This window comes from Labeo rohita, chromosome 24 (assembly GCF_022985175.1).
Source record: "Labeo rohita strain BAU-BD-2019 chromosome 24, IGBB_LRoh.1.0, whole genome shotgun sequence".
NCBI lineage: Eukaryota > Metazoa > Chordata > Actinopteri > Cypriniformes > Cyprinidae > Labeo > Labeo rohita.
In genome coordinates, this window is record NC_066892.1 from 190,919 (window position 1) to 479,276 (window position 288,358).

The 288,358-nt window shown below is 36.6% G+C and overlaps 9 protein-coding genes across 29 annotated transcripts; 2 read left to right on the forward strand and 7 right to left on the reverse strand.

The window, feature by feature from the left end:
- The first annotated feature begins 1,135 nt into the window (after nt 1–1,135).
- vapa (VAMP (vesicle-associated membrane protein)-associated protein A) lies at nt 1,136–6,469 on the forward strand. The gene is made up of 6 exons (XM_051098575.1): nt 1,136–1,478; nt 3,510–3,662; nt 3,736–3,839; nt 4,207–4,287; nt 4,366–4,545; nt 5,908–6,469. The coding sequence occupies exons 1-6, from the start codon at nt 1,421–1,423 to the stop codon at nt 6,067–6,069; spliced, it is 738 nt and encodes a 245-aa protein (XP_050954532.1). The 5' UTR covers nt 1,136–1,420; the 3' UTR covers nt 6,070–6,469.
- A 452-nt stretch (nt 6,470–6,921) lies between these two features.
- Nucleotides 6,922–22,226, reverse strand: LOC127155950 (protein APCDD1-like). The gene is made up of 5 exons (XM_051098574.1): nt 21,973–22,226; nt 21,630–21,774; nt 17,536–18,064; nt 10,148–10,463; nt 6,922–8,668 (listed from the first exon to the last, which is right to left on the reverse strand). The coding sequence occupies exons 1-5, from the start codon at nt 22,010–22,012 to the stop codon at nt 8,235–8,237; spliced, it is 1,464 nt and encodes a 487-aa protein (XP_050954531.1). The 5' UTR covers nt 22,013–22,226; the 3' UTR covers nt 6,922–8,234.
- Nucleotides 22,227–32,063: 9,837 nt separating this feature from the next.
- On the reverse strand, nt 32,064–48,453 carry top1mt (DNA topoisomerase I mitochondrial). Of its 4 annotated transcripts, XM_051098434.1 has the most exons (22): nt 48,263–48,453; nt 48,011–48,070; nt 47,852–47,933; nt 47,746–47,780; nt 46,574–46,616; nt 46,462–46,487; nt 46,235–46,307; nt 46,028–46,150; nt 45,610–45,902; nt 42,205–42,320; nt 41,864–41,985; nt 41,094–41,216; nt 40,836–41,023; nt 40,596–40,740; nt 39,829–39,972; nt 37,460–37,642; nt 37,189–37,257; nt 36,184–36,298; nt 35,903–36,030; nt 34,961–35,055; nt 33,611–33,760; nt 32,064–32,281 (listed from the first exon to the last, which is right to left on the reverse strand). In XM_051098434.1, exons 2-22 carry the CDS (start codon nt 48,040–48,042, stop codon nt 32,179–32,181), a joined length of 2,388 nt encoding a protein of 795 aa, XP_050954391.1. In that variant the 5' UTR covers nt 48,043–48,070; nt 48,263–48,453; the 3' UTR covers nt 32,064–32,178. The 4 variants fall into 4 exon arrangements, with proteins under 4 accessions (XP_050954391.1, XP_050954392.1, XP_050954390.1 ...); XM_051098435.1 differs by lacking the exon at nt 48,263–48,453 and having other exon boundaries at nt 46,574–46,613; nt 48,011–48,251; XM_051098433.1 differs by lacking the exon at nt 48,263–48,453 and having other exon boundaries at nt 48,011–48,251.
- A 1,222-nt stretch (nt 48,454–49,675) lies between these two features.
- On the reverse strand, nt 49,676–53,201 carry zbtb14 (zinc finger and BTB domain containing 14). 2 transcript variants are annotated; one of them, XM_051098438.1, is made up of 2 exons: nt 53,041–53,201; nt 49,676–51,363 (listed from the first exon to the last, which is right to left on the reverse strand). In XM_051098438.1, the coding sequence occupies exon 2, from the start codon at nt 51,347–51,349 to the stop codon at nt 50,021–50,023; it is 1,329 nt and encodes a 442-aa protein (XP_050954395.1). In that variant the 5' UTR covers nt 51,350–51,363; nt 53,041–53,201; the 3' UTR covers nt 49,676–50,020. The 2 variants fall into 2 exon arrangements, with proteins under 2 accessions (XP_050954395.1, XP_050954394.1); XM_051098437.1 differs by lacking the exon at nt 53,041–53,201 and adding an exon at nt 52,511–52,948.
- A 2,130-nt stretch (nt 53,202–55,331) lies between these two features.
- On the reverse strand, nt 55,332–103,256 carry epb41l3a (erythrocyte membrane protein band 4.1-like 3a). Of its 13 annotated transcripts, none has more exons than XM_051097572.1 (27): nt 103,078–103,256; nt 84,515–84,633; nt 83,557–83,733; nt 81,727–81,831; nt 81,602–81,644; nt 81,440–81,515; nt 80,696–80,914; nt 80,274–80,361; nt 78,177–78,221; nt 76,702–76,854; nt 76,521–76,618; nt 76,268–76,443; nt 74,162–74,218; nt 72,239–72,465; nt 70,029–70,076; nt 69,635–69,670; nt 69,263–69,328; nt 67,906–68,094; nt 66,046–66,144; nt 64,662–65,855; nt 62,270–62,386; nt 60,988–61,068; nt 60,028–60,141; nt 59,371–59,475; nt 59,193–59,273; nt 58,067–58,173; nt 55,332–56,168 (listed from the first exon to the last, which is right to left on the reverse strand). In XM_051097572.1, the coding sequence occupies exons 3-26, from the start codon at nt 83,608–83,610 to the stop codon at nt 58,072–58,074; spliced, it is 3,573 nt and encodes a 1,190-aa protein (XP_050953529.1). In that variant the 5' UTR covers nt 83,611–83,733; nt 84,515–84,633; nt 103,078–103,256; the 3' UTR covers nt 55,332–56,168; nt 58,067–58,071. The 13 variants fall into 13 exon arrangements, with proteins under 13 accessions (XP_050953529.1, XP_050953516.1, XP_050953517.1 ...); XM_051097559.1 differs by lacking the exon at nt 103,078–103,256 and adding an exon at nt 102,549–102,718 and having other exon boundaries at nt 84,515–84,654; XM_051097560.1 differs by lacking the exon at nt 103,078–103,256 and adding an exon at nt 92,690–92,755 and having other exon boundaries at nt 84,515–84,654.
- Nucleotides 103,257–111,916: 8,660 nt separating this feature from the next.
- Nucleotides 111,917–123,074, reverse strand: tmem200ca (transmembrane protein 200C, genome duplicate a). 2 transcript variants are annotated; one of them, XM_051097578.1, is made up of 2 exons: nt 122,837–123,074; nt 111,917–114,935 (listed from the first exon to the last, which is right to left on the reverse strand). In XM_051097578.1, the coding sequence occupies exon 2, from the start codon at nt 114,912–114,914 to the stop codon at nt 113,379–113,381; it is 1,536 nt and encodes a 511-aa protein (XP_050953535.1). In that variant the 5' UTR covers nt 114,915–114,935; nt 122,837–123,074; the 3' UTR covers nt 111,917–113,378. The 2 variants fall into 2 exon arrangements, with proteins under 2 accessions (XP_050953535.1, XP_050953534.1); XM_051097577.1 differs by lacking the exon at nt 122,837–123,074 and adding an exon at nt 122,421–122,830.
- Nucleotides 123,075–128,407: 5,333 nt separating this feature from the next.
- Nucleotides 128,408–182,114, reverse strand: LOC127155404 (lethal(3)malignant brain tumor-like protein 4). Of its 2 annotated transcripts, none has more exons than XM_051097574.1 (20): nt 182,050–182,114; nt 172,915–173,022; nt 171,052–171,141; nt 170,920–170,974; nt 170,672–170,757; nt 167,092–167,196; nt 165,969–166,104; nt 164,901–164,992; nt 164,649–164,800; nt 162,637–162,713; nt 161,359–161,444; nt 161,170–161,280; nt 160,227–160,341; nt 159,297–159,408; nt 154,276–154,467; nt 152,060–152,200; nt 148,943–149,016; nt 138,021–138,190; nt 130,786–130,848; nt 128,408–130,007 (listed from the first exon to the last, which is right to left on the reverse strand). In XM_051097574.1, the coding sequence occupies exons 3-20, from the start codon at nt 171,127–171,129 to the stop codon at nt 129,849–129,851; spliced, it is 2,004 nt and encodes a 667-aa protein (XP_050953531.1). In that variant the 5' UTR covers nt 171,130–171,141; nt 172,915–173,022; nt 182,050–182,114; the 3' UTR covers nt 128,408–129,848. The 2 variants fall into 2 exon arrangements, with proteins under 2 accessions (XP_050953531.1, XP_050953533.1); XM_051097576.1 differs by lacking the exon at nt 182,050–182,114 and adding an exon at nt 181,989–182,015.
- A 6,401-nt stretch (nt 182,115–188,515) lies between these two features.
- arhgap28 (Rho GTPase activating protein 28) lies at nt 188,516–215,278 on the forward strand. Of its 3 annotated transcripts, none has more exons than XM_051098219.1 (15): nt 188,516–188,682; nt 201,614–201,789; nt 201,883–202,103; nt 204,086–204,158; nt 204,500–204,660; nt 205,138–205,303; nt 205,912–206,003; nt 207,728–207,805; nt 208,147–208,306; nt 208,394–208,476; nt 209,207–209,404; nt 209,526–209,660; nt 212,183–212,310; nt 212,391–212,455; nt 213,740–215,278. In XM_051098219.1, exons 1-15 carry the CDS (start codon nt 188,588–188,590, stop codon nt 213,829–213,831), a joined length of 1,923 nt encoding a protein of 640 aa, XP_050954176.1. In that variant the 5' UTR covers nt 188,516–188,587; the 3' UTR covers nt 213,832–215,278. The 3 variants fall into 3 exon arrangements, with proteins under 3 accessions (XP_050954176.1, XP_050954177.1, XP_050954178.1); XM_051098220.1 differs by lacking the exon at nt 188,516–188,682 and adding an exon at nt 191,801–191,906; XM_051098221.1 differs by lacking the exon at nt 188,516–188,682 and adding an exon at nt 197,719–197,947.
- Nucleotides 215,279–219,194: 3,916 nt separating this feature from the next.
- Nucleotides 219,195–274,398, reverse strand: lama1 (laminin, alpha 1). Its single transcript, XM_051098218.1, has 57 exons — nt 274,214–274,398; nt 267,789–267,959; nt 266,366–266,478; nt 258,282–258,524; nt 257,482–257,661; nt 256,442–256,531; nt 256,091–256,208; nt 254,873–255,051; nt 254,671–254,776; nt 254,431–254,588; nt 254,145–254,285; nt 252,320–252,481; nt 250,938–251,039; nt 250,372–250,586; nt 248,725–248,836; nt 248,528–248,638; nt 248,299–248,426; nt 246,838–246,924; nt 246,512–246,723; nt 246,211–246,317; nt 244,987–245,167; nt 244,523–244,893; nt 244,305–244,448; nt 242,850–243,032; nt 242,347–242,532; nt 242,141–242,268; nt 240,546–240,666; nt 240,242–240,382; nt 240,031–240,149; nt 238,587–238,673; nt 238,315–238,508; nt 238,089–238,231; nt 237,904–238,002; nt 237,694–237,805; nt 236,010–236,166; nt 235,704–235,914; nt 234,836–234,952; nt 234,572–234,735; nt 234,362–234,500; nt 233,710–233,812; nt 233,502–233,618; nt 232,614–232,796; nt 232,368–232,522; nt 232,145–232,288; nt 231,108–231,241; nt 230,864–231,011; nt 230,658–230,782; nt 228,888–229,038; nt 228,652–228,796; nt 228,421–228,562; nt 228,217–228,331; nt 226,830–226,997; nt 226,594–226,745; nt 225,260–225,442; nt 224,837–225,020; nt 223,180–223,286; nt 219,195–219,474 (listed from the first exon to the last, which is right to left on the reverse strand). Exons 1-57 carry the CDS (start codon nt 274,293–274,295, stop codon nt 219,222–219,224), a joined length of 8,523 nt encoding a protein of 2,840 aa, XP_050954175.1. The 5' UTR covers nt 274,296–274,398; the 3' UTR covers nt 219,195–219,221.
- Between the last annotated feature and the right edge of the window lie 13,960 nt (nt 274,399–288,358).

Here is a 288,358-nt window from a genome sequence, read left to right on the forward strand (position 1 = left end):
CTACATGTAAACGATGTTCTTCGCTGTATTTTCCTGTCAAAATAACGGAGTTTCTTTGGAATTCTTCCGATTTTAAGAACTGCCGGTTTCTCCAGTAGTAGGCTGAACTAATGCGCAAATGGCAATCTGATTGGCTGGCGCTCACCGATTATCGTCCCTGTTCTGATTTTAGCAAATCAATTTGAGCGAACAAAGCCAACGTGATTAATATTCATGAACTTAGCAGCTCATTAATCTTTAGTGAGTTTTATATTGTTATTAGTAGTAGAATTCCCCCTTTTTTATAAAAACAATAATTTTTATACAAACAATATGTTAAGGACCACCACCATGCATTCATGTTATTTTAAAGTTCTAATTACTAAAGTTTTAATGCTAAATTATAATATGTCATCAACTATCATAAATGTCATATTATAATGACATTGTATATGACTGATGCCAAGTGTACATTCAGCTATTTCAATCTGTGCCATTAAGCTTTATATATTTGGTGAGTAAACTAAAAGTTTCATTAATTTCATTTAAATTGCATTGATTTAACATATTTAATATATATATATTTATTTATTTTTGTAAAACAATAGTTACTTTCCCTGGTAATTAGTTACTTTTATAATGATGTAACTCAGTTACTATTTATGTGAAGTAACTAGTAACTATAGCTAATTACTTTTTTTAAAGTATCATGCCCAGCACTGTGTAAAATACCTTAGTATAACATTATTTGTATTTTAGAAATGTTCCTTTCTCTCGTTGTTGATGTTTAAGTCTACAGTTGAGAAGTTTATTTGTTATATGTCAGATTTTAGTTTGTTAATATTCGGTGTGGCAGAAGCTCATCCTACAGACTAAAAGCGTCCTGTTCACACACACGTTTCCAGTTCAGCCAGTTTTTTTGGGCTTTTTTTATTGAATCACTCAACATTTTACAGTAACCAGGTGTCGAAGACAAGAAAAAAGATACAAAATTACAATGAAATTAAAAAAAATTCGACATTGACATGTTTACATACATTAATACATTTTTCAGCGTGCTTTCTTGTCTGTCAAATTAGTTTGTGTGCTTTTATGTGCTTTATTTGTTGTGTAGAATGACGTGTACCCTCGTGGTTCATCAGTCACCGCGCACGCGCACTCCGGCCTTCCCGCTCACCCGCGCTGAGGCGATTCTGACGAGGCGAATAATTCCCGCGCCTTCAGCTTTTCACGAAACAGACCCATACAGAAATAAGACAAGAGCTCAGGAAGCAAAACCTATAGCCGGTTCTCCCGTTGCTCTCCGTGACGTGTACCGCCGTGCACGCAGCCGCCCTGCTGCTGGTGCTCGCGCTGCGCGGGTGTGTGATCGTGAGTGCGCGCGCGCGTCGTGGCCGGGGCTCTTGAGCAGCACGCGAGTGTGTCCCGTTTAACGGCTGTCATGTCCAAACTGGAGCAGGTTCTGATCCTCGACCCGCCGAGCGACCTCCGCTTCAGAGGTAAACGCGCCTCAGTCACCAACATCCGGCCGCTTGAGCGGAACCGGCTTGCGCAGGAGGCCCCCCGGGCCCAGGCTGCGCGGCCGCCCGCATGCCTGCGTCGCTCCCCCGGCTGGCGTTTAACGCGATGTCCGGGGACGCGCAGGCCTGCGGAGGGAAAGCGCGCATAAGTGGTGTTTTCTGTGTGTTAAACGTGTTTCGGTGTTCCGTGAGGGCAAATCGTTGACTCGTTAGTGTGTTCGGTGTCGGTCAGCTGTCACTGTTAGCATCAGAGCTAAAGACAGCGACTCCACAACAGATTAAAGATCGAGATGTTGAATGAATCAGATCTGTCATTATTACTGATGTGATCGATACTGCTGCGCTGTTTTACGGCTAAACGTGCGGTTGACAGACTAACATTTATTCAGCAGTCATCACTTCACCACTGCAGGATCAACACAGCTCAGTGTGTGTCTGAAGTGTTTTTAGCACAGCTCAGTTTAATACGCTGCATTTATTAACCCTCACAATTCAAAATCTGTCACTTTCATATTCTGGGTCTGTTTGAATCAGAAGAATCGGTATTTTATAAAACAGTCATAACTTATAATATATTTAAATAAAACCATGTTGTATCTGATCAACAACCTATCATTAACGAGTAATTAAAAGTTTTGAATATTACCATGTTTTTACCGCAGTTACCTTTTTTATGAATGGAAAAAAAAACAATTAGTAATTACACAGGAACCACACCAAAAACTATTCTGAAAAATGTATGCTTTTTTTTTTTAAGTTTAATTAGAAACGTTATTTGAATATATCATTGTATGAAACATAATGTGAGGATGATCAGTGTAATGAATGATCGTTTATTCCATGCAACAAATGGAACTTAATAAAATGCCCTTGAATTTATAAAAGTGTAACATTTTTTAATGGTTATATTTCTTAAAAAATAATTGTGAACTAAAAAAAAGTGTATTTTGAGGGTTTTAAACTATTTGCTGTTTTTTTTTCGATTTTGAACAGTAAGAATTTTAATGTTTTTTTTTTTTAAGAAGTTCTGCTCACAAAGCCTGCATGTATTTGATTTAAAGTACAGCAAAAGCAATACAATTTTGAAATATTTTTGCTATTTAAAGCAGCTGTTTTCTATGTGAATATCTTTAAAAGTGTAATTGATTGCTGTGATCAAAGCTTAGCATCATTACTCCAGAAATCATTCTTATATGTTTTTTATTATTATGTTGTTGAAAACAGCGAAGTAGATTTTTTTTTTTCAAGTTTCTTTGATGAATAGAAAGTTCAGAAGAACAGCATTTATCTGAAATAGAAATCTTTTGTAACATTATAAATGTCTTTATCAGCACTTTTGATCAATTCAAAGTGTCCTCGATAAATAAAATTATTAAAGAAAAATGATACTGACTCCAAGTTTTTGAATGGTATAGTGTATAATGTTACAAAAGCTTTTTATTTCAGATAAATGCTGATCTTTCTATTCATCAAAGAATCCTGGAAAAAATGCACTGAACTGTTTAAAATATTGATAATATTAATAATGTTTTTTGAGCAGCAATGATTTGTGAAGGATCATGTGACACTGAAGACTGGAGTAATGATGCTGAAAATTCAGATTTGATCTCAGAAATCAATTACAGTTTAAAACGTATTCAAATAGAAAACAGTTATTTTAAATAGTAAAAATATTTCAAAATATTACAGTTTTTTCTGTATTTTGGAGCAAATAAATGCAGGCTTGGTGGGCAGAAGAGCCTTTCTTTAAAAAACATTGGTAGTGTATGAGGGTTAGTTATTCATCATCTCTCTTTCATGATGGAAGCGTGTTTGATCCATGAGGACGGGCTGCTTGTGTTTGTGCCGTAAGGATAGGGTGTTTTTGCATTATTTACGAATGACAAGTCTGCTTTTACACCCGTCCGACGACACGCGAGCCGCTCGGACGAAGCTTCGTTACACGGATTCACCATGAATATTCAGCACCGGTTATTATGACCGTCTCTAAGGTTCTCCTGATGTGTGCAGGACCCTTCACAGATGTGGTGACCACTAACCTGAAGCTGAGGAACCCGTCCGACAAAAGAGTATGTTTCAAAGTGAAGACCACAGCCCCTCGCCGCTACTGTGTGCGGCCCAACAGCGGCATCGTCGATCCCGGCGCCACCGTCACCATCTCAGGTGAGACCCGCTCCTGTTCGTGAGCGGATCCGGCGCGTGTGTCCGCTGACGCCGTCTCTCTGCTCTCTTCCAGTCATGCTGCAGCCGTTTGATTACGACCCAAACGAGAAGAGCAAGCACAAGTTCATGGTGCAGACCATCTTCGCGCCGTCCAACGTGAACGACCTGGAAGCCATGGTGAGCCGCGTCTTCTGCTTCTCCTCTCATCACGAGCAGCTCTCAAACACACATTCAGGCCTATTTAAGATTCATGTGTTTGATTGGCATATACATGTCAATGCATTTGCATGACCCAGTTTGAACGTACACTAACACGAAAGTTCAAAGTTCATCTCAGATCGCAGCTCACATTAAAGCAGCCGTTAATAAAGGGCAGCGTTTCATCTTAAACGTCGACTCAAAAATCAATTATCCTCTAAATCCTGAAAACGCTATTTTTATCCGTCCATATTTGACCGCAGGAGCCTGAGAGAGACGCGTGTGAGCGCGTGACCTCATTACAGGACGACTGAAATCTATTAATGTTGCGTTTTATCTTTTGTAGTGGAAAGATGCCAAACCGGACGACCTGATGGACTCGAAGCTGCGCTGTGTGTTTGAAATGCCTTCAGACAATGATAAGATGGTGAGTTTGCGTTTCGCCAGCATTCACTTATTAAACCTCACGGCAGCGTTCGTTCTGTAACGAGTCTGTTCCGATCAGAACGAGCTGGAATCGACCAAAGCTGTGTCTGTTCTCAACGCCTCGAAGGCCGACGGCACGTCAGGAGCCAAAGCCGGCAGTTTGTCCATGGACGACACGGAGATGAGGAAACTCATGGAGGAGTGCAAGAGACTGCAGACGGAAGTGGGGAAACTGCTAGACGAAAACCGCCAACTCAAGGTACTAGAGAACGTCTGCATCTGCACTAACTAGTGACTGTGTGTCTCCTGATTCATTCGTACAGACACAAACTGAGCCAATAATACATGAGATTACACAGAGATTCACAAACACTGTCGTCAGCCGAACCCATCAGACACAAAATAATTACGTGAAATCTTCCTGAGATTTTAGATTTAAATATGAGTAATTTAACAACACATTCACAGTTCTCTCATGTTCATTAATGGTCGCATCATATGCAGATGAATATTTCTTTTTTTATTCATTTAATTGATTTTTTAAATTTATTTAAAATAAAATATTTAATCTTTATTTTTATTTATTTAATGTTTTATTTTTGAGCCCAATCAAACTGACAATAATAATAATTATTATTATTATTTTAACTCGATTTTTTGTCTTTATTCTTGCCAACCAACTTCTGTATCAAATTGTTTCAGCAAGAATTTTTATGTATAAAATATCAAATATAATAAATAAATTAATAAATAATAGAGAATTTGAGTTGTGATAGAAAAAATAATATGAAAAATAATATTATAAATGTTTAGACATGTGACCCTGAAAAGGGGTCAGCATAGGGGTCTGTTTATTTTTTTATTTGAATTTGTACATGTTTAATTTATACATTTTTAAGCTTTCCGTTGATGTATGTAGGTTTGTTAGGATAGTACAATATTTGGCTGAGATATCTGTAATCTGAGGGTGCCAAAAAATCTAAATATTGAGAAAATCACCTTTAAAGTTGTCAAAATGAGGTTCTTAGCAACGCATATTACTAATCAAAAATTAGGTTTTGATATATTTTCTGTAGAAAATTGCAAAATATCTTCATGGAACATGATCTTTAGTTTATCCTAATGATTTTTGGCATTAAAAAAAATGGTCATTTTGACCAATACAATGTATTGTTGCCTACTGAAGGGAGGGTCACATATTGTTTTTTTTTTTCTAAGAGATACATTGCTGTTTTACCTCCAATTATATAAATGAAAACAGAAATATAAGCTATTATTGTTGTAAATTACAACTGTATTGTAAAATAACTGAATATACGTTAAGTTATATTTATGTCTTAAATTCTTCACTTTCAAATGTTCAAACCCTTGAGCTTAAAACATTGTCATTTCATAAATAATAATCAGCAGAAGCATCTACAAGAAACCTTTGACATCAGAACAGAAGTGTTTCTCATGAGTGTTATTGGACAGTTGTGTTCAGTCTGTATCAGAATCTGATGCACAGCAGCGCTTTGAGCACTAGAGGGCGTAACGAGCTCAAACAGCAGGTGTGACCAGGACTCCAGTGTTCTGAGTGTTTACCTGTGCGTGCGTGTGTGCGTGTGTTTCTCTCCGTCAGGATGAAGGGCTGAGGATGAGGAAGGCCAATCAGTTCGACAGCTCCGTCTCCAAGTCTTCGGCGATGCTGAGCAAAGATCCGGCCTCCAAATCGCTGCCGTCGCTGCTGGTCGTCATCGCCGCCATCTTCATCGGGTTCTTCCTAGGGAAGTTTGTCTTGTAGAGGTGGAGACGGGCCTGACGGGCGAAGCGTGCGTTCTTGTCGATAAGCGTCGCGTCGGCGCAGACGTGCCCTACGGCAGCGGAAATAAACGTGTCTGTGTACAGGATCATTCAAACGGGCCTTGCCTTTCTCACACGGTTAGTACACACACAGCAGACAAACACTCACACACACACACTCACACACACTCACACACACTGTCAGAAACGGGCCGGCGGCTCGTCTCGTCTCTCCCTCTTTTCCGCCGTCTGTGGTTCCGGGTGGGTTTCTCTGGGGTCGGGGAAGAAGAAGAAATTGTCCATTTGTCCGAGCATCACTAGCAGCCCAACGGAGGCACTGTGTGTGTGTAGAGACCTGAAAAAACAACCTATGAATAAATAAAAGGACGTGTTTCTCTTTCTCTCTGTGGTTTTATTAAGAGTTTAATGGAATGTTTTAAGTGTCACGTACATGTTCTTTGGATTCTTTTGAGACAAATGGGAAGTAATGCAGATCCGTCGTCATAAAAAACAAGCCGATCGTCTTTGCTACTCGTCGCCGGACGTTCGCTCGAACGCGACGACCGCGTTTCCCCTCGCCGACGCGAACGCGAGCGATTGCGATCATTTCATGGAGTTTTCTTTATGCAAATTATTATATATTCAATTGTGAGGCAACTTGACTGAATAAATCACCGTTTGCAGTCCTGTCCCGTGGTATTTAACATGCTGAAATAAAGAATCTTTAACACTCTTCACGCTGTCTGCGGTTTGTCTCTGTTGTGACCGACGAGCCGCTGTCACGCGATCGGTTGTGCATGAGAACCGATCCGCTGTTCAACGCACAATAAATGTCTTTCTCACTATCAAATGTCTCTGCGTTGATCATGTGTGCCGAATCCAACGCAATAAATAAATGTGACGACAAATTGTCCGTTATTCTTTAAAAATGACTTCCAAACCATTTTGAAATATTATTTTCGTTTGCATTAATATTGTCAATTAGGTCTTTGTAAATATTTTCTGCTCTCATTTTAATTTAAAAAAAAAAAAAAAAAAATTATAATTACATTTTTTTGGTAATGTCCATAGAATTTGTAAACATTTTTATTTCAACTTTATTTTAGTACATTGTTAAACTATGAAAATGATACATGAATGATACATAGAAGAATTTTTTTTTTATTAAATATATATTTTCAGTTAACTTTTATTTTTCATTAATATGGTTAATTAGGTCTTTACATATTTTTTCTGTTCTCATTTTAATTTTAAAATAAAAAATGTAATATTGTTTTTTTTTTTGTAATGTCCATATAATTTTTAAACATTTGTATTTCAACTTTATTTTAGTACATCAAGTAAAACTATGAAACTGATACATGTCGCCTTGGAAAGTAGCAGAAATAAAAAATGTTTTGTTTTTTTAAATATATTTTCAGTTAACTTATTTTTCATTAATATTGTGAATGAGGTCTTTATATATATTTTCTGTTTTCATTTTAATTTTTTTTTAAATTAAAAAATTAATTATAATTTTATCATTTTTAAACATTTCTTATTTCAACTTACTTCATTTTAGTACATCATGTAAAACTATGAAACTGATACATGTTGCCTTGGCAACTAGCAGAAATAAAAAAAAAAATTTTTTAGTTAACTTCTATTTCAAGTCTTTTTAAACGGTTTTGGTTCACAATATTAACCCTGATCTGCAGGAGTCAAAGGTTTACGTTCATTTGTTTGGGCATCATGAGACAAGGTTTCAATCAGGTCCTCTGCTCTAAAATGCAATCCCATATTTACTGACAGGCGGCTGGGATATTTACAGCGATTCTGGATGAAATCAGCAGCTCTGGAGCGTCTGTGAATGTAGAGAGCGTGGCATTATTTGAACTGTAATTGCTGATGAATAATGTACGATGAGCTCCAGTGAATGTGACGCCACACAGGATGAACAGGAACTACATTAGAGCGCATGCATGTGTCACCACCTTCACAAGCTGTCTGAACCGACACGTCAAATCACGCTTCATTAACAACACAATGAATGAATCTTTCCCTTTTGAGTCTGTTAGATGCTCACTTCTTGTTTGTTTGGGCACATTTTGTTCCTAAAACATGAGCTAGTGCAAACGGTGATAAACTGGCCGACCGAGAGTCTGCGGACGCGATCGCTCCCTCCGGCTACATGAAGGCGTGCAGCAGGATCAACGCCACGAGTCCAGCGTCCAGCGCGTTTGAGCCGCAGCCGGCGCTCAGTCTGAAGTGCTGGTCTCCCTCTCGCCCCACGCGCCGCTCGCTCTTCTGCCCGCCGCTGCAGCGGATCAGCGGCGGCTGGAAAGACGTGGCCCGTCGGTCGGGCCGGTCCGGACTGGAGCCGTTGGTGGGTCTCTGGCCGTTGTAGAGGAGGTCGTGTCCGGACGGGTCCTGGCCCGCGCTGAAGAGCTCGTACTCGGTGTGAGGCAGACGGACGCCCAGCGCCGCGCAACCCGAGGTCGAGGTCACGTCCTGCTCGACGCCCAGCTTCCACGAGCCCTCGGCGCCGCACTCGCGCCCTCTGAGCACGTTCAGCAGAGACGTGGTGGCCACATCCATGGGCGTCACCGCCATGTGGGTCACTGGAGGAGATTCACAAGATTATAGAGATCAACATGTTTGTCGAACCGACAGGAAACTCTTCTTTAAGGTGAGACACTTCAGCAAAACCGGTCTGGTTTTGAGGTCAATTTTAATAACATGATGTCTTTCCATGGACGGTTGTTTCCACCATGTGATCTGAATGACACTGACATCACATTTTACACCCTAATTATAAATCTACAGTCAGACGGAGACCGTTTTAATCACAAACGCATCTTGCAGAAGTAAAATGGTTGATTTTTATTTATTTATATATATATATTAATTTATTTATAATATGGAATATATTCATATATTATGGAAGTGTGTTTCTGTCACAGTTCTCAATTCTGACTATTTTTCTGAGATTCTACCTCAATTTTGAGAACACATCAGATTTGCAGGATATAAACTCAAGAAAAATTTGACTGCATGAAAACTTTTTATCTTGCAATTCTGACTTTTTCATAATTGCAAGATAAAAAAACATCTGAATTGCAATACATTAACTTTAAGATTAGGAGGTAGGAATTTTGAGATAAAAGGTAAAAACTGCCAGAAAACAGTCAGAATTATGAGATAATAAACTGCAATTACCTTTTTTATTCCAAAAAAACAGAAAACTGCAAAAGAAACTTATGAAAATTCTGACTTTTTTCATAACTGCAAGACATAAATATGAGGAAAAACATCTGAATTGCAAGATATTAACTTGAGAAAGACTGACTTTAGAGGAATCAGTTTTTCATGCACTGGTCAGTTTTAAGGTCTATTTTGCCTCCATAAAACATCGTCTTTATATGGTAAGTTTGTATATATATATATATAAAAAAAGTTTGTTTCTGTAGAAAAAGCTTTTTTAAAGAAATTGCAACTTTTTATCTGACAATTGAAGACTTTTTTTTCTCATAATTCTGAGAAAAGATCAGGAGGTCAGAGATAAAAATGACCAAAAAAAGGTCAGATCTATGAGAATAAATTGCAATGCCTTTTTTATTCCATGGTGGAAAAGAAAAACAGAAGAACTGCAAAACAAAATTGAGTTTTTATCTCACAATTCTGCCTTTTTTCCTCAGAATTACACGTTTTTATCTTGAGTTTAAATCTGTGAGATAAAAGTCTGAATTGTGAGATGAAAAAGTTGCTTTTTTTTTTTTTTTTCATTTTGTGGAAACAGCCTTTCATAGAAAACAACATTATACAACATTTTACTCATAAAAATATGTTGACAATGTGTTTGTTTTCTGTCTGTCGACTGTATTTTCTGATTTATGGAATGATGAAAAGAGAAATCCCAAATGGAAAAACCTTCAACTGTAAAATGAAAATAAAATCAGACAAACCCATTGAGCTTTGCTTCATCCAGTGTTCAGATTTATGTTCTGGAAATGTGTGTAGATCAGTGCATATTGAACGGAGGTGTGCTGTGTTAATGCGGTGTGCTGCATGAGCTGTAATAATATTATGGGGTCACTGACCGGTGAAGATGAACTCGACGGCGCCCCCGACGGTGGCGGACGGATCTCCGCGGCTGTAGCGTCCGCTGGCCGAGAGGCTGAAGGTGGGGTGACGGCAGACGGGGTCGGAGAAGTGCTCGTACCGTCCCGCCCAGGTCCGGTCGTCCTCGTCGAAGGTCAGGTGTCGGGTGAGGAAGAGGACGCCCGGACGCACCTCGCACCGCGTGCTCACCCAGTTTCCGTGGAGACGCACCGGACGGTCGGGCTGGACCGGCAGCACCGGAGGATGATGAAGATCGGCCGAAGACACGATCTGACAGATTTCACAGCGCTCCGCCTGAAAGGAAGATCATCTGAACCTCACTCCTCATGATCCTGACCTTACTGTGATTCAAATCTCAAGACATCTTCAGACCCTCTTACATTCATCCAGTTAAATCAGATACGCATTCAATATCCTGTTTCAATCAGAAACACGTCTCATAAAAGTAAAATGGCCGATTTTATTTATTTAAAAAAATGAATTGCAAAAACTGTATTATACGAAAAAAAGTCAAAATTCTGAGTTTATCTCACAGTTTGCACTTTATATTGCAATTTTGACTTTATATCTCACAATTCTGAATTTCTATTGCAAATCTGACTTTACATTTCACAATTTTTACTTTATATCGCAATTTTGACTATATATCAAAATTCTGACTTTATATCGCAATTCTGATTTTATATAACTCAGTTTTGACTTTATATCACAGTTTTGACTTCATATTGGAATTCTAACTTTACATCTCACAATTTTGATGTATATCTTGCAATTCTGACTATATAACTTGATTTTCATTTTATATTGCAATTCTGACTTCATATTGTATTTTTGACTTTATATCTTGCAGTTCCGACTTTACGTAACTCAATTTTGACTATATATCAGAACTCTGACTTTATATCTCGCAATTCTGACTATACAACTTAATTTTCAATTTAATTCTGACTTTATATCTGAATGTTGACAATTCCGAGAAAAAAATATCAGAACTGTGAGGAAAAAAGCTCTGAATTGTGAGAGATGAATTCAGAACTGCAACAAAAAGTCGGAATTGTGAGACAGAAAGTCCCATTTGTTCCACTATATATTTTTGTTTTAGCAGAGAAAATAAAGAGCAAAGATGAAAGAGGGTCAGTTTGAGACCATTACAAAAATCCATGATGAATGATGGCACTGACACATCACATCTGAAAACACCGTTTCTCTCTTTACTGCTGTTGTAAGAAGGTCTGTATAAATAAACTTGACCTGACATATTAAACCGCTTAATGATTCAGTGTTTATCGATGAGCATCAGCACAGAAAACCTGACTCCGCTTCACTCCAGACATTCACGCAGACTCTGGAGACATCCTGACAATTACAATCTGATTTAACACGCAGCGCTTCGACCGCACGGAAGTAAAACCCTTTCAACGCCAGCAAGAACTAAACCGGCAGAGCAGCAGGTGAAGCTGCAGATAAACGGAGAAACCGTCACTAGTAACCGCTTGGTTCATAAACTCAACATCAACAATAAAGACTGACTTATGATATTTTTACATCTGTTGCTCTCCTCACTACAAAACAGCCATCCTTTTTATTCTGCAATGCATTTTGTGTAATTGCTGTATATATTTATATTTTTCCATATACATTTATGTGTTTGGTAGATTTGGTTCACACATTCACTGGGAATCAAACCCATCACCCTGGTTTTGCTTGTGCCAAATCTAGTGCTTTACAATTACTGTTTGTTCACTACTTTTTTTTTTTAACAAATAAAAATGTGCAATAATGTAAAATCACACACTTTTGCAGGAAAACAATGCAATATAATGTACTGATTTTATGCTCACCTAAAAAAGTGTTCATTCTGCCTGAGCATTTTAAGCTTCAGTCAACTTGAAATAAGAAATTGTAATAAGTGACAATTTAGATGTTTGAGTTCTCTTAACAAATTAAATTCAGGAAATTAATGACTGTACACTTTATGTAAATCTTTTGGAACAATCAAAAAACAAAAAAGCACTGAAAACATGTAATGCTCTGAAAGCATTGAATTTTATGTCGTTTTCTTGTTTTTCTTTCTTTTCTTCCTTTTCTCTGGCAGCTATTGTAATTTGACATGAATGTGTAATACCTCATGTTCTCATGGCATTGGAATAATAAAGCATTGAAGAAAAAAAATTAAATTCAGGAAAGCTACTCTAAAAACAGTGAATTGAAACAACAATTTTTACAGTGAATTGTTAGCCATTTTTCTTGTAATAAACTTGGAAGACAGATTTAAAAAAAAATTAATTTATGAGTGACCGATTACATGTAACCTGGATTACGTAATCAGATTCCAAAAATTAAGTACATGTAATTAGAGTATATTACATTTTAATCTTTGTTTAGATTGCACGATTACATATTATTCACACAATGGCAGTAAATTAATACTTTACTCATTTATTGTTTCTGGAGGGTTGAAAAGCTTTGGGCGTGTACTGTCGTTGTTTTCCTGTTCAGCATTAATGTTTTTCATGTAATGCAGTGTTTCCCAAACATTTTTGTCAGCCAAACCCCTTAAAATATCATTTTTGCTAAAAATATTGCTGAGGAGGTTTATATTTCAATAATTTACAAACACATTTGCGTGTTTACAGTTCTCTGATGCCGGTCACTGTTTGCATTGACACTTTACTGCAGGTAAACAAATAAAATATTATATTTTTAATGTTCTAGTCTTTAAATTGCTTTTATTTTACATTTTTATGATTTAATTCATTATTAGGTTTTTATCAACTCCCTATTCACTATTTACTCACTATGTGACGTTTAATGTCTTTTATGATGTTGATATCAAAAATGGAATACATTTTCTTTCTTTTCACTTTTTTATATCAATATTGCACATTGATATGGTACATAAAAAAAGTATAAATACATTTTGTTTAAAAAAATAATTTATTTAAAATGTTAAATAAATAAAATTGTTATTTATTTAAAAAAAATATCTATTTTGACTTCATATTGCAATGTAAACTTCATATTACAATTCCAAGTTTATATAACACAATTTTGACTTTATCAGAATTCTGACTTTACATCTCACAATTTTAACAATTTATTGCATTTATTGCAATTATTTATTGTGATTTTATAGCGGAATTCTGCCTTTATATCACAATTTTGGCTTCATATTGCAATTCTGACTTTACATCTTAAAATTTTGACTTCATATCGCAGTTTTGACTTTATACTGGAATTCTGAAATTTGAAATATATTTTCTTTCTTTTTGCTTTTTTATAGCAATATGGTACATTAAATAGTTTTTTATTAAAAAAATAAAAAAGTATAAATAAATAATATATAAATAAATAAATAATTTATTTATTTAAAATGTTAAATTAAAAAACATATTTTGTTTTATTACACATCACAATTCCGATTTTATAACTCAGTTCTGACTATATATTGCAATTTTGACTTTATCAGAACTCTCACAATCTCACAATTTTAACTTTATATTTTGATTTTACTTTGATTTTATAGCGGAATTCTGCCTTTATATCACAATTTGGGCTTTATGTTGGAATTCTGAAAAATGGAATATATATTCTTTTTTTTGCTTTTTTATATCAATGTGGTACATTTAATTGTTTTTTTTTTTTAAGTATAAAAAAAAAATATTTAAAATGTTACATTTTTATTAAAATTAAATATGTTAAACAAATAAAATAATTTATTTAAAAATCGAATGGTAAAAGTAGTCAGAACACATTACCGAAAATGTGTTTTAGTAGAACAGTAGAATTTGTAGAATATAATAGAAAGCTGAACCAGGATTATTATAGTTAACTAGACAAAAAAATGTTGTTACTTGAAATAAAATATTTTTCAGCTAGTTGTTTTTTTATTAAATAAAAAAATAAAGGTAACGACTGTCTGTCAGTGTCAGCAGCTCAGAGAACCTTTAGAGAAGTGAAAGAGTCAAGAGAAGCCGACAGACGCTGAAGGACACTTCTGAATCATAATTCTGTCATCGTGATTCCGGGCGTCATAATGACTTCGGAGCCCGCCGTCACTCGATTATAGAGCGGCTTTGATTTAATCTCAATCGATCAGAGAGCGACGGACAGCGGGACGCTCCTCCACACGCGCCCGTACGCCGGCGCTCCGCTCGGGATCCCTCGCTCGCTCGCCGGAGTCGGCCCGCACATCAATTATTCAGGCCGAACTAGAACGCATTAACATTGCATTACATGTTTCCCGGCCCCTTTTAGCTGCGGCGAGGGCCGGCGGGGGGGCCGCGCACATGAAAGAAATGAATCCATCAGAAAAAGCTCATCTCTCAGCTTCGGCGCTCGGATAGAGCCGTAGGCACGCGCCGGCGATCCGGAGCGTCGGCCTTCGCAAACACTATTTCCACATTCCCTTTGAAGCGGACGGGAGACGTGTGCCGACACGGCTCGGATCGCACTATTTAAACGACACGGGGGAAGCGGCGGGAAACGCGTCCGTCTGGCTTCAGATAGAGCCGCCGACGCCGGAGCCGAATCGCGGCCGAGGCTCCGGGTGAATGCGTAACGCGGGAAGGCCGTGACAGCCGGCGGCTCGCATGAATTAATCACAGACGATGTCACATCCCGAATTAAGTACAATGTTATGTATTATACAGACTTTTACTTCAGCGAACATGGCACTTCATGAATGAATCATTCTTCTGTCAAAAGCTTCATGTATTTTTCAGCTTTGCCGCCGTTTATTTTAATCCGGACGGCCTTTCTATCAGCAGATTTCTTGCTTTCGTGCATCTATCAACTAACAGCTCTTGAAATCCACACGCGTGAAACGACGCCGTGATCAAAACACTCGCTTTCACCAGGTGCGTCGTGGGACGCGAGCGAAGGAGGAGGAACGCTGCAAATGATCTTTGTTTACCAAAGTGATTCAGTCATTTCAGCAGAAGCTTTAGATCAGAGCTTCCCAACGTTCAAAGGCCCCTGGTTTGGGTTCATACTAATCAAATAAGTAGCTAAAATAAATATACCTGAAATTAAAATGATCAAGTTTTAGGAGTCATTTAAAGTCGTCTCGAGGCCCTGCTTTAGTTTTCAGAAACAATCATGAGAAACAAATCCATTCAAGTGTGTCCAAACATGCGGCTCTGACAAACCAACACTTCTTTTTACTAAATGAATAATAATCCTACGTTTCACTCATCGCAATCAGAGTTAAAATCAGCACGAATCATTCACAGCTCAAGTGATTCACTAATGAGACGTCAGTATTTCTGAGTGAAACGGGATGAGAATAAAAATGTTTTTACTGACAATTTCTGTCTGATAAAGTAAGTTAGCGTAACTAGAAAAATGTATGTTTGTATAAAAATGCCCATGGAGTTTCTCACGAGTCTCTCTCAGGTTTATATCCGGGTTTTTCAACACCGTGTGAATCTTTGTTCTTCAAAGACCCCAAAAAAGGAATTAAAATAAGACGTGTCTTGATTCTCAGCTGATTTGTGGGTTGTAGGACATATCTTAATTTTTACGCATTTTAATGCATATTTCATCTTATTTTAAACCATTTCTTGAAAAAGAATGAATGAAATGAAAACATCTTGATTTTGAGTTGTTTTTAGTGTATTTTAACGCTTGTTTTGTCTTTTTTTAAAATAGTTTCTTATAATAAAAATTTAAATGAAACATTTTTAGTTGTTTTGTGGGTTACCGATGCTGGTTTTCTCTTATTTTAAATGATTTCCCTCAAAAAGAATTGAAATAAGACATATGTTGATTTTTATTTTGATTCTAGCGTATATTAACGCTTGTTTTGTCTTATTTAAAATCATTCATAAACAAGAAATCTCAATTTTTAGTTCTTTCGTTGTATCCACCTTATTTTACCCATAAGAGCATTTGTAAACTGAATGTGCGAAGCTTCCGGTCTCGTCTGTTTTCAGCTATTTTTATCTGTACAGAACAGCTCATTTGAGGCCTGATATTGCAAAATTGTGTAATGTATTTTCTTAATTGTGAACACTGTGGTTTGTAGTGCAAACTGCACTTTGTTGTTATTCTCACTACTTTCCTCCAGCGGTTAATGAACCGAAGTCTTGTACACTAAGAAAATGGCTTACTTCTGCTTTAAACAATAAGGTTTTTTAGTTGTTTTACCGTATTTCAATGCTTATTTTGTCTTATTTTAAATCATTTCTTGAAAGAAAATGAATTAAATCATCTTGATTTGTAGTTGTTTTAGCATATATTAATGCTTTTGTCTTATTTTAAATAATTTTTAGTTAATATTTAGTTGTTTTTATTTTGATTTTTAGTTGTTTTAGTGCATTTTAATGCCTGCTGTCTTATTTTAAATCATTTCTTGAAAGAAAAATGAATTAAAATAATCAAAAAAAAATCAAAATCAAATCTTGATTTTTGGTTGTAGCATATTTCGATGCTTATCTGGACTTATTTTAAATCATTTTTAGTTGTTTTATCTTGATTTTCTTTTGTTTAAGTCGTTTAAGTGTATTTTAATGCTTGATTTGTCTTATTCAAAATAAGAAAAAATGATTGAATAAGCCATTTTAAGTTGTAGTTTATCTTAATCTTTAGTTGTTTTAGTATATTTAACGCTTGTCGTCTTATTTTAAATAAATTCTTAAAAATAATAATTAAAATAAAACATCTTGATTTTTAGTTAATGCGTGTTTTGTTTTATTTAAAATAAAAAAAAAATGAATTAAACAAGCCATTTTAAATGGTTGTTGTTTGTCTTGATTTTTAGTTGTTTTAGTGCATTTTAATGCCTGCTGTCTTATCTTAAATCATTTCTTGATTTAAAACAAGCATATTTTAATACCCGTTTTGTTTTATTTTAAATCATTTCTTAATATAAAAATTAAAATAAGACATTTTAGTAGTTTGTCTTGATTTTTAGTTGTTTTAGTGCATTTTAATGCCTGCTGTCTTATCTTAAATCATTTCTTGAAAAAAAATAAAAATAAAAAAAAAACATCTTGATTTTCAGCTGCTTTAGCATATTTTCCTACCCGTTTGTGTTATTTTAAATCATTTAAAGTCATTTTGTGACATGAAGGTGGACTGAAACGGCGCCTGATCTGGTCTGAGTTATTCAGACGCATCATAAAGTAAAAGACACTGAATCCATCTGCAGATGTGTCGACGTGTTACGGATTCCGCTCTAGTGCCCCATCTTCTATTCTGTTCTGAGCGCTTCCGGCGGACTCTGTTCTTTCCGCAGGTGACGGCGTGCGACCGTCTCCTCTCTCTCTCTCTCTCTCGCGCTCAATATTAATGTCCCGCGCGGGGCCGAGCGCATTCGAATCGAGCGCATGCATATGGAGCAGCGCAGACGTCAGCCTCTGACCTTGGCGCTCCGCAGGGGGGTCTGGTAGCCCGCGGGCCGGTGGAGTCTCCTCTGAGCGCGCTCCGTGTGAACGTCTCCCAGGAACAGCTCCTCCGCCCGTCCGCCGGGGTCGTCATGGCGACGGCGCCGCTCCAGCCGCATCAGCCGCAGCTCCTGCATGCCGAAGTCTAAGCCGCGGGTGCAGTCGCGACCCGCCGCCGCCCACCGCTCGTCCCACAGCTCGTACGTCAGGCCGGGCCGCAGCGGCCGCCGCGGGTCGCAGCCCGTTCGCAGGAGCGGCCGGACGAGCGCCGCCGCCGCGGGCCCGTGGCACAGCAGCTGAACGCGGCTCAGGTGGTACTCGCACGCGGTTCCTCCGCGCACCAGCCAGGAGGCCTGCAGCGGCCGCACGCTGCCCCCGATCAGCAGGCTGTAGCTGGGCTCGCTGCAGTGCTGGTCCTCGTAGTAGAACTGCAGCGCCCGGAAGGTGCCGTCGGGGTAGAAGCGGTAGGAGCGCGTGACGAACTCCGGGCCGGGACGCACCTCGCAGCTGCGATCAGAACAACACGGGCTTTAAAACACACACTCACATACAGCGGTACGTTACCATGGTACCACGACCGAGAACAGCAGTGCAACACAGAATCAAGACTTCCTGCAGGATCTGAGAAAATCAGAGATTTTAAGGAATGGAAGCAAAAAGACGTGTCAAAATTAAGCGTGGTTTTTTGTATCATAGAGGCAGAAAACGTACTCTTTTATTTTTCTGACCCCACTGACAGATGTTTGTTCTCGTTTTAAAAACGCTTCATTTTGCTGCATTTCTTAGAATTTTGCATCTCCAGTAAATGCAGTAAAAAGGACAATATTCATTTTCTGCAGCGTGTGCAGTATTTAATCCCATGACTCGATGAACTGAAGACTTTCTGCTCTTGATTTGTGCAATTAAGCCTTTTAAGACCTGCAGAAACCCTTGTTTCCCTACAGACAAAACCAGTGTTTTCCTGCACTGCTCAGGTCTATTTTTTTATCTTTTTTCAGACTAGAGGACATAAAACATCTGCAATACACATTTAAGTGTTTATTTTATCGCTCTTTATCTATTTGTGTCTGCAGAATTCAATTCCAGTCCATATCTCTTAAGAATTTTATTCCTCTCTCTGCATTCTGAAGGTTTGTTCATATTTCATTCACACTGATTTAAGAAACATTTTACTCCTAAAAACAAGGTGGAAATGTGTTTGTTTTTCATCTGTCCGACAGTATTTTCTGATTTATGAATCATTTTTTAAAGAATTACAAGAAGACATCTTGGTTTTGCCATATTTCAGTGCTTGTTTTGTCTTATTTTAAATCATTTCATGAAAGAAAAATGTATTAAAATGAGTAGGGCTGTCAGTCGATTAATCGTGATTAATCACATACAAAATAAAAGGTTGAGTTTGCCTAATATATGTGTGTGTACTGTGTGTAATTATTATATATATATAAATACAAGCACATTCATGTACATGTTTAAAAGATATTTACAAGTATATGTATTTATTATATTTTTATATAATTCATATTATATTTAAATAAAACTATTTTGTACATAATTAACATTTCTCTTAAATACATACATTAATATGTGTATACTTATATATACATAATACACACAGTACACACACATTAATTAGGCAAACCCAAACTTTTATTTTGTATGCGATTAATCGTTTGACAGCCTAAAAATAAGACATCTGAATTTGTAGTTGTTTTAGCATATTAATGCTTTTGTTTTATTTTAAATAATTTATTTAAAGCAAAATGAATTAAATAAGCCATTTTTAGTTTTAGGGTTAAGTGTATTTTAACACTTGTTTTGTCTTATTTTAAATCATTTCTTGAAAGAAAAATGAATTAGGACATATCTTGATTTTTAGTTGTTATTAGTGTATTTTAACACGTCTTATTTTAACTAATTTCTTAAAAAGAAAATGAATTAAAAGAAGACATTTTTAGTTGTTTACCTTGTTTTTCTTTCTAAGGCCTTGATTTGTGCAATTAAGACTACTTTAAGACCTGCAGAAACCCTTGTAAGACTACAGGTGAAACCAGTGTTTTCCTGCACTGCTCAGGTCTATTTTTTATCTTTTTTCAGACTAGAGGACATAAAACATCTGCAATACACATTTAAGTGTTTATTTTATCGCTCTTTATCTATTTGTGTCTGCAGAATTCAATTCCAGTCCATATCTCTTAAGAATTTTATTCCTCTCTCTGCATTCTGAAGGTTTGTTCATATTTCATTCACACTGATTTAAGAAACATTTTACTCCTAAAAACAAGGTGGAAATGTGTTTGTTTTTCATCTGTCCGACAGTATTTTCTGATTTATGAATCATTTTTTAAAGAATTACAAGAAGACATCTTGGTTTTGCCATATTTCAGTGCTTGTTTTGTCTTATTTTAAATCATTTCATGAAAGAAAAATGTATTAAAATGAGTAGGGCTGTCAGCCGATTAATCGTGATTAATCACATACAAAATAAAAGGTTGAGTTTGCCTAATATATGTGTGTGTACTGTGTGTAATTATTATGTATATATAAATACAAGCACATTCATGTACATGTTTAAAAGATATTTACAAGTATATTTATTATATTTTTATATAGTTCATATTATATTTAAATTAAATAAATAAATATATATATTTTTAAAAATTACATTTTAGTACATATATATTTCTCTTAAATACATACATTAATTTGTGTATATTTAATCAATACATAATACACACAGTACACACACATTAATTAGGCAAACTCAAACTTTTATTTTGTATGCGATTAATCACAATTAATCATTTGACAGCCTAAAAATAAGACATAAATAAATAATTTATTTAAAGAACAATGAATTAAATATGCAACTTTTAGTTTTATTATTCTTGATTTTAAGTTGTTTTTTTAAGTGTATTTTAATCCTTGTTTTGTCTTATTTTAAATCATTTCTCGAAAGAAAAATGAATAAGGACATATCTTGATTTTTTGTTGTTATTGGTGTATTTTAATGCTTCTTGTCTTATTTTAACTAATTTCTTGAAAGAAAATTGTTAGTTGTTTATCTTGTTTTTCTTTCTAAGGCCTTGATTCGTGCAATTAAGACTATTTTAAGACCTGCAGAAACCCTTGTAAGACACTACAGACAAAACCAGTGTGTTTTCCTGCACTGCTCAGTTTTTCTTTCATATCATGTCTTCTTTCAGACTAGTGGAAACATCTTCAATACACATTTAAGTGTTTATTTTATTGCGTCTGTGGATTTCAATTCCAATCTGTATCTTTGAAGAGTTTGTTCTCAATACCGTTTTATTCCTTTCTATATTCTGAAGGTTTCTTCATATTTCATTCACACTAATATATATAACATTTTACTCCTTTAAACATGGTGAACGTGTGTTTGTTCTGTCTGTTGACAGTATTTTCTGATTTACAAAGTGATAAAACAAAATCCACCAAAAATGGAAAAACCTTTAACTCAAAAATCAACAAAATCAAGAATTATTATCTGACTTTATCCAGTGTTCACATTTATAGTCTGGAAATATATGCAAATGAGTGCATATTTAATCAGAGAATATCTCATTTGCATGTTCAAACATAAAATTTCATAAAATTGAAATGCAAAACAATTGTCTCAATGTACTGTGTCAGAGATTATGCTGATATCTGTTAGTCAAAGTGTTACCCCGCTGACCCGAGGTGTTTTATATTAATATTCACATAATAAGATGCCACGTCTATTATAAGGTTAAATTAGTGCCGTTGTATCCTGAGAATATTGTTTTGATGCACCTTTCAATAAAAGCATTTACTCAATGCATAAATGTTAATATGCGTATGAATGAAACAGCACAGTGTTTTCACTGGTTTATGCTGCAGCACAGTGACAGACATTATTCACCAATTCATCAATTCATCAGTTGATCAGTTCACCAGTTCACCACCACAGTCCAACAAACCAAAGTATCTGCATAGAATTGCGTGTAGAATGGAAAGAGACTCAATGCATTGATTAGAATGAATGTAATGAGCATTATCTGAATTACAGTCATGAACTCCTGGTCCTCACCTGTTGGACACCCAGTGTCCGGTGACGTTGGGCGGCTGGTGGACGGTCACCTGCTGTCCGTGAAGCTGTTTGAGTCTGGAGTCACACCTGGAACTCTGATCCAGAAGAACCGGATCAGCCCTGACCATCAGCACACACACACTCACTGTGAACACACACACACACACCACAATCATCAGAGATGGTCAGTGGATGATTGAGAATGATCTGATCAACATCTGAATGCGTTTTAAACCTTCAAATCGGACACATCTGATTCTTCTCCATCCCTCACAAACACACCTCGTACTGGAATATTAAAGCTTCAACATATCCAAGGCTTAAAAACCACAAAGTTACTCACCAGAAGAAAGCAGGACGACAGGAGAATATAAAGACAACATCTTCACAACAAATCCTCTGACAAAAACACAGAAAGTTTCGAGTCTCGTGACGAAGATGAGAATATCAAACGCGTTAAAGTTTCACACCAGCGGCTCTGCAAAGAATAAATGTGTTTTTCTCGTCGTTACATCCTCAGAATCAGCCTTTGGAGTCCAGAAGGAGCGTAAATGCAGAGGAAGGAGTGCGAGCACCTTTGTAAGAGCGACACCTTTCATTTCTCACTTCAGTCTGAGGAGAATCTGTGTCGCTCCCGCTCTAGACTCGCCAACGAGTCGTTCTTTTGAACCGATTCTTTCAATGACTCGACTGTACGGAATCACTTCGTTAGAGGCGAACAATATTGTTAACAATAACAAAAACTGGAATTATTAATACCAATAATATCACTGAGTGGGAAAAACACTACTATTTTTGTTTTGTTCTGTTTTTTATCAAGAAATGTTAGAATATTTAATCTATGTAACCTAAGCAAACTGTACACTAGCAATCAAAGTTTTTTCAACATTAAGATTTTTATTGTTTTTAAAGAAGTCTCTTCTGCTCACCAAGCCTGCATTTATTGGATCCAAAATACAAGCAGAAACAGTACAATTTCTAAATATTTTTAAGAGGTCATTAATTCCTGTGATCAAAGCTGAATTTTCAGAATAATTTAGAAAACATTCTAATATGCTGTTTTGCTGCTCAAAAAAAAAAAAAAAAAATAAATAAATAAATAATAATAATAATTATATATATTATATATATATATATATATATATATATATATTTATTATTAACAATATTTAAAACAGTTGAGTCCATTTTAGGAAGATTCAAAAATTGCATTTATTTGAAATAAAAAGCTTTTGGAACATTATACATTACACACCATTCAAAAGCTTGGAGTCAGTACCATTTTTCTTTTTTGGGAAAGAAATTATAGAAATCGATACCTTTACCTAGCGAAAATGTATTAAACTGATCAAAAGAGCTGATAAAAACATTTATAATGTTAGAAAAGATTTCTTTTTCATATAAATGCTGTTCTGAACTTTCTATTAATCAAAGAAACCTGAAACAAAAATTCTACTCAGCCGTTTTCAATAATAATAATCAATGTTTGACTGGAGTAATGATGCTGATAATTCAGTTTTGAAATCACAGGAATAAATTACATTTTGAAATAGAAAGCAGTTATTTTAAATAGTAAGAATATTTCAGAATGTTACTGTTATTGCTGTACTTTGGATCAAATAAATGCAGGTTTGGTGAGCAGAAGAGACTTCTACGAAAACATTAAAAATATTTCACCTGTTAGTGTGATTACGAGCAGCAGTATGACTACAGACATTAAAAATTAAACATCTGAGTGACTCATTTTAAACGAATCGTCCGAATGAACCGACTCGCTCAAACGAATCGTTCTCCCCGACGTTCGCGCGCTCTCTCCCCCGCTGAGCGCAGTCGTGGGCGCGCATTAGTGGGCGCGCTCTCTGATGGATCGGACCGCAGCAGGACTCGGATTCAATCACCATGATCTTATGAGTCACTGCGAGAGAGAGAGAGAGAGAGTGTGTGTGTGTGTGTGTGTGTGTGTGTGTGTGTGTGTCGTGATCAGCGCAGGTAAATACGCGCAGATGTGGGTTTGTCTGTGATTCTAAGTTTCACATGATGACATTTACAGCGCAGGAGTTTGACTCTGGCAGCACAAGCATGAAGAAGAAGCGATTCTGTTCTGAGCTGTTTCTGATCTTATGAATTTTTTACTCTTCTCTTGTACTTCATTTTAATGACATGCGACTTCTGAAACAATTAGGAGACTCGCACAGAGTCAGAAACTCAGATTCAAAGCAGTTTAACACACAGACGCTCATTAGAGTCTGAATTTGTTTTTGAATATCGTGCACTTTCTGTCTAATGATATGGTGTGACAGTACCGTGGTGATACCGTGTTTATGCGCGTGGCATCATCCATCCGATGGGTTTCTCTGAACTACTTTGGATGATGATGATGATGATGATGATGGACCCTGATAACAAAAATATTTTCGAAGAATGTTTTGCTAATGATGCTGTTAATTTAGGAAATCGTTATTTCCTCTGAAGGTTCAAAACACCCAGTTTTTAAAATGCTTTATAACCGTTTTCGAACATTATATTCTTCAACGCGGAATTAAGGCTGTGGGCGACACTTCCGGTTCATTAGCTGCTAGGAACTAACAAGAAGAATAAGCTGCAGAAAACAGTAGAACTGTTTGCAGTGCAAACCAGTGTGTTTATGATTAACATCAAAGTAATATGGTAACACAGGCCAAGTTTCAGTATAAGCAGCAAAACAAACTGATTTGTGCAGCTAAAAATATCTGAATGAGGATGAGACCGGAAACCACACCCATAAAATTGACACACTCTTACCAAAAAAAAAAATGAGGATAGGAACATTCTATTTTATCATATTGCAAACATTATGGGAATTTTAGTTTAAAATGTTCTCTGAATGTTCTCAAACAAAAATTGTGTGAGAAAAAAAACATTCCACAAATGACGTGTTTTTGTACTAATGTTTTGAGAACATTATTAAAGACCAGATAACGTTGAACGAACATTCTATTAACGTTTCTGGAAGGTTTGTTTTTAGCTTTGAGAGAACCTTGCCAGAACGTTCCGTTTCAGTATTTCTATTTCAAAACTTCATGTTAAATTTGCCATTTCTTTGTAATTAACTTAAAATTTCTAGCAATTTCTGAGTAAAAATGTTTCTACCCCATTTTTTTTCTTCCAGTGAACTATAAAATGTCACTTCTAAAAAAAATACTAAATTTTACCATGGTATTTGGAGACGGAATACCATATAAATACCATAGTGCAAGTTTAGTACCACAGTACAGTAAAGATCTAAGTACAATACAGTGTAAAAAAAATACTTTTCATAGTATTATTAATGTATTGGTGGCACATTTAACAAGAAAATAATACTATTTTTACTATTATATTTAATTCAATGCATTACTTGCCATTTATTTGCAATTTTTTTTTAAATAATTTTATGATTTTTATAATATCACAACATTTGTAAAATTTACTAGCAATTTCAGAGTGTTTCAATCCACAAACACAGTAAACACATCAAAAAACTAAAAATGATTTTTGAAAGATTTTTGGAGTATGTTTGACAAGATAAATACTATTTCAGTCTTTCTACTTTGAAACGCAATGTTGAATTTGTCATTTCTTTGTATTTTCTAGCAGTTTCTAACCCAATTTTTTTCTTCCAGTGAACTATAAAATATCACATACAAGAGTACTAAATTTTACCATGGTATTTGGAGATGGAGTACCATAGAAACACCATAGATTTTTACTGTACTAAACTTTATGCACTAAGTACAATACAGTGTAAAAATATGAATAATATATTGGTAGCACATTTAACAAAAAAATCTTTCAAAACATTTTTTTACTATTTAATTCTATGTTAATTATTATTTTTATTAAAATTATTTTTTATAATTTTATAGTATAATTTGTAAAATTTACTAGCAATTTCTGAGTGAAAATTATTTCAATGCATTTTTCCAGTGCACCTTTGATAAGGTCAAAACAAGAGTTGGTGACAGTGGAGGATGAACATGAATCCTCATCAACAGCGTTTACAGGATCACACAGCCTGTTCAGACTGAGAGCTGTTTACTGTAATTGTGCTTTAAAAGCTCATTCATGACATCAGTGATATTAAGGAGCGCTGTAATGGCCTGCCACAGAGTGTTCAATTACTGCTGGCGAGCCTCATCTTTAATTCATGCGCGCGTTTTTTATAGGTCGCTATGATGAGGGCGATTTGTTTTGCCGAAGCGGATCTGCGACGCGCGGCTCAGGTGTGGCTTATTTGGTTATTTGTCATTTAGCCGATAATTTCTCATTCAGGCTCCTCAGGCCTCAGATCAGTCTGTGATTATCAGACGCTCCTCTCTCTCGCGTTCTCACCTGCAGCGGTGTGTGTGTGTGTGTGTGCGCGCAGACGGACACCCGCGTCTCTCCTGCGCGCGAGTGGGCGCCTGCAGAAAGCGGCGAACCATCAGGGAACCTGAGCGCGTTTGACAAGACCAAAATATACGTGTTGAGATGAGTGAGGAAAACAGCAAACACTTCACACGTCCACAGGAGCTCCGAGAGGAAAACACTGCAGAATCAACATGAAATCATGAGGATAAACACACGGGTCAATGACGAGCGCCGGAGGAACACGCTTTCTCATCGAGGCCTTAAACAACAAGAAAATAGAACTGAACCTTTAGACCAAACCTGAGAATCATATTGGAAGCGTCAGGCTTTTTATGGCTCTGATACAGTGAGAACATGAAGCTCAGTTTTTTTCTTTTCCCAGAAACTCAAACTGCAGATGCGGATATTCATGATGAAATTGTGCTGCTAGTAACAGTAGAGCAGATACTGATACAAAATGATGTAGATATCAGTGTTCACAAAATGATCCAAACATTTAATGCAATGCAATGATGATTGAGAGCCGAACGAACAAACGTTCCTCGAAAGATGTGAGATGTTTTGGAGGTTTGTGAAGATCATTCCTCCACTGAGAAACAGTGAAAGCAAAGCTTCTAGAAACAAACGTTCCTCAAACAGATCAGATTTGAAACTAAAAAATGACTGATGGAGAATCAAGTAAAGCCAAGCTGGAAACATGACTGCAGTTATTCTGACATTTATGACCCTGGACAACAAAACCGGCCATAAGTGGAAATTTCGCAAAACTGAGAGCTGAAAGCTAAATAAATAATCTTTCCATTGATGTATGGTTTGTTAGGACAATTTTTGTCGGAGATACAACTATTTGTGCAAAAAAAATCTAAATATTGAGAAAATCACATTTAAAGTTGTCCAAATGAAGTTCTTAGCAATGCATATTACTAATCAAAAATTAAGTTTTGATATTTACAGTAGGAAATTTACAAAATATCTTCATGGAACATGATCTTTACTTAATATCCTAATGATTTTTGGCATAAAAGAAAAATCAATAATTTTGACCCATACAATATATTTTTGACTATTGCTACAAATATACCTGTGATACTGGTTTTGTGCTCCAGGGTCACATTTGCTTGATAAAAATCAAGATTTGACTAAACTACACTAAAATAGTGAGACGAGTCAAACAGCAACGATTTGATGATTTAAAGGCCGTACGGTAAGAGACGGCAGGATTTACAGGGTTAAACATGTTTTCTGCTTGTAGTTTTATAGGCGGAATTTCACAAATCCATGTCCAGCTCATATTTCATCCAGCAAATCGATAAAAAAAATGAATAAATTCTTGAGCTTTGAGGGTGAAATATGAGCTGGACGTGATTGTGTGTGTGAATGAAGGTCTAGAGCAGAGGTTCCTCACACTCGTTCTCGGTGACGGTCAGTCGGTCTCAGAGGTCACTGAGGTCACCGAGGTCACCGACCCAAACCCCAGCATTTACAGAAGCGCCTGTGATGCTGAAAACTAACAGGACTTCCTCTCAAGCAGCGTTTCTTTAATCAGAGGAAGACAGTGGCTTTATGAGATGCGATGAATAAATGCATGAGCAAAAACTAGACTCCATGTCTGCTATTAGGCCAGAATGGATAATTAGCCAGTCCTCCTAAAAGGACGGCGCAAACACGGCGTCATGAAAAATACATCCCAAACACGGCTCGTCTTCAAAGACGCCGCGTTCCTCGCACGCCGCCGCTCATTTACGGCGCGTCGTTCGCGCGTTCTGGCGTCTGTCAGTCGAGCCGCTGATGAAGCGACTGAAGCAGCTGTAAATGTTTCAGCATCTGCTGCGCTGACAGGACACCGCATGTAAACAAACGCTGATTTGAGAGACGAACGTCCCGGCAGCTGTTGGATTTACAGGCCCAGGGTTCGCTTCGAACGTTCAGAACGCCATTTCATCCCTCCACGAGGAGGAAAAACAGCTTGGTGCCGTTAAATATTCAATGGCAGACTGCCACGACAGACACTGGAAACCAAACTCTCACGCTCGGAGAGAACACGCAGCGCAGATGAAATCCGAGGCTAGCACTAATTTTCACAAGGCAGAATCAAACGAACGCTTCCGTCCGTCTCGAAACGAGACGCTTAATTCGGTTGCGCTCCGCTCGCCTCATTTACGGGGCCGTTTTAAACGGATTCCTCACAAATACAGCGTCTGGAGGCGGCGCAAAAGGTTTTAGCTTGATAAATGATTTCACTATGAAAATTCGTCTGCACGCCTCCAGCCGAAGCCTCATTTGCACAGCGAAATCGTCGAAGACGACAGCGGCGAACGCAAACGAGGTCTGTTCGGATGGGTCTCGTGTGCCGGAGAGCCCGGGACTCTAATCCGCAGGATAAACAGCGGGTAAAATCCTCGTCGGGGACGGTCTGTGCCGCAGCTGAGGAGACTGATTAGCGGTGGAGAGAATCGAGCGCCCTAGAAATACAAAAGCAAGATGAAGAGGTGCAGGCAGATGGAGAATTAGAAGCCGCGCACGTTTCGCACGAGGGCCAAACGCAACGGCGCATTCGGAAGGTCAATCTGTTTTTCATTTCTGAGTGCATCCAAAGAAACAAATTTGACAAGACTTGTTTGTCCTTGATGTGAGAAAGCGCCGTTTCCGGCAGAGGAACATTTGATTTGATTTTAGATGAAAGTTTGGAGGAAAGAAACACCTACAGAATCATTTCGGCAGCTGAATTTGGCACCTTTGGGATCCTGGAATAAAAACCCTCAATTATCAGCTGGAAATGTGTTTTCTGTCTAAAACTCTTTTGCACTTGCACAAATAAAGCTTCCAATAGGGGTTTTCACAGCAATACAATACAAAACTATTTTTCACTTCCTAAAGAACCAAGCTTTCTTAGTGTGAAGAACTATAGTTCACCCAAAAAAGAGAATGGGCCAAAAACATCCTCATCCTGAGATCATTCAAGAGTTTGCAGAGTGTTCCTCTGCGCTTTAAATGAAACACACTCTTAAATGTGTCATTCCATAACCGTCTCACCAATGCATGTGAATGGTGAATGGGTGCCGTCAGAATGAGTCCAAACAGCTGATTAAAAATATCACGAGTAATCCGCACCACTCCAGTCCATCAGTTCACATCTTGAGAAGACAAAAGCTGAAACAAATCCATCAAGACATTTTAAACTAAAATATGAGTCCATGATCCATAATAACGCTTCCTCCAGTGAGAAAGTCGCATCAAAGTCCAGCCACGTGTTTGTTTAGAGCTGTATTTAACTCCGATACAAACCTTCAGTGAAAAAGTGGTCTGGTCTGAATCAGGAGAAAAATCCGCACAGATCAAGCACCGTTTACAAACCAAAACAGCTCTAAACAAACACGTGGCTGGACTTTGATGCAGCTTTCTCACTGGAGGAAGTGTTATTATGGATCATGGACTCTTAGTTTAAAACGTCTTGATGGATTTGTTTCAGCTTTTGTCTTCTCAAAATGTAAACTGATGGACTGGAGTGGTGCGGATTCCTCGTGATATTTTTAATCAGCTGTTTGGACTCATTCTGACGGCACCCATTCACATGCATTGGTAAGCAAGTGATGGAATGCCACATTTCTTCAAATCTGATGAACAAACTCATCCTAATCTCGGATGCCCTTTTACTTTTTACGAGTGTGTTTCATTTAAAGCGCAGAGGAACACTCTCTCAAGGGAATAAAGTCACAGACGGACAGTATTCATCATAAACTACAGTCGTGTTTGTTCTTTGTTCCTCTGAATAAATCAGCTCTTCGTTTGTTTGCGTGTCCAGGACGCCTCAGAATGCACATGAAGGAGGAGTTTGAGCTCTGCTGCATTCATCGGCTCCTCATTGACTCCGTACAGAGCAGGAAAACAAAGTGCCAATCATCGGCTGTGCGGCTGCGAGTGGACTTTGTTCGGCGTTCGCTGCCATTCTTCAGGACGGGCGCTTTGATGTGGCGGAGCGACTGAACGTCCAGATGGGACTCCGGCGGCACGGGAGGAATACTGCCGCAGTGCTGCATAAATGCGGCCCGTTTACCAACAAAAGAGTCCAGCATGAAAGAGTCACGACCGCAACGCATGACACAGGAAGAGCCTTTCATTACAAAAATACACATATCGATGTGGGCTGAGTAATGAAAAAACACTAATGGTAACGTTATTGAACCCCTGCAGGGTCAAAGGGCGCATAATCAACATCCCTAATGACATATTCACTACAATCACTGAGTGACGAATATAAATGAAACTGCAAGCAACAGCAATTACTCGACAAACACGATGCATCACACATCTGAACGACCACAATGTTTTGGAAAGGTTCTCTAAAAGCATTCTTCCAGTAATGTGAATAGAATGTTCATTTATCTTTAATAACGTTCTCAGAGCGATGGAATGCTTTACTCCTGAAACATTTTAGTTGGATGGTCATCTAACTTTTTTTTTTAAATGTTCTTTGAATGTTTTAAAACTAGTAACATTCAAAAGTAACAGTGTTCTAAAAAAGAACAGAAAGTTACTTCAACCAGAAAACGTTACAAATGTTTACAAACTGGATACATTGAATGTTCAAAGACAACATTTGCATAACTTAATGAAAATGTTGGGAAAACATTCAGAGAACATTTTGCTAGCTGCCAGAAACTCGGATTCAACGGAACAGAACCGTTAAAGCAGTGGACACAAATGAGTTGAATAAAAGTCATTTTAGATCAAAAATGACTTAAGCACAATTCAAAAACAGAGAGAAATGGTCAATCTCTGGAGAACTGTGTCTGACCAACAGGTGGCGCTGTCATCTGAGCGGTGACCTTGTTTGGCTATGAAACATTCAGTGCCAAAATATTCATTGCCATTAATAAGCCACAAAATGTAATTGCCGTCTTGACTAATGAACCATGTGTGCTAATTTACTAGAGAACAATTTCTGAAATCAAGAAAGCATCTGGACTGAGAATCAGAGCCAAATTCTGAGGATGAAGAACTTTGTAGGGGAAATGGATAAAATAAATTAAAATACAAAAATAAAATAAAAATAAAGCAAATAAAGAAAAAAAAAAAAACATAACAGAAGGGTCTGACTGTAAAAAGGTGATAGTCTTTGTGTTCTTCAAGCCTCTGAAAAAGCAGATAAAGCAGAAAGATGATTTAGGTGAAGGTGTTGCGATGACAGAAGCATTTTCAGATGTTGCTGTAACACTTGATTGCACACAAACATATAAATATATTATTAAAAAAATAACATAAACCATGAGGAAACATCTGTTACCTTTATAACACGGCGACTCCTGAAGTCTCGATTCAACAGCGCAAAGAAACCAGCAGCTTCATTAGAGCTTCGTTAAAAATTGTTAAAAATCCTAAGCAAATATTGGTTTATCAAGCCAAGCAGCTGACCAAATCCAACACGAGTGGCCATTTAGTGACAGGAATTGAATCTAGTGAAATTGTGCTTCTAGGCCAAAAGTTTCAAAAATCAAAGTGAGCAAAGGAGAAAAAGACTAATCTGATTTCTGATTGGAGTTTGTGTGTTTGAGCCGCCGAGATGTTGATAATCGACAGCATGATCTTGCGTTTCACCTGATTAACTGTGTTTTGTTGCAGTACTAAAGGCGATGTTAGCGGGTCACGGCGTTCCTGCGAACACACCGCGGATCCCAGAGCTCTTATTATTCCCAGAAGCTCCTCTCAGAGAAACTAATCCGGCCCAAATCCCACCGCAGTCTCCGCCGCTGATCCCGATCTCTCTGATGACATGAAGTGAAACGCCGAGTCGATCGTGAGATCAGTGCGCAGAAACGGAGCGGCTGAGATTCCCTCGAGATCTCGACTCTCTCGCGTCACGTTGACATTCCGAGCCGCACCTTCAGCCTCATTTAAAACCAGCAGGTAGAAGCGGCTGATCAAATATTGAAGACCTGCTATAAAAAAACACCTCCTCCACTATTCTTGTGTGACTTATGTGTCCTTATGAAAGCGTTTAGAGACGGGCAGCTGTCGCTCACGTAAAAAAAAGAAATAAATAAAAAATAAAAAAAAAGAACAGCGAGCTGATGTACGAGAGGCTTTACTGGAGATGTGATTGTCTTACACAACAGATCAAACAAAACAAAACACCACAAATAATCAAACAGCACACGATTAACACGGAAACACAGGCGGATCTTCAGAACTGGAAGTTCTCGTCAGTCATGTCAATGGCCCAGGCGAACTTGTCCCTCTGGGTTTTGTTGTAGATCTTTTCAATGGGGACCTGATGCTTCTTACACCTACCAAACAACATCACGCCATTAGAGACACAGCTGCATCCATCCACCCATGCATCCATCCATGCATCCCTCCCTCCATGCATTCATGCATCCATCCATACATACATACATCCCTCCATTTATCCATCCATCCCTCCATGCATTCATACATCAATCCATTCATGCATCCATCAGTAGCAGTAGTTTTTCTTTATGACAGTAAATGTGACATTTTTCCACCCAAATGATGCAGGTGTTCTGATGCATTCAGGTCATGTCAGACAGATTGTATTTATAAGTTTAATTGTAAATTTCTTAAAATCAGTGAAATTTTATATTTGTGACCCTGGACCACAAAATCAGTCATAAGGGTCAATTTTTTGAAATCAAGATTTATGCATCATCTGAAAGCTGAACAAATAAAGCTTCATCCATTGCTGTATGGTTTGTTAGGCCCATACAATGTATGGCTATTGCTACAAATATACCCGTGCTACTTTTGTGGTCCAGGGTCACATCTTTTTTTTTTTTTTTACAATTTACAATAAAACAAAAGTTGCATGTAGAAAATACCATAGTGTTGTACAGTTATGATAAATATCAGTTTACAAACCCTTCAAAAATTGAGAAAAAACTCATTTTTATTCATGCGTTGGAAGTGGAGTTAAAAAATCGTGTTGAATTTGCGTTGCCATTTTGCTCCGACTAAAGTGATGTGAACACATTCAACATCCTAATTATCTTCCCAACTCATAAATACAAGTTTCCCAGCAGGACCTGAACACATGATTAGACTCAGAGCGGATGATGATTTAATGGAGCGTGTTGCCGTCTAACAGCCACTAAACAGTCTTTAGGCTCGTTTAGAAAAGAACGATAATTACATCATCCACACGGCAGATGATATTGTTCTGTTTATTAGAAACGCTGCCGTTTTGTCATCTGTTACTTTTAATACTCCAGGATGAATTCTGATTGGCTGTCAGTGTTTTTGTGATTCATCAGCTGGACAAAAAAACAAAAAACACTCTGAAAGTGATTCCAGTGATATCAGGACAGTTGTATTGTGGACTCAATATTCTCTTACACCTAGATTGAGTTTTTAACTATATTTAATCATTATCATCCTTTGAACTTATTTTGACATCCAGCGTCATTTAATTTTGTCATTAACAGGAAAAACATTTATATTGACCGATCTCATCTGATCTGAAATGCAGTTCCTACCATCAGAATAAAAACTCACAGCTCCTTTTGTTTGGTGAAACGGGGTCACGATGAGCACCAGCACTCATGATGGTGGAAAAGGAGTGTGTGTATGTGAATGTGTGTGTGTGTGTGTGGTTGTACCAGGCCACGGTGATGCGCGGGTCCAGGTAGTTGAGTTTGGACGTTCCCAGAGCGATGACCTTGTTCTCCTCACGATCGGTTTCCTGCAGCTGCAGCTTCTTTAGCTGCTCACATAGTCTCTGGACGGCCTTCTCCTTCTTCTCCAGCAGCCTGACACACACACACACACAGATGAAAAGCTCCATCAACTCTTACTGAATACCATATGTTCTTTGTATAAAATCCTGTAAAACAGTCTAGCATTACTTTTGTATCATTTATTCACTACCATAGATTTTCTTAATTTGAACTGGTTTTTATTTTATAAGTTGTTTACTTTGTTTAATCATTTTGTTGTGCTTCTGCCATTTTTTTTTAGTACTTTTCACAAATATTACTATCTAGGTTTAGGTCTAATATTCACTATTTACGTTTAATTTATCTCAGTTTAGTTTTTCATTTTATTTGCATTATATTTGCAGTGCTTATACTAAATTATTTGAAATCTTGCCAATTTTATATTTAATATTTAGAATTTATTTCAGGTTTATTTCAATTTTTTTTTTTAATAGTAATAGTTTAACATTATCAGTAATCTTACAACCCTGAAAAGCACAGCATTTTATGTTGATTTTAAATAAAAACAATTTTCCTGAAAATATAATAAAATTTAATTCATTCATATTTGTATAGCGCTTTTCATGATACAAATTGTTGCAAAGCAGCTTTACAAAAAAAATAAAATAAAAATCATGTTTCTACATGTGTGTACTGTGTATATTTATTATGTACATATAAATATATAAATTATATAAATATATAAACTTTTTATTGGATGCAATGAATTAGTGCTGTTAAACACTTCAATTAAACAGTGAACACCATTAACGGCAATGATTATATGCTGTGATCAAACTTGTACCAAAATTTGGTGCATCAGATAAATTAATTTAGGCTTGGCATTCAAAATGAATGTGGTTTAATGTATAATGCGTTTTATTTGCATTCCTGTTCTGAAAAGCATTTAATTTGAAGGATCTGTAGCGAAGTTAAGAGGAACTAAATGCATGTTTATAGTGTTTACGATGTTTAATTTACACCATTTCTGTAATAATCTGACAAACACTGATGCAACTTAACGCAATCGACTCGACGCAACTCATTTTCCGTGAACAACCCGCGAATGTAATGATTGAGCGTGAACGTCTGCAGGCACAAACAGATTGCCGATGAACGCTGCAGTGTTTGTCTGTTTCTCTCTTTTGGCTGTTGATCCGTCTGAATATTTCATGCTTTTACAGCACAAACGCTGCTGGCAGACGATTATCAACTCTAACCTTGAGTCCGGGACCATTTAAAAAGACTCCTTACTTCTTGGATTTGTCAGACGGAGCGTCCTTATGTGCTTTCTTCGCTTCCTTCAGCTCTTTTTTGGCCTCTTCAATTTGTTCCTTTTTCTTCTGGATCTGTAACAAGAAGCAGAGAGACAAAAGCGTGACCTCTGACCGCCGGCAGCTCTCTCTCTCTCTCTCTCTCTCTCTCTCTTTCTCTGGAGTGTGTGTTTGAGTGTGTGTGTGTTTAAGTGCGTGTGTGTTTATGAGTCCAGCGCGGGCGGCAGTGCATTAAGCGGCGTGTGACCCGCGACCCGCTGACGCTGCACTCGACGCCGGAGTCTAAACGACTGGACGTCGCTCGGCTGTTTCCATCATCGTGTGATTATTTCTGACCGCATCGTCCTTTAAAGCTCGACCTCGCCGCTCAAACCGCTTCACTTCCCTGCAGTTACAAACCCACCTGGAATCCAATAAGGTTTGGCCTCAGGAACTCGTCAGGAACGTCCGACTGAATTGATCTACGCTCAGCACAAACCCATCGAAACACGAGACGCTCATTCATACAGCAACAGACTGATTCAACGAGCGATTAAGAGGAAAATAAGAGTGCTAATGCTGCACAATTCATCAATCACGAAACTAATTCAATTTCAGCCGTAAAGCCGCTCTGCTGGGGTTTAGGATAATTAATATTCAGTAATATTATTTAATGCACAAGCACGATCAGATGAGAACTGAATAATGAGTTCTGCAGAACTGAAATTAAATTAGCTTCATAATTGATGAACTTGGCAATATTAACACTTATTTTCCTGTTTATCTCTGCTTTGAATCAATCTGTAGTGTATGAAGAACTACATGGATGAGTGTGCTTTGACTCTCATACAGCGCTAGTGTCATTAATGAGCTGAGGATTTCGTTCAGTCATGATGAAGATGATGTTGACTGTAACACGCGTGTGCTGTGTCATGTGTCGCACCTTCTCCTGCAGCAGCTGCATTGATTTCTCAAAGGTTTTGGGTGCTGCCCTCTGGTGGTTACAGAGGATGGCCACGGCTCTATTGGCCCGATTATACGACAGGATCTTCTCCTCCACCGTCATGTCCTCTGAAACAAAACACACAAACACAGAGATGCTTTATCAACAGCTTTAAGACTCTGAGAACTCATGTGAGTATTTGTGAGACACAGATCATTCATTTCTGATATAACCAAACTCAAATGTTTCAGGTCGGGTCAGAGGTTAAAGGTCAGACGCACCTGTGGTGAGTTTGTTGAGCTGATCCTGCAGCGTGGTCGAGGCGTTGAAGGTTCGAAACACTTTGGCCGTCAGTCCAGACATGGACTCGTTCAGGGTTTTGTTGAGGTTGATCGTCTGAACGACAGAATGAAACCATCACGATCATGTGATTCACATGATAAACACACACAGCAGCACTGAACGCTGGGATACCGAGAGATGAATGAGTGCTGCTGCAATAGTAAACACTGAGACTTGATTGTCAAGATTCTTATAAACAATTAAAAAATACATTTTAAAAACACATCTTATTTTCATTTTACATGCACCAAAATATCTAAAACTAAAACTTAGACACACTTTATGACCCTGGACCACAAAACCAGTCATAAGGGTCAATTAATTAAAAATAAATAAATAAATAAAAACATTTATTTAATAAATAAAAAAAATAAATCTTTTCATTGATGTGTAGTTTGTTAGGATAGGACAATATTTGGCCGAGATACAAATATTTGTATATTTGCAAATCTGGAATCTGAGGGTGGGAAAAAAAAAAAAAAAAAAAATCTAAATATTGAGAAAATCACCTTTAAAGTTGTCCAAATGAAGTTCTTAGCAATGCAAATTACTAATCAAAAATTAAGTTTTGATATATTTATAGTAGGAAATTTACAAAATATCTTCACAGAACATGACCTTTATTTGTTATCCTAATGATTTTTGGCAAAAAAGAAACATTGATAATTTTGACCCATACAATGTATTTTTGGTTATTGCTACAAATAAACCCGTGATACTTAAGACTAGTTTTGTGGTCCACGGTCACATATGGACTTTTAAAATGTGCTAAAAATTATTCTAAATGCACAAACATATATGGTAAATTAAAAAAATAAATAAAAATGAAAAGAAGACTAAAACTTTAACTAAAAGTGAAAGCAGAAATGAATAAAAACTATAACAGTATTAGACGACTGGTGATTGTTTAATCGTGTATGACAGTGATGTTCATTCACACTTACTGTAATTCGATCAAATAAATCATCTTCTGGATCTTTATGCTTTATGAACAGTTTCAGGTTTTTGAAAACCTGCGAGTGAAAATCACAATCAATCATGACAAGCATAAACACAGCTGATACAATCATATCAATCATTAATCAAATCCTACTCATTATACTGCAATCACACATCACACCGCAAAAGAAAATAAACTCATTTCAGCTCTAGTAGTATCTGACTGCTAGTAACTGCAAGTGACACCGGTTTAACGTGACGTTCGTTGCATCTGACCTGTTTCTCCACAGGCACTTTGTTGTAGTAGCGGATGGAGTCTTTGCCCAGGAAGTCGAACTCCACCACGTGTTCCTGTCCGTCCAGACGCCGGTGGAGCCTGATGTGCTCGACACGCAGAGAACAGCAGCCCACCGTATCGGCCGACTCGTCGTCCTTCTCGTTCCCCGCTCGCAGCGCCAGCTGAACACACACAATACAGGAGAAATAAATATAAATACACTGAAATAAATAAATAAATAACAGGGCTGTCAAGAGATTAAAGAGTCATACAGACAATGTCAAATGAAATTCCAGGACTTTCAAGGACTTTAAGCACTACTTTTTTGATTTTCAAGGATCTCCCTTATCAAACAATGTATGTTCCGAAAAGATAAATAGATAAATAAAAATATATTAAAAAAATAAAATGGCAAAAAGTGAAGCACATGTAAAGTATGCAATGATGTCAACTTAAGAAAGAGAAATAAAGTACAATCAAAACAGCATCTCTATTCATCCTTCGTGTCTTCTTAAGGTGTACATTTATTACTTTTTTGTGTTAACTTGGCAACACACAACAAAAAAAAAACAAAAAAAAAAAAAACACAGTTATTATAGTTAAACCACGGTAACCACAAATTAGCCATGGTTTTACTACACTAACCATTGTTTAAACCATGGTATTTGTAGTAAAACTGATTATACAAAAACATGGTCACTACACTTTTACTATAGTTAAATCACGGTTAGTTTTCGTAAGGGATTTGTATTTGAGAATACTTTATTTTCTCTTTTCGAAACCGCTCCGAATGCTCTGACCTGAATCAAATGATTCGTGATCCGCAATTCGAAGTACAGATCTAAATCAAATGATCCGCGATCTGAAATTAATCAAATGATTCGTGAACCATCATTTCAGATAAGGATTCGGAGCACGGAACAGATCGCAAATCATTTATTTCTCGAAATGATTCGCAAACCCACTCCAAAGTTCCGATCGATCTCAAATGATTCCCGATCCGTGCACCAAAGTCCCAATCTGAATCAAATGATTCGCGATACGCGATCCGTTTGGAGAGCTTCGAAACAGTGAATTGTTTTGAGACGCAACGGTTTAACTGACTCGGAGTGTCGAAAAGCTCAGTTTCATTCACTATACGTGCTATTTAATTCTGATCTGGTTTTTGCAAGTGAATTGCTTGAACTGACTAATCAAAGTCACGAGTCTGAATCAATCGGAGCGGCTCCAGCGTAAATGACTCACTCAATTGATTTGGTTCAGTTGCTGACAGTTCAATAGAACAGTTGAAATCATCCAGTCATCTCACACCATTCAAGTCAATCTGACATTTATCAGTATATATTTAGTAATAAATATCTGAAAGTGATCATGAGGATTGTGATGTTTGAAGCAGCGCTGAAAAGGGCCGGAGCTACATAAACTCAACATCAGACGGGCTGCAGCGTTCATCTGACCTCACAAGACATGTGCTTACTGAAAGAAATAAACACTTATTTCATAGATACATTGTCTTTCAATAATTCAAGCACCTCTTCAGGAATATTATTATTATTTTCAAGGGGTTTCAAATTAAAGAAGAAAAGAAAAAAAGTCAAATTCAAGTACTTCAAGCACCTTGTTTAACATTTAACAAGTCATTATTGTGCCAAACAAGAAAAGCACTGAACAGACATTACAAAAACTAGCTTTAGAAAGAAACTTTAGAATTTTTAATTAACACTGCATAAACAAAAGGTAATAAATGGTATAATTTTTTTAATCAAACATTGAAATATGAATGATTTAAAAAAAAAAAAAAATTATACTCTAAATGTGAAACCAAAAGCATCAGTTGGTGGCGGCGAGTTGCTGTCTTTCAACCAGTTATTCAGATGGCTGATTCAGAAATGAAGCAAGCGACAGTCTTTACAAATGAGTCACTGAATCATTGACTCACTCGATTCATTCTGTGGATTGATTCAGTTCAACAGTTCTGCTGTGACTGTGTAACTATTTCCATTTGTGAAATTGAGGAAAACAGACAATATTGTGCCTAAAATGTGCCACTATACTGATTTAATTGAACTGTTCATTAGCAGTGGTGCAGATGCTGGGGTAGAACAGCGCTCTTGCTGGTGTGATCGCTAAACTATGTCATTAGATATAAATATAAGAGGGCGATTTTTTTGCGCTTATATCTTGCTCTCATATAAACTGCATTTTAATATACTCAATCACTCAGTCGTCCTGCATCATGATCATCAGTGTAAGACGACAGATGACAGTTCTGGACATTAATCATTTGAAAGCATTACTTTTTCAGTAATTATCGTGTTAAATTGTTAGCTCTGTGTATCTGCAGTGATGTGATGGTAGAGCGTGTGACCTTGTCGATGAAGTAGATGGCGACTCCTCGCTGTCGGCTCTTCATCTCTCTGGACTTCCAGTCGCGTCTGTACCGCTTCCTGATGGAGTCCACGCTCATCTTCAGCCGCCGAGCCGTCTCGTACTTCTGCCAGTCTTTCTCGCCCTGAACACAGACCATCATCACTTTTACCATCATCACCAACGTCATCACTTTTGCCATCATCACCATCATTGTCACTTTTACCATCATCACCACCACCATCACATCACTTTTACCATCATCACCACAGTCATCACCACTTTTACCATCACATCACTTTTACCATCACCACCATCATCATCATCATCATCATCATCACTTTTACCATCATCCCCATCAACACCACCACCACCATCATCTCTTTTACCATCATCACCACAGTCGTCACCACTTTTACCATCATCACATCACTTTTACCATCATCACCATCACCACCACCACCACCACCACCATCATCATCATCATCACTTTTACCATCATCCCCATCAACACCACCACCACCACCATCATCTCTTTTACCATCATCACCACAGTCGTCACCACTTTTACCATCATCACATCACTTTTACCATCATCACCATCACCACCACCACCACCACCACCATCATCATCATCACTTTTACCATCATCCCCATCAACACCACCACCACCACCATCATCTCTTTTACCATCATCACTATCATCACCACCTTCATCATCATCATAACTCATCACCACCATCACCCTCAGTGTGAGCAGAGACGCACCTTGAGTTTGGAGCTGGGGTTCAGCATGATGTATTTGGGTCGTCCGTGAATGTTCTCCAGCCACGACGCCAGCCATGTGACAGTGTTATCGTGTTGAACGCGCTTCCACTGGTGACCTGCAGGGGGCTCTGGGACCTTTGAATCTCTGCCGAGAGAAAATGAGACATCAGGATTTTTTTGTTTTAATGGTTTAAAAAGTCAAAATTCTGATGTTATGATTATGATGTGTGTGAGCCTCACTCGCTGCAGTTGATGGTCACGTCCTCCGGCTGGATGCGTTTCTTCAGTTTGCCCATCTTGGGATGTTCTCCTCGGCCGCGGAACAGCCCCGGCGGCTCCAGCTTGAAGTTGCCGATCTTCTCGCGGTGTCCGTCCAGCAGACAGTAGCCGTACTCCTCCATCAGCCGGTTGGCCTCGTCTTTCAGGACCTGAATGAGACACATCTAAGGTCAGACTGAGGTCCCGCAGATCAACAGGAGCCAAGAGAACCAGACGCACCTGCTTCTCCTCCTTCGTCATGTTCTTACGCTCCTCCGATTTCTCCACAAAATACTTGAGGATCTGACTGAAGTCACACTTGGAGAGCGTCTTGATCAACTTGCGCTCATCTTTAGTCATTACCTAAACACAATTAAATTCAACACAGTCCAATTTATAACCATGATACGAGTCTAATCACAGTCTGCTTTACGCTCAAACTAAATCCATAAAAGATTAATACATCAAATAAAAGAAATATTAACTGAAATATAATTTTTCTAATATTAAAATATAAATAAATTACTAAAATGTAAATCTAAATGAACTTAAATAAATAAACACATAAAAAAAAAACATTACTTGGGGGGGAAAAAAAAAGTTATATACATTTTATTTCAGATACTTGCCAAGAAAATATTTCTTAGTTTTAATTTAGTTTAACTGTAAGTACTAAAATAGAATAGAATAAATACATACAGACAGACATAAATATAATAATAAAAAAAAAATAAATAAATAAAAAAAAAAATACAATTTTAAAAACTTAAGCTGAACCCTAACTACTTCTTTTTACTTAGTTAAACTTGAAGTACTAAAATAACTCAAATTAAATGAACTAAAATAAACAATTTAATAAATAAAACATTTTCATTAAATAAAATAAACTAAACATTACCTAAAATTCAACTACTAAAAAACTAACCAAATTCAAAGTGAAAACAGAAAATCTACAAAATACAAATATTAAGTATTTTCATAATTCTGAAATAGCAGATGCTGGTTCTGACCTCCCTCCAGTCGCCGAAGAAGTTGTTCTGAAACACCTCTTTAGTGGTGTATTCGTGATCCAGCATCTTAGCGTAGAAAGTGGCGATTTCCTCCGTAGCTGGACTGAGTTTCACCGTCTGACCTAAAAAACACACACACACACACACATCACTGATGCAACATTAGCACTGAACTGATCTGAATAAAGCCACTACTGTCTTCAATAGAGCTGCTTTACTGCTAGAATGAGTTTAATAATTGATTAATTATGATTAAATAATAAGACTGTTATTTTCCTGTTTTTGCCAGTGAAGCGGCTCTGAATCAGTTTGAAGGGGTACAGTAATAAATATGCATTTACCGTCATAATAAAAGCAGACGTTATCAGGCAGCGGCTCGTATTCGGGAGGAAAATACGGCCCTTTGTGCTCCAAACTGCTCCATTTCTGAGAGTCTGATAATTTTCCCTCCTCCCACCTGAACAATCAATCACAGATCAATCATCAAACACACAATAAATAAATATGGGAAAGGGATTTGAACCTAATATTTGATGACGAAGAGTGGCATGGAATATTAAAAAAATGTTAAAATGGCATCTAGGGAGGCAAAAATACGCCTTATACAGTTTAAGATTATACACCGTTTTTACTGGACTCCTTCCAGATTGTTCAAGCTTGGGTTAAAAGACACACCTTATTGTTGAAGATGTAAGGTTGAAAATGGTGATTTAGCTCATGCTCTATGGTCGTGTACAAAAATTCAAGATTTCTGGAAAAGAGTTCATGAGCACATTTGCTTGGTTTCAGATGCTCAGACTTCACTATGTCCTAGATTGTTTATATTACGTGGGTGGACAGACAATGAATTAAGGGACACAACTATAAAATCCTGGGTCCAAACCAGTTTACTGATTGGCAGACAAATAATTCTTAGGAGCTGGAAATCAGAAGATGCCCCTTCCTTTCAGGAATGCGTAGTAGAACTTGCTAGAGTGGCTGCATTCGAAAATAAGCAGATGGACAAGCTAAACCTATACTATAAAAAATGGTCCAAGTACCTAACCTATTTGGAAATGGGACAGTAATAACTGGGTGTGAGAAATATTGTGATTGTGACAGTGTAAATGTGACGTATTATTTACTGAATTTATTTATACCATTTATTTTTTGTATTTTATTTATTTAATTTTCTCATCATCATATAATGATGGATGCTTCAATTGTATTTAATGATAGCCAAGTTGTGACCTTAAAGCCATAGTCGGGGATTAGCTGGGGCCGGGTTTGTTAACGGGGTAAAATGTTGATTCTGTACAGAGTTACTGTATTCTATTCTGAAAATTGCCTGAGAAATCAATAAAAATGTTAATCTCTAAACACACAATAACACAGCAGAGACAAAATGATGAACAAATACAGTGATCCACAGTTATATCTGCAGTAAATATAAACATAAAAACTATTTATGATAACTATAACTAATTACAAATAAAAATAATTATTAAATAAATTATTTAATTTAAAATGATAATTACAGGTGCATTATAATAATATAACGTCATCATCAATATTTTAGGTTCATATTTAATGAAAGGTCTCTCTCAAATTCTATGATCTCATTGAGCTGAAACACAACTCTACAGTAATTCAGTTTACAGTGAAGTTCAGCACGTCAATAGAAAACTCCAGCGCGGGTGTTATGGTATAGTTCGCGGGTGTGGAGAGCTGATAACACTAATAATTATTCCGACTCTTCTGAAGTTTAACTCTGAACTCGTGAACTGATGTAACCTGATGAAAACTGACCTGCAGTCTGACACAGTTTTGGCAGCGGCTCCAGCATAATAATGTCTGACAGAGGAAACGAGTAGAGCAGATTTATTACGTTCCGCTGAAATATAAATGAATCGCGAAATGAAACGCAAACATGTTTTCATTCCCTGAGGACGCAGCGAACAGCTGACATGTGTTCACTGGCGCATGCGCACTCACGGCCGCCTCTGTGTGTCACACGTGCGCGTGTCCGACCGACAACAGCCGATGACAGTTCCGCGCGCTTTACGTCCTCATTTATTTGACATTATGATGAAAGCCACGTCTATTAATCATATATGATTCAAAATTAAAATTTCACAAACTGGCTTCTTTTATTTCACAATTTCACAGATTTGACCTGCACTTTAAAGAAATTATAACAACAGAATTACACAAGTTTAACAGAACGTAATTATTGCCATAGAATATAAAAAAATAAATAGAAAACATTAAAAACGTTAATTGTGACTTTTTGTCTCAGATTTTATCATTGCAGTTCTGATAAAAAAAAAGCCACAATTTTCTTTAAGTTTTTATCCTGTGGCAGAAACAAGCTTCCGTGAGTTTGATATCATTAGTTCTGACTATTTGATCCCTAATGTTCATACTTGATTTTACCTCAGTTGATTTTCAGAGTGATGTTTATTATTTTGGTCTTGTCATACATTGATTTCATGAACTGAACCCGATTGATTCACTGATGCTGCAGACAAAACCACAAAACCAGACATAAGAGTCAACTTTGAGATTTATACATCATCTGAAAGCTGAGGATATCCTATTTTATCCAGTATTAGGCCGAGATACATCTATTTGAAAGAAATCATCAAAATTGAGAAAATCGCCTTTAAAAGGGTCATCAGATGCCCATTTCCCACAAGTTGATATGATTCTTTAGGGTCTTAATGAAAGTCTATAATATACTTTGGTTAAAAATTCTCAATGATTGTGTAAAACATCACCCTTTTTACCTTGACAAAATCAGCTCTGCAAAAATCATCTCATTCTGGTCGAGGCTGCTTTAAATGCAAATGAGCTCTGTTTGCCCCGCCCCTCTCTTCTCTCTGAGGAGTGACGAGCCTGTTTAGTTTAGCCACATTTAGCTGCTAAACTTGCTAACTAGCACTTTATTAGTAAAGACAATGGCAAAGATTCATAAAAAACCCTTATACTCACTTCTGCTGTAAGTGAAGCTGGATCACGAATGATTCGCGTGAACATAGACGGATATATGTGGATCGGGAGGCGCATTCCCTTCACAAACAAACGTAATCCACTGCATCTTCAGCGGCTCAGATGTCGGGAGTAAATGACGACCACTATGTTCATTATTACATCCAGCAACACAACACCTCAATCGCTCAATCAGAGATATTCTGGTCTAACTTACATCCCTGCTCCGGCATTTAAACAAAGAGGTCGGACTGTTCAGCTGGTCTGAGGTGAGACGCTCATGTCAATCAACTATTGTGGGAGTGGCCTCTGTCATGTGACGCCACAACGACAGGCATCTGAAAACGGCTCGATTTGAAAAAGGGGATATTATTTTTACAGATTAATTAAAAACCACTGCATGGATTTTTATCATTATAGGGTAGATTTGTACATACACTGCCAACACACATTAATGTTGTTGAAAAAGTGAACTTAGCATCCGATGACCCCTTTAAAGTTGTCCAAATGAAATTCTTAATGCATTTTATTAATCAGAAATTACATTTTGATATCTGTACGGTAGAAAATGTACAAAATATCTTCATGGAACATGATCTTAATATTCTAATGATTTTTGGCATAAAAGAAAAATCTATAATTTTGACCCATACAATGTATTTTTGGCTATCGCTACAAATATACCCGTGATACTTAAGACTGGTTTTGTGCTCCAGGGTCACATTTGATCAAATGGATCAATAAAGACTACCTGAAGGAAAACAGTGCACACGTACCACTTCCACTTATCAGACTCCTCGTCTTTCTTGTCCTCCTTCTTCCCCTTTTTCTTCTTCTTGTCCTCCTCGTCTCCACCTTTCTTGATCTTTTTGTTCTTCTCTGCTTTGTCGTGTTCAGAAGTCTGTTTTTTCCTCTTCTTCCCAGACGTCTGATTCTTATCGTCGTGTTTCTCTGGGCTCTTTTCATCTTTGACTCTCTTCTTCTTTATCTTGACAGGTGCCGCGGCCTGCGGTTCGTCCGCCTCCTGCTTCGGCGCGGCCTCAGATTCGCACCCGTGACCCTCGTCCGCCTTCGTGAACACAAACACACGACGAGCGGATCAGCCTTTCATCTGTCCTAACGGTTACTCATCACCAGTCAAACGTCATTTACCGCGGTAAGCGGATCCAGAGTACCTGTGCTCTAACGACACACCTGATTTGAGTCTCCGTTGCTCTCGTTTTGCAGGTTTCCATCCACGTCGCACAGCTCCTGATCTGCAGTCTGCTCGCTCTTCTCCTTATGATTGTGACGCTCCTTGCTGCTTTTTGATCGAGTCTGAGAATCAGTCACAAGAAATGAATCAAATCCTGTGCACAACAAAAACAAACAGCTGCAATAAACCAAATCAAACCTAAATACCTTCTGTTTGTTGTTCTTCTTGTTGTTGTTGATTTCTGGTGAACTTGATTTCTCCTGTCCATCATCTTGAGTTCTGAATTAAGGAGACAGTACACTATTTATAACAACTCGTCCAATTAAAATCATTTCCATATTCTCACTTCAGAAAATGTAATTAAACATATGACTCATATTTTTTTTATTGCTTCGCACAATTAAACCTATAAAATCAAACTGAGATCTCTTGCCTTTCATCAGGACCTACTTTAACGTCCTGCAAAATTAACATGCAAAATTAAACATTTTTAGATTAAAACTGAGGTATTTCTCCTATATTTTAAGTGAATCATGAGCACTTACCTCATGCATTTCACCATCTCCTGCTTCGCTTTTCACCGCACTGCTAAAACTCATGAATATCAGAATATAAAGTGACACAGAACTTCACAGCTAACAGAGAACGTTATCAGAATGTTCCAGCAAGGTTCTCTTATAGTTATGAACAGTGTTGGGGGTAACACAAGTTATGTAATCAGATTACTTTACAAGTAACTAGTAAAGTAATGCATTACATTTTAATTTACAAGAAAATATCTGTTACTTCTTTTATCCCATTAGGGTCAGGGTCCCATTCCTTGCATGTTGCCATGTTGAGAGAAATCAGGAGTAAGTGTAGAGGTGTTGTGTGCACAGATTCAGTATTTCTCAAAATGAATAAAAACAATGAAATGCAAACTCAAAATATGACACAAACCTGCAATAATGAAATATGTTAAACGACAAAAATCCTTTATATATTAAATCCCATTTTATTAACCAATGTATTTGCTGCTGATCTTTGATGGTCTAATTCAAGCAAACTGAAAAATTAAAAACATGACATTTGTGTTTCTTTCTTTCTTTTCCTGCATCCTATTCTTCATGCAATCCAGAATGCCTTAGGATTCTTCTTTTTTTTTTTAGCGTGAAAGTGTTTATACATTTCCGGGAAATAAAACTTTTTTATATTAAAAACAAGCATGCAAGCCCAGCCCAGATGAGGAAAAGTAATGCAAAAGTTGTGTAATGCATTACTTCCCATAAAAAGTAACTAAGTAACGCAGTTAGTTACATTTAAATGAGTAACGCAATACTGTAACACATTACTTTTTTAAAAGTAACTTTCCCCAACATTGGTTATGAACAAACGCTCTTTCAGTGATGTTTATGGAATTTCCATTCAGAGTGATCTGGTCTTTAATAACGCTCTCTAATCTTTAGAATAAAAAACATTTAGATGTAACGGTTTTTAAATGTTACTATTTTGAGAACGTTTAGAAAACATTAAAATGTAACATTTCCATGTTTGCAAAATGATACAATTTAACGTTTCCTTAACGTTCGCATAACCAGGAACATAAATGAAACATTTAAAAAACTGGATATTTTGAAGTTCAGAGAACATTCTGGAAGAACGTTTTCATAGTTTAACAGAAAGGTTCACTACATGTTTTCTGAACACGTTTTGGTGTTTTACTGTAGTAGAGACGCACCTGCTGACTCCAGATTGACTGTCTGACTCCTGCATCTGTTAATGACACAATCATTAGACTCACATCCATCAGTGCTTCACTAACGATCCTGTCCTGATCATTTTACCTTTGAGGAGGGTTTGTGTTTGCCATTCGGCTCCGAGTCCTTCTCTCTGTCTTTAGAGGAATGTTTGGACTTCTTCTTCTCTCTGACACATCAAACATCTGAGTTACAACAACAGTGAGATTTCTGTTCGACTCGTGCGATTACACGGATCTTTCTGACCTTTTATCGTGTTTTTCCTTTTCCAGTTTCATCCTGCAAGTTCGTGTTTTCTGCTCGTCACTGTTGAGGTTAGTAAATTAGTGTCTGATTAACTATTTGCATTAAATAGTTAATAGTTAGAGTCTAAATCTGCGAATGAAAGCAGACTACTGATGAAGGGATTGAGTTAATGAGCTCAGTCTAAACTCAACGCTTTTCAATAACTCGATTATTTATGACTCGTTTCTCTGCAGATGCAAAATTTCTTCGTACCTGAGAGAATCTCACAGCGGCATCAGATGCATGTCACCTGTCACCTGTCACACCTGAAATGTTTTAAGTTCCACTTGCAATCAAATGCGCAAAATCAGTCACAGCGCCACCTGCTGGAACAAACACACCTGAACATGAAGAACACCTTCATCTCCTGTGATCTCAAACATCAGGAACAGTGAATTTCCAGGACATTTGCTGCTGTTTGTGATAATTGGATGAAAAAATAATATATATACCTGATCCCAGAAGAGAAATATTATAAAGTACAACCAATCTGCCAATGAATTTTACATGAATTGTCAGGATTTTATTAAGATGCATGACCTTTCCCCATTCTGTAAATTACAATACACCATTTACTAGAAGAAACTGACTCTAAAATCAAAACTTTCTTAAAGCCATTGATCTCCAGTGAAGCGCAAACTACTAAACCACAGCCTGCTTTGTGTCAATATGAGATAATGCCCAGATTCAGACAAGACTTAAACCTAATCCCAGACTAAAATGCATGTCTGAGCTGTTTTAACTGAAAGAAATATGCACTGAAATATCTCAAAATATGTCAGTGCCACTGATCTGCACCAAAAAATCAGAAATGTATTTTTTTAAATGACTTAAACATCCCAATTTTCTAAAGCTTAATCGTGGATTCATTTGTGAAACCTGGCCATAGTCTTTAAAAGTGTTTTAATTTGATTAAACTATCTTATCCCTATTTTAATAGAGTTTCTGCAGGTTTTATAAAGAAAGTTCAACTGATCTCCATTACTTTTTGAATAATTTAAAAAAAGAAACAGCTTTGCTCACAAACACTAGAATACGGAAAAAAACTTCTACTGTGTCCTCAGTGTTTTTATGTCTTGTTTTCCAGCATAAATGTCTAAAGATCTAAAAAAAAGTTTATGATCAAAACAAGAACAATTATCTGCCGACGAGCATAAAAAATTAACTTAATTCAAAGGGAAACTACTTTTCATACCCCATTGACAACTATTTGTTCTTGTTTTAATCATGAACTCACTTAATTCTCAGAAAACAAGACTTCACATGTTCAGTTTACCTTGATTTAAAGATGTTTAGACGTCCGACCTGCAAAACAAGACAAAAATACTAAGGAAGATACTGAGTTTTAGCAACGCTTACAACATTCAATGCCATGACTATGAATTTAAGACTTTCTGCTTTAAGACCTTAATTTGTGGAAAGGTGAATTAGGACTTTTAAAGACCCACAGAAACCCTGTTGTCATAAGAACTAGGCTAGCAGTTAACCAATTTACATTTTATAAAATTAACGCCAGTCTTTAAGTAAAAATGAGCTAACCCGTAAGACTAGACCCGTAAGCAGCGCGACCGGCCGCCGGTCAACGATCACCAGCTGCCGAGGGAAGAACGAGCACCAAACAAGCGATGATTCACCAGTCTTTTATTACAGCAAAAATATCTGGATGTGCAAACCGTCACACCCTTTCGCAAGAAACGGATGGAATGATTGACCCGAAGCTCGTTCCATCCGTCCGTCAACATCACAAACGCGTCCAGTTTTACGCTGTACGACGGCAACGGGCGAAAGGCAAAACAACTCGTCGTCCGTCAGCTGCCATAAATACTCAAATACATTTGGTATGAACTGTACAATAAGAGAAAACGTCTGCACCATTTACATATAAAAGAAACCAAAAAAACAGTGTAAATCAAGTTCTAAAATTAGAAGGGGAAAAAAGAATCACTAAGATCGGAACCGCCGGAACAGCGATTAGGAGCAGGAGATGGACTCCAGCTGCTGCTCGGCCTCGGCGGCCATGGCGGCGGCCTGCAGCTGCTCGGTTTCGCTCTGCAGGCCGCCCGCAGTCAACTGTTTGCGCTCGCTGTGCATGTTGTTCTCGTGTCTCTTCAGGTCGGACGCTTTGGCGAAGGCCTTGGTGCAGGAGCCGCACACGAAGGGCTTCTCTCCCCGGTGGCGCCGCTCGTGGTCTTTCAGGTGCGACTTGTGTTTGAAGGCCTTCTCGCACATCTGGCAGCTGAACGGCCGCTCGTTGCTGTGCACGCGCTCGTGCTTCTTCAGGTCCGGCGCGCGGATGAACGACTTGCCGCAGGCCTCGCAGCGGTACGGCTTGAAGCCCGTGTGGATCTTCAGGTGCTCCTTCAGGTGCGCCTGCGTGGTGAAGGCCTTGGTGCAGATCTCGCAGACGAACGGCCGGTCGGCCGAGTGCAGCTTCTCGTGCTTCCGCAGGCGGTTCTCGTCGATGAAGCTCTTGCCGCACACCTGGCAGGCCAGCTGATCGCGGTGGCCGTAGAGCAGGTACTCGAACTTCATGTCGGCGGCGGCCGTCGTCCATCCCGGCGGCTGCTCGTCCTTCACGTCGCCCATGCTGTCGGCGAACGAGAGCGTCTGCGTGTGGGCCGCCAGCTCTTTGGGCTCGGCGTCCATGGCCTCCACCTCCTGGTCGTAGCAGCTCACCTTGTGCACCTCCTCCTGCGCCAGCTCCTTCAGGATGGCCTCCTGCACCCGGAGCGCGTTATTGGGCGACTTGTCCAGGTCGTGATTGCCTTGCGGCTCCTCGACGATGTCGTCCGAAGGCGCGTCGTCTTGTTCGCCGAGCACCTGGACGTCGCTGTCTTGGCTCAGCGGCGCGTCTTCCGCGGGAAGCCCCATTTTCACCATGTCGTACGGGAACTTTGCGTTCCGCGGGTCGTTTTTCTCGTCGGGCGACATGTCGCGTTTCTGCGAGCAGAGTTTGTCTAAAAAGCGGATGCCGAGGATCTGTCCCGAGGACATCATTAGATTCACATCCTTCTTCTTCACCGAGATCTTGGCCGTGTACATGTAATTCAGCACCTCCTCGAAGATGTCCGAGCGGATGAAGTCGATCTCGATGACGGACGAGCTGTCCACCTCGTGCTTCTTAAAGAGTTTCTTGAAGTAGTTGCTGCACGCCGCCAACACACAGCGATGCGCCCTGAATTTCACATCCTCCACCACCACGGCGATGTCGCAGTGCTCGCCCTCCAGTCGCTGCTCGTTCAGTAGCTTCAGAAAGATGGTCTTGTGCTCATCGTCCACATACTTCACAGTTTCGGACATACTGGAGCGGGATCCTGCGGGAAGACAACGACACGAGCTTCAGTACAGGTCAAGGAACTAAAACAGTGATGCTTTACTACCTTACGGTACATTAGTACAACAATGATGTACTAAAAACAGAAATATTTTTATAACAACCCCCGTTTACCTCGACTACAAACGCTGTATTGTGTACGCCAGACCAGTAGCTGGCGATGTCACTTTGTAAAGAAAAGCTACGTGATATGCGTTGCTATAAACTTTTTTTTCTTATTGAACATATATTTACTACAATGGCGTTTTAGTGGCACGTTAAATTTTAAAGATTAAAGATTACGAGATTAAAGTCAATATTTTGTGAATAAAGTCAAATTTACGAGAATAAAGTCTAAATATTGAGAATAAAGCCGAAATATTACTAGAATAGTCTAAACATTTTGTGAATAAAGTCAAATTTACGAGAATAAAGTCTAAATATTGAGAATAAAGCCGAAATTACGAGAATAAAGTCGAAATACTATGAGAATAAATTGAAAATATTATGAGAAAAAGTCTAAATATTTCGAGAAAAAGGCAAAATATCTTTTAATTGCTACGAATTATTGTAATTTTGACTTTATTCTCATAGTATTTCAACTTTATTCTTGTAATGTCAACTTTACTCTCAAAATATTTAGACTTTATTCTTGTAATCTTTGATTTTTTTTGATGTGGCACTAAAACGCCATTGTACAGTGCATTGCTATAAACTGAACATGTAATATATATGTGCATGACATCACTGTCTTCACAAATTCATGTTTGTAGCTGACACTGAACCCAGATTTCAAAAGTTTTCACCCCCCCAGAACGCATACAGATGTTTGTTTTTATTTGAAAGCTGTGTTGTGTAAACACCCCCTTAGTTCCATAAAAAAAATTACATAATCACAGTATTTTTTGGCTTAAGATGTGCTATATATTTAAGATTCTGAAGTAACTTCAATGCTCTGTTTACATTAGTCAGGCATATAAACGCATAAACTGAATGTCGTGAAGCTTCTCTAAGAATCATGTTCATGTGTCCTCGACTTGTGTCTGACATAAACAACTGAATGAAGCCCGTACACAGTAATAATATTCATTAAAGCACATTTGATAACACAATATATGCATTAAAACACATTCCACGATCGCTGATACCTTGATGGACACATGATGTTTGTGGTTTGTTCTGAATGGACTGAAACGGGCCACAATCGCCGAAACTACTTCGTTTAAACACTCCAAAACAGACGAGCTGTGTTTAAATCTTAATAAAAGACTGGTTTGCTGTCTGAATGTCCCGTTTTGTCCACAAACCGAAGTTTGATTTGGCTATTTAGCCGTTTCTGCGCTAGTCAGCTTTGAAGCTAATCTTAGCATTAGCACAAAAACCACCGCCGACGGCTTTAATCGACATGAAGCGAGCGAAAATGCCGAACCATCCGCCGCGTTTCCCACCAAACGAGCCCTGTGAAGCGAAGAGCACCGATCAGCACCGGAGAGCAGCGGAACGTGCTCGGTAAACGGGCGCTCGATGTGGATCGCGGCGCGCTGAGGCGGATTTAGTGGCGCGAGCTGCGCGGGCCATGACGAACACTCCCGCGGCGGGCGCGCGCAGCCATCCCGCGCAAAACATTATGCAATAATTCAGCAGCCGCTTCAATCCGCTCCAAAAATCTATTTCTTACCTTTATTGTGCTATTGTGATCCACTGGGAAAGTGTGTGTTGGATGTCACGAAAGCCAGTGCAGAATTTAATACTTTGTTGTTGTGTGCGAGGCCGAGGACGAGCACAGGCGGAAGGACGCGCTGCGCCAGCACGGAACTGCGGAGAGCGAGTGACCGAAGCCCGTACGTAGTCACGGGCACAGCTACGCAAACAGCGCAGCGGCCGCTCACTCGCACACTCGGAGATGCGCAGGCACGCTTACGCAAATGACGCAGCGCGAACCGCACTGTGACGCGCGGGAGGAGCGAGCGAGCGAGCGCACGTTCATTTACTACTGAACGACGCTTCGGATTGATGTGTGCACGTATTTAGCCTACTGAACAAAAAACAAACAGGAGCTCAAAATAAACGAAAGTTAAAGGAGTGGTTCACTCACCCCCCTTTGTAATCTAAGATGTTTGTTTCTTTCTTTCTTCGGCTGATAAGAAATTATGTTTTTTGAGGAAAACATTTAAGGAATGTTCTCCATGTAGTGGACTTCTATGATGTCCGTGAGTTTGAACCTCCAAAATGTAGTTTAAATGCAGCTTAAAAGGGCTCTAAACTGAGAAAGAAGGGTCTTATCTAGCAAAACGATTACAATTTATATACGTTTTAACCTCAAAGGCTCGTCTTGTCTAGCTCTGTGATGCACATGCGAACTCTGTGTAATCCGGGTCAGTACAGTTAGGGTATGTTGAAAAACTCCCGTCTCATTTTCTCCTTCAACTTCAAAATCATCCTACATTGCTGCAGAAGTACAGACCCAGTGTTTACAAAGTGAACATGCAAAGGAGATCAAACACATTTAACAAAAAAAAGGTACAGCGATATACGATGATTTTGAAGTTGGGGGAGAAAATGAGATGGGAGTTTTTCAACATACACTAACTGTATTGACCCGGATTACACAGAGATCACATGTGCATCACAGAGCTAGACAAGACGAGCCTTTGAGGTTAAAAAATATATAAATTGTACATTAGTTTGAAAAATAATGATTGTTTCGCTAGATAAGACTCTTCTTCCTCAGCTGGGATCATTTAGAGCCTTTGAAGCTGCATTTAAACTGTATTTTGGAAGTTCAAGATAAGTCCACATTATGGAGAGAAATCCTGAAATGTTTTCCTCAAAGAACATAATTTCTTATTGACTGAAGAAAGAAAGACATGAACATCTTGGATGACAACGGGGGTGACTACATTAACTATAAATCTTTGTTCTGGAAGTGAACTTCTCCTTTAAGATAAAAAATTGTATTGGCCATTTATCCTTAAAGGGACAAAATCTGTGATGATTGACACCCTTATGGCTTTCTTTCTTCTGTAAGAATAATATAAAAAAGCCTAGTTTTGGGGCCCATTGACTCCCAGTGTGTTTTATTTCTTTTTGTCCATAATATGGAAGTCAATAGATCTCCAAAACCATTTGGTTTTTCCGACATTTGTCAAAATACCTTCACAGAAGAAATAAAGTCATACAGGTTTCTAATGACAAGACAGTGTGTAAATAATTACAGGTTCTTTATTTTTATGTGGACTTTCCCTTTACTGTGGTGCAATGGTATCACAATGGAGTATGTCCAAAAACATATTACCACGGTATTATTTACCAAACAGTGCATTTTTGTCACCAAATGTGACCCTGGACCACAAAACCAGTCATAATGATCAGTTTTTTGAAAAAGATACAACTATTTGAAAATCTGGAATCTGAGGGTGCAAAGAAAAAAAATCAAAATATTGAGAAAATCACCTTTAAAGTTGTCCAAATTAAGTTCTTAGCAATGCATATTACTAATCAAAAATTAAGTTTTGATATATTTACGGTAGGAAATTTACTAAATATCTTCATGGAACATGATCTTTACCTAATATCGTAATGATTTTTTGGCATAAAAGAAAAATCGATAATTTTGACCCATACAATGTATTGTTGGCTACTGCTACAAATATACCTGTGATACTTACTGATTTTGTGCTCCAGGTTCACAAATGAGTTCTGGATTACGCAGACATCCACATTCAGTGTTTTATGTAGTACTAACATGAATAATTTCAAAATAACTGGATAAAGTCTTGTTCTGTGCAAACCTTTAAATGTCAAATCATTTGAGGAATACTGAAATTGTTTAGTGAATGTGAACTACACAATAACCTTATATAACAGAAATATTAATTTGTTCTTTGAATTTGATTGTTGTTTTTCATGTAAGAAATGCTGTAATGAATGCATATTCATGTGCATTCAAATTGAATGGAAACGGCAAAATTATCAGAAATGGAATTAAGATTTTATTGGAGTTGCTTGAGTGGGAAACAGTCAGCAGGGCGGCGACGCTGCACATCAACAAACAGGGACAGAAACACACACTGGGTTCATCTGTACAGTTTAAGGCTCAGATGTGGCACTCTGGGCAAGGAGAACTCTGGGATTGATATTCAGGGTAGCAGTCGTCATTACAACAGCTCTCGGAGAATTCCGATCCTCTAAACTCAGCGTTCACAAGTGACAGTTTTCAAAAAGAAACAGAAACAGGTGTATAATAATTCAAGTAAAAACAACATAACACGTCTCTAACATACATGTGTGGCATATTCATATCCTCATGAGCAGATCAGAGATGAGTCGACGGAGGGCGACGCGTGTGGATGGCACATCTTTGCGAGGTTAAATACTGTGCAAAGTTCGTCCTTTTTTTTTTAAAGTGAGCAGTATTCAGTAGAATAAATAAATGTAGATATCTGTAACCGTTATATTTCTTCTCACACATAATCTTCAGTCCCTTTATGACGAGCTCATGGTTTGACTATACACTGCGCTCATAGAGTATGTACTAAAATGTCTATATACTGTAGTCTCCTCACAAAAAGCAGAATTGTTCCCTTGTCATGCAGTAACAGTGATCCAGTGCGGCAGACGGAGCCCGTAAGCGTGTGTGTGTATGTACGTGTGTGTGTGTGTGTTACTCCAGACGTGTTCAGATGACGTTTGCTGCGATTCATTCGTTTATGCTGCTGTTCCAGTGGCTGATCTCTCTGAAGCATCCTTCGATTCCACAGCGTGAACACATGAGTTCCTCCAGAAAGCGTGAAGATGATGTTAATCCTGAAAATAAATAAAACAGAACATTCAGTCAATAACAGGAACACTCTGTGCTTCCTCCAGACACAGTGAAGGAACAGAAAGAACCTGCACTGGAGCAAAGCGTGACGTGAGTCTGTCAGTGATGATGTCAAACACCTCATGCATTTCAGTATTAGGTTACATTAACAACATAAAATAAAATACAGGCCTCATTAACATGCCTTCATTTCAACATTATATCACTCAAACTAAACATCTACATTTTCCTCAGGAAAATGCCAGCGGTGTTCCCGTGCAAAACTCACTGACACAATGATAAGAGTGATACCAGGGCAGCTGCCATGTGGTTGCTAAGGTTATGGCATTCCAGGTAGTCGCTAGGGTGTTCTGGGTGGTTGCTGGGCTGTTTCAGGTGGTTAGTAAGGTTGATATTGTGTTCTCGGCAGTTGCAGTTTCAATGATGTTGTGGGGATGTTCTTGCTAAGATTATTATGGTGTTCTTGGTAGTTGCTATGGTGTTCTGGGCAGTTGCTATGTGGTTGCTAGGGTTGTTATGGCATTCTACTGTAGTCGCTAGGGTGTTCTGGGTAGTTCCTACATGGTTGCTAGGGTGTTCTGGGTGTTGTTAGGGTGTTCTGGGTGGTTAGTAAGGTTGATATTGTGTTCTTGGCAGTTTCTATGGTGTTCTGGGTGGTTACTATGCAGTTGCTAAGGTTGTTATGGCGTTCTTTGTAGTTGGTAGTAGGGTATTTTGATTGGTTCCTATGGTCATTATGGTGTTTTTGTCGGTTGCTATGGTGTTCTGGGCAGTTGCCATGTGGTTGTTATGATGTTCTAGGTAGGTGCTAGGGTGTTCTGGGCAGTTGCTTTGTGGTTGCTAGGGTTGTTATGGTGTTCTTTGTAGTTGGTAGGGTGTTTTGATTGGTTGCTAAGGTTATTATGGTGTTTTTGTCTGTTGCTATGGTATTCTGGGCAGTTGCCATGTGGTTGCTAGGGTTGTTATGGTGTTCTAGGTAGGAGCGAGGGTGTTCAGGGTGGTTGCTAGGGTGTTCTGGGCAGTTGCTATGTGGTTGCTAGGGTTGTTACGGTGTTCTGGGTTGTTGCTAGGGTGTTTTGGGTGGTTGCTAAGGTTATCACAGTGTTCTTGGCGGTTACTATGTGGTTGCTAGGGTTGTTAGGGTGTTGCTAAGGTGTTTTGGGTGGTTGCTAAGGTTATCATGGCGTTTTTGTCTGTTGCTATGGTATTCTGGGCAGTTGCCATGTGGTTGCTAGGGTTGTTATGGTGTTCTAGGTAGGCGCGAGGGTGTTCTGGGTGGTTGCTAGGGTGTTCTGGGCAGTTGCTATGTGGTTGCTAGGGTTGTTATGGTGTTCTGGGTTGTTGTTAGGACGTTCTGGGTGCTTGCTAAGGTTGTCATGGTGTTCTTGGCAGTTACTATGGCGTTCAGGGTGGTTACTTTGTGGTTGTTAGGGTTGTTCTGGTGTTCTGGTTTGTTGCTAGGGTGTTCTGGGCAGTTGCTGTGTGGCTGCTGAGGTGTTCATGGCAGTTGCTATGGAATTCTGAGTGGTTGCTCAGATTAGTAAACAGTTAGTCAACACTATTAATCTTGGTGAGCATCATCGTGTGGTCACATGACTCATAGTGATGATCTGCAGTACCGCTCCCCACCAGCAGAATGCAGTGTGTTCAACTGTATCTGCTCCTGATCTCACACACAGATGATCACCATGTCACTCTGTTAGAGGTGTGAGGAGTTAGTTGATATTCTAAAAGCGGCAGTCAGACGTCCGCAGATGTAAACAGCCAAAGCGGCACCAGTGTTAGAACAGCAGCCAATAGCAGCGCTCCAAAGCGCAGCGTAGCAGCCAATCAGTTCGCAATCAGCCAAGCCTAATCAAGCTGTGATTGGCTGTGGTCTTACCTGCGTCACTCCTCCGGCGTGATCTCCGTCTCTTTATGCACCACCACTTTGGTCACTGACATGTCGGGATGTTGTTCTTTAGCCTCTTTAATGGCCTGAGCCAGAGCCTGACCCACAGTGACACCACATGATCAGCACAGGCCACGCCCCTCACTGCCCACACGTCACAGACCACGCCCCTCAACACTCACATCATCACAGGCCACACCTCTCACACTATCACCACAGAACACACCCACACCATCACAGGCCACACCCCTCAACTCTCAGACCACGTGTGTTTAACTTGAAGACTGATCGGTGTACAACGTCAAAGTACCGCAAGAACGATTTCAGAGCATAAGAGCACACATTCTCAATTTGCTCTCGCGGTACTTTGATGTCATACACGACTGGTCTGCGCAGCAGCGCTTTAGTTGAACGCAACTAAATCATCACAGGCCACACCCCTCATCACCCTCACGTCACAGGCCACACCTCTCATTACCCACACTGTCACCTGCCATGCCCCTCAACACTCAGATCACCATCACAGGCCACACCCCTCACCACCCACACCATCACAGGCCACACCCCTCACCACCCACACCATCACAGGCCACGCCCCTCACCACCCACACCATCACAGGCCACGCCCCTCATCACCCACACCATCACAGGCCACGCCCCTCATCACCCACACCATCACAGGCCACACCCTTAACGACTACTTTGACATTCATGATAAAAACTGATGCAAACTGCTGCATCTAGTCATTGGAGTTCATACAGGATCATTTTACAAAACCAGGCACCATCTGTAAACAAATCAGCAGCTGATCAACTACTATAACTGTAACTATACGGTCATTTTTCTAAACTAAACACTTTTTTATATTTCATATATACATATAGATACATATTCATACATTTCATATATCTTATATACAGTCTTATATTACAATATTGCTCTTATGTTTTATGTTTGCCAGTAGAGGACGAGCTTTAAATGTCAACACTAAGTTCACGTCATGTAATATCACAACAAACTACAGGAATAATCATGTCTCTTAACACTGAATGTTCTGGCAGTGTTTGATAGAATGACCCTGAAGGAACTGTATTAACATCTCACTGAATGTCTCACCTCATCATGATCGATGTCTGCATCTCCTGAGATCACGATTCTCTTCTCAATGCGTGTTTCTGAGATGCCGCCCTTCACCATCTGTCACACACACACACACACACACACACACAGAGTCATTATGACACTGATGAGTAGTTCTGGTTCTGATGGTCAGCAGTACAGCGGCGGTCAGTACCTTGGTGATGTGTGTGGTTGTGGTGGTGCTGGTGGTTTCTGATGTGATGGTCTGAGCGCTCAGCAGAATGCCAGGATCGGTGTCAGTGTCTCCGTCCGCATCGCCCTGCAACCATCCAACAAACACTCAAACACAGCAGCACATCACATTCAGGATCTCTTCTGCTCACAGAGGCTGCGTTCATTTACACAAATACAGTAAAAATGTGAAATATTATTACAGTTTAAAACAGCTGTTCTCTATGTGAATATCCCTTAAAGTGTAATTTATTTCTGTGATGCGCAGCTGAATTTTCAGCATCATTACTCCAGTCTTCAGTGTCACATGATCCTTCAGAAATCATTCTAATTTGCTGATTTGCTGCTCAAGAAGCATTTCTCCAAATGTAAAATTTCTGATGAGAAATAAAACAGACTCAAACGAGTCACTCATCATCACTCAGAGCTGTAAAACAAATGAGAAGCAGCTCAGAGCAACTGATGTGTTCATATTGAGATCTCTGACTGATCTGAGCACAGTTTGAGACATCATTGAGGACTCTCAGGAGAATCATCTGAGACTCTCGTCAACATCTCCATTTAACCTCACTGCAGTCTTGAAGGAGCATGTCTGAGACGTGATTCTTCAGTGTGTTTGCGGTGGATGAGCGACACACACCTGCAGGGACTCGTATGTGATGGTCTTCATCTCCGTGTGGATCACAGGCGTGTCCAGCGTGTCCTGCGTGTCCACGTCTCCTGACAGACTCCTGGAGAGACTCACCACAGCCGACTGGAGAACGACAGAGACAAAAGAGACTCGTCACACAGTTCATACAAACATCACATCATACAGACATTAATTAATTCTAATGAACTGCTCTAATCTACATCAATCAGGTAATCACGTAAATTAACAATCACAGATTCCCAATAACTGTTGGAAACAGACAGCGGGAAGGAGACGAGGAGGAACGAGGAGTTCTGGGAGAGAACAGACCGAACACAAGATCATTGAGAGGAAACGCTTATGAAGCAGCTGCAGTCAGCAGGAAAAGTGTCGACTCACTGACAGCAGGAGATCTTCTGTATTATCTACTTATTTATTTATTAATCAATAATGCATTGTGTTCTATCATACTGAAAACATCACACACACTTAATCTTCTTATAAGAAGCACAAACACACGCTGGTACTAGTGAGGAGAGGGCGGATCTTCTAAATGTTCTGGGGTTTCAGGTTTGGGGTCACGGGGTCACGAGGTCATAAGGTCACCTCTAAACCGGCGGTCAGTTCTACTTCCCCACTGTGACCCTCAGCCACACCCCTCTGCTCGGACGGGCTCATGTTGGGCGACTGCTCATCATCATCATCAACATCATCATCATCATCGGTGGACAGAGAGAAGCTCTCTCCTCCAGACTCGCTGTCGCTGTGAGAATCGGCCCTCGCGGGGGTCGCGTGCGTTAAGGGCCCGGAAAAGTTGGCCGAGTTTATGCTACTGGAGTCGCTGGTGTCGTCGTCAGACTCGGATTCGGACTCATCGAGGGCTCGCACCGAGCTCAGCGGCTCCACACACGCAACACACTCTTGATAATACACCGCAGGCTCCAAGGGGCCCTCTGGAGGTTCAGGTACCTGAGGCTGGTCCAGCGCTTCCTCTGCCGGCGGCTGCTCATCCTCTTCTTCAGCCGGATGCGTCTCTGGAATCTCGGACGGCTGCCAGAGAAATAAAGAATATGTGATCAACAGGCAGAAAACACAACAGAATCAACAAAAACTGAATGATCTAATTTTAGATCATCTAGTTGATAAATATACAGCTTTGTCTTTGAATTGAAACTAACATCTCAAGAACTATTCACTGAGATCAAACCACAATAACATGTCAAATCACCAACAATCACAGCATCAATAGCTTCTTTAACTCAAATCAAACTCTTTACCAGAAATGTGATTAATTCATTACACGGAAAGGCTTCCATATTTTTTATTTTACATTTTATTATATATATATATATATATATATATATAGCTTTTATTTGTTTTTTTTTTCAGTTTCAGTCATTTTAATACTTTACTTATTTTATGTTTATTTTTAACAAATAGTTATATTTAATTTTATTTTTAATTTCATTAATAGTTTTAGCTTCAGTTAGGTCAAGTAATATATGGAGTTTATTATTTTGTTATTCCAGTATAAATATCTAAACTTCCCTAAATCAAGACACATTTACTTGAGAAGCAAAATGATTTAAGATATTAATTTGTGTTTTCTGATAGAAATGATCAAAATTAAGTGCATTTATGGTTAAAATAGGAAAAGAATGTCAGTGGAGTGTTAAAAAATAAACTTGTTAAATTGCTGAGTTCAGTTGATTTTTCAGACAGATTTGTTTCTTGTTACTGCATTTGACTAAATCTTTCAGAAAACAAGACTTAATATCTTAAGCAGTTTTAATAATATTTAGATATTTCAAACTCAAAAGACAAAAACTAAGCACAACACAAAACCCCAACATCAGCACTGCTCCGGTTTAATGCTCAGTGCTGTTCACAATCAATGCTGATCTAAATCAGATTTACAGAGAAGCATCTCTGAGGTGATTGAGTAAAACCTTGAGAGGAACACAAGAAGCTCCTTCTTATTCCATCTTTGAAAACAGGCCTTTTGAGACCAAACTCTGGAATAGATCTGCAAATCGAGTCTTTACAAATGACTTGTCATTGTAAATCTGCTCATAACGAGAGCAGAGATGAGAGATGAGCTGAAATGACATGATGTCTGACAGACACAAAGGCCGATCGAGGACTGGCGGACGCGTTAACCTGAGAGACGCTTCGACACGCCGCACGCGTCACAATACATGAACTCAGATCGATACGCAGGCAGGTTTCTAGAGTTTCTTCAGAGCTGCACCTTGTGTAAAGCGATCGTCTGCGCGATCAGAGCGGGAGACACAGACGGAGCCCAGCTGCGCGTGGACTGCAAGAGCGCCGTGAGCTCAGGAGACATCTCATCGAAACTGGGCTTAGGCTGAACACAGAGAGACACACACAGCGTTAAGACACACACACACGCACGCACACGCACACAAGAGCATTCTGGGTAAATCAGGGAGTGAAGGGTCTCATTTAGGGCTTATTCATAAGAGAACACCTGCTGCATATGCAGCGTACAAAGAATTCACTTCAGAATTTACAATAGAGATTACATTAAAGCTTCAAATCAGAGTTTAGCATCACTCAGAGGCTGAAAACACAGCTGCCAGAATCAGTTTCTGAGCCATTAATGTTATTCATAATGCTTGACCAGCAGGTGGCGCTAACACTAAACTGATGTAATGATGCTTACAAAGTATTGTGCTCATTTGCAGAAGTGCTGCAGGAGTGTTTGGCTCTTCACCAACAGATTTATTAGTGTTTTATTAGTCTGGGTTTCAGAGAACGGAGCCAATTTTCAAACAATGACCGTACATTTTTTAGGCAGAGTAGAATCAAAAATATAATAACATGAGGACATCATTAAAATTAATGATAAAAGTATTGCACAAACATCCAGTAATATATGGAGTTTAAAAAACATGACTTTAACACTGCAACTGTCTTTTTTAGCATTTTTGTCTTATTTTGTATTTTGTCGTTTCCAGTACAAATATCTAAACATTTTTAAATCAAGACACATTTACTTGAAAGCAAAATATCTTAAGATACCAGGTCATGTTTTTGGATAAAACGTATCGAAATAAGTGAGTACTGCTGGACAACAATTAATCGCATCCAAAATAAAAGTTTCTGTGTGCATAATTTATGTGTGTGTTCTGTGCATATTTATTATATATATATACACATACACATTCATGTATATATTTAAGAAAAACACATTGTTATATTAAATATATTTTTATATATGATCAATTATATGAATAGAAATATACACATGTAAATACATGTAAATATTTTCAGAATATATACTGTATGTGTGTCTTTATATATATACATAATAAATATAAACAGTACACACACATGTATTATGTACACAAAAACTTTTATTTTGGATGCAATTTAAGCCTAAAACTAGAAAAATATCCATCCATGGCATAAGAAAAATAAACTTGTTTTCACTATGAATTAAGCTTTCTGAAACCACTCACAGATATTCACTCAATTTTACATTTTTCAGAAATCAAAGCTTAATATGTGAAGAAATTTTGCTTTTTTAAGTAAATGTATTGTTTATGAGTGTTTAGATCAGATGCCCAATTTTTCGGCCAAAAATCAAACTTGATTGAGTGCAATGAGCCAACATAATATACAACTATACTACAATAAAATCAACTGAATTTAATTAAAAAAATTAATATAGATATTACTTTTGAATCAAATTCACTTTTGACTGCTTTTTAATTGCCATTTATTTTTACTTTATATATATATATATATGTATATATGTTTGTTTATATAGAGAAAAAAATTAGATCATTCTTTTCTTTTTAAAAAATATTTTTTTTTACAGTTTCCCCCTCCTCTTGCATGTCATAATGAGCCAGACTATCTTTGCCTGGTTTGGACATCTCTGGTTCAGATATTTGTACTTGAAAAGACAAAAGCAAAACACAAAACAAGACAAAAATGTTAAGCAAAACGATGATGTTTTTAGCAGTGCAGTTATTTCAGTGTTATGAGCAATCTGTCATGATGACCAGCAGGTGGCGTCGTCATCAAATACGCTTGCAGTGGCACAATCTGACCTGCTGGTGGCACTAGAGGCCAAAACTTCAATCAGTGATGATGTTTTTACACAATATATTATAGACAAGTGCTTAAAATAGGAATAACTAAATGACTTAGTAAACTAAATGCTGCATTTGTGAACAGCACTACTGACTAGAACTTATTAGCAGACAACTAAAATAATGTAGATGACACAAGAGAAATACTATCTACAGTTTTCAAGCAGCTGTTTGACTCCTGAAGATAAAAGAGACTCTCTTATGAATAAAACCCCTCATATCCAGCAGCAGCAGCAGCAGCCAGAGCGCAAAACAAAGATGCTGCCGCTCCCTCGGTGGTGACTAAAGCAAAGCAGCGGCATTCTCCAAAATAATGCAGAAAACGGGGCTCCTGCCCTCGGGGTCGGTGAGAAGAGGCTCAAAACAACAAACAGTGACAGCAAATTCCAGCCGGAGGGATTTGTGTCGAACCAAAACAACTGAACTCAAATCAGGAGCGCGAGTGAAGCTCTGGCTTCGGAGTTTGTCAGAGATTTGAAAGCCAGGCTGAGGAGGAAGCGAGACGTCGGGATTTCCTACCACTCTGGTCGTCGGGGAGGTTCTGCTGAGATACGGCGCCGTCCCGAGATCCACCGGAGATTTGATGGGAGATCTGAGCGGGGAGCGGACCGTCGGGGAGATGCGGCCCGTCAGCAGACGTAGCTCCGCCGTCACAGGTTCTCCTCGGCTCTCCTCACCGGACGGCGATGGCGTCCGAACCTCCTTCACGGTGATGACCGGAGCCCCGGTGCTCGGATACTCCACCGTCACCGGAATCACCTTGATGGTGGCGGCGACCGTCTGCTCCGAGAGTTTGGCAGGAAGATGAGCAGACGGCAGCTCGTCTTTGGAGCGGACGCTCACCTTACTGGACTCGTAAGATCGAACGAACTGCTCGGACACGACGGAGAAACCTTCTTGACCTCGGCCGGGTTTGTCTTCTGGAGCTTCACCGGACGACGCCGTGCTCGTGGCGGATATGAACCTGTAGCTGGCCATGTGTTTCTTCTCTGGAACCTTCGGAGGAACTTTTGGTGGTACTTTAGGAGGAGCATCTTCTGAGGAACCCTTTATGGGTTCGACCCTTCCTTGGACCACCGTAGAAACCTTTTCTGGTACCTTAGGAGGAATCTTCTCAGGTATCTTTGAAGGAACCACCTCAGATACGACAGGAAACTTTTCTGGTACCTTCGGAGGAGTTTTCTTTGGAGAAACCTCTTCAGATACGCCAGAAGAAGGTTTTGCCGGAGGAAAAGTTTGCTGTATTATAGTAGAAACCTTCACTGGTATCTTAGAAGGAGTTTTCCTTGGAGAAACCTCTTCGGATACAATAGAAGGTTTTTCTGGAGGAAACTTTTCTTGTATTGTTGTAGAAACCTTTTCTGGAACCTTCGGAGGAATCTTCTCAGGTATCTTTGAAGGAACCTCCTCAGATACGACAGGAAACTTTTCTTGCCGAATTGGCGAAACCTCTTCAGAGGTGATTGGTGAGGGTTTTTCTGGAGGAGACGTTTCTTGCACTACGGTAGAAACCTTTTCTGGAATCTTCTGAGGAGTTTCCTTTGAAGGAACCTCTTCAGATACGACAGATGAAGGTTTTTCTGGTTCAGCTGGAAGATGTATGGTAGAAACCTTCTCTGGAATCTTACGAGAAACCGTTTCAGCTTCGACTGGAGGAAGTTTATCAGGTTCAAACGGAGGAACCTTGTTTATAATGACCCACCCGTCAGACTCCTACATGTAACACACAGAGATCATGTTAGCAGACTGGAGGAAATGCACCGTTAGTCACGCCTGAATCCATGAAGACTGACACAGACAGACGGACGGATGCTGTTGGGCTCAATGACACACACCATCGTTCATCATGATCATGAGCATCTGATGAGGAGATCAGAGAACATCAGATGAATGAATCACCTACCACATCAACCTTCCTGTCCGTCAGACCGTCCTGCGGCTCCAGAGCTGCTGCTGCTGCTGCGGCCACTTCCTGTGTCTCCAACACTGCTTCCTGTTTGACCTGAAGCAACAGAAATAAAAAGAGTCATAAATGATGGCGTGGAACTCAGTGAGTTGTGAATGGGACGCTTTAATGGTTAAAAAACACTATTGGGGGTAATTTCAAGTAACGCGAGTTACATAATCAGATTACTTTTTCCAAGTAACTACTACTTGAGATACTTTTTCACATGCATTCACTCATCTGAACATGCATTTACATATCTGATATCTCAGTCACAAAAACAGATTCAGTATTCCTCCAAATGAATAAGAACAGTGAAATACAAACTGCCGAATCACAACGCAAATCTGCAATAATTAAAAATGTTAAAAAACACAAATATCCTTTTATGTATTTAATCGCATTTTATTAACCAAACTCGTTGCTGCTGACCTTCGACGATCCAGTTCAATCACACTAATAAGCAAAAATAACTAGACAAACTAACTTTTGTGCTTAATTTTTTTTTTTATTGCTGAAGAGTTTTGAAATTTCTTCTTGTGTTCTTTTGTACAGACGTGAATTTACTTTTCCTTCAGCCTGAGGCTGATTCGTTTCACTTTTGGTGTGAAAGGGCTTTTATATTTGCTAAAAACAGAACTTTTTATATTAAAAACAAACAAGCAAGCCCTGTCCAGATTTAAAAAGTAACACAAACGTAACAAAACTTCTTACTTTCCATAAAAAGTAACTAAGTGACATAATTAGATACATTTTTTGGGGGGAGAAATGCAAAATTGTAGTGCATTACTTTTGAAAGTAACTTTCCCCAACTCTAATAATAACTAGTTTGAGCTTTTCTTCAACATCCAGATCACATCACATGTGCAAATTATTTTAATAATAATTAACTAAAAAAAACAATCATGGCTAGGAGTTTCGAAAATCATACAAGTATTGCAAAAATGGCAGCAAGAAATATACATAATCTCTCAAAATGTTTTATTTTATCACTAAAAAACAGATAAAATCAGATATATTTCTACAAACAAGTGTTATGCTATTTTTAAAAAATAGTAATTAATTATAAAAAGTAATGACAAGCAGTTTTGATCATCATGAGTACTACAAAAATGCCAGAAAATTAGAATAGTTTTGGAGTATATGAAGTATATTTAATATATAAACATATTTTTCTTAAATATATTCATGCGTGTGTGTATTTATATATACATATTAAATATACACAGTACACACACACATATTATGTAAACAAAGCTTTTATTTTGGATGTGATTAATCGCGATTAATCGTTTGACAGCACTACTGTGTATATATACATACATATATAGATGTATAGATAGATGTAGATGTGTCGATATGGATATATAGATAAAGTGTTAAAAATAAAAACAGTGATACATTGTCTCATATTATTGTTCTTATTCAAATGATTCATGGGGATGTTGAGATGTTACAAACACAGCAAACAGATCTGATTAAGAACAGGATTTTTCCCGTCTTTCTCTCTGTCTGGTTTTATGTAAGCGGCACATAATGATTTTCTGTGATCTGAAGTGCTTAGAGCAGCTAAACGGCGGATTCGTGAGTGTTTTTGGAGCGGATGAACTCTGATTTTACTGCGGGCACAAAAACTAAATCAATAAGAGGCTTTCTGACGACGGCAAATGGTTTGTCACTCTCGTCTGAAGCGCTGCATTCAGAACCATTTCAAAGAACAGCGTTTTTAACAAACAGCTGTAATTACAGCAGCGCCTGGTTTTCCATTTTAAACAACACAAAATCAGCCACGTCGGCTCCTGAACACGTCGATCTCACCTCGTCCGGCACCAGCGGCTCAATCATGGGCGCTTCGTCCAGACGCGGCGATCGCAGCGGAGACGAGGACAGACGCTTCTCCCACTCGGTCAGACCCGTCCGGTCCGTTCCTCCCTCCAGGAACGTCCGCTTCAGCTCGCTGATGTTGGTCTGATGCTTCAGCAGCTCGTCGGGCGTTCGCTCGATTTCCTAAACAAACACAAAACAACAAGAGATACATCACTATTACAGCCTCTGTAATGAATATTTTCAAAACTTGAAAAATTGAAATTCAAAAATGTATATCTTTTAATATTTCATGGTACTAAGTTATATTTGTGGAATAGTTTTGATCCATTTTTTACTGCTTTTTGATCATAGACCTGAACATAAGATTTCCAACTTAAACTGTCATAAATCTTGAATGCATTGATGCGCAGACTTAAGTTTAATGTCTTTTTAAAGAAGACTCTTTAGGTTATTGCTCAAATGAAAAAAAATGAAAAAATGAAACAAAAAAGTTCTAAAAGTTTATTATGAAAAAATATCTAGTTTCAAAACATGTTTTACTCTAAAACTGTGAGAAAACAAGTTGTGCTTCAAATTTGAAGTTGGCATCACACAAAAAGAGTTTTCAGTCAGATTTTATTTGGGTGCAGCACTAAACACTTCCACTAGATGAAATTTATTTCCCATTAGTTTCCAGTGTGATCATTTTGATGCAATCACATCCTTTGTGTGTGTGTGAGCTAAAACCTTTCAAAAACCTTTAGTAAAAAATTCTAAAAAAGCAAAACAAGCTTTTTCAGCAGCAGAGGATTAACCAGGTTAGAACTAGTGAAAGTGCAACACAAACGTGAATGGAACTATTGCAAGTATACTTTAGGTACACTTTAAATATCCTGCATTTAAAGACCAGTATTATTCAAAGGTCAGACAATCCTCATCTACAGTGACAATTAAACACATTTTAGGCTTTATACTAAGAAATGTGCATTTTGCACAAGTAGTACTTCAAGTAAGTCCTGAACAATACGTCAGTGAATATGTTAATAGATTTGATAATATATTACTTTTTCACTAGGGTAATTAGATGCAATCAAACAATTTTATAGAAATGATCAACAGACATGCAGAAAAACACACACGCTGTCTGTTCAACTGCACACGCACTGCAAACACGGGTGGTTAATTACACAAACTACAAGGTTTAAAATTCATTTCCAGTGAGTGAAAGTGCTTCACTGCCACTGCAAACACAAACACACACACACACAGATTAATGCTGCTGGAATAAATCACAGACATGAACACTGCAGTGTGTGTGCAGAATTAAATGAAAACGCATTCATGCAGCGACCAGTGATTCCTTACCAACCTCTAACATCAGCTTACTGTGTCTGACAAACATATTCTCTCCTCTAATTCGCCTTATGAAACTGGGCTGAAGAAAAAATAGATTCAGTGATTCATTCAGTCTCGTCTGTCTTTGTGTTTGTTCCAGCTGACGTTATGTCGCTCTTTACTGCGGTAAAACACACCAGCAGCAACACACACATCTCACACTCTCTCAGTGTCAGACAGTGAACTCTCAGATATGATTCAAAGAAATGCCAAGTACCAAAGTAGAAAAACTGAAATGGCATTTTCTCTAATAATCTTTATTTACAACTTTGAAAATGATTAACAGTATATAAGTGTATAAAAATTAAAGTGTTTTAGTATTTAAGTACAGACTGTTGACTCTTACCTGCGTCTTTGCTTCAGATTCGTCCTCCTGATCCGACTGCACAAAGACACAAAAAGCATGTGAAATCCTGACATGAATGAACACACATGAGAGTAAAGGCTGATATGAAGGCATGAGACGTTTGGGATCAACAGGAGGCTAAACTCATTAACATCACAGGCTTAATGTTTCCATCTGCAGAAGAACAATTATGATTATTGGCCATTATCAGATTAAAGTTTAATAAGAACATCAACAGCCCTGCCGTATCTTAATTAGCAATCTAATTACTGCAGTCTTTCATTGCATTTTTGTTTTTCTCTATTATGCACGAGCCTTCGGTCTGACGTCAGAGATCTGATCACGCCTGCCGTTAATCATCACATCAGATGAGAATCGAGCTCAGATCACAAACCTCAGTGGCCGTTAACTCTCCATCGATAGCAGTATCTGTGAAATCAGTCTGATCCAGCGAAAGCATGAATACAGAGAGAAGCAGAACACGGTAAAACACGGTAACGTGACCACGGTTTACTGCACTGAATGAGCTGAAGAGTTTATAGACATCAGCTCACTCAATCGCCTCCATTAGAGTCACAGAAAACAAACACATTAACACGCAAACTGTCAACTGTGCCGCAGTTCAACAGCTGAAACAAACCTACAAGTCAAGAGATACAACTACCCATTTACTGCATGTTAAGGTTAGGGTTAATGATTGAAATATTTTCAATATCTGTACTGAAACAAACTGCATTCATTTGATCAAAAATACAGTAAAAACAGTGAAATATTATTAGAATGGAAAATAGCTGTTTTCTATGTGAATATCTGTTCAAATGTAATTTATTGTCTGTAGGTTAGTTAGCGTTAGGGTTTGTTTACCCATGTGTCCTGTTGGGCCGGTGTCAGTGGGTTAGTTAGGGTTTATTTACCTGTGTGTTCTGTCGGGGTGGTGTCGGTGGGTTGAATAGGGTTAGTTTAACCGTGTGCCCTGTCAGGCTAGTGTCAGTGGGTTAGTAAGGGTTTGTTTACCTGTGTGTTTTGTTGGCCCAGTGTCGGTGGGCTAGTTATTATTATTTGGGGTTTGTTTACCGGAGTGTCCTGTCAGGCTGGTGTTGGTGAGTTAGTTAAGGTTAGTTAACCCGTGTGTCCTATCGGACCAGTGTCGGTGGGTTAGTTAGGGCTCGTTTACCCGTGTGTTCTGTTGGCCAAGTGTCGGTGAGTTAGTTAGTGTTAGTTAGGGTTTGTTTACCCGTGTGTTCTGTTGGCCCAGTGTTGATTGGTTAGTTAGTGTTAGTTAGGGTTTGTTTACCTGTGTGTTTTATTGGCCCAGTGTCCGTGGGTTAGTTATTATTATTTGGGGTTTGTCTAACCACGTGTCCTGCTGGTGTTGGTGGATTAGTTGGTGTTTGTTTACCCATGTGTTCTGTTGGGCCGGAGTCGGTGGGTTAGTTAATGTTTGTTTACCCATGTGTCCATTGGCGCAAGTGTCAGTGGGTTAGTAAGGGGTTAGTTAGTGTTTGTTTACCCATGTGTCCTGTTGGGCCGGTGTCAGTGGGTTAGTTAGGGTTTATTTACCTGTGTGTTCTGTCGGGGTGGTGTCGGTGGGTTAAATAGGGTTAGTTTAACCGTGTGCCCTGTCAGGCTAGTGTCAGTGGGTTAGTAAGGGTTTGTTTACCTGTGTGTTTTGTTGGCCCAGTGTCGGTGGGCTAGTTATTATTATTTGGGGTTTGTTTACCGGAGTGTCCTGTCAGGCTGGTGTTGGTGAGTTAGTTAAGGTTAGTTAACCCGTGTGTCCTATCGGACCAGTGTCGGTGGGTTAGTTAGGGCTCGTTTACCCGTGTGTTCTGTTGGCCAAGTGTCGGTGAGTTAGTTAGTGTTAGTTAGGGTTTGTTTACCCGTGTGTTCTGTTGGCCCAGTGTTGATTGGTTAGTTAGTGTTAGTTAGGGTTTGTTTACCTGTGTGTTTTGTTGGCCCAGTGTCCGTGGGTTAGTTATTATTATTTGGGGTTTGTCTAACCACGTGTCCTGCTGGTGTTGGTGGATTAGTTGGTGTTTGTTTACCCATGTGTTCTGTTGGGCCGGAGTCGGTGGGTTAGTTAATGTTTGTTTACCCATGTGTCCATTGGCGCAAGTGTCAGTGGGTTAGTAAGGGGTTAGTTAGTGTTTGTTTACCCATGTGTCCTGTCGGGCCAGTGTCAGTGGGTAGGTTAGTGTTAGTTAGGGTCTGTTTACCCATTTGTCCTGTTGGGCTGGTGACAGTGGGTTAGTTAGTGTGTGTTCTGATGGCCCAGTGTTGATGGGTTAGTTAGTGTTAGTTAGGGTTTGTTTATCCATGTGTCCTTTGGTACTGGTGTCGGTGGGTTAGTTGGGGTTTGTTTACCCGTGTGTCCTGTCGGGCTGGTGTCGGTGCGTTGGTTAGTGTTAGTTATGGTTTGTTTACCTGTGTGTCCTGTCAAGCCAGTGTTGGTGGGTTAGTTAGTGTTAGTTAGGGTTTTTTTACCCATGTGTCCTGTTTGGCCGGTGTTGGTGAGTTAGTTAGTGTTAGTTATGGTTTGTTTACCTGTGTGTCCTGTCAAGCTAGTGTTGGTGGTTTAGTTAGTGTTGGTTAGGGTTTGTTTACCCGTGTGTCCTGTCGGGCCGGTGTCGGTGGGCTCGGCAGTGATGGTTCCGTAGCTTTTGTGATCTCGTCCTCTTCCTCCAGCACCACTACACTCTCCACAAGCACCGGTTGCGTCTCCTCACGCTCCTCCTCACGCGTCTCCTCCACTTTCTTCTCAGGCGTTACCGTGGTGATGAGGTCACTCATGGCGATGCCTTTGGCAGTGCCGTACAACGCTGTACCCATCTCTACACACACACACACACACACACACACACACACAGTGTCAGTGCTGCATCTGCATCCAGTGTGAACACTGACTGCATTATATTACTGAATTAAGACTGCAGAATAATATTGCTCTGTATCATTATTATGGTATTTTTTCATGTTTATTTAAACTATACTATTATTTAGATACACTGTTAAAAATAAAGGGTTTTCCACTATAAAGAACAGTTTGATCAACAGAAAGATTCAATGGATGTTAAAGGTTCCTCATGGAACAGTGCAGTACATAAACTACATTTTATAGCAAAAAACTGATTTTCTGTTCTTTTCGCAAACAAAACACTTTAATACAGCATATTTAATCATCAACTAGATTCATAGGAAATCATGAATCTTCATAGTTGTGATGAGCTCAGTTCATGATGACGGCAAACACACACACACACACACACACACATGTGAGTGCAGCAAAGCACATCCATTCAGTTACATGTGAAGAGGTTAGTCAGTCATTACAGAGAGAACTAGTTTAATTATAATCACCAAAGTGAAGCTGGATAATGATCTAAATGACTGTTTCTGGTGCAGTAAAGCCTTGCATTGCTGCATTTCACTGTCTCTGTACTTACACTCCACACAATGACAATACAGCTGAATCTAATCTAATGTAAGTAGAGCTCAGGGAATATAAATGAATGTGCATGATATGGTGCTTTTAACTTCTGGAACTTTGCAAAGTCACTTACGCAAAGTTCGCAAAAGAAATCATTGTAACTTGTCTAGGATGTGATCATGATGGATTTACTGTTTGTTGCTCTAAAAGCTCTAAAGAAGCTGTAATTACAGCCGATTGTACCGCAGTACAATATTGAGTGATTTCCACAGAAGAATGGAGTTTGAATATGTTGCTGGTTAAGTGATGCAGCGCTAGTTTTCCTCATTTATGCCTGCAATATTGAACCCTGCATGAATCAATAAACCAGAACAAAGAAGCACACATAATGACATTTCAGTGAGAAGAGATACAGACTCATAAAACCCAGAGAGATGAAACACTTTGGCTTATTTTAACCAGGCCTATGTTACATTCTGAGACATTCACAGATGCAGACAGCGACACAAACGCAGTGATGTGACAGTGACACCAGGGTTATTATAGTTAACTAAGTGAAAGAAATTATTTTAAAAAATCAAATAAAGTTAATAATAAAATATTAATTATTAAATATACATATTACAAATTAATACAAATCAATAAATTAAAATAATTAATGAAATATGAATTAACAACAATAATAAATATTTAACACAAATAAAAAATGAATAATATAATTTAATAATATAAAGATTTATCAGCTAGTTGCCGAAGTAACACTTCTTCAACTTAATGTAAATCTAAAAATGAATAAAAACGACATATTTTTAAAAATAACTAAACTGTCAAAAATTTCTAAAACTTTACATTAATAATAAAAAAAAATGTATTAAAACTAATTCAACATATTAATAAAAACTGTTAGTATCTCAGTAACTTTAAAACAACACTGACGCAGCCACAGCATGTGCAAAATCAAAGGCGTCTAAAGCAGAAGCGCTAGTGCACCAGCGCATGCCCGCCACATCCACACGCAACCTCAAACCATCAGGGTCAAACAAGCAGACGGAGGGGCTTCTGTATCTACAAGCGTCAGGGATACAGAGAAACGTCTCTACCTGTTGGTCTAGTGCCATTTACATTGACTGTCGCTGTGTTGACTGGCGTCCGCTGAGCTGAGGAGATTCACACACACACGTCTGAGCAAACACAGTATCGCAGACACTAGCGCACACGTCACACTAGATCACAAGCAAAAACATACACAGCACTACATACTTTAGCACTAAATCTATTGGTTTAGCAGTTCAAACACAACTATTTACTGGGAAATATATTCTGAATATAAAGTGTGCTTGTGCATCTTCGTACGCAACAAATGTTACTATTGATATTTTATATCTGATGCAGTGACATTCAGACATTTATGTGTTTGACTAAAGTGTCCAAATAGTTATGATCACTATTCTCTAACTACTAGTTGTCAAAAAACGAGACTTACTTTAAAACCTTTCTACAAGTATAGACGCCCATCAAAATGATGTTTGCCATTTAACGAGAAGAGATAATTAAAGATGCAGCAGACTCTCTACACTGAACACATCCAGTCTGTTCATTCATACTGTGGATCATGTGTGTTAGTATTCACGCAGTGCAGTGCAGTAATGCGCTCTGAGACCGCCGGCTTTATGCTGCAACACAACAGAAATTCTCCAATTAAACCAGAAACAGGAAATGAAACGGACGTGTTCCACGCCTCGGGAGCCGAGATTACAGGTTAATGAGCCTAGATCCCTGTCCTGCCGCAAGCCTCGCTTCTGTCTGCAAACTCTTTCATAACGGAAGAGAAAATAAAACCAGGCTGCTCTGAGAAAACAGACGTCTGCTAATGACTGATACTGAGGATGAGCAGAGCAAACAGGAAGTCCAGCAAAGCAGATGACAGATGCGCAAATGCCAGGATGATGACGCCAGATGGACAACAGACAAACGACAGACAAACATGAGCTGTTTTATATGACAACAACTCTAAATTAGTTCTGTTGAAGTTTATATATAGCTATAGACAGATAGATAGTTAGATGTATAAATAGAGAGGTAGATATATAGACAGACGACTGACAAATAGACAAAAAAAGCAGATGACACAAACAGACAAATAGACAGACAGGCAGATGACAGACAGAAAACAGACTGATGGACAGACGGACAAACAAAGCGACTACAGACAAACATACAGACAGACAGACAAACAAACAGAAATGACGGACAGAGAAGCGACAGACGGACAGATGGACAGAAAGACAGACGACAAATGGACAGACAGATGGGCAGACAACAGACAGATGGACAGATAGATAAACAGACCAACAGACAGACGGCTGAACAGACAAACGTACAGACAGACAGAAGGATGGATGGACACACAGACAGATGGACAGACAAACAGAGTGACTACAGACAAACATACACAGACTGAAAAACAAACAGACAGAGAGATGACGGACAGAGAAGTGACAGACGGACAGATGGACAGAAAGACAGACGACAAATGGACAGACAAGTGGGCAGACAACAGACAGATGGACAGATAGACAAACAGTCCAACAGAGACAGTTGGACAAACGAATAGACAGACAGAAGGATGGATGGACATACAGACAGACAGATGGACAGACATACAGAGTGTCTACAGACAAACATACAGATAGACGGAAAAACAAACAAACAGAGAGAGATGATGGACAGAGAAGGTACAGACAGACAGACAGACTGATGGACAGACGACAGACGGACAGACAACAGACAGATGACAGACAGATGGACAGACAGATGGACAGATGTCAAATGGACAGATGGACAGACAGACAGACACAGTTAGACAAACATACAGATAGACAGACAGAGGACAGGTGAACAAACAGATAGACAAAAGACAGACGGACAGACAGAAAAACAGACAGAGACGATGGACAGAGAAGCGACAGATGGACAGACAGACAGACTGATGGACAGACGACAGACAACAGACAGATGTCAAATGGACAGATGGACAGACAGACAGACACAGTTAGACAAACATACAGACAGACAGACAGACAGACAGACAGAGGACATAAGGATGGACAGATAAACAAACATAAAGACGGACAGAAAGACACAGCTAGATAGATAGACAGATAAACAGACAGATAGATAGGAGTGAGAAACAAAAGCAAACAAACCTCCATCCAGACTCCGTGACATTGTGTAGCGCTTGCTGGACGAACGCTCGAAGTACGGTGCCGGACGGACGATCTGGGAACTGGCCCGCCGGGTCTGAGCCTGAGTTCTGCCGCTGTAGCGGAACTTAGAACCCAGCGTGAGGAACTTCTTAGGTGGCGTCTCTGGAGAAACCAACCTGTCGAGATGCAAATCACGATTACCACTGAACACAGAACACAGCAAACCTTCAGAAGAACAGCAACTTTTACAGACCTGAAGAACGTGTGATGCTCCACACAAACCTTCCACAGTCTCTTGGCCGCTCTGTGGTTGGGGAGTTTAAAGCCTATCGTGCTTTCAAACTGCTCAAACTAAAGACAAACAGACATTCTCTCATCAGCAAACCTCATCAAGACCTCAAGGTCACCTGGAGAAGACATGACGATTTTCTCACCTCGCCTGGCCGGATCTTGATGTAGAAGTTATTGCGTTTGTAGGAGATCTTGAGGACTTTGGGCCAGGCGAAGCGGTTGATGCGCAGTCTGTCGCGGTAGATGAGGAGCCCGGAGGAACACACGCCCAACATGATCTCCACCCCCTCTGAATCCTGACCAACCATTGGATTAGAGAGGTGCCAATCATCATCACACAGTCACGCACAAACAAATGTGTGGTTTCTAAATGAATGAGTGGAAGCCAAACACTTTTGGCCTGAGAGGAACAGAGAGACTGAAAGTGGATCCTTCTTCTCATCTGAACCTCTGAGAGGCGGAAATGAACCAGATTTTAGGCAGGTATTTTGAGCCATTATCTCTATTCAACACTGCATTCACAATCTCACATGTGTAATGCTGTTGAAACCCAATGAACTGATGCCAGATCTGAAATACTTCTGAAGAGCATCAGCTGAACAGATGTGAGAACTTGAGCTCCATTCAGCAGCACTTCTAGAATCATTTATGGAGCTTATTTTCTAAAATACATTTGAATACATCACATCACACAAGAGTCGAGGGAAATTGTGAAAAATGGAACAATTCACATCTCTAGTGGGTATTCTGAGCAGGTCTACTGTAGGAAACTGGGTCACGAACAATGAAGAAGCTTTCAAAACTTGTTCAGGGGTAAACTCTACAGCTCAGGGTTTGCTTTTTCAAGACACAACTTGGTCTCTGATGTTTCCTCATAAAATTCATTGGGAAAAAATAAAATGAGACAAATCCTCAAAGGTTCAGTGGATGTTCTGCTATAAAATGTATGTGGAGCAGCTCAAATAAATTGATGAGAAATACTGAGTCCTCTGAGTTTTGATTGGTCTCTTGGCAAATCTGAGGACATTTTGAGACAGTACTGAGATTGTACAGCCAAAAATGACCCGTTTGTTATCAATTATTCACCCTGAAGTTGATCCTGTTTGGGTTTCATTCTTCTGTGGAACACAAAAGATATTCTTGAAGAACATTGGGAACCAAACAACTTTGGACCACACTGACTTTCACTGTTTGGAATATATTCTTTTTTGTCCATGCAGTGAAAATCAATGGGGTCCAAAGTTGTTTGGTTCTTCAAAACGTTCTTCAAAATATCATCTTTTGTGTTCCACAGAAGGACAAAACGACATGAGGGTGTGTAAACGATGACAGAATGATCTATTTTGGGTGACCTATCCATTTAGGAGCTCTCATGTGTGATTTTTGTTTCTTCTGTGGGCAGGGCTGGATCCACATGCGCTCATGGTGAACGGGTTTGACTTTCCTGTGAGCTTCTACTGAGATGTATGAGCATGAAAGAGAAGGAGGTTCTCAACCAACGCACATGGAGAATCTGAAGGTAAAACAGTCTTTGCTCAGACAATGACTTTAGTTCATGGTCATGCACAAAGACACACACACACACATACACACACACATATACACGAATGCATCTTACCTCTCCTTTAGCTGGAGAAAAGCAGTGAAAGAATCGTCCTATCAACTAGATCATCAGTAAGAGGGGAAGAAGAGAAGAGCGGCTGATCTAACCGAACGTCACGCACACGTTCATGCTTCAGCTGTCTGTCTGCTGTTATACTGTTTAATGACTACATGAGATGATGGATGATATGAAACATCATCTGTGTGTGAATATCGGCAGAAGAGCTTCAGGACTGCGGCCACATTCACCGAATCCAATTAAACCAGCCGTATTATAATAACATGATGCATTCAAACAGCCTCAAGAGGAAATTAATGGATGCTTTATTTTAGCAAAATCTATTGAATAACAATATATATGCAGATCAGTAACCAATCATGCATGATAAATTGATGCTAAAACAATTTTAATGCATAACTTGATTTTGGAAATGCGTAAGATCAACATAAGATGCACATAAGATCAAGTTTAAATTTAATATTTCTAAAGGATATTTTAATCTTAAGTTAAAGTTAATTCCAGTGTTTACTGATAGATTAATAAAACCAAATATCGTACATTATTATTTACGTAACCTCCACTAACATGAACTAACAATGCACAGGTGCATTTTTTTTTATTAATTAATATTCACAAGGATGCTGTAACAAATCGACTGCACATTGTTAGTTAATGTTAGTTAATGCATTAATTAATGGAACCTTATTGTTATTATAATACAGGGGTGGCGAACTCCGGTCCTGGAGAGCTGCAGCCCTGCAGAGTTCAGCTCCAACCCTAAATAAAACTCACCTGCCTGTTGCTTTCTAGTCACCCTTCAGACCTTGATTAGCTTGTTCAGGTGCGTTTGATTAGGGTTGAGGCAAAACTCAACTCTTGAGGCTGCGGCTCTCCAGGACCGACGTTCGCCACCCCTGAAATAACATGTTGATTTTAAACTACTGTAGGTTTTTAAAGAGACTGACCCGACACATTCTGCCAATATTCAAAATAGGTTCTTGAATTCTTCAATTTTTAGAATTCATTCCCCACTATCTCAACTATGTGTTTCCATCTTTGCTCTGAAACCCACCCAAACTCTCTGTCACGTGTGCTTGTCTATATCTGGTTTGTGACGGTCGATTGTGACCCGGTGCGACCGGCCCGAAGCTGAATCAGATTGGTTCTGACAGTGAGCTGAACATCTGACAGATCGACCGACACCAGAAACAATGACAACGATTAACATAGAACACCAAACACTGATTATTAATGTGTCATTCTTCAGTGAGAGGGTTTGAAAGGTCATCAGTGTGTGTGTGAGAATACAGACGCACAATTACATGCAAACGATTACTAGTTACATAAAGAATAGAAAGACTTATGTCAGATATATTAAAGGAATAGTTCAGCCAAAAATGAACATTAACTGAAAATGCGCTCATCCTCAGGCCAGATGAGTTTGTTTGTTCATCAGATTTGGAGAAATGTAACATTCCATCACTTGCTCACCAATGGATGTGAATGGGTGCCGTCAAAATGAGAGTCCAAACAGCTGATAAAAACATCCCAATAATCCACAAGTAATCCACACCACTCCAGTCCGTCAGTTAACATCTTGAGAAGACAAAAGCTGAAACAAATGCATCATTAAGATGTTTTTAACTCAAATACGAGTCCATAATCCATAATAACACTTCCTCCAGTGAAAAAGTCCATCTCTTTATGTCTCTCACATCAAAATCCAGCCACATATTTGTTTAGAGCTGTTTTGGACTTGATCTGTGGCAGATTTCTCTCCTGATTCAGAAAACTTTTAGATGAGACTTCTGACGGCACCCATTCACTGCAGTGGATCCATTGGTGAGCAAATGCTGGAATGCTGCTTTTCTCCAAATCTGATGAAGAAACAAACTCATCTACATCTTGGATGAACTGAGGATGATCACATGTTCATTTGTGTGTGATCTGTTCCTTTAAGCCTCACCATGTGCACACGGCTGTATCTGTGTCCAAACACACGTGTGTTCTGTGATTAGACTCCATCATGATCATCATGCCATGAGCTGAGCTTCATTACGACACATAACAAAATGTTCATGCAGTGTGTGTTTGTGTGTGTTTTACGTGTACCTTTGCATGATGAAGGTCGACTCCATACATAGACAGTTTCTTTACATTCTCCAGAAAATGCATCTCAGCTTCAGCTGGCGTCATTCCTCTGAGAAACACAAACACACACGGCATCAGAAAATCTGAAATTATTCGCAAGGTGTTAAACCTCCTAAACCTAAACTTAAATATTAGTCCAGACAAAGTGAGAGCTGATTTTAAACATCAGGAATCTGTAGAATATTCATTGACACTGTTACTGAACTGAACTAAATAATGACTCTACTGTCTTCTGTAGAGCTGCTTTACAGCTGAAATTGGATTTGTTTCATAATTGTTGAATTTTATAACATTAACACTGTAACTTTCCTGATTTTTACAGTGAAGCTGCTTTGAATCAATGTGAAATCACATGAACAGAAAAGAAACAGAGCGAGATTCACTTGTAGTTCTTGTGCAAGTCCATGATTTTGTCCTCCATCTCTTTGGTCTGATGAGGGGCGAAACGAAATTCGCTGACGTAGTCAGAGCCGTACTCGTCCGGGTCATAATCGCCCAACTCCGACTGAACCGTATACGAACCGAGAACCGTGTGTGTGGCGAATGAACACGGCAAACGACCCGATACGATATCATCCCTCAGCTGTAAACACAGGTAATATCTGGAAAACAGATTCATCGGTGCTTTCTTAGTTCACTTTGCATTATTTAATATTTTCCACCATTGATATTTTACCTTCTTTGACATTTTGACACATATCGCATTGCATATGGCAAACACATACACACGCACACACAAGCACTATACATACATATATATATATGTATACACTGCCCTCCAAAATTTTGGAAACACCCCTGGCAAAGTGTGGTTTTGGACGATATCAGCATAAATCCTTGCCATTTTTTGGTGCAAATACATTAAAGTAATGTATCAGGACTTTGGTGCGGGTTCATGAATCATTTGATTCAAACCGGGACTTTGCAAATCATTTGATTGAGACCGGGACTTCAGAGCCCGTAATATAAATATTTATATTATCTATATATTTTCCTAAGATTTTTTTTCACATTTTTTTGCTTTAAAATACATGATAAAAGTATTATAATATACCGTAATAAAATGTGCCCATGGATGGAGGTTTGTTTCTTTCATTCAGTCTTGTGTGTGTGTGAATGACTCTGACCTGGTGATGTCTTCAGACAGCAGTGCAGGTTCAGGAGGGTAAAACTTCACGTTGAAGGAGAAATTCCAGGCGACGCCTGAAGAGAAAAACAATCACAAACAATCATTTGCTCAGACGGAGAACACGCAGATCGGACAGATGTTTATTTCCAGAGTGTTTCACCTCTGATCTGCTTCTTCATGTCTTTGGCAGGATCCAGCCAGTTCTGAAACGAAGCGTTCAGATGAGTCACGACTCACTGAATCAGTGTTCAAAGCTTCACTCAGTCGATATGAACGTAACTGTACCTTCTGATTCTCCACATCACGGAATGTGATACCGAAGTAATCTTTCTCCAGAAGATTGAGATGTTCGCAGACTTTGTCGAACAGAATCTGACCTTTATCACGCTTCTGCAGAAAGACGAACAGATTCTGATATGAAACACGATCATAAACATCTAAAGTTTGCCAACATACTGAAAAAAAAAAACAGAAACTAAATAACAATGTGAGATGAGATCAACATTCAGGTTTATTTGTTCTTCAAAGACTGGAGAAACAAATCAATAACTGATGAGTTCTGAGCCGTTTGTTCTCTTTAAATATGGATGTAACTGGAGCTGCTGCAGTTTCCTGTCAAAAACTAATATTAAACTCCATCTGTGTGCTCTCGTCTCTAATAAGACAGTCTCAAGACCATTCCCATGATGCTCTCTGACTGCAGAAAAAAACGCCCATTAACATACAACAGAAACAAAAATCACACAAACCCCGAGAGAGACGGGTTTCATAAAGGCTTGTGGATGAAAGAGTCTTTCTTAGTGTTCGTCTGTTTCTAAATCTGTTCAAAATGGTCTGGATTCAGTCTGTAATGATGCTGTTGAGCTGCACTGTGATGTTTGTCAAAGTGATGATCACAGAATCACATCTCACTTACAGTAATGTCAACCAACAGATATCAGCACACAGTACAGTAAAAATGTTTTGCATTACACATTTTCTGAAATGTTATATTTAAATATGCAAATGAGGGATTCTCTAATTAAAGGAGAAGTTCACTTCCAGAACAACAATTTACAGATAATGTACTCACCCCCTTGTCATCCAAGATGTTCATGTCTTTCTTTCTTCAGTCAAAAACAAATTATGTTTTTTGAGGAAAACATTTCAGCATTTTTCTCCATATAATGGACTGATATGGTGCCCCGATTCTGAACTTCCAAAATGCAGTTTAAATGCAGCTTCAAACGATCACAAATGTGGTTGTAAACGATCCCAGCCGAGGAAGAAGGGTCTTATCTAGCGAAACAATCGGTTATTTTCATAAAAATAATACAGTTTATACATTTTTTAATGTCAAACGCTCGTCTTGTCTTTCTCTCCCTGAACTCTGTGTATTCTGACTCAAGACAGTTCGGGTATGTTGAAAAACTCCAATCGTATTTTCTCCCTCAACTTCAAAACTCATTTCAAAATCATCCTACATCACTGCAGAAGAACAGACACAGTGTTTACAAAGAAGATCAAACACCCTTAACAAAAAAGGTAAAACAGCGATATAGGGCGATTTTGAAGTTGAGGGAGAACATGAGATGGGAGTTTTTCAACATACACTAACTGACATGAACCGCAACAAAAACAATCCAGACAGAGTAAGACAAGACGAGCGTTTGACATTAAAAAGTATTTAAACTGTATTATTTTTATGAAAATAACCGATCGTTTCACTAGGCAAGACCCTTCTTCCTCGGCTGGGATCATTTATAACTGCATTTGTACCATATCAGTCCATTATATGGAGGAAAATGCAGAAATGTATAAATCAGTGTAAATGAAATATGAACAAACCTTCAAAATATAGAGAGGAATACAACTGTAAAGAGGAAGCAGTGCTCGTCTTACAGAAGCACTACAAAAAGCATTTATTTTCAGACGAAATTAAGGAAATAATTGAAAAAGCTCCTGCATTTCTGAAATGAAAATCCTCCATGTGATGCAACAGAGAGTCAATATCAGAGCCAGAGACAGGAAAACACGTGTTTCAGGTGTGGTTCTCTGTGCTTGTTGTAATATGGAGCATCTGGAGTTTCATATTCAGTCTCAGGTAGTGATGTACGGACGTGTCTGCGGTCTCACCTCCACCACACAGGTGTAGTCGGACCCGTCCAGCAGCGTCACCTTGCACTGCATGTTCTTGGGTTTCCTGCTGATTTTGACAGGAGATCGGGTGAGTTTACTGGAGGAGGACCAGTGGGACGTGCCGTCGTCCTCGGCCGACTGCTGATCGCCTTTCCCCTGCGCGACTCCACCGCCCTGACAAACACACACACACACACACAACACACACAACACACGATCACACGCTGAAATGTGTGTGTTCATGAGTTCAGCGTTGAGCAGCGTCTGTCAACAATCAGCTAAAGCCCTTTCATGTCATTTCAATCTTCAACTCTTTTTACTAGGGCTGGGTTGAAAATATCATTTTTATATGATTTAGTGTTCTTTATTTCAACTACTGCATTCTTAAATTCCAAGATCAACCTATTAATCTTTGCTATTTTCAGGTGATGCATGAGCAAAACTTTACTAAACATCGTTCTTTGATAGGAAACAAACTCACAACTTTCAATTTAGTCCATTTTATGATGTAATTCAAACAATGAATGCAGTTTGATGCTCTTTAATGTAGCTTTTTTTATTATGTTATCATGTTTTTATTGTGTTAGTTAGCTGTGTTTTTTTAGTTCTTTTTATTAATCAAAATACCCCACTGCAGTTTGTAGCGTGTTAATTGGAATGCAAAATGAAAAAACTGAAAACTTAAAAACTGTTTAGTTATCTGAGTTATCTACTGCAAATGAACTCTTCATATAAAAAATTTCCTATAATAATAATATATAATAATAATAATAATTCACACAATGCATTTTTGTGTTAAAAACGGAAGATAAAAATCATTGGATTGAAAAAAAAAATGCAAAGTTGAACTTTGTTTTTTGTTTTTTTTTAACAGTTTCAGAAAGGCGTTTCATATGTATGTATATGTCTACTGCATGTTTACATAGAAAAATAATGGAAATGCTGCAAACAGTACCTGTTCTCTCCTCACAGGTGTGCTGTGGGCGGCGGCAGGAGGAAGCTGGTTGTCAAGGGGCGGGGCTGATTGGGGCGGAGCCGCACTGGCCCCCTGCTGCTCTGATTGGCTCTCTGGTTCTGTCGTCATTTCAAATCAAACTGTGATCAGAGCAGAAACAAACGCACATGAAAACCTGTGACATGAAGAGTTTACAGGCAAAGAATGACAGAATTATTCTGAGCAGATCACAACAAACAAATAGCAGCTTAAGCTTAACTCTGAACTTTACTTTGATTCCCGTTCGCACGAGTCACATGTGAGCGCAACGAACGAAGCACGGGATCATGAATCTTTCACGAGTTTGTCTTTTTTTGACAGTCTTGAGCATTTATCTGCAGGACTCTGTAGATGTTCTGGATCACAGGCATTACGGGAAAGACGAGAGACGGAGAAGAAATAAAGAAGCATATGCACATGAAACTGTTTTACAGCACAATAAACGCATCTGTTTCTTACTAACGGGGCCTGATCCACATGCAGAGAGCAGAAAGAGATCAAACGACAGAGAGTGAAAGAATCCCATCAGATGAGGAAGATGAAAGCTCTTCATCACATCAAACAGTGCAAACAGGAAGCCAGCCGCTGCGCTTCCTGTCCTTCATTAGAATGCTGCTTTCATTTCTGTAGAGGACAAATATAGATTCTGCCGCTGAGGGACTCGAGTGTGTGTGTGTGTGAGATCGGAGACGGTCCTGCGTGAGCTGAATGAAGAATCGGCGCTCGACTGCTGAAACAGGAAGCTGTGACTATATGAGAATCTGTGTCGTCAGAAGGTGGACTAGACCTGTTAGGGGAAAAGCTGGTTTCCGGGGTGTTCTGAGTGGTTGCTTTGTGGAATTAACAGTGAAATGTTTTATTGTTTAATGTTTTATATTGATCACAGCGTTATAACTGCAAGGGAACAAATTACAGAAAATCACAAACTTTAAAATCTCTAATGTTTCTCTGAGATAAAGATGTGTCCTGTGTCTCAGATGTTTCTCCAGACGACTCACATGTCTCAATCTCACATGTGTCTCAAACCGGAGATCTTGATATGAAATCAAACATTTCTAATTAAATGCGTAGTATGTAATACTGACAGCTAGTGGTTGAAATGTGTACTGCAGGCCAAATTCATAAAGTCGTTTCTCCTTCTCAGACTCAACACTAATGCAGGTTGCCAGATTGAGGACACACAACAGGAACAAGAGCAATGACTATGCAGAGCAACCAGCCTAACACCGTAAGCTTCTGAGTTTATCCATGTTTAATATTCCTCAGCTTGTAATGCATGTAAAGGCATTTTAAGTTGGGTAAAGTCTGTGTTCTCTCATCCAGTTTGAAAGCTTCCATGGCTGCAATATGGTGTGTTTTCCACCAACTGGCAACCCAGGGTGTTGAAATCCTACTGGATGAATTGTTAGTGGGCGGAGTCACACAGACCAAAACAAAACCAGACATTCAAACACAGACAGTGTTGCCAAGTCCACGGTTTTCCCGCAGAATTGGGCTACTTTAACACTGTTGCTGCAGGTTGTTTTTCATGTCTGCAGGTTTAAGCGACCCCATTAATGTCATGTTTAGCCACTGGAATGTGAATTTACCTGGTGAATCCTGACAAAAAACATGTATTTTACACCCCGGAATGTGACTGGGCTAGTTTTGGGCTAGTTTTGAGAAGCAATTGGATGGGTTTTCTTGTGAAAACCTGGCAACCCTGAACATCTCAAACTGGCTGTAGCACTGTGTCTCTGAGAAACAAGTTTGTGAACTTAATACGTTTCTTAAAAACCTGAAAACGTATTTTGATATTTCGATGCTTTAGTACTGTCAAAAAACGACACAGAGCATCTATAAATGATCAGAGCCGCTCCTCGTTTATTTTTTATTTCTAGACTCTCACTGGATGAATTAGTGAGTCTTGTGTTTCAGTTTTATTTCTCATAAGGAAGCAACAGTGACTCATCACCATCATCAGCGACGACTGCAGGATCAATCATGCATGAACGTTCAACCACGAATGAGTTTCTTATTCCTCAGACGCCTCATGACTGACGCTCTGCATGAGTGACAGCCGCCAATCAAACTCCCGTGTGATCTTTAATAACACAGACGTTCAGAGCAGCAGCGACGCTCAAACACACGAACGCATCTCTACGGCACAAGACATTCATATTACAAAAACCCAAACTCGTGCTGATATCTGTTCCACACGAGCGAAGAAAGAGCTTTCAGCCTCCGTATGAGAGCGGGAAACACTGTGAAATCAAATCTGTTCCTAATGAGTCACAGCCATAATTAGAGAACACAGACGAATTTATTTAAGAGGAGTTCAGAGGAGCTCATACGCCGATGACGTGAGGAAACAGATTGAAGCATCATTGTTGTGATTCAATTACCGATTCCCAGAAGCAGAAGTGACTCTGAGGTTAACGATTTATCACAAACCTGCAATTACTAGAAAAACTAGATTCTGAAGAAAATGTGAGTCATGTTTGTTTGTGCCGTTGCTATGTGTGTTTGCTGGCTGGTAGATTAATGCAGTACACAAATGGTTTGGTCACATTGTTATGAGCACTAGTACTAGTGATGAGTGACCTACTGCAGTAAACAGCACAATGGAGTTAAAATCTCAATTCAGTTTGTTTTTCTCAGTGTTATTCATCTTAAGTAATGCATGGATTCACAACTATGCATCACTGGGCTCTGGAAAGGCGTTATATTAATGATATTATTATTAGGTTGGTTTGACCTACTGATCTGCTACTTAAACTTTTTCTTCTTCTTCTTCTTCTTGGCCAAATTTCTGAACGCTTTTCCTCCTAGAGCTTTCAAGCTAGAACCACCAAACTCAGGCCTGATCTTCAGACTGGTCTGACTCGGGTCGCTGTCTCTTTTCTAACTGATCTGACTTATAGTTTTCATAAAATTAAAGATTAAAAATCATACAAATCCCATAGAATTACATTGACGGAATGTTCAAATGAGCAACACTATTCTAACTCCAGCTGACAAAATCCAAACTTGAACTCCCTTGAGACTAAATCAAGACTTCCTGTACTATTTCTAATCAATTCAGACTTTCATTCTAATATTTCTAGTCTATTTATCCATCTAGCCAAGCCTAGCAACTAGAATCATGCTATTAACATGCTAATCATGCTAGTAACTTGCTAATCATGCTAGTAAAAAACTAGGGACATGCTAATACCTTGCTAATCATGCTATCAACATGATAGTAACATGCTAATCACGCTATAAACATGCTAGTAACTTGCTAATCATGCTAGAAACATGTTAGCAACTTGCTAATCAAGCAAGAAACATGCCAGCAACATGTTAACAACTTGGTAATCATGCTAGAAACATGCTAGCAACTTGCTAATCATGCTATAAACAGGCTAACAACTTGCCAATCATGCTAGAAATATGCTAGCAACATGCTAACCACTTGCTAATTATGCTAAAAACATGTTAACAACTTGTTAATCATGCTAGCAGCATGCTAATCATGCTAGAAACAAGACTAGCAACATAGTAACAACTAGTTAACTATGCTAAAAATATGCTAACGACTTGCTAATTATGCTACGAACATGCGAGTAACATGCTAATCACACTAAAAACATGCTAGCAACATGCTAGTAACATGCTAAAAATGTTAGAATCATACTAACAACATGTTAATTATCTATCTTTCTATCTATCTATCTATTTGAAAGACTGCATTCAAACTTTAACCTTTTAAAACTACTTTAAACTTCAAACTATTTCAAACTGAAAACCATCAAACTTAAAACTTTTTTAAAATTTTCAAACGTCCTGTTCTGGGTTTCTCAAGCCAACTTAAAGCTTGTCTTGACAAACGTTTTAATCTCGTTATTATTATTATCACTAATAACGGACACTCTTTATCCCCAGTAACAGCAGTAGAGAAGAGGCTCACTCATCTGATTCAGAGCACGACTGACAGCTGTGTGCTGCAGGGGTCAAAGGTCACAATGAGGATTTATAGCAGGAATCAGTGTGAGTGAGTTGCTGTAATGTGTGTGTGTGTGTGTGTGTGTGTGTGTGTTACGCTCTCAGAGCCGTTCCTGCAGCAGCAGATTTCACTGCAAATGACTGCAGAGATTCAGATGTTCTGCAGCGTCTGTGATATTCAGCTGTCAAAACAAACAAGCAAAACCGTGATGGTGCGTCTGAGAGCTGATGGGCGCCGTGTGACTCGCTCCTTTACACAGCTCTACCATAGTTAATATGGTGTAATTTTACTTCCGCAAGGTCATCATAGATTCACATGAAATCATTTGTGAATCCTGTGATGTCTCTGCTGGTGATGAAAGTGGCGGCTAACAGCAAGTTACCACAGTTTTACTGTTATTTAGATGCATTTTTATAAATGATACAGCATTTACAGATTGATACATGTAAAAAGGTGCATCTATGACGGTCACTGTATTTTTCATAGTTATGATACTGTGAATTCAGAGTGAATGCTCTAGTGAATTCAACGATTCAGAGATATAGTAATGATCCATTTTCAATTTTCAAAAATCATGTTTTTTTATGTTATCATGTTTTTATTGTGTTTTATTGTAAGTTAACTGTACTTTGTAGTTATTTTTTACACAATCAAAATAACCCACATGCAGTTTGATTGAGATTAACTGGAATGCAAAAAACATGATTTTTGAAAAATGTTAATATGTTTTTGCAGATGAACTCTTCAAATATTTATTGAGATTTTAAGCTAATATTTCAGTCATTTAATTCACATGTTCATGGTTCTCTGATGACATTTAATAGTCACATGACATAGAGGTAAACACATAAAAAATGTATTTTAATAAATGTTTTGTTTTGACTTTATTCACATTTTATGATTGAATTCATTTTAGTAAATGTTATTTTAATGTTATATTTATATGATTTAATTCATTATCAGCTTCCGCTGTTTGAAAAAAGCCTGACCTAACACAACATTACACAGTGAAACCCACACAGAGCTAAATTAAAAATACAATATTTCACATTTTCAAGTATTACCTCAAAAACACACTGTAGGAATCCATAGTGCATATTTCATATACTGAAGTATAAACAGGTAAACAGAGAGATTGTAACAGAACACAAAGTTTTGTGTGATTTGTTCTGGTTTCTGGTCTGAGGATGTGGTTTAGGTCTGGTCTGTGAGTCCTTGAGACATTCTGCTCTGTGTCTTTGTCTCTCTGCAGAGGACACGCCAGCGGCTCTCAGCCAATCAGCTGCTTCGATACAGTCGTGTGACATTAAGAGCTTCCTGCACATCAGCACACAGCTGAGAGCGACAAACACCCGCTTATGATTGCACATACACACATCAGCATGACCTGAACTCTGATTCCTCTCTGATCCAGAACTAAACCAGCAGAACACAGATCCGGTGCAGGAGCAGCTGCTTGAACACATGCGACGCAATCACACGACCCACTGCATTATTCATGAGTCCAACACTCTCAACCCTCAGCTGAGCAATCATTCAATGAGTGACACTCACACAGCTGACAGGAAAACACTCGACTCATTACTGCGTTCTGATATTTAGTGTTGACCAATCTGTGAATGAAGCTCAAACCTGCCTGATATAAACACAACGAACCACTGAAACACCTCAATGATGCTCAGAAATGATAATAATTACACCACACAATCTCTACAGATCTGCGCCACTCACATGATTAAACAAGGGAAAACGAAGACAAAAGAGTTGCTTTTGGAGACGATCTCAAACTCAAAACACAAGAACTACACAAAACCAGTCAAACCTATTAATATTAAATAAATATAAATATTACACCTTAATATTCTAAAGAAAATGTGTTTTTATTGTCTTTTCATTTCTGTGGCAATTAAATCAAAACAATTCTCATTACTGTTATGCAATATGTAAATATTTACATTATGTACAAAGTTAAATATTTATACATTATGGCAGTATTTCTTCTGCTGCTTTTAATTAATGCAGTTTTTTAAATCATTGTATTACAGACATGAGAGCAAGTTTGGAAGCTGTAATTAAAAAAAAAAATGCTAATTGTTACATTTTATCTGATAATTTTATTTCTCACAGCTTTTCCTTTCTGATATGAAATAAATAATTAAAAAGTAACTAATTTGGAGAACTGCAGGTTTACATCTGATAATTCTGTTTATATGTTGCAAAAAATTCAGAACTGTGAGATAAAAAGTTATTATTATGTTTTATTTTTTATTCCGTGATGGAAATGGGCTTTCATAATAAGACGAACGGCCACTGAGAGTAATAACAAATACGTAAAGTATATAAAATGTTTAGATGCATTACAGAAAACTGAAAATTTTGTTTCCAGTCAAACTAATGTAACTGTAATGAAAGTGATGCAAAGAATATGAATAGGATTAAAACAGGAACAGGATTAATGTTCCTTATTAAAAATGAATGTCATTTCTTGTTTTAATTTGGATTTTGAGGTGAAGTATGTGACATAAATCACCCTAATGTACCACATGACCTTTTGCTCACACAGAAAGCCTCTAGAAATGAACAATAACAGAGCGAACGAGCGAAACAAGAACGATCATATAATCTAGGCCGGGTTTCAATCCCTGGGCAAATTACAGTCAGAAATAGAAGCCATTCTTCAGTCTGATCTCATGAGACGCTGCTAAATGAAGGCCAGACAAACATTTAAACAGTGTCACTGCACGACTGTGCGGATCAACAGATTCGACATCAGCATCAGTGAGTCGCAGTGAAGCTGCTGCTGCTGCTGTCCATGGTGCTGCAACACATTAAACACAAACACAGTCCGTCCTCACCGAACACACAGCAGCGGATAAACCTCTGACCCACATTCAGCTGCTTCCTGACGTACAAATCAAAGCAGACTCATGCTCCTATTGTTTATGGAGAGGAGAACAGCTAAAGGTCAAGAGATTCTTCAAGTCACACTGCAGAACTCTGAATACTAATGCTAAATCACACGCCCTTCATATCTGCAGCGTCAGGAATCACACCACACACGTGCTCATAACCCTCCATAAGCAACATTTCTGCATATGTGACACTGTGAGACATTCATGAAGTGTTTTAACACAGTATCAGCTGGAAGCAGCCACACTGAGCCCTCATCTCACCGGAAATGCACGATATTGATAACAAGACCAGACGTTTCACTGACACCTGAGAAACGAGACATTTCCACTCAGAAACTGCTAGTAACAATTTTAAAGTAGAAATCTGGAGGAGTATTTTCTTCTAAAATGCACTGCAATGATCTTTGTTTTATTTACAGTGCAGCTGTTGTTAATGACATTATTTACACCCTGCATATAAATAATTCATGGACATTAAAGATGCATATTAATCAAAGTTAAATCATTAAATAATTAAAGTAATCTTATGAACTCCCGTTAGATTTATGATGATTTCTGTGTCTTTCTCCCCATCGCGTCATCACGGCCGGTGAAGGGTGCCGCGTGTGACGTCACGCCGGCAGTCCGCGTGCACGCGCAGGCCACACCCACCGCATTGCAGAACCACAAAAACGAAACCGGTACCGGCGAAGTTCATAAACTCACATCATGTGACCGTGAAACCCGCAGAAGCGCAATAAATCACATACAGCCACAATAATAAAACACACAATCACAAAGACGCAGAAAAAGCGATTTAATGACAGTCACGCGCATCTGTGTTCCTGGCCTCATGAACGCGACCCTGCGGGTGTGTGTGTGTGTGTGTGTCATGTTGACTGTCAATCAAATTACACAAATACAACTCTATTGCTGTGAGTTCTGCTCCCATAGCGGCTGCGGCTGAAGGACACACACACACACACACACACACGCTGTAAATATCGCTGCTGTAGTTTTTCTGTCATTCCACCCGAACACACCCAAACACGAGACTGAAGCAGAATAACGGCTGAAAGCTAGAGGTTTACCGGCTCTGATGATGCTGCTGCTTCCCGGTGCGCCCGGCGACAGACTGACTGACTGAAGACACACACACACACACACACACACTCCTGTACTGCGCATCACACACACCTTCATACGCACACACATACACGCATATATAGGCAGATGCACTAAAGCGTGAATGAGTGAGTGTGTGTTTGTGTGACTCACCGTGTGCTGCTGCTCCGGTCACTAGCGCCGGTCGGTGTGTGTCTGTCGGTGATCAGAGCAGTGCGGCACACACGGGGTTAAACCAACACGCTGACTCATCACTAATATCTATAGCTCACCGAATTTATCACACACACACCAGCACAGACCACTCAGTTGTACTAAGATACATAAAAAAACAACGCACAATAACTCATCTACCCAAAAGCGCTGTACTTACATGTTAAAGACATCTACTGTAAAATACTAAAGTATAGGGAGTAAATCATTCAGTACAGTGGTGTATATCAAAGTGACATATGCAATTTGTGAAAGTGAAATGCATTTTTGGTCTTTGTGCCTTTAATATGATAAGACAAATCAGAGCTGACAGAAAGCGAAGTGGGGGAGAAAGAAGGGGGCGGGATCGGGTAAGGTCTTCGAGCCGGGATTCGAACTCGTGACGCCCGTAGCGCTATGGCGCCGTATGTCGGTGCGCTGCCCACAAGGATATCGGCGCCAAAGAAAGTGAAACGTAAAGTCTTTGCATTTGATACTTATTGCATTTTGGCCAAAGTGAAACGTATGGCCAAAATGCAATAAGTATCAAATGCAAAGACTTGTATCATAATTCTAATTTTTCCCCCCTCACAATTCTGAATAAGTCAGAATTGCAAGATACAAACTCAAAATTCCAAGAAAATGAATCAAAATTATGAGACAAAAAGTTGTAAGTACTGATCTTCTTCTGAACCACTGCATTAAAGACCTACAGTACTGGATAAATCATTCAAAGAAGGCTCTTCTGGTCAACAAAGCTGCATTTATTTGATCAAAAATACAGTAAAAAATGTTAAATATTATTCCAATTACAAACAGCTGTTTTCTGTGTGACTATGTGTTAAAATGTAATTTATTTCTGTGATGCGCAGCTGAATTTTCAGCATCATTACTCCAGTCTTCAGTGTCACATGATCCTTCAGAAATCATTCTAATATGCTGATTTGCTGCCCAATATTTTTTCTTATTTATCTTTTTATTGTTTTGTTGGGGTTAGCAACCAATATTTAAATGTCTTTATATAATGCTGAATAATATCTCCATATCACCAGCACTAAAAGTTTCTCTTAAAGCAGTGAGCCATTACAGACACAACAGTATGACTGAATGTAAAGCTGCTTTAAAACCATGTACATTGTTAAAAGTGCTAATAAACCTGACCTAATAATATGAATAAATTATACTTATAGTGACAATATCAACATCAATCTGTATTCACAGAAATGTAATGATCATAATTCAGCTTTGAAACATTTCCCATGTGAAGACTCCAAACACAAAGCTGTGGAGCTTTTGATTTCACTCTGATCCTGTGTCTGAACTCCAGAAGTGACTCAGATCACACACACACACACACACACACACTCTCTCTCAGAGTCTGGATGGAGTCCATAGGTGTGGAAACATCAGCAGAAACTCCAGAACACAGTGCCAAATGAGACACGGCCGTTTGATTCATGAAGATAATCACAGATGAGGTCTGACAAAAATCACTTCCCTATAAATACACCCATGGGAAAACTCAGTAATAAATCTTTTTAATATAATAAAATGTTCCTGTGGCATTATGGGAAAATATAATTCAATCTGACTGAAGAAATAAACACACGTCATCCTGACATGCTCTCTGCTCGTCCCCCTGCTGCTCCTTTAACCGTCTCGCTCATTGAACGCTGTCTGCTGTGCATGTAGATGAGTCCTGCCCTCTGCATTTCCCATCATGCATCTGCTCACTCCACACATCAGCATCAGTCTAAGAGGCATGTGTGTTAACGCGCTCGAGTTCAGGTCAGCTGTCAATCACACGTCAGAATGTCACTCTGATCGGCTCCTGTTGTTCAGCTTCATTAATGCATATTCATATGCTAATTATCTTCTGTGAAGCAGAGTGTGAGTGCAGTTTGTGAGCAAACTCATTTGCTGCTCTGCTGCTCTGTGGATGTCAGTCTGTAATCTGGAGCATCTCAAACTCAAGAGCTTTTAAAACAGCTAAAAAACACAGACGGAAAGGAGCCAAAAACACTGAGATGTGACGGGTCTCTACAGGATGTAAAGCTGCTTTTAAACAATCTGTTGTGAAAATCACTGTACAAAGGAGCATCTTCTTCTGAACTGCTGCTGCATTAAAGACCCACAGAACAAAAGATTGAAAGACTCTCTTCTGCTCATTAAAAATACAGTAAAAATGTGAAATGTTATTCTAATTTTAAACAGCTGTTTTCTATGTGAATATGTGTTAAACTGTAATTGATTTCTGTGATCAAAGCTGAATTTTCAGCGTCATTACTCCAGTCTTCAGTGTCACGTGGTCCTTCAGAAATCATTCTAATATGCTGATTTGCTGCTCAACAAACATTTCTGATTATTATCAATGTTGAAAACAGTTGTGCTGCACAATATTTTTGTGGAAACCATTATACATTTTATTTTTAGGATTCACAGATGAACAGAAAGTTCAAAAGAACAGCATTTAGTTGAAGTAGAAATCTTTTGTTACATTATAAATATCACTTTTGATCAATTTAATGTGTTCTTGATGAATAAAAGCATTCATTTCTTTCTGAAGAAATATGGCACTGACCCTGAGCGTTTGGATGTAAGTGTTTGCTGATATAACGAGCGGTAAGTGAGAGAGATCACAGTGCTGTTGAAGGTCCTGCTGTGAGATCACAGTAGAAACAAGGAAATGGTTTGATGGAGGCTTTTATAGTCCAGCATCAGCCTGAAACACTCCTTCATTACAACACAAGAGTGATGTGCTGACTGTGAGCGAGAGACAGAGACTGACACTAAGAGAGAGAGAGAGCGCTCATTCTTCAACTGAGATTACAGGAGTTTGAGCTACAAACACCAGTCAGTCATTACTAGCCATTATTATTACTGTCACTGTGTTTGATGATGGTGAAGATAATGATGATGATGGTGCAGAAATTACACTTTACTGTCACACATCATGCAGAGCACAAACAAGAGCACTAGAGCACTAGAGTAATGAAGAGAAAACACAATCCTGACATCCTAACAACCACCTAAATACCACTAACAACACCCTAACAACTACCCAGAACACCCTAGCAACCACTTAAAACCATTTAGAACACCTCAACAACATCTGAGCAAGCACTCAGCAGTGCAATGGTGTGTTGTGCACAGGTAAACACTCGTCTGGTTTTTGTTCGGTACAGTCTTGAGTCCAAACATCAACAGAGAGTGAAACTGAGTACACACTAGTGTTTCATCACACAGCACACACACGTGACACCAGACAACACAAGCATTCTGAAGTACACAAGATTTCACACTCACATACACACTCACTTGCACACTTGCACATTCACATTCATGCACATTCACGCACACACTCGAACACTTATTCACACATACACACACACTCACTCACTCACTCACACACACTCACTCACACAGCCAGTTACACTTGCACACTTCCACACACACACACACACACACACGTACTCACACTCATGCACACACACTCGACCACTCATTTACACTCATGCATGCATGCTCACATACACATACTCATGCACACTCACAGTCACTTGCACAGCCACGCACACTCACACTAACGCATGAACGATGAACGCACACACACTCACTCACACTCTCATAGACACAGACACACACACACTCACTCGCACTTACTCACGCATGCACACTGACACATTCACACGTACACAAACACTCACTTGCACACTCACACTCCCACACATACTCACACTCATGCACACACTTAACCACTCATTCACACTCATACATGCACGCTCACATATACACTCACTCACGCACACACACACTCACAAAGACACAGGCATACACACTTTTACACATTTACACGTACACTCACTCGCACACACACGTCTGGTTTATTATCTTTGTGGGGACTCTCCACAGGTGCAATGGTTTTTATACTCTCCACACTGTATTTTCTATCCCCTTACCCTAACCCTACCCCTAAACCTAACCCTTACAGAAAACTTTCTGCATTTTTACTTTCTCAAAAAAACTCATTCTGTATGATTTATAAGCTTTTGTACCCATGGGGACCTCAATTTAGGTCCCCACAGTGACACTAGTCCCCATGAGTCTGTGTGTATTCAGGTTTAAGTCCCCACAAGGATATAAAAACAAGTCCACACACACACACACACACACACACACACACTCATGTACACACGCTCACATACAGACTCACTCACTCATGCACACTCATACTCACTCGCACTCGCACACACATTCACTCACTCTCACAGACACACACGCATGCACACACACATGTACACACACACACACACACTCACACACACATGCAAGCATACACACACACACTCAGATCAGACATGATTTCATTCAGATTACTGACAGGCGGCTGAAGCTCTAATCTCTGTCTCTTGTGCTCATATTGAGCGTACGGCACATGTGTTCACGTGTGTGGAGTAAAGATTTGTTTCTGATCAAAGGATGATTGAGATGATGATCTGAAACAGCTCTGATAGCACAGATTACAGCAGCGTCTTTCATGTGTTCTGATTTATTCATTCACTGTAATTGTCCATTACCCATCATGCATGTTGCATTAATCTACAGTACCACTAGTCTCACCTCCACACTGAGCGGAATACATACACAGACACACGGCATTCTGGGTACTGATGGGATCTTGCATACACACACACACGATTCAGCAGAAGGTTAGCAGGATCCACAGCATCTGTGACTCACGATCGACTCCTACAGACAAGTTTAACTCCACCTGTCAATCACTCAGTGAGTCAAAACAATGATGAGCTAACGATCAAAAAATCTATTTATAGCCACAAAACTTAAACTTCACCTTAACACGTGAGACTAACAACAAAGAGACACTAACTTTGACTGTAAAATCACATTCAGTATTTCAACTGACCATGTAAAGCTAATAACCCATACGGCAGTAAATAAATAAATACGTCTAAATTCTTAAAACATTTAATGTTTATAAATATTTTTACAAATATACAAAAATAAATATTCTGAAATATATTTGCTAAAATGTTTTAAAATTTAAGTGAACAGATCGCTATTAATATTAGTATGTTTTTGGAAATATATAAATATATAATTTTTTACATATTTAAAAAAACAACATTGAAAAATATATTTTGCCCCTCATATATTTCAATTTAGGAAAATACATTCACACGTCACATCTGAAGAAAAACTTGTTTTTATATCTGCTGTCCATAACGTGTGAACGTACAGTACTGTTAAATTATTATGAATATAGTTTTGATGGCTATTCCATCCATATTTGCATTTAAGTTCAATTGATTAGTGATTTAGACACTTTAAAGCTGAAATGTCACATTTTGCTGAAAAATTTAGAATAAGATTCATATTTCTGCTTATAAACAGCTCTTCTCACAGTCCTCCTTTATGAGTGTATTACTGTTCACGTTTGATTTCATGTTTGCTTTTACAAAATGAAGGACTAGTTAACATGATTCTCTGTGGTGTGTCACAGATGATCTATAGATTTTAACCTCAGTCTTGATCTGATCATCACTCTAATGTGAGGAGGACGACACACACACACACACACACACACACACGTTGTGTTTCCATGTTTTATGGGGACATTCCATAGGCGTAATGGTTTTTATACTGTACAAACCGTATTTTCTATCGCCCTACACCTAAACCTAGCCCTCCCAGGAGACTGTGCACACTTTTACTTTCTCAAACAAACTCATTCTGCATGATTTATAAGCCTGTTTCCTCATGGGGACCTCAAAAATGTCCCCACAAGGTCAAAATTTAGTGATATTACTATCCTTGTGGGGACATTTGGTCCCCATAACGTGGTAAATACCAGGTACACACACACACACACACACACACTCACTCCTCTCATTATTCTCTGAGAGACCAGATGAGACCAGATGAGACCACGTGTCTCTGGAGGAAAGCAGCGGTCTGGAGTTCACAGCAGGATGTTTTATCCTCTCAAACTCCCACGTGACCAAGAAACCGCCTCAATTATTCAGACCATCCAGACGGGACGACAGAAACACTACTGAAAACTCACAGAGACACAAAAACAAGTCGGCCCTCCAACCTCATTCTGTTCACAATCACTACTAAAAACCGCATTCTACTGAATCAACATTCAGGTAAAGACAACTGTATTCTCACTCATCTGTGCTGAATAAACAAAGCCTAAACAACTAGTTAATGCAGTGAGTCTAGTAGTAACTCATGACATAAAGTAAAAGCCTCCAGAATCAGAAACAAAACACTCTGCTGATGAATGTTTACTATAACAACCACATGACAGAATGTTTAAAACCTTTTCTCCAGATTTTTTTTTAACATGAAATAGCAATAAAAATTTCTAAAATATTTATAGTATTAATCTTAGGTAATGTTACTTTTTAACATTTACTAATATATTATTAAAATGAGCTTCAGCTGACATGAACTAACAATGAATGGTGTTTTTATTAACTAATGTTAACAAAGATTCATAAACACTTTATCATATATTGCTCATTATTATTAGTTAATGCTAGTTAATGCATTAACTAACAGGATCTTATTGTAAAGTGTTACCCTAAAACACATGGTCTAGTCTGGTCTAGATCTTACAGGGTCTGGTTTTGATCTGGTGTTGACTCCAAAATGAATGGGAAGCAGTGTTGTTATTGTTAACTAAAACTAAAAATGATTAAACATTTATGTTAATTGTAATTAAAAAACATGAATTGAAATAAAATATCAAATAAAAAGCTAAAATGAATAATATTTTTATGAGGTTTAATACATAAAAATGTATCCCTTGTTTTTTGTTGTTTTTATCTCTTATGCATATGTTGTGATTCTAAGTATTTTAAATTGTTTTTATGTAAACCATTTTGAATTACCATGCATATTCTCCAGCTGTGTGCATCACAGCCTTTGTATGTGAACAGAAACAAATTGGAAAAAGGCATACAAATGTTTTAAAATTGGAGATATTATTTGGTCCTGAATTCAGCACTTGAATGGCACTGATAATAAATTGAAAGTACACACGAGTCTCATGATGAAATGAATAATATATTGATTAATTATGAGTTAAATCTGACATCAAAATGTGTGCAGATTCACAGTGCTGATCTGAAACAAGAGTTTGTGTGTTCTGACTGTAATGACTGTCGTTCTGCCCACAGAGACTCTTGATTACAAACCATCTGACTCAGAGAAATCAGCAAACCGCAGCGAGGAACCACTAAACAACCCACACACACTTCACTAACTAGTTCCACAGTTTATTTCTGTCTCCTGCCGTCAGTCAGTGTGATTCCTACAGCATCAGCCCGCTGATTTGAACACATGCCACGTCTGACATCAACACACACACACACACACACACACTGAACGCAAACATTTCACTGCTATCGTGTTGTGCAGTGAGACGCGGGAATGTGCCGGATTCACGTCTGCGCTTGCGTACTACTGTTGAGTTTATTTCTAGCTTTACTCTCAGTGTTATTTATGGAGCTTCTCCTGGTGTTCAGTGTGTTATTAATGAGGGTCTCCTCATTGAGCCTGATGTGTGATGACAGGACACACACACACACACACACAACAGGGCTCTGACTGTAATTGAACACTCACAACCGAACCACTAAACACCAGCGTGAAACCACAAGAGCAATCAAACAGGGGTGCGTTTCCCAAAAGCATCGTAGCTAACTATGCTCACAAGTTCCATTCAACTCTGTTGGTAACAACAGAACTTTCAACCACTGTTGCTTTAGGGAAACACAACACGGAGCCAACATAAAACTCAACAACACAGAGTTTTTATTACAAACTAAAAAAATAAAAACACACATGATCACAGCCTGGTTTCGTTTAGTTGCAGTACTACAATGACTGGAATAAAAAAAGAAAGAAAAATTCAAGAAAAAAATGAAGACTTTTAAGACACTTTAAAAAAGACTAAAATTTTAACTAAAGTTAAAATGAGGAAAAAAATATAAAAATAAAGACGAATTCAAAATATTAAAATTGTTCATATATATTAAAGCTTAACCTCATTTCAGTTAAGATTTTTGAACATAAAAAACAATAAAATGACTACAGCTTGTCAGACCGAGCAACAGTAACCAAGGGGGGCGGAGCTTTGAAAAGAGTCAGCTCAGCTGTATTCGCCTGCTCAGCTCATTACTTCAGTCCAACATTAATCTAATTCATGATCGCTTTAATATTATGTGCTGAATCAGTTTATTCGGGAACAGACAGAAACTGACTATAGACTCTCTGTACAGTCCTGAAATCACAGTCCAGCACATTTACAAACCCTGATGAACCTGTCCTGATGAACAGTTCACTCCAGCTGGAAGAAACTCAGATTCCTGTATAATTTATGCCATAAAGGCATCCACAAGCTCCCATTCATCGGCGTAATGGAGCTCTGGATGGTCAGACTTATAAGATCAATACTGATTATCTCGCTCTTTGCAGAGCTTGTGTTCCTGGCGCCGGAGCCGAGCGTCTTCAGTGGAAACACAAAGAAAACAAGAACTCGTGAGGCGACAGACCGACCGACAGACGAGTGATTTCTGCTGTAATCGCCCGGCCTTTAATCCAGAGCAGATCAGCAGATTAAAGCAGACGGACAGAGAGGTTCAGATCAGGACACACGGGACACACCACGACCCAGATGTTTACACCACATCTGTCTGCGCATTCCTACTGATCTTTGTTAAAAGTTATAGAAAAATTTGACCCTGGACCACAAAACCAGTCATAAGAGTCCATTTTTTTTTTAAATTAAAATTTATACATATTCTGAAAGCTGAATAAATAAGCGTTGCACTGATGTGTTTAGTTATGTGATGTGTTGTTATGATAGGACAATATTTGGTTGAGATACAACTATTTGAAAATCTGGAATCTGAGGTTCAATAAAAATAACAACGCTGAGAAAATCACCTTTAAAGTTGTCCAAATGAAGTTCTTAGGAATGCATATTACTAATCAGAAACTAAGTTTTGATATACTTACAATAGGAAATTTACTAATATCTTCATGGAACATGATCTTTACTTAATATCCTAATGATATTTTTGCATAAAAGAAAAATCGATCATTTTGACCCATACAATGTATTGTTGGCCATTGCTACAAATATCCAGGGTCACAAATGTTAGGACAAAACAGTCTTAAAGTAACTCTCATGTTCTAAGATCAATATTCTCATGATGTTATTTGTACTTGAATAAAGAAATGTTTTTTTAATGTTAGGAAACATTTTTGTAACCTTTATATAACATTATAATCACAAATCAACTGCTGATTTTAACATTCTTAAAATATTACAAACAAATGCTCATATAATGTTACATTTTGGCTGAAACAGAACGTTTTTGTAACTTTTAAGAAACATCATAATCATGAGAAGAAAATGCAACATTGTAACATTCTAAGAATATTAAAAGTAAGCTTGTTACAGTGCATGTTCGCTGAAAAAGTTCTACGAATTTTTTCGTAACCTTCAAAAATCACAACAAGAGGACACAATAAAAATAATCACTGAAATAACATTATCATTTGAGTGAAAAAGTTAGCTGTAACATTTCAGAATGTAACATTGTAACATTTCAGAAACATTTCAAAGCAATGTTGCCACAATGTTTTGTTAACCTACATCGGTTAATCTGGGGATTTACTATCAGAAAGCCACAGGACTGAGATTTCTGCACAATCCATGATCTATATTTGGATCCAAACGCAAGCAGTGCATGATTTATGCAGAGTAAATCCATAAACTCACCAGATTGAGGTTCATCCAGGAGTCAATCATCGCGGTCACACGGATCAGATGAGTTTCAGAGGCCAGAGACAAACAGAAATATGATTGAAAGTGTGTGTGACACAGAAAAAAAACACAACAGAGCCAGACTCGGTCCGGACTGGAATGCTGCGCGCGTTCTGGAGGCGCTCCTGGAGCGCGCCGGACCATCTGTAGCGCCGGGCACGCGCACAACATTCCTGTCTGGATGGAATCTGTCATTCAATATTCTCATGGACTCAGTTACAGATATAAATAACCATTAACACACGCAGTGTGCAGAGCAGAGAGAAACTGAATCTCCTTAAGATATAGTGTAGAATAAATACACAAATAAACACTAAACCCATTAAGGCGTTAATTAATGAGCTTTACAGCAGTGCGCGTTCAGAACAGAACTGTCTAAATGAAGTAAACGAAGAGGAAAGAGCGCAGCAAAATATAAACACAAACAACATCCAAACACACACTGATGTGATCCTGCGATCGATATTTAGAGAAACACTCTCACCTCTGATTTATCTGACACTTTGACTCGTTTAACTCCGCAGATTAGCGTCCTGATGCGGTAAATCCAGTGCAGGTGAAGATGACGATCGGATGAGAACGAAGAGCAGCTCCGCTGGACCGGACCGGACCCGTGATGAAGATGTTCAGCAGCAGCAGCAGCTCCGGATCTCCGAACGCAAACGTGACCACACCCACTTATGCTAATGAGCACCCTCGCAGCGCACGCTGATTGGCTCACACTGCTGTCAGTCAGACCGATAGTAACATCTGCTCTGCTGTCCTGATTAAGAGATCAGACGACATCAAGCTGATGAACAAACTATTTATATCGGCGTTGATTGCTTATAATTACACTGTAAAAACGACTGGAAGTCGTAAATAAAACATTTTTGATTTACGAGATTACAGAAGTACGTTTTACAAGAAAATACTACTACAGTCTTTCAATTCTACACTATTTCTCAGTCTTTTTTTAAAACCTAAATATATTTAAATGTTTGTATTATTTTTTTTTCAGGTGCCAAGGCAACATTTCTTGTTTTCGTTTAGTACTAAAATGACAAAATAAATATAAATAAATAAAATTACTAAAATTGTAACTAAAGTTAAAATGAAGGAAGAACATATAAAGATAGAAACTAATTCAAAATATGAAAAACTTTAAATATGTGAAAACTTTTTCAGGTGTTAATTCAACATTTCTAATTTGTACGTATTTTATAGTACAAAAATGACTCAAATTAAATCTATGAATCTGAGTGATGCTGTTTATTTGTGCAATTTACTAGAGCTTTCCAAGTAAAAATTGTTTTAAAGTAAATTCTTCAGCAATTTTAAGTTTAGAAATAATTACAATAAAATCAAATCTCTTGGTACATCAACTCAACAAATAGTTATGTCAATTAATTGTTATGACTTATTTTTATATATATATATATATTTTTTTTTTCACCTGCATTGTGTTTATATGTGTTGAACTGTCATTTTCTTAATGTATTTTACAAAATTGCCCTCCTTTACAAAATGTTTTCTTATGGGTCGGTCAGGGATAGGGTTGGTGTTCTTTGGTTGGTGTTTGGTTACTGGTACAGTATATATGTAACTAATTTTTTCTCAATGTTTGAAACAATAAAAAGTATCTAAACAACTTAACAAATAGTATGCACTGTAATTATTTTTTTAATGTAACATAAAACATTATTTTGTAAATAAAGATTATGAGCGTGTTTTATACTATTTAAGCTTTCTTAAAATGTAAGTTTTGTGAAGTTTACTGCCTTGAGTTGAAGTTTATTTGTTTGAAACAAATTGGCAGTAAAGAACAAAAAATTAATTATTAGTTCAATGTGTTACTTCCTTTTTTGTAATTATATATAAAATGATCTAGCAATTTCTGAGTGAAAATTGTTTCTACAGCATTTTTTCAGTGTAGAAATAACGAATCTGCTGGAAAAAACATCTTCAAATGCACAAACATACATATTGTTTACTGCAAAAAAATAAAAAAAAGATTGTTTTGAAGTTGTAAATAAGAGATTTACAGTCCATTTCCGACTTTTAATGCACATGTAATCTATTCTGTTTCTTGCAGTTTATGTAATTATGTGTGACATTTACCTGCAACTTCTGAGTGAAAACGTCTGTTTTTTTTTCAGTATAAAATATGTACTGTGCATATTATAATGCTGTGCTGAGATGTTTTTAAGATCTTCATCTAATCTGAGCAGACAGTCGAATCACTTCCAGCTGAATGAATCTCTGTCAGATCAATAATTTCATGATGGGAATCAGAGTCTGAATCTGATGCAACTCCTCTGAAAACCCTCCACCTAAAGCCTTTAATTCCTGTCTGAGGCGTCAGTGGATCTGACAGCGGGGGCGTCTGTAAGATGGCAAATGTTTCCTCAGAGACTGAGAGGCAGAATCTCATCAGATGCTCCTGCAGCACACATGCATAATACAGCACCGGCGCAGAGCAGAGTTTATCATCACAGCACTTACACAGGCTCCAGAAGAGATGCAGCGATCACACCTGGAATACAAAACTAAAAAAGGTAAATGTGACAACTTCAGAAAACTGCAAGGCATAAACTCCTGAGATTTACACTCACAACTGTGAGATATACGCTCATATTTGTGAGGTATAAACTAATCATTGCTAGATATGAGCTTGCAATTGTGAGGAAAAAGTTGCAGTTACCTTTTGCATTTTTTATTCTGTGGCCTGCAGATCTAGGATAATCCTGAGTAAAGCAGAAACACCACACAACACGAGTGCAGATGTGTGAATGTGTGTTTTTGGCTCAACTGGTCAATGCACAGACAGATGAAAGTGTTGCACAGACCCTGAGGAGAGAAACGGTCAGCATCATCTCACACTGCTCATTCTCACATTACACTCCCCACAGGCAGCCACTGGATCCCAACGCACGGAAAACTGCACATCCCAGCAAAGCAGTCATCCTGAAACACCACTGAGCTGCCAAATAACCCGAAACCATGTCCAGAGACTGCTGAATGAATTCAGCTCATCTGCTGGTCACTGAGAGATGGTTAAACATGCAGCTCATCTGCTCAACGTTTGGCTGAAATCTGAGCAGATCATTCAAATGAAAGACAAAAAAACCCCTTCATTCTCACTGGAGCATTTGTTCATGTCTGATAAATGATCAATTCCAGACTAAAAGCATTAACATTGAGGAAACAGAGGATCTGATGCAGCACAAACTCAATGCTAATCTGCTTTATACAGCATGTAATCATATTTTTTCCAGCATAAATCAATACAGACATGCAGAAAATCACCCACAGCGTCATCAGTCACGCAGAAGTGGAGCGACGGCGCTCTCTAGTGGACACAAACACAAACACACAGTAAAGACTGTTAATACGAGCACACATTCTGTTTAATATAACATACATCTAATGCAACTAACACTTTTCCATGACAGTTTCTCGAAGGACAGTATAAGAGGATGATAACGATTATGATTATTAAACATGGTGAAACAGCGCCTGTACTCTTATGCCTTACATTGAGTTCATTAAAAAGTGATATTTTGATGAGGATTATGCTGATGAGTTTCTCGTAATTGACTAAATTCAGAAAAAAACAGAGATCAGAGTCATATGAATATTATGTAACACTCACACAGATGAAACATCATCAGATCTCAGTGTTTGTCTGGTTTTGTGTCTCTCAGGATTCACAGAAACTCCTGCACTTTAAAGAGAATCAATTATGCTCAAAGAGTCTCATTAATATGCATGAAATACTGAGTCACCAAAATGAATGTAATATTGATCTCTGATTATGTCATTTACTTAATGCTAATGAGAAGACATCTGCCTGTCTGTCTGTGTTTCTATTTCTCAAGAAAGAGCGTAAATCTCAAGATTTGTCAAAAAGATTTTTGTCACATGTACAAAAATCTTTTTGACATAATTCTTATACATAATTCTTGAGATATATATATATATATGAAAAGTTTGATAAAAACAGATAACTCATTACAGATAAAATGTTTTTTCAAAAAAAAAAAATGTTTCATTATCTTATCATGTTATTTTATTGTGTTAGTTAGCTGTATTTTTAGTTATTTTTACTTAATCAAAATAATCCAGCTGCAGTTTGATTATGATTAACTGAAATGCACAATGAGAAAACATGATTTTTGAAAATAGTTAGAAATGGAGTTATCTGTTTTTGCAAATGAATTCTTCATATATATATATATATATATATAATGTTTTGCATTAAAAAATGAACCATTTTATTACCTCACTGCGCATTTTCCACATTTTGTGCTATTATTTTTAAAGACACTTATTACAGTTAAAATTAAAACCATTAAGATAAAATAATACTTGAAATATAATAATAAAAAAATCTAGCTAGTTGTCAGCTGTTGTCATTTTGGCTTAGTTTAATTACTAAAATAACTAAAACCAACAACAAGAAAAAACTAAAAATAAAAAAAGTGAACACAAAATTAGTAAAACTATACATATATATATATATATATATATATATGAAGAGTAAAGATTATATCTGTAAAACAGATAACGTTTTTTATTTTCAAAGATCATGTTTTTTATTATCATGGTATCATGTTTTTATTGTGTTATTGTTGTTATTTTTACCTAATCAAAGTAACCCAGCTGCAGTTTGATTGAAATTAATTGGAATGTACAATGAAAAAACATGATTTCTGAACAATTTTAAAAACAGATATATATATTAATGCTACTAAAACAACACTGGATTAAAGGGCATTAGTATTATTATTACTATTAATTACATTTTATTATTTTGAAAACACTAAATGGTCCTAAATTAGTTTCAGTTTCCTGTATGCAAACTATAATAAATGAATAAGTGTGTTGTAATGTGAGGTGAGCGGGAGCCACTTGGTGTCGCTGGAGGATTCATCAGTCAGATCTCAGTGTATTTCTAGAAGCAGCAGCAGCAGCAGCCATTATTAAACTCTGTGTGTTTCTGCTCTTCTGATGACTCTGTGACCTCACTCGTACCCATGATGCACTGCCCGTTCCAGACGTTACATTAAACAGCAGCTGCACGCTCGTCACATAAGGGAAAGCTGAGAATCTGTAGTTTGCTGAATACGAGCTGCAATGCATGCTGGGAGATTGAGGGTGTGTTTTGGCAGGGTTACATAAACAGCATTGACTGTTACATAATGCAATTCAGATGTTGGAGAGCTTTGCTTTTTAAAACCATCTTTCACCAGAATAGAGGTGTTAACCCTTCGATGAACATGTCTGTGTTTGCAGATGAATTTACTGCAGAAACACCTACAAAACATGAGCAGCTGCAGATGCTTGAACACAACTTTAAAGCTGGTGGAGGAAAAAAACAAAACAAAACACTGATGAGAATCTGCACTCATCACAATCAGGATATTAACATTTATTAAACAAATTGAACTTAAATTACAAAAAATAAATTACTATTCATATAATAAACATTAATATTCCTATTCATTTATTAAATTAACTTAACTTAAATGCTAAAAATGATTCACATGATTAATAATATTCAAATTAATATATTAAATAGATTTTACTTGAATGCTAAAATATGCATTTTAATGATTTATATTCCTTTTAAGTCATTTAAAAATTACTTTAATTACTAAAATATATTATTAATATAATTCATATTATCAATCCTATTAATATATTAAACAAATACAAGTTAAATGCTAAAACATCAAGATGTTAAAGCAGGTGAAACGAAGGTGTGTGTGTGTATAAAGTCAGAAGGTTAGTAAATAAAAGGAGCAGGCGCGGCTGTGATGAGGCCGATGTGAGACGTGTGGATGCTCACAGTGTTTGTGTTTGATTGCAGCAGACAGACTCACTGAACTGACTCAGATCGGACGAGATGATGAGATATTCTCTGCCTTCAGACCGATAATGTGTCCGCTTTTATGTTGCTCAAACACAAAGCTTTATTTTCTATCAGACGCTGAACAAACACAGCGCAGCCATCAAACCCTCATCATATTTTCCAGCACTTCCATTCACAATCTCTCAAAGGCTGCAATTATTTCTCAGCCCTCCTGACATTATTTTCAACAGAGCAAAACAACATAATCCTTATTTGAATTAACTTTATATCTTATTTAACAAAAAACACAAAAGTTCTATTTTGGAAGCTGTAAAGGCCCTTCCACACTAAAAGTGAAAGGAATAATGTTCAGACTGAAGGAAGAGTCTCTGTCTCTGCACTTACTCCTGATTCAAGACAACACATGTGAAAGAGTAACTGTTACTTACTGTTACTTCATTGAAAAAGTAACTCAGATCATTTCTCGTAAATTTAAAAGTAATGTGTTACTTGGAAAAAGCAATCTGATTATAACACTGCCCTTGATACCGGATTCATGCTGTAAAATCAATTTCCAGGACTTTCAAGGACTTTTCCTTTGATTTGATGTTTCCTACCGTTTAAAAAAAAAAAAGATTTGTTAACCAGCTTCGAAGTCCCGAACTGAATAATGATTCGCGAATCTTTCAGATCTGGATCTGAATCAGTTCCGATCTGAATCAAATGATTCCCCAATCAGAATTGTAATTTGCGAACAATCATTTCAGGTCACAACTGAAATCGCGAATAATTTGATTCGCAAAATGATTCACAAACCCCCTCCTAGGTCCCTATCTAAAGCTAAGGATTCGCGATTTTAAGTCCCGAATAGTCTGAATAAAATGATTCGCTATACGCAAAGTCCCGATCTAACTTAAATGAATCGCGATTCTTGATTTGAAGTCCCGATCTAAACCAAATGATTCTTGATTTGAAGTCCCCGTCTGTATCAAATGATTCGCGATTCGAAATCCCGGTCTGAATCAAATGATTCGCGATTCGAAATTCCGGTCTGAATCAAATGATTCGCGATACGCGAAGTTCCGATCTAAGTCAAATGAATCGCGGTACGCGATTTGAAGTCCCGATCTGAATTAAATGATTCGCGATCCGATTTAAACAAACAAACAAAATTACAAACGATGTTGAAACCTGTAAATGTATGGCACTTTTAACTTGATCTGGTTTTTGCTAGTGAATCAGTTGAAATGAATGATCGAAGTGACTCACTCAACTGATTCGGTTCATTTGTTCCTTTTTTCGAGTCCTCAGCCTTATTACCTGGCATTGTCAGTGCTACTACTGGCTTAGTTTTATGACATTAACTGAAATAAGCGAAAACGTGTTAGTGGATGTGTTTTGAATTGTTGAATTTTCCGTGAAAAGACATGTGCCTACTGAACAAAATAAACACTAAGTTCATAGATACATTAAAAAAAAAAAAAAAAAAAAAGGAGTCAGAAAAAAAGATTCGCGAACCGGCTTCGAAGTCCCGAACTGAATAATGATTCGCGAACCTTTCAGATCAGGATCTGAATCAGTTCCGATCTAAGTCAAATGAATCGGCACGCGATTTGAAGTCCCAATCTGAATCAAATGATTCGCGATCCGATTTAAACAAACAATGTATGGCTCTTTTAAGTTGATCTGGTTTTTGCTAGTGAATCGGTTGAAATGAATGAACCCTGTTACTAACTTTTGTTTTTTAATGAAAAACATACAGTTCATGAAATTTCTGTATTTATGACATGAACTGTGGCAAATTAATTGACTGACTTATGCCTACATTAGCACTTTCTGCTTCCCTGTTGAAATAAATAAATAAAACAGCACCGACTTTGAGCAGATCTTGTTCTGCTGCTGAATTCCTCCTGCATGTGTAATTATTCTCAGTCTAATGACGTCAGACTCCTTACAGCATTACAGCTCTGAACAGAACAACAGAGACAAACCTTCACCTAAAGCAGAGAAAGAGCCGCATAAATCACACACAACCGCAGCGTTATTGATCAAACACAGATGCACAGAATAAAGCTCCTCATCTCTCAGCTCAGGTGGACACACACGTGCGGACTACAACTTCATCTGCTACTTCTCAAAGCAGAAATTCAGAAATATGATCTTTATGAGTTCAAACACACACACACAACCAAACAGATGGAAAAAAGGATGATCATAAAGAGCTGAAGCTGAAGATCAGTTTCACATTTTTAAGCATCTTTTGACATGTTGATCTCATCAAACTGATTCTGAGATATGATCATACAGGACTTCATGTTTTAGACCAGATGTACTCAAATGATTCACTATGAAGGGGCAAAAAACTATTTAAGGACCAAATGAGAATGTTGCATTATATATTAGATTGAAACTAACAGTGCACTGCAAAAACTAAACTTGCAAAACTTCACTTATGTTATCTACATTTCAATACAACAATTAAATGTTTATAAAAACAAACAAACAACAACAACAAAAAAACAAAACATGGATTTTAAAATTTGCTTTAAATTTTCTATAAATGAAGATACACTTTTATGGCATGTTTTTTCTTATGTCCCCCATATGTCCCCCAAAGCATGATGGGTCAAATAAAAAGTTTGGACGTGTTTTTCTGTTTTAAACCAATTAAACATCCCAGAATCCACTAATATAATACTTACTGATGTTCTGGTGTTTTCTCTCCAAAATAACATCACTTCCTGCAGGATGATGTGGATTTAAAACAAAATATTAAATTAAAAAGTAACATTTTTAAAAATGTGTAACATTTAAATTGGATAAAGGAAATCATAAGGAAAGCACCTGGAATACTTCAGTCAGTGTTTCACTGTGCAGCACCTGAAAACATCACACAAATCAACATCCACTCACAGAAATCATCTAAAACCCAGCTCATAATGTGATTCATCTTTATAAACTGTGAGTTGAACATTTCGTCCAGTATACTCAGACATATATGATGATGGGAATTTAGGAGTTTCTCTTGTTCTGGTGTCTTGAGTTGATCTTGACACTGTGAATAATGACTGCTGTTCTTCACTACAGGAGAAACAGTGTTATATTTCAGCACATCTGCAGACAGAACACAGACTCAGACTCAGGAACTGCTCAAAGCAGTTTGAGGCGGTGCTCGCTGATGTCCTCAGGTGCATTCATCATGTTTATTTATTAATTAGCAGAATCTGATGGTTCTATTAAAGGAAAATGGAGACGAAACGACTGACCTGACACTGAAAGCATTAGAAGAGTTTACTGCAACATTTCAACACTGTGACAAAGACACACTCCCAAATGAGCGTCTGTTCGTTAAACATCACTGATCGATCACACTGTGCTCCATTCAACTCAGACAGACACGATTTCATCGAACAGAAGTCACACTTCCAATCGAAACCTGCAGAAACTCTAGGTTTATGTAAATCTAGTTTATAAACAGTAGTAGTGATTGTTAGTTTTACCTGCCTGAATTCTGGTACCAAATTAGTCAATAAAAGCCATCTATTACAGCTCTATAAACGTCAACTAGAATCCCAGAGCTCCCTCATGATATTTATACTCATTTAAACTGTAGCAGATTTCAAACGGAATATTCATCCATCTTTCATACTGTCATTAATTTTGTGATGCCAAAATTCACTACACTGTAAAAAATAAAAAACACAATTGTTGAGTCAGCTTAAAATAATTTGTTACCCTGCTGCCTTAGAATTTTAAGTTCAGTCAACTAAAATACATTTAGTCAACTTGAAATGTTAAGTTGTACTAAGTAACAACTTAGATATTTGTGTTTGCTAAACTTAACAGATGGGTAAGTAACCCAGCTGCCTTAAAATGTTAAGTTGATTCAACTCAAATATCCAAGTTGTCACTAAGTATAATTTAACATTTCAAGTTGAATAAACTTTTTTTTTTGAGTTGACTGAATTAAAATTTTTAAGGCAGCCAGATAACAAATTATTTTAAGTTGACTCAACAATTTATTTTTTACTGTGTAGTTAGTATGAAAGCTTCCTCCATGGGATAAAATGTAATTTTGACATTTTATCTCACAGTTTGGACTTTTTCCCCCTCACATTCTGAGTTTATATCTTGCTGTTCTGACTTTATTTCCCACAGTTCAGAGATTAAGATCATAACTGTGACATAAACTCTTAATTACACTTTAAACATCATCTTCAGTCTCTCTGGCAATGAAACCGCTTTATGGATGGAGATACTAAGCGAGAACATCTGATTTTGGACGGAACACAGCATTAGTCCTTCTCTTGGGCTAAATGAGATCTGCTTGAGAGACACACTCTTGATTAAACTTTAATGAATCGACCCCAAAACTCATGTGAGAAACTACACGTCAACGTCTCTTGATTTTTTTTTATATACTGTAACAGACATTACATCTCAGACAGTACTGAACCACATGAACCACTGGGCTAGCTAACGTCAGGATTCGACTTGTGGCTCATTTAAGTCAAACGAACTAAAAAATAAGTAAAAACCGACAGCATACAAGTGTAAGTTAACATCTCTGAGGCAAAATGCAAACATAAACATTTCCCACACGAGCAGGGAACATTTCAAATGAGATATTGCTATCAAGTCAATTTCTAAAAAATAATCAATAATTTGGTGATTAAAAAAGTGCAAGTCGACGACAGTATAAAACATGCTGCTCAGACAGCCAAACGTCACCGATAAACGAAAACAGCCACAAATAATCTACTACTGGAAGTATAAAGTTGCTTTTTTCATCTAGTGGAGCATAGCTGTGCTATCATGCTGGAATTTGTTTCACGTCCCATTGAGTTTTTGCTTGTAATTCCTTGAGGAAACAGTACTAAAGACTGAGAACCTTTGGGTCTAACGAACAGGCAACGTCTCGACTGCTTGTCATTCTAGACTAACAGAAGTTAAACTTCTACGCTGTCCATTTCCACATCTTCTAAAGTAGTATCCGACTGGGAAACCATTATGAGTTTTTGTTTCTTTGAATACTGTCTGATCACGGCACACTCCTCCTGATGTGTCTCCCGGTCCTTTTCCAAAACCTCAACAGAGCTCTCTCGACTGAACGCGGCGTTGTCCGTGGACTCGAACGACTCGCCTCCGAGACCCTCGAGTTTGGTGTAGCCCCCGCTGCCGAGGCCTTCCAGCCGAGGGCAGCTGAGACGTCTCGATCGCACCACCGTAGGGGTGGACGGACAGATATCCAGATCGACAGACCTGGAGTAGTCAGACAAAGCGCTCAAGGACAGGTGAGATCCGGCGGCCTTGCGGCCCGGCGAACAGGACGGCAGCAGCTGAACCTGGGAACCCTGCAGAGAAACGCGAGGCGCTCCTTGCAAACTGCCGCTGCTCCTGTACACCTCCACCGAATCCTGCGGAAGCTCGGGATGAGGTTCCACTTTGGCCTTGGTGATGGTCCTAGACGCTACCAGATCCTCCAAACGTCTGCAAATGGCCTCGGCGTCCAGGAACTCTCTTTTGGCCTCTCCGGTTTTATCCGAACCCCTTCTTTCCGAAGCTGCTCGGTGGTTGAGCTTCATCATGGGTAGGGTGAAAGCGTTGACCGAAGTGGACACGATGGTCCTGGTTTCCCATTGCTTCAGCTCAGGCGCCGCTGTGCCGATTCGGTTCTGATCTCGATAGATGCTGTAGACGGTGTCCGTAATGCTCTGTCGGGACGGTGGGATGGTGGTAGACGGACGTCGAGATGGGATCATGCTACCCGCGTCGTGTCGCCCGGAGCCTGGAGACGGCCAGGAGGCCTTATGAGGGGAACCGTACGATTTGGTGTCTTTTGATTGGCAGTAGTTGACGAAACCGTTCAGCGGAGCTGATTCTTTGCTCCGCAGGCTATGAATGTCAATCACCGTTGAGTAGATGTCTCTGAGATTAATGATTTTGGTCTTTTTGTCTCTGTTTTCGTGAAGCACCGCATTGGCACAAATGAAAAGGAAGATCCCGATGCCCATGATTAAAGGTCCGAACACTTTGAGCCTGTCCGAATACAAGTATCTGTTGATAAACGCAGCAAATGCTCCCAGCTTAGGCGGATCCGGCTCAGAGGTCCCGTCGGAGCCATTATAGCTCCTGAAGTCTTTATCTAGTCGATCCCAAGACGGTCTGACGGTCACATTGACTAATTCCCGGCTCTCGTAAGTCCTCCGAGCGCTCTGTGCGTTCATCAGTCCCGGGTAAAGCGGACTCTCTTTGGGCCAGTAGCCCAACACGGCCATGGCGACGCCAACCAGCAGCACCAGAATCCCGGCGGCGGCGACCAGTCCGGATACGGAGCACAGCTTCAGCTTGCCTTTCACCACAACCACTTCGTTCTTCCTCTTTTTCTTCGCTTTCCTCTTGCGCTTGTTTTCGGCGCGGTTCTTCGCACGGAGGGAGTCCTGTCTCCTGGCAGATATCCGCAGCAGACCCCCTGTGGCGATCATGATGGCGCTCAATTAATCATCCTGGAGAGGATAGAAAGAACATGAGAACATTAGTGTGGGCTGAGAAAGCCATGAGATCTAGACACATACTCACCAAATCTAACAAATACCATGTGCACGCACAAGCAACAATCAGAAACAATAAAAACTACACATAAAAGAGAAAACATACACTTTTCCACAAAATTGGTGCAAACCAAAAACACATTTAAAAAACATTTAAGTATTCAAATCTTAGATGTTTATTAAGATCCTTCTATTATCTATCGAAACCCACAATAATATTTAAAATGTTAGTAACCTTAATATATGTAATAGATATATAAAATCATAATTTATTATGTACTTTTAGTTGGGAGGTGGCTGTCCTGAACCCTAAACTTATGGAAATAATATTGACATATTTTTTGTATTTTTTTTTTCCATTGTTGTTTTTAAAAGTATCTTTTTGATTCTTTTAAAAAGTTAAAAAAAAAAAAAAAAAAAAAAAAAAAAGAAGTTCAATTTTTTTTTTTTGTAAATTATTGAAACTTTATGTAAAAAAAAAAAAAAAAAAGTGTCCCTCATTTTTCATGTCACTACTGAAAAGTGCATGTTTTAGTCTACTGCAGAGACTGATTTTAGCTACAGCCATAAATGTATTATTTTAGTCCTCATATTTGAGGGAAATAAACTACATTGTAGTACAGTTATGCAATGTTGTTGTATTTTAGTAGTGTTTTAGTATGTGAGTTAAAATTCTGTAATGCGCTGTGGTCGCTACCAATGTTTTGTTTTGTCAAAAATAAGAATACTGAATTATCAACTAAGATGTTCTGATAGTTTTTGGTTCAATGTACGTTTAAACTAATGAATCCTTAACTCTGAAATCAGTATGATCAAAAATTGGATTCAAAATACAACAAATCTCATAAATTACACTTGAAATATTGTTAAAAATTTAATTGTTACGGATTTACCTGTGAAAAAATGTAATAAAATAGCAAAAAATATATATTTTCGATCTAGATGTTGGCAAAATCTTAATAGGTTAATATAACCCTTCTAATTAAATGATTATTATTGTTTCAGTAGTGACAAATTTGGGAAGAGGACAAATATTCTAAAACTTTCTGAAAATACAATATGAGAACTAATTGCACAGTTACTAGAAATGTGTACCTTGGACATTATACAGTTTGCATACAAACATTTTTGGGGGGGAAAAAGAAACATTTTCCAACTCTGACCAATTCTGTAGAATGGCCCATATACATATTTTTGTAAGTTCTTGTTACTTAATATTTTTGTGGAAACACTGATACACCATAATTCAAAAGTTCAGGGTTTTGAAAAATAAAATGTATCATGTTTTCCACAAAAATATTGTGCAACTGTTTGTTGAGCAGCAAATCAGCATATCAGAATGATTTGTGAAGGATCATGTGACACTGAAGACTGGAGTAATGATGCTGAAAATTCAGCTGCGCATCACAGAAATCAATTACAGTTTAACAGATATTCGCATAGAAACAGCTATTTTACATTGTAATAATATTTCATAATTATTACTAGATTTTTGATCAAATAAATGCAGCCTTGGTGAGCAGAAGAACGTTCTGACCTGTTACCAGAATCATCTCTCACACACACTCGTATATATATATGCACCACCCTACCAGTATCACTCATTTCCAATGAATGTCTCTCTGTCTCTCTCTCTGTCTCACACACACACCAGCATTTGCTGCGCTCCTATTGGTTCTTCATTTGCCGGATGTTCCAGAAGCTCACTTATCTTGATGAAAGCTCTGTAGAATCTGTACGGCTGAGCACGAGAGACTGAACACAGGCAGAGCGGCGCTCGTGTTCACCGGACTCTGAGTGGGAGCGAGATTCTGCTTCCTGTGAACAGCATATGGATGGTGTGGGTTAATGCAGCACAAACACACAGCAGTGACGGGCCATCACGGCCGCACGAGTGAAAGAAGAACAGAAGCGGTGTGAGACAGAGACAGATGACATGATTCACACCAGACTCCAAACAGAAAGATGAAAAGCATCTGTTTGTCGATTTGACATAAAAGCTGATTCCACCACAAACTGGAGGAACGCGAGTCAGTCGAGTCAAGGTTGGCTTCTAGTGCTTCCTGTTCAATTCAGTTCAACTGAATAACAATAAATTAAAGCTTTAAAATCATACGGGATTAAATAAATGAAGCTGTGCTTCTCTTTGTGGGATCTAACCAGGTTTGATGAACCAGTAACCGGTTGTGACATGCCATCTTTGAATATGCATAAAAGTGTTTTGAGAGATTCGGTACCAGGGAGGTTCATTAAATAAAAAAATGCAGTCTGTGTAAACAAACTCTAAAAAATTTAGATGCATTACAGACTTTCTCAAGGGTCTGAACCACTAAACCACATCACCCAAACAGAGCCTAGTAAAGTTTGCAGAAACTACTGAGTTTAGTGGAACACAGAGATGATTCACTGTATGTTTATTTCATGTTCTTAATCAAAACAGACAGACTATATTTTGCAGTGGCCCTTGTGAACCCGTCTGCCTTTCTGCAGCGGAGTCTAATAATTTATGGCACCAATTAAATCTTTATGTTGTCTTCCAGAAGGGACTTCCAGAGGGAAAATACATATTTGAGTTTCCAGCACCAGAGTTCATTAGTTCTGAATCATCAGGGGAGAAAAGAAGACAAAAGTGAATTAGTTTCTCGCTGCATTTCGAGTGTCCATTTCTCTTCACGTGTAACGCCGTGCTCATTAAGTGCTTGTTTTGAGTCTCTCGACACGTTAGATGGACATCGATTCAGCATGAATCAGCACTTCTGATGACCCTCCAGAGCTTCGTAAACATGCTGACGGTAAATAAACATGACGTATGTACAGTAGTGTGTAATTAGGTTGTTGTCAGAATCATTCAGCCAGGAAACTGAACGAGCGATCAATGAACATCGGCTGAATGATGGTGCAATTTTATTGTCCTCGATTAGATCACAAAAGAAAAAATATGAGAGAAAACTTTACTCTCCCTCTGTCAGCTGATAAGCGTGTCCGTTATGAGCGTTTATGGACCTGCCGTATATTTACTCACCAGTGCACTACAGAGAATCACTCAAACTTTATTACACACTCTGTTTTAATAACTGCTGCTCAACCTGAGAAAACACACTGCTTGTCTTACAGGAATAGTTCAGCCAAAAACGAAAATGTCATCACCTTCAGGCCATCCAAGATTAGAGTTTGTGGAAATGTGTCATTGCATCACTGTCTCACCAATGGATGTGAATGGGTGCCGTCAGAATGAGAGTCCAAACAGCTGATAAAAACATCACAATAATCCACAAGTAACCCACACCACTCCAGTCCATCAGTTCACATCTTGAGAAGACAAAAGCTGAAACAAATCCATCATTAAGATGATTTTATTTAAAATTCAAGTCCATAATCCATAATAACGCTTCCTCCAGTGAAAAAAAAAAAAAAAAATCACATTGAAATCCAGCCACATATTTGTTTAGAGCTGTTTTGGATTTTTCTGGTTTGTAAATGGTGCTTTATTCTTGCAAATTTCCCTCAGACTTTTTTTTTTTACCGGAATAAGTGTTATTATGAAGTGTTATTATAATTATTATCTATAATTTTAGTTTAAAATGTCTTTTGAACGATGGATTTGTTTCAGCTTTTGTCTTCTGTAGATGTGAACTGATGGACTGGAGTGGTGTGGATTACTCGTGGATTGTGATGTTTTTATCAGATGTTTGGACTCTCATTCTGACGGCACCCATTCACATCCATTGGTGAGACAGTGATGGAATGACGCATTTATACAAATCTGATAAAGAAAACAACTCATCTTACTTTGGGCTTCATTAACAAATTCCACTCATAATGCAAAGCACTTTTAGTCTTAGAGTGTTGTACATTTTGTAAACGCAAATTTATTTACTGTCTCGCCAATGGATGTGAATGGGTGCCGTCAGAATAAGAGTCCAAACAGCTGATAAAAACACCACAATAATCCACAAGTAACCCACACCACTCCAGTCCATCAGTTCACATCTTGAGAAGACAAAAGCTGAAACAAATCCATCATTAAGACACTTCAGCTCTATAAAAAATGCTTCCTCCAGTGAAAATACCATCTTGTGTTGTCTCTCACATCAAAATCCAGCTACATATTTGTAGCCATTTTGGACTGTAAAAAGTGCTTGATCTGTGCAGATTTCTCTCCTGATTCAGACCAGACCACTTTTTTTTTTTTTTTTTTTTTTTTTACTGGAGGAGGTGTTATTATGGACTCTGGACTCCATAATATAAGTTCAAAATGTCTTAATGATGGATTTGTTTCAGCTTTTGTCTTCTCAAGATGTGAACTGATGGACTGGAGTGGTGTGGATTACTTGTGGATTATCGTGATGTTTTTTTTATCAGCAGTTTGGACTCTCATTCTGACGGCACCCATTCACATCCATTGGTGAGCAAGTGATGGAATGACACATTCTCCAAATCTGAACAAACAAACTGATCCTAATCTCAGATGGCCACTTTTGGCTGAACTAAACCTGCAAGTAGTGAAAAAAATAAAATAAATAAATAAATAGTTTAAAAAGCAGTTAACTGGTGTGAGATCAGTTATCATGGTTGGCTGAACTCAAACACTAACGTCACATCTCCTACATCTTCGCTACCAACAAACAGCCTTTTCTTTTCTAACAATACAATGCACAGATGCTGCAGGCGACTACTGGTGTTACAAAAACACACAGCTTTTAAGAAACCCAGCTCCCATATTTCTCCGTTGGCTCTCCTTCTATATTTCCAACCACAAAGATTTACAGATTTGACGAATTCCTCTGAGTGTTTGGCAACGGAGGACTCCGCGCTTAATGAAATGAAGCTGAAAACGCTCCACCGGTCCAGACAAACGGATGATCGCGGGCCGCGTGAGTTCAAAGGTGTGCGCCGATCCTTCCACATCAAAGCAAACAGCAGAGAATCTGAACGAACAGAGAAACGAGCGGCGGATCCACAGAGACTTCAGAGACACAACACGTGAACTGACATGTCAAACACGGCCGAGCAGGATGTATGGATCACGATGACCTTTGTGTTTATTTGTGAAGCGAGGGCAGCGGGTGAAAATAAACACGTCATGACGACCAAACACCAAATGACACACACTGCCAGAATGAACTCGCAGACGTAAAAAGAAATATGATCAGTGCAGAGAAACATAAAGGTAATGAAGCTAAAAACGACGGCCATTACCATCTGATTCCGCTGGCAAACGCAGGGCGCGCGAGTCAACAAATAATATTCCTCGAACAAATAAACAAATTTCACCAAGCATATGCTGCTGACATTCAATCGTGGGCGGAAAATGAATGATACGCTGTTCGCACGGGCAACAAATCCATCTGAAGGATGTGCTGCTGGCAAAACTGCCCTCCACTGATCTGAATCCAGTTTCTCCTTCTCTAGATTTGGTTTATCCAGTGTGTGAAATGCTGGAGGGACCACAGTTCATAGTCTCTCACTATACTACTTGCTAGAAACAACACATCCATTATTCAACTCGCTACTATAGACAGGTTTAATTGAAATGAATGAAAACAAAGCAGACGTACAACCAGTCCAGTATGGGCTGTACTACTGGGTTCTGCAATCATTCATTGAAATCTTTACAAATTCCAGAGAACAAAACCTCACGGACGGTGAACATCAGACACAACTTGAGACTATTAAGAAGGTTTCACCTGATCAATCCATCATCCGAATCAAATTAAATACACTGTCCACACTGACCCTGACTACAGAGATCTGGTCTTTAATTTGGATTCTAATAAGAAATCTGCTTCAGTGTGAGCCCAGTTGCTCAAACCCCTTGAACAATAAAGTAAAGGAGTTTGTTTTAATGGGATGCAAGTCTCTAAAGTAAGCTAAAAACCACTTAGATGGCAGTTTATCCGCAATTAAGGCATGTCAGTGAGTTTACGCTGCACTAGTTTTCTAGTTGTGAGAGATCGGTCGTCTTGAACGGATTCTCTTTCGTTTTTTTGTTCACTGCATGCTTAATGAACTCTGATATAAACAACAAATCATGAATTCCTGCATTAATTACTGCACTGGCTTTGAACAAGATCTTCCATGACTAAGCGCATTATAAACACAGTGATGTAACAAAAACTGCAGAAAACACTGTATGTCCTCATTCAGGTGTTTGACTAATTATCCTTGCTCTCATTCCAGTCTCTAACTGGAAGATCCTAAAGGTTTCTAATCATCCGCCTGGTGAAACGAATTGGTTAAATGGAATATATTTACAGCTTTCATATTTGTGACCCTGGACCACAAAACCAGTCTTAAGGATCACGGGTATATGAGCAATAGATGAAAATACATTGTATGGGTCAAAATGATCGATTTTTCTTTTATGCCAAAAATCATTAGGATATTAATTAAAGATCAGGGTCCGTGAAAATGTTTTGTAATTGTTCTACTGTAAATATAACAAAGCTTAATTTTTGATTAGTAATATGCATTGCCAACAACTTCATTTGGACAACTTTAAAGGTGATTTTCTCAATATTTAGATTTTTTTTTTTGCACCCTCAGATTCCAGATTTTCAAATAGTTGTATCTCTGCCAAACAGTATCCTATCCTAAAAACTGATTTATTTGGCTTTCAGCTGATGCATAAATCTCAATTTTGAAAAACTGACCCTTATGACTGGTTTTGTGGTCCAGGGTCACGTTTTAGAAAGATGAGATGAATTCGTAGCATGAGGATCTCTAAAAGTGAGGTTTTAACAGCCATGAAACACAGAGAACAGTCTAACCTAAAATGCATTGATCATGTATGACCTCAGAGGCTTCTAAATCTGAAACAGCTCACCTCTGTGTTACATCAGATACAGTCACAGATCAATAATAGTCAATAATGAATAACCTATAGCTAGCCACTCTTCCGTGGCTTCAAACAGGTCGGTGTTATTCGATAATGAGGAGATTTACAGTCACTTTGTCTTCATTTAAAAGCCTAATATTTCATGTCACCACAAATTCAGACGTTTCTAATCTCGATACAGACACGAGGATCATAAAAAGCGGCGAATTCAGACACAAACGTGAGTTGAAATGTGCAGTTACTGTTGATAAAAAATGGTGATTGTGAAAAAGAGCTGCTCAGATAAAGAACAGCAGACACGTCTGTTAAAGACGAAGGAATGAAACAAAACAACGAATAAAGGTAATTTAACACAACCCCCTTCTCAAAATGAACACAAAACTGAAGAGAAACTGGAAAATCGGCGCGGTTTATGCGCGGAAAATAACGTGCGTAACAGCTCGTGACATTCGGTACGTTTAACAAACCCTAAAAATGCACAAAAGACAGAGCAATGCATTGATCTGTCGATCGATTATATATATATATATCCAAAGATAAATCACATAATCTACTCCATCTTTACACTGAAGGTACGTGTGAGGAGATGAACGATCGCTTACCGTGAAATACGACTAATAGATTCGTATTCGCGCAACGAAACGCAAACTTTCTCTCTCCAGAAGATCGCATTTGGAGCGTTAACTTCGTCATTTCCATCATTTCCAGTCAGGAATCTTCCCAAGCTCCGCTCAGCCGTTTAATCGCACGCGCAAACCGCGCGCTCCAGCGCCGGGTTCCCGATCCGGTTTTGCGCTCCGGGTTCGGGCTCCGCCGTTACTGCGGCTGATGTTGCGCCGCTTCTCGGGTGTTGTTGCTATGATACCGCAGCCCGAATCCGGTGCAAGTGCTGCAGGATTTGAATAATTGCCTTCTAAACTGTTTAACCCGATGAGTGACGGCGTTCGCGATGCTCAGACGCGCGTCAAAACCCTTCGGAGCCGCCGTGAGACACGGAATGACAGCGACGCGCGCTTACCTGCGAGAGCGAGCGGCGGGTCACATGCGTTCACTGGTCGCGTCGCGCCTCTTTGTTCCTGTTGGTCAAACATATGCAAGAAAACAGCATATTCATGCGGCATTTGCTCATAAGCAGAGAAACGTCATGCACCAGTCAAAAAGTGCCATAATGCAAGAATATTGACATGCGAGTATCATCATGACTAAGGACCACAGGACTTCAGCTAACAAAAATATGTTCCAAGAACGTTGAGCTAACGCTCCTTTTCAGCTAGAAGCTCACCGAAGGGTTTTTCCTCCTGGTTATACAAACGTTAAGGGAACATTCGCAAACGTTTTGCAGTGGGAGCGTTCTCAAATAACTCCAACTAAAATGTTTTGAAAACATTTTCAAAGACTAGAAAACTTTGAATAAACATTCTGTTAACGTTAGTGGAAGAACCTTTCCAGAACGTTCTTAGCACCTTCTCTAATGTATTAAGAAGCAAAATAATAGAAGACCTCCGTATCTATTAGTCTTGATAAAGTACTGTAGTGGCACCATGATACTTTGACATACACCGATCACATATGTGACCCAGGACCACAAAACCAGCCGGAAGGGTACATTTTTTTTCGAAACTGATCACATGAAAGCTAAAGAAATAATCTTTCCATTGATGTATGGTGTGTTATGATGGGACAATATTTGGTCGAGATACAACTATTTCAGTATGTGGAATCTGAGGGTCCAAAAAAATACTGAGAAAATCGCCATTAAAGCTGTCCAAATGAAGTTCTTAGCAATGCATTTTGCTAATGAAAGATTATGTTTGATATATTTACAGTAGGAATTTTACAAAATATCTTCATGGAACATGATCTTTACTTAATTTCCTAATGATTTTTGGCATACGATGTATTGTTGGCTACAAATAGACCCATGATACTTGAGACTGGTTTTGTGCTCCAGGGCCACATTTCTGAATGTTTCCTTAAGGTTTTTTTTTCTTGGTTACACAAACATTAAGGAAACATTTAATCATTTTGCAAACGTTTTGTAACGGAAGCGTTTTGAAATGGATTTCAAAAATGACAAACGTCCAACTAAAATGTTCCATACCCAATGTTTAAATCATGTTTTGAGAACATTACTAAAGACTAGACAACTTTTAACATTCTATTAATGCTAGTGGAAGAACTTTTCCAGAATGTTCAGAGAAAGTTATTAGCATGTTCTCTAATGTAAATGTACAAATAAGTAAGCAAAATAATAGAAGGCTTCAGTATATAGATGCTTCATTGGTCTTGATAAAAGACTGTCGTGGCACCATGAACACATACGTGACCCAGGACCACAAAACCAGTCATAAGGGTCAATTTTTTTAGAAATTGGTCATCTGAAAGCTGAATAATTAATCTTTCCATTGATGTATGGTTTGTTATGATAGGACAATATTTGGCTGAGATACAAGTATTTGAAAATCTGGAATCTGAGGGTACAAAAAAAAATCTAAATATTGAGAAAAATCACCTTTAAAGTTGTTTAAATGAAGTTCTTAGGAATGCATATTACTAATCAAAAATTAAGTTGATATATTTACAGTAGGAAATTTACAAAATACCTTCATGAAACATAATCTTCATTTAATATCCTAATGATTTTTGGCATTAAAAAAAAAAAAAAAATCAATAATTTTGGCTATTGCAATAAATATATCTGAGCTACTTAAGACTGGCTTTGTTCTCCAGAGTCGCATATTGGTCTGAACACTTACCCAATTTCCTGGTATTGACACGGTCCTCCAATGTGCTTTATAGAATACCATGGTACATGTTTAAATCACTGTACCATGGTATTTCTTGTTAGTCTTTTCTGCACCATAAGATTTCTCTGAGGAAGAATAAGTGACCTGCCAAAGCAAGTATTTTAATGCATGACAAAATAACAGAACGCCTGATGAACTCATTAAATGCAAGTGGTAACTGTTTGTAAGCATCAGCTGAAGAGGAGCAAAGGGTTAATCAATATCATTATTTGATCAATATCATTCCAGAGGCCAGAGATCAACCCAACAATCAATAATCAGCGTAACCGATTGAAATCAGCAACTGGCAAATGCTATAGACAGTTACATAATCAGATTTCTTTTTTCAAGTAACTAGTGAAGTAATGCATTACTTTACAGCTACCAAAAATAGAACTGGGTTTTTTGTTATTAAAAATAAATAAGCAAGCCCAGCCCAAGAGACAAAAAGTAACACAAAAGTAACATAATGCATTATTTTCCAGTAACTACGTAACACAATTAGAAGCATTATTTTTAAAAGTAACTTTCCCCAACACTGGTTACAGATGAGTGTGATTGTATCATCTGTACCTCATTTCACAATCAAAGGCCTGTACTTGTCAACAGCAGCACGTTTAATTGGCAACGCTCCACTTTATCCACAATAATCGCACCCAAAGTGCTTCCTGTAGATGCTGAGCTCAGGATAAAGATGAAACGCTGCAAACGAACGCGGTTCAGGCTGCCGAGATCCTGCCGCACCTCAGAGAGACGCTCATTAAGCCAAACCTCCGTGGCCTTTGAAGTTCCTAGATCTCGCCTCAAGACACAATCAAGTGCTGGAGAAGAACTGTTTTGGCTCAGCGATGGTCGAGTGCGTTTAACAAGCCCCTCCAGCTGTGCTCCGGCTTTCCATGGGGACGTGAGGAAGCGTCTCGCTCTCCCACTACAGCGGGAGGATCTCATCTCAGCAGACGCGTCCTGCAGCACGACCGCACGTCCCAGACCATCCGATTCCCACAGACCCGCAACATCAAACTCTCTCATAATCCTCCAGTTCAGACGCCTCATGGGACGGGCCGAGCCTGACCCGAGAGGTTATTCTCAGCACAAGGCCTTCGTTGAACTGCTCAAATGGAAACTGAGGAATGCTTAGTACATCCTGCAAATGCTAAAGATATTAGACTGGGGCTAGTTGTCACGAGCTCTTCCAGTGCTTTTGTATGTTGGTTTATCTAATTCAAAAAGGTCTAAAATCAGGATAATATTGAGAATACAATGTTCAAACCAAAATTACATTATCATCATCATTTTTTAATAGTTGAACAATAAAACCGCACTGACTAAATGTTAAAGTGACTAAATGTGACCCCGGAGCTTAAGTATCACGGGTATATTTGTAGCAATAGCCAAGAATACAGTGTATGGGTCAAAATTATTGATTTTTTTGATTAGTAATATTATTGATTTTTGATTAGTAATATGCATGCTAAGAACTTCATTTGAACAATTTTAAAGGTGATTTTCTCAATATTTAGATATTTTTTTTTTTGCACCACCAAATTCCAGATTTTTAAATAGTTATTCACTCAGCTTTCAGATGATGCATAAATCTCAGTTTCAAGAAACTGACCCTTATGACTGGTTTTATGGTCTGGGGTCACATATAATTAAAGTGGTTGAATTTCACACCGGGGCAAGTTGTCACATTTAACTGGAACCAAAAAAGTACTATAAGCCAAAAATCATGAGCTACTTTGACAAATCTAAACAAGTCAATAGGAAATAGTGGAATGTTCACACACATAAACACCATGTGAATGTATTTTCTTTCCCGCGCCAGAGACAGGGATGTACGACTTTGTTGTTCCACAAAACACAACATATTTTGAAGTGTCAAAAGTTTTCACCCCTTTAATGAAAGTCAGTGGGGTCCAAAACAACACTGACCCTCATTGACTTTCATTACATGGAGTAAAACACAGATATTTTTGTGTTGAACAACATGAGGGTGAGATGATGATGGCAGAATAATCATTTTGGATAATCTACAGTAAATCCATTCTGAGTCTCCCCACAGACAGTAAATGTGCAGCTCCGGTTACGGTGACTGAAAGTGTTGAACCACAAACCAAGTGTTTTCCTGTCAGATCTACTCACATCTGCATCTGCCGTCCAGCGGTTAATCACGACACTGTCAATCACAAAATGTCATTAGTCTGCACCAAAACCTTCTGTCAGAATGAACGCATGTGATTCAGTTGCTGTATAACATATAAATGATATTTATACAGCTACATCTGTTCTGGAATCAGACGTTCATAAATTGTTTTGTCTGTTTGAGTTTCACACCCTGATGATTCATTCACATTTCCTGGCCGGAGACGCAAACAGCTCCATTATTCCCCTCATCTGCTGTTAAAGCGAACGACTTTTAAAGTGACCTGATTCACATTTCCATGAAGAGCCTTCGGGTGTTTCCAATCACTGCGACCCGAAAACAAACATCGGTCACACTGTTAACGATTACAACGTCATTAATGCTAACAGCTGTAAACCTCAAGTAGTAATCAAACTCATTCTTATTAAAACACACTGTTTAAAGCGAGTAGTTCAGCATTCATGCACAGTTTATTTAGGATGAGTTTATCTGCTCTTCAGATTTGGAGAAATTCCATCACTTGCTCACCAATGGATACACTGCAGTGAATGGGTGCCGTCAGAATGAGAGTCCAAACAGCTGATCCTGTTGTCTCTCACATCAAAATCCAGCCAATGTTTTGGATCTGTGCAGATTTCTCTCCTGATTCAGACCAGACCACTTTTTCACTGGAGGAAGCGTTAATATGGATTATGGATGTGGTTTTTAGTTAAAAACATCTTAATGATGGTTTTGTCTGTCTTTGTGTGTATTACTTATGGATCATTGTGATGTTTTTATCAGCTGTTTGGACCCTCATTCTGACGGCACCCATTCACATCCATTGGTGAGCAAGTGATGGAATGACACATTTTTTCAAATCTTATGAAGAAACAAACTCATCCTAATCTGGGATGGCCTCAGAATAAGCACATTTACAGCTCATTTTCAGTTTTTGGATGAACTACGCCTTCAGTACTGTAAAGACTAAAGCTTTAGAGCTCAAAACCCATTTCACTTCCATTACAAAGCATTTCCGAGTCATTAAACAAGCCGTTTCAAATTTAAGAGCATGTTTACATTACTTTTGGATTATTGTGATGTTATTATCAGCTGTTTGGACTCTCATTCTGACGGCACCCATTCACATCCATTGGCTAGCAAGCAATGGAATGGTGCATTTCTACAAATCTGATGAAGAAACAAACTCATCCTAATCCTGAATGGCCATTTTTGGGTGAACTATTCCTTTAACAGCTTCTCCAGCTGGCCACAACACAAACGATAAGATGATTGATTTACCAATGACTCGTCATCCAGATGGTTGAGGAACATCTGAAGGTCGCGGAGCTGCGGGAACATCAACACGACACTCAAACATTCACTGATTTTACACTGAGATGAACAGGTTGAGATTCTCCTGCTTTGCTCTGGTTGAGCTCAAATCTATTAATAAACGTGGATAAATCAATGCGTTCCTCCACTAACGCCGCTGTCGTCTTACAGAAAGGCAGAAGTGCATTTGCTGTGAAGAAAGACAGACAGCATTCCTTGTGTCTTGATTTTCCACAGCAAATAAAAATCAAGAAATCCCAACATTTAGCACCGATTCTGAAACGTACAGCTCCATTTCTGTTGTGTTCAGCAGATACAGGATTCAGAACACAGACGACAGGATTCGTTGGAGGTTTGCACTGTTTATTAGGGTGCTGATGTGACTGAATGAAATCTGTTGTACAAAGTGTGAGTGAGTTTAAGAAAGAGGGTGTAGAAATATGTACAGAGCATCTGATTAATAATTCAATCATCGTATCTGGATGAACGGACCGGAACTAACACAGCAACGCATTGGAACGCAACTGATCGCCTTCATTCCGCATCTGAAGAGCGAAAACTAAAACGCGCACGAGATGGACGTACATTCCTGACGTTTGGCTAAATTAAATAAACACGTTCAAATGAGACGGATTCGGCGTCGAAATCACACCAATGTCAAAATTCATAGCAAATATATATATCGTTTGCTTTGTGCATTATAGCAAGTCTTTAAATAATCATCAGAAAATCCCCTGATGCGAAACCAGAATTCAGATCACATTCTCACAGAGCCATTCACACTCCAATAAAGTATTTCATAATATATTTCATTAAACATAAACAGGGATTCGTCTAATTCTGGGCTCTGCGCGACACGTCACAAAAATAAACACTCTTCCATTTAAAACAAATTCTTTTGGCATTTGAAATTGATTATACACAATATATTATTATCCTTCCCTGTGCAAACGTACGGCCATTTTGCACAATAAATAAAAGGTGATTCAGCAGGTACAGCGAAATCATACAGAACTGTACAAAATAGAATAAAATTAGAGGAAGTAACAGAACGGGCACAAATCTCTGAGCATTAAGGAAGAGTTCAGACAGCAACGATTGTCCCGTCATCATTTACTCAAACCCAAACGACCTCTGAAAACCAAAATGACACAAAAAGCAGCATAAAAACAACTACGTAGAAACTAAAGTCATTATAAAACTTGATCTCAGCAGAACTGAAGTGTCAGTCCATGAGATTTTAGTCTTAATTCAAATTTCTGAAAGCCAATCCACGATACGGAGCCGTTTGCGTCATTCGGTCGAGTCTCCATTCACGTCCATTAAACTGAAACAGCAGGATGTTCTGCTGTGAACGTCACGGGTTTGGACACGAAAAGGGTGAGTAAATGATGACAGAATGTTCATTACTGTACAAACTGTTCGTTTAAAGTCTCACACACACACGCACGCACACACACACACACACACACACGCACACATTCGCTCGCCGCACACGAGAGCGAATCCTGTAGTCGCTGTTTGCCTGTTGTGTTTGAATACAAATAGCACCGTGACTGAGAGAAACCCCTGATAGAGATGCCGTCGACTGCGTTTGATTGTCACGTCGTTGAGTTTCGAGGGAAAGGGAGCCGCACACGTGCAGGCGGTTTAAAGGCAGAACGGGAACCTGACGGAGGCGGAGGCCGTACGGGTGATTAGCGCTAACGAAGGGCGTTCGGGGCACGAGAGGTGTCGGAATGCATCGATACAGTAGATTCATCTGCGTTTCACATACAGGCGCCGCTTCAGGTGTCGGCGTCGCCGGCCGCCGGCTGGTTTTTATCCTCGGCGTGTTTGAACATCAGGATGGAGTTGTAGATCTTGAGGGCGGGGCCGAGCTTCACGCTCATTATCTTAACGATGTCTCGCTGCGTCAACAGCAGAAAGGCCTTCCCGTCGATTTGCTGGGGAGAGAATCAGCAGAAAACATTACAGACAGAAATCGACTGCAGTCGGTGCTTTTAATCATCAAATACAGACGCTAATGAACAACAATAACTCCAAAACTGGTTTGCAGATGTGCACAGTAAACATTGTACTCTTCAGTTTGTAAGGAATAGGCATCTGAAAGTAATTCATACTTCTATTCATCAAATTTGCATTAAATTGCTCAAAGGTGTCAGTAAAGACATTTATAATGTTTATTAAAAGATTTCTATTTCAAATAAACGCTGTTCTTTTGAACTTTCTATTCACGCGTGAATCTTGAAAAATAAAATGCATCTCGGTTTCCACAAAAATATGGACATTTCTGAAGGATCATGTGACACTGAAGACTGGAGTAATGATGCTGAAAATTCAGCTGTGCATCACAGAAATCAATTACGGTTTAACAGATATTCACACAGACAAAAGATATTTCAAACTGCAATAATATTTCACATTTGTTCTGTGTTTTTGATCAATTAAATGCAGCCCTGGTAAGCAGAAGAGACTTTTATAATATTTCAAAAATCTTAATTTTTCCAAACTTTAATCTCTCATAATTTTGCTTTTCAAGTTTTTGATACTTAAAACAGAGGCACAAATACTAATTAGGAATATGTGAATATGTTTTAAAGATTGTAATGAAAGAGTACTGCAGTATTTTTTCTCATCAGTGTTTGATTTAAAGCTGCTGTGGCTGAAAGAATCACATTTAAAATTCATTGGATTTTTTTTTCTCCTTAGATTCACACGTACCTCCTCTCTGAACTGCTTGGCTTGTTCCTCACAGCCGGGTAAAGAATGGATGAAATCAGCCACCTGAAAACACACACACACACAGTTTCATCTTCACTCTTGTGTTTTCAGAGATTCTCAACAGGATAAAATCAAGGTTACAATGTAACTTTCTGCATTGCTGTGTTGCTTAGCGACTGTAAACAGCAGCAGTTACACTAATGAACTATATTAATTGGTAGATAAATGGTTTATTCTAATTATAATACGTTACTATGAACACTGATGTCTGTTATCCTACTATGTAGTGCGTATTTATAAATAAATACATTTATAAAGTAATTTTATCATGGGTTTTAATTATTCACTTATATTATGAAATGATTTGAAAATTGGCTTATATCATCATTTTGCTGATGTGGGTAATTAAAGGGGTGATAATAAATATATAATATAAATATACAAATAATATAGAAAATGTATAAAAACAATATGTATTATGCATAAAATGACTAAAAATGCTCTCAAGTGACTTGTTGCCTTTTATATGCCCACTATACATTTACATAAGACACTAATGCTCATAAAGCTGTTACATATATTAATAATTAGAATAAATAATTTATTTTAGACTTTCAAACTGATGAAATTCTATTTTAAATAGAATCAGTCAAATCTGAATTCACTGATACAGACTTATTGTCAACTAAAAACAGGATTCATACAGATACTGTAAAATAAAATTCCAGGACTTAAGGATTTTTTTTTTTTATTTGATGTTTTCTATTATTTAATAAAAAAACCCGCTCCGAAGTCCCGAACTGAATCAAATGATTCGCAAACTATCATTTCAGGTCACGAGCGCGGATCATGAATGATTCAATTTTTGAAATGATTCACAAACCCTCCACGAAGTATCGTTCTTAACCAGACGATTTTGTGATTTAAAGTTGTGATCTGAATAAAATGATTCACCATATGTTCTGATCAAAGTCAAATGATTCACGAACCCGCTCTGAAGTACTGATCTGACTGGTGTGCTTCAAAACTATGAATCATTTTGTGATGCAATGGTTTAACTGATTCAGAGTTTCTAAAAGCTTCTGTGTCACCCATTACTATAAGTGCTTTTTAAATAAAAATTACAAATGATGTTGAAATTTCAATGTTGAATGGTTCTTTTCATTTGATTTGGTTTTTGCTTGTGAATCGCTTGAACTGAATGATTCAAGTGACTCATTTGATAAGGTTCATCCGTTCCTCTTTTCACATCAATGTCTACACAAAACTGTCAGTACTACTACTGGTTTAGTACTACATTAACTGAAATAAGCGAAAAAGTATGATGTTTTTTAAATAGTTTAATTTTATGTGAAAGACGTGCTTACTGAAAAAACTAAACACTTATCTCATAAAAACATTGTCTTTTAATTATTCAAGCACTTTTCAAGTATCTCTTCAGGAATATTGCTACTTTCAAAGGTTTTCCAGGCATTAAATTTCAAGTCAAATTCAAGTACTTCAAGCACCTTAAGCTCCTCGCACAACCCTGTAAAAACAGCATCTTATAGACTGATTGTGTGTGAATCTGAAGTTTGACGCCCGTCTGATGCGATGGCAGGTAACGCTGATGAAACAGAAGCGTGTTTTCCGTACAGTGTCTCCCGCCGCATGCAGCACAGGTCAGCTGAGGTTTGCGTCTCAGAAACCTTGTGCAGCGTCAGCGCAGCTAAAATATCCTGCAGCGTTTACACAGGAACACACTCGGATGTGTCTGCCACGCTCAGGGATCTCCAACAAACAAGCGCGGCTAAGAATAACCCGTCGCAGAGTCTCTGAAGAACTTCACTGATGTGCTTTATGATCCTCTCGATGTTCTCCCTCAGAAGCTCACGGTACAATTACAGGGAGAGCGTCTCTGGAGCCGCGCCGGACTTTAATTAAAGAGACAAACTCCAGAGAGCATCTTTGGAACAACATCTCCATTTATTATGAAACCGCCGCCAAGATGCAGATCGCCCTTCTCTGCTCCTCTCAGCTAAAACACACAGCATATCTGCACTGATTTCCCCGCAAAAGCCTCTATATCAGGAAGCACTGACTGCATTAGTGTTACTCAAACACGGCCGTCACATCTGCACTACCAGTCAAAGTGTCAAAGGATTATTAATGTTTTTCTGCTCACCGAGCCTGCATTTATTTAATCCAAAATACAGCAAAAGCTGTAATATATTTTGAAATATTTTTACCATTTAAAACGCTTACGTTTGCATTAACGCTTTCTATGTGAATATATTTTAAAATGTAATTGATTTCTATGGTCAAAGCTGAATTTTCAGCATCATTACTCGTCTTCAGTGTCACATGATCCTTCAGAAATCATTCTAATATGCTGATTTGCTGCTCAAAAATGTATTATTATTATTATTATGTTGAAAACAGCTGAGTAGAATTTTTTCAGGTTTCTTTGATGAATTGAAAGTTCAGAAGAACAGAATTTATCTGAAATAGAAATCTTTTCTAACATTATAAATCACTATCACTTTTGATCAATTTAAAGCATCCTAGCTAAATAAAAGTATTAATTTCTATAATTTATTTTCTAAAAAAATTATACTTACTGCAAGCTTTTAAATAGTATAGTGTATAATATTACAAAAGCTTTTTATTTCAGATAAATGTTGAGCTCAGCTGTTTTCAACACCATAATAATAATAAATGTTTATTAAGAAAATCAGCATATTAGAATGATTTCTGAAGGATCATGTGACACTGAAGACTGGAGTAATGATGCTGAAAATTCAGCTGCGCATCACAGAAATAAATTACATTTTAAAATATATTCACATAGAAAACAGTTATTTTAAATAGTAAAAATATTTCAGTTTTTGCTGTACTTTGGATCAAATAAATGCAGGCTTGGTGAGCAGAAGAGACTTCTTCTATAAAAAAAAAAAAATAATAATAATATATATATATATTATATATATATACACAACAAATCTTACTGTCCAAAAACTTTTGACTGGTAGTGTACACCTGACAACAGCATTAACACACAGAATGTTCTATTTCCATAATGAAAACAATCCTGGCTAACCAAAAATCTTACAAAACACATATATAAAGTTCCAAAAAAAAAAAAAAAAAAAAAATTTATTGGATCCAAAAACAAACATTCCCAGATCTTGTGAAGATGTAACCAAGACGCTGCAGATGCGATTAGTATGTTGTCCTTCAGGGCCGGCTGTAGTTTTACTGTACGGCTGTGAGAGATGAGTGTTTGCCTCTTTATTACCATTACACTCTTTTATCAAAGGCTTCAAATGAAACACCGGAGAGATCTATAATTCACCCGGGATCGATCGGGCTTTCACAGAGTGCAGGAATAGAACAGAACTCTTGGCCGGATCCATTAGACCGGACCGCAGCGTTTAGGTCACATCACTTACAGCGCTCATGTTTGTCTGAAATGCTAATGGTTCTCCACAGTTAAAAGACCTTGAACCACAACAGCCAATCGGGCGACACCAGAGCCACGCCCCTCAACAAACACGTGTGCTTCACACTGTGCAGAACACACCGGCTGTTGCTAGGGTGTTCTGAATGGTTGCTAGGGTTAGTGTAAACACCTCAGTCAATAACACTGTGTTTGTTTCACTAAAACAAGATGTTGTAGTCTTGAGTGGTCTTCAGACTCTCACCTAAACATGAGTGATTCCCTCTGCCCTTCATCTGTTAAATCACACTAATAATCAGACGGTATTGAGTCGTTGAGTGTAAATCCAGGCCGTTATTCAGCATTAAACACGCAGCTCTGACTCCATCAATCTGGACTCGATTCCACAGGAACAAACGAGCCCTTCAGTGCCAGTGTTTGCCGGTGAATAACGACTCGTAAATCCTGCTCACACACCACAGTAAAGCACCGAGCGCTGTTTCACTCTGCTGCTGGGTTTGCCACGGTAAAGCAGGGTGAAGTGCAGCGAAGAGCTTTCCATCACACACACAAGCCGACAGCGGAACATAATGTACCACGGTAAAATGCTCTCTAAAGACCTCTCTGATCCTGTAAACTACTGTAGAACATCATTTATACAGAAGCACCACAAAACTAATGTCAAACAAGCACTCCATTAACAGTGTTACTAAACTAGAATATTTAGACAATATTTAATCATAAATAATCATAACTTTTTAATTGAATTTTAAGCTTGTTAACATGTCATTTCGTTGTTATTACATTGCATTATGCAAAAATCATCTCTATACTGTATCAGTCCAGCTCTAAATATTATAAACTTCACAATAAACTGCCATTGCTAAAGGTTTGGGGTCAGCAAGATATTTGTTTTTGACATTGGATGCATTAAATTGATCAAAAGTGACAGTAAAGACATTTTTAAAGTTCCAAAATATTTCTACTTCAACTGAATGCTGTTCTTTTGGGCTTTCTGTTCATCTGTGAATCCTAAAAAGTAAAATGAATTTCGGTTTCCACAAAAATATTGAGCAGATCAACTGTTTTCAACATTGCTAATAATCAGAAATGTTTTTCTGAGCAGCAAATCAGCATATTAGAATGATTTCTGAAGGATCATGTGACTGGAGACTGCAGTAATGATGCTGAAAATTCAGCTGCACATCACAGAAATCAATTTCATTTTAACAGATATTCACATAGAAAACAGCTCTTTTACATTATAATAATATTTCACATTTTACTGTATTAGTATTTTTTGGTTAAATGCAGCCTTGGTGAGCAGAAGAGACTCTTTCAGAAACATTTTACCAACCCCAAACGTTTAAACAACAGTGCGTATAAAAAAGAAACTGCCTTAATGGCCCTGTCAGACAGTGACCTGTTCACCGTTGGGTCCTTGAGGGCCGTGCTGCTGATATTTACACAGCCTGTGGTTGAGCACGCACGTCGTGTGTTTATCTCTGCGCTCCGTTCGTCCTCGCGGAGCTTCAGTCGCACCTGGTTGCCACGGCGACCAGCCCATCATGCGCCGGCGGCGTGAAGAGGCTCGATTTCACCTCCGCAACCCAACATTAGCATGACAAACACAGCCTGAAACTACAGCACACTAAAGCGCCGCAGGTCACGGGATACGAGAATGTGTTTACACTCGCGATCACATGACCTCCAGCCTCTGCGCTCCCATTGGACGACATCACATCACATCATTTGCATAAAGCTAAAGTCTGCTCCCATGTAACTTTATGAAAACTGCAGCTCATGATGCTGGGAATCGGTGACGTCACCGTTGTGATGCCTGATTTTATAAATCACACCGTTTTAAAAAACATTTAGATTTATGTGCTTTATTGCGTTTACATTTCCATTCATCTGGAGTAGTTTTAACAGTTTTCTTAATGTGATTTATATTTGTTTGTCTTGGATGAAACAGGTCAGATTTCTGCACTCAAAACAGTCATTTCAGTTTCTTATGAACTATTTGCATCTATTTGATTTAATTTAAATAATCATATTTTCAAAATGCTTTAAATTATAATGTAGTTAATTATGAAAACAATTACATTAATTCAGTTAAAAACATGCTTAAACTATAGAACAAGCAATATTCAATCAGCTGAAACACAGCAAAGCGCTAAAACACAACAAGTTGAACTTCCGACTCTCCATCGCAAAGGGACGCCAAAATGGTTAAACAGATTGAGATATCTCCGCCAAACTCAGAACACTGATGTAAGATCTCAAGCTGAGGTCACAGGATAAAAATTGAGGAGCTTGGCCACTTGGTGGCGCTATAACAAAAATGGCTACAACTATGCAACCATTTGTTCAATCAAGATGAAAATTGGTGTGCACAGTCTTGGTCCAAAGTGCCACAAGTGTTTACAAGGATATTTGCGTATCTCAAAAACACATGGCTGACATTGGCTGATGAATTCTGAGCACCAAGTAGACAAGGTTAACGAAGGCCGATCGGAACGAAAACTCAGTGGGCCTGTTTGACTCACGGCTCCAAAGGTCTGGGAGAAATTTGAAAGGAATCAGCCACTGTGGGCGCTATTGCATTTTTCAAGGGTGTAAACGACTGTACCTTGCACGGTTTTTCGCACATACGTGTGATATTCATATAATATGACTGAACTCCTTACACCGCAAAACTTTGCCTGTAGAACCACGGCTGTCAATCAAACCGCTTGTTAAATGACTGAGAAAATGTTAAAAACCTACTTTTGCAAAAAAGTCCTAGGAATTCCACTCTCAAGGTCAATAATTAGTTTTTTTGGACTATCTAGGTCAATAATTATCGTAGAAATGTTGACATTTACCCTTTGGGATGGTATAACAGGCTTGTTTAGAAAAGAGGCCTGTCCGAATTTACCCCAAACCCTATAAAGCCTAAAGCAAAACTAAAAACTTCACAAAACCTGCTGAGCACATGTGACAGGAGATTCTAAACAAGCATGCAAAGTTTAAAGGGGATCGGACACAAATTTATATCATATTTATATTATAACAGAGACAATCAACAGATAATTCAGTGAAATCATATAAAAAAAATGAAACTATAAAAAAAGTTACAGAAGTCTGAATTTACTGTAAAAATGTACTGTACTATTTTTTTTATTTTTATAAAATAGTTTTATTAATACAAAATAGTTTTTAATCCAAAATTGCTATAAAATTAAAGCCTCCTGTTATGATTTTTTAAGGTGTACTCTTGTAAATTAACGCATTACTGTTCCTACATAATTTGTAACAAAAAACACTGGTAAAACATCTATTTAGGAGTCTTAGACCTTTCCAACGACATTTAGTTTGTGATGATTAGATTTAACTGTAATATAATGAAGGCGTCCTGCCAGTGTGACGGTGACAGTTAAAGCATTAAAATCATTGTTTTAGGTGCTTACAAGCTTGATAAATAATGTCTTTTTCATATGTGCTTAAAAGTGCTTGAACCCCGGAAATTGCCGCTTGCAGCTGTATTTATTATGGTTATTGTGTATTTAAAACGACATTCCTTTTATTCAAAACGCACAGAAGTTTTATATGCAATTCAAACACATGAATCTCACATTTAGGCCTGAATCTGTTTTAGTAGATACAAAATGCAATATTCACACACTGTGTGATGGATGAAAGATGGATGAATGCACTCAGAAAAAAACTCATGACTAGAAATGAGCTGCGTTTAATCCTGATCGATCAGTAATACTCAATATCAACAATATATAGTGAATGATCTGCTGAATGAGACGAGTGTGGCGTTTCTCACCTCCTCGACGGTCCAGTGGGCGACACGACTGGCCTGAACGCCGGCCACGCCGGGCAGAAGCTTACAGTGCTGCTCCCAACACAGAGGCAGGTCACGGCTCGGGTGAGCGGACATGGCCGACAGGAAGACGGACTGATGCAGCGCCTGCTGGAGACTGTCCATGTTACGCTCTGAAAAACACACACACACGTCAGTCACTGACAGCAGGCAAATAATATATGAAAACACTCTTTCTGTTTGCTTCCTTTCATTTGCCACATAAACCCTGAGAAAGCATTGGCGTTCAGTCTGCCTCCTGTTGAACAGCATCTTTAGATGAACAGACAAACACGAGCGACTCCCGTCTGTCAGACGCTCAGATCACGAGCTGCAGTCCTGGAGAGCGTTTAGTCACGGCGAACCGTTTTCACGCGCCGTCTCCCGCCGCGTTCGTATGAATCCAGCGCGGTAATGGACACGAACAGCTGCCGCTCGTGTTTTGGCTCATTTGCTTCTAAAGGTCATTTCTACCAAAATAAAGCACAAGTTCTGTCTGATTACGGGGTTCAGAAGCGGTTTTATGTCTAATGACGCACTGCGTTCGGATGCGCTGCGATTCTGTCAACACAAACGGCTCGCTGAGATCTCGCAGGCGTCTCGCTCTAATGTTCCTGGCAAAAGCGGCGCGTTTAAGACGCCGGGAGGGTTTGGCCCTTCACGCTCCGCTGAGGATGATCTGACCGCACAAACGCTCTTAAGAGACCGAAAGAGCTGCTAAACAGACGCCAGAGAATCTGCTAATGGACTCGCACAAGTACAAACGAGAAAACCGAGGTCAGTACATGTGAGATTTATATTCCAGTCTCATAAGTAAGATTGGTTTCTGTGAGGGACAGGTTAGTCCTGGTCTTCTACTAACTAGAAGAGAATCTTCAAGCACTTCATGAATCAGTTCGATTTGATTCAATTAGTCACAAAATGATTCCAAAATGATTCTTAGAGTGAAATGTCATCAACAGCAGTTACAGTGTAGAGAAGACAAAGTCTGTGTGATGAACCCACATGAAATACACTTTAAAACACATGCTGAAATAGACAAAAACATCTCTGAACTGGTTACTTATGGGGTCAAAAATATCTTCATAATGTATGGGGATACTTGAGGATGTCAAAACAGATAAATATAAAATGTTTAAGTAAACATGCAAAAAGTTAAGTTTTTGGATCCTCTGCAGTGAATGGGTGCCATCAGAATGAGAGTCCAAACAGCTGATAAAATTAATCCACACCACTCCAGTCCATCACTTAACATCTTGAGACGACAAAAGCTGAAACAAATCCACCATTAAGACATTTTTAACTAAAATATGAGTCCATAATAACGCTTCCTCCAGTGAAAAAGTGGTTTGGTCTGAATCAGGAGAGAAATCTGCACACATCAAGCACTGTTTACAAGCCAAAACAGCTCTGAACAAATATGTGGCTGGATTTTAATGTGACTTTTTCACTGGAGGAAGTGTTATTATGGATAATGGAATCGTATTTTAGACATTAAAACGTCTTAATGATAGCTTTATTTCAGCTTTTGTCTTCTCAAGATGTGAACTGGGACTGGAGTGGATTATTGTGATGTTTTTATCAGCTGTTTGGACTCTCATTCTGACGGCACCCATTCACATCCATTGGTGAGACAGTGATGCAATGACACATTTCTACAAATTTGATGAGCAAACAAAATCTTTCTAATCTTGGATCACCTGAGGGTGAGCACGTTTTCAGTATATTTTCATTTTTGATTGAACTGTTACTTTTATGCCAAAAGAGAAAATTCATCTCATGATGACGTTTTTTTTAAATCCTCTGTAATTCAAACATCAGATCTCACTGAGACACTGACAAATACTGAGGGGAATCACGGGGTGCCGGCGCACAGGACACGGACATCATGAGATCAATGCGAGACAGACACGCGCACACGCGCACACGCGCACACGTCGCTGTGTTTCTGCAGGCGGGTGTTCAGCACGATGACATTCACTCCAATCCGTGTCGCCACCTGTGTCCCGTTACACAAGCCGTTACCAAGGCGATTGTCACAGTGCATCGTCGTCTGAGCAACTGTTTGCAATCTGTTGTGTCACATGATCAGGTGAGATCAGGTCTGATGACGAGGACGCGAGCGGACGGCGTCACCAACGATTAGAGTCTCACAGCTCACACGCCACCGCAGGACGCAAAAGAGCAGCACAACAGAGAGACACAGAAAGAGTGTGTGTGTGTGTGTGTCTCAACTCATCACACACACACAGAAATAACAGAGCAAAAGCACACGTCTGATCTAACAGAAATGTTGTTTTGATTTTCCATTCTGTTAAAACTCCAGAAAAACAACAACAGAGAATCCCACAACAACATCTCCAGGTTATAAAGCATCGTAACAGATGGAAGAACAAGAAGAAAAAGAGGAGGAAGAGGGAGAAGAGTCTTGTGTTATTTTCACCACAATACATGGTTTTCAAATTCTCATGCAAAATTAATCTCATTACAGTGAAGTAACGTTTCTTATCTGTATCTAGTTTTGAACTAAAACATTTTTGGATACACAATTCACTGAGAATTATTACAAAATTATTATCATTGAATAATTATTTGCTCTGGATTGATGATTAAACTGATCAAATTGATTGACTGGAGAGTAGAAAGACTCTGAACTTGTGTGTCAGTGTTTGACGAGACATTCACAGCGGATCACACACACACACACACACAGTCTGAAAGAGAACATTCACTCTCACTTTTCCCCTCACGTCTGTCTCAGTCCCGTCTCACACCTCAGGGAAGCTGTGAGAGCTTCTGTCGGCTCTCAGTCTGATTCCTTCAGATCCCAAAGCTGGACGTGAATCTCATCATCTCATGCTGAACCCTGCACCAGACCAATAACTCATGCTTCCACATGCACTTCCTTCAAAACATCAAGACACTGAAGGAAGATCTAGACGTGCATCATCTTCATTTCAGACACGGAGCTCAATCCTTCAGTCTGAGCATCTCAAAAACACTCAGAGAACATGTGGATCTAATATTCAAAATACTCAAAACACCCTTTCATTCACTCATCCACCTCATTTTTAACACAAACACATGCACGGCTTCTTCAGAAGAGTTTAACACTCAATATACGTTGAGTTGAGTCTCACTATAACAATCAGTCAGCTTCGCAAAACACTACAGATGCTCGTTATTTCACTTCACAAATAAAAGCTTCTGAGAGCGACGACTGCTTAAGGTCACAGGAAGCACGGCGTGTCACTTCCCGTCACTGACACATCTTCAGCTCACATTCATGTCAGCGCTGCTGAAGGACGATCAGATACTGAGAGCGAATCAACTGATCTTCATCTGACACACTCACCGTCACAAACACAGAATCAAAAACTCAACAATCACTGACGCTCAAATCACATCACAGCAGAGAAACACTAAAGTCCCTTCAGCACAGTGATCTTCATCATCATCATCATCATCATCACCACCACCACCACAGATAACAGGCAGATGAGCTACGGAGAGCAGGAGGGTTAGGGAAAATGAAAAGTAAAAAAAAAAAGATCTTAAAAAAAAAATGTACAACCAAAATTAAACAAAAGCAAAAAAGTGAGAGAAAAAAAAAAACATTAAAGGTGAATAAAAAAAAAAAGAAAAATGAAAGAAAATGCCACTGGGTAAAAGTGTCTTCTAAATGAATAAATGTAAATGTAAAAGAAAGAAAAAAAAAATAAAGAAATTTAAAAAGAAACTATAAAAGAAGGGGAGGAGGAAAAGAAAAATAGAAGAGAATAGAAACAAGCGAAAATATAGAAAAAGAAAAGGAAATAAAAGCATAAAAGACAATGGAAAAAGAAAAAAATTAAGAAAGAGAAAAAGCAAAGAAAAGAGAAATGGGAAAAAATAAAATAAAATAAAATAAAATAAAAAATAGAAAATACAAAAATTTGTATTTGGGCTGTAGGTCTGTAAATTTTAATCTAATTAATTACAAGATGTTTCGATTATTAATCTACTTAATCCAAAAAAAAAAAAATTTGACTCTGAAAATAACCACTAAATATTTTTTAAAGCTATTTTTGTGCTAAATTAGAAAGTATCAAGTAAACATTACAAATTGTACAATGAAATATTTTTACTTCTTTACTTTACTTTAATATTTGCTTCAACATAAAATTTATTACACAAGCATTTAGGCTGCAACGGCCTCATGTAAAGTATGCAACATAAAAGAAGATCATTTGAGAAGCATCTCAGTATTTTGTGCTCACACAATAAAAGTCAACCAAAACAGCTTTGTTTTATGTTCCATAAAAGAAAGGTCTGGAACAACATGAGGATGAGTAAATTTTTTTTTTTTTATGTAATTTTTTGGGTTCACTATCCCTTTATTGTTTTTATTATTATCATTACTATTATTATTATTATTTTAAGGAAATGATACACTAAATACAAAACTAAATCTGCCAGCAGGTGGCCATAAATGTCTTTATGAGTCATCGGTTCATTCATTTGATTCGTTCAAAACACAGATTCATTCAGGAATGATATAAATGGCTCTCTTTATGAATGGGCTCTTGAATCATTGATTCACATGATTCAAAACGCAGATTCAGTCAGAAACTAAACACCACTGTGTTGCTCTGAGACATGCAACAATTCTGCTATGACATTAAAGGTAAAATATTCTCTGCAAAATTGAGCAAAATCACATTATATTGTGTTTAAAATATAACAGTATCAACTTATTTACTGAACTGTTGTATAAAATCACATTTAAGCTTGTGATAAATCCAAAAATCAGCACTTGTGTCGTTGGTCTTGCGGCCCATGTGATACATGAATATGAGATAAAACACATACAGGGGCATTTTTTGCACCAATATCTTAAATTTTAGGCCATAACTGCACGTAACCTTGTACAGGTCAAGAGGCTATTTATATGGTAAAAGTGAAAAAAGGAAAAAGCAAAAAGGAAAGGAACAACTCTTAACACAATCCAAATTGCATTTCAAACGTTCATCGCTGATGTAGACTCACATCTATAGACGATGAACAAACATCTGCTCTTTGTAACCAAGAGAACTGATCTGGGAACAGATGAAGAGAGTGCAGCCGCTGGAGGTTACTGGTCTGATCTGATGTCTTCTGATGGATTGACAGAGACTGAGAGTCTGATGAATCGAACAGAAGAACTGGATATGGGAGACGTTCACCTTCAGACGACTCCAGAATCACACCTGACGCCCGTGAGCCTGCGTATGTCAGCTTCAGTCGATCATGAAACCACTTTACTATCGGCAGATCAATCACAGCTCACAGAATGAAGATCACAGATGATCAATCGCTATTTGAGCTGCCAGGAGCAGGATCTCACTTACACTCGACTCTGATTTCCTGCGAAATAAAATCTGAAACCTTCAGTCGGCTGGACGGACAACACTCGCAGGAATCTCACAGAAATATGATGTTCAGTTGTAAATATTTAGCGTTTGAGAGAAGAGGAAGATCAGCCGCTGACCATCTGCTCCACGCAGAAGATCCAAACCCTGCTGAGATGATGGAGCAGAACCAGGCCAAAACCAGCGTCTCACCGGGACCGTACCGGACAAAGAGTTCATCTGAATCAATCACGCAAATATCTGCCGTCATAACCCGGGTTTCTTTCGCTCCAGACCAGCGGAGCTCAACCAGAACCTCCAAACCACTTCAAACCAAAACAAAATACTTCCAGTGCTTATGAATCTAAATTTCAACATTTACTAATAAATTATTGAATAAAACATTAATAAAAAGCAAGATTCAAAAGGTTTGTGAAAACCTGGATAAATGAGGAAAACGTATTTAAGGTGAGAACACAGTTTTTTTCATGCACCTGTTAAATTTGAGATTTTGGGCTTTTTGGTTTTTCATAAAGTGTTTTTTCAGACTAGTGGGAAGAAAACATCCAAAAGACACTGATAAGCGTTTCTTTTATAGCACTTTATCCATTTGCGTCAACAGATTTCAATTTCAATACAAAACACATTTTTAAAGGCTGTTTTCTGGAGTTTTCATAAATCAACACCTCAGCGACACTTACACACACCAAACTTTACATTTGTATTCCGGTCTATATCCTGAAGGTTTTTACAGAGGGATTTGTTCATATATAATTTGTTAGACTTTATAGAACATTTTATTCCCCTAAAAAACTGTTTTCTGTCTTTTTTTTTCTGAATTATGGAGTGACAAAATGAGATTCTGTAAAAACATTTGACTATGTCAAAAAAAAAGAAAAAAAAAAAAAAATTGAAACTGACTCCCAGTGTTTAACCCAGATTTTTGTACTATAAATGTATGCAAATTAGTGCATATTTCATTAAATAATGCCTCTTTGCATATTTAAACCTGACATTTTAGAAAACTTGTAATACAAAAAATGTTTGCAATTTTTAATTATTTTTAAAAAAATTTTTACCCAATTTATCTGCAGTGTTTCACCTTAAAAGAGTGATTTCTGGACTGGTAAATGTCATGAAAATTAATGAATTTTTACTAGTCATTTTATAATGATTACATACATTTTGTCTAGTCATGCTCAATCCTAAAATATTTTATCTGATAAAAATTGTGAGCAAAACATATTCTACAAATGGTTCTCCAGTAACGGCTGTAGAATACTGAATCTCCAGTAATGATTTAAATAGTGAAATATCATTAAAGAGGTTGAGAAGCACTGCTATAGAGAGACCCGGACTTCCTGAACGCCTGATCTGATGCTGAACTGCATCATTACAGCAATCTGCTGCTTCAACACGAACACGGAATCACACGAATGACAGCGACGGAGCGGTTCATCCTCAGGATCATGCGATGATCTCGTGTTCTCGCTGGCAGTTTCAGGCTCAGGCGGAGCTCCGGCTCTAATGACTGAAACACATCACGTACACATCTCCTGCTCATCTGCTCATCCACACCACTCAAAACACGTCAAACCAGCCTGAGGGGCTGAGAAAAACCCTCCAGAACCATCAGATCAGACCAGCACAGCACCACAGGCTAGTTCAAGGTGTGATTACATCTGGAAGTGTGTTATCACAGCTCTAGTTCTATCTCTACAGTATCTCTCAGTCAGGAAAAAAAAAAAAATATATATATATATATATATTTTTTTTTCTTCATGTACTAAACAAGTAATTTAGTACAAGTTTAGTACTAAACTTTAGTACAAGTAATACATGCAATTATTCATGAATTAAAACAGACATTAAAAAACCTAAAAGGACCAAAAAAGCAAGAAATAAAATTCTAAAATGAAAAAAAAAAGTTATCACAAAAAAAAAAAAAAAAAAAATTACTAAAACTTTAACCAAAATGAAAATTTAAAATTTAAAAATAATAGAAATAATAAAAATGACAGAAATTACTAAGACAAAATTACCAAAACTTTAAACTTTTAAATTTGAAACTTAAACACAAAAATAAAAATTTTGAATTTACTATAAATATAAATATATATAAATATATAAAAATATATAAATAAATAAATAATTAATTAAAATTAAATAAATATATATATATAGATATATAGACATATATAGAGACATTAAAAGATTAATAAAATGACTAAATAAAACACTAAAACAAAAATGCTAAAAATAATTTAGAAATATGAAAACTCATTCTAAATATTCATAAAAACACTACTAGTATTTCAGCGACACTACATAACACCGGCTCCATCTAACCGAATCTCTCTCTCTCTCTCTGCTGACAGCTGATGGTGTCAGACTCAGAACTGACTGATCTGAGAGCAGGGTTTGGCAGGTGTGATGTGAGTGGAAGAGAGCTGATGCTGTGAAGACGTCTTCAGGACATGCATCACACGACAGTGATTCCTCATTGGATTCAATCTTCTCCGCTAATGAAATCTGAGCTCATCGATCTCTCAAAATCAGCACATCACCAGCCCAAACCCCTCGACCTGATGAATTAATGCTTTAATGGAGAAAATCTCTGGAGACGAACGAGGACTGAAGAACAGCTGAGAGCTCTGACAGATGATGGAGTCTCATGAGGAACAAGGATTACAGTACTCAAGCTCTTCTTAAAGTCAACCGATTAAAAATTGGTTCTAAACCAAATTCTGTTTTATAAAAAAAACAAAAAACAAAAAAAACAAACAAGAACAGCTGATAATAAATGGAGACTGAAAATTAAAAAAAAATAATAAAATAAAAATTATTTTAATATAAACTACATATATATGCAAAAAAAACGCAGAAAAAAAAAATCATAAAAATGAAAACTAAAAATATAAAAATAAAAACTTTCAAAGTAAATAAAAACCATATAGACTTAAAAATAACAATAATAATGATGATGTCTCCAGCACATGTAGTTGTGTTGTATCTGCAGTGGGAATGAGCTGAAGCTGCTGCTGGTCTGGAGAAACGCTGACTCACCAAACGCCTCCACACTCACCAACACCACAGCATCAGCTCACTGCCTTTCTAAAAATAAGATCAGCATTCGAGAATACGCTGCAGCTGATTACACGCCACGTTTGTCATTTTACGCCATCGCCGTATCATCAGCAGACGAGTTCAATCAGTGATGAAAACCTGCAGATTCTCCTTCAGAACACACTCACATCACACCAAACACACTCTCAGATCATCAACTGGACCGTAACACACACACACACACACACACACACACACATATTTCTGTCTCCTGCTGACAGTTATGAATATTCTGGTCTGGAGGGCTCTCGCATCACCATGGAAACAAATCAGAAAATTATGGCGATCAATGAAACTGCTGTGAAGCGCTGGATATCATATGATGAAACACAGCAGCTTCAGCACTCAAACACTGGAGTTTGTGGAATTTAAAGGTACAGCTAGACACTAAACGATATCATATCGAGACTGTGATCAAACTTAACATAGATGATGATGAGAAGCTTCTGAACATCTTTACTGGATATCAGTGCTGTCACGATACCAAAACTTTGACTTCGATACGAGACCTGACTAATATGTCATGATACTACTACTGCACCGATACTACGAAAAAACACATAGATGATCCAAATCCAAACAAAGCATTTCATCGCCCCTTTAAAAATAATAATAATAATAATAAAATAATAATAATCACATGCCAGTGACACTACACAGGATTATGAACAACGACTGATCCTACAGGTGTGTAGAGATCTTTGATATATTGGTAAGTTCACTTAAAGGATAAAGCCTAATCTCATTTCATGATACAGTCATTTTATTTCACAACAACAATTTCTATCATGACATCGTCATTTTTTGTTATTTTATCTTTGTTATTAATAATAAGACGACAAGTTAAATAAAGAGGGCCCTATGAAATCTGTTTTATTTTTTTCCCCCTTAATTCCACTTGAATTTTTCTAGATTGTTTTAACGGTTACATAAAAAAAAAATTATCAAAAAGCCTGTCTAATTAATTGAAATCATGAAACGTTCAGAATTTAACAGCAATTTATTAAAAAGTTTAACAAAAACTAAATTTTTAAGGCCCTATGAAATACGTTTTATTTATTTTTCTCAAATTCAATTTTTGTTTGTAAATCTCAGTTTAATTTTCTATTTTGTATTTTAATCGTTTCACTACATTTTAATAATCAAAAGCATGTCTAATGAATTAAAGGATAATTAAATTTGATAAAGAATTAATTTATTATAGGCTTTTTTTTTTTTTTTTTCAGAAATACTGTGTTGTGCATTTACAATTTTCTGGTAAATAAATTCTGGTAAATATTTTTTTCTGGTAAATATTCCTTAAACATTGTTTGAATAATATTTTTATTATTAGTAGCAGTAGTACTACTATCTTGTACTATCTTTACATTAAGTAATGTGTTAATATATTTCTGTCAAATTAAACTGAGTAAACGGAGTTATTAGGGTTTGTTCCCGAGTTCACGCGGATCATTTACTGAACTGTGAGACGCCGAAAACACCAGCAGATCACGAGCGGTAAATGAACAGCGATGCACTTGGGTCTGAAACGTGCATATGCTCGTGCAATTTGTGTTTTGATGAGCCACACTTCTATTTTGGTTATTTTGATGAATCGTGCAGCTCTACTAGAAATACCGTCACTCGTGAGCTTGTCTCTCAGGCATCAGTAACAGCTCATTTCTTTATAAAAATCACATCCAGATGGGACATTTAACAAAAGTCAAGTCATCTGCACTCACAGTACGGAGGAGTTTAATTATTACTGAAGCCAAATAATTATGCTGAATGACTGTCATCTGCTGACAGCTGGAGACGAGACACGCGTGCTCAACATCACACATTAACACAATCACCCGTGTGTCTCCTGTCTCCTGTCCAGGTGTCAATGCAACCTTTACAAGCGAAATCTCAAAGCTGTGCTCAGACATTACATAAACATTTACACACATAGAAAAGACAAGAAATGTGACCCTGGAGCACAAAACCAGTCTTAAGTATCACGGGTGTATTTGTAGCAATAGCCAACAATACATTGTATGGGTCAAAATTATTGATTTTTCCTTAATGTCAAAAATCATTAGGATATTAAGTAAAGATCATGTTCCATAAAGATGTTTTGTAAATTTCCTACTGGAAATATATAAAAAAAGTAATATGCATCACTAAGAACTTCATTTGGACAAGTTTAAAGACATTATTTGGAAAGCTTACATCAATGGAAAGCTTATTTACTCTCAAATTGACCCTTATGACTGGTTTTGTGTCCACGGTCACATATGTGAATGTGAGATGTTGGCGTCAAACCATCAAATTAACGCAGAGAAAAAAACTGTCCTGATTTACAAATGCAGAAGTGTTTTGTGCTCAGGAGTGACTCATTCATTCATTAAACACATTACAGACACTCACCTGAAATAACGCTGTTCACGTCAATGTCGTCCTCCTCATCCTTGATACGCAGATACTTTGTGGACTGAGAGAGTCTGAAAAGAAAAATAAAAATCTGTTTCTGAACAGATAAATGAACTGAAGTTTATTTAATACATTAGTTTTGGGCGCTGATTTTCTCCTACTCTCCATCTCTATTATTATTATGATGATGATCTGATATTCCCTCTGAATTTCCCTGATCAGTGACTCATGATGAACAGCACAGGCCGTCTGACTTCACTTTAAGTCTTGGAAACCAAACTTTTTAGCCCAAATCCAGCACAACGGTCTCAAATGATGTGAAGACAAACCGAGCTGTAGGAAGTGTATTAAAAGTGCAATGAAGCCTTTAAATGTTCCTGCTGTAGAAACACAGAGGATTGATGTGAAAATCCTCTGGCAACAAGCGCTTTTCACGGCTCTACATCTATTACAGCTTTAAATGAGACTGTTAATGACGCTTTTGACACACACACACACACACCAGACTCGACGAGAGCGACAGTCAGACTGCAATCACTAAGAGCACGAACACACGAGCGTCTGAGCGACTTTTATCTGTGGATGTTCAGAGGATGTTAAAAGCCTCCCAAACATTCAGTAATTAAGAGTAAATGAAACATCAATGATTCATGGCTGGAAACGGATAAAGAAACTCTCTCTGACGGACTGGAAACAACAAAACAGACTCATTAAAGGCACAGTTCACCTGAAAATGAACATTCTGCCATCGTTTACTCTCCTTCAAGTCGTTCCAAACCTGTACGAGTTTCTTTCTTGTGTTGAACACAAAAGAGGACATTTTGAAGAAAGTTGGGAACCAAGCAGTTGACGGCAGCCATTGACTTCCATTGTATTTTTCTCCATACTACAGAAGTCAATGGATACCAGCTATGGAAACCGATCTTACAAGTCTGACTTTTTTTCTCAGAATTGTGAGATATAAACACACAACTGCAAGTTATAAAGCCAGAATTATGAGATATTAACTCACAATTTGAACTTTTTTTCTCAAAATTATGATACAAACTTGCAATTGTGAGTTATAAAGTCCAGTTCTGAGGACAAAAAAAAAAAAAAGATATGTTCACATTATTGCTTAGAAAAGTTTATACCTCACAATTCTGAATTAATAACTTACAATTGTGAGTTTATATCTCACAATTCTGGAGAAAAAAAAAAAAAAACAGGTCGCAATAACCTTTTTTCAAATGTTTCATTCAGTGGTGGAAACGAGCTCCCATAACCAGCAACTGTTGGGATACACAAACTCTTCAAAATCTCTTTTTTTGTGTTCAACAGAAGAAAGAAATGCATACAGGTTTAGAGCGACATGACGGAGAGTAAATGACAGAATGTTCATTTTTGGCGAACTGTCCCTTTAAAATGAAATTCCCAGCATAACATGCAATATTTTGCAAATGTTGAATGCATCCACCAAATGCATGAGTCTAATGTAAATGCATCATGTTTCTGTGCAAATGAACCTTCAATCTCAGACAGAAAACATCCACACTTTGTGTTGTGTGTTTGTGTTTGTGCAGTGAATAATGAGTGTCAGTGCTGCATTATAACGCATGAGTCAGATGGACGGGGGCCGCCGGGGGCCTCACTCTCTCTCTACAGAGCCTGTCAAATCACACACATTCAGCGTGCACGTGTGTGTGTGTGTGTGTGTGTGTGTGTGTGTAGGTGTTCAGGTGTCAGGATCTGCCCTCTGTATGAGAGACATGACACTGCTAATGAGACACACATAACATCACATCAGCTCCAGTGTGACTGCTCATGTTAACCGGACTGACCTGAGCTTCAGAAACCAGCCTCATTCCGACCCATTAAAGATGCTGTTAAACACCCACTTCACCCAATAATGACAATTCTGTCAGCATTTATGATACTTTCTGTACCAGAGTCTCCACAGAGCTTTTAAAGTCAAATACCTTCAAGACACTGCATTATCACTGTATGAACATACAGAACAAACCCACACAACACTAAAATAAATCTTGTAGATCAGATTACGGTAACACTTTACAATAAGGTTGCACTTATGTTAGTAGAATATACAATGAGCAATACATTTAATATGCATTCACATTTGTTAATGCTAAATGAAAATACGGCCATTCATTGTTAGTTCACAGTGAATTAACTAATGTTAACGAGCACAACTTTTGATTTTTTTTTAATTAATGCCATGTCAGCAACTTAGGCCATTTTTAATGGCAAAAAATTTTTTAAACATTAAAAATGTATATATATATAAATAAAAGCAGCAAACAAACAAACAAACATTATTATTTTTAACATTAACATGTGTTAAAATTTCTAAAACATTTTCTGGCAAAATTATACTAAATACCTCTTTATGTGAGTTCCTAATGCATTAGTAAATGCTGAAATTAACAAAGATTAATAAATGTTATAGAAGTTTGTTTATTCTTAGTTCATGTTAACTAATGTGAACTAATGACCCTTATTCTAAAGTGTTACCCTGATTATTTTATGAAATTACACGGCCAATTTTAAAAATGTTTTATTCAACATCAGTTCATGAACCAATACATGTAAATTAGATGATAATTTATACATATACATGTTATTATTATATCTACATTATACTTTATAAATATTATATATTTATATTATACTTTATTTTTTTTTTTTTACTCTAAAACATGCAGCACTCCAGTCTAATTTTACTATTATTGACACATTATTATAGTTTTTTTTTTTTAATATTTAGATTACATTTTATTTTTCTATTTTCATTTTAATTTTAGATTTTTTTTTTTTTGCAATTTTATGTATTTTTTAAATCTACAGTTTAATAAGTTAATAGTTTTAGCTTTGTTTTTAGCTATTTTAGTACTTAAACTTTTACTGTTATTTTTACTTTTTTCTAATTGTTGTATTTAATGAATAATTTAATGACGTTAATGATTATAACCCCACATTAAGCCATTGAACAATTCCTGCTTTTCCGTCCCCAAATGTCTTACAATGATAATAACTTTCAAGATTTTTATTATAAGACATCCATTATTTTTTATGACCTTAAATGTTTGGAAAAAAGACTTTCGGCGGAGGCCTCACCTGCTGGGTAAACGTCCTCTCTTCCCGAGGGGCGACAGCGGCTTCTGTCCCGCCGTCACAGGCTCGTCCTTCAGCTCTCTCTTCACCATCGCAGGACGACCGCGCAGACGAGGAGCGCCGTCGTACGCCGCCATCATCACCCTGAGACACATCACACCGACGACAACACGTCAGACGAGGCTCAAGAGCCACAATTAAACATCTCACATCTGAACCAGGGTTATTATAATTAACCAGAACTAAAACTATTGAAAACCGTTTTGTTTATTGAAATGAGCAAACGTATGCGGCGAGTCGTCTGACTGTCAGTCCGATTCTCTGAATGCATCTCCACATGAAGCGGCGCGCGTGTGTCTGCTGGTGTTCTGCAGTCGGCCGGATTCGTCTCTTGGCAGCGGCGGCGGTTTGTCACGACTCCAAGTCTCTGAACAGATCAGCTCTGTGATTCTCGCCTCTCTCAAACCTCTACATAAAATTAGCAGTGTAACACGTCTGTTTATTGACTGAACTCCATACGCCGAATTAAACGCCGAGCTACTCTGATGCACTTTATTGTGGATGAGAAACGTTCGGGCCGCGGCATCTGATTTCTGGCCGGACGCCACAGCGGCGCTCAGATACTGCAGCTCCACGTCGCTCTCAGTGCTGCTGACTCCACGCTTCGCTGGACGGACGCGACACGCACGCTGAGAGAACAAAACCGGCCCGAATATCAGCCCTGATCCAGCGTTTCACTGTGTCCACCGACAAACTGACAATTAAATCATGTTTCATGTGCTCAGAAAACTCATAAAAGCTGCAGGAGGAATCGATACAAACAGAATGAAACCTCACAATACGTTTGTTAAAGAAGAATGTTAAAAAAAGCTAAAACTAATAAAAAGGGAAAAAAAAAACTGACTAATTATTAAACTATAAATTTTGTTTATTGAAATGATGATAATGATAAAAATGCTCTTTCTGATCCTGAAAAACTATAAGTATTGGACAAAAAACTAAACAAAAATGAGAAATGGTGTTAGACAGTTAAAACCGAAGCACTAAAATTACAGAAATAAAACCTAAAATGGGACTAAATCTGAAAATAATTTAGAAAATGTATAAATTAGAAGTGAATTAAGAAATAAGAAGCAAATGTAATAATTAGAAATGTTGGTTAGGCAACTAAATTAAATAAGTTTAAAGTTAAAGCATTAAAATTAATAAATAAATAATAATAATAATAATATTAATAAATAATAAATAAATAAAAACTAACTAAAAAAACAACAACCTAAAACTGAAATAAAAATAGATGAAACCTGAACACAAAAAAAAAAAACAAAAAAATAAAATAAAAACTACAAACATTACTACAAAAAAGCTAAGGAAAAAAGAAATTTACTAAATACAAAACTAAAATTATTAAAAACATTTTTGTTTATTAAAAAAAGAGCGATAAAAATGCTCTTTCTGATTCTGAACAACTATAAATATTGGATGAAAAACTAAAATAATAAAATTGAAGCACTTCAATTACTAACAGAAATAAAACCTAAAATGGGACTAAATCTGGAAATAAATGAGAAAATGTAAAAATTAGAAGTGAATTTAAAAATGAGAAATTGATGTAAAAACTTGAAATGTTGCTTAGGCAACTAAATAAAATAAGTTCAATCATTAAAATTAATAAATAAAAAACTAACAAAAAAAAAAAATAAAACAAAAAAAACAAAACAAAACAAAATAAACCCGAAAATGAAATTTTAAATTAAAATTAATTTTAATTTAAAATAAATTAAACATGAACAGAAAAAAACAACACCCAAAAACTAATACAAATTAGAAAAACACATACAATTACTAAAATAAAAATAAATAAAAAAGCACATTATTTTAATGTGTTTTTGCGTTAAAAAGGTAAAAAGTAAGCTAATTCAAAATATAAATAACTATAATAATATAATATCACTGCTCATGTTCGCAAGATATGGGCAAAATTAATTCAGCTAAAAATACAAGCATTAGTTTAATTTCATCTTGTTGATGAGATTATTCAAATCCAGTGCATCTAAATATTGCGTCAAAAATACATGTTTTGCTACATTTGTAATACAATTTTATATAAAAATGTGTTAACTCTTGGTCTGCCTGATCCAGTAATGAGTCAGATTGCAGCTGATATTATTCAGTGCGTTAAGGGAGCTGCATTATGGGATACGGTACTATTCACAAACCTGTTGTCCATATGGCTGATCTCCTCCTTCCCATCTTCCTCGTCCTCGTCATCCTCCTCGTCCGGACACAGGCGTTTGGTCTTTTGCACAAAGTGCACCGGGACGAATGTGATCTGCTTCTCTCCTCCCAGCCGGTCGGGCAGCACCACCTCCTTCTTCATGTTCATGTCAGAATACGGGCAACCGAAGGCACTGACGGACACAGAGAGAGAAAAATCATCATGACAAGAGCCTGTTTGATGCATCTCTGGACCACAATACTCTGATCTGATCCATTTCTCATTTCTAGCCTTCATCTGTCACAGCTGGAGCAGAGTCTGATTCTCCTCTCAGCGCCAGAAAACATCCTGTTTTACACATGAAACTGAAGGAAGCGCGACCAGCGGGACACAAACACACACTTTTGCCTCTGAAATCACTGTCTGTTCTCAGCGATGCTGCGATTCACAGGTCACATTCTGTGTATGGATCTAAGAATAGAAATTCACTTATTGCACTGTGAGAAAAACACTGGACACGCACGAAAACACTGCTCCAGCTGTGTGTTTTAACCCAAAATAAAACCGAAACCATAAAAAACGAGAAAAAAAAAAAAAAAAAAAAAAATATTATATATATATATTTTTTTTTTTTATTTATTTTTTGAAAAAGATATAATTTTTCTTTTCTTTTTTTTTCTATAAAATAAAAAAAACCTAAAAGTAGTTGCCATAGCAACATTTTACCTTACAAAATAACTTAAAAATATATAAAAATTACATAAATAGATTATGTGTGTATTAAAAAAACAAAAACAAAATGACACTATGACATCTCAAAGATACTAAAATAACACTGACCGCTGAAATTAGTCTACTGCAATCCAGTATTAACTGCATATCAAGATATTTTTAATAAGATTTTACATACATTTTAGTTTTCGTCATTTTCTTGTGTGATTTTGCCATTTTTAGTTCACTACACTAACCCTGCTGCAACAAACAGGGAAAAAAGTCATGTAACTGAGCTCAATGCAATTGTAGATTTGATCGAATTGAATTTTAATCCTCATCCAAATATACTTACAGTAGTTATTGGAGGATGAATATGCTTGAGGCGAATATGTTTACGCAAGTCAGATTTCAGGTTCCTGCTGCTCCTACAGTAATACTCGTCTTGTTTAAGTCAGCACTATGAGAATGAGCATTTTCTGGCATATTTTCTGATATTTTAGTAAGGCAAAAATGCCAATTACACACTGGTGTGCCAAGATGAGCTGTTGCTTTTCCTGATATCAACACTCCACATGCACAGCAACCAAACTGAGTTTATTCAGATCAGTGCATGCAAACAGATTAAAAGACTCGTGTGTGTGTGAACACACAAGCAGCAGATAATCAAAATGCATGAAATCACACTGTATTTTTACCACATTTTACAGTTGATTTCAGCTGATGAAGCAGAGCTCTGAGAGCTGCATGTGTTCAATTCAACATTTCACGTTAACATGAGTATAAAAACACTTCTCCATCTAAACCCTCAGAGGTCTACAATGATGAGTCTAAGATGATGATTTAACACATGTGGTTCTTCATAAGAGGCCATACAGTCACGCAGCTCTACACATTTACACAAATACGGTATGTTTGCAGAGAATCCTTAAACCTCACAATGCAAAGATCATGCATTTCATTCCTGGTTAATGCAAGAACTGATAGAAATGCATAAACCTTGAATGCAATGTAAATCACTTTGCATAAAAGCTTCAGTCAAATGCATGAATGTAAAATGTGCTGGCTGCTCTTTTCAGTGCAATTACATCAGATGGAGCTCATAAAAAAACAGTGCATATGATTTGTGCACTATATTACTAATATTTTGATTTATTTGTATTATATTAGAAGTATTATATTTATTACTCAGTCACAGTTCAGATTCATACAGCCAAAAAACAACTTTGTTTTTCATCCTACACTACAACATGTAATGAGTTCATTTATAATAAAGCATAAATGATGAAGCTCCAGCGGATCGTGAGGTTGCTTTGGTTACTCATTTTAATGAGTGTTAAAATACGCATCTATTACGATGTGCTTCATTTGCCTTAGCTCTTGTTTACAGTAATAATGGTTTGGGGCGTCTCATAAAAACAGATTCGGAGCATCAAACTCATTTAACTCCAGAGGACGTTCATTAAAGTCCACGAACACTGAAAGGCTCTGGTATTGTTCACCTGTCCACCGGATCGCAACGTGAGGCTACGCTTCTGTGTAAATAGCTAGTTTTTGTATGCAAATGCATGCAAATAGATGTAAATGAGGTTCTAATGAAAGCCGGTGCTGTCGGTTTCTAGGCAGAGAGGATTTCGCTGAAGCGCAGCTTTAAAACGCTTCCTTTCTTATTCTGTCTTGCTCTGTGTAATCAGAAGTGGCTTTCTAAAAAAAGCCGTATCCTTTCACTAAAGGATGGGCGAAATATGTGCACAATTGATTCTCCGGTGATTATACGGCAGGGAAAGGTGAGCTACAGGAATAGCAGCGGGGCTGATTACATGCAGACGCTTCGGGCACCGGGCGGGATACGAAGGAGAGAACGAGGGTCTCGGCACAAAAAAATAACCGCGTTTGTTCCTCACATTGCGCCGGTTGCTGGGGTCACGGTCGATTCTGAGCTCGTTTACGGCTCGTTTTGAGCAGATGCTACCGAGAGGAACACAACTGCAGTAAACTGTCAAACTCTAACTACGGCCATCATTCAAATATGAATCTAATTAAAAGAATGATATGACAATTAATTAATTGCAAATGAATCCATTTAGGCTGAAAAATCACCCCCACCTGCAAGTCCTTACATAATCTTTTGGGCACTGAACCGACATTACAGAAGTAGCTTTGATTCAACATATAATTTATACAAACTTTTAAGGCTGCAATGTAATCATAAGATTTTTTTCAGAAGCTGCATCTGAAGTGGCAATTAGACACATTTACACTGTTCAGACGTGGCATGAATTCATTTATAATGCAATCAGAATTTATTGCATTCTGATTTCTGGTGTATAAAAAGAAACTGCATATTGAAATATGAAACAAAATTAAATGATACTTTACATATGAAAGTAAACCAGCAGTAAGCTGCAGTGTCACTTTAATGAGTGAGTCATTGAATCATTCATTCAACCGATTCATTTAAATGGCTGATTCATTCAGTACTGAATCATTGCTGTGTGTTGATCAGTTCTACTGTGGCTTCGATCGAAAAGATTTGAATTTGCGAAACAACAAAAACAGGCAGTGTTGTGTCTAAAATGGAAGGAATCAGTCGTGCAGATACTGGGGAGAAACAGCACTACTCTGCACAGATTTCTTCAAAAACCCAATCAGATGTGTAGCTTTGGCACGTGGCAGCGGGTTTAACAGAAGAAATGAAGGATTTGTTGAAGCCGTGACCTGCATCAGAGAGAGCAGAGGCATGCTGGGATTGGGACAGACTGAATGTTGGCTGGAGATGCAGGTGTGAGAGTCTCTGAACAGAGTCCAGAAGAAAAAACTGAGCATCTAAGACTTCAAACTACAAAATAAAACATTTCACAGATTTCTAAATAGCAACCACTCTTCTTATATGTAGATTTATTTATCATATTCTACTACTTGTCTTATTCACACCCTCCTGCATATTTATATATGACATATTTGTACACACATCGTCCATTTAGTCTACTGTGTATTATATATTTTTCTTCACTGTATCTGCATATATTTTTTGTATTATCTATGGCTTATTGCTATTTTGTCTGTCCATTTAAATCCTCAGTCACAAAGACGAACTCCTTGTGTGTGTATATATTTGTTTCGGGTGTACATGGATATCTCACTAGTGATTCGGGTGTATGTGAACATCTCACTAGTAATTCAGGTGCACATGAACGCCTCACTAGTGATTCGGGTGCACATGAATGCCTCACTAGTGATTCGGGTATACGTGGACGTCTCACTAGTGATTCGGGTGTATGTGAGTATCTCACTAGTGATTCAGGTGCACATGAATGCCTCACTAGTGATTCGGGTGTATGTGAGTATCTCACTAGTGATTCAGGTGCACATGAATGCCTCACTAGTGATTCGGGTGTATGTGAGTATCTCACTAGTGATGAATGCCTCACTAGTGATTCGGGTGTATGTGAGTATCTCACTAGTGATTCGGGTGTATGTGAGTATCTCACTAGTGATTCAGGTGTCTGTGAATGCCTCACTAGTGATTCGGTGTATGTGAGTATCTCACTAGTGATTCGGGTGTATGTGAGTATCTCACTAGTGATCCCGGTGCACGTGAGTATCTCACTAGTGATTCAGGTGTATGTGAGTATCTCACTAGTGATTCGGGTGCACATGAATGCCTCACTAGTGATTCGGGTATACGTGGACGTCTCACTAGTGATTCGGGTGTATGTGAGTATCTCACTAGTGATTCGGGTGTATGTGAGTATCTCACTAGTGATTCGGGTGCACATGAATGCCTCACTAGTGATTCGGGTATACGTGGACGTCTCACTAGTGATTCGGGTGCATGTGAGTATCTCACTAGGGATCCCGGTGCACGTGAACGTCTCACTTGTGATTCAGGGGTGTGTGTATGTGCGTGTGAGCGCCTCACTAGTGATTCGGGTGTGTGCATGAGTATTTTGCCTGCGTTTCGGGTGAGTTTGAGCACCTCACCAGTGATTCTGGTGTACATGAGTGTCTCGCTAGTGAATCAGGTGTGTGTGTGTGATTGCCTCACTAGTGATTAGGTGTATGTGTGCATCTTATCAGTGTTTCGGGTGTGTGTATGAGTATCTTGCCTGCGATTCGGGTGCCTCACTAGTGATGTGTGTGTGTGATTGATTGCACATGCAAATCACTAGTGTGTGTGAGTGTCTCACCAGTGATTCGGGTTTGTGTGTGCATGTCATCAGTGTTTTGGATGTGTGTGAGCATCTCGCCTGTGATTTGGGTGTGCGTGAAGGTCTCATCTGATGGTCTGCATGTATGTGAGTGTCTCACCTATGGTGTCCGGTGTATTTTGCTCCCTTGATGTGACCGATGCCCCTGCAGCCCGGGGTTGGACACACGCCCTGCGTCACGGAGCTCTTCATGTCCGACAGCCCTGCGCAAGCTTCAGAAAAACACAACACACCTTAGCTTCCCATACTGAATGAATGCAGAGCATCAGCTTGCAGAAGAAAAACGTTTGTACAGCATTACTCGTCCTCTAGTGAGCAGCAGCTATTTCAGTTCCACACACACGGACGATAATAACACTTCATACATCATACTAAACACAGTAAAACTTCACATCTCTCAGGTCAGGCCAGTAATTCATCATGTGATCTATACGTGTGGCATAATGGGAACAGACACACACACACAGATATTTCAGGTGGATGCAGCTATGGTAAAAGCTCTCAAATCTGTATTTAAAACTCAGCAAAAATGGATTATTTTACTTCACATGCTGCTCATTCATAACCAGTGTTATTTTAGCACATCAAGTTCTACTGAATGCAAATGGAAAATTTTGTCTTGGCAGCTACCTGAAATAAAATATGCTTTCTATATTTTACTTTGAGTTAACATTCATATGATTTCAAGCAACAAAACATTCTTATGGCTTCAGCTCTAGTTAACTATAATAGTCCTGCACGCATAATAATCTGCTGCATTGATTAAAGATTTCCGACACACAAACACAAGAGCATTAAACTCTCATTATTTGACTCTTAAAATGAGCATCATCTCTGAGCTTCACTAATCCAGCACTAAACTATCAGAGGAAACACATATTAATACAGCAGCTGTGCTGAAGGACGTCCTTCCCTTCAATTTAAAGCCTTACTGGCAAAGACATCGACTGCTCTATTTCCTCTAGGACAAGTAAGAACATTAACCAATCAAGCGTCTGTCGTGTGATTGTGAGAGTAAGCAGAGACTCACTGAGCGGCGGTTCGAGCGGGTGACCCGTCCTGGAGCACCAGCCCACGGGATGAAGATCCGGCAGGTCTGAATCCACCCAAAAATCAAACTTCTCATGCCAGCCGTCAAAATGCACCTGAGCAACAGAGAGACGCTTATTCCACAATACATCAAACCACAATAACAGCTGTAATAAATAAAAGATTTCTTCACAGACAGAACTAAATATACTGGCAGTCATTCAAAAGTTGGGGTTTAGGAAGATTTAATTTTTGAAAGAAATGAAAACTTTTATTCATCAGGGACGCATTAGACAGCTCAAAATTGACAGTAGAGACATTTATAATGTTGCAAAAGTTTTCCATTTTAAATAAATGCTGTTTCTATTGATCTGTAAATTCATAAAAAATAAAAAGAACCAGGGTTTCCACAAAAATATTGTGCAGCACAACTGTTCTCAACATCGCTAATAATCAGAAATGTTTGTTGAGCAGCAAATCAGCATATTAGAATGATTTGCGAAGGATCACTGACACTGAAGACTGGAGTAATGATGCTGAAAATTCAGATTTGATCACAGAAATCAATTACAGTTTAACACATATTCACATAGAAAACAGCTGTTTAAAATTAGAATAATATTTCACATTTTTACTGTATTTTTGATCTAATAAATGCAGACTTGGTGAGCGAAAAAGATTTAAAAGATATAACTAAAACTAATAAAAACTATTGTAGCTCTGCTCACGGATATCTAGTCAAGACTCAAAAACAATCAGACATCTTGAGTTTATGTGACTGATATAAAAGCGGAGATGATTTGCAGAGACAGATGATTCCAAATGAGCGCAAACATAATGAATCATCTTAATGAAATCATCAATCATCTTAATGTTGTTTATCTCTCGAAAGTTTCAAAGACTGCAGATGATTTGCTGCTGTAAATCACATGACCGTGACTCACTTTGACTCTGTAGTCTTCGGTTTCGACGACGGTGGCCACGCGGATCAGCATGGGGTTTCGTCTGTCCACCGCCTCCAGCTTCACGTGCGTCCGGAAGCCGTGTGGAGATCTCTGCAGGAACACGCAGCGGTCAGATCGCAGCCGCACTCATCTACCATCACGTATGATGAACTATAAAACACGTCTCACCACGTTGAAGGCTTGACTGGGAGCCGCAGATGCGCCCGTGTCCTCCATGTAATCCTCCCAGATGAAGTGCTCTGGATTTGGGTGTCCTACAATAATAATAATTAAAATAAACCAACTACAATAAACTAACCTGTACGTTCAGCTGACAGAGACTCATAAACAGAACTGCTGTCGTACTGAGAAAAAAAAAAAAAATTGAAAATGAAAACTCTTATGGAACATATGAATTAATCTCAAGAGACCAAAGAACATGTCTGAGTCAAATGATAAACCATTATAATAAGCTTCTACATTAGTTAACATGAACACTGGAGCTTCCTTCTGAAAGCAGCAGTATGATTAAAAGTAATTTTTTAAAATAAATTCTAGTCACATTTGTGATCTTGGAGCACAAAACTGGTCACAAGGGTTAACGGTTTTTGAGCTTTCCATTGATGTATGGTGTGTTAGAATAGGACAATATTCGGTTGAGTACAACTATTTGAAAATCTGGAATCTGAGGGTGCAAAAAAAAATCTAAATATTGAGAAAAATCACCTTTAAAGTTGTCCAAATGAAGTTCTTAACAATGCATTTTACCAATTATCAAAAATGAAGTTTTGATACATTTACGGTAGGAAATTTACATGATCTTTACTTAATATCCTAATGATTTTTGCCACAAAAGAAAAATCAATAATTCTGACCCACACAATATATTTTTGGCTATTGCTTCAAGTATACCCGTGATACTTAAGAAGGTTTTGTGCTCCAGGGTCACATATATTTTAGCGCTTTTTTCGGAGATTATGTGAGGAGCACATATTCCCGTCTGAATATAAAGATCCAATACAAGATGTTTACATGAAATCTGAGCGCAAATATAAAGCAATTTCATGTGAAACCGCAAGAGTCTTTTGTCAAAGCACAGGAGAATCCAGCTGTTTGCTCTGGTAAATAACGTGATGAGGGTTTAACGTCCAGCGTTTGATGAGCGCAGCACCTGTTCAGCGTCTGTAATCAAATCTATCCTCTCCCTGAACACCAGCACATCACGCTACAGACGTGTGAATCTACACGCAAACAGAGCCTGAGCTGCGGTTTAACTGAGCTCAGATCTAAACACTCTGGAATCATTCCCATCACATCCATGAGCGTTTCTCTCTACATGCTTCTGCGCGGGGTCACGTGAGTGACAATGGCTTTAATGTTTTAAACATGAGCAGACACGTGACCGACTCCAGCTAATGATCTCAGCTCTTCATTACGACGGTTGTGTTCGTAGGGTCTGATCCTCACCCTGAGGTGCCGTGAGCGGCCGGCCGTGATCCTGACACCAGCCCACCGGATGAATGAACGGGCTGCTCGCGTCACACCTGAGGAAACAGAAAACACGCCGTCAACCTGCTGGATTCACCTCATTACACATCCACCGTTACTGCCGTATTACCAATACAGCATTTATTACTCATACTTTAAACTGCCTTTTATTTTTATATTTTCAGATTTACTTCATTAGTAATTTTACATGCTTTTGCCATTTTCATGCATTTTGATTAAATGTTTCTATTTATTCCTTCTTTATTTTAGTTATAGTCATTGTCGCTTTGTAATCACATTCGCTTTTTAAATAATTCTATTTATCTTTAATTTATCTCATTTCATTTTTAGTAATTTTAATACTTTTTATATTATAGTTACCATTTTTATTTTTATTATTATTATAATTATTAATTTTAGTGATTCAACCTAAAGTTCAGTATTATAGCCTACTATAGTATTTATACTTTGAACTGTCTTTTATGTTTATATTTTAAGGTTTCATTCTAATTTAACACATTTTTAGCAAATATTTTTTTGCAAAACTTTATTTTGTCAATATGAATCATTTTTATCAAGTATTTTAATTTATGTTCAAATCATTTCAGTTTTAGCAATTCTAGTACAGCTACTTAAACATTTTATTTCCATTACATCATCTAATATTTATATTTTACTTCAGATAGTTTAATAGTTAGCCAATTTCAACCTGCTGGATTAACTTTATCCCACATCCAGTGTTATTTTAGTATTTTTTATATACTATTACAGTAATTACGATTCATTTTTTGAATTAGCTTTTATTTTTCATTTTAATTTTACTTGTGATTTTTGTTTACTTTTTACAATAGTTCTATAAATTTGTAATTTTTTATTTCAGTTTTAGTTTTAATCATTAATACTAAAGAAAAGCATCACTTTCTGCAGTGCAACTCATAACACAAGGTGTGTTTATCCTCCCAATGGAAGGATCTTTATTTTTGCGTACTCCATGTTAAACGGATGACAGCGCACGTCTGTTTACAGTACACGAGGGCCGCTGGATAGATATATAATCTATCTACTGATATTGTGTGAATGTTCTTCCATGCACAGCATCTCTGCAGCTTCTCCTGCTGGATGCAGACAGTAATAACACGCTCTCAGACTCCATGTTCAGTTTCTGCTCTAATCCATTTATAGCCGCTGTGTGAACGGACGGATGGACGCGTCTCTCTGTGTGGGATGGACTCTAATTTTACCTCGTCTTCCTCTCCAGGGCTTTTCATGAGCAAATCCCAGCAGTGATGTGATGTGGTGCATTATGTAAAACACACACACACACACACACACACACACACACACACACACACACACACGCATCACTGAATCCAGTGTGAAACGTGAATCAGTCGGTCATTAGAAACACACCTTACGTAAGCGCAAGTGGATATTAATGTGCTGAAGGCGTGATGATGATGATGATCAGAGAATGCACTAATACAGTCAGGACCCCCACAGAATATCACACACACTTTCATTAAATCATCTGTACAATCATCATTATTGCTATTATGATCCATGTTCTTTCATCAGCCCTGATCTCTTCCCTTTTTAAAATGCATAGACTATTAATATGCATTAGGGTTATTGTCTATTCATCCCTGTTTATATATAGCATTTATTACTCAGATTTTAATTTAGCTTTGATTTTTATTTTTCATGCTCAATTTTAGTGCTTTAGTTATTTTTATAAATCTTTATTAAATATTTATAGTGATTTATTTATTTTAGTTTATGTGCTTTTGTCATTTTTATGAAATATTTTAATTTATCTTTAACTTATTTAATTTCGGGTTTAGTCATTTTAAATTTTTTTTTAATTCAATTTATCTTTCATTTAATTTTAGTTTTAGTTCATTTTCACTTATAACCTTATAAGGAAGGCGTCTTATGCAGCAGTGTGTTTAACTAACATTACCTCTATTGACGGGTTAGTTAATGTTCCTCACCAGTAGTCGTAGGTGTCGTCCCAGTTGTCGAAATGCACGAGGAATCGGTCGTCCACGATATCGGCCACGCTGGCCACACACACCAGACACGGGTTCTTACGATCCACCGCCTCCAGCTTCATTCCCACCGCAAACGCAGAGACGCTCGACGACTGTGACCAGAAACCGCTCGTTAGTGACATTCAGAACATCTCGAATGGCATTCAATAAAACCATCAAACTCAACGTTTTTCACAGGAATGGCAGACTTACGCTGCTTTGGGATCTGAAGAGGTTCTTTGGTGCGGCTTGAGCGCTGCAGGCCTCCAGATATTTCTCCCAGTTAAACTCGTCCGGCTTGTAACCTGACCACACAAAATAAAACAATGAGGCAAAAAACAGAAGTAATAAACCAGAAAGAAGACGACACTAAACACACCCGGGCCACATTTCACCTTGAAATCAACAGAAAGACCGAAGGAATAATATTTCACAGAAACAAAGCACGATATTATTAGTTATTATTAGCACATCTTCTGCTCAGACCAGTAGTGCATATAGATTGTCTGTTTGATTCAGTGATTGCCATTACAGCAATAGTTTTATTTACAGTATTATATGAAATAACAAACAATGGAAATAATACAAATAACAAATAAAGAGATTTTTATTCTAAATAATCTAAAAATGATTTGTTTCCCAGGAAAAAAAAAATAAAAAAATCCCTAAACGCCTTTTAATTAAGACAAATTAAACTGAAATCCAAAGAGAGAAATATTTCAGAGAAAATATATTGAAAAAAATAATAATTTAAGTTTTATTAATTTTGTTCGCAAAAAAAAAAAAAAAAAAAAAAAATTAGTACTTTTTTTTTTTACATTTCTATTTATCTTTATATTATTTCAGCTTTGATAATTTTAGCAATTTAACTTACATTTAATTTTTTTAAATATTTTTTAGCTTCATTGCAATTAATGAAAATGATTTTCACTAGTTTGTTTTAGTTAACAATAACAATAAAAACAAATATATATAAAAAAAAAAAACTTCAAAAATATATTTTTAAATTAAAATAATGCTGTAATGATTTATTTTCAAGGAAAATATCTTAACAGCTTTTAAAAAAGACAAATTTACCTGAAATAATTAAAAAAAATTACAAGATATTTCAAAATAAAAGACATTGTCATTTTTATTATATATATATATATATATTTCCTTGTCATTTCAACATTCAACCATTAGCTCTATATACTGGATTTCATCTATTATCATCATTTAGATGACAGATTTATTATTTTACACCAGACAAAATGACAGACACTAGCAGGACTAACGCACCTTTGGGTGGATGGAGTTTGTGGCCCGTCAAGTCGCACCATCCCGCTGGTTTGATGTCAGGAGAGTCTGCATTTACCCAGAAGTCATAGCACTCTGAGTAACTATCGATATGAAGCCGCAGACGGAAGCCAATCACCTTCAACAACAACAACAACAGTAACCTCAGTCTCAAGCAGACGAATTAATATGATGCTAAACTCACCCGCAACAGTCTAAACAAGCACTAAAACACACAGACATCAGGCAATATGACCCATTTATATTCAGTGCAATTAAAGTGCAATTAATTTATATACATTTCTGCATTGGTTTATGCATTGCAGCAGTGCATTCTGGGAAATACTCCTCTCTGAATACATGTGACACCACCTTAAAATCTGCTTTTTGTTAATAATTTAATGCCATGACAGGCAGCAAATACACCTACACTCATCATGAGTAAAAAATGGGAAAAAAATACATATATGAATAAATAAATAAAAAGTATATACAAAAATCTGACAAAAACTATGTATAAGAGTTTAGTTTAGTATAGATGAAAATGTACATTTGATTTAAAAAAAAAAATAATAAAAAAAATCTAAAACTAAATCTCCTTTTATTTCATTAAAAATCTTAACACTTTGCTTGAAGCCATTATGCATAATGCATTATAGAGGTATTCATAATGTACGCTGTAATACATTATATTTTTTGCAGATTCCTTGTCACATCTAAAATGAGTGTTTGCCATGTGTTTAATGCTTTATACTTTCTAAAAATGTAACTATGACTAGATAAGTGTCTAAAAATGAGGCATTATAAGACGCATTACAAGCCATAATTAATGCATTAAAATACCTTAGTAACACTTCACTTAAAGCCTTTATATTTAATGCATTACAAAAGTATTTTGACGCAATAATTAGATCTTGTAATGCACTGTCTGATCTGTAACCACAGTTAGAAATCATTATAATATTATAATGCACTGTAACTTTGATTAGGACAATTTAGAAAATATATAATGCTTTACAACGTACATTTTGAATAATGCATTATACATACAGGCTTCAAGTGTCCAAATCTTGTCTTAGAGTGCTTAATGCCATTAAAACAGTGTAGCAATGTGAGTATTTCTGACCTCGGCCACTGACAGCACACAGAACATGGACGGATGCAGCGGGTCGATGCCTTCCAGCCTCATCCCCACCTTAAAGCCATTCCTGCCGTCAGGAAACGCCTGGAACTAGAAGAGCAAACGCAAGCGTTCAGAGACACGAAGCAGCGCCGAACGTCTTCACGAGATGCGCTCGGCTCGGGAGTTGCCATGGCAACCGCCTCCCGTGTTTCAGAGGGGAGCAGATGTCCCATCACATCCCTTCAGGAACAAACCGGCCTGAGAGACGCCGAGCGCAGGACGTCAGCGCTTCACACGCTCACGGACGCTGGAGTCAATCACATCTGTACCGAACGACTCCATACAGAACCCGTCAGAACATCAACAACACCGGGTATCCAAAAATATTTGGCCCAATGTTAAATTCAGATGCTTTTAATCAAAAGACTTTGCAATCAAGGTATAAATTTAATTGGTTCATGCATTCACTGGAAATCAAACCAATGACCTTGGCATCACAAGCGCAGGACAGTCTGTAAAACACTTCCGCATCAGTGCAGCCGACGTGAATGTTAAAGGTACAGTTCACCCAAAAATAAAGATGTGCTGAAAATGTGCTCACCCTCAGGCTCTCTCAAATTAGGATCATCAGATTTGTAGAAATGTGTCACTGCATCACTGTCTCACCAATGGATCCTTTGCAGTGAATGGGTGCCGTCAGAATGAGAGTCCCATCAGCGGATAAAAACATCACAATAATCTTGAGAAGACAAAAGCTGAAACAAATCCATCATTAAGACGTTTTTAACGCTTCCTCCAGTGGAAAAAGTCCATCTCCTGTTGTCTCTCACATTAAAATCCTGCCACATTATTGTTCAGAGCTGTTTTGGCTTATAACCGGTGCTTGATCTGTGCAGATTTCTCTCCTGATTCAGACCAGACCACTTTTTCACTGGAGGAAGTGTTATTATGGATTATTACAGACTCATATTTTAGTTCAAAATGTCTTAATGATGGATTTGTTTCAGCTTTTGTCTTCTCAAGATGTGAACTGACGGACTGGAGTGGTGTGGATTACTTGAGGATTTTGTTTTAATCAGCTGTTTGGACTCTCATTCTGACGGCACCCATTCACATCCATTGGTGAGCAAGTGATGGAATGACGCATTTCTACAAATCTGATAAAGAAAACAACTCATCTTACTGTGAGCTTAAATAACACATTCACTCTCATAATGCAAAGCACTTTTAGTCTTGAAGGGTTGCACATTTTGTAAACACAAGTTTATTTACTGTCTCACCAATGGGTGTGAATGGGTGCCATCAGAATAAGAGCTGATAAAATCATCACAATAATCCACAAGTAATCCACACCACTCCAGTCCATCAGTTCACATCTTAAGACAAAAGCTAAAATAAATCCATCATTAAGACACTTTTAGCTCAAATATGAGCCCGTAATAATCCATAATTACACTTCCTCCAGTGAAAAAGTCCATCTTGTGTTGTCTCTCACATCAAAATCCAGCACATATTTGTTTAGAGCTGTTTTTGGCTTGTAAACGGTGCTTGATCTGTGCAGATTTCTCTCCTTGATTTGTTTCATCTTTTGTCTTCTCAAGATGTTCACTGATGGACTGGAGTGGCGCGGATTACTTGTGGATTATTGTGATGTTTTTATCAGCTGTTTGGACTCTCATTCTGACGGCACCCATTCACATCCATTGGTGAGCAAGTGATGGAATGACACATTTCCACAAATCTGATGAACAAACAAACCTTTAAACATCTTATAAAATGCATCAATAACATTGATTCTAACATGCAAACTTTTCAGCTGCAGGATTTTGATGTCACAACAAATATTTTAATTAAAGCAAAGACTAATGTACTTCCTCAGTAAACATTTTTAAAACCGCAGAGAAGCAAAATGACAAATGAGGTTTCATTTCCCAATAAATGAATCCAAATGAAGTGAGTTTATGATTTCAAACAAAAGGCAAAGATATCAGTCAACGCGGTCAGAAAAATAAACTCGTTTTCCTTTGAAAGAATTAGATTCTCTAAACCCGCTGTCAGACAGTCGTTCTTGTTTTAATCAAACTCACTTTATTTTGATCAATTTCCCAAGAAACCAGACTTATCTTACGTCATTTTGCATCTCCAGTAAATGTGCCTTGATTTAAAGAAGTGGAAAGCAAGACAGAAACACTGAAGAACAACACGAGTTCTCTCATATAAGGGGTTTTTATAGCTGCGGTGATCACTGATGTCTGCTGATAAATGTTCATGTATTTACTGTAAACCCTGACCACCCCGTCTGTCTGTGAATATGGTTTAAAGATGCTCATGTGATTATTAATGATGGTCAGCCACGGCTCCCCCTGCAGGACTCACTGCTCATCACAGCATCATTAATCACTCACACCCCGCTCAAATCCCGCTGACTCTGCGGATCTGCAGTCGTGTCTGTAACAATGCAGCTCACGCATCACCACTTTATCTCACACGGAGCGCTTTTGTATTGTTTAGGTATTTTTAGCTCTTTTTCCAGCACAGGACAGTAAATTATGCTTTTCAGAACACACCGAACTCAGATACAACGGCTGCTGATTCAGGTGATTTGTGTTTCTGGTCATTTCATTTATAATGTGTTTCTCATTAAGTCACTGTTTGATCTCTGTTGTTGTTAGGATTAGTCATTGTTTGAATTTTAGTAATCAAAAAGTCTTTCCAAAAAAAAAAAAAAATGTACATCATAAAACTTGCACAATTTAACAACATATTCAAAGCTCAACAAAAATTACATTTGTATGCCACTATGAAATCAGTTTTATTTTTTCCCCCAAATTTCATTTTATTTTTTTTCCCCAAATTCCACCCCCCCATTTTAATATTCTAAATACAGGTTTATTGGTTAAATTAAAATTTATTAAATTAAAGATTTGTCTAATTACTTGAAATTATGAAATTTATTAAATTTAACATTAATTAAAATTAAACTAAGTTAAACAAATGTAGTTAATGAAATGTAGCTTTTTTAAACGGCAAATTCAGTTTTATTTTGCACAAATTCCATGCTTTGTGCATTGTTTTAATTGTTTATTTAAATTTGAAAAATCTAAAAGCATGTCCACATTCATTAAAGTTTAGCAATTTAATAATATGTTGTACAATTTGGATAAATGATTAAATTGCTAAAGTTTAATGAACCTGGACATGCTTTTAGATTTTTTTTCTTTAAAACTTGAAAACAAAAAACAAAAACAACAACAGAGAAATAATTAGATTTTTATCTTCCCCCAAATGTAATCATCTCTTTTTTTTAAAGCATTCAGTTTTAAAGGTTATATGAAGTTTTAGTAATCAAAAAGCATTTCTAAATTATTGAAAATCAAACATACACAATTTAACAAAAATTTATAAAAAAAAAAAAAAAAATTACAAAAAGTTCTCTTTTTTTCCCTTAAATAAAAAATGATTTTTTTCTTTTCTTTATTTAATAATAATTACTCTTTTAAAATGCAATTTAAAATCTGTGATTCACTCATATTTATAAGTCATACAGCCCAAAACGTAGCTGATCCCGGATCAGTGTCTGTACCTCAGTGAAGAGCTGCAGAGGAGCGGGCTGGGCTCTCTCTTCCTCCAGATACTGATCCCAGGACCACGGCTTCTTCTTACTGCTCACTGCAAAAAAAACAAAAAAAAAATCTGCCTGTTTAAAACATCCACTAGAAGAAACATCTATGAAATACAATCATTCAGATCAACATTAAAAACACCAGATAAACTGATCTGCATCACATGCACTTTTTAAAAAAAAGTAAGTAAGAAGACTCTATTTTCAACCTTGTGAAGTGGAAACTTTATTCTTCATTTTTGTGGGTTCGTCTTTCGGTCGCTCCTGAGAAGCAGAAGAAAGTCTCATCATTCTGTTCTGAGAGTCACAGAAGGTCAGAGGTCAGGGGTCACGGTACTCACACGCAGACTGTACTCGTCTGACACGCTTCTGGGGTTCAAACTGTGTTTCTTTCTCTTGCGATCCTCACTCTGCATCATTAGAGATCAGCTCTACAAAACACAGCAAAAACCTCAAATATTATTCTAATCTAAAAACAGCCGTTTTCTATGTGAACATCTGTTCAAATGTCATTTATTTCTGTGACCATCTTTGTTTAAATTAATACGTCTATTAGGTCAGGATGTATTAATTTAATTAAAAACACGTTAGGTTGATGTTTGGCTCCTTGTAAAGACTGTAAAATAGTAAGTCGTATTTAACTCCACTAGTTAACTGAATGTTACTGCTGACAGTTTCACGCAGGCTTCGGGCTCCAGCAGACCTCATTAAGGCCGGTTTGCAGTAAGCTAGATTTCCCAGAAGGCCGTTCAAAGCGACTGCGATGGATTACAGAGTTTAGAGAGACGCAGCGCATCGGCGCGTGTCTGGAAACTCCTGCAAAAACTCCTAAATATGATCTCACTTCAGCACACATAAATCACGCTTCATAACCTGCTGGTTAACAGGATGACTAGTAGTTACCTTGCTGCAATTAGGCCGGGTTAAAATGTCAACTAGATAGTTGTTGGACAACTAGTAAAGAACAAAAAATAGATAAATAAATAAAACATAATTGTGATTTTTCTAATAAAAATGTAATTTTGATTTTAAATCCTAAAATAGCTCTAGGTTTGCAGCATAATTTCAAAAAAAAAAAAAAAAAAAAATTTTTTTACAATTTTATAACAATTTATATACATTTTATTTATCCATTATTATTATTAATCATAAACAAATTATTATTAATATTAAACTAAATACAAAATGACTATTGTAATGCAAAATATTTAAATTATTTATTTATTTTTCAAATAATGTATATTTTCATATTATTTGTTAATTATTTTATTTTTAATTGTTATTACTATTAAATATTAAGCAAAATTCTAAACATATTATTGCAAAGTAGAATTAAAATGGAGTATTAAAAATAATTATTTTACAATACTTCTAATATTTATATCTTTATTTTTTATTTTTGTATAAAAAAAAAAAAATGTATTACTATTAAATAAAATATTAAGCAAAATTCTAAAATATTACTATTGTAATGTAAAATTAAAATGGAGTACAAATTTTTTATTTTTTTTATTTTACAATACATCTACTAACATTTATATTTTTATTTTTTGAATTTTAAAATGTTAAACCAGACTTTATTAAGCTTTTATTTTGCTGGAAAACAGTACGGAAACTTCTCTTTTACTGACAACAAATTTATATTTATACATTTACATATTTATACTTATGTACATATTCTTAACCAACATTAATAACAGACAACTCACTCTTAAAAAAAAAAATAATTGATACTTATTTTAGGGTTATATTATTTACATTAGAATTATTATTATTATTGTCTTATTTTTAATTTTCAAACATTAACTGAGCTTTCATTGTAGCGGAAAATAACAGAGAGGCTTAAAAGTTTCCCTTTTGCTGGCATGAAATTCTAATACATCTTTATGTAAATATTTATGTGCCCACTTTAGCATAACAGTTGCTTCACTCTGAAACAAAACTTTGTAGTCAGCGTTCCTTAAATAGATCACAGGTTTTGCGGTTTGATAATTACACAAAGCAATTTTGTGATTGCAGTTTTACTTCAGTTAACTAGTCAACTGTTTTAACCTTTACATGATCTCTGGCTGTACTGAAGTGTTCTGACGGCCTTTAATATTTCATAGCATGAGCTGCAAAACCATGAAGAGCAGCATCTGAATGTTCAGAGAAGAGAATAAAAACAAGCATCAAAGATCCATCGTAATAACACATGAACTGACCGGCTGATGTCCGCAGTCAGGGGTTCAGCCCGCATGTGTCCCGCACAAACACAGGCTTCATCTGTCCCGGATCACGCCCACATCTGCACCAGCCAACGCCTACAGGACCTGAGAGAGAACGGACACATCGGATTACAGCACATCCAGCCATCAGACCAACAGAGAAACACCAGCAGGACGGCAGAAACTACAACAAAAACCATTAAACCTAAAATTATTCATTGCTACAAATAAAATAAAGGCTAACATATAAATATAACTAACTAACTAACTAGTTGTCAAGTCAACATTACTAATGCTCAATTATTTTATCTTATGAAAGAAACAAAAATGAATACAAACCATATAGACAAAGTACTAAAAAGTAAAATTTTACAATTAAGATGAAAATATAAACAAAAACTCCTTCAAAAAAATAATAAAAACTATAGAGATATTAAAAACTACCAAAAATTGTAAAACTGTAAAATTACAAAAAAAGAACCAAATTAGACACTAAAATTCAAAAACTTTACAATTAAAATAAACAAAAACGTAATTACTAAACATACCGACAAAAAAATAAAAAAATAAAATAGAACTAACGCAAAAATAGACTACAAAAAAATATGAAAAACAAAAATGCAAAAAATTAATAACTATACAGACAATAAAAACGACAAAAAAAAAAAAAAAAAAAAAAAAAAAAAAAATTGTAAAACTGCAAAATTAAAATACAAATAAAAACTAACTTAATTACTAAAAACTATACAGACATTACAAAACAAAAAATAGAACTAATGCAGAAATAACAAAAAAAAAATATATATATTCAAATGAAAAACAAAAATGCATTCAAAAAATTAATAAAAACTACAGACATTAAAAAAAAAAAAAAAAAAAAAAACACTAAAAATGGTAAAACACTATAATTACAAAAAGAACAAAAATAGACATTTAAAAAAAGTACATTCAAATACAACTAATGCAAAACAAACAAACAAACAAAAAAACCCAAAATAACAGTGGTACGTAAATGAGCAGCACTTCTTATGAAATGAACAGCAAGATGTTTCAAGCAGCAAAACCTGATTCTGACATCTGTGGAAATAGTCAACTGAGCGCAAACACAAAGGTCTAATATTCACAATCGCTCCAGTCCAAATCAAAGATCAGCTCACAAAAGACCGAGACGTGTTTACGGGAGCCCGAGGATCTGATCAAAGCCCTTCAGAAAGTCCCTGATGCGTGGAGATTTTGGGGAATAAAGACATGACGTGAGTCACGGCCGTTCTGTCAGGACTGATGAGAGACTGGTGATGATCGTGAACAGATCCAGAGAGTTTATGACAAAACACACGGCTGTGTAAACACTGCAAACACTCATCTTCATTGTGTTGGAGCTGATCCACTGACACGCAGATCCGCCGGCAACTCGCTACACTAGGTGTGTCCGCAGATTCAAATACACAACTACATTTGTTACGATGATTACATTTCATGTTCTTCAGGGCTTCATTTCCACGACTTCTCCATTTGTTCATGATTTACAGGATGAGGTTTTTTAAAAAATGTTTTACTCACAAATTCTACCTGATAAAATATTTATTCATTACAAAAATACCGCTTTAATATTTTATTAGTTTAATTTTCCAAGGCTGTGAAAACCCTGATTCTCCACAGACAAAAATCAGCTGTTGTGGCCCTTTGGAAGTGTGCTGAGGCCCCCTAGTGGACCCCGGACCCCTGCTTGAGAACTGTTGATGTAAATCATCTCGTTTATATCTGCTCATGAACACATGACAGTAATAGCGGTGAATATCACACCTACAGTGATCAGATGAGTCAGTGGTGTCATTTACACAACGGCCCGATGGAAAACGAAACATGACGCGGTTCAGAGATCACAACAACACGCACGCTACAGACAAGAGGTGATTAATACTGAGACGAGAGTGAATCTGGTTACTAATCACATTTTAGTGTAAAAGCATCTCACATTCTCGTCAACATCATACGGGTATTACACAACAGAAATATATATCAGCATTTATTTTAAGATGTTCTATCTTATTCTCATATTTGCAACATTTGTATGTTTCATATTTTAACCTAAAAACTGGAAAAAAAAACCTAATAAAAATGTAAAAACAAAAAAAAAAAAAAAAAAAAAAAAAACAAAACAAAAAAAAAAAAATATATATATATATATATCACACATACAAATTTATTAAAAAAAAGTAACTATAATGAAAATGGAAAACATAAAAATAAAAACAAATTTAAAAATATGTATAAAACTATAACAGTATATGAATGATTCTATTATAACAGTGTGTGAAATGAAGTGTTGGAGTGGTGTGTGTTTCCGCACAAACACACAAAGAGCATTAAAAAATGAAGAGATGAATAAATGAAGACAGACATCAACATACGACTGAAAGCGCTGTTTTTCAGTAAACATTTAGTATTTGCTGATAAACTTCTCTTCGCAGAGACGGAAACACAAACTTAATCAAATAATCAAACTAAACCACACACACTTATTTCACAAAATAAGAAAGAAGATTTTTAGATTTATATCCACTGCTGTTTGGGATCAGTAAGATTTTTCATGTTTTTTAAACAAGTTTTAATGCTCATCAAGGCTGCATTTATTTGATAAAATTCCAGAAAAAAAACGTAATATTGTGAAATATTATTTAAATGTACAATAGCTGTTCTCTGTGTGAATATGTGTTAAAATGTAATTTATTTCTGTGATGCGCAGCTGAATTTTCAGCATCATTACTCCAGTCTTCAGTGTCACATGATCCTTCAGAAATCATTCTGATATGCTGATTTATTATCAATGCCAAAAAAAAAACAAAACAAAAAACGTTGTGCTGCTTAATATTTTGTTGGATCCTGTGATACTTTTTTCAGCATTCGTTAATAAATAAAAATAAAAAATAAAAAGAACAGCATTTATTTAAAATAGAAATCTTTTGTAACAATATAAACTACTATTTAAAGGTTTTCAGGTCTTCAGTACATTTTTATTCTTTTTTTTTTTGAACGAAAAAAAAAATAAATTAACACTTTTATTCAGCAAGGATGTATTCAAATAATAAAGAGTAATAGCAAATTGTACTATTAGAAAACATTTATTTTTAACTTTTTATTCCTCAAAGAATCCTGAAAAAATAATCACAGGTTCTAAAAAAATAATTAGAAGCACAACTGTTTCCAATAATGATAATGAAAGTAATAAATCAGCATATTAGAATGATTTCTGAAGGATCAGCTGATGAAAATTCAGCTACGCATCACAGGAATAAATTATATTTTAAAGTATATTAAATTAGAAAACCATTATTTTAAACTGTAATATTATTTCACAATATTACAGGTTTTTTCTGTATTTTTAATCAAGTAAATGAAGCTTTGATGAGCGTAAGAGAATTCCTTACCGATCCCAAACTTTTGAACAGAAGTGTATATGTATCAGCTTTAATGCACTTATAACACAAATGTCAGACTACAGAATGAATCATTTAACTTACTATTCAAAGGAGTGGAAAAAGGCAGAATTATAATGTCATGCATGTGAAAATGGGCTGAGAAATGAATAAATAGTTGTTGTGGGTTGTTGTGAGTTTTCAGACAGGAATGAGGAGTTTGTGGTGTTTCCACTGATGAATGGAGAATACGAGACTAATTCAACAAACAAATGATCCTCAAAAGCAAAAATGCTACAAAACGCATCATATTTAGTGAGAAGGCGTTGACCTGAAACAGCAAAGCCGAAGTTATATTTGGAATCAAGTACTGAATTTCATTCAGTGGATCTGATGCGTCATGACAATAATAATAACGCATTAGAATACAGTCAAACCACCAGTGACGGATGTACAGTGACTCTGAAATCCCAAAACGGCTTCAACATCTCACTTCTGCTCCACGTGGAAACACTGACTAACATCTTCCCAGAAGGTGATCTAATAGATTTCTCCCAGAGAATCTCCCAGCATCCTTCAGTCTCGCAGCAAAATTCCCTTCAGCGAGACGCGTCGGCGGCGTCACAACTCACCGTGTTTCTCTCTCTGTTTCGCTTTCCTTCCATTCAAAGCTCAAACAATGGAAAGGCCGTAGCCATGCTCTGCGGTTTCATCCTTCAGACGCACAATTTCTCCGACAAACACATCCTGACTCGACAAAACCTTCACAAGCACTGAACAAACACCACAGTTCACCTAGAAATCAGCTTTTAAACGCCTTCATGTAATTCAAAACTGTTCGACTTGCTTTCTTCTGTGGAAAGGAGCCATTGTAAATGATCTTCAAATCACAAACATTGACTGAAGCTCCTAAAATGACAAACAAACAGCGTAAAGAATCAGAACAGCAGCCCAAACGACTCCTATGATGCTTCATTAAAGAGAAACAGGCTCGGGAGAAGTCAGATCTACTTGACTAAACCTGACAAAATTAGTCTGATTCAGTTCTTGAGTTCAACTCACTGATTTAATAAATCTTAAATGCATCACATGAGTCATATGGACAGTGATGAATCTTTTAATGGCTCTGTCACAGCTTGTTTTGAAGTTCTCTCCAAACGATCTCCTGTGTTCCACAGAAGAAAGACTCGGATGAAATCAAGACATAAATGACATTTTCAAATGAACGATTCCTTAAAGGAAAGCCTTGAGGTGGTTTCCGTCATGCTGAAATCTCTATAGTTTACACGATCTGCTCACATCAGCGTTTTAACACGAGCAGAGAATCGCAACAAACACCAGTGAACATCAACAACCGAAACAAGTTCTCACACTCCTGTCTGTCTTTGTCTTGAGACGTTCAGTGATGAATGTTCACTACATGTGCAGAATTATACAACACACATAAACCGTCTGATTCACGACAAAACTCCTGTTGAGACACAGAAGCGTAACACTTACGAAACTTCAGACGAAACGAAGAAAGAAACTAGGATTTAACCTACAAAAAGCAAACCACAGACTCGTGCAGACGATCACAGAAATCTGACAAACAGCCTGAGAACGACATGAAGAACCATAGATTAACATAAAAACACACATTCATCATCCGAGCAGCTATGACGGCCAAATCTGATCTGAAACTGCAAGAAACGAGAAAATAAAAACCCAAATCACACACTGGAAAAAATAACTTCTTAATGGTGTAAGTAAAGAAATATCATTTCAGCCTCTTCAGAATTTCCCACCTATTTCAATGTGCGACTTGCTGTTTCCTTGTAATTATTTGTGAAAACACCAGTTTCTACACCAGTTTTTTTTTTTTCAGTGTGCGACAACTGTGAATCTCCAAAACTGAAAACAAAGCATCTCAAGAACAAAAGCTGTGAATTTCTGTTCATTCTTGAATCAAGTGGCTGTGCTGTGCCCACCGTCTCCACACAAATCAAGCCTTTACAACACCATCATAAATGCGTATAACAGAGCACAGATGAACATATCAGCAGCTGTTAAGAGAGAACTTTCAAAAAAAAACTGAGAAAAATAGAAAACACATGCAGTATATCCTGTTATTGATGTCAGAAGCGCCATTTCCCATCAAACTCAGACACAGATTGATGAACATCACATTCGACAGAGCAAACACTCCAGCTGCAGTGACACACTGAAACCAAGAGCTTTTTGTAAAGAAAACAGCTCTGATACAGTGTCAAACTAAACACGTGATGTCGGGTGTAAAATAACTAGTCGTGAAGTCAAATCATAAAGATTGAACAACTAAAGTGAGTCTCTGAGCTCAGAGTCTGACACAACGGCTGATTCCTCATCTCGCTCTTGGATTTACTTTTCACATTATGAAAAATGATCAAAATCATTACGACTGCAGTTTTTACGCTTTTATGAAAACAAAAACCCGAGCTGCTGAAAAACCTCCAAATTTAGGGTTTGTGATCAAAAATGAGCAGCCTTTTAAAAACCGCTTGTCAATCTCTCATTACGCTACATCATCACAGAATCTTCCATGAAGTCTTTCTAACGCTGTTTTTGTTTTTAGTTGCATTTCTTTTCACAACTGATTGACTGCATGTCTCTCTGATCTGAGCTCATGCACCAGTTTTTGAGTGAAAAAGAAAGAAAGCAAAACAAAACATTATTTGCGGATCATTTTGGCTCAAAAACCGACACGCGTGAGCTCACATCAATGAGGCTTAAGATCAATCAGCTTCAAAAAGAAACAAAACCTGTGATGAATGAAAACAAGTGGATAAAAAGATTGAATCCAAGATTTAATAACATATCATGACAAGGAATTTATAAGCACATTTTTGACCAGAACCACAACAAGCGAGAGAAAAAAAAAAAAATCCCCAAAAAAGTACAAAAGCTATAAAACATTTTTGGGAAGTTTTTATACCCTGTCAGAGCAAAAGTCTGGAAATTTTAGTCCAAGTCTATAACATCAACCAGCCTTTTCAGAGAAAGGAAATACTCTCCGGGTCAAAACGACGGAAACAAAATACGAGAGTTGAATAGTAACAGTTTGTGACCTAAAATCAGGGTTATTACAGTCAACTAAAACTGAAACTAAAAGTAAATCCATTATTTTAAAAATGTTATTAGAAATTAAAAACATCTGAAACGATATAATAAACTGTAATAAAACAAAACAATGGAAATAACTGTAAAAACTTATTTCAGCCGGCTTATTTCAACAACATTTCTCATTTTAAATTAGTTTAATTTGATGTACTAAAATAAACTAAAATAGAAACAAAAACTACTAAAATAACAAACACAACTACTAAAACTTAAAAAACAAATAAATAAATAAAAACAGATTAAAATGTTAATAAAAACAACAGCATTTCAATGATACTAAAATAACACTGCCAAATAATAACAACAACACTTTGTACTGTACAAAAAACATCTATTTCAGTACATTTTCTCCATGTAACAGCAGCTTGTTTATTCGTTCAGAAAGTGAAATGCTGCATAAATGCTGTGAACATTTGACTGTTGCGATGAACAGATCTAAACAACACATAACACACTGAACACAGGAGTGAGTCCAGTGTGCTTTAAACACCACACACACACACACACACACACACTCACACGCTGAGCAGGAAGTGATGTGTGGCAGCCATTCAGCAGGAAACATTTCAACAACTTCCTGGCACAGAAATCCAAACAAACATCAGAGAGGAGCAGCATTATCTGCCATTATGAGGCGAGCGCACGCCGCGTCCGTGTGGGAAAATCCAAAGACAAGACGCTTCTGATCTACATAAACAACCATTACACACGTCCACACGCCCGTTCACTAAACCGACCCATTCAACCAGATGCGCCGCTTCCTCTGAGCTGCTAACATGGCTATTTTAAAGCACTTATACTGGCTTTCTATTCCTGTAACTACACGACATCCGCTTTAAAAGAATCCTCTACAAACTCAAGTTTGATGCCCTTCATCTGAATCTGCTGCAAAAAGCATTTTCATCATTCTTTATTGATTATTACACGCTTAACTCACGTGAACTCATTTAACTCAAGAGCTCATATGAATGGCGCGATTATGATAAAGTTTTGCACTTTAATGAATTCATTCGTCACGCTGTTGGATCCGAAGCTTAAAGGGGTTTAAAATAGTGAAAATCCTGAAGTTACCAAATATGAAAATACACAATTTAACTTTTACATTCAGAAACACTTATCATGATTTCTTAGTTCTGACTACGATTTCAATCAGGGTTATTATAATAAACTAAAACTATAACTAAAACCGTTAAAACAATTGTAACTTGAAATAAAAAACATTAAGTACAAAATATACACACAAAAACTAAAATCTTTTATCTATTCAAATCTTTTTATTTTGATTCAGCTTCACTTGATGAATTAAAATAACTAATATAAAAACTATATAGGCATATTTAAAAAAAAAAAGACAAAACCACAAACAAAACGACTATAATAGAAGGTATAAGAATTAAATCTGATTTCAAAGAAGAATAAAAACTATAACAGTATCTCAGTTATACTTGGCAACTACACAAAAGTTCAGTTCTGATTATATAACTGTTACATAACCATATTATATATAATCACACATAATAGTAATTATATAATTGTTTAGAATAATGACTGTAAAATAAAAAGATGTATTCATTTCTAATCCATAATAGAATCCGTACAAATTCATGACTTGAATCAAGTCAAATGAGTTGAAACCTGTTCATGTTTTGATGCCCTCAATACTAAAAAAACCATGAAGAAAACGACATGATTAACTAAATAAAACAACTCACACAAGAATAAACACACATCACTATAATGAGGATAAACATCTGATCACAATCATTTCTGAGGTTTTGCTACTGAAAGCATCAAAAGAACTGATTTAGAAAGGAAGGAGTCCAGTAAGAAAACAGAAAACTGAAAGTAAACACGACATTTTCTACAAATAACCCGTTAAACACTGCACACACACACACACACACATCCTGATGCGGGAAACAAGCTGGCGTCCAGAAAACCTTTGGTAAAAGTGCAAATCAACAGGTGCAGGAGCTCAGAGTGATTCACAGGTGAAGACTGAAGAAGAAAAGAGTCTCATCCCGAACTCACACAAACACACTCAACATCCATGATGAGCGCAGGAAAATGGCGACTTCAGCACACAAACAAACACATGTGATGACACACAGACACACAGACAGACGGACAGATATAACACACACACACACACACACACACACACACACACACGAAACGGACAGACAGAGAAACAGAGAGAATGAGATGAAAACACTCAGGATCTCTCAGCGGAGCGGCGCGGGAGAAACATCAGGAGTTACAATGTAACATTCGCGCGCTCGCGCGTCATCGGCCGACGGAGAAACATTGTAACACGTCAAACACTCATCACACACACACTGTTACACTTCAAACACGCACGAGCGCGACATCTTCATCTTCACTGGCTTTAAACGGCAGAAACACGCAGATTAGCCGAGCAGCATTAACACAAACACACACACCCCAAACACGCACACAACTGCGGCTGAAGGGAAACGACACACACATCACACTCCTCGCGACACGATCTCACACCTGTGAAGCCGATTAAACACAAGAGCGCAGATTCGACATCATATCGATGAATATTTCTTACCCGCACGAGCCTGAGAGAGATCCGACAGACGCGATGACAGCACTCAACAATGCGCATGCGCAACTCACAAACCCTCTGCTGGAGGAACTGGACAGGTGACACATATAGAGCACAACACATGACCAAGAACTCATCAGCAGCACACGGCGATACATCTGACATCTCTGTCACAGGAGGACAGAATACTCTCACCCTGACGGATGACCGAATCAAATTTTTCCCTTGGAAATTACAACACTTCTTTATTATACACTATATATATAATAATTATGACAATCATATATAATACTTATTTATATTATAGTTTTAACAATGAAGAATAATTCTTATTGTACAACAGCAAAACGCATAATGCTATAAATTGATGAGTGTGATACACAAACATGCATTATTTGTCTAATAAGCGTCAGTAAATTTAAGATGAATGTATTTGAATCACATATAAAATTTCCATACATTCAGATTACAAATGAACAAAATACTAAACTTAATGTGATTCATATTTGTCAGTGAAATATAGGTGAAATACACTACATTACAATTAATTAATGAACAGTTTGCATGTTTGATTTTATGTAAATACACACATTTTCAATGTATTTATTCAAGCTGATGTGAACCAGCATACATTGTGAAAGCAATTCAATTCATTCAATTAAAAACATGGTTAAATATGACTAGGTGTAGAAGAAGCAGCATTTAATTAGCTATGAGATTGAAACAAACTGGATTTATTGATGATGAATATATAAATCTAATTATTGTGCATTTAAAACACATTTAGTTTATTAGCACTATTACAGAAATTAGATTTTAGTTTCTTTCGTGTATGACAGACACATATGATCACATTAAGTTTATAATCTCCATCTAAATCTTTCATTTTATTTCAATTATTTCTGAGGGCTCTAGTGGCATTTATGTCACTCCAAAACCCATAAGAAACCTTTTTTTCTCATTTTTAAATAAATAAATATTATTAATTATTTAATTATTCAACTATGATTTTCCAGAGTGACCAGAGAGCAGCACTATAGCATTGCATTAAACATTTATTATTATATTATATTATATTATATTATATTATATCTATTTTTGAGCGCGTCTCTGAACTGCAGTTGCTGATGTTCTCCAGCAGAGGACAGTAGAGTCATAGATCTGATCCTGATGTGTGTGATGAACACATTAATGGAAGAGCTGCTCATTCATTCATTTATTGTTTGTCTCTTACAACGTTATATGAGTTTATTCGATCAGTATCTTAATGCGCAGTCACTCTGAATCTTCTTCAGCTAATAAATCATTCATCTGAATGTAATCTGTCATAAATCATGTAGCAGTCTGATATTACAGCACAGCAGATTCAGAACCGCTCCGTTCCCCAAAACACATACAGCAAAATCATTCTGATGACGAGGATGATGATGATGAAGAGTGCAGTGACTGATAACAGACTTCAGACAGAACAAACGTTCAGTGCAAGAAAAAAATGCAAAAACTTTCGGGGTCAATATGTCATTGATCAGGGTCATAATGTCAGAGGTCAGAGGTCAGATCATGCTTGAGTCGCTTTAGAGCTGGTGCTGTGCTGGTAACCAGGTCAGAGACTGTGTGTGTTTGTGTGTGTTTTATAACACTCATAAACACTTCTTCACGTGTCTGCCGTGAACACGCTTCCTGTGAGGAGGAACATACCTCTCGTGCTTCACATTCACGCTGACGAGTTTCACTTTGTGCAGAGTCTGTCATGATCTACAGATGAAAACCACCATCACAAACATCTCAGAGTCTGATCTGAGCTCAAACACAAACACCTGCACAAATTTACATTATAAACATTAGACAGCTGTTGTAATTGATCGCTTTTCTCATTTATGACACACACACACAGATGGAGGAGGATCAGACGTGCGGTGTCTCTCTGTCTGATGATTTCTCAGTAATTACAGTGTTCGACTGTGAGTTTATTCCTCAAAGCGTCAGGTATGAATGAGGCGTGTCATTAATATCACTCTGAGCTGCCCTGAACTTTGACTTTGAAGATCCAAACAACACCTGCACCTTTAACAGACACTTCCAGAAAACTAATGAAGCTTGTTTCCACCTCCAGATAAAATAAAAAAGCAATTGTGACAATTACACAATTATTTATACACATGTATAAACAAATACAGGGTTCGTACAGATACTGTAAATGAAATCCCAGAATTTTCAAGCTAAAACTTTTTTTCAAGCACTTTTTTGATTTTCAAGGACTTCAAAAGGAGAGCGAAGTATAAAATTATGTCAAGTTAAGAAGAGAAAGAGAAATAAAGCACATACACGTGATTTGAAGCGGTCGAAATAAAATGATTTGCATTCTGAAGTCCCGATCTGAATCAAATGATTCCTGATATGTGCTCGAAGTTCCGATTCGAATCAAATGATTCGCGATATATGCTCGAAATTCCGATTCGAATCGGAATCAAATGATTCGCGATATGTGCTCGAAGTTATGATTCGAATCAAATGATTCGCTATATATGCTCGAAATTCTGATTTGAATCAAATGATTCGCTATATATGCTCGAAATTCTGATTCGAATCCAATGATTCGCGATATGCGATCAAAATTCTGATTTGAATCAAATGATTCGCGATATGTTCTAGAAGTTCCGATAGTGAATCGCTAGTGAATCGCTTAAACTGAATGAACGAAGTCACGAGTTTGAATCAATCGGAGCAGTTCCAGTGTAAATGACTCACTCAGTTGAATCGGTTTAAACCATTTATATGACGAGCTGCAGCTCAATATACATGTTAGATGGAAACATTGAGCATTATGATGGAGTTTGTTTGGAGTTCAGTTGCTGACGGTTCAATAGGAATCAGTTGAAAACATCCAGTCACCTCACACCATTTATCAATCTGACATTTATCAGTATATATTCAGTAATAAATATCTGAAAGTGATCATGAGGATTATGATGTTTAAAACAGCGCTGAAAAAGACCGGGGCTACATAAACTCAACATCAGACGGGCTGCAGCGTTCATCTGACCTCATAAGACATGTGCTTACTGAAAAAATTAAACACAATTAAACACATTTCTTTGATACATTGTCTTTTAATAATTTAAGCACTTTTTAAGCACCTCCTCAGGAATACTGACATTCTCAAGGGTTTTCCAGGCCTTAAATTTAAATATATCAAGCACATTGTATGAACCCTATAAATAAATATATACATAAATAAATACTTTATGCATATATTTCATAACTAATATTTCATATTTCTAATAAATAAATGGTATAGTAGTAATTAATTGTTTATGAATTAATTGTCTTTAAAGAACGTGTATTCATTTTACACTTGATTTTGTGATTTGATCTTTTGCATGTAAACCATCATGTCCATCACACACACACACACACACACACACACACACACAGACCGTTCTATCAGTCGTACTGATTGAGTTAAACATTAGAGAGGAAGAGCGCGGTGTGGATGAGGCCGTTTATCTCGGGCAGGAATGAAGGATCAGGGGTCAGAATATCTCAGAACATTCCAGAACCCTGTTGATTTCTGCACTTTTACACTCAGAGCACATGCATCAAACACAGTCTTAATTGTGAGTTTAAATGTATTCTTTTTTTTTGTAATTATGAGTTTAAGTCACAGAATTCTGAAAAAGATCTGATCACATTTACCTTAAATCCAAAGTGAGCTGCTGTGGATAAAAGCATCTTCAAATGTAAACATTTCTCCAAGAAGACGTCATTTCACTTCTGTCTTTCTGTGCCAACAGATGCCACCCTGCGGGACAGAGGGCAGATCTGACATCATCTCATTAATAATGCAAATAATCCTGCTAATGGCTCACACACACACACACACAGAGCTGTATTATATTTCATCATTCACTCATGTTCAGTGTCTTCAGATGAGACGGTGGTAACCTCAGGTTATTGTGTGTTTACTCAGGCCTGCTGAACGACCGCCGGTTCGTCCTCGCGCTCAGAGGAAAGGAAGAGGCCGGAGGTCACAGGAAGCGGCAGACAGCGAGCGGCGATGTAAGCGAGATCCTCCGGGGCCGCGCGGCACTGCCGTCTGCTAGAGTTTCCCAGAGATCCGGCCAAACGGAGCCGCGACACTCTTTCCACTGCGGCTTCCAACAGTGTGAAACACTGATCCCACATCAGCCTGATCAACAGTGATGATACTGAGGAGCACAGTTCACTGACCCCTCACTTCACCTAAAACATCTCAGTCTGTCCAATCACAAATCAGTCATTTCATCATCAACAGCAGGTTTAGACACACAATACACACAATTTTGTACACGTATTCTGCACCCCATACACTTACATTATCCGTGCATTACTGTATGTACACAATTAGTTTGTTTCAACAATGCAGGACGAGTCACAATCAGTGTTATTTTAGCATCAGAAGTTCTATTATAGCTTTTATTAATATTTACATTTTTTTGTACATTTTGTGTTTTTAAACTTTGTGAGTTTTAAATTGTAAAGTTTTAGTAATAGTGTTATTTTTATTTATTTTTTCTTTTAAAAATGTTTTATATAGTTCCTTTTTTCTTTTAAATTTTTTAAATTTTTGTTTCCTTGGCAATTTGATAAAATAAAAAAAGTTTAAAACGAAAACCATACAAAATCCTAAACATTTCATTACTTTAAATAAAAATAATTGTTTACTGAAAATAAAGAAATAAATAAAAAAGTTATTTTAGCTTTTTATTTATGCAACATTTATCATTTTTATTTAGTGTCCTGATGTACTTAAAGAGCTAAAACTAAAACTGGGATAAAAATGAATAAAAACTATATCGACATATAAAAAACTACGAAAAATGACAAAAATGCAAAACAAAATGACAAACTTGAACTAAAATGAAAAATATACAAATAAAAACTCAATTTTAAAGATGAATAAAAACTATAATAATACACAAAAAAATAATTCAGTTGAGTTTGCCTGTTGCTTCTCTCCATTTCTTTTAATTGCTGTTGCTGTTTAAGTATTTTTAGTTCCTCATATGGAGCTGATTGCATATAAGAGGTTTCTCGTTGATTTCAGAGGAATTTCTACTCTAACTCGGCTCATTGTAAGTCGTCTCCAAGGAATCGTGTGATAAATTCAGCATGGAAATTTGGCAGCAGGTGAGTTCCGGAAATCTGATATTGGAAGCAAAGTCCAGCCATTCTGTTACAAGACCAGCTCTTCATTAGAGGAACACCAGATTTAAAGACATCTGAAGATGCTGTGCTTTAACTGAGGTAAAGTTTCTCCTGCCGTCTCCAGAATTGCTCCAGATGGGCAGACGAGGGTTTCTAGAAGGATCTTGTGATGGCACACGCTGGAGCTCCGTCACTCATCATTTATTCAGTCTCTGAGCAGAAGCAGCAGCCCTGAAACAGGAAGTGACTGATAGAAATCAATCCTCATGTCCTGAATAAATCATACGCAGAGCTCATGCTGGAATCATTCTGCTCCTGCAATGATTATTTTAATTTCACATTTATTAGAGACACTTATTCAAAGAATGAAGAGATCAAATGCAGAGCATCAGCATATCAGAATGATTTCTGAAGGATCATGTGACACTGAAGACTGGAGTAATGATGCTGAAAATTCAGCTGCGCATCACAGAAATAAATTACACTTTAACAGATATTCATATAGAAAACAGCTGTTTTAAACTGTAATAACATTTTATAATTTAAACATATTAATAGTGTACATTTTTATATTTTAAATAAAAATGTTTAGTTTGAATATACAAAATTTCTCTACAGATTGTATAGGTTTCTCAATGAAATGTGTGGTTTTTAAGTCTTTCTGAGTGTTTTTAACAACTAGAGTATTCAGTGTGATTGCTCACAATAGTGATGGTTATTGTCTAGAGAGCTGAAAATGAATGATGAAGAACATCAGCAGGTTTTCAGACCGACAGATGAACAGAAACCTGCTGTGGCTGTGATAACAGTTAATATGTCAGCAGAATTAAACTGTAAATCACAGAGTCTGACAGAAACGGATCGATGCGAGCACAGAGGAACAGAATCAGTGTGAATTTATCACGACTGAAGAGGAAGAATTTATGTTTGAAGAAGTTACATAACCATCTGTAAAGAGTCATTCAGGTGCTTCATTAACGCCTCGTTTGTCTGCGACGGAATGTCGGAATCAGATAAAGAAGAAGTTTTCATCTGTGTCACATGCTTTTTTCTTTACATCATCCCCAGACTTACATCTGTGCCGTTTCACAGTTTTATCATTGTTACATATTCTTAATGAAAGTACTTTACTTGATACTTTGTAACAGCAACCGTTAAAAATGTAACGGGCCAGAGGAAATATTTAATGTTAATTTATGCCCGCCCCCTGTGCGCTCATTGGCCGCGGGCGGCTGTAGCCCCGCCCCACGCGTCCGCGTTTCATGGCAGTCGTATCTCACACACACTCGCGTGAATTACAGCAGAAACACACACGCGTGCCGTGATCTCCGAGAGTGTGTTCGTGATCTGATGGATGATGGATGTGAAGGACTGTGGCGGAGTGATTCTGACTGCGTTTCATTCATTCAAAATTCACGTAGATGAGCAGAAACATGCAGGAGACAACAGGTCAGACACACACACACACTCATAAACTCTCTTTAAACTTTTTCGATATCCTCTGTTTTATTTCATCTTGTGTGCATCATTGCATTGTGTTTTTATATTTTAGGTGTTTGTAAAGTTTTGCTCTTATTCCGTTGCGTTTCATATTTTCTGATGTATTATTTGTGCTTCAGGTCTTTATGTTCTTATATAATCAGCAGTGAATTGCATCTTTATTTTGCACGGCTGTCTCAGTTTTTGATCTTTATCTAGTTTCTGCTCATTTGCATCTGAACAAGAACACAATTTTGTTCTGTTGAGTGATCATTTAGTGTGATATTAAATGAATTACTGCTTATGAAGCGCATATGTTTGGCTGTAAAGCTTCTGTTCTGGTGTCTGATCCTGAACATGTTTTTAAAATCTTCAAATATTTGCTGAGTAAATACAGAACATTGGAAGCACATGATCATATTCCACCCTGTCCACATTCATCACGTATGTCACTGATAAAGTGTTTGCTCATTTAATGAATGCACAACCCTTTAATTAATGATTAATTCTGTCATTTATCTGAACAACTCCCATGGAGAAATCTATAAAAGTCTGTATCTGCCAGGAATAAAAAATAGCAACTTTTACATCTCACACTTCAGTTTTTTTCACAATTCTGAATTTATATCTTACAGTTCTGAGGAAAAAAGTCTGAGAAAAACTTAAACCGCAAATTCAGAGAAAAACACAAATGTGACCCTGGACCACAAAACCAGTCATAAGTGTAAACTGAGATTAAATAAGTTTTCCATTGATGTATGGTTTGTTAGGGAAGGACAATATTTGGCTGAGATACAACTATTTGGAAATCTGGAAACTGATAGTGCCAAAAAATCCAAATATTGTGAAAATCCCCTTTAAAGTTGTCCAAATCACATTCTTAGCAATGCATATTACTAATCAAAAATGAAGTTTTGATATATTTACGGTAGGAAATTTACAAAATATGATTTTTACTTAACATCCTCATAATTTTTGGCGTAAAAGAAAAGTCAATCATTTTGACACACAATTTATGTATTTCTGTCTATTGCTACAAATATACCTGTGATTCTTAAGATTCTTTTATCAGAGTTTGCTCCAAAAAAAGTGTCAAAAACTGCTCAGTTTTTGCTAGTTTTCTGATGTTCCCAGCATGCATCACTTGAGTTTGTCCAGTGTCTCATCAGATGATGTCATGAACGGGACGTATCAGAGTCAGGCAGTGACGGGACGCGCTTTGCTCTTCTGTCTTAAAATATTTACATTAGATGGGAGCCAGAGAGCGCTTTACTCGTCCCGCGGATCAGCCGTGATGTTCAGTGATTTATGTGCTGCAGCAAAACATAAACACACAGTCTGATGAAGCAGGAATTACACTTAATGACAGCATGAGGAGCTTTAATATCAGTGTGTGTGTCTGCTTTCTGCTGCGTCTCCATCTTCTGCTGTAATCAGTCGTGATGTTCGACTCCAGCATTATAGCGCACCACACACACACACAAAACTCGAGTCATGTAAATGTTTTCAGGTAAAATGCATGATCTAGGGAGAGATTTGAAGAGTTCTGTAAAAGTCACACACACACAGCTGTTGTCTAGAGGTCAGTGGTGTCGTGTTGTATCCTACTAAGTGACATAATTCACACAGGCTGAAAGCACCGTTGTGTGTGTGTGTTTGAGTGGTTGTTGCTGAAAGCTCGTGTCTGTCAGCGTTTTGTCCTGTACAAAGGGAATCCTGTACTCGTGTGAGTCTCTGAATGAGACGTGCGCTGCCGTCGGTGATGCTGGACGTTTGTTTCCACACACACATCTGACAAGTGACTGGTTTGTCATCCTGAAACTGAACATGCCACAAAACCAAAAGAGAAAACCAGAAAAGATATGTGGCATAAAGGCTGTATTTAGAACCATTAACATACTTGGCATTTTCACAATATTTCATGACAGTTAAACTCATCTCATGACATCAGATTGCACACAGAACAATCAGCTGAATCATCAGAGGAAGTACAGTTTGTTCAGCGATTGTAAACTGGATTGTATGTAAATCTCTTTTTGTTCAGTTCTAGTCCAGACACTTCGACATTTGACTGTAATTTGACATGAAAACAGATGCTGAGCATCACTGCTGTGATGATGATGATGATGATCCAATGAGGGTTCATTATTCTAGAACCAACTATAATCTACAACATGAAGTGCTGTGGCTTTTGGTGCTTATAGTACAGAAATAACTCTCTTGTATATTATGAATATTGCTGGTGGTGTGACTAATTGTTTTTGTTCCTCTTTAAGTTGCTTTGGTTAAATGTAAGTGAGTAACACTTTACAGTAAGGTTACACCTTACAAGTGTTACTTTTAGTAAATGCACTAATGTGAAATGATTGTGAAGTGTTACCCGTAAATAATACGGACATCCAGATCTTTTTTTAAAACCAGATAATCATTTAGTTTTCAGATTTTGGAGAAAGAGATAAAACTGTTGCTAAACCTCTCAGCAAATCAGTATATTAGAATGATTGCTGAAGGATCATGTGATGCTAAAGACTGTAGTAAATGATGCTGAAAAATCACGGGAATAAATTACATTTTAACAGATATTCACATAGAAATCAGGTGTTTGAAATTATAATAATATTTCACATTTTTACCATATTTTTTTAAATAATAAATGGAGCCTTGGTGAGGTAAAGAGACAGAAACAATCTTACTGACCCATTTCTTGGCAACAGATATTAACTGATGTTAACAAATATGAAAGAAATACAAATGTAAAACACATTGTTAGTTTATCTTAATGCAGTAACCGCTGCGAAAACATTCAAAGCCAGATAATCATAAATTTTTCAGATTTCAGCAACATGGAATAAAACTCCTGATAAATCTCTCTTTCTTTGCGACTGATCAGTTGTAAGTAAACGAGTGTCATTTTTCCTCTTCCACTGAAGATCAAGATGGAATGTTTTTGGAATGTTTCAGATATTCTAAATATATTCAGTGGAATCTCTGAACAAACGCGTGAACTCTAGACTCTGTTGAGTTGGCTATAAAAAGCCATAAAGTGGCCGAGGCTGATCTGAGATCAGTACGAGCGAGCGACATCAATGCTGCCGGACCGCATTCCACCTGACAGGAAGAACAGCAGAATTCCTGTCAGAAACTCTTCATTCGCATCAGGACACCCATGAGAACACACACGCCAGCATGCACAGGTAATCAGAGCGGCTTTACCATGGTAAACCAGTTTTTAGTGCTGTAAACTAATTATGGATCAGATGAGGAACAGAGAGTCGGTAAACAGGAGGTTAATGAGGGTTTGATTGATAAGCGCCTGCAGATAAGAGCCGGCGTAAATACTAATGCGATGACACGCTTTCCCGCGATACTCTCATCATCATAAAGTTTGTTTGTGTTTGAACAAAACATGGTTAATATTTCAACTCAAAGCTCAGATTAAACTCTGAACTGGTTTCATTTGTTGGTTTTTAATTTGTGGTATTTGCATGTATTACTTTATCCAGACACAAAACACGAGCACATGCTCGTACATTAGGAACAATTAGAAGTGTGAATTTTAAACTAAAACCAGAGCAACACAAAGCACGAGCAAAAGAAATGAGGAAGAGTTAAAGGAAAAAATAGCATTTTGAGAAGTTGTTGGTCTTGGTTTTTTTTTTATCTAGGGTTTTTTTTTTTTTTTTTTTTGTCAGACCCAAATGTCTCGGTTTTCTCATAATGAGACTTTAAAAATGATTTGTTGATTCAATACTCCACTGCCTTAAAACATGTTTAATTGACAACAAATGACTTGTTGAACTAAAGGTGTTTTTATAAATTCTATGATAAAAGTTTATTATTGTTCCTAGTTTGATAAACTCAAAAAATAAGTTAAATGAGCTTTAACTTTGGTATTGAAAACTTAAACATATTTCAACTAAATGTTCAAAAAACTTTAAATGTGTCAAATGAAAATGAAAATACTGAATATTTGAAGTAAATACAACTTAATAGATAACTTGGAGTTAAGCAGTATTAAAAACTCATACTTCATATTCACCTTACTTTCATAAAGTTATTTCAACTCAACTTGGGAGTTCAAATAACTTTCAATTTGTCAAGTTAATGTAACTTAGTTAAATTTAATATATATATATATATATATATATTATATATACAGTGTAGTGCATTATTTATAAGTCACATTGCATTGTTTTTTATATACAACAAGTAATTTCATAATTTTTTTTTGGACATGTAGCACAGTACTACCATGGTATTCTTTGCAGTGCCTTGAAAAATGATGTAAATTGCATGGTAAACCTCAAATACTCCATCAGAGTCAGTGACATTTGAGTTAAGATGGACCAAAACAATGAACAAACCAGTTTTTGCAGCTCAGAGGAAGTGTTTATGCATTAGAGATGGTGTTTTTGTGTAAATGAATTATTGAAATGCTGCTCTGTGTGTGTGTGTGTGTGTGTGTGTGTGTGTTATTCACACACACATGATGTTTGTGTGACTTTACCACAGTCACACGCTGCTTTGCATGAATGCGAAGAGCCGCATTTGACTGGTAAATCGTACCGTTGGCATCCGCGTGAGAAAACCGTCAGACTGGAGGTGTTTGGTTGGGAGTTTTGGTTTCATGACTGAATCTAAATCATGAGTTTTGTCTCTGGATCTGTTTCCTCTCAGCTGAATGAGCTTCATTATATGTGTGACTGAATCTAAATAAGGGTTGTGAACTATATAAATCTTCAGGAATGTTTTTAGATGTACAGCATGCGTTCACATTCATGTAATCTGATCCTGCTGTGTGAGTGTGTGACGCATTATTATTGTAGTTTCTCTCTGCGATGCCGCGTTTGTTGTGGCCGTAAGCGCCGTGTGACCTTGATTGATGACGGCAGATGCTGGTTTCACCTGATTTGAAGTGTTTGGTTGAGCGTTTGACAGCTCATCACGTCCTCTCAGCATAAGCGTGTTGTTCTTCCGTTCTATCTGAGAGCGTCGTCACTGAGGCTAATAGGAAGTTAATGTTGTGTTATTGATCTGTGTGGGTGTGTTCAGGGTAATATAAAGCATTATATAGCACATGCTTGACATTCAACAGGCTTTCCAACTGCTTGAGCCAAACAGGAAGTTTCAGTGGCAGTGGACTTCCTTTCTGTAAAAGCACACTCTGCTGTAGTAAACACACACACACACACAGTCATAGACTGCCATCCAAAAGTTTGGGCTCATTAGGAATTAGGATGCGTTCATTTGATTGCAAATCAAAAGTGACAATAAATACATTTATAATGTTACAAAGTATTTCTTTTGAACTTTCTATTCATCTGTGAATTAAAAAATAAATGTATGATGGTTTCTACAAAAATATTGTGCAGTACAACTGTTTTCAATGTTGCTAATAATCATAAATGTTTGTTGAGCAGCAAATCATCATATTAGAATGATTTCTGAAGGATCATGTGACACTGAAGACTGGAGTCACAGAAATAAATTACAGTTTAACAGATATTCACATAGAAAAGTATGATGGCGTTTTAGTGCCTCGTTAAAAAAAAAAAAAGATTATTCTCGTATTATTTCGACTTTATTCTTGTGATATTTCAATTTTATTCTCAAAATATTTCAACTTTATTCTCGTGATATTTTGACTATTCTTGTAATATTTCAACTTTATTCTTGTAATATTTCGACTTAATTCTCGTAATATTTCGACTTTCTCATATTTCGATTTTATTCTTAAAATATTTCGACTTTATTCTTAAAATATTTCGACTTTATTCTTAAAATATTTTGACATTATTCTCGTAATATTTTGAATTTTTTCTCGTAATATTTCAACTTTATCCTTATGATATTTCGATTTTATTCTCGTAATATTTCGACTTTATTCTCATAATATTTCAACTTTATTCTCGTGATATTTCGATTTTATTCTCAAAATATTTAGACTTTATTCTCGTTATATTTTGACGATTCTCGTGATATTTCGACTTTATTCTTGTGATATTTCAACTTTATTCTCGTAGTATTTTGACTTTATTTTCGAAATATTTAGACTTTATTCTTAAAATATTTCAATTTTATTATCGTAGTATTTCGACTTTATTCTTGAAATATTTTGAGTTGTTCTCATAATATTTCAACTTTATTCTATTTTAACGTGGCACTAAAACGCCGTTGTAGAAAACATCTATTTTAAACTACAATATTTCACATTTTTACAGCATTTTTGATAAAATAGCCTTGGTGAGCAGAAGAGACTCTTTCAGAAGAAATATGAAAAAAATCTCAGCACTCCCAAACTTTCGAAAGGCTGTGTGTGTGAAATATGACAGCACATATTACTAATACCATGCATACAGTAACTTCACTTTTTGGACCAGCACCATGGCATTCTTTAAAGTAACTTGTTATATTACGTAAATAAAAAGCCACAGCACAGGTTCTTAGCTGAGCTAATAATAGTGGCATTCAGCTGATTTTGATTAAATTATGATGCTATTGATCTGAATGTGGCTGGAACATAAGCATTGGGTTTAAAACACTCTTCTGTAAGTGAAGCTCTTGAAAATGTCATAAAGAACGAGCGTTTGTGGTTTGTTCTGCGAGTCAAACATGCCGTTAGTCATCAGTGGTGACCATCACGGCACACACTAACCCTCTTCGCTGGATGCTCTTAGTCATTACTGCTCCATTAGCTCATCAATCTGGCCACTGATGCAAACATCTCCAGCGCTGATATGAATCTTTAAAGTCTAGAGCCGCTCTATTGATCTGTTTTCCAGCGCGTCCTGCAGCTAATGCTCCGGCTTTTACCCGCCGGAGTGCTGCGATCTGCTGACGGCGGTGAAGTGTGTGTGGGGCGTTTAGGGCGACTTTGGGGTCAGATTCCAGCTGTGCGCTGCGATTTAATCAACATTCCCTTTCTAGTCGGCACCGAAACGCTCGTGCGTGTGAGTTTGAGTATGCAAACTGATTGCAAAGTCAAGCATCACTAATATTTAGTAAGGAAATGTACTAAAAGTTAAAAAAAAAATCAATATTGAACTGGTCAAATGTTCTGGAAACGTTTTAGAATATTTATAATTTTATCTTCCAGTCCTAGTTTGGTTCTCTTGGAATCGACTCTAAAATGCTCGAAAGGTATTTTTAGACTCCAGATGTTTCTCTTTAAGACCTTGGGAGGAAAGCCGCTTGCGTTCCTGATGGATTCATGTTCGTTTATGCCGCCCGGAGAGCGAAAAACAAACCTGTGAGCCAATATTTCACCAGGAGACGCTTGGCACAGTCATTCTGATGAATTGGACGGCTGTTTTCATCAGCATCGGAGATGGAGACGGCTTGATTTGATTAAATGCGTGCCCTCCGTAGCACCTTCAAGAGTTAGGAAAGTCATATTTCATGCAAGTTCTATAAAATGTACCTTTTTGAAATACAAAACAAAGTTCAGTTGCGTTCGAGTCTTTGGTCCAGCTGTTTACGTTCCTGGAGGAATGAGCTCATGATTTCTGCGTCTTTCAAGCAGCTTCTCGGGTTCCATCGGCCGCACAGAAACCGTGACCAGCAGCACATGTTTTGAGTTTAGTTTCCCTCAACGCTGACCTACATTCATCACGGGGGGCCACGGGACGTCCAGACCCTTACAAAGAGTCCAGAATTAAAGACTGTGTGCTTATGAGAGTTTAACTGATCGGACGGTTTCATTATGAAGATGATCTGCTTCCACGGTGAATGAGTTTATGATGTTATTTACGAAATATCCTGTTCTTCATCAATGCCTTTATAGTCTAAATATGATGATTTGTACTTGATTTAACAATGAAACTAGTTAATATGTCATCACACTCACAACCCATTTTAGCTCATTAATGTATTTCCGAGTAAAACGGTCGTCATTGGGGGAACATTTAAGGCAGGACTTGATTTCTTTTATTAATTTACTTTTTTTTTTTTTTTTTTTTAAAGTCTTGATTTATTTTAATTGTAGTTAAACTTTTTTTTTTTTCTCTAGTTTTTCTGCTCTTTTAATCTTTAGTTTTAGTTATTTTAGTACATCAATTTGGGGAACATATAGGGCAGGACTTGATTTCTATTTTGAATTTGTTTTCATTTTTAGTTATTTAGTTTATTTGAGTTATTTTTTGTAATCTTGTGCACTTTTTTTGTTTTTAGTTTTTTAATATAGAGCAGGACTTGATTTTTTTTTTTATTAATTTACTTTAAAAAACATTCTAGCGTTATAATTTTAGTTAAACTTTCTGTAACTTTGTGTGTTTTGTCTTATTTTAGTACATAAAATAGGGGAACACATAAGACAGGACTTGATTTCTTTTATTAATATTTTGAATTTGTTTTCATTTTTAGCTTTATTTTAATTTTAGTTAAACTTTGTAATCTTACTTTTTTTTAAAAATGTTTTTCAGGTTTTTTTGCATTTTAGTTTGTTATTTTAGTACATCAAATTGGGGAACATGTAGGGCAGGACTTGATTTCTTTTATTAATATTTTGAATGTTTTATTTTATTTTTTAGCTTTATTTTAATTCTAGTTAATTTTTTTTTTCTTGTGTGTTTTTTTTTTTTTAAATGTCTTTAGTTTTTTTTCCGCATTTTAAATGTTTACTTTTAGGTATTTTAGTACATAAAAATATATTTTTGGGGTGTTTTAGTCAACTTTAATAACCCTAAATAGTCTGCTGTGATTCATGTCAACTTTAAAACAAGTGAAAAATCAGCCAATGGAAAGGCAAAAAAGTAACTTTAACAAATGATTCTGTGCCTGATACAATCAAAAGCAGTTGTTTGTGAGATGATTAAAGCGATTGTACAGCGCAGCAGTCTCAGTTGAGTTTTGCACTGCGTTTTGGGTCATTTGTTATGTGCTGAATTGAGTGAGATGTTTGTTAAAACTAAAACAGCGGTGTTGGGAATGTTGTTGTGGTCATTAGCCACATCTGGAAGCGCTTTCCCTAAATTACACACGTTCCTGAGTCTCAAAGTCTGAATGGGCAGAGATGAGCTCTAAGAAGAGCTGTAAACCGAGAAGACAATGGACATTAATGACATGAAGAGGAGAGAGAGAGGGAGGTCAGGACGAGCGATCGGTGGGCGGAGACACACACACACGGCCAGAGGAAATCCTCACTGCTCTATCTGTCTCTCTCCGTCTGTGAGGGTCGTCTCGTCTTGTTCTCCTGATGTCTTTTTGTCCATTCTGGAGTTCGGCGGAGCGCTGAGAGGTACGTGTGCTGTATCCAGTCCCAACAGGACCTGATGGAGAACACCCACACGCTCCTCAAGCTCTGAGATTCAGTTGGAGATCCTGCGTTTTTTTTGTTTGTCTTTGTGATTCTGTGGATTTACGGAGTGCGTACAGGACCTGATTGACGCCGTCAGCTGGATTTGTTTGTGTTCGGTTCTGGTTTCATTCAGACGCCTCGTGTCTTTTGGAGGTTCATAGTTTGGGTTTCCAAATCTGTTTTGTATCCAGTGTTCGTCTGAACACACAGTGAGTCTGAAGATGCTTCTGTCCTGCTTTAGTCTCATTTTTGATTAGAATAGCAGCTTAACAATTTGAACGTTTGAAATGATCACGACTCAGTCTTTGGTGAGAGGTTTCCTAATCATTTGCATTGTTTTCTTGTGTATAAATCTGGTGATGTTTCAGTGTGGATGCAAAGCTTAGTATCAGAAAAACACACACTGACAACATTGTGTTGGTGTGTTTTGCATGTCCTCCAGATATTGTTGTCATGTTATGATTCGTTCATGTGATTTTTCTGGTGCAGAATGACAGAATGAGCAGGTTACCCATCAGGCCATGCGGTTAACCGCTCTCTGTTTGAAGGAATATCCCAGGTTAAACTCAGGTTAAGTTCTGTCTAACTCTACATTGATTGACTGCCACTGTTGGTGGATTTGACATGTTGTTTTCTTAGTGTTCATACCTGAGATTTCTTATTTTTTTGTGTAAATGAATTGCAACTTCAGTCAAATTTCATCTTTTCAAACACACAAAAGCAAAACGAGCAATTCTGAATCATGTTTTAAAGTCTTTATGGTAGAAGTTGTTCATTGACTTTGTGTCTTAAAAACAAAAAATAAACAAAAAACATTGTAAATTTATTTCCTGAAGAACTAAAGATATTTGTATTAAAAAATGCTATTTATTTATATTTATTTATTTATTTTATATATTATTTATATTTATTTGTAGTAAAAAAGAAGTGTTATGTATATATATATATACACACACACACACACACATTTATATTTAATTTATATTATTTAATTATTATTATTATATTATTATTTTAATTTATATTTATTTCTTTATTTATATAAATCTAATACATAAAAATAAAAAATAATATATTTATTGTCTTGAAATTGTGTTTTTGTCAAGCATTTGAAAAGAGCTGCATTTCACCTGGAATATTTCTTTATGTCAGGAACGGTTTTATTAATATCAGCAATAATCAGATCATAAATGTTTATGTATTGAAGTGTTCTGGAGATTTGTGTTCATGTTGACTCAAATCAGACTCTGTGAGCTGAAAAGTGAAACTCCAGTGAGACACAAACACACGTTAGTGTTTATTTGTGAACCTGTTCTGCTGCGATCCTGACATTCTTTCGCATTGATGGAATGAAGGAAGTTGTTTTCACTGACATGATTGCGATCCCCCACGCTCTTCATCTGAACTCTGTCATTTTTCCAGTTGAAAAAGGCAGGGAAATTGCGTTTTCCATTGAAGGCTTGATGTGTGTAAACTGAGGCAGGACCGTTCGGAGGCAATTAGGTTCTTCATGTAACACAATTCAGGCTCCATCATGCGCGGCGCTGATCGATAACTTCCTCTAAATGACGCAGGTCCACTTCCTGGCGCTGGGAGACCAAAACAGGCCCATCATCTTCACCATCATCATCCTCATCAGCTCCTGTAGCTTATCAATATTTGATAGAAGCCTAAGAGATAAAGCTCATATGAGCATCCTGTCTGTTTTTCCTGCAGATGTTTTTCTCCTTAACTGGTGTTCTGATTGAACGGTTTCTTCATGGAAGATGTTGAGCTGATGGCTACTGATTCTCTCATGGTTCAGCTTTGTTGTATTTGTAGTTAAAGTTGTAGATGAAGAAATGTACTCAATCAAATCCTGCTCCCTCATATCAGTTCATGACTCATTTTTTGTGGTTTCATTCACATGAGAATGGTGTATTGACGTCACATGACCGGCTGAATAAAATGTGTTCGATCTCAGTAACAGTCCCATTATCAAACACTTTTAGAAATAAATTAGTCATGGGTGACAAATCCACATGTGAAACGGGACGTTTCTACGATGACGACAGAATCTAGAAACATTCATCTCTTTGTGAGACACTGCCATTGATATTTTCTGTTAGATTTTTGTATTATTATTATAGCTTTTCTTTATCTTCTTTTTCCTTTTTTCTTTATTCCATTTTCTTCCCCCTTGTTGTCCTCTCTTCTTTTCTTCCTTTACTCCCTTATTTTTCCTTCATCTTTTTGCCTTTTTTCCCCTTTCAATTCCCTTTTATTTTCTTATCTTATTCTTCTTTTCCCTTTTTCTCTTTTCTTTTCTCCAGGGTTCCTTCAGATACTGTAAAATTGAATTCCAGGACTTTCAAGGACTTTCCAAGCACTATACTTTTTTGATTTTCAAGGACTTCAATCAGACATCTCACTTATCAAACAATGTCTAAAAAAAGAGAAATAGATAAAAATAGACTAATAAAAAAAGGCAAAAATTAAGTGAGGCACATGCAAAGTATTACTACTGAAGTATCTGAAGTATTACAAAGTATAAAGTATACTACACTTTTACTATAATAAAACCATGGGTAATTGTCTTAAGGGATATGTATTTGTGTTATTATCTAAATCCTGATCTGAAATAAATGATTTGTGAACCCGCACCAAAGTCCCGATCTGAATTAAATGATTCTTGAACCGAAGCTCCGTTCTAAAGCAAAAGCGTCTTTGCGTATCACAAATCATTTGATTTAGATCAGAACTTCATTTGATTCATGAATCATTCGATTTGAATCATTCAATTCGCGAAATGATTCACAAACCCATTGCGATCTAAATCAAATGATTCGCGACACGCAATCTGAAGTCTCGATCTGCAGTAAATGATTCACGGTCCAACTGGAGCGTTTCGAAACAGTGAATCATTTTGCGATGCAATGGTTTAACTGATTCAAAAAGCTCAGTTTCTCCCATCACTATTTGCTTTTTAAAATCGTTCCAAGCTTTTACTAGTGAATCGCTTGAAAAGAATGATCGAAGTTACGAGTTTGAATCGATCGGAGCGGTTCAAGCATAAATGACTCAATTGATTCGGTTCATCTGTTCCTCTTTTCGCATCTTCATCCATGTTTACACGACGCAGTCAGTACTACTACTTACTTAGCTCGATTGTTTTCTGACATTAACTAAAATAAATGAAAAGGGTATGATGTGCTTATTGACAAAATTGAACATTTATTTCATAGATACACTGTCTTTCAATAATTCAAGCACTTTTTTATAAATATTGCTATTTTCAAAGGTTTTTCAGGCCTCAAAAAAGTCTTTTTTCCCCCTTCCTCTCTTGTCGTCTTCTTTCTTTTCTTGTTTTTCACCTTTTCCTTTTTTCTATTTCATCTTTTTCCTCTTTTTGATTTTCTTTTCTTGATGTTTCATTATAAATCTGAAAGATTTAGTCTAATTTTTACTGTTGAATGACATTTTGGCTTTCTTCAGTCTGTTCTCCAGTATTGTGTGTGTTTGTTGGGTTTGTGTGTCAGTCCCGTGTGCAGATGCGCATGATGGATCTCAGATGTACCTGATTCACGTATGTGATCAACACTCTGTGTTTTCTCTGTGTTTCTGCAGGAAAGCGCAGTATCAGCGGATAGGCAGCATGAGTTTGCCCACGGCCGTGTCTCCCTCCGCTCCGGAGCGCTGCGTGTCCCGGGACTCCATGGAGGACTACTGGAGTGAGGTGAAGAACATTGAGGAGGAGCGTCAGGGAGGACAGGAGGAGCTGATGGAGCGGGGAAGCATGGATGGTGAGTACAGATCATCATTCACTCCCTCCCACTCTCAAACCCATACTGTGGACAGGCCTAAGAGTGTAATTGGTTTGTGTCTGATTGTTTCAGAGGCGGAGATTGAGGAGGCGTGGCTGCAGGAGGCGGGGCTCTCCACGCTGGTGACGGGAACGCAGAGCGACGGCCCCGCGGAGGCTCTTCTCTCCACGCTCACGCGCTCGCAGGCCGCCATGGTGAAGAAACGGCTGGACAACTACACGCAGACGCTGCGCAAGAGGAACAAACAGCCCATGAGACACGTGCGAGACGTCTTCTCCATGCCCGGCGCATCGGTGAGCGCAAAACGGTGGTTCACGTCTGTTTCACATCAGACGATCGTGCGGCAGGCGTGGTCTTGTTTCACAAGCGTGTCGATTGGCTGTCGTGCAGCTGCTGCTGCGGCCGTTTGTTCGGCGTGTGAATGCGTCTCAAAATAACCGTCCCACTGACCGAGACAGAGACCGGAATGAGCAGCGACACATGAGGAAACACCAGATGTGTTTAAAATTAGCCTCATGACAGCAGATGAAACCATAAAAACTTTATTTCATTCCTGCTGAGTTGACACACATCTGAGTTTGGATTCAATCCTCGTAAATGTCCAGATGATATGAATATGTGATTGAAAAATTATAATGTGTCATTGAGAAAGTTGGAATGAAGTAGAAGTAGCGACAGATCTTTTATTCAAGTATAACAAGTATTTGAAAAAGAGATAGGTATGGTAGAGCTTGGCTTAGTGCATCAGTTGTTGATTGGATGTTGAGAGGTGGGCGTGGTTCTCAAAAGTGTATGCAAAAGAATGCTAGTTTGCAAACGTTTAAGAGGACTAAATGGTTGACATACCACCAGAGAGAATGACACACCACAAACTATTCAAACATCAGCTTTAAAGTTGACATGAAACGGTTGCCAGTTTTTTAACACTGCTACTCAAAACCAACCCAAATCTAGCCCAATTGGGTCCTGGAGGATAAAATACACGTTTTTGTTGGGGTCCCCCTAGTACATTCGCATTTCAGGGGCTAAATATGATGTTACTGGGGTCGATTCAACCCGCGGACATCAAAAACAACTCGCGGCAACAGTGTTAAAGCAGCCCAATTCTACGGGAAAACCATAGACTTGGCAACATGACATGAAATGAAAATTCACTCCATTTTCTAAATGCATGCAGTTAATTTGTGCATGTTTCTTTCTCTTTTTTGAGCTCATAATGTTTAATCAAAAACACTGGAAGATCCAGTTATGACATTTGGATTTTTACAAACTCAAAACATTAAAAAAATGAAAGGTGCATGAATAAATTGCGTGCATTTAGAAGACAGATCAAGTCAAATTAAATTTCTAGCCAATTTTAAAGCTGATTTTCTAATAGTGTGTGATTTGTTTGTTTTTTTTGGTAGCTCAAATGACAAGTTCACGGGTTTGATTACCAGTGAATGCATGAACTGTTAACATATCTTGAATACAATGTAAACCACATGCATAAATCTGAACAATGATGTGAGTTTTAGTTCAGACTAATTGATTTACTGACCAGTGGCAGGAAGATAGACTGAACAAAGAGTATATGGTGGTGTTTTAAATGCTGTGTGTAGTGTGTTGGGTCTAGAGGAGCGTGGTCAGTAACCGGGCGTTTGGAGGCTGAATCAGCCGTGAGTCACGCTCAGCTGCTCCGACAGCTGAAATATCTGATACTCTGATTGGATATGAAGGACAGATTCATTGGACCAAAATAGTCCAACAAATGTCCAGTGTTCAGCAGGACATTGCCTATATAGACACGTATTAACACATGCTGAAATGATTTATACCATGTGGAACGTGATGACCTTGATCTGTCTATTATTGATTAACTGTCTGATTGTAAATATTGATCTAACTGCAATTATTTGCGCTAACCTTAATAACAACGCAGTTTAAATTTCAATCACATTTTGCCTTCCAAATGTAATGTAAGCGTGCCATCAATTAATAAAAAACTGTTAGAAAGTATATAAAGAACAATTTATGAAACAATTTTCACAGTATTTATGTAAATAATGACTTTTTTTTATTAAATATGATTCCAATTAAAAAAACATATTAGGCTTGCACTGTAAGTTATTTGTTATTTGTAATTGCATTGCCACTTGCAGTGGTGCAGCGGTTCATTTCAGTGTTGAATTCCTCAGAAATGTTGTGTTTGTGGTCTATAAACCCACACAGATGGAGGAGGAACGTGTTTACCTCATGAATCCATGTGTGATGATGTGATTTTTCTCTTTTACAGTCTGAACTGACGCCTCCCATTTCTCCAAACGGACAGATCGCTCCCAAACTGCCGCAGTGGAATCCACCTAAAGGTTGGACAACATTTGACCCTTTTAGATGATACATTTACATTAACATGTATCCATTAGCAGATGCACAAAAGAGGAACCTCATAAGCAGTTTATCATAAGTGACACAATGTTTATGGTTACATGACAGCAAATATAAGTCAGATTATTATACACAAAAAGAAGAAACGCAGAAAAGAGAAGAACAAGATTATTGTTTATTGCTCAAATAGGAGTGTTATAGAAAATGCCTGTGTTTATGGTTTTGTTTTAGTTAAGAGCTTGTGGAAATATCATTATCATTGGTGGTTAAGGTCTTAGTCCTGTCTTAGTTAATGTTTAATATGGTTTTTATGTATGTCCAGTTTCTCCGTTGTGTCCAGCGGACACTAACGGCTCCAGCAGCGTTTCAGAAACCATCGTTTTGTCGTTTGACGTGCCGTATTCGGAAGCAGCTCGAGCTCATCGGAAAGGCCGTGAATGCCAAGACTGCAGGAGGATCCGTAAAGACGACAGGGATTTACCGGTGCGTTTGATCTGTCATAATGTCTTTCATTTGAGTTTTAAATGTGTATTTTTTTACTGATAGCATAAGCTACTTCCCATCAAATTTAAAGACTCCATCCAATCATTCTAATATGCTGATTTGCCACTCAAGAAATTGAAATCTGTTGCAACGTTTTAAATGTCTTTACTGTCACTTATAAACAATGTAATGAATTCTTGCTGAACACAAATATTAATTTCTGTGAAAAGAAGAAAAGCTTGCGAACAGCAGTGTATATCTGGTCCAAATGAAACAAACGAAACCCTGGCTATCTTGTCAACACAGGAAAAAATGTTTTTCCAGCCATCTCGTGGGGTCAACATAATGCACCTTTTACTGGCAGTGTTTGTTCTGTTGTTTGAAACAAAAAAGCACCATTTACTGAAAGCATCTTCCCTGGATAGTGGGCTCAGATCAGATGCTGCTGTCTAATGCGGTTTGTGGTCTGTTCCTCAGAGTTTTCAGATAGTGAAGCCTAGACAGGGCGTGACACGAGTGAATGATCTGTCGTCTGAGGACATCAAAAAGATCGGCTACATCTCCCTGATCGAGCTGACCACCTTCTACGACATCCTGGGTATTGAGATGAAGAGGAACCGCGTGGTGCGCAGTAAAACACGAGGTGTGTGTCGGTCAAATCGAGACTTAGAAACTGTGTAAAACTGGCTTTAAAAATTGTAAATGTCCATAAAACATCATTGTAGTAAATGTCCACAAAAACCATGGTATTACCAAAATATATATATATATATATATATAAATAAATAAAATATTGTGTTACTGTTACCATTTGTAAATGTCCATAAACATGTCACTATAGTAAATGTCCAAAAAACATTGGTGTAACTCAAGTAATTGTGCAAAAAACATGGTGTTACCATTGTAAATGTTCATAAAACATGGTGTTACCATAGTAACTATCCACAAAACATGTCATTATTATTGTAAATGTCCAAAAAATGTGGTGTTACCATAGTAATTGTGCACAAAACATGATGTTACCATTATAAATGTTCATAAAACATGGTGTTACCATAGTAACTATCCACAAAACATGATGTTACCATAGTAACTATGCACAAGACATGATGTTACCATTGTAAAAGTCCATAAAACATGGTGTTACCATAGTAAATGTGCACAAAATATGGTGTCACCATTGTAAGTGTCACACTGACAGTCCAAAGCCATGTAAAACTGGCTGTAAATGTTGCCGTTTTATTCTCACAGACAATGGCATATTTGGCGTTCCTCTCACTACACTGCTGGAAAACGACCAGAAGAAATACCCCGGTTCCAGAGTTCCTCTGGTTTTCAAGAAGGTACGTTCATCTTCCCTTCTTTGGTTATTAGAAACGAAGCTGGAATGTTGTGATCAAGATTACGAGCGCTGGCTTTTCTGGAAATTTCCCAGTCAGCACTTCTCAGGTCTCAGATACTCGTCCCTCCCGCATCCTTGGACGGAGCCGAGGCGTGCTATCTCACATTATCCTGACCCGACGGCCCACGCTCGTCTCCGTTACGGAGGATTTCCAAAAAAACAAAGGCGGTGACCAGAAGTGCTCTGGTTTGTTTTACGTGCCTGCGTTGACCTCGATGCCTCTGTTTTTAAGTGGAACGATGGAGGCCGTTTATTGTTTCGCTGGAGGGATTTACTTAGGAAACACTTAGAAACACAGAGGCGGAGGATTAAAATAGATGGTATAATAAACCTTCAGCAGTGAATCCGCTCACCCTGAAATTCTTCTAGCATTGCAACACTGTCAGTATTTGTGTTGGGTAACTCGAGAGCTGACGGGAAGATACGGAGACCCCCGGCTGGTAGAAATCCCCCACACACAGCTGCATGTGTGACAGCTGATGAGTCCTGAACTCAGTCTGACGCTCTTATCAATCACTGATAAAGACTCTGTGTGTCTGAATGAGCTGGAATTTCAATCATCCCTGTCAGAAAACAACAGCACACAGACAGCGTTCTGCTGCTGTTTACGTTCTACTCGAACCTACTTCAGAACAATAATCTGGTATTACCATGGTACATGTCAAAAACATGGTTTAACCATAGTAAATGTCTGGAAAACATGGTATTACTGTGACAAATGTCTGGAAACATGGTGTTGGAGTACTAAGTTTCCAGAAAACATGGTTTTGCAAGAGTAAATTTCTAGAAAACATGGTGTTACCATGGTAAGTGTCCACAGAACATGGCATTACCATAGTAAAATCCAGACAACATGATGTTGTCATTATGAATATCCAGAAAACATGGTGTTACTGTGGCAAATGTCTGGAATACATGGTATTGGAGTACTAAGTTTCCAGAAAACATGGTTTTGCGAGAGTACATTTCTGGAAAACATGGTGTTACCATAGTAAATGTCCAGAAAACATGGTGTTACTATGGCAAATGTCTGGAAAACATGGTGTTGGAGTATTAAGTTTCCAGAAAACATGGTTTTTGCGAGAGTAAATTTCTAGAAAACATGGTTTTACCATAGTAAATGTCCAAACACCATAGTGTTACCATGGTAAGTGTCCACAGAAAATGGCATTACCATAGTAAAATCCAGACAACATGATGTTGTCATTATGAATATCCAGAAAACATGGTGTTACTGTGGCAAATGTCTGGAATACATGGTATTGGAGTACTAAGTTTCCAGAAAACATGGTTTTGCGAGAGTACATTTCTGGAAAACATAGTGTTACCATAGTAAATGTCCACAAAACATGGTGTTACTATGGCAAATGTCTGGAAAACATGGTGTTGGAGTATTAAGTTTCCAGAAAACATGGTTTTACCATAGTAAATTCCAGACAACATGATTTTGTCATTATGAATATGCAGAAAACATGATGTTACTATAGTAAATGTCTGGAAAACATGATTTTACCGTAGAAAACATTTCGTAAAACATGGTGATAGCGTAGTGAATTTCCAGAAAACTAATATTACCATAGTAAATGTACCAGAAGTAAATAAAACCCAGAATGTATGTTTGTGTATCTTGTGTGTTGTTGTTGATGTTTGCTTTTCTTCTTTCAGTTGTTGTTTAAACTGGAGCAGACGGGTTTACAGACAGAAGGAATTCTCAGGGTTCCTGGATCAGCGTCCAGAGTGAAGGTAATTAACCCATCATCACTCCAGATATACAGCAGAGATCAGCTTCAGTCTGTGCAGCATGAGGAACACGGCCTGGTCCAGGATTTGTGTTGTTGGTGTGTTTTGACTCATGTGGCTCAGTGACGCATCCGTAAAACATCTGACTTGGATTTCTCCCACTGATTCCAGCTTTAATTCCACTGTCAGCATTACTCATCCATGAGTTTAGAACAGCAGCTCGGGATGGGAGAAATGAAGTTAGAAAGTCAAGACATGCTGGCGCTAAAAAAGCAGCTCTCGTGTTTGTTGTTCTATCCATGAGTGTTTATTGATAGACGTGTTTCTGTGTTTGTCCTCTTCAGCATCTGCGTCAGGAGCTGGAGTTGAAGTTCTACGAGGATCGTTTTGACTGGGATCAAGTGCGTCAGAACGACGCGGCGGGTTTGTTGAAGATGTTCATCCGTGAGCTGCCGTATCCTCTGCTGACCCAACAGCACCTGCCGGCATTCACGGCCGCTCAGAGTGAGTCTGAACGTCCACATCTGCGTCTCATCGCTGATCGTTCAGTGTCACGTCTCTCATCTCTCTGTCTGTCTGTCTGTCTGTCAGGTATCTCATCACCCAAACATCAGATTCAGGCTCTTCATCTTCTCATCATGCTGCTTCCTGAAGCCAACAGAGACACACTAAAGGTCTGTCTGTACATCTCATCACGCTCACAAATGCCAAATTGGTCCTCAAAGATGAGCTAAATCTGAAAAACCTCCATCTGGGGATGTCCTCATTTCAAAATGACATGCCAAGTTTAATATAATAAGATAAAGTTTTTCAAATCTAAAAATGCTGGTGATTCTCTGTTTGTTAGGGTTAGCTGATATTGTTTATAATTGCCTATGCATGGAATGTCCCTGTTTAGATAGCTGAGTAAATGTGTGCGTGGGCGAAGCATTCAAATGAATTTGCTCTCAGGTGAAGTTGATGAACCGGTCGGACGGGTGGCGTTAATCTGCGATGACACACACAGTCTCACGTCAGTCTCACAGGTGCCAGAATAGAGAGAATCAGGCCAGTTTGACGTCATGCGTTTGGTGCCCATATTCTCAAGTGGAGATTCAGTGCTGATTCAGTTTAATCTGTGTGCTGAAATCAGCTGAAAATGCAGTGCAGATGCACTAGAGACGCATTTACCTTGCGTGACGCCGGCAACACCAAGGTCACGGGTTCGACTCCCAGGGAACTAATCAACTTTAAATACAATGCGAGTCAAATGAATGCGTGTAAATGTGACCATTTCCAGTGAAGTCACGTGGCACTTCCTGTTTGGAGTTTGTCAGTATTTCCTCCCTAGTAACATAAAAAAGGCCCGTGGGTCATTGGCGGGTGATGTTTGCTGTTTGTTCACTGTATGCCGTTTGTTCTTAGGCTCTTCTGGAGTTCCTGAGAAAGGTGGTGGCGTACGAGGAGAAGAACCGCATGAGCCTGTGGAACGTCTCCATGATCGTCGCCCCGAACCTCTTCACGTTTCGTGGGAAGAACGTCAAACAGGAGGAAATGCAGGGCGCCGTCTCTGCCGCCCAACTCGTGCGTCTCCTCATTACCCATCAGGACCTGCTGTGGACGGTGAGCATCAACATCAGAATCTCATGAATATTAATGAGGTCTCTTAGCTGATATTGGTAAACAGGTGATGGTCAGATTGTTTTGCATCATTTAGACTGATGTCCACTCTTGATGTCCGCAGGTCCCGTGTTTTCTGATCTCGCACATCAGGAAAATGAATGAAGCCACCATGGGCAAGAAAACGCCAACTTCGGAGAAGAACAAACGCAGACTACTGAAGAGATGGAACATGGAGAAGGACCGTGAGCGCAGTGAAGTGAGTGCTCATGGGATTGACACAGTTCAGATGAGTGTGTAGTGATGAGGGAACTAAAAATGTGACCCTGGACCACAAAATCAGTCATAAGGGTAATTTTTTTAAAATTGAGATTTATACATCACATGAAAGCTGAATAATGGAGTTTTCCATTGTATGTGTTTGTTAGGATAGGACAATATTTGACCGAGATACAACTATCTGAAAACCTGGTGTGTGAGGGTGCAAAAAAATCAAAACATTGGAAAAATCGCCTTTAAGTTGTCCAAATGAAGTTCTTAGCTATGTATATTACTAATCAAAAATTAAGTTTTAATATATTTATGGTGGGGAATTTACAAAATATGTTAATGGATTATCCTAATGATTTTGGCATAAAAGAAATACAATGTATTGTTGGCTATTGCTACAAATAGACCCGAGCTACTTAAGACTGGTTCTGTCGTCCAGGGTCACAAATGTCTATTTAAAACAATAAATGGTTTTAAAATGACATTAATCAACATAAAAGGATATTTGCTTATGTGCATGTCATGTGACCATTAATGTTTATTGAAATATAAACAAAACATATTTGATAAATATTTGATCTCAAATGGGTTCCGCTGATGAAAATGTTTGCTGAATGCCATGAATGGTCATCGTGCACTAGTTCGGATCATTTTACCGACTCGGACCTTTGAGTCTCGTTCAGCAAAATGAATGAATCATTTTTCGAGTCATTTCGTTCATTTTAGCAAATTATTAATTAAAATGTTACGTGTTACTTCCCTAACACATCTACTGCTTACACAAACGTTGATCACACTACAAACAAGATAAAACTATAATGCTATAAGAAACAGAAAAGATTCATTCATTGTTTACCTGGGTCTTTAGTCTATGATTCGCTCACCTCACCTCTTATCTGACAAAGTTTTCGGATTTGAGTCATTCGTTCATCAAGTGACAGCCCCATAAGATGAACAAACGACTCCAAAAACCCGAAGACTCGAAACAGGTGAACTAAAGGTGCGTTCACGCCATATCAGAATTACCGTAATTACGAGATTCCAACTTGTAAAAAGCGTTCAACGTCCTCGTAGAACTCGTACATACAATTTGTGAACTGGGAGTCTTCTGAGAGCTGCGACTTGTACTACATGACCAACGTAGGCTCTGTTTAGGTGTTGATAGTGTTGCTATAGAAAAGTGTAATTCCGAGTCTGAGGACGTGAACAGCTCCGAGTAGAACGTGACATGTTGTCATCTCGAAATTACGGTAATTACGATATGGCGTTAACGCAGGACAATTCCAGGACAGAACCTAATAGGATGTTGCGCATGCGCGACGGAACGAATCACTCCCCGAGACGACTCGTTCGTCCCGAGTCACATTAAAGATTCATTCAAAATTAACGAATCGTTCAAGAACGACCCATCCAGTGTTGCCAAGTCTGTGGTTTTCCTACGGAATTGGATTACTTTATAAACATTGTTGCCACGGGTTGAACACAATAACATCATATTTAGCCCCTGAAATGCAAATTTACTGAAAATTTTTTTTTCAGTAGCTAGTTTTGAGTAGCAATTGGGTGGGTTTTGTTATGAAAACCTGGCAACCCTGGACCCATCACTATTGTGCACATTTCTATGTGGCCGTTCACACAGAACACGTTTTGTATTTCACTCAATGTAAAATAAGTCTCTCTTGAGAAGTTATCTTTTTACATATTCTACTCCCATCTCGCGTTTTTTTTTTTTAAAGCTGTATTATATTAAAAGCTAACTTATTTTAGCGTTTTTATATGGCTGTTAAGCAGAGCAAATGCGCGGCAAACGACTGGAGCGCAACGTTTAAAGACGTCAGTCCAACGTATATTTACATAAAAACTCAAAATTGCTGTGGAATACAAAAAACGCTCGTGTAAAAAACGTTCTGTGTAAACGTCGACAAACACTTACATCAGCGAGTAAATGTTCAAAAGCAGTTGAATTAAAAAAAATTATACGAATACACTTCAATTCACTTTACATAAAATCACTTTAGAAGCAGCTACGACGGCTTGGGTTTTTTGGGAGTTATGACAGTATTAACAGCGCTATTGAGTAGAGAATAATGACAGCGAGTGTGTGTGCCGTTACCTCCGTCTGTAGAGCGTCATTCTCCGGGTCAACTCATAAATTCACGGTAAAAATCATTCGCGATGTTCGCTGAGGAAACGTCTCGGTCGTTTCATCTTCCAACGGTTACAAGGTTTGAATTTGAAGCGGCGCGTAATTTGATTCAGCGTTTCCATCGCGACGCGTTGCTCGACGGTTGAGGTGGAATTCAAATAATTGCAACATAATTAAACAGTTAAAATAATAAAATAATAGCGTAAATAATTTAAACACCTTGTTTAGTTTCTGAGTCATAAATATTTGGCGCCACCTCCTGGCGTAACAATAGCGTCGCTGTACAAGCGCACGCTGTCAGCGGAGGGATACAAACGGTGAAAAGTCCCGGTGCTGACTGGAACTAACTAATGTGTTTTCCTCAGGTCACTGACCTTCGTGACGGCGTCATCAGAGTTCACGCGCCGCTCAACGCCAGGGTTTCCATGGCGATTCAGCTCAGCACCGAGATGAAGGCCAGAGACATAATGGCGCGCTTCGACATCGAGAACGGGTGAGTGAACGAACGAATGAACGAACAAACACACCGGTCACGTGACTGAACCGATGATAACCGATGAATGTCGATTGCAGGCGCGGGTCACGCGGCACCAGTCGAAGACAGAGACAGTATCTGTTCGAGGTCGGAGGAAACATCGGTGAGTTAAACATTAATAATAATAATAATAATAATTATTATTATTATTATACCATTAATCGCATCCAAAATATGTTTTTTCAATAAGTTCACATAATATACATGAGTGTACTGTGAATATTATGTATATATAAATACACACACATACATTATATATTATGAAAATATTTTCATGTATATATTTATATTCATATAATTTATTATTTAATATATAAACAACATATTTTTCTTAAATATATACATAGATACTATGTGTATTTATAAATACATAACAAATATACACAGTACACACCTATATTATGTAAACGAAAACTTTTATTTTGGATGCAATTATTGTTTAACAACACTTATTTATTTATTTAGTTATTTATTATTATTTTAGTGTCATTGGTATACTATACCAATATATATATATATATATATATATATATGGTATATTTTTAAAGTTTTAGTAAATTTGCTGTTTTGTCATGTATATTGTTTTTAGTTATTGTTAGTTGTTTAAAGTATATCATTATTTATTTGTTAATATTTTGTTGTTTTAGAAGAGCAGGCATCAGATTAAACCATAGAGATGCAGAAAAATTGAATTTATGACTTTAAATGTCGCAATTATGACTTTAAAAGTTGAAATTATGCAAATGTTAAAATTCACCTACAAAGTCAAAATTATTGACACCAAATGTTTGTATTTTGCCCCCAAACCTCATGATCGTGATGAATTGCTGATTTTTTTTTGTTAATTGTTCCTTTAATTTTACTGCTTTAATGTATTAAGTTTATTTTTACTGTAAAAATGACTGTTTTACAGAATTGAGAATCTAATGAAAATTATATGTGAGAATATTAAATATAAAATGTTTTACTTTTAATATTTTTTTTCTTTTTATAGAATGGTGAATTTGTGTTGAATGTGTTTGATTCTTATTAAAATAATGTCACAGTTAAAATTATGATATAAATGTTGAAATTGACAAAGTGAAAATATTTAATAAAAAGGAGAAATTGACATATGAAGTCAAAATTATAAAAATTTAAGTCAAAATTACAAAAAAAAAAAAGTAAATAAAATAAAGTTAGTTTTTTCAACTTTGTCATAATTTTATCGTATTTCAAAATGGACATTTTAGTCAAACCTTGACTTTTAAAGTCATAATTTTAAAGGTTTTGTAACAATTGACTTAAGTACCTCAATTATGAGGAAAAAAAAAAAAAATGATTTCAGCTAAATATTGATTGTCTTTGGAACAGTATGTATTAATGTGAAGTTTTGTTATTTCTCTAGGCGAGCGCTGCCTGGATCCAGACGCACATTTACTAGACGTTTACCACGCTAACCCTCACTGCGAATGGGTCCTAAAATCCCGGTCGACCTGAACGCGTATGTTTACTGCAGATGAACCCGGACACCGTCGGCTACTCCGAGGCTCTCGGTCGGAGGTCAGAGGTCAAACATCCGCCGCCGAAGGAGTTACGCCGCGGCAGCTCAGTGCTGGTCATTGAGTTTGTTTGGTGCCAAAACTGTGTGCGACCTTCCGATCAGAAGCCCTCGTCAGGACGCATGTTTCATCGCCTTATACCACTAGCCAGTGTAAAAAAAGAGCATGTACATAATATTTATAGCACTAATTTATCCTGCTGTATGATAATGATTTTGTATTGTTTATATACGCTGCATGTTTGTGATGAAGCCACGTGAACTTAAACACTACCAACCCTCACTGAACCTGTGAAGAACACGAGCGCTGCGTGTTTCACCCTGAAATCAATAGAATGAAAGAGGAAATGAACATTTGTGACATTATTTTTATGAAAAAATATTTATTTTGCCCCAAAATCTCATGATTGTGATGAATTACTGAAATGGGGATTCTTTTTTTTTTTTAATTATACTGCTTTAATGTATTAAGTTTACTGTAAAAATGGATGTTTTACAGAATTGAGAATCTAATGAAAATTGAGATTATTGAACATAAAAAGTTTTATTTTTTAATTTTTCTTTTTTTAAAAAGATTTTTAAACCAAATGGTGAATTTGTGTTTGAACGTGTTTAATTCTTTTTAAAATAATGTCACAAAAAAGTTCTAAAAGCGAAGTAAATAAATTTTTGGCATTGGGTTTTGGTGTGAAATACGAGCTGTTCTTGTGAGATTCATTAACGCAGGTCAATATTACCTCTAACTAAACCAGATGAATATTAATGCCAACGCCATCAAACACTAACTGGATTAATGAAGGACTCGAAGGAGAATCCAAAAACATTAAACTTCATGAACTACAGAAACAAATGAAGACACAAGATCATTCAGAAGCCAAACGACCTTTGAACTTTCACTGGATGAAGATTTACCTTATATAATGTTCTCAGTGTCTGCCAATATCATCATCATCATCGTTCTCTGATGCTCTGAATTAGATTTTTTTTTTTACACTAAAAATATTTTTTTTGTATGATGTATTGAAACGTTCAGCTGTTAATTGTGATTTTTTTATTTTTATATAACATGTTTTTGATGTTGCCAGTTGGATTTGTGTTTGTTTTCCTCATTTGAGCTCATGACGAACATGTCGGTGTTTTATCATACTGAGCGTTACATTGAAACATTTGACAGTTATTTAAAGCCACCAGAACATTACATTGTAGCCTCGTTTCATCAAAGCCAAAACGAGTCGGCTGAAGTCTCTGAGTATTACGAGGAACATGTAGACATATGATACACTTCATTTCATGACTATGTACTGCTAAACTCTGACTGGTCATGTTGTAACGTTGGTGAAACGACAGGTCATTATGAAACTAATCCAATTAAAAGACATGAAACCACCTGCTGTGTGTGCGTGTATGTGTGTTTTATGTGAACTTTGCATCTTGTCTGAATCTCAAGCGCGCTGGAATGTCCCGGAATCTTTCTGATAATGCAGGAATGTGGATGAGGGAGAAATTTCATCAGCAGTAAAACAAACAAAACGCTCCGCTAAGAAACAACCAGCATTTTATTAACAAGCAGGGTTTCTGCAGGCACGTTTAAGACCAAGTACAGAAAATGTAACTCTATGTCGAGTAAACGTCTAGGGAGGACAATGAGTTTTATTAGCAACATTTTAGCATTTGATCAAACAAACTTCCAACCGATGTCTATTACTTTAATTCATTTTACAAAAATAGCTCTGCTTTTAAACACTAAAGTATAGAAATGAGTTTCACATTGCTCTTCCTCAGCATTTCTGGCATTTTTTCCAGCGCAAGTCTTAAGATTCTTAAAACAAGATACACTGACTAGCAAGATAAGAAGTCTTGTTTTTTAAAAATCTGATAAAAATGATTTTATGATTAGAACAAGAACACAAACCTGTCAACAGGCTCTAAAAAATAATAAACTTCGTTAAAAGGCAAAACACATTTTCACAGTGTTGACATTTTTTCTTATGGCGAGACACTTCTGGTGAAAAGGGTAAAAAAAAAAAAACAACCCACATAGTTCTCACTTTACCCAGTTGATTAATTACAGATAATTGCAAACATTTTTTTGTATTACATGTTTTCTAAAATGTAAGGTTTAAATATGCAAATTAGGCATTATTTAATAAATATTAAATCCTAGTACAAAAATCTAAACACTGGATGAAGTCAGTTTCAAAATTGTTTAATTTTTTTTTGTCTTAGTAGAGTCACATGTTTTTACAGAGGGAATTTTGGATATTTGAATTTTTGTCACTCCATAATTTAGAAAATACTTAGAACAGACAGAAAATATTTTTTTTTTTCCAATTTTTGGGGGAATAAAATTGTATATAATCAAGCAAATTATATATAAACAAATCCCTCTGATATAGACAGGAATAAAAATGTAAAGTTTGCTGTGTGTAAGTGCTGCTGAAGTGTTGATTTATGTCTCAGTGTAGGAGAAAAAACTCATTTTTGAGAAACGGCCTTTAAAAATATGTTTTGTAATTGAAATCTATTGACACAAATAGATAAAATGCTATAAAGAAAGACTTAACGGTGTCTTTTGGATGTTTTCTTTCCACTAGTCTAAATAAACACTTTATGAAAAACCAAAAAGCCCAAAATCTCAAACCTGACAGGTGCATGAAAAACAGTTTTTGCCTGCAGTGTCTTCTCTTAATTTAAATTTGAAGATGTTTGAAATTTGTACTGGAAAACAGACAGAAATATTGAAGATTTATTTTTTCAGCCCATGCAACACAACACCACGACGTCATGAATTTAAGACTTCCCGCTGTGAATTATTTTTTTAAGGCCTTAGTTTGTGGACTTTTCAAGCCTTGCAGAAACCCTGAACAAGTATCAAATCTAAACATGTTATGAGTCAAACAATCTGCAGAGTATTGAAAACATTCTCAAGTGGGTCAAGCTGTGTTTGTATGAACCGGAGGCGTTTACGCAGCGTTCGCAGGGCAGGAGTGAGGGAAGACGTGCGGGTGAGCGAAGGCGGCGCTGAAGTCCAGCACGTCTGTGACGTGACCCTTATAGACGCGCAGGTTCCTCATGCAGCCGCGGAACGGCTCTCTGCCGCTCAGACAGTTCTGCTTCACATCCGCTGTGAGAACAGAGAAACACCTGATCAGATTCATCATAACATCAGAAACGGAGACTACCGCATTCAATTCAGTGCAGGAAACTCCAACTAATACAAAACAGGCTCATGGGAGCCGTACCTGGGTATCCGCCCACATAGATGGGGTTTTTGGTCTCGGCCGAGGTGGAGGACGAGTACGGGTTTTCCGCGGTCACCGTCACGCCGTCTACGGTCAGACTCAAGCTGTGCTTCTGCTTCTTGGCCACCAGGGTCCGCCAGCGGCCGTCACACATGGACACAGCGCTCCTGCTGCTCGCCGTGATCCGACCCGCGCCGTTATTCACGTTAAACACCACCTGTGATGAGATGAACATGCTGTTAACAATCAGCAAACACCAGAGAAACGCTGGAAATCACAGCTCCGGGAAATAACAACCAGTGATAAAAACAAAGAGAGAAAATAAATGTGTGAGTTACAGTGAACTAAACTAAAAATGTAAAAAAAACCTTTTTATTACTTAAAATAAACCTTACGTGAAATAAAATAATATTGCAAAACATTTTTTTCATAACATTTTATTTCAGCGATATTTCTCTTTTTCATTTAGTTTAAGTTGACATACTAAAATAACCAAAACTAATAAACAAAAATAAATACTATATAGTCAAACTGCATAAAATTACGAAAAAACATAAAATAACAGTAAAACTAAAATAAAAATGAATAAATACTATATAGACAAATTACATAAAATAACTAAATACATAAAAAACAAACTAAAAGAGAAACTAATAAATAAATAAATAAATAAATAAATACAATTAATTAAAATTAATAAATACTATGTAGACACATTCCATTAAAATTAAAATGCATTTAATAACTAAAATTGAATAAAATAAAACAAATAAATACTATATAGAAAAAACACAAAATAAGTAAAGTGTATTAAAACCCCAAATTGCATAAAAAAGTAAATTTAGTACATAGAAAATATTATGTAGACAAACTGCATAAAAAAGCTAAAAAGCATGAAATAACTAAACCTAAATAAATAAAAAATTATAAATCCTACATAGATAAATCACATACAAACAAACTGCTTAAAAAGTAAACCTAGTAAATAAATACTATGTAGACAAATTGCATAAAATAAAAATTCAATAAAATGTATATATATATCTATATATATCTATATATATATATATGTGTATATATAAAACATAAAATAACTAAAATTAAAACTACTAATAAAAATGAATAAATATTACACATACAAAGTGCATAAAATACCTAAAACTAAGTAAAACTATTAACAATACATAAAATGAATGACATAAAATTAAAACTAATAAAAAGTAATAATTACTGCATAAATTGCATAAAATAACTAAACTGCACTGAATAAACTAAGGTAAAAACGTAACAAATACTATATACAAAAACACTCCTGAAAATAACTAAATTGCATTTAATAGCTAAAACCAAATAAAAAAAAAATAATAAAAAGTATATAGATAAATTGTAGAAAATAACTGAATTGCATAACTAAATAACTAGACTATATAGACTATATGGACAAATTTTTCCGAAAAAATATGCAACTGAAAAAATCTGATTAAAAATCTTAACAAGAAAAGTATTAATGAAAGGTGTTTGTGATATTAACCTGTCCGTTGATGAGCTCCAGGCCGACGGCGTCCACCTTAGTGCTGCTGATTCCCAACAGAACCCCGTCCGGCGCCGTGGAGCGGAAGTCCAGACTGACGGTGACGTCCGAGCCCACGTTATAGCCCTCTTTCACTGCGGGAAGAGCGAGACGTCAGCCTTTCGTTCTGAGCGCTCATCATTCATTCATTCATCGCTATGCGTTTGACTCACTGAACGCTGCGTATCCGCCGCCGCTGAAGAAGCTCCCGTCCTGAGACCGGCTGAAACAGGAACCCACGGCGTGAGACGACAGCGGAGCGCTCAGGTTCATCTGGACGCCGTTAAACGTCACGTCCTGCAGACACGCCGCCAGACTGTGCGTCACCTGAACAACACCACACGTTAGAAACAGCCCAACGGGACATTTTTGTGTTTGTTTCGTCGAGGTCAATTACATTTCCGATTCTCTTGGCGGTGTATGTGGCAGGAAGTCCACCGAGGTACAGCTTCCCCTCCACGTCCAGCGTGTGTCCTTTAGTGGGTACAGTGATGGAGCAAATGATTGGACTAGATGTTCAATAACAGTTCCATTTCAAAACATTCGATTCTTGGGCTAAAATGGTGTGACGAGGACTCACCGTGTGCCAGAGGCCGTCGTTAATAGAGGTGCTCAGCGTGGAGTGGGCGGGGCCTTTCCCCAGGTCACATGACAGCAGGACACGCCCACCCTGCATCTGCAGAACGGCGTAATCCTGCTGGTTTGCGTTGGCCATGTAGAACAGAACGCCGCTGTGAGCGAACGTCCGAACGGACAGCTTCACCGCAAAACTGAGACGAGGAACAGACAATGAAGTGTTAAATAATTAGTTAAAATCTACGAGAGCATCTGTCAAAGTCAGCATCTTTCAACTGTAAAATGTCTAAATTATAATTATATAATTATATTATATGGGACATATTGTTTATACAAATATATGAAACTAGATGAAAAAGTTCGTCAAGACAAACTTTAAGTTGGCTTGAGAAAGCCGGACCAGAAAGTTTTAAAAAATTTGAAAAGTTTGAAAAGTTAAGAAGTTTCAAAAGTTTAAATACTTTAAGAAGTTTTAAGTTTGGATGGTTTTCAGTCTGAAATATTTTTAAAGTTTTAAAGTTTGAATGTAGTCTGTCAGATAGATAGATAGATAGATAGATAGTATTGGTCAGATTATCAATCGACAGATAGATAGATAGATAGATAGATGATTCTAACATTATTTCCAAGTTACTAGCATGTTACTAGTCTGTTTCTAGCATGATTAGCAAGTTGATAGCATGTTGCTAGCATGTTTCTAACATGATTAGCATGTCGCTAGCATGTTTCTAGCATGGTTAGCATGTCACTAGCATGTTTCTAGCACGATTAGCAAAGTTGCTAGCATGTTTTTAACATGATTAGCATGTCACTAGCATGTTTCTAGCATTATTAACATGTTGCTAGCACGTTTCTAACATGATTAGAAAGTTGCTAGCATGTTTCTAACATGATTAGGAAAGTTGCTAGCATGTTTTTAGCATAACTAGCATGTCGCTAGCATGTTTCTAACATGATTAGCATGTCGCTAGCATGTTTCTAGCATGATTAGCAAAGTTGCTAACATGTTTCTAACATGATTAGCATGTAGCTAGCATGTATCTAGCATGACTAGCATGTTAGCATGTCGCTAGCATGTTTCTTGCATGACTAGCATGTCGCTAACATGTTTCTAGCATGATTAGCATATCACTACCATGTTTTTAGCATGATTAGCAAAGTTGCTAGCATGTTTCTAACATGATTAGCATGTCGCTAGCATGTTTCTAACATGATTATTAAAGTTGCTAGCATGTTTCTAACATGATTAGCATGTCGCTAGCATGTTTCTAGCATGACTAGCATGTCGCGAAAGCATGTTTCTAGCATGACTAGCATGTCGCTAGCATGTTGCTAGCATGTAGCATGTTTCATGTTTAACATAACATGATTAGCATGTCGCTAGCATGTTTCTAGCATGATTAGCCAGTTGCTAGCATGTTTCTAACATAATTAGCAAAGTTGCTAGCATGTTTCTAGCATGATTAGCCAGTTGCTAGCATGTTTCTAGCATGATTAGCAAGTAGCTAGCATGTTTCTAGCATGATTAGCCATTTGCTAGCATGTTTCTAACATGATTAGCATGTCGCTAGTGTAGCAGAGGCCAGCGGGTAAGTGCTGTGCAGGTTAAACCTCACTCCCCAGATCTCAAGAGATGCACTAGCGACTGACGCTAGAGGTTGCAGCCTTTAGCCTCCTTGTTAGTGCGTCCGCCTCCCATCCCGAAGACCCGGGTTCGAGACCCGCTCGGAGCGGTGTGCGAGTAGGACCCGGGTGGAGGGGTTACACTAGCATGTTTCTAACATGATTATTAAAGTTGCTAGCATGTTTCTAACATGATTAGCATGTCTTTAGCATGTTTCTAGCATGACTAGCATGTCGCTAGCATGTTTCTAGCATGACTAGCATGTCGCTAGCATGTTGCTACCATGTTTCTAACATGATTAGCATGTCGCTAGCATGTTTCTAGCATGATTAGCCAGTTGCTAGCATGTTTCTAACATGATTAGCAAAGTTGCTAGCATGTTTCTAGCATGATTAGCAAAGTTGCTAGCATGTTTCTAGCATGATTAGCCAGTTGCTAGCATGTTTCTAGCATGATTAGCAAGTTGCTAGCATGTTTCTAGCATGATTAGCCATTTGCTAGCATGTTTCTAGCATGATTAGCAAAGTTGCTAGCATGTTTCTAGGATGATTAGCAAAGTTGCTAGCATGTTTCTAGCATGATTAACAAAGTTGCTAGCATGATTCTGGTTGCTAGCCATAGATAGTTAGTAATGGTTAGATAGATAGACAGATAGATAGATAGATAGATAGATAATAGATAGATAGATAGATATAGATAGATAGGTAGATAGATAGTAATGTTAGATAGATAGATAGATAGATAGATAGATAGATAGATAGATAGATAGATAGATAGATAGATAGATAGATATAGATAGATAGATAGATAGATAGATAGATAGATAGATAGATAGATAGATAGATAGATAGATAGATAGATAGTTAGATAGATAGATAGATAGATAGATAGATAGATAGATAGATAGATAGATAGTAATAGATAGATAGATAGATAGATAGTAATGGATAGATAGATAGATAGATAGTAATGGTTAGATAGATAGATAGATAGTAATGGATAGATAGATAGATAGATAGATAGATAGATAGATGAGTTTGAATGAGTTTAAATGGATTAGAAATACAGTACATAGAAGGGAAGCTTGATTGAGTCTCAAAGGATTCTGGGAGTTTTGACAGTTGAAATTTGAATAGTGCTGGCTCATTTGAACATTCCGTCAATGTAAGTCTATGGGATTTTTCCCAGTTTTAATCGGGATTTTTAAGAAAACTGTAAGTCGGATCAGTTAGAAAAGATATAGCAACTCGAGTCAGACCAGTCTGAAGATCTGGGCTGAGTTTGGAGTTTGTAGAGTTAAAGCTCTAGGAGGAGTAGCAGTCAGAAAATTTAGTCTCAGAAGAATAATAATAACTTTAAGTTTAAGTAGCATATCAGTAAGTTGGCTTTCTCAAGCCAACTTAATTAAATATTAAAAAATATTCTAAAATTAAATGCAGTAAAATAATTGCATAAAAATGATAAAATAAGAAAGCAAAAAATAACTAAAACTGCTAATAAAAATAAATACATACTACACAGGCAAATTACTACCTAAAACTAATAAACATTAATAATATTAAATAATAATTTTATAAATATATAAAATTAAATATTACAAATATTATATTTCATATATGTTTATATATATTTTAGGTATTTTTTACATTATATATACATTTTGAATATTTAAATAAATAAACGTATTTTACATTCATTATAAACACATAATTGTATATATTTTATCCTGTTAATTTTAAGTATTACACATATAAAATAATAAATGGGAGAAAAATATACAATTAAATATTTTTAAAATATTATAAAATTAAACAGGATTTTATACAAACACACACAGATTTAAAACATTCAAATGTATATATTTCATCCCATTTCATTTTTGTAATATTTTACTCTTTTTGTCAATTGTTTTTGTTTTTGTTTGTTTTTTTTGCTCAGAATAATGTGTCTGTAAAACTAAGCAAAGTTGTTGTTTTATTGTGGCATTTTAATGTAGAATTAGTGTTGTGACCAGGTTTACAGGTGCCAGTTGTGTATTTTAATGTTTATTTTGCATTATGTGATTTTTCCTTTTATGTTTTAGCAGCTAAGGAACTAATATCAACATGGAGTCAAACACGAGCTCCTCAAGTTCCTCAAGTTTAATAATCAAATTGTCTCTCAGATGAACAGCAGCTCATGAATATTTAATCTGTGAATCATATTTTGATGATGAGATGCACGAAGAGGGTATGTGATCAGTATGAGCCGCTGGCTCGGTTTATGGTAGGTTTACCTGGTTCTGACGGTTTTATTCTTGAAGCCCATGATCACGTGACTGTGTCGGGACAGTCCGAACTGGAGGGATTCTGGGATGGTTTCTGTGTGATCCGCCACTGCACACTGAGGAAGTGACCATATAAGGGCGTCAGACAGATATGACATTCTTACAATGTTACAGACGTGAGTAACACATGTTCTGAGTGCACAGAAACTCAGCGCTATCTGAAGAATGTCACACACACACTTGTCAGAATGACAATGAAACCTTTCATTTCACTACAGTTACCTAAAACTTATGTTATGAAACTGTTCTCATTTTTATTTAGTTCAGCTTGTACTAAAATAACTAAAATAGAAATAAAAACTATACAGACATTAAAAATGACAAAAACACAGAACTAAAATGTAAAACTTTCCCTAAAATTAAAATAAAAAGTATATATATACCATAAAAGTATTGTCAGTGATATTAAAATAACACTGGTCAAATACTGACACTGTGAAATAAATGCAGTTTAAAATGCTTATTTTCTAACAGTGTAAACTGTGATTGTTACAGCTGCATTTATCACAGGTTTATTTACGTGTGTAAACACGCTCCAACATTAACACTCGCAAACACCAGATGTGAGAAAAATGGGCTTTGATGGTGAGATTGGCTTTTGATAGACTAAATAAAGCTGGTTGACCTTATTAGGAAATAAAACATCCAGTGAGAGTCAAGAATAAAGTCAAGAAGTGAATCAAATCAGACCGGTGTTATTTTAGCATCATTAAAATACTATCACAGTTATTATTAATGTTTTGAACTTTTTTATTTTTGTATTTTATGTTTTCAATTCAATTTTAGTTTTACTAATTTTGCTGTTCTTGACATTTTTATTATTTTATATTTATTTTAAAATAAATCTATAGAGCTTTTATTATTTTAATTTTCAATTGAGCTATTTTAGGTAAATAAAAATGATAAAAGTTAAATCAAATGAAAAACATAAATGTTGCCCGGGAAACTAAATGAAATGACGTTTTATTTAAAAATAAATAAATGAATAAATAGATAACATTTATAAATGTTTATAAAGATTATTTTATTTCATATAACAAAATGGTTTTTTTATGGTCTTAGTTTTAGTTTACTATAATAACCCTGAATCAAGGACAAACAAATGTCTATTTTAGCTATTTTTGTTAAAAATGAAATATACAAACTGAATTAAAATCAGAAATGTTGCCTTGGAAACTAAACGAAATAAAGTTTTTATTTAAAACAAACAAACAAACAAAAACAAAATAAAAATAAATAACATTTAAAAATTTAATGTTTTTATAAAGATTATTTTATTTCAAATAACAAAAAATGTTTTTTTTTTTCTTTCTTTTTGTCTACTGAATAAGAAGAAATGAACAGAAATCCCTACATCTGATTGAGACTTTTCACTGTAGTTAAAATCAGCGCTGGAATCACTTTCAGAACAATTATTTTATTTGCTTTTAATTTATTTTTTTATTAATTATTTTATTATTTCTTTTAAAGTGACAGATGAGCATTTCAAACTGCAGCACACTTATAATAAACAGCACATTATCATGCACTATTTGTCAAATAAATATTTATAAACATGTATTTGCTCCGCTCAGGTGTGTGCAGGTGTGTTTCTGGCGTGACTCACGCTGCTGCTGCCGGGTGTGAGCGCGCTCAGCTCCACCGGGGGTGAGAGGGGTCGCGTGTTGGGGTCAGAGGTCGGCTCCGGCTCCAGTTCATCGGGCAGAACCACACGTTTGGGTCTCTCCTCCAGCAAACAGCTGTCCATGTCCACGTTCTCATAACGCAGAGCAGCGGACAGATCCAACAACCTGAAACACGCATTACACCTTCACATTCATTCTCCCTCTCTAATTAAACATTTATTTATCATTTATTTATATAGCGCTTCAAACAACACAGATTGTTTCAAAGTAGCATAAACAGGAAAACATCAGTGTAAATGTTGCAGAATGTATCAATGATGAAACAAATTCATTTTTAGCTGTAAAGCAGCTCTACAGAAGACAACAGAGTCATTACTACATGTCAGAGTGTGTGTGTGACTCACATGCCGTCCACCGCCGTGTTCCTGATGCAGCCGTAGAAGGAGCCGCTGGATCCCGTCAGCGCAGCGCCCTCTGCTGGAGGAACACCGCCGATGAAGAGCCGCTCCAGAGCCAGAGCTTTATCTGCAGACGAGCCCAGCTTCACCACCGCCTGATTCAGCTCGTCCACAAACACTGCGATGGACCTGAAGACAAAACACGGAGGCGAAGAAATTAGATTGACTGAACTCATTTCTGCAGGACATCTGCATCTTGATTTATGTATTTGAATAGCATGTGAAATTTCCATCCATTTGCATTACACAGTTTTAACATAAACTAATAAACGTAACACAATATTTCTGGCATCATCATGGCATAGTTTATTACTAGCTATTTGCATCCATTTGATTTTATTTAAATAAAAATAATCTAAATATTTTCAAAACGCATTTATTCAGATTGCTTAAAGCCAGCACAGAAGGCTATTACAGTTAACTAAAACAGAAAATGAATCCATATTTTTTTTTGATTTATTCATTAATTATTAAAGTGAAATTAAAAAGTGGGTCAACGAACAGAATAATTAAGAGAGTTAAAAATAATCTTTAGTGATAATATATAAATAAAAATTATATATTTTAATATAAAATTATTATAGTAATATGTTATATTGATATTTTAATATTTAGAGTTTTAGATATGATTTAGTTTAATATAAAATTATGATAGTTACAATGCTACATTGATAATATTTAAACATTTTTGAGTTTTATATACTTTATATTTTAATAGAAAATTATTATTTTAATAATGTTATATTAATAATATATTTTCAGTGGTTGCTGGGTGTCATAGATGGTTGCTAGGGCATTGCTAAGTGGTTGCTAGGGTGTCGACAGGCAGTTGCTAGGGTGCTTTCAGTATTTTTTTTTTTAATTTAACTTGAGACAAACGTTAACTGAATTAATTAAAAACAAAAACTTTTTTGAATTCAGCTGGTTTCCAAGACATTGTTTCTTATTTTTATTTAGTTTACCTCTATGAACTAAAATTAAAACTGAAAAAAGAATTAATACAAACCATAAACACATACATTAAAAATAACAAGAACATCCACCAAAATTTTTCACCAAAAATTTAAAATATTAATAAACTTTAATAGTTCATCAGTGATTCTAAAATATCACTTCCATTGATGTATGACCGACTAATATGCTTTACCTTACACGTATTAATTTGTTTATGTTAAAATCCATTATGTCCATCTGGGAATTTCCATGGATGAAAAGACTGTGCAATTCATTTAGGCCCGAGTATTTGTCTGGAGGTTGTGTAATAACTGTGTGTGACAGACCTTTTGTTCCTCTGCAGTATGAGCGAATGCTCCTGTCCGTCACTGAAGGAGCCGTTCTGTGATTTGACGACTGCTTTGTGTACGGCTCCGCCCTCTGCCACGCCCACATGAACCTCCAGCGATCCGGACTCGAGCATCACCAGGAGGAACGGCTGAGAGCAGATCAACAGATGAAGCACATGAGCGATCTGACATATTCACAGACACACCGGTGGAAGCATGAAGACTAAACCGACCTGCTGCGTGTGTCGGCGCGAGCGTCCCGCGCTCCTGCTCAATCCCGCCAGGATCACGCCGTGCTCGCGTCTGCTGGAGAAGGTGCTCATGATCTCGGTCTGAGGAGCCAAGAGGACGGCCGGCATCTCCAGAAAACCTCCGCCGAATACGGACATGCCGCGGATCGGCTGCAAACACACACCAGCGCAATAATCATGAGCTACAAATCCTCCAAACCAGAAACTTCAAGAGAAGAAACACTCCTTCAATTATAATTAATAATCTTCTGGGAGATAATCATCATAGCTTGTATTATAAAATAAGGCTCAAAGAATATAACAATTACGTGAGTTTAAAATAACCTTTAGTCATAAAAAATAAATAAAAATGAGATTAATATTAAATTTAATATTAAATTATTACAGTACCATGTTATTTTGATAATATTTTACTATTCAGAGTTTTAGATATTTATTTCAATACAAAATGATGATAGTAATGTTATATTGATAATTACATTTTGTAGAGTTTTAGATATTTTATATTTTAACATACAATTATGGTAGTAATAATGTTAGATTAATAATATTAAAATATTTCAGAGTTTTAGGTATTTTATGTTTTAATATTACATTATTAAAGTAATAATGTTACATTGATAATATTTAAATACTTTAGTTTTAAATATTATATATTTAAAAATTATATTAAATTATTATAGTAATAATGTTTAGATATTTTACACTTTAAGTAATGCTTAGATATTTTATATTTTAATATAAAGAAAATGAAACAAAAAAATAAGTCAAAATTAAGGGACTTTAAAATCTTTAGTAATAATAAATATGAATAAATATTAATATAATGAATTTATATATAAAAATATTTTATTTTTTCTTTAACTTACTGTTTTAGTGTCCTTTGTTATATACCACAATAACAAAAATGAAAGTGCATGAAAAAAATATTGTACTTAAGGGGGTTTAACATGAATTTTAGTACCAATAGTTGTGGTTTAACGCACAAATGCAAAAAAACCCCACAAAATGTTACATTTTTATACTTTCAGCAAGTGTTTTATTTAGAAGTGTTTAAATGATTTATTTTAATTGTATATTTTTACCATTTAATTAATTTTAGCAAGGGGTTTCATTGTTTTTTATTTTAAAATGATTTATTTTAATTTTACATTTTACCATTTAATTAATTTTTATTAAGTGTTTTATTGCTTCACTTTTAAAACAATTTACTTTAATTGCACATTTTCACCACTTAATATTAATTTTTTAGTGTTTCATATGAATAGGTTTTTTTTTTAAATTATTTTAATTTTACATTTTAAGCCCTTAAGTTAATTTTAATATATTTTAATTGTACATTTTTATGATTTAACTCCTGATGCTGTACCTTGAGGACGCAGCCTTTCTTCACTCCATACGACTCTCTGAGCAGGTCGAAGTTTGTACGAGCGATTTCGACATTCTTCATACAGCCGACGAAAGAGCGAGCGACAACCTGCCTCCTGCAACCGTCCACAAGAAATTCACATGTGAGACAAAAAATGACCCAAATAATGAACCCGTAGCATGTCTTCTGAGAGTCTGCTCTCACCTGATTGGTCGAGATGCCGGTAATCCACCGATGTAGATGGGGTCGAGGTCAGAGCGATTGAGGTCAGAGGCCGAACCCGGAGACTCCGCCTCCATGACCTCTCGCTCTGAGGGGTTATCAGCCGCCATCACCGACAAATGACCTGTGGACACAACACGCGTCAGATCACGTGAGACTGAGTCTCATACGAGAAATATACAAGACCCGATCGACACGAGAGCAGAACGGCACCTCTGCGCTTGTTCCTCTGCAGGGCGATTCTGTACCAGGTGCCCGTGTTGTACGTTTTGTTGGAGGTCATGGTCAGCGCTCCAGAGCCCAGTTCAAAGGTCAAATGAACCTTCCCTTTCACCAGCTCGATGGACAGGAAGTCTCTCTGCAAACACAGATGAGAAGAGACACGAGTGAGACGCCGAGGAGAGCTTGAGAGGAACACGAGAAAGTGAGAAGTGTTAGCGTGAACGTACGGTGCCGTTGGAGGCCAGATACAGCAGCAGACCGTTGGGAGAGAGAGTTTTGAAGAACATGATGACGCTGGTGGACATGGAGCGCAGAGACTTCTCCACCACAGAGAAACCGCTGCCGTCGAAGTGGAACGACGTGTCTTCAGTGCGCGGGCTGATGGACGAGAAACACGACGGAGCGTCAGTGACTGTTTCCAGATCTGATCATCAAAACACACCTGAACACCAGTGCTTTCAAACAGGGAGTGGTTGCTAGGGTGCTCTGGGTTGTTGGTAGGTGGTTACTAGGTAGTTGTAGGGTAGGTGTTTTCCGTGGTTGCGCAGATGATTGCAGGCAGGTGCTTGGGTGCTTTCAGTGGTTGCTAGGGCATTGCTGAGTGGTTGCTAGGGTGCTCTGGGTTGTTGGTAGGGTGTTGCTAGGTAGTTGTAGGACCTAGGCAGTTGCTATGGCATTTTCAGTGGTTGCTAGGGCACTGCTAAGCAGTTGCTAGGGTGTCACTAGGCCGCTGGGGGGCCGTTGCTACAGGTGTATTCCGATGATTGTTAGGGCATTGCTATCTGGTTGCTATGGTGCTCTGGGTTGTTGCTAGGCAGTTGTGGGACCTAGGCAGTTGTCACAGATGGTTGCTAGGGCATTGCTAAGTGTTTGCTAGGGTGCGCTGGGTGGTTGCTGGGTGTCACTAAGCTATTGTGGGACCTAGGCAGCTACTATGTTTTTTTTTCCTGTGGTTGCTAGAGTGTCGCTAGGCAGTTTCTAGGGTGCTCCGGGTGGTTGCTAGGGTGTTGCTAGGCAGTTAAGACATTTTCAGTGGTTACTAGGTGTCATAGACAGTTGCTAAGGCTAAGTGGTTGCTAGGGTATCACTTGACAGTTGCTAGGTGTCAAAGATGGCTGCTAGATGGCTGCTAGGGCATTGCTAAGTGGTTGCTAGGGTGCTCTGGGTGGTTGCTAGGTTGTTGCTAGGCAGTTGTGGGACACAGGCAGTTGTTATGGTGTTTTCAGTGGTTGCTAGGTTTCAAAGTTTGCTAGAGCATTGCTAAGTGGATGCTAGAGTGCTCTGGGTGGTTGACAGGGTGTCACTAGGCTGTTGTGGGACCTAGGCAGTTGCTACAGGTGTTTTCAGTGGTTGCTAGGCATTGCTAAGTGGTTCTGGGTGGTTGCTATGGTGTCACTAGGCTGCTGTGGGACCTAGGCAGTTGCAAGATGTAAACAATGGTTGCTATGGCATTGCTATGTGGTTGCTAAGCTGTTCTGAGTGGTTGCTAGGGTGTCGCTAAACAGTTTCAAGTGTTTTCAGGTGTTACTGGATAGTTGTTACATTTCTTGTGACAGTGAGGCATCATAGATGGCATTACTAGGGCGTTGCTATGTTATCTTTATTTCTATACAGTTGCTAGGCTGAACTGGATGGTTGCTAAGGCGTTGCTAGGGTATCTTAATGTCTCTATATGGTTGCTAGGCTGAACTGAATGGTTGCTAGGGTGTTGCTAAGGTATCTTTATGTCTCTATACAGTTGCGAGGCTGAACTGGATGGTTGCTAGGGTGTTGCTAAGGTATCTTTATATCTCTATACGGTTGCTAGGCTGAATTGAATGGTTGCTAGGGTGTTGCTAGGGTATCTTTATGTCTCTATATGGTTGCTAGGCTGAACTGAAGAGTTCCTAGGGTGTTGCTAAGATATCTTTATATCTCTGTACGGTTGCTAGGCTGAACTGGATGGTTGCTAGGGTGTTGCTATGGTATAATTTAGACAGGTGAGCGGTGTGTTGTACCTCATGAAGCAGCCGCCACACTCTCCCTGTCTCTCAGCGTAGTTCCACAAGCCGATGTTGTTCTCGTTGAGCGAAGCTTCACCCATGCAGCCTTTGAAGTGGGTCATTTTCACCGCTGAGGATTTCTGGGAAAAACACAACGGATGTAAACAGATGGCCCAAAAACAAAGGAACTCTGAGAAACACCAGAAGGACGTGCATCTCACCTTCACCTGTCCACCGAGACCCCCGACAAACACCCAGGTGGATTTGTTGATGTCCATAACGGTGGAGGATCCAGACGCTGTGGTCTTGACGGCGGGCAGCGGCTCAGAGTCCGTCTGCTGGACGGTGAGGGTCCCGTGTCTCCCGAACCTGTGGCAGAATCACAGCACAGGAGAACGAGACGTCAGAGTCTGTCATTCAAAAGGAATGGAATGAAACGCCCCATCAGCGCTGAGAGTCACGAACCGCGTCGCATTGATCCTGTGCCACTTGTCGTTGTTGATCTGAACGTTGGGATACTCCAGTCTGGTGTGTCCGGAGCCAGTGTCCCACAGGAAGGACACCTTCCCATAACGCATCTCCAAAGCCATAAAGTCCTCCTGATGTGGACATGAAGATACATTACATAAACTGAGACTGGGAACACTGGAATATACACACAAATATAATGCATGCATAAAAAAATGGAAATTTTCCAAGTTGCAATGACTAAAACTAACAGAAATAAATCAAATCCCTAAAATGACTGACTGGAAATAAAAATAAATAAATAAATGAATTAATTAAATAAAATAAAAATAAATTAAACATGAAGAGTAAGATTAAAAAAACATAAAAATGACAAAAGCACATAACAAAATTACTTAAACTTTACTAAAAAATAAACCTAAAAAATAAAAGCACATTTAAAATATGATTAAAAATATAATAGTATATAAATGAAACTAAGGTAAAAGTTTAATCTAAACTAAAACTAAATACAAAACTGCAAAAAAAAAAAAAAAAAAAATAAATAAAATAAAAAAAATAGAATAGTATATAAACAAATTTTAAGTTGAATCACAAAAATTATGAACAGGTAATAAATAAAAACTAAAACTGAATTAAACATAAATTAAACTTAAATAATGATATAAGAAAAAAAACCCAAAACTAATAAAAATGACAAAAGCACATAAAATTACAACTTAAAAAAAATAATATGATACCTGAAAAAACGAAAATGTAAGGTCATTAAAAATATTAATACAAACTGTAAAAGTATATAAACAATACTAAAGTTTAAGTTGAATTACTAAAATTATTAAAAGAAAATAAAAACTAAAACTGATATAAAAATTAATTAAACCTAAATAGTAATACAATAAAAAAAACTAATAAAAATGACCAAAATTAAAATGAAAACTGAAAATATAAAAATAAAACCTAATTCAAAATATTAATAAAAACTATAACTGTATGTAAATAATACAATGTATTTCCAGTAACGTCATTCGACTTACGCTGGTGCTGCTGCCCATATAGAAGAGCAGGTTGTCCGGTTCGCTGGTCTTCATGGTCAGCGTGAGTGTGTTGAAGTTACTGGACGTCACCTCTGGTCTGTACGCTCGCACACAATCCCGGTCCGCCGAAACGGCCACTTTAATCTGCAGAGATCAGATCATGAGCGTGACACCCTGTTTGTGATGCTGTGTGTTATTCTGAGTCACGTGATGCGAGACTCACCGACGCCGCCTGTTTGCGGGCTTGATTGATCAGCTCTTTGATTTCAGACAGGTTTCTGCTCAGGTTTTCTCCCAGCGTCTGCAGAGGCTTCAGACGGTCAAACAGCCGCTCGGCCTTCAGGTGAGCCTCGTTCAGTCTGGATCTGGCCATGTTGGCTGAGGGGTAAGACGGAGGTGAGACGGTCGTGAGCAGCTCGTATGGATCTCACATGCACTTATGAAGACAGAGTTTGATGAAATCACTCACCGGTCTCCTCTGAGTCTCTGACCAGCTCGTTGGTGCTCCTGATGCTGGTATTAGCCGAGCCCACAGCAGAAGACGACTCGTCCAGCTTCACGCGATAATCCTCCAGACGCTCCAGCGCATCCTGTAAAGACGCATTCGCCGCTTCTGCCTGCTGCTTCGCCTCGAGGACTTCAGCTCTGCTGTCTGAGAAACAGAGAGAAACATCTGCTGTTACAGACTGTGCTGATTAGTTTAACTCTTCTGCATCAATTAAAAAGTTAGTTAGAGGAACTTAAGACAAAAATGTCTGTCAAAATACAGTCATAAGAATATTACATATTAATATATTTTTTTTTATTTTACTGATCTCACAGATTTGTTTTTACAGACATCAGCAAGTACAAAAGAAGTACAAAAAAATTTAATTAGTCCTGAGAGTAAATATTTTTTTGCACCTAGCGCAAAATAAAGTATTGATAAAAGCAAATGAGGGTGAAATATTAAAATTCCACTGTAGTCAAAAAAAAAAAAAAAATTAAATGCACTGTAGTAAAATAAAAACAAACAAATCAATTATTTTCTATATATTAAATGCTAAGCACATAAAAAAATATTACAGTTTTAGATATATCAATGATAAGAAACATCATTAATTATAATACATTATTATTTTTTGTGCTGTCTGATAAAAAAAAAAAATACGCCAAAATGGTAAAATAAAAAAAAAGAAATAAAAAGTACAAAAGGGTAAAATATTAAAATTAAAACTGAAAAATAGAAAAATAAAAACTGGCAACATTTATGCTGCATTTTGCTTTAACAGAGCCAAAATTATTTTAAAAAAAAATAAATAAATAAATAAATAAAATAAAATAAAATTGTCAATAGGACGCTTAAGGCTTAACGCACCATTAGGAAGGTTCCTGAGGATTTTCAGGGTTTCTGGAAGCAGCTGTGTGAAGTTCTGAACGTTCGCTCTAACCAGACTCAACCTTCTGGTCACTTCACTGACGTTAAACACCAGCCCTGAAACAGACAGACAGAAATCTGATTATCTCTCATTATCTCATTATCTGATCTCAGGTCTCAGTAGTGTGTATCCGGTGTGTCTGTTCACCTTCTGTTTGGTTCTTCAAGGATCCGCTGGTGTTCAGAATCTCTGAGCTCTTCTGAAGCGCCGTCTTCCCCTGCTCAGTCAGCGAGTCCTCAGACTCAGACGTCTTACAGAAAACAGACACATCAGCATCTCATAAACAGGGTTTTTTAAGATCATCCTAAATTTTGAATATCTGAAGATGGATAGCGATAGCAATTTTTAAAAACAATTGATTTACATGTTCACAGTTCCCTGATGTGTTAATTGTCATATGACACACAAGCAAACAGACAAAACATCTTTACTAAAAATCTTTTTAGTAAGTGTTTTTTTTTTTTTTATATTATTTTTATTTTATATTTTATTTTTTTTATTTACATTATATTTTTTATTTATTTTTTTCTTTTTCTTTTTTTGGTTTATTATGTTATTATATATATATATATATGTATATGTTATATATGTATGTGTATATTTATTTTAATAAAATAGAAAAAATACATAACATATATAATTTTACTAAAAATTAATTAAAATATATTTACCACATTGCTGCAGTCTGTACACTATGATTAAATCACAGCCTTTGATTATGTGTTACATTGTAGCCCTGTTTGTTTATTGTACTGTACATCATGTAACAGTATGTTGAAGCTTTGATTGGTCGACGTACCAGATTGAGGGCGGAGCTAGCGTTCTGATTGGCGGCGTGGGCCAGATCTTCAGCCAGCTGTACGTTTTCTCTGATGTTGCTGTTGGTTTGTGTGGCGCTGGTGGTGTTTGCTGCTGCCGATCTGACCTCAGACAGAGAACTGAACCACAACAAACATATTTAGTCTCATTATCGACTATATATTTATAAGGTATTTGGAGCATCACACACCTGTTAAGAGCTTGTGCCTGTTTGCTAAGAGCTTGCGCGTGATCCTCGGCTCTGTAGACCAGCTGTAGGGCGTCTCTTTTGGTCAAATCCATCACTAAAGCATCCACGTGCTTCCTGAGAGTCGGACTCCATCCTTCCAGATCGTTCCTCATCTCATCCAGAGTCTGGAACCACAAACAAACAAATAAAATCATCTGGAATTTCATAAACCGTGTCGTCTATGTCTACACAAAGTTATATGATAATATGAGAAACGTCACTTACGGCTGTGCCGTTGCCCATGTCTTCAGCGATATTGAGAGCGTCGGTCAGCAGGTCTTGAGCTTCCTGTACCTGCGTTTCTACTTCCTGGTTCAGGCTGCTGAGATTACTCCTGGAGATCTGGAGAATAAACGTTTTTAGTGTTTTACAAAGAAGTCTCTTCTGCTCACTAAAGCTGTGTTTATTTGATCATAAATGTAGTAAAAATTGCAAAATATTATTAGAATTTAAAACAGCTGTTTTCTATATGAATATCTGTTAAAAAGTAATTTATTTCTGTGATGAACCACTGAATTTTCAGCATCATTACTCGTCTTCAGTGTCACATGATCCTTCAGAAATCATTCTAATATGCTGATTTGCTGCTCGACAAACATTTCTGATTATAATTAATGTTGAAAACAATTTTTTTTGGAAACTGTGAGACATTACCACTCAGTTTGGGGGAAGTAATATAAATAAATAACTACTTTTATTCATCAAGGATGCATTAAATTAATCAAAAGTGACAGTAAATACATTTATAATGTTGAAAAAGATTTTTGTTTCAAAAACAGGATGTTTTTGTAACTTTCTATTCATCTGTGAATCCTAAAAAATTAAAATTGATCAGTTTCCACAAAAATATTGAGCAGCTCAACTGTTTTCAACATTGCTAATAATCAAAATGCAAATCAGTATATTAGAATGATTTGTGAAGGATCATGTGACACTGAAGACTGGAGTAATGATGCTGAAAATTCAGCTGCGCATCACAGAAATAAATTATAGTTTAACAGATAATCACATACAAAACAGCTGTTTTAAATTTTAATAATATTTCAGATTTTTACTGTGTTTTTGGTCAAATGAATCCTCTGTGATGACTCACAGTGAGCGTCTGTAGGTTGGTGTGGATGTCCTCGAGCAGGTGTCGGCTGTGGTTGTTGTGGCTCTTGGCCGTGTTCAGGGCCTCCTGGACCTGCAGGAGCTGCTGGTTGTATGTGCTGAGGGCTGTGGAGATGTTCTCCTGTCTGAAGCGGCTGTGACTGTAGGGTTTGGACACCTCATCTTGAACCTTCTCCAGCACAGACACTGCAGAGCTGCACACACACAAACACACACACGCACTACATTAAACACTGGTCGGGTCATACGTGTGTCTGTGCAGATGTAAAGCAGAAGAGTGTGTTCATGCCTGAGCTCGTCCTCCGCAGTGAAGCTGCAGTGTGTCAGATTGAAGGTCCTGATCTTCTCTAATATGTTGCTCGTCTCCTCCAGCAGGAAGGTGCTGTTCATCCCATTCAGATCGTCGCTCACTGTCACGTTCACTGAACTCACCTGCTCCATCAGGCCTGAGCCAATCACAGGAGAGCAATGATTGCACGGCAGCCAATCAAATCAACTGATGTGTTACTGTCTCAAAGAATAATGCATCTAGAACACTTAAGATCTTTTATTTACATAGACTGAATGTTTTAGACATTGTAATATGTTCATTCATCATAATTCACAATCTGTTCTGTTCTATTATTCTTGTATAATAATTAATAAAAATAATTTGTAAAAAATATGTCTATAGTATATAACTTAATATTATAGTATATAAAAATATTTTATTTGTAAAAATATATATACATATAACTTCATATTTTATTTGTTTAAAAAAAAAAAATATATATATATATATACACTATTATATTACGTTTTATTATATGAATATTTTTAACTAGCTTTTATTTTTATATTTACAGTTTAAGTTTTTGCATCTAATATTTGTATTTCATTTTATTTCAGCTTTTTCTATGAATGAAATAATTTGAATGAATGAAATTTTTAATAGTTTTAGTTAACAATAACAAGACTGGTTTTAGGTGCATTAAACTTCGAGACTAATAAAATACAAAATAAAATAAATCTGCTTAGTGTTATAATATTATTTTATAGTATTTAATAATATTTTTAATATTTAATATTTTACTAATATTTTCAAATAGCTTTTATTTTTATATTTTGTTTGAATTTTAGTAACTTTTTATTTATTTATACTTTTTTTACTTAGTAGTTTTAGTACTTCAACTTAAAATTTTGAATTTTTGCCCTGGCAACGAACTAAGATACATTTTTTAAGTTTAGGGGTTTTTTTTACATTTAATATTTATGTTTCATTTTAGTTTATTTCATTAAAGCATTATTTTAATTATTAAAATATTTGTAATCGTTTAGTGAACAATAGCACTAGTTTTAGAGGCTTTAATGTTTTTTTTATATTTATGTTTAGCTTTAATTTATTTTATTTACGTTTTAGTTTGAGTGATTTTAATAGAGAAAAAAAAGAAATGTTGCCTTGGGACCTAACTTAAATTAATTAAATGTAATTTTTTAAAGATTTTAAGAAAGATTTTAAAAAGAAAATTTATACAGCTAATATATAAGACATTTTTTAGTTTTAGTTGATGATAACAACACTACTTTTAGGTGCAACACTCTTCAGTAAAGTAAAAAATAAAATAAAAATAAAATAATACAAAATAAAAATATTTTAGATTTTAAAAATAGATTTAAAAAATCTTTATATTTAGCTTTAAATTTATGTTATTTTATTTTGATTTGATTTTATATTTGTTTGAGTAATTTTAATATAAAAAGGAAATGTTGCCTTGGTACATGACTGAAATTAATTTTCTTTTCTGTTTTTACAGCTAACATTTATATTTTATTTATTTCAACTTTATTTTAATTATCTCTCTATGTTTTTTTTTTTGTTTTTTTACGTTTAATGAATGATAAAACACTTCTGATTGTAAGTGCATTACTCTTCAGCAAAGGAATAAAATGAAAAAATTAAAATAAAATAAAATAAAATAAAATGTGATTGTTACCATGAATGGCAGAATGAATGTTGTTGATGAGGTCCAGCAGCTGTTTGCCCTGAGTGACTTTCTCCTCTGAGGTCAGCAGCACATCTTCACTGCCATCAAACACACTCTGGACCTACAGATGAACACACACACACACACACACACACACACTGAGTCTCAGCATCGTTCGCTGGTTGTCATGGATACAGTGATGACGGACACGAGCTGTACCTGCTGCTGTAGGTCAGTGATTCGACTGCTCAGGTTGCTCAGACGTTCCTCTCCTGTGGTCATCTGATAATCTGTGCTCTGCTCCCACGACATCAAACTCTGCCAATCCAACACGCAAATTTACACAGGTAGTTCTTTACACATTACCCATGTGTTTCACAAGCAGACGAGCTCCTGTGACTGACCTTAACCTCTCTGGTCTGGTTCTCGAGGGTCATCAGCTGACTGTAGGGTGCGAGAATGACACCCGACAGGTTCAGAGAGGCGATGGATCCATCTAAAGCGTCCAGATCGTCCAGCAGCACTCCGGTGCAGTCGTCATCACACGCTGCAGGATATGAGATGGTTTCATCACTGATGAATTTTGCAACATTATCACTGTTTATTATCGTACAAAGCGCTGTTACTCACACACACACTGCTCGCTGACCAGCACGTGTCTCTCCTCGCACTGGTCACACAGATGACCTCTGACCCCGACCTTACACTCACACCTGCCGGTGCGTCCGTCACAGACGGCGTGCACTGACCCCGCCCCGCTGCACTGACACGCCTGGCACCGCCCACCCGGCTCAGACGGGTTACCATAGAAACCCACCGAACACCTGAGGGACATGGGAAAATGTGTTAGTGTACAAGTGTGTGTGTGTGTGTGTGTGTGTGTTCATGTCACATGACCTCACCTCTCACAGTAACGGCCCTCGTATCCCTCCTCACAGCGATCGCAGCGGAAATCACCGGCGCCCTCTAACACACACGTCGAGCTGAAACTAAATACACAACATATCAGCACACAACACAACTTAATATTTTTAATTAAATAAAAAAATATTTCATTTGTAAAAAAAAAAAAAAAATATATACACACATATATATATATATATATATACACACACACACACATAACTTAATATTTTTAATTAATTAAATATTTTATTTGCACAAATATATAATATATATACATATATAACTTGATATTTTTCATTAAATAAATAGATATTTTGTTAATATATAATATTTTCTTTAATAAACAAATATATACATAAATAGAGTAAAATTGTAAATTAAATAAATATTTTATTTATTAATATATATATATTTTTATTACATAAATATTTTATTTATTTTTATTTTATTTTATATATATATACATATATTACTTAATTTATATAATATACATAATATATAACATATATAACTAAATATTTTATTTGTAAAACAAACAAAATATATATATCACTTAATTTTTTATTAAACAAATAAATACTTTATTTGTTAAAAAATATTTATATATAAATTAATATTTTTAACTTAATACATTTTTCATTTTAATATATATATATATATATATTTATAATTAAATAAATAAATATTTTATTTGTTAAAATATATATAAAAATATATTTATACATATTTATATATATACACTAAATAAATAAATAAATATGTTTAAAAAATTAAGAAATTAAGATGTAAAATTTAATACTGTCATTTTGCAGTTGTAATATAAAATAAGATTATTTTATTAAAATAATCTAGTATCAGCGAGATACTATTAGTTTTATAGTTAGAAGTTTTGATAGTTTTATTAACAGTTTGAATACATTTTTTAATAAATTATTTTTGTTTTAATTTCTGTTACAGTATTATTTTTATATTTTTTATTACTTTTTATTAATTCTCATTATTTTTTATTTTAGTATTAGTTTTATTTATTTTAGTATATCAAGTTAAAACTAAAAAAAATGAGAAATGTTTACTTGGCAAATAGCTGAATTAAAATAAGTCCTTTTTTATATTTAATTTTAGTTAATATTTATTTTATTTCAAATAAAATGTCTGAAAAAACATCTTCAGAATATAAAATTTAAAAATGATATATTTAGCATAAAATCATCCTACTTATTATTGAATTATTAATTGTTTCATAATAAATCTACTCAAGTCATCTGGTGAAAATCCCTGCATTTTTTCACATCTTAATACAGCAGAAAAATGAAATGTTGTTGTGCATTTCTAGCATGAGCCGCTATTACATTTTATTTCACGATATTCTATTTTTCCTCATTCTGATTGGCTGATTTCCAGAACTGCTGTAGACAGACATGTGACCTCACGTGACCTCACCTCTGACCCCGCAGCGGACAGGCGCACAGCGAGCAGTCGCTGACGGAGCCCCGCACCTTCCCATAATACCCTGCGGCGCACACGTGGCAGTGCTCTCCGGCGGTGTTGTGCTGGCATCCCTGAACACACAATGATTTCAGCATTTCAAGCAGCTGCTTTGGTTTTTTATCATGAGTTGATTGGGATGAAGCAGGTCAGCTGTGTTTCTCACCACACATTCGCCTGTTTCCAGGTCACATGACAGGCTGTGGTTGTTGCACTGGCAGGGGACGCAGGGCTGAATGAGCGGACGGTTTCTTCCCTTCATATTGAGCTCAGACACGGCCTGGCGGTAATATCCCGGCGCACACTCCTGGAGCACAGAGCATGATGGGTAAAAACATCCGACGAGCCATCAAAAGTTTATATGAAGGACAGGAAATAGAAGATTTAATTCATTATGTCTCAAAATACCTGAGTTTATAATAGAATATGATTAGAATCTATAATAACAGATGATGATGCGTTGATCTGACCTGACACGAGAGTCCAGCGTATCCCAGCGGACACTCGCACGTCTCCACCAGCCGCGCCACGTCTCCGCCCTGAGGAACCTCGTCCGCCTCCAGCGCCGTTTCCATCGAGATATTCGAGATCCTACAGAGGTGAAATCATGAAATCAGCACTGACTCACTCATCAGAGATGTTATTCTGAAGGATCACATTTGTCTTCATAACCTTTCATCTAAATAACTCACTGTTCATCATCTTTCTCTGAAATACGTCAAATTATGGAAGCTCAATATGTTGTGAATGATGAATCTGAATTATAATCATATTTACATATTCAATACTACGGTATTTACAATTATTATTTTTTTTCTCATTCACATTTATTATGTTTACATTTATTTTTAAATTTGTTACACTTATTCATTTATTATTATTTTTTTATTATAATTATTCATATTCACATATTTATCACTATGTCATTTGCATGGCAATCCACTGAATTATTATTTATTATTAATACAATAATTATATATATTCATATAATTTATTGTTAAATCTATTATTATTATTTTTGTAAATATTATTTATTTGTATTTGTTAATATTCATATTTACATATTCTCTTTACTATGGTATTTAGAATTATTGTTTGTTATTTTTTATTACTATTTACTCTTATTTTTCTTATTCATATTTAAATATTAATCACAATGGTATTTATATGATAGCAAATATAATTTATTTATAGCAAATTCATTTATTTATTTTTGTTACTATTATTATTTTAAAATTATTTTATTTTTATTATTTATTCATATTCACATATTCATCACTATTCCATTTACGTGACAATGATTAATTAATACAGTATTTATATATAAATATATTATATTTATTTATTATTAATAAAAATGTATATAAATATATATATATATATATCTATAAATCTATTATTATTGTCATTATTTATTTGTATTTGTTCATATTCATATTTACATATTCTACATTATAATATTTACTTGATAATCTGAGTAATTTCATTTTTATTTATTAGTAAATGTATTACTATTTATTTTTAAGTTTTATATTCAGAATTGTTTTTGTTTTTTTATTATTATTATTTATTCCACTTAACAAGAATCACTATGGTATTTACCTGATAATCCACGAAATTTCATTTATTATTATTATTATTGCAATCATTATTATTTATTATTTAATTTGATATTTAGAAATATTTTCTTTATAATACATTATTAGTATTAATAATATTTCTTATTATTATTTATTCAGATTAAACAAGACTTGCTATAAATGTAAACTGTATTTACATGCAAGGATTTTAATTTATTATTAATGATTAATTTGTTATTTTTATTATTATTTCATTTATTATTGATCACAATGGCACTTTCAAATTTTCCCATTATTATTAATATTTATTTTTCATTTTATATTTTTATATAAATGTTATTTTGTCATTTTTTTCATTACATATTTTATATTGTTGTAAACTGCATATGTTTTTTTTTAACTGTAACATGTTTGTTTTCATAATAATATACGAGAAAAGTGTCACATTATGTATGCTGAACGTGAGCTGGTGCTTGAGGAAAGACCTGCTCTGCTGCAGTCCTGAGCCGTATGACGCTTTGATGACGATGTACTCCACGTTACTCAGCACTGACATGAAGTCGGCGTGACTCACGGCTTCATCAGACACCGAGTTGAAATACTTCCACTTGTGCTGCACACAAACACGAGAACACGGTCAGAGAGCGTCGGGACTACAGCACAAACACAGAACTGACGTGAGCACACTCACCTCAGTCAGAGGAACCTCCTGTCTGGTGCGGACGCTGTTCTCAGGTGCCGGAAGGTCGGTGTAGATGACCAGCTTGCGCAGGTGTCCGCCCCTCATCAGGACCTGAGGCTCGTGATTGGCCAGTCCCACGCCGTCCCGAGCGAAAAACGCTACAGTGTAGGAGAGACTTCCTCCGTACGACAGCAGCTACGAGAGAAACAACAGAACAACACTAGTGAAACAACAAATAAATACATGAATAAACACATAAAATAAATACACTTTTAAAAAATGAGTATAAATACATAAATACAAAAATTATTATATTATAAAATTATAAATATATTAGAAAAATATATAAATAAATAAAAATGAACCTAGAATAATCTAAGAATAACAATAATAAAAAAATCTATCAAAATACCAAAATAAAATAAATAAATAAAATATTATAAAATATAAAAATTACATTTACATTTATGCACATTTACAATGGAGGGGTATTTTATGATCTTCAGTGATACCTTGTTACCGTGGTATTTGTGCGGGAGTCTCCAGTAATACGGTGCGGTGAGGACAGACAGACTGTGGAGGTGAGACGCGTCCAGCAGCATCTCTTGATCGGTGTAATAAACGCCCTCCAGCGTCCCCTGCAGGTCACTCTGAGACACGACACGCAGCAGAGCCGGAGCCGAACCCAGCGTGATCTGAATCACAAAGATAGACACGCTTATTACACGCTTAACACACACAAACACATCATTAAAATATCAGCATCAGGAGTTTAGTTTGTGTCTTAAATGCAATGAGAAAAAATAAAAAAAAAGTAAATTCACAACTAATGACTCTTAATGACTCAGTCAAAAGAATCAGTTATTCTGAATCCAGTTAAACGGTTTCTAAATTTACGTTACTCGCTGACTGGATGTTAAATATGACAAAAATGCAATCAAGAGCTTTTTTATAAACATTTTTAATATTTTACAATTCTTATTTATGGTAAAATCACTGTAAAGAATGGAATCTCATGACTTACTGTGTCATTCAAAATAGTTTAGGATTGGTAAGATTATTTTGTTTTGGAAAAAAACCTTCAGAAAGGATGCGTTTATTTGATCGAAAGTCAAAGATATTTATAATTTTCTACTTCTATTTTTCAACTTTCTATTGATCAAAGAATCTTGACAAAAAAAAAAGTATTTTTTTTTTTACTATTTAAAATAAATGTTTTCTATTTGAATATATTTTAAAATGTAATTTATTCCTGTGATTTTAAAGTGATTTTTAGCATCATTACTCCAGTCACATGATCCTTCAGAAATCATTCTAAAATTCTGATGTGCTGCTCAAAAAAATTTATTATTTTTTATTATTTTTTTTTTTTCAGGTTTCTTTAATGAATAGAAAGTTCTTTTGTAAAATGTTAAATGCCTTTTAAAATTTAAAAAGTATCATAGTTTCTACAAAAATATTAGACAGAATTTATAAGTATTTTAATAACAATTTATAATATTTTACTATTATAAAAATATAAAAATACCATAAAAACAAATTTATAAATGTATTAATATTATAAAAAATTCTAAATATTATAAAAACAGTTTTCAACATTGCTAATAATCAGAAATGTTTGTTGAGCAGCAAATCAGTATATTATAATGATTTCTGAAGGATCATGTGACACTGAAGACTGGAGTAATGATGCTGAAAATTCAGCTGCGCATCACAGAAATAAATTACAGTTTAACAGATATTCACATAGAAAACAGCTGTTTTAAATCATAAAAATATTTGACAATTTTTACTGCATTTTTGATTAAATAAATGCAGCCTGGGGGAGCTAAAAAGACTCCTTTCAGAAAAATTACAAAGTCTCACTGAACCCAAACTTTTTTAACAGTACTATATGTTTACAGTATAGCTAATAAACTGTTTCCTGTAGTGTATATTTGTGTGTCGTGTGTGTGATCACTGCTCACCGGCACTCGGATCAATCCGCCGAGCTCTTCACAATCGCTTGACACTCCGAAACAGAAGCACGGACTGCAGCCGGACGGATTGTGAGCCGTCAGACCGAACGTCCCGCTCTTACACTCGTCACAGCCGCTGCCGCCCACATTCTCCTGAAAATAAACACCACCGTTAGTGACGATGTACTAGCACATATTACAATATACAGAGGCATCGCTGTCGTCACCTTGCAGGAACACTGGCCGTGATCCTCGCATCCACACACTCCCAGCGCCGGGTCGCAGAACTCCTCTCGCGTGCCGTTGGGGTTGCAGTTGCAGGCGGTGCATTCTGGGAAGCGTTTGTAGCCCAAAGCGCAGCGGTCGCACCTGAGACCGGAGAACTGCGGCCTGCAGAGACACTGACCCGACCGCAGGTCGCACTGAGACGCGCTCGAGCCCACGCCGCTGCACTCGCACGCCTTACAGCCCGACACGCCGTCGTGACCCCAGTGACCTTCCTCACACTCCTCACACTTCGGGCCGTGTGTGTGCGGAGGACAGATACACTCGCCCGTGTCTGCGTTACAGTTTCCGTGTGTGTGCGCGCAGTCACACGCTAGAGGAGACACAACGTGAGATTAACTCACTCACTAACCAGTCTAAACTAGTCAAAACTAGTCAGAGTTTAATCTCAGGCTGCTGTTCTTACGTGTGCATCCGCTCTCTGTGAATCTGTAGTATCCGCGCTCACACCGGTCACATTTATCACCCGACACTCCGGTGATGCACTGACACCGCCCCTCCTCGTCACATGACGCAGACAGAGAGCCTGATTGGTTACATTCACACAGTCTGCAGCCATTGCCGCTGTTGATACCGTAATAACCCGCCTGAAACACACACACACACACACACACACAACCGTAAACATGAAAACAGTTACAGCAAGACTATTATTAAAATAGACTTATTACTGAAGATTATGTTAACTACTGATAATGTATAATAATATAACAACACTATTAATGATATTAATAAAAAATAAAAAAAAGAGAATTATTATTTAAGATTATTTGAACCATTAATATTTAAAAAGCAGAAAAATAAAGAAAAATGATCAATCAATATTCTCTAAACAAATAATAATAATATAAAACAACAATGCTGTTAATAAATGTAGTAAATAATATTAATATTAAGTAAAAATATCAATATTAAAGAGTAAATAAAAGGGAATTATTATTAAAGATTCTATAAATTAAAAAACAGCAAATAAAGGAAAATTATCAATTAGCATTGTTTATATGTATGATGTTAATAAATGTAGTAAATAATAGTAATATTAAATTAAAATATTAATATTAAAAATTATTATTGAAGATTATATAAAATAATAATTAAAAAACAGTCAAAAATTAATTAATATTACTTAAACAATTAATAATAATAATGATGAAATATCAAATATTAAAAAGTAAATTAATTAAATATTACTATAGATTTTACCTTTTTTTATAATATTAACTATTAATATTAAATACACATATTATTTGAAAAATAATAATATAAATGATGTTAATAAATGTACCAAATAATATTCATATTAAGTGAACATATTAATATCAAAAAGTAAATAAAAGAGAATTATTATTGAGGATTATAACTATTCATATTTAAAAACAGCTAATAAAGGAAAATTATCTATTAATATTAAAAAGTAAATAAAAAATAAATAATAATTAAAGATTATATAAACTATTAATATTCAAAAAAGAAAATTATCAATAAATATTATACAAACAATTAATAATAATAATAATTAATAATAATAAATCAATTAATGGCAGCCAGTCCTTATATATTATATTATGAATTATGAATTATATATTATACTCACAAATTATGAAGTCAATAAAGGTGACAGCAGACGTACCTGACAGCGGTCACACGTTTGTCCGACCACGTTGGTCTTACATTCACACTGACCCGTGATCACGTTACACACGGTGGACAGAGAGCCGTTACCATAGCAACCACAGGCTGGACAGACACGGAAACACAGAGCAACATGATTACAGACACGCTACAGTGAAACAGCACCGCGTTTGTCCACTAGATGACACTACAGCTTCACCTCACTGGATGAGCTTCAAATAAATGCATTGGAACAAAAATGTACAAGACAAAAATAATGCAGAAATATGAAGCATATGTGCAGTAATTTTATTTCTCACCCTGGCAGTTTTTGTGCGTGACGGCGTCTCCGTAGAACCCGTCCGCGCATCGCTCGCAGTGCCGACCCGCCGTGTGACCCAAACACTTCAGACACTCTCCTGTGCGCCCGTCGCAGTGACCCGCTTCGGCCGGATCCACGTTACCGTTACACTCACACGCCGAACACCGCTGGCCCGGCACCGCAGGGTCTCCATAATAACCGTTAGCACACCTGAGCATGAGAGAGGATGAGGAGCAGTTAAGCATTTACTTGACTGGTTCAGAAATAAGAACCTCAGAATAAGTCAAGTATCGAAATTCTCTAATAGTCATGCAGTCCTCATACCGCTCACACTTGGCTCCTGCGTATCCCAGCTGGCACTGATCACACGTGAACTCACCGGGACCCTGCAGCACGCATGTGGGGCTAAAACTGCAACACACATCAGATATTTCACGCCAAGTCATCTTTATTTATATTGACCTTTATACAATACTGATTGTGTCAATTGTTTTATATATATATATTTACAAAAATTATGATTATATATTTGTACTAAATTAATTGAATAAATACATACATATATATACACACACACAGAAAATTACAATTAATAACAGTTATATAAATAATTAAATTTAATAATAACATTTAATAAATTAAATGTAATGAAATGTAAGAAATTCTTAAATACAAGTAAACATGTTTCAATTAATATATGAATATAGAAATGAATTTAATTCATACAATTTAATACAAGTTTAATACAAATCAAATTTTATGTGTGTGTGTGTGTGTGTGTGTGTGTATATATATAATTTATTTTTTAAACAGTAGGATTTTTAATGTTTTTAAGTCTCCTTTGCTTACCAGAACTGTTGTATTTGATCCAATGTACAATAAATATTTTTACCATTTAAAATTACTGTTTTCTATTTGTATATATATATATTAAAATGAAATCCCTGTAATCTCAAACCTAATTTTTTTAGCATCATTACTCCAGTCACACGATCCTTTAGAAATCATTCTAATATTCTGATTTGCTGCTCAAAAAACATTTATTATTATTATTTTGCTGAGCTGAGTAGAATTTTTTCAGGGTTCAAAAGAGCATTTATCTGAAATAGAAATCTTTTGTAACATTATAAATGTCTTTAGAATCACTTTTGATCTATTTAAAGTATCCTTGCTAAATAAAAGTATTAATTTCTATAATTTCTTTGCAAAAAAAAATATTATACTGACTCCAAGCTTTTGAATAGTATAGTGCATAATGTTATAAATACTGATAATAATAAAAAAATGTTTGTTGAGCAGCAAATCAGTATATTAGAATGATTTCTGAAGGATCATGTGACACTGAAGACTGGAGTAATGATGCTGAAAATTCAGCTGCGCATCACAGAAATAAATTATAGTTTAACAGATATTCACATACAAAACTGTTATTTTAAATAGTAAAAATATTTCAAAATTGTACTGTTTTTGCTGTGCTTTGGATCAAATAAATGCAGGCTTGGTGAGCAGAAGAGACTTAGAAAGTTAATCTATAAATTATTGTTTGCAATGTTTGTGTGTAAATGTCTCTTGAACAAAAAACAACAACAACAAAAAAAACAGATTTACTGTGTGGCACTGCACTGTAATTTAAAGTGTTAAAGCATGGCATTGTAAGTGTGTGAATGTGTTCTCAGATGAAGACACGGTTTGTGTTGCTGTGAGAAACGGCTCAGACATTCACACACACACACACACACACAAGAGAGGCTCCGGATGGATCCGTTTGCAGACACAGTCACTCACTTGTTGGACGCCAGTGTCAGCGGGCAGGCGCATCTCTGGCAGTCGTCCGGCGTGCCCTCGCTGGCGTCGCCATAGAAACCCGGCATGCACTGATCGCAGTGAGGCCCCGTGGTGTTGTGCGCGCAGCCCTGAACAGAACAAACACACACACACAAAGAGAGTGTTTAACAGTCTTGTTTCACTGCTCTAAACTCCACTCCGATCTTATTCTCTGCCAGACGAAACCTACCAGACATTCTCCGTTGATGTCGCACTCGGTTGCGTGATCGTTACACTCGCACTGAAGACAGTTTCCCCCGAACAGAATCCCACCGACCCGATAAAACCCAGGAATACAGTACTGAAGAGACAAACACACAACGCTGGGTTAATAACCTCCGGTTCAGGTATCTGCACATACTTCGGTGACTTGATAACGTTTCTCACCTCACAGGAAGTGCCTGAGTAACCCCACGGACACTCGCACTGCTCCACATCCAGAGGGATTTTAGAAAGACCCGAGTTTGTGTCTCCAACACCTAAAGACACGGAGCTCAACCTGTGGACAAAACACGTTTACAAAGACGACATTAATAAATGATTCAGTACAACAAGATATTATTATTTATTCAACATTAGAACATCATTAGACAGGCAAATTCATGAATAATGAAAAAAATCCTTCTGAATAAATGAATACAGGGTTTGTACAGATGCATACAGTAGATGCATACATTAACAACAATGTACAGGTTTGATTTTGGCGTTGGTGGGGACATAACAGCAGAACCAAATTATTATATTTTTATATAATAATTATTTATAACATTATTTATGAATCAAATGATTCGCGAACCCGCACTGAAGTACCGAACTGAATCAAATGATTCGCGAACACGCATTAAAGTATGGAACTGAATCAAATGATTCACGAACCCACACTGAAGTACCGAACTGAGTCAAATGATTCGCGAACACGCATTGAAGTACCGAACCGAATCAAATGATTCGCGATCCCGCACTGAAGTACCGAACCGAATCAAATGATTCGCGAACACGCATTGAAGTACCGAACTGAATCAAATGATTCACGAACCCGCACTGAAGTAACAAACTGAATCAAATGATTTGCGAACCCGCACTGAAGTACCAAACTGAATCAAAAGATTCGCGAACCCGCACTGAAGTACCGAACTGAATCAAATCATTCGCGAACCCACACCGAACTGAATCAAATGATTCGTGAACCCGCACTGAAGTAACAAACTGAATCAAATGATTTGCGAACCCGCACTGAAGTACCGAACTGAGTCAAATGATTCGCGAACCCGCACTGAAGTACCAAACTGAATCAAAAGATTCGCGAACCCGCACTGAAGTACCGAACTGAGTCAAATCATTCGCGAACCCACACCGAACTGAATCAAATGATTCGTGAACCCGCACTGAAGTAACAAACTGAATCAAATGATTCGTGAACCCGCACTGAAGTAACAAACTGAATCAAATGATTTGCGAACCCGCACTGAAGTACCGAACTGAGTCAAATGATTCGCGAACCCGCACTGAAGTACCAAACTGAATCAAAAGATTCGCGAACCCGCACTGAAGTACCGAACTGAGTCAAATCATTCGCGAACCCACACCGAACTGAATCAAATGATTCGCGAACCCGCACTGAAGTAACAAACTGAATCAAATGATTTGCGAACCCGCACTGAAGTACCGAACTGAGTCAAATTATTCGCGAACCCACACCGAACTGAATCAAATGATTCGTGAACCCGCATTGAAGTAACGAACTGAATCAAATGATTCGCAAAGCCGCATTGAAGTATCATTTTTGCATCAAAACACATGTGCTTACTGAACAAATTAAATCAAATCAAGCACCTCTTAAATTTCAAATGGTCAAAATGAAGTACTTCAAGCACTTTAAGCACCTTGTACAAACCCTGTAAACATGATACTTTCTCATGCCAAAGTGATCAAGTGCATCAGAATTTGTCTTTTATTGTTTGTCCTATATGTTTCTATGTGATAAAGCTACGAAGGGTGAATTTCAGGCTGGTTTGAGCTGAATCTCTGTGTGACCTGAGCGATCCCTCAGCGTTGTTCTCCAGCTGAGCTCGAACCCTGAGCGCAGCAACATCCGCCAGCACCGTCATCAGCTCGTCTCTCTGAACGCTGCTCCCGCCGTGAGCGTCCGTGAAGACGCGCGGCAGCATCTGGAGAGAAACGCGCTGCTCCGTGTGAGCGTTCAGCAGCAGATGAGCGGACAGAGACTGACGCAGCGTCCGCCCGTTACCCTGAAACACACAGAGGATAAGCAATGTGATTTTGATTTAAATATATCAAAACTTTTTGATTAGTAATATGCATTGCTAAGAACTTCATTTGGTCAACTTTAAAGGTGATTTTCCCAATATTTTGATTCCAGAATTGCAAAAAGTTGTATCTCAACCAAATATTGTCCTATCATAACAAACCATACATCAATGGAAAGATTTTTTATTTAAAAAAAAACAACCCTTGTGATTTGTTTTGTGGTCTAGGTTCACATATATCTGATGAACTCACATGAGTCTGAATATGTGAACAAGTCAAGTAGAATCTTGCGTTCAAGATAACACAAGAGGAATGTAGAATAATCATCTTACCTCAATAATCACACTGAAATGAGCTTGAAGCGTTTTGTCCACATTTTCCTCAGACGTGTCGTAAGCAACGCTGTAGTTCAAGAAACTTCCATATGACGTCAACTATAAGACAAATAATTAGAAAACTGTGTTAATATATTTAAATTGGTTCACAGATGGTTGTAGGTCATTATATACTGTTTTAATTCAAGTTACATTTATATCTATAGTTGTTTATACAATACAGATTGTTTCAAACCAGAAAATAACAGTTCACGTTAATGTTATAACATTAATTAATTATGAAATAAATTCAATTTCAGCTGTATAGCAGCTCTAAAGTACAACAGCAGCATATAAATAATACTAAAACATATTTTATCTCCAAAAGTATTGCACCTAAAACCAGTGTTATCATATTATATAAAAAAATCTCTTATTAAAAAAAAAAATTAAAATAAATAATATAAAACAAAAAAATAAAATGGAAAAACGTAAATTTAAAAATCTGAAATATAAAAAACGTATACAAAAAATTATTTATTATTAATTAACTCTTTTAATTATAATATTTTAAAATGTCAAGTGCAAACAATAAGTGTATTTTAAGCAATAAAAATAATATTAGAGCCCTATGAAATCTGTTTTATTCTTTACATTTTTCTGGTTTCTGTTTTTTCCATTTTATTTTTTTTAATGGTTATATTAAATTTTATTAATCAAAAAGCAAGTCTAATTAATTAAAATGATAAAACGTATACAATTTAACATCAATTTTTTAAAGGTTTAACAAACAACAAAATGACATGTTTAGGGCCCTATGAAATGTTTTCTTTTTTCTTACCTTCTGATTTATTGTTACCAAATTCTGTTTAAGCATGTCTAAATATTTAAATGCATAAAAACAAATTAATTTACAATATTAATTTAATTTACAATATTTCAATTTGTCTGGTTATCAAATAAAGGCATAAAATATTAAATTTAATTTATCTTTTAATATTGTGGAAATCAAAGGGCCCTATAATATCCATAATAGTATATCACTGATATACTACTTGAAAATGCAATAGCACAATATTTTCAAAATCTGTTAAATGCAAACAATAAATGTATTAAAAGTAAGAAAAAGAACATCTGCAATGGCTGTAATCTCAGGAACAGTTTTGATCATCATGAATCGAGAGCGATCAGCACCTCCTTCACTGTGAGCTGATGGAAATGAATGTTATAATGACTTAATTTAATGTCATTAATGACCCCGGGACAGACGCTGTGGATGCGTCTAGAGTTAATTATCTGTAAACGTGTTAATGAGTCTGAGTGTAATGACAGGCCAGCGGCTACGAACAGCATCAGGAGACACAGAAACACAGAGATGGCAGTGAAATGCTGTAGATCACCTTGTTGTTGAGAAAAGACTCGGGTGCGGCCCACGACCACACGGACAGGACACCCGCGGACGCTGAGACGTTCGAGACGATGAGGTTGTCATCTGAGACGGGAGACGTGAAGACGGAGGAGCTCTGAAGAGAGCGATGGAGAACACCGTCTCTGTGCTCCACCTGAGAATCAACAACACAAACCGCAGTGTTAGTTACCACTCAGATATTTATGAATATTTTGAATTAGATTTTATTTTTATACTTTGCATTTCACATTGCTGTGTGTTTTTGTCATTTTTATTAGTTGTTTTTTAAATGTCTATAGAGAATTTATTACTTCTACGTATTTTAGTATTTTTTATTATTTTTATTATTGTTGGATTTTAGTAATTATGTTGTTTCTATCATTTTTATTATTTTTAGTTTTTTATAAATATCTTTAGTTTTTATTAATATTTTGAAATATTTTAATCGTTATATTTTGTTTCACTTCAGTTTTGTGATTTTTGCAATATGTTTAAATGGTTTTAATTACTTTTTTCAGTTTTAGTTATTTTAGTACACCAAACTAAACAAAATAAAAATGAGAAATGCTGCTTTGTGAACTGCCTGGAATAAAACAGATTAAATTTTTCACTTCATTTTATTGCATGTGACTCATTTATTTATTTTTTTTTTTAGGTTTTTTGTTAACAATAATAACCCTGCATAGTGAATCGCCTAAAAACAAGATGATCTTGTTTTTTTCAGTATTTCATGTCCTTAAAGCAATCCCAAAATGCATTGTTGATCATTAATACATTTGTATTTTATACAATAAATAAATTTGTATTTTATTTAATAAAAAACACTAAAAAAACACTAATAGAAATAGCATTTATCGACTAACATTATTTACACTAAATATTTTAGTATTTTTTATTGTCATTTGTTTTTGTTAAATTTTAGTAATTTTGTTGTTTCTATCATTTTTATTCTTTTTAGTTTGTTTTTTATAAATGTCTTTAGTTTTTATTAATATTTAGAAATATTTTTAATCGTTATATTTTGTTTCACTTTAATTTTGTGAGTTACGCAATTCGTATTATTTTTTTGTAATATGTTCACAAAGTTTTAATTTTTATTTCAGTTTTAGTTATTTTAGTACATCAAGCTAAACAAAATAAAAACGAGAAATTTAGCTGGAATAAAACAAGTTACATTTTTCAGTACATTTTATTTCATTTTTTTTTAGTTTTTTTTATTAACGATAATAACCCTGCGTAGTGATTTGCCTAAAAACATGATGATCTTGTTTTTTGCAGTATTGCATGTCCTTAAATCCCAAAATGCATTGTTGATTATTAATACATTCGTATTTTATACAATCAATATTTTTTAAAATTGTATTCAATACTAAAAAACACTAATAAAAAAGTGTTTATTAATTAACATTATTTACTATAAAAATTCAGACTACTAAAATAGTTCCAATAAAGCATTATGAATGACAAAATCAAATTTAAAATGATGCAGAAATATAACACTAATATATATATATATATATATATATATATATATATATTTTTTTTTTTTTTTTTTTTAAAGAAACAGATTTAATTTTTTTTTTTATTAAAAAAATAATTTGAAAGAATGCAGGCTGATTATGATTTGTTTTTTTCAGATGATGAACGATAAAAACATTAATCAGAATCCATCTGACTTTAAAGAGCTGCAGCATTTAAAGCGACAGAACATTTTAAGCTCTTATAATAAACCGAACAACATCATCTACTGACATGGACGCTAATATATTTAACATTTTTGTTGTCATCGTTTTCTGCGTGTGTGTGCTGACACATACCGCGCTGGTGAACCATGTGGAGCTCTCACACACATCCGACACGCCGAAACAGAAGCACTCGGTGCAGCCCTCGGGATTACTGGCCTGCAGGTTATAGAAACCCTGCTTACACAGATCACAGTTAGAGCCCATCACATTCACCTGCGGACAGAAAGAGACACGAGACGAGAGTTACAACCCTGACACATGAAATCAGTCAGAATAATCATGGAACAGTTCATTGAACCTGTTTTTGATGTTTGATTCATAATATGGAGGAAAAAACAGCTCAATGATGGATTCACACCTTGCACACACACTCGCTGCACGGGTCGACGTTGTGGCTTCCGGCCAGGTTACACTCACAGCGAGTGCATTGTGGGAAATTCCTGAACCCGAATGCACAGCGGTCACACTTGTCACCCGCAAAACCGTGCTTACACAAACACTGACCCGCGGACAGACCTGCAAAACACACACGACAGCTCAAAACAAGATCAGATCAAACAAGAGATGCTGAATCCAGACAGATGAAGCGATCCTCCACCTGCGTCTGGGTTTGCGTGATTGTCGTCTCTGATGCACACGGCACTCGCGGAACCTCTCGTGTCACACTGACACTCGACACACGGGTTATCAGCGTACGGAGACACCTGAAACACCAAACACACGTGTCAAGATGCTATTTACAGTGTTTGTTTGGATTCGACAGAGCGGTTTCATCTTCTGGAGCTCTCGAGGAGACACACCTGGTGTGGTCTGTAGTATCCGTCCGCACAGGTTTGGCAGTTCACTCCGGCCGTGTTCTGCGAGCAGTTCACACACACTCCTCCTCCCACAAACTGACCGTGTGTGTTCATGCTCAGACGCAGATCCGCCACCGTCTGGTTGTAGTAACAGTCGCCGGCCTTGTTGTGACAGTTACATTCTGACCAACGAGACAGAAAACACAGAGATCAGGAGGATCGTGATCGGTTACAGATGAAAGTGTGTTTGTTTTGTGGTTAAATGAGTCTCACAGTATGCCCAGGTAATTTTGTGACTTTATTTTCATTTACTGTAATGCAAAATTAATAATAAAATATACAATACATATTATATTTACATAGTTAAATTAAAAAAATACAATACACTTATATATGAATAATTAAAGTATATTTTATCTCTATTTAAATATGTAAATATTTAATAATAATAATAATAATTTAATAATAATATTTATTATATGTAATAAACTAATTAGCTTTAATTAAAAAATGTTCTTTATTTTTAATAAATATATAACTGTATTTTCTTTTTTGTAAATAATTCATTTATTAAATATTATATAGTAAATAGTATATTATATAGTAAACATTATTTATTTCATTTTAAATACAAAGATACTTTTTTGTAGTGTTATTTTTATATTTACATAATTAAATTAAAAGATAAAATACACTTATATATGAATAATTAAAGTATATTTTATCTCTATTTAAATATGTAAATATAATATTTATTATATGTAATAAATTAATTGGCTTTAATTAAAAAAATGTTCTTTATTTTTAATAAATATATAACTGTATTTTCTTTTTTGTAAATAATTCATTTATTAAATATTATATAGTAAATAGTATATTACATATTAAACATTATTTATTTCATTTTAAATACAAAGATACTTTTTTGTAGTGTTATTTTTATATTTACATAATTAAATTAAAAGATAAAATACACTTATATATGAATAATTAAAGTATATTTTATCTCTATTTAAATATGTAAATATAATATTTATTATATGTAATAAATTAATTGGCTTTAACGAAAAAATGTTCTTTATTTTTAATAAATATATAACTGTATTTTCTTTTTCGTAAATAATTCATTTATTAAATATTATATAGAAAATAGTATATTATATATTAAACGTGTTGTTTTTGTTTGTGTTGTTTTGAACTGAGTGTTATTTTGTATCTCACTCTCGCATGTGTTTCCGTCGGAAAGCGTTCCAGGTTGCCACGGCTCCTGATGGTATCCAGGGCAACACTCATTACAGCTCTCGCCACAAGTGTTGTGCTCACACACACACTGCAGCTTCTGTGAAGACAAAAGAGAGAAAGGAGTGAGACACACATTCACACACTCATACATAGTGCTTATTTTAATCTGCTGTATTGTATTTTTTCGTTTAAAATAAATATCACTTTATTTAAATGCCTGCCATTTTTACCACTGCAGGGACAATTAGAGTAACTTCAGAGAGGAGGAGCTTAAGTTCACATTTGAATGACAGCTTGAGTTCCAATGGGATGGTGTGTGTTATCCGTTACCTTGGTAACAGGGTCCCAGGGGCAGCTCTGGGCGTGGCCATAACAGATACACATCCCGCCCACCGAGATGTCCTTGATGGAGTAATAATACTGGAAACCAAAATAGGACAGAGTTGTCACTTCAACTATTACTCCATTAACAAAAAAGTACCACGGTTCCTTTTAAAAATCATGTCACATAAATATTTAATATTAATGTTTTGAATATTTTAAACAAATATTTAAAATTCACATAATTTATAAATAAATAAATAAACGCATTTTTAAAATTATTTATATAGATTTAATTCTACAAAAATATTTAATACTAATATTTCATATCATGAAGTACCTTTTAAAAAAACATTATATATATATTAAAATATTCAAAATGAATATTTATAATGTATATACTTTACAAACAACTTGTAATTTATTGATACTTTATGTATAAAATTATTACAAAATAATATTTAAAATGAATATTTAAAACTCTTTGAATTATATTTTGAAGTTCCTTTTAAAAATCACATTATATGAATATGATTTTATATACATATTTAATATGTTTGAATTTTTAAAATGAATATTTAAAATGTATATAATTTATAAATAAATAAATAAGTAAATAAATGTGTAATTGTTTTTTTAATTATTTATGATTTATTTATATAAATCTAATTGTATAAAATATTTAATATTAATATATAAACCATCATTAAGTACCTTAAAGTACCTTTTTAAGCAAATAAAATCATGTTTTAAATATTAAAATATTTAAAATGAATATTTTAATTTTATATGAGCATTTCTGTAGCTCAAACAGAAGAACATGGTACTAGAAACAGCAAGGTCATGGGTTCATGCATGCAGTTATTCTGATTAAGTAAAAATAACTAAAAGAATACAGCTTACTAACACAATAAAACATGAAAACAGAATAAAAAACATGATTTTTGAAAATGTAAAAAAACAGAGTTTTCTGTTTTTGCAAATAAACTCTTCAAGTGTAAAATCAGGTTAAAGAGTAGGAAAAAGCAGGCATCAGAGGCGCTCCGTACCCGTCGGGTGACGATGGGGTCCACATCTTTGGGGTCGCGGTAGCTGAGGGTCATGAGGTCGGCGTTGAGCGTTCGGATTCTCTGCAGACGCAGGCGGATGAATCGAGCGGAGGTGAACTCCAGCAGCTCTGGGGTCAGATCATCAGCGCTGGGACGGCCGTTTATGAGAGACGTGTGGATCTGAGGACAGACGGGACACTTTCACACCCACACTCATCTGACGAAAGGGTTTATTTTGCTCTTTTAACTAACATAAGTCTTCTTTATTATTGTTTATTCAACTGTCCAGAATGAGCTTAATAACCTCTAGATGTGATACATTTGTTTCAGACTATGACACTGTATCTATTGTGTCACCCAACAAATGATACAAACTCCACCAAGCATTCTGACATTGTAAAAATGATACAAAAATGATATTATCTGAGCAGTGACACAATTTAACGTACCCAAGTGTGACCCAGGGCTATTACTGGGCTATTTAAAAAAAAAAAAAAGTTACTTAAAAATTAATAATAAAAAAAAAAAAAAAATGTGAATAGAAACTATATAGAAATATTGATCAAAAATGAATAAAACTACTAAAACTTGAAGTAAATTAAAATTAAAAAATATAAAAACGAATAAAAATGTTTAAAAAAAAATAATAATAATAAAATAAAAATGCAACAAAATTTCCAAAACTTTAACTAAAATTAAAATGACAATATAAAAAAAAAGTAATATAAATATATTAATAAAAACTAGCATTAATGATACCATGACCCCGCATAACCCGTTACCCATAACGCTTCGCTCACCTCGCCGTGCTCCAGCGGCACCAGGCGTGAGTAGTAGGACGTACAGATGACCTCGTCGTCTCTCTTGTACGTGGGCGGCCCGAGGCGGGGCGTGATGTTGTATCGGGTCAGACACTCGGTGTCGCTGATGGCGTAGTACTGCCACGGCTGGAAGTTCACTCCGTCCAGAGAACGCTCCAGAATCCAGTTCCCGGGCCGCGGGGAGTTCGCTGCTTTGATGATGATGTAAGCCACCTGGAAGACCTGCAGGACGAAGAGCAGAGCAACGTTTGATGGAAGGGTTATCGTTAACTAAAACTAAAACCATAAACACATGTTCACTGCTTGAAAATAAAATAAACATTAACTGACACAAAATATAACTAACATTTTCTCAATTTCTCATTTTAATGTGTTTTAACTAAATAACTAAAACTAAAATAAAATTTATAAAAAACTTGAAAAAAATAGAAAATAAAATTACTACAACTAAATGAAAAATGGTAAATTTAAATGTAAATAAAATATAGCATGAAAATGGAAAATGAAAAAAAAAGAAAACTAATTCATAATATTGATAAAAATTAGAGACATATTTGTAAAAAAAAACATACAATGACAAAACACACAACAAAATTACTAAAACTAAATGAAAATGAAAACGGAAAACAGAAAAATGAAAACTAATCCAAAATATTATTAGAAACCATATATTGGCATATTTTTAACTAAATAAAAATGATTTTAAAAAAATCAAGAATTACTAAAAAATCAAGAAAATTACTAAATATTTAACTAAAATTAGCATGAAAATGAAAAATGTAAAAAAAAAAAGAAAAAAAAAAACAAAACTAAATATTAATACAAACGAGACATATTTGTAAAAAACAAAAAAATACAAATGACAAAACACAACAAAATTACTAAAGCGAAATGAAAATGAAAACGGAAAATAGAAAAATAAAAACTAATCCAAAAAATACTGACATATTTTTAACAAAATAAAATTGATAAAAATCAACAAAATGAACTAACTAAAATTAGCATGAAAATAAAACATATAAAAAATGAAAATAAACAGAAAATATGAATAAAAACAAAATACATTTTTGTAAAAAAATTAAAAAATGACCAAAAACACACAACAAAATTATTAAAATTAAATAAAATTGAAAATGGAAAATAGAAAAATAATCCACAATATTAATAGAAACTATATACTGACATATTTATAACAAAATAAAAATTATAAAAAAAAACAACAAAATTACAAAATCTTTAACTGAAATTAGCATGAAAATGAAACTAAATGAAAATACATTTAAATTTTTTGTAAAAAAAACAATACAAATGACAAAACACACAACAAAATTACTGAAACCTGATGAAACAAAAACTGAAAATATAAAAATAAAAACGAATAAAAACCTAATCTAGATAATTTATATAAAAAATAAAACTAATAAAAATGACCAAAACAAAAAACAAAATGACTTTAACTTCAACTAAAATGAAAATGAAAATTATAAAACTAAAACAGTATCTCAGAGATCATATCTGCTGTGTTCCTTTGGACTGAAGGACTCTGATTTCCTCTTCCTGTCATCTCAGATTCAGCCGAACATTTACACTATTTACCTTCTAATGACCCTCAGTGTGAGTAATGACTCTGAAATATCAGCCGTCTGTCTCGCTGTCAGACGAAACATGTTCTGGCAGGCGTTCTGAAGGAGAAACTCAGCTGATCTGATGATGGGATCCCTGAGCTCATGCAGCATCTGCTTCTCATCACATGTGTTTCAGACGTGGGTTTGCTTCTTTTAACTCAATTCTCACTCAATCTCTCTAGACAAGCCCTGGGTTTGATATAATTCACAAAGCATGTTTCCCGTACCGTACCCCACTCCTGAGCTCTGCATGACCTGCGTCTGTCCTGAACATCATATACTGCAAGCAATTCATCATAAAAGCCAAGGGAATTCCAGTATATAATAGTATGTTTAAAGTAGAAACTAGTTTAAAGCACAAGCTAAAGTAGAAAGAGATTTCTAAAAGTACTGAAAAACATTTCTGTCAACTGAAATAAATATAATAAAACATTAATAAAATATAACTATAATATGAATATTAAAAATCTATATAAATATATCATATATATATATATATATATATATATATAAACCAAAATATTTAAAAAATATTTTAAATATAATTAAAAAATTATATATTATAAATATTTAAGATTATAAAATAAAATTAAAATAAAATAAATACTAAATATAAAAATAAATACTTTCATGCTGATATGAATATTTCATATATAAAACATACATATAAAAAAATTCTAAATATTAACAAAACCTATCCTAGTGTGTAAATAACTTCTAAGTGCATCAGGATTGTGATCGTCTGTTCCGGTGGTCTGATCTGACTCTGTCTGTGTTTATGTGTTTACTGGATGCTTAGCAATGTACAGACGAGAACACACATCTCTCCCTCTCATCTGAATGTAATGACAGTGTTTGTCCTCATGCATCTGATCTGCGTTCATGAGATTTCCGGAATCCCCGCAATGAAAAGCGAGTGAAGACACCGATGGATGAAAATGACGGATTACAGGCTGATGCTCCACTGAAGATCACAGCAACATTCACTGACATGCTGAATGCTTTCATATAGCTGTGATAATCACAGGTGCAGACGTGCAGACTGTAGAATTATGGGATGGTTGCTAGGAAAAACAACAACTGCTGGATTTTAATGAGGGCTGAAGTAGATCTCTATATGTTGACTTCATGATTAAAGTTAAGGTCAACGTTTATTAATCATTTACCTACATAACGTGGATATACTGTACAATGTGGTTTTATTTTTTCATTTTCCATTTTCATTTTAGCTAAAGTTTTAATAATTTTGTTTTAGTGTTTTTGGCATTTTTACTATTTTATCAATTTTATTTTAGTTAAATTAATTGAAAATAAGTATTTTAAAAATGTTTCATTTTATTATTTCAGTTAATGTTTCTTTTTTTCAAGCAATTAAATAATGATTTTTTTATGGTTATTTTCCATTTTCATTTTAGCTGAAATTTAAATAATTTTGTTTTAGTGTTTTTGTCATTTTTACTATTTTATCAATTTTATTTTAGTTAAATTAACTGAAAATAAGTCTTTTAAAAATATTTTGTTGTATTATTTCAGTTAATCTTTTTTCAAGCAATTAAATCATGTTTTTTATGGTTATTTTCCATTTTCATTTTAACTGAAATTTAAATAATTTTTTTTAGTGTTTTTGTCATCTTTACTATTTTAACAATTTTATTTTAGTTAAATTAATCTTAAGTCTTTTTTAAATATTTCATTTTATTCATTACTTTCAGTTAATGGTTTTTCCCCAAGTAATTAAAAAAATGTTTCATGGTTAGTTTTTTTTTTTTTTTTTTTTTTTTTTTTTTTTTTTTTTTTTTACGGTTAGTTTAGGCCAACTAAGTCAACTTACCAGTCTTAATATTTTTACTATTTCATTAGGATATTAATTAAAGATCATGTTCCATGAAGATATTTTGTAAATTTCCTACTGTAGATATATCAAAACTTAATTTTTGATTAGTAATTTTGATTATGCATTGCTAAGAACTTCATTTGGACAACTTCAAAGTTGATTTTCTCAATATTTTGATTCTGTTGCACCCTCAGATATTCAAATAATTGTATCTCAGCCAAATATTGTCCTATCATAACAAACCATACATGAGTGAACAGCTTATTTATTATGACTGGTTTTGTGGTCACAAATGAGAAAAAAAAAATTAAATTAAAAATCACACATTTCAGTGTCATTCATACACTATTATAGTTTTTGTAATATTTCAAATCAGTTTATATTTTTTATTTTCCATTTTGCTGAAATTTAAATAATTTTGTTTTAGTGTTTTTGTCATTTTTACTATTTTAGCAATTCATATTTTAGTCAAATTAATTGGAATTTAAATATTAAAAATAATTTGGCCAGCTGAAATATAAAGTCTTTTTTAATATATATTTTATTTGATTATTTCAATTAGCATTTCTTTTAAGTAATAAAAAAAATGCTTTTATGGTTATTTAATTTTTAATGGTTAGTTTCAGTCAACTATTATAACCCTGGAACTTCAAGTAAATATTTTAGGCCAAGGCTATTCCAATATTCCTCAAAAATATTGGGGAAACTGTAATGTAAAGGAAAGAGAACTAAGTTAAGAGAACAGAAAGATCAAAAAACACATTTGACTGTGAATTACTCTTAAAAAAATCCACATTTTTGTTCTGATGGAGTCAAACGTGTTCAGGGATCATCTCATTCTCGCATTGTAAGTTAAGCCTTATCAAGAGTCTAAACTTCACATTAGACAAAATAATCATTGTTTTTGTGACATCAACTCCTGAAAACTCAACACATTGTGTCGTCTGGACAAACTCAAGGGCGTCTGAATAATTCAAACAAACAGGCTGAATGAGTGTCAGATAAAACAAATCACTGTGTTTTTTTTATCTTTTCCTTTCTCATTGTTATTATTTTATCTTTTTAATGAGTAAAATCCCACCAGATTCACACGTTCAAGAGAAATAAACAGCATCAGAGGAAATCAGCTGTCTCATCATCCCGTTAACACAACCTGACCAAACAAACACAAGTCAAAGAGCCATTTGGGGCCCGTTATCGCCGGCGGCCCCCCAGACAGCATGAGCGGAACACTAAACGCACGCCGTCTGCTGTCCAAACACCTCTGGAGGACCTTCAACAGCTGTGTTGGTCCTTACACACACACACACACACCTGTGAAGAATCCTCCGGATCTCTGAGCCGTAAACAGTGTTTGCTGGACGCGTCCTGGAGGAGACTACGCTACGACTACCACAGTCAAACAGAACGCTGACGTTTGCTTTGTGTGGCGCGTCAGAGAAACGTAAATATATATGAATCCTGACTTTTGCAAAATGATTTATTACAACAGCGTCCGTACAGATACTGTAAAATTAAATTCCAGGACTTTCAAGGACTTTTCAAGCACTACTTTTTTGATTTCAAGGACTTCAATCAGAGATCTCACTCGAACAATGTCTCATCGTTCAAATTCTAAAAAAAGATTAATAGATAAATAAAAATATACTAATTAAATGATACGCAAAGTTCTGATTTAAATCAAATGATTTGTGAACCCACTCCAAAATCCCAATCTAACTCAAATAATTTGTGATCAGCGCTTCGAAGTTTCAATCAGATGCAAAAGATTCACGAACCAGCTCTGAAATCCCAATCTAATTCAAGTTATTCGCACTCTGAAGTACTGATCTAAAGCAAAAGATCCATAAACCTGCTCCGAAATCCCGTTCTAATTCAAACGATTCGCAATCTGTGCTCCTAAGTTCCGAGCTAAACCAAAAGATTCACAAACCTGCTCCAAGGTTCCAATCTAAATCAGATGACTCACAAACCCACTCCGAAATCGCAATCGAATTCAAATGATTCACGATCCATGCTCCAAAGTTCCGATCTGAAGCAAAAGATTCACAAACCCGCTCCAAAGTTTGATTTTCTCTCTAAATCAAATGATTCGCTTTGAAAAGCTCCGTTTCACCCGTTTAATCTGGTTTTTGCTAGTGAATTGCTTGAAATTAATGATCAAAGTCACGAGTTTGAATCACTCTGAGTGGTTCCAGTGTAATTGACTCACTAAATTGATTCAGTTCACCTGTTCCTCTTTTTGCGTCTTCTGCCATGTTTCCACGGCATGTCAGTACTACCACTGGCTTAGCTCGTTAGTTTCATGAATTTAGCTGAAATAAGCCAGAAAAGGTATCATGTTTTTTTAATTTTGTGTGAAAAAAGAGATGTGCTTATTGAAAAATGTAAACACTTATTTTATAGATACAAGCCCTTTAAGCACCTTGTACAAACTCTGTTACAAATACAAACATGCAAACTTCTGTTTAAACCAATGATGTGAGTTTGGGGCGGGACTACCTGTTTGACTGACCAATGACAGACAAGAACAGCATTGTCTTTCAGTGATGATACAGGCCAGAAATGACAGATTAAATACAATTTTAAATAAATTATATAAACACTGCATCTGCTGTTTTAGCATTTCAAACAGACTGAACTTTTTTTGACAGATGTTTTGATTGTAAAGTTTGCTTGTGCATTTTTCTTCTCACTTCAGACGTTAAGTGTGACTCAAGAGATTCTTGTGGTTGCTGTAAAGCTGTTAACCTCACCTGAGCTCCAGCGGCTCACCCGTCCCCTCCAGGTGTGTGTGTGTGTGTGTAGGGGCCCATTAGCATGTGTAATCCTGCACTGATGGCCTGAGGCCCCGTCGGGGTCGTTCCTGCTTTATGTGTGTGTCTCCCTTCCCCCCCCGCGGCCCTCAGTGAACGCAGACAAAGGCCTGACTCATCCTCACTCCAGACTACAACATGAAAACACGCCTGTGGTCAGAGCCGCAAACTACAGAATCGCTGCCACATCGCAGGATTATTTATGGGAACGCTGAACTTCAGACGGTTAAACATTTATGCTGGGGAACTTTGTGGTTGTTCAGATTTCTGTGGTTTCAGATGGTCTCACCAAGCTTTTTGGCATTGCTAACACTGTTGCACATGTTTTTTAAACTTCAGATACTGAAATATGAGAGCATGAAAATGAAAGAATATGAAGTGAATTTTGCAGACAGACTGCAATCATTAGATTTAATGATTAAATGTATTCTTATCATCTCCAAAAAACATTTTAATAAATTAGTTTATAAGTTACAACTAAAACTAAAGTGAAAATTATATTACAATTATATTTTCTCTTTTTTAACTATATATATATATATACTTACATATATATATAGTTATTTATGACCCTATTACCTTGTTTATAACTCCAACTTGATGTACTAAAATATTGTACATTGAAATAAAAATGAATAAAAACTAAAGACACTAAAAAAAGATAATAAAAAAACAATAAAAATACTAAAACCTAAACTAAACTTAAATTAAACTAAACTAAAATTAACTAAAATTAAAATGAAAACAATTTCAAATTTTATAGTTTTATAAAATAAAAACTATAATTGTATATTATTGAAACTGTAATAACTGATGGTAAAGTAAATCGTAAAAAATAAAATAGAAAGAAATATTTTAAATTAGATTTTATTTTTTACATTTTTGTTTATTAGTTTTAGATATTTTATGCAATTTGTCTATACAGTAATTTTTCTTTTATTTACTAGCTTTAGTTTATTTTCCTATTTTATGCATTTTAGTTTTTATGCATATCTTTTTTTAAATATATTTTTTGTATATGTAAATACTACATAGTATTTTTACATTTTATTTATTATTATTTAGTTATTTTAGTACTTAAACTGAATGAAAATAAAAAAACTTTGCTTTGACAACTTGCTGAAATAACCTACATTTAAGGAATTTATATAATTATTTAATTTCAGTTAATGTTTACTTCTTTCAGGCATCACGGTGTGTGTGTGTGACAGACTGCAGAGGATCATGGTTAGTCCTGTGTGTGTGTGTGTGTGTGTTAGTGGGTTGATGTGGAATAGTTGTGCGTATTATCAGTGCTGGAATGCGGTGGATTGTTTCTAGTTTTGGGATTAGTGTGCCTCTCGACCTCTCTAGACAAACACACTTGTGTTCGGCGGCCCCTGAGGGGCTCTAAACGCTCCTGAACACCTCCTCACCGCTCCTCCATTCAGACACACAGGAAACAAGCAGCTAGTGTACAATTAGCACTGCATTCAGCTTAACGGTGCCACAGAATGGCTGATTCACAATGACAGAGGAGGAGGGGAACATAAAACCAGCTTCATCTCACTGGGAAACGGCCCTCCGCCGAGATTAAACGAACTACGATTGAAACTCAAATACTCAAACAAAATGGACCAGAATAGTGTGTGAGGACACAAATTGAACGCAACCAAAGTTATTTGCCTATAGAAGCTAATGAGTGAGAAGTAGGGCTGTGCGATATGGCCAAAAATACTATTATAGTATTTTTTTCCATATCATACGATATCAACATCACAGCGTTCTTCAAGCTTAAGCGGGTCGTACCTGTCGTAAGTCCAGAGTGACGGTGACCCAGTGGAACTGACGGCCGTTCTTGATGCTCGGGCTCTGCCACCACTGGTTGGTGCCGTCGATGGCGTTCGTAATGGGATGTTGCTCTGTTGAACAGAATAAAGTGAAATAAGAACGACTGCAAATGTTCAAGAATAAATAGGTACTGATGCATCATAAATCAGGTAGGAATCAACTTGTCTCAGCATGTCACGTCAGCACAGACATCCAACACAAAAGATAAATCAGTAACACTTTAATATAAATGTTAATTTCAGCATTTACTAATACATTACTACATTCAAAAGTTGCATCTGTTAATATTAATGTTTACACAGATTAATATTTTTTGGTGAAGTAACACTGCAATAATATGAACAAACTCAACTTTAATACTGAGTCACTATAAGGGACTTAGTTATCAGGGTTATTATAGCTGACCAAATCTAAAACTAAAACCTTTAACAAACATTTTTGTTAACATTTTGAAAAAAAAAACCCAAAAAAAACTAAGAACTGAAACTAGTAAAAACTGATATAAAGTATTAAAAAAAGTAACACATTTCTCAACTTTAGTTTAAGTTGAAGTACTAAAATAATTAAAACTAAAACTTAAATAAAAATAAATAACTATATATACATACTTTTTTTTTTTAAAAAAAAAAAAGGTCAAATCAATGTCAAAAACACAACAAAATTACTAAAACTTTCACTAAAATTTAAACAAAAAAAATTCTATTACGAGGTGATATTTTACGTAAAGTGATTTACAGGGGAAATTTGTTTTTGCTTTCGTAATGGCATTTTTCTAACTTTATTAAAAGTATGTCATCTTTTAAGTCAAATAAGAAAAAATACGTTTATAAGCTTTTTAAAATGTTCAGTTAAAGCAATAGAATAAGAGCAAGTCGAATATGAAGAATACGTTATCAATCAAATTAAATAGATATTAACTTGTTAAAATGAATTTGTACTACAGAGGTGGAACAGACAAACTCAAAAGTGGCTATAAGTTTATTTTCAGACGTTTAACGAGGCTCAAAGGGGGCAATTAAATTCATAAATTTGCTGAGATTAATGTTTTAAACATAAACATTTGAAAATAGAAATATTAAATGATTTAAATAACTGAAAAGTTAAAAAATGAAACTAAAACTGCCAGTAGGTGGCATAAAGTCACTGATTTAATGACTGAATCATTCATTCATTTGATTCGTTCAAACGGCTGATTCATTCAGGAATAAAGCAAGTGACTGTCTTTATGAATGGGAAACTGAATCACTGACTCACTAGATTCTATTAAAAACACACGTTCTTGTTTCAAACTATTTTTGATGACAAAATAGAGCAAAATCCGAAATATTTTTTAATAGTCCCACACAGTAGTTTTTAGTTGCACTGTAATGTCCTGCATTACCTTTGGGGTTCTGGCTGTTTGCATCACAGATCCGACACTGAGGGTTACGGATTCGTCTTCCGGGAACGTGTTCCACCAGTTTACAGTACATCTCAGGAACCGGGTCGCCACAGGTGGCGTTCGTGCTGATTTCGGCATTGCTGGCGAGGTTCAGGATAGCAGGAAACAGACCTGGAATGACAGACCAAGAACTGTTTAACAAATGCTAAATCAGCATTTGCTCTGAACTGCATTTTCTCTCGCTTTGAAGAGCGACCCTCACCCACCCCATCCATCCATCCATCCATCCATCCGCCCACGTGTCTCTGACTCCATTCATGACACAAATAACTACGTCTTGGGACAACTGACCAAAGCTGGCCTTTGGTGTGAGGAGATAAGCATCATTACTGACAGCAAAGAGCTCAATGAGAGGGAACCGTGAAGATGAAGAGGAGCTTCTTCCCTCCAGCAAGTCAAGAGGTCAAAGTGTGATTTAGAGCTTTGAACCGCAATATATTAGCAAAATCAGTGCTGGGAGTTTTGTTCAACTGCAAACTCTTTATCGTCCAGAAAGTGAAAATCATGCATCACTTAGCAAAGTAATGCTGCAGGAATATGAACAAACTCAACTTTAATACTGAGTTACTGTAGGGTACGTAGTTACTAGGGTTAACCAAATCTAAAACTAATGGTCAACATTAGTATTGTATTTGTATTTTTTTTTATTTCCCCCCTAGTATTTTACTTTTTACTCCCTTTTCTTTGTAGATGTGTATATGTGTGGAAAATGCTCTGTTTTTGTTTTTAGGGTGACTTTTTAACATTCTGTCAAGGGTCTACAGATGAAAAATAGCCTTTTTGGCTAATTCTGGCACATTAACTGCCATGTTTATTAATGTGCATTGCCCCTGTGAACAAATAAACTAAACTAAACTAAAACCGTAAAAAAAAACATTTTTTGTTAACATTTTGAAAAAAAAATAAAGTAATAAAAGATTTAAACTTACTTTATTTTAGCTAGTTGCCGAAGCAACACATTTCTCATTTTTGTTTGGTTTAATTTTGAAAATATAAAAATAAGAACCGAATTTTAAAAAAAATGAATAACTATATATAAAACAAAGTCAAAAATGCACAACAGAATTACTAAAACTCACTAAAATTAAAACAAAAATAGGAAATACAAAATAAAAAACAATTCCAAAGTATTAAACAACTATAATAGTACAATAGCATCTCTCAAACTATAATAGCATCTCATTTAGTTTAAGTTGACCTACACGTTTTTTAAAAACAATATTTAACTAAAATGAAAATATAAAAATTAAAAAACAATCAGAAAAATATAAAAAAATTATCTAAGTATCTAATTTAGTTTAAGTTGATGTTGACTAAAATATCAAAACTTAAAACTGAAAATTAAAACAAAACAAAAACTAAATAGACACATTTTAAAATAATTACTAATAAATGAACCACAAAATGACTAAAACGTTTTCAAATTTAAATGAAAATGGAACATAAAAATAAAAAAGTATTTAACAAACTATAATAGTATAATAATATATCTCAAACTACAATATTATCCAATTTAGTAAAAATAATACACATATTTAAAAAACAATAATAAAAGCTGAAATTTAAAACAAAAAATAAAACAACTGAAGTAGAAACCATGCAAAATATAAAAAACTATAATAGTAAAAATTAAAAAAATTAAAACCATACATTTTTTTAAAAAGTAATAAAATTAAAAAACAATTTAAAGACTTTTAACTAAAATGAACATGAAAATAGAAAAATAGAAACTACTTGTAAGCTAATTGTACTAGTTGATGTACTAAAATAACAAAAAAAAAATTAATTAATAGAAACTATATAGATATATTTTAAAGCAATTACTGATAAAAAAAGTAACTAAAAATAACAAAAACTTTAATTTAATTAACATTTAAAAATAAAACCAACTCAACATATTTTCAAAAAAAAGCTATAATTGCATTTCACTGATACTTACACTGTTGTTAACCAACATGTCAATTACAAACTCCACTAATAATTAATATCAATTAGGACCGCTTGTGTGGGTTGAGTAACACTAAAGCAGCAGACGTGTTTGAGAGTCTGAGGTCTGTCTCTCGGGGGAGTTTGTGGTTTGAATGGACTCCAGTGGTGCTGAGCACACACAAACTTCAAACGCTCAGCAGATAAAGAGACTCTCATGACTGAAGTCATTATGCGACTGCAGCGGCACATCTGGCTGCGTTTGCATGTCACAGACGCGCTGAGAGCCGACGACACCTCTAATCGCATTTGAGACTTAATCGGTGAGAAAAACACTTTCAAACAAACACATCTGTCGGCAAGAACTTCTCAACATCTTCATTTAGCTAAATGCATTCATCCCACTAAGAAAATATTTCTAAATCACAGTTTCAAGGAAGTAAATGAGATGTTTATAACAGTATAAGTACATTGACTTCTGATGCACTTTTATGGATAAACGATGCTACAGCTAAGTCATAAGTATTAGAGCATTGTATAATGCAATTTCAGTCTTTCGACTTCAAAACTGCATGTTTAATTCAATGCATTATTTGCAGTTTCTCTCTCATTATTTGCATTGAAAACATTCTACAATCATACATCAGTGTTTTTCAGCGCAGACCGCATTAAGCAGCAGTGCATCGTTTTAAGTCTCCACGCCGGGGTCAGATTCACCCGAAAGCATTAGAGGGATGTGTTTTATCTGAAGGAGAAGACAAGATAATTGCTCTGCTTCTTTTCCAGCGTCTGAGAGCAGCTTACGGCCTCATTTAGTGTGAAAGCAGGGGTCAGAGTTTACTGTGCGTTTACACAACAGCAGCTCATCATGATTGACGTCTCAGACCCAAATGACTTTTTCTGGGTGGCTTTTAGTCGGGTTTGGAAAACAAGCCAACAAATAAAGCAACAGTTCATTTTTTCATTGGCTCTTTTCATTGGAAGGTAATAGAGATGTCTAAAAACATCATTGAACATGGATGCATGGATAAAACATCTCCAATAAATGAAATCCAGATCAACTGGAATAAGTCTAGCATGTGAAGTTGTGCATGCACTGGTGATGAGATCAGGATTGAGCTCATCAAAGCGTCTGGATGAAGGGGCTCCAGGACAGACGAGAAGATCTGCTGAATTTGCATGTGAACAGAGTCTGTAATCAGATGTAAGTGGAGCTGATAAGAGCCTCACAATGTGACTCAGTCAATTCAGCGTGAAACGCCTTCAGAGATAAATCTCTGATTGGAGATAAAACACTTACAGACTGATGGAAGCAGATAAAGACGTCTGGAGCTACAGAAGCTGCTTTGAGGCTAAATATATTACAGTACACTTGTACATCTGCACTGTAAAAAGGGAATTTCTGAAGAATATTGAAACAACATTTTACATTTGACAAAAAATTTCTCTCAGTCTTTCTACTTTAAAATGTCATGTTTGATCCAAAATGTTACTTGCCATTTTTTGCAATTATTTCTACAATTTACAAGGGATTTCTGAGTCATTTTTTAAATATAAATTATATATTTTTATATAATATATATATATATATATATATATATATATATATATTTTTAAGCCATAAAAAATATTTAAAATTTTTTTTTTTTTTTTTTCAAAAAAAGTAAAAGTTTTCTGTTTAATTTAGTTCGATTTTTGTTTTTCAGAGCAAAAAATAAATACATTACAATAAATACACACATTTTTCCCTAATTTACAGAAGACACCCACTAAAATGTCATTGAGTGTAACAATCTTGTCAGGCATATTTACAACAAAAATCAATTTATGACATATTAAAAGACGAATTACTTTTACCCCAATTACTAATTAATTGTAATTCTACATTTTTACAACTTGCCACTATCCTAGGTTTTGCCCATTTTGCCCAAGATTTTTTACTCATTTAAAACACAATAAAATTTAATATGCTCCCTTATTATTTTATATATTTTAATATGTACAAGTCAGAATAAGCATGCTGTTTGAATTTTGACATAAATATTGTTACAGTGAATGACAATGTAACATTTCATTCCCAAAAACTTATTTGAAACCATAAAATTAGACACTTTGCTTACATTTAATGTGCTTTCTATGGACATAAAATCACTTTTGTAAATTTCTTTTGACGTGGATATCTCAACGTCTTTGACCTATGACCAATATATATATATATATATATATATATTTTTTTTTAATATTATTTATTATTACATTTATTAAACACATTTATTTTTTTTATTAAATATTACAATTAAATATATTATTATAAAAATTATTTATTATTATACATTTAAACTTTTAGATGTATATTGTATATATTTATGTATTAACAATTCCCTGTAGTGTGAAATTATTTTCTTTCATCACCTGATCTTAACTGAAAGTTCATCAAAGTTTAACGAACACAAACAGCCACATATTATTCATGAGAAAAAGTCACACTGAGAGGCTTTTATGACCAGTTAACTAACCCACTAGGACTAAATATCCAGGATTATCTGTTAATGGAGACGGACGGAGCTCTCATGTGATCCGCGCTCATTCACATACATTCAGCTGGAACAAACACAAAGAACACACACATACACCCACACACGGTTCAGATGAAAGTTCAGCCTATAACATTTCAACTTCCTGTTCTCTTCACAGGACTGAGGTGTAAGCAGACACTCGCTGCTTTTATGGGTCACAGCTAAAACTACATTAGCGGTTTCCTGAACTCATGTGTTAAATGGTTAGACAAACCTGCAGGTGAGAAATCTCGTTAATTTGGCGAACGCTATACTACCTATGCAAACTAGCAGTTAACATCATCACCATCACAGCTGAGACCCCCGGTCATGTGATATTTGCTTTATGTTAATTTAATTAGATCATATGAAGAGTCCGCAAACATAAACACTTAATGAATCATTTTTGAGTATTTTTAACACTTAAAGGCATAGCTCACACAAAAATACCTCAAGGTTGCCCCAAACCTGTATGAGTTGAACACAAAAGTTGATTTGAAGAATCAAACAGTTGCAGGTCCCCATCAGCTAAAAAATAGTTTGCTGAGTCAACTTAAAATAATTTGTAACCTGGCTTCCTTAAAATTTTAAGTTCAGTCAACTCAAAAAAAAGTTTATTCAACTTGAAATGTTAAATTATACTAAGTGACAACTTAGATATTTGATTTGAATCAACTTCAAATTTTAAGGCAGCTGGGTTACTTACCCATCTGTTAAGTTTAGCAAACACAAATATCTAAGTTGTTACTTAGTACAACTTAACATTTCAAGTTGAATAAACTTATTTTAGTTGACTGAACTACATTTTAAGGCAGCAGGGTAACAAATTATTTTAAGCTGACTCAACAAATTGTGTTTTTTATTTTTTACAGTGTATGGGAAACAAAAAAACGGCTACCGTCAACTGTTTGGTTACCAACATTCTTCAAAAAATATATTTTTTTGTGTTCAACAGAAGAATGTATGCAGGTTTGGAACTTGAGGCTGAATATCTGATGACAGAATTTGTGACCCTGGACCACAAAACCAGTCATAAGTGTCAATTTTTCAAAATTGAGCTTTATACATCGTCTGAAAGCTGAATAAATAAGCTTTTCATCGATGTATGGTTTGTTAGGATAGAACAACATTTGCCTGAGATACAACTATTTTAGTATATGGAATTTTAGGGTGCAAAAAATTCAAAATATTGAGAAAGTCGCCTTTGAAGTTGTCCAAATTAAGTTCTTTGCAATGCATATTACTAATCAAAAATGAAGTTTTGATATATTTACAGTAGGAAATATACAAAATATCTTCGTGGAACATGATCTTTACTTAATTTCCTAATGATTTTTGGCATAAAAGAAAAATCTATAAGTTTGACCCATACAATGTATTTTTGGCTATTGCTACAAATAAACCCCCGCGACTTAAGACTGGTTTTGTGGTCCAGGGTCACATTTGTATTTTTGGGTGCACTATTGCTTTAAGGGAAGTTAAGTCCAGATAACAGTTTTTATTAAAAGTACTTTCACATACCTATAAAATAAGCAAAATATTGGCCTTATAATCACATTCAATGTAATGTTTATTATCACTAAGAACTGTACCATAGTTCTACCATGTTTTTTTGAACCTGTACATAATAATACCTCATTTTTGGACATGTTTTCTGGAACTCAGAACCATAGAAACAAATACTGAATGCAAATTACATTAAGTAAATGCATAAAACTAGCAAAAAAGAGTTTGTTTGTATTCCATGCTGATGTTCTAATTTAAATTCTTATATGTTAAATATGTTTTTCACATTTTTATATTTTATTTCTTAGTGTGAACAACAAAAACACTGTAGTTTATTGTATATAAGCGCAGATTTGTGTTATATATTGTATATCTCACCTCTCTGCTGAGCCTCCACACAAACCACTGAGGAGAAAATCACCGCAAACGGCCACAGCATCTTCATCCTCATCTTCTTCATCAGTCACCCTACAATAACTCAACTATTAAAGTAGTTACTGAAGCTGAAATCGTGCTGAAATCATCAGAGTTGTGTGCAGACGTCCAGTGGTTCTGCTGCTTCTTTCTTTCTCTCATTCAGAGTTCAGTCTCTTTCATTCAGTCCCGCTACACTGAACCCCGCTGGAATGTACCATGAGTTCGGAGGGGGAGGGGGGACTCCCGCTGGAATGTACCACGTGCTCACGTGAGGCGATGATTTTGGATTAACCTGCCTTACAGTTTCAGTTTTACAGTGCACTTTTAGCGTTTTTGTTGCGTTTCATTAACATAGATCATTCGTGGAGTTTGTTAGATAAGCGTCACTGTCATTATCGCTCGTTATTTTCCGCCCAAAACGACAGTGCGTCGCTCAAACTCGTAACGGAAAATCTCCTGAGGAGAGCCGCGCTACTTTAAAACGACCAGATTTACGAATTTTATCTGCTAATGATACCACAGATGTATACTGATATTGAAAATTGTCCCGCATATATCTTGAGATTAGAGAGTAAACAACTCACCACAAAAAAACAAACAAACAAACAAAAAAAAACCTTAAATGCAGCGACGGCGGGAAATCCAGTCAGGCCAGTAGAAACTCCATAGCAACATGCTAAAAGTCAGTCAGCGATTTGTGTACTATTATCATAATAAAAAAATATAAAGCTAAATAACGTCCACTACTGTCACAGTATGTTAACTTAGCACTATATTTTCTGTCATTTTTTGTTTTACGTTAGTTGTTATAATTATAAGCTTTGCTGTTAAATGACTCGAGTATAAATGTTTCTGTTGATTTTTTATAAAATACTTTAATTACATCCCTTCAGACTTTTTCATTATATTTCCAACTGCAAAAATCAAAAGCCGCCGTGGAAACTGCATAGCCGTCAGTGATAGCGAAGCGATTCGCGAATGAATCACTTGAGTCGAATCCTGTGATCATTCGTTTTTTGAATCTGATGAAACCGGTTCGCAAAAAGCTCTGATGATTCATTCATTTAGCGATTTATGAATCTGAATCTATGGCCAGGCGAAATGGATCTCAAATGGGAAATGTAAACAGAACATGTTCGCAGGGCTCTCAAGTTTTGGAAAAAGTTTGGAGTGAGATTACTATCAGGGGAGGAGCCTATTTTGCAGCAGTGGCCCCTCGGCCCCACGCAATTCTCTCAAGTTTTTGCTAGAAGAATTTTATCTATTGTTCAAAATGAACCAGCACAAAATAGAAATTATAACAACTGGTAAATCTGATAAAAGTCAAATTCATACAAATAAAATAAAATGTTTTATATATTTCAAAAATGCAAATATATTAAAAAATAAAAAGAAAGTTAGCCCCAAACAAGCCAATTTAACTGCAGTGCTCAATGTACATACTGTACACATACAATAGGATTGCAGAACTTGCCCTGAGCATGTAGCCTATGTCAAGCTATGTGTGTTTGTGTGAGAGAGAGTAGGCCTATAAATTTAAACTTACAAATAACATTTCGTATTGCAAGTGTTTTTTGCACATTTTTGATGCCTTGATGACAGTGGTAGGGGCTCAAACTTAACTACACCAACTAGTAATGGAATTATGTAATTTAATAACAAAATAAAATCTGTTACAGTTAGTGAGAAACAATGTACAGTTAAATGTTAACGATTCACACACATACAGATTTGATTTCCCAAATTGCATTGACTGGTCTAGACTCTAAAATATGAGACACCAATGTTTCAGGAGTTTATGACACAGAACAGGAGTAATTAAATGTAATCAGTTACATTATTTTTAAAACACTTAAAATAATTATGCTACTTATTACATTTTAAAAAGAGTAACTTCTGTAACCTTTTTTTTAAATATATAAAACAATTTATTTTATAAATTTGTCTTTTATCAGATTTACCCAGGGTGCGATTTGTGGAAAAAAAAAAACAGAGGGGGAATTGCCTTAAAAAACTTTTTTTCTCTCTACATAGGCGGAGATTGAACTCCAATAAAGCTATAGCCTAATGTAACTAAGTAACTATGTAACTAAGTAACCTAATGTTAGTGTAATCTGTTAACAACGCATATTATATACCCGTCTTTTTAGGCAAGTACCAGATAATGAGTGTCATGTCATGAAATGTTTTTAATACGATGGAAACTGTCTAACGTGATCACAATTTATTAAAAAACATTGTAAGTTAGCCCTATTAATTGTAATGATTTCATTTCAAACAACGAATAAATTATATGGAGAAAGCGAACAAAGAACACAGTATCAACGGAGCTTTTTGAAACTCCGAATCAGTGAAACACTGCGTCGCAAAGTGATTTCGAAGCGCTGCAGTCGGATCGCGAATCATTTGATTTAGATCGGAACTTAGGAGCGGGTTCGCGGGATGTTTTTATCCCCACAGGGAATAAAAACGATTCAGCAGAGGCAGGGATGCATAGACCAGAGTGGGAGAAATAGAGCGGGAAAAGTTATCCTTTTCTCAGCGTGAGAAATACAAGGTGTGGCGTGAGAGCGTGTGAACTGGTTGAAATGCGTGTGTCACGGTGAATGCGTGAGACTTGAGAGCCCTGAATGTTCGAGTAAGTTTCGGTCTGTGTTTATTAAATGATTCGTATTCGTATTATTATAAATGATTTGTATGTGTGATAGCAAACCGTTCAAGTCAAATAATAATGTTCAGGTGGACTTTAAATGTGTCTTAATTAAGTTGGCTTGAGAAAGCGAACTTACTGATATGCTATTTTCTTCTGAGACTAAATCTGTCGACACTAACTCGTCCTAGAGCTTTAACTCTACAAACTCCAAACTCAGCCCAGATCTTCAGACTGATCTGACTCGAGTTGCTTTTTTTTTTTTTTTTTTTTTTTTAACTGATCGGACTTACGATTTTCCTAAAAATGACGATTAAAATTGGGAAAAATCCCATAGACTTACATTGACGGAATGTTCAAATGAGCAACACTTTTCAAATTCCAACTGTCAAAACTCCCAGAATCCTTTGAGACTCAATCAAATTTCCCTTCTATGTACTGTATTTCTAATCCATTCAAACTCAAACTTATCTAACTATCTATCTATGGGTAGCAACCAGAATCATGCTAGTAACTTGCTAATCATGCCAGAAACATGCTAGCAACATGCTAATAACCGTTAATCATGTTAGAAACATGCTAGCAACATGCTAATCATGCCAGCAACATGCTAGCAACATGCTAACAACTTGCTAATCATGCTAGAAACATTCTAGCAACATGTTAATCATGCCAGAAACATGCTAGCAACATGCTAATAACTGCTAATCATGTTAGAAACATGCTATTCATGCCAGAAACAAGTTAGCAACTTGTTATTCATGCCAGAAACATGCTAGCAATATGCTAATCATGCTAGCAAAATGCTAACGACATGCTAATCATGCTAGAATCAAGCTAGCAACATGCTAGAAACTTGCTAATCATGCTAGTAACAAGCTAATGACATGCTACTTATGCTAGTAACATGCTAATTATGCTAGTAACATGTTAATGAGATGTTAATAACATGTTAACAACTTGCTAATCATGCAGGCAACATGCTAGTAACTTGCTAATAATGCTAATAACATGCTAGTAACTTGCTAATCATGCTAGCAACATGCTAGCAACTTGCTAATCATGCAAGAAACATGCTAGCAACATGCTAACAACTTGCTAATCATGCTAGTAACATGCTAATCATGTTATAGACAGACTAGCAACATGTTAGTAACTTGCTAATCATGTTAAAAAATGCTAACAACATGTTAGTAACTTGCTAATCATGTTAGGATCATACTAACAATATGTTAATTATCTATCTATCTATTTGTCTGTCTATCTGACAGACTGAATTCAAACTTTAAAACTTCAAACTATTTCAGACTGAAAACCATCCAAACTTAAAACTTTTTAAAACTTCTTAAACTTTGTAAAATTTGTAAACTTTTCAAACTTTTTAAAACTTTCTGGTCCTGCTTTCTCAAGCCAATTAAAGTTTGTCTTGACAAACTTTTTTATCTAGTGAAATTATATTTTCACATTCTCTGAAGGAAATATGAGAGTTCTGGTTAGAGTGTTCTGGTTGGTTTCTGAGGTGCTACTTAACAATTCCTGTTTTCTGTGTTTTTGTTTTTTTTTTGTTTGCAAATTTTAGATTTAATATCAGCTTTCCAAATAATTGTACTCATGTATTTTGCCTCATGAGCTACTTGAGTATTTTTCCATTATAAATCTTTGTGTAATGACTGGACACGTTTTACCAACACTGAGTTGTAATAGAAATTGCACTCTTTATCACAATACAGTAATATTATCACTATTATTATTGGTTCATGTCCTTGATGTTCAACTTCACTTTGCAATCACTTATTTCCTTCATGAAATGCAAATACAGTTTTTATATTTTTGTTTGTTACATCCTGTTGTTACTAATGTCAGGAAAGTCTAATTTGATATATTGTCTCCAAAGTGCATGATCATCTGAGCTGCAGATCTTTACAGTTGTGTTCTTTTATGTGTGTTTTGCTGCCATCTTCTGGAAACCATCTGGCTGTGCAGGCTGTTGAGATCTGACCTCAAATGAACCCTTGAAGCTCAGTTTGGATCTCATCAAAGGTCTGTGCTATTTTTGATGTCTTTGAAGGTTACATCACGGATATGTCAATCATATCTGGAAATGCACCTAATATCACACATCTCAACAGTGTTTTTATCATCAGTTATACTTATGTTGTTGTTGTTTGCTAAAATTTGTGAAGGACGTGCTGAATTTTGTTGTGTTTGCATTTATTGTAAACACTTACAGGCACTATTTACCTTATTTTCAATGAAGAATAAGCCATTTATTAGCCATCAAGGCCCGGTTTCACAGAGGGCTTAGACTAAGCCAGGATTAGGCCATAGTTCAATTAGGACATTTCATAAACGTGCTTGGAAACATTACTGGTGTGTGAGACAAAACAAAGGCACTAATATGTTTTAAGATCAGTCAGTGCAAGTTTCTTTCAGGGGAAACAGCTCAGACTTACATTTTAGTCTAGGACTAGGCTTAAGCCTGGTCTGTGAAGTCGGGGGTAAGTGTATTTATGATTACGATAATACATTAAAATGAATAAATAATACCAATAGCATATCTGACTGTTTTTGTAATGCTAAAATAATTGGAAATTAATGTACAGTGGAATTTTAGTGCCATCTAACTAAATAACTAAATATATGTGACCCTAGACCACAAAACCAATCTTAAGTCTCACGGGTTTATTTGTAGCAATAGCCAACAATACTTTGTATGGGTCAAAATGATACATTTTTCTTTTATGCCAAAAATCATTAGGATATTAAGTAAAGGTCATGTTCCATGAAGATATTTTGCAAATTTCCTACCGTAAATATATCAAAACCTAATTTTTGTTTAGTAATTTGCATTGCTAAGAACTTCATTTGGACAACTTTAAAGGTGATTTTCTCAATATTTAGATTTTTTTGCACCCTCAGATTTTCAAATGGTTGCATCTCAGCAAAATATTGTCTTATCATAACAAACCATACATCAATGGAAAGATTATTCAGCTTCCAGATGATGTTTAAATCTCAATTTAAAATAATTGATCCTTATGACTGGTTTTGTGGCCCAGGTTCACAAATAAATAAATAAAATTAAGATTACAAGAAAAAAGTTGTAATATTATAAGAATAAAGGCAAAAATTAGTTGAATACAGTTGTCACATTGTTAAAGTTGCATAGTATTTTGAGAATAAAGTAAAAAATTACCAGTACAAAGTCGTATAAAAATAAGAGATTAAAGTCGTAATATGTTGAGGGTACAGTTTGCATTTATTATTGCTAAATCCTATCATAAAAGTAGTATTTGAACAAATCCTCCACATTCATTTCTCACATAGAAGCACCACTGTAGCTTCTCAGAATACTGTGATCTTTTCCTTGAAATATTCACTTTTAACTTACCTCTAATCTTGTACTGATGAGACTTTATTTTCATATTGATTTGAGTTTATTCTTGTAGTTTATTTATACTTTGTTCATTAAATATTATGACTTTATTCTCGTAATCTAATTTAAAATGTTTTCTTTTTATCTAAATAGTATTGTATGAATGACACCAGAAGTTATAAGTGGCAACGGCCACTCTTTAAATATATATATATTTTTTCCTATTCTGTGTTAACTGTCAAGCTGCCAACATGAATCTCCAGTTTGTGATCAGTGTAAGGCTTCTTCCAGCAGGTGGCAGTAGCGGCTGATAAACTCACTGAACTCTTCTGACAGAGTTTTTCCTTCTCTCCCAGTCTTATTTTGTATTTCTCTGCTTAGCAACCCTGAGAGAAATACACTGATGTTATGACTCCTCTACTAACAGAGACTAAACAGCTAGCGGTGAGACACACGGTGCACATTTACGCCACGTGTTTGCATGCACAATAGTTTACATTCTGAAGAAAACACTCCCTAATGAATGATAAACGTCCTACGCTGACATTTGTGCCACATCCATTACTGTCTACAAGAGCCCCTCCTGCTATAAAAACTTCATGCTTTTTGTTTGCGAGCATCATTATAGCAGGATCTGAGCGTAATTATGCCATGGAGTTGATTTCCTTTTGGAATGAAGTTCAGCGCTGGCTCCTCTCCACGTTATTAGATGAACATTGAACTGTTTTGGCCCGTTTATCATCATCAGGTCGGTCTCACGCCGCGCTCTGTCTGGCTTTGGTTAAAATCTCCAAACTCTAATGGCACAGACGGGCTCTGACGCAGCTGAAGCCCATTTACAGGCATTTTGGCCACTGCTCTAGGCTTCATCAAGACCCGCTTCAGTTGCCCACCTGGCAGCACCGCCTGATCCGCCGGGACGCCCTGAGCGGCTGAGAGACCCGCAACCAGCTGGACCTGATTGATCACAGTCATAGAGCCGAGAGCATCTGTCTGCCTGTCTATCTATCCATCTGTCTGTCCGTCCGTCCGTCCATCCATCCATCCCTCCATTTCTCTTCCTTCCGTCTGTCCATCCTTCCATCTTTCCATCTGTCCAACCATCCATTCCTACTGTCCCTCCATCCTCTGTCCGCCCATCCTTCCATCCATCCCTCCATCTGTCCATCCCTCTGTCCATCCATCTGTCCATTCCTCCGTTCATCCCTCTGTCCATCTGTCTGTACCTCCCTCAGTCTGTCCATTCATCCCTCTGTCCATGTGTCTATCCCTCTGTCTATCCATCCCTCCGTCTGTCCATCCCTCTTTCCATCCGTTCATCCCTCTGTTCATCCCTCTGTCCATCTGTCCGTACCTCCCTCCGTTTGTCCATCCATCCCTCCGTCCATCCATCTGTCCATCCATCCATTCATCCCTCTGTCCATCCGTCCGTACCTCCCTCCGTCCGTTCCTCTGTCTGTCCATCCATCCATCCCTCCGTCTGTCCATCCATCCATTCCGTTCCTCCATCTTCTGTCTGTTCATCCCTTCCTGTCCATCTGTCCATCCATCTGTCCGTTCCTCCATCCATCCGTCTGTCCATCCATCCATCCCTCCATCCATCCATCCCTCCGTCCATCCATCTGTCCATCCATCCATTCATCCCTCTGTCCATCCGTCCATACCTCCCTCCGTCCGTCCCTCTGTCTGTCCATCCATCCATCCCTCTGTCTGTCCATCCATCCATTCCTACCGTTCCTCCATCTTCTGTCTGTCCATCCTTTATTCCATCCGTCTGTCTGTCCATCCATCTGTCCGTTCCTCTGTCCATCCGTTCATCCCTCTGTCCATCTGTCTGTACTTCCCTCAGTCTGTCCATCCCTCCGTCCATGTGTCTATTCTTCTGTCCATCAATTCCTCCATCTGTCCATCCATCCATTCCTACCATTCCTCCATCCTCTGTCCGTCTATCCTTCCTTCCATCCCTCCATCTGTCCATCCCTCTGTCCATCCGTCCATACCTCCCTCCGTCTGTCCATCCTTCCATCCCTCTGTCCATCCCTCTGCCCATCCATCCGTTCATCCCTCTGTCCATCCATCCGCATCTCCCTCCGTCTGTCCATCCATCCCTTTGTCCATCTGTCCATCCGTCCGTACCTCCCTCTGTCCGTCCCTCTGTCTATCTATCCATCCTTCTGTCCATCCATCTGTCCATTCATCCATCCCTCTGTCCATCTGTCCATCCATCCCTCCATCTGTCCTTCTGTCTGTCCATCTGTCCATCCAGTCATTCATCCGTCCGTCCATTCGTCTGTACCTCCCTTCGTCCATCCATCCATCTCTCTGTCCATCTGTCCATTCCTCTGTTCATCCATCCTTCCATTCATCCCTCCATCTATCTATCTGTCTCTCTATCTATCAGCAGTTTGGTTCCTCTGTATTCATGTGGCCGGTGTGTGAGTGCATTAGCAGCTCGTGTGCCTTGCTCTCATTCCACAGACGTTACAAATGGCATCTTTATAGTGTGTAATAGTGTGTTTCCTCCCCATCGATTCATCATCCTCAGCCACTTCATCTCCCATTTTATCTCCCTCTACTCTCACGCTCTCATTTCCCCTCGCGCCGCTGCAGAGGAACTCGATGAAGAAATTACAGCTGAGATATTAAACTGTCTCTGGTGAACACTTGCATCTATTACCCGACACTTACGCACCAGGACTTACAAATCACGCTAAAAGAGCTGGATGAAATAGGCGACATTTTACATTACTTTATCAGGAAATGTGAAAAGAAATGCTCAGAATGAAACAGCTCATTCTCAGATAGTTAGAAACCATGTTTAACTGTATTTCGGTATTTTACATTAAGGTTAAGTCCATGAGGAATGAGGAACTTTGTAAAATCACATACTGCGTTTTTTTCTCATTCACTGTCCGTTTTGAGAGTATAATGGTTTATGAAGTGCTTTTTATGTTAACTGAGATAACCAGAATGAATTAATGTGCATAAATGAACATTATTAAGTCAATGTCATTGATCTTGTAAATAAGAAAATAAGAGCATTTAAAATGACTAATGTACAGGATTAAATGCTGAAGTAGTGTAATGCAGTCAGTTAAGTTATTAAACATGAACTTTTAAACTTTTTAACATGAATTAATGTAAATGAAATAAATTTGTCTAAATCATTATTTTCTCGTGTCAACACAATGAGGCTGCTTGTATTACAGACTTTATAAGTGAAGTGAAAGAATTTCAGAAGAAGGTCAACTGGGTTTAGTAGTTAATTTCTGACTTTTTGAAATTTAAGACCTGGAAAACCCTTGGAAATATCAATATTCCTGAAGAGGTACTTTAAAAGTCCTTGAATTATTAAAAGACAATGTTTCCATGAAATAAGTGTTTAATTTTTTTCAGTAAGCACGTTTCTTTTCACACTATTCAAAAAACATCTATTTGTCGCTTATTTCAGTTAATGTCAGAAAGCAACTCCTGACAGTGTCGTGTAAACATGGCTGAAGATGCTAAAAGAGGAACAGATGAACCGAATCAATTGAGTCATTTACGCTGGATCCGCTCCGAATGATTCAACCTCGACGTTCATTCTTTTCAAGTGATTCACTAGCAAAAACCAGATCATATTAAAAGAGCCATTCATTTTCTATTTCAACATCGCTTGTAATGATTGTTAAAAGCACGTAGTGATGGGTGAAACGGAGCTTTTCGAAATTCCGAATCAGTTAAACCATTGCGTCGCCAAACGATTAACTGTTTCGAAGCTCTCCAATCGGATCGAGTATCGGGAATCATTTGTTCAGGACTTCAAGTCGCGTATCGCAAATTATTTGATTTCTATCGGGACGGGTTCACGAATTGAATGATTCAAATCAAATGACTCGTGATACGCAAAGTTCAGGTCTAACTCAGATGATTCGCTATCCACACTCTGAAGTCCCGATCAGAATAATGATTCGCGAACCATCATTTCAGATCAGGACTCGGAGCGCGAATCGCGAATCATTTGATTTATATCGGGACTTGAAATCGCGAAACACGAATCATTTGATTTAGATCGGAACGTGTCCGTGAATCATTGTGAACTGAATGATTCGAATCAAATGATTCACGATACGCAAATCGAAGTCCCGATCTAAATCAAATGATTCATATTCCGCGCTCTCATTTGATTTATATCGGGACTTCAAATCGCGTATCATGAATCATTTGATTTTGATCGGAACGTGTTTGTGAATCATTGCGAATTGAATGATTCAAATCAAATGATTCACGATCCGCGCTCCGAGTCCTGATCTGAAAAGATGGTGCGCGAATCATTATTCAGATCGGGACTTCAAATCGTGAATCGCGAGTCATTTGATTTAGATCGAGGCCTCGGTGCGGCTTCGCGAATCATTTGTCTGATTCTTTTCCTAAACAGTAAAAAACATCAAACCATTAAGGCAGTACAGTTATAAAAACAAAACAACGAAAAAAAAGTATACACAAATACAGATACCTTAAGAAAATGAACCATGGTTTTACTATAGTAAAAGTGGAGTATACTTTGTAATACTTTAGTTGCAAGACCTTGTATGTGCTTCACGTTATTTTTACCATTTTTTATTAGTATATTTTTATTGATCTATTTCTCTTTTTTAAGAATTTGAAACAGAAGCCATGAATTCCTTAAAAAAACAGTGTTTGAAATGTCCTTGAAAGTCCTGGAATTTCATTTTACAGTGTCTGTATGAACCCTGGGTCAAGTATTCAGAGTTTATTTCTATGTTAGCTGAGGTCAGTGAGGTCAGGTTCAGGGCTAAATGCAGACCAAAGGTCAAAGGTCACAGAATGTGCATATGTGATGGAATTTAGCTAATGACTTTCAACAGTTTATTGAACATAAATCCTGCAGGTCTTAGACGTATACGGAGCAGTAAATGCACATTAATACATTTGGAAATGTTATTTACAGTAAATTTATGATTGATGAAATGAAGTGTTAATCTGTTTTTTCATTTTAAACATTTTAGACAGCAAAGATTGACCAACCTTCAACATGAAGCGCTGACATGTTCTTTCATCTTCATCATTGTGTCCTTCCTGATGGTTATTTATATTCTAAAAACTCGAGAGCGTCTTAAGAATCCAAACGAGCTCAATGAGCATCAAACGACAGGTCAGACTGTTCACTGGTTTATTATAAGAGAGTTTATGATTCACTTCTACTTTACGGGTTATGATCTCTTGCTTTGTTCTCTCGTAAGTTCACATTGTTCTTTTAACTATTCTTATTAGTATTTCTTAAAATACGGCAGGTGTATTCTATACTGTAAAGAGTGGTGAATCATCTGACAGGTGCATGCGTTTGCTTTAGGGCGTCTTTAAAATCACAGCAGACGAACACGGTGTTCTTCAGATGCGTCTGTATTTATTTACATGTGTTTGTGATTGATATGCGCAGTAAGGCGCGTTTGCTCTGGAGTTTGTCTACAAAGTAAAACACAATCAGTATGCTGTATGTACACACTCCTGCAGATATGTGGGAGCGTCTCTGATGTTTCTGACCTACATTTAACAGCCGTGTTTCTTTACATCACTCTCAGCATGTTCATGTTTCTTATCCGAGTCTCAAGATTGGTGATTTATTTAACAGCAGGCTGTTAGCAGCTTTACATTTACAGCTGAAATTGATCTCAGTATGTTTTTAATTCTCAAATGTCATTATGTAATTTGTTAAATAAACCCTGTGGGAATAAAACTATGAAAGTCGGTCTGAAATACACACAGATGCTGAACTCAGGTTTGGTGACGTTAATGACGGATTATCAACCTGGTTTGGCATTTTGAGAGACGTCTGCTTGAAATAAACCAGTTAAACACACTTCAACTACCAAATGCTGTTATTTTAGAAAACTGTTATGATTTTTGTCAATATTACAGTAGAACAAATTAGATATTTTTTATGCTTCTTTACTTTAATTTTAGTTTAAGTTTTACTAATTTTGTTGTTTTTGTCATTTTATTTTTGGTAAATATTCCATAGTTTCTATTTATAATCTGAATTAATTTTATTTTAATTTTAGTTAGTTTTAGTAATTTTGTTGTGTGTTTTTCTCATTTTTATTGATGTTTTTTAAATGTCTATATAGTTTCTATTTATATTTTTAATTAGCTTTCATTTTTGTATTTTCCATTTTAATTTTAATTTTTAAAGTTTTAGTATTTTTGTTGTGTTTTATCATTTTTAGATTTTTTAAAAATAAATATTTCTAGTTTCTATTAGTATTTTGAGTAAGTTTTCATTTTTTCTATTATCCATATTCATTTTAGTTTGAAAGTTTTAGTAATTTTGTTGTGATTTGTCATTTTTTAATTTTTTTTTAAAATAAATATTTCTAGTTTCTATTAGTATTTTAAATTAGTTTTTATTTTTGCATTTTTTTATTAATTTTGTCATGTTTTTGTCATTTTAATAGTTTTTTTTTTTTTTAGAAATGTCTATATATATTTATTATTATTCCGAAATTGTTTTTAATTTTTCATTTTCATTGAAATTTTAGTTGCTTTTGTTGTGTGTTTTGTCATTTAATTTTTTTTTATAAATATTTCCATGTAGTTTGTATTTATATTCTGAATTAGTTTTTTTATGTTTTTATATTTTCCATTTTATTTTCATTCTAGTTAGTTTTTGTAATTTTGTTCTGTGCTTTTCTCATTTTTATTGATGTTTTATGAATATATCTTCATTGTTTCTGTTCATATTTTGAATTATTTTTCATTTTTGTATTTTCATTTTAATTTGAAAGTTTTAGTAACTTTGCTGTGGTTTGTCATTTTTAAAATGATTAATTTTTTTACATTTTTCTAGTGTCTGTGAGTATTTTAAATTAGTTTTTATTTTTGTATTTTTCATTTTAATTAATGTTTTAGTAATGTTATTTATTTATTTTTTTGTTATTCTACAGATATATATTGTAGTTTTTATTTTTTATTTTTTTCAGCTAAATTAATATAAATTTTGCCTTGGCAGCTAGATTAAATAAATAAGTTTACAGTTTTTTACATATATATTTATTTCAGATAGCACTTAATTCAGGTAATATGTCTTTTATGCTTTGACTTTTAGTTTTAGTAAACTATAATAACCCCGCTACTGGAGCGGATGCATTAGTCTAAAGCACTGATTTCCATCTGTGTGTATTTCTATTCAGGGTGGAACGTTGCAGATTTCTGATTATTTGGCGCCGGGCCGTGAGACGCCAAGAGACACGGCCAAGAAGCTCCGACAGATGTCCCACAAATGCCACTTAATATTGAACCGGGACACCATTCATGAGCCTTTAATCCACATCTGTGGCCATTTAATACGGTGAGAAATATGAGTGAAGTTACAGGCTTCACCTGAACTTTAGCTTCAAAAACATTTGAACTTTTCACTGCTGGTTTGACAAACTCTTTGAGTGTTTGTTTACATACGTGAAATGAAGCTCAGGATAGAAACAAATTCATTGCTTAAGCAGGTCAATGTCTGTCGGGGGATTTGATCTATAAATAACTCAGTTGTTTATGTCAAAGCATCTCCATGTGTGCTAATAAAGATGTGTTATAGGAAAGTAGGCAGGGTTAATAGTATCACTGACATACTCTTATAGTGTTTATTCATATTTTGAAGTGTTTTTTTATGTTTGTATTTTCTGTTTTCATTTTAGTTAAAGTTGTAGTATTTTGTGTTTTTTATTCTTTAGGTCTAAAGGTGTATTTAGTTTTTATTGTTATTTCAGTTTTAGTTTTTGAAAAAGTTAACAAAAATTAGAAATTAGGAACTTGAATTGTCTATTAGGTGTTTATTGTTCATTTTTTTAGTTGTAGGTTTTAAACGCTTAAACGTAAGTTTACTAGTTAAATATGCATTTATTTATTTTTTTAAACAAACTTAAAAAATGTAAATTAGTCTTTTTTTTTATTGTCTATTTAGTATATATTGTTTTTTGACTAAAATGTGAAATTATTGTTTTTTTTTAAATCTCTATTGAAGTATTATTCTATTTTACTTCTAGTTTTTAAACAAACTTAAAAATAAACAAAAATCTTTTTTTTAAAT

What these genes read in the sequence shown, in the direction of transcription:
- LOC127155950 (XM_051098574.1), bottom strand. Translation starts at nt 22,012, where the DNA reads ATGTTGTCTTTATATTCTCCTGTCGTCCTGCTTTCTTCTG. An exon ending in TGTCGTCCTGCTTTCTTCTG is followed by an intron (nt 21,775 to 21,972) that starts GTGAGTAACTTT and finishes GTGTGTTCACAG; the next exon opens with TGAGTGTGTGTGTGCTGATG. An exon ending in CGTCGAGTTCATCTTCACCG is followed by an intron (nt 8,669 to 10,147) that starts GTCAGTGACCCC and finishes AATCTCCTCCAG; the next exon opens with TGACCCACATGGCGGTGACG.
- tmem200ca (XM_051097578.1), bottom strand. Translation starts at nt 114,914, where the DNA reads ATGATCGCCACAGGGGGTCTGCTGCGGATATCTGCCAGGAGACAGGAC.
- epb41l3a (XM_051097559.1), bottom strand. Translation starts at nt 84,643, where the DNA reads ATGACGACAGAACCAGAGAGCCAATCAGAGCAGCAGGGGGCCAGTGCG. An exon ending in GAGAGTTAACGGCCACTGAG is followed by an intron (nt 69,671 to 70,028) that starts GTTTGTGATCTG and finishes GTCTTTGTGCAG; the next exon opens with TCGGATCAGGAGGACGAATC. An exon ending in AGCCGCTGGTGCCGGACGAG is followed by an intron (nt 66,145 to 67,905) that starts GTGAGATCGACG and finishes CTGTTGCTTCAG; the next exon opens with GTCAAACAGGAAGCAGTGTT.
- lama1 (XM_051098218.1), bottom strand. Translation starts at nt 274,295, where the DNA reads ATGAAGAAGATGAGGATGAAGATGCTGTGGCCGTTTGCGGTGATTTTC. An exon ending in CCACATGGTTCACCAGCGCG is followed by an intron (nt 252,482 to 254,144) that starts GTATGTGTCAGC and finishes GTTGATTCTCAG; the next exon opens with GTGGAGCACAGAGACGGTGT. An exon ending in CTGACACTGGCGTCCAACAA is followed by an intron (nt 246,925 to 248,298) that starts GTGAGTGACTGT and finishes TGTGTGTTGCAG; the next exon opens with TTTTAGCCCCACATGCGTGC.
- top1mt (XM_051098434.1), bottom strand. Translation starts at nt 48,042, where the DNA reads ATGAAACTGGAAAAGGAAAAACACGATAAAAG. An exon ending in AAGGAAAAACACGATAAAAG is followed by an intron (nt 47,934 to 48,010) that starts GTCAGAAAGATC and finishes TTGATGTGTCAG; the next exon opens with AGAGAAGAAGAAGTCCAAAC. An exon ending in AACACAAACCCTCCTCAAAG is followed by an intron (nt 47,781 to 47,851) that starts GTAAAATGATCA and finishes TGTCATTAACAG; the next exon opens with ATGCAGGAGTCAGACAGTCA.
- vapa (XM_051098575.1), top strand. Translation starts at nt 1,421, where the DNA reads ATGTCCAAACTGGAGCAGGTTCTGATCCTCGACCCGCCGAGCGACCTC. An exon ending in GAGCGACCTCCGCTTCAGAG is followed by an intron (nt 1,479 to 3,509) that starts GTAAACGCGCCT and finishes TGATGTGTGCAG; the next exon opens with GACCCTTCACAGATGTGGTG. An exon ending in ACGAAAACCGCCAACTCAAG is followed by an intron (nt 4,546 to 5,907) that starts GTACTAGAGAAC and finishes TCTCTCCGTCAG; the next exon opens with GATGAAGGGCTGAGGATGAG.
- LOC127155404 (XM_051097574.1), bottom strand. Translation starts at nt 171,129, where the DNA reads ATGATGCAGAGTGAGGATCGCAAGAGAAAGAAACACAGTTTGAACCCC. An exon ending in GACGACACCTACGACTACTG is followed by an intron (nt 162,714 to 164,648) that starts GTGAGGAACATT and finishes CTGTTTCCTCAG; the next exon opens with GTGTGACGCGAGCAGCCCGT. An exon ending in AGAGGACGTTTACCCAGCAG is followed by an intron (nt 149,017 to 152,059) that starts GTGAGGCCTCCG and finishes TTTTCTTTTCAG; the next exon opens with ACTCTCTCAGTCCACAAAGT.
- zbtb14 (XM_051098438.1), bottom strand. Translation starts at nt 51,349, where the DNA reads ATGTCCGAAACTGTGAAGTATGTGGACGATGAGCACAAGACCATCTTT.
- arhgap28 (XM_051098219.1), top strand. Translation starts at nt 188,588, where the DNA reads ATGATGGATGTGAAGGACTGTGGCGGAGTGATTCTGACTGCGTTTCAT. An exon ending in GCAGTGGAATCCACCTAAAG is followed by an intron (nt 204,159 to 204,499) that starts GTTGGACAACAT and finishes ATGTATGTCCAG; the next exon opens with TTTCTCCGTTGTGTCCAGCG. An exon ending in CGCTTCGACATCGAGAACGG is followed by an intron (nt 212,311 to 212,390) that starts GTGAGTGAACGA and finishes TGTCGATTGCAG; the next exon opens with GCGCGGGTCACGCGGCACCA.